This window comes from Platalea leucorodia (genome assembly GCF_965183815.1).
Source record: "Platalea leucorodia genome assembly, chromosome: 21".
Classification (NCBI taxonomy): Eukaryota; Metazoa; Chordata; class Aves; order Pelecaniformes; family Threskiornithidae; genus Platalea; species Platalea leucorodia.
In genome coordinates, this window is record NC_138843.1 from 1,191,238 (window position 1) to 1,415,308 (window position 224,071).

The following is a 224,071-nucleotide window of genomic DNA, read 5'->3' on the forward strand; positions in this document are numbered from 1 at the left end:
CTGTGCTGGGGTCCCAGCAGCTCCGGCCCCGTCCCAGCGAGCCCCCGTCCCAGCCAGCTCCTGAGATTTCACCCACCCCTGGCTGGGGGCCAGCGGGCCGGCAGCCCCCAGGGCCCGGCAGCAATGCAGCAGCCTCCCCTTCCAGCCGCGCAGGCCGGCTTCGTGCCGAACCCCGGCAGGCAGAGGTGGCACGACCGAAGTCGCAGCTTCCCGCCCAGCGAACACCCACGCCGCAGGAAAGCCCAGCTCCGGAGCAGCCCCCGGGCCACCGCGAGCTTGGGCCACCCCAGGGCCACCCGCGCTGCCCAGGCCACCACCCCGGGCTGGTGGCCGAAGCTGCAGACTCACCCGCTTGCCCTCGCACCTCCGGCACCCCCCGGCTGGGCTCGGGCAGGAGGGCAGGCAGGCGACGGCCTGCCCGCTGCCGGCTCTGCCTGCACTCTGCCGGCTCTGCCTGCACTCGGGGCTAAGCCGGGCGCCGCGGGGATAAGCGGGCACCAGCCAGCGGGATTAGGATCGCGGCTGGGAAATCCGGCTCATCAGCCGGTGGGGCCGGACACGAGCGGCACCGGAGCGGGGTCCGGGGGGGGGGGAATTCCTCCGAGGGGGCCCCGGGGCTCGGGCACCGCACGGGGACCCAGCCCCCGGCCCCGGGAGGCGGCTCCGGCCGAGCGGGGGGGCGGAGGCGGCTGGCACCGGACCGGGGGATGCTGCGGGGCTGCCGGGCCGGCGGAGCCTCAGCCCAGCGGCTCTTTTCGGGACAAACCCGGCACAAAACACCGGGGTCCTCCAGAAGCCGCCTCTCAGAAAGGGACTCGCGTGGGAACCTGCGCACTCACCCCACGCCGGCCGCGGCCCCCCCCGCCCCGGTCCCGCCGCACCGAGCTCCGCGCTGGGCGGGGTGCGGAGCCACGGGGAGGCGGACGGAGCCGGGGAGGTGACGGAGACACGGGGACAGCCGGGGGGGATGACGGGGACACGGGGACAGCCGGGGGGGACATGTGGACAGCTTTGGGGGGATGACGGGGACACGGGGACAGCCGGGGGGAGGGGAGATGCGGACAGCCCCGGGGGACGCTGCGGAGCCGCGGCGCGGCCGGGGCCGGCTCCCGGCGGCACAGCCCCCCCCCGCCCGCAGCAGCTCCCGGCCCGGGACCCCCGTTACCTGCTCCCGCCGCCGCGGCGCGGCCCCTTTAAGAGACCCCGCGGGCTCCGCCGGGCGGCTCCGCCGGGCTCGCGCGCGGGCCCCGCCCTCCCCGCGCTACAAAGTAGCCGCGGGAGTGACGTCATGGGAAGCGGGTCTTAAAGGGCCCGTGCGGCGCGGGGGGGGACAGCCCGTCCCCGTCCCCCCCCGCCTCTGCCCTTGCCCTGCCCTTCCCCCGCCCAGCTCCGGCCCCGCCCCACCCCCTGCCACACCCCGCCCCACCCCTGGGGTGGGCACCCGTGGGAGCCCCCCGGGGCAGCGGAGCCCCCGCCATGGGCGCTGCAGCCCGGCCTGGGGTGGGCTGAGACCCCCCGGGGGGCACAGGCCACCCCGCTGCCCCCCCAGCTGCCCGCCGGGGCGGTGGGCAGGGGGAGCTCCCACCCACCCTGCGGCCCCCTCGCCGGGCTCCCGGGGCCAGGCGCTTCCCCACCGGCGACCCCGACCCCCCAGGGCTGTGACAGGCTCGAGGTGGGGGGCACCGGGCTGGCACTGGGGTGCTGGGCGGCAGCGATGGCCCCGGAGGGTCCCGAAAGCAGAGGCCGCTGAGTCACGCCGCGGCGGTGAACCCCGGCAGCTCAATACCGCGGGCGGCGCGGGCAGGGCCCCCCGGGAGCGAAGGCGCAGCAGGCCCTAACGCCAGGCTGGCGGCTGCCGCCCGAGCGTGGGGAGCGCGGCTCCCCGAAACGCAGCGTTTCACCCCAAAAGGTGGATCCCTGCCTGGACAGGGCTCCCGCAGGCACGGCCGGGGCCACGAGCCCAGGGCCACCCCTGGGACTCGGCCCGCGGGGCTCCTGGGGGCACCACTGGGGTTTGGGTCCTGCAGGTCCCTCGGCCGCGCTCAGGGCAGTGCTGAGCCCCGGGAGCAGCCCGCACCAGCAGGATCCGGCCGCCCCGCGTTCAACCGCAGCGCCCAGCTCTGCTGCGCGGCCCGGCGCTGACAGCACGGCACGGCCTGTCCCTCCGGGAAGGTTTTTATTGCCCACGTTCAGGACCAGCACACGGCGACACCGTTAACCCCGCAGCCGGTTCCCAGCTCCCGCTCGGCGCCCCGGAGCACAGCCTCCACCCCACGGCCCCGCGCCCCGCGGTCTTGCCCAGGTCTGCGGCAGCGCCCACCCCGCAGGCACGGGGGGTCCCGGAGCCCTGACGCAGGGAGCCTGCACCAGCAACCGCCTCCTCCTTCAGTTAAAAAGGCTTTTTTTTTTTTTTTAAAAAAAGGTTTCAATATAAGAGCATCTGCATTAAAAATCCCATGAGGCAAAGAAGCCGATGGGCCCAGCAAGGGGCTGCACTGTGCACCAGCATCCCCAGCCCCACACGCTGCCCTGGCAGCTGCCGGCGCTTGGGCATGGCCCCGTGGTGCAGGATGCGGCCCCTGGAGTCAGCCTTGGCTCCAGCCCCCGGGCGATCCGGTTACTGCGGCATTCCCAGCCGCAGCCCGGCGCCTGCCGGGTGTGCCGGGTCCCAGCCCAGCCCTGCGGCCTCAGAAAATTGGTCCCTACGAATTCTGCAAAAAAGGCATCTCCAGCTTCGCTTCTAGAGATGCCAGCAGCGTGCAAGGCCGCTGGCGGTGGGCGCGCACTCACAGGCGCTCACCAATGCCCCGTCCCCGGGCCGAGGCCCCGCAGCGCCCTGCGCTCCCCCCACACCTGTGGGTCTCGCTCGGCCATGCTCCCACTGTGTCCCGCCGACCCGAGCCCCTCTGCGCCGCGGGGCTGAGCCGGGTCCTGCCGGCACGGGGACGAGAAGCGGCACCGGGGGCGGCTGCCCCCCTCCTTGCCGAGGGATGCAGGCGCTGCCGCGGCAGAGCGTCACAGGGGCGGCGCGGTGGGCGCCGGGTGGAAACGCGTCTTCTTGGCTGCGGGAGAGGAGACACCGTCCGCTCCTCGGCGCCGGAGCATCCGCCGCCTTCCCACCGCAAACGCCGGGGCTGCACTGCGGCCTGGGGACGCCCGCGGGCTGCGGGAAACGGCCGCTCTCTTCTCTAGAAATGGGGTCTTTATTTCCTTGCTCAGAAAAATAGATTCCTTTCAAAATTAAAAAAAAAAAAAAAAAGTTTAAAAAGAGGGAATGACGAAAGTAGAGGCTGGAATGTCGCTGGCAGTGGGGTCTGTACACGAGATGGTGCGAGACGGGGCTGGGTGACGTCCCGCTCAGTAGCTCTCCTCCTCGCAGTAGTAGTGGTACCCGGGGGGGTCCCCGCTCTGGTCGCCGGCAGCGTTGGCCACCTCGCCCTGGCTGCCCTGCGGGCAGTACTTGGGGTCGTAGATCTGGCGGCCCAAGCCGAAGACCTGGCCGCTCTGGTTGGCGCCCTGGTTGGAGCCCATCTGCAGCGACATGGAGGAGTTGTCGCACTTCTCCGTCCCCATCTTGGCGTCGTAGATGTGTCTCCTGGTGCCGGGAGCCGTCATGCCCACCTGGAAGGACAGGACGGAGCAGGGCTCGGCCGTGGTTCCCCCTGTCCCTCCCCACCGCGGCCGCGGGGGCTCACCTGGCTGGCACACTTGTTGGTGCCCATCTGGAGGCTGATGGTGGAGTGGTCCATGGGCGGCAGGATCTGGTTCTTGGGGTCGTAGAGGTGCCTCCTGGTGCCGTAGGCCGTCATGCCGGACTGGCTGGCACACTTGTTCGTGCCCATCTGCCCAGGGGATCCGGTGAGACCGAGCGCTGCCCTGTGCGGGTCCCTTCTCCTCCCTCCCCGTCCCCCCGCAGCCCGGGGGCACAGCCAGCGCTCCCCGACCCAGCCCAGGCACAGCCTCTCCTGGACATCGACTGCCGGCGTTCGGACACGGAGCCGAGGTGGTCCCAGATCCCGAGGACACTCGAGGCACCTTGAGCCTCGGGTCCCCCCAGCTGTGCTTGGAGCCACGACGGCGGGTGTTGAGGGTTTGATAAAACCGGGGCCCCCTCACCCGGCACCCCAGCCCTCGGGAGCACGCGCGGGGCCAGCCCACCTGCAGCCCGATCACGCACTGCCCAGCCTTCATCTTGGCCTCGTCGAAGTTCCTCTGCTGCTTCTCCGAGTACTTCACGCCAATGTCCACGCCGCTCTGCATCCCCTTCGTCTTGGCCTGCCGGGAGGGGCGGTGAGGAAGGACGGGGGTCCCGGACCTCCCACCCTCTCCCTGGGCAGGGGGAGCCGTGGGGTCCCACGGGCAGCACCCCGAGGTGGGGGTCCGCCCAGCCGGTCCCCGCAGGGCTGCGCCCCCTCCCAGGCCACTCGTCCCCGCGCACTCACCATGCCCGCCAGCGCCAGCAGCGACACCTGCACCTGCGTCAGGTTCCCGCTCTCAAAGAGGTCGTTGGCTTCAAAGAGGTCCACGGGGTTCATGCCATAGCTGGCCATGGCCTTGATGAAGTTGGAGAGGTTCTCGAGCTGGGGGCAGGGGGAGAGGGGTGAGACCCCGGTGGGGGATGGCGGAGGGGCCGGGGCAGAGCTGGGGCTCTGCGGCAGCCGGCTCGCAGGCAGGGCTGCCCGCACCTACCTGGTGCCAGTTCTGAGCCGAGCGGTTGATCTTCCTCACCGAGTTGGGCTGCAGCTTGTTCATGAGCCTGGAGGGAGGCAGGGGGGAGCGGGGGCTGCGGCGGGGCAGAGACCCCGGCTGGCAGCGGGGCACGGGCCCCTTTCGGGAAGGTCCAGCCCAGGTCTCTCCCACAAGCACGAGGCGATTCCCCCCCAGGTCCCTGCTGGCCCCCAGGGCTCCCCTCAGACACGGGCACTTTGGGGGTGACTCCGGCCAAGCAGCACCACAGAGAAAACCTCTGGCAGGTCCCATCGCTGTGGGCATGGCCAGATCCAGCCCGCCCTCCCCACCCCAAGGGCTGGGCGGGGGTCCCCCGGAGGGCAGGTCTCCCGCGGCCCCGTCCGATGGGAGCAGGGGCCAGGGGGCTGTGCTCGGCATCGCCCGGCGAGCAGCGCGGGACTCACTCGCAGAGGATCACCCCGTCCTTCAGCCCCTTCTGGAAATCGGGCCCGATCTGCTGCCCCGTGACGCTCTCGATCCATGTCCGCAGCTCGGCCTCCTTCTGCGGGTCGTACTTCTGGGCGAGCTGGGAGGGGACAGCGAGGGGGCAGCTCAGGCACGGCCCCGGCGTGCACCCCAAACCCCTCATGGGGGACGGCTCCCCCACCCCGGGCACAGACACACAGCGAGGTCTGGGGACAGCAGCCCAGTCCCGAACACCGTCCCCAGGAAGCGCTGGGGACACTGGCACCCCGTCCCCAGCCTCTGCAGGGTGGTGAGTGCGCCCCACAGCCTGGCTGCTGCCCCCAGCCCCAGAGAGCCGGGGCTGAGGTGGGCGCAGCGGGCAGCTTGGACGGCCCCAGGATATTTGTTCAGCCGCGATTTCATGGGGTGCAGGACCCCCCCCGGGGCTGACAGGCAGCAAGAGCCATGGCTGGGAGTAAAGCCACAGCGTGACCCCACCACAGGGGAGGGCATCTCCCCCCGCCTCCAGCCTCCCACATCCCCCTCCATCAGCTGGATTTAGCCCGTCTGTACGTACAATCCGGGGAGCAAGAGCAGCCGGGCTGCCCCTGCCCGTGCCCCTGCCCGTGCCCCTGCCCGTGCCCCTTGCACGGGAATGGGGATGGGAGCACGAGCACGATGCCGCTGTCAGACACAAGCGTGGGCACGGCCAGGTCCGGCGCGAGCCCGCAGAGCACGGTGCCCTCACACACGGCAGCTTCTGAACCCTTCCAGGAGGATGAGGAGGAACTGCCCGCGGGGGCCGGGGGAAAAGCCCCCGCCAAGGGCCTGCTCCTCCCTGTCCCCTGGAGCCCATGGGAGCCCGGCACCGAGCCCCGGGGGTCCCGGCCGAGCGATGCGATGCTCTCCCCTCCGGCGGGGCCGAACGCTGCCGCAGATTCCTCGGTCACCGCGGCTATGCCAGGAATGCGGCCGCCTCCTCCCAAATGGAGACCAGCTGCCCAGGCCGGCAGCATCACCGGCAGCATCGCCTCGGCCCTGGCCGGCCAGGGAAGGAAGAGGCACCCCAGCCCGGGGCGGGAAGGGGGCGGCTGCACGGGAAGAGCCCGGGAGCCCCGAGTGCCGTCGCTGCCCCAGCCCAGCCCCTCCTGTGCTCAGCCGGCACCTGGGGATGGCCGCAAGGCAGCCACCGACCTCTCACCCATCCCGTCCCCGTCCCCAGGGCTGTGAGCCCCGAGGGGTCCCGGCACGGGATGGGCACGGTCCAGCCCCGCTGCCCGGTGGGGAGACACCGGCCATGCCCACGGGCTACGCCGGGCTGCGGCCCCACAGCCCCGGCCCCAAAGGGGAAGCTCGGCTGGTGCGGGATGCAGGGACGGCCCAGCCGAGCAGGGTCGCGCTCACGACACCACGCGCATCCCGGCTGGGGGATCCCGCTCTCCCACCACCTGATTTTCTGGAGCGTGGGCAGCCCATGCCAGTTCCTCTTCCCAGCCCACGGCCAGTGCGGGGGTTTCTCAGGGCACGGGAGGGGGCAGAGGGGACCCAATCCCACTACAGCCCAGTTTGCAAGAGCTTGCACGGACTGGGAAGCTGCCACTGGTTTAACTGGTTCCCAGTTGGTGATGTCAGCCTCCAGCAGACGCACCAGGGCAGTTAAACTGGCTTAAGTCTTGCTGAATCAAGCTGAAGCGCCCAAGAGCACGCAGCGGCGAGGCTCCAGCGCGCGTCCACCCGCTCAGCGCCGGTGAGCCCAGCCCAGGTGCAAGCAGGGGCCCGTCTGCTCGGTGATGAAACGCCAATCCTCTGCGAGGCTGGGCAGGCTCAGCCCCAGCCGCGGCCACGGTCGCCACATCCCCACAGCCACACGCAGCCGAGCCCTGGCAGCGGTGCAGGCAGCAGCCCTGACCCCTTCTGCCTGCCCCGTCCCCGTCCGGGCAGCTCCCACGTCCTTGGGCAGGGCGCAGCCACACAGGGCCACCGGCCGACTGCCCCGGGGCCAGAGGTGACCACGGCTCAACCTCTGCTTGCCCGGGGCCAGGCACAGCCCAGGACCGCAGCTGCTGCTGGTGCCACCGCCCGGGGTGGCAGCGGTCCCGGGAGCCCAGCCCCGACCACAGCCCGGGCTGCGCAGGGAGCACGGCCGAGGAAGGGGTTGCTGTGTCCCCCCGCTCCCCCGGCCCGGCAGCACCCCTGGGCCCCCGCCGCCGCAGCAGCCAGCGCTGCTCGCCAGCACCCCAGCCCCGTCCTCAGCGTTGGGTCAAGGGGAGATTTCACCTGCCCGGGCAGGAGGTGCTGGCAGGCAGGGTGCTCTCCTCCCTCGGGCTGTAAACAGCCCGGCCGGAGGCACCGGTTCCCCTTTCCCCTTCCGGCCCCGCGGCGCCTTGGCGGCACCGCTGCGGGACAGCGGCTCGGGCGAGCGAGGCCTGGGTGGCCAAGGGTGCCCCGCATGCGCCCGGCTGGGGGTCCCGGGCTCCGAGGGACAGGCGTGAGCCGGGGGCTGCTCCTGCCCGCGTCCCACCGGGGCCACCAGCCCCAGCCCCAGCGAGGGCCGCGGGCCGGGTGGGAGCATCCCGCCGGGGGACGCGGAGCTGCGGGGAAAGAGAAGCGGAGAAGCTGCGGGGAGCAGCAGCGAAAGGCGTCCGGAGCCGCGGGGGGCCGGGGCCATCGCCCCCAGCCCCAGGTGCGGACGGGAAGGGTGCCCCGGGGTTTGCCGGGGGCGGCGGGCGACAGCGGCCACCGCGGGGGCCTGGGCGGGGGTTGGCGGGGCGGCCGGTCCCTGGGACCCCTCCCAGCCCCGGTCCCCCGGAGACACCGTCCCGGGACCCCGCGGGCAGGGCCAGGGCACCCGGAGACCGGGAGCCCAGCCGCAGCACCCCCCGGCACACCGGGACCCCCAGCTCCCGGTCCTCCCGGGAGCCCCGGCTCTCCGCCCCCGGTGGCACCGGGCCCCCTCCAGCTCCCCACGCCCGGGGCGCACCGGGACCTCCCGGCTCTCCGGGACCCCGGGATACAGCCGGGACCCCCCAGCGGCCCCGGGATGCCCGGCTCTGCAGGGCCCCCAGGAGCACCGGGAGCCGCAGCGCCCGGTGGCCCCGGTACCCCCCGTCCCCCGCCGCGGCTCACCCGGTTCTTGACTTCGGCGGAGAGGCCGTAGGACGGGCCCTTGTTGAACTGGGAGCTGCTCATGGCGGGAGCGGGGAGCGCGGAGCGGGGAGCGGAGCCGGCACCGGAGCGGGGAGCGGCGGCGGCGGGGCGGGGGGGGCGGGCCCGGCCCCCCCGCGCTGATTGGACGGGGCCGAAATGCCCAAATAAGGGCAGGAGCGGCCGGATCGGCGGGGGGGTCCCGCACCCCGGGACCGGGACCGGGGGGACCGGGGGGGAACCGGGGGCAGCGGGGGGCCGGGGCCGGGGCCGGGGCCGGGGCCGGGGCTGTCCCGGGCACGCGTGGGCGCAGCCCGGCACCCGGGCACCCACGGGCACGGGCACGGGCACGGGCACGGGCACGCACCTACAGACGGGCACACGCGTGTGCATCGCCCCGCAGGCACAGATGTGCGCGCCCCGGCCCGCGGGCCCGCTCTGCACACGCACACGCACACGGACACGCACACGGACACGCACACGCACACGCACACGGACACGGACACGCACACGGACACGCACACGGACACGGACACGCACGCACACCCACGCCCCCCCCGGCCCCCGGCAGCCGCCGGCTCCCTGCCCGCGCCCGTGCCCGCGCCCCGGCCGCTCCCCGCCCCGCGGCCGGCAGCCGGCCCCCGAGAGGCGGCCCCGGCCCGGCCGCAGCGCGGCCCCGGGGGGCCCGGGACGAAGCGGGGTCCCCCCGCCAGGCCGCCCGGGGGGCAGCGGCCGGGCAGGGTCCGGCCGGGGGTCCCCACGCTGCGGGACCGGCGCCCCGGGGGCCCAGCCCCTCCCCTCCCGTCCCGTCCCGCTCCCGGGGTTCGTCCGCCGCCTCGCTGGGTGCTCCCGTAGGTGAACAGGCTGCTGTGGGGCCGCGTTACCCCGCGGGTGGGCGAGTCACGGGTGGGGGGCCGTGGGTGCACAGAGGCTGCAGGCTGGGGGCCGGGGTAGGGCAGGGGCCCCGGGGGCGGCGGGGGCCGGGGCCGTCCTGGCATCGCCACCGAGCCCACGGGGGAGGCAGAGCCAGGAGCATCCCACGGGTGGGAGCCCGGAGCCCTGCATCCCACTCACCCCCACACCCGGGGCCTCCAGCAGCTCCCCACGGGACGGAGCTTGTCCTCCCTGGACTGACGGACACCCCCAAACAGGGGTAAACCCCGCAGAGGCCTGGGGTCCCATGGGGTCAGCCCCGGTCCCACGGCACAGAGCTCTCTGCCTCCCGGACCCCTCCGTGCAGCCGTGGGGTGCAAAACCAAACCCCCCTGCAAACGGCCGCCGAGAGCCCACCGCCCCCGAGAGCACCGGCGTCTTCCCTGCCGCCTCCTGCAAGGCTGGAGAGGGGCCCGAGCCCCCGCGGCCCCGGGGGGCAGCCGGGGTCCCCCTTCCCCCCGGCCTTGCGCCCTGGGTGCGCATTTGGCTTTTCCTGTTTCAGGTTCGCCTGCGAAGCCGATGAGGAAATAAGGCGGCGTCACACGCGCCCTCCTGACAGTTCGCCCCGGCGAATGTGGCCGGCGCGGTGAGGAGCGCGGCGCTGGCAGCCAGGCACCGCGGCCGAGCGAGGGGCCGCCGAGGGCAGGGGCTCGGCCGCCCCCGGGAACCATGTTCTCCCGGAAGAAGCGGGAGTTGATGAAAACCCCCTCCATCTCCAAGAAGAGCCGGGCGGGAAGCCCCGTCCCGCAGACGCTGCCGGTGAGTGTCCCGCGTCCCCCCCCGGCGGCGTGGGGGCTATGGGGCCACGGGGCCACGGCACCCATGGAGCTGCTGGGAAGAGCTGCAGGGTGGGAAGGGGGACCTGAGTAGGGCCAGGGGGTCTGTGAGGAGGAGGAGGAGGAGGAGGGAGCCGAGGAAGGACCCTGCTCACTGGGCCTGGGGGGGGGGATTTTGCCCCAGACGAAGGGGACAGAGCAGCCGCCTGGGGCAGCAGGAGGGCGAGTGGGGCCGGGGAGGAAAGAGGGGGCTGCGGCAAGGGGCAGGGGAGCCCGGCGGTGGGGACTGAAGCCGAGGGTTTGGGGAGGGCAGAGAAACCCCCAAACTGCCCGGGGGACAGGGGCGGGAGCAGGGGGACGCCCGGGCTCGGCCACCACCAGAGCCTCGGCTCCGCCATGTATTTATTTACTTGCGGACATCCCCGGGGCTGGAGGGGTGCGGGAGGAAGCGCCTCGCCTCCGCGGGGCTGGCCGACGGCCGGGGCTCCTCTGCGCACCCTGGCATTGCCCGCCCCGCGCCTGCGCTGCGCCCGCGCCCCAGCCCGCAGAGCATGGGGCGAGACGGGGCTGGCGAGACAGGGCCGATGGGGCCCGAGAGCCCGCCCGCGGCTCCTTAGCAAGGGGCACCCGTCCCCATCCCCGTCCCCATCCCCACCCTCCTCCCCGATCCCCCGGGAGAGGGGCCTATGGGTGGCGGACGGAGGGATGCTCGGCCGGGCGGCTGGGAGGAACAGCTACAGCCCCTACTCGGCAGGGCGCCGCAGGACGGGTAAAGCCCACTCGCCCAAACGCTCCCTGGACTCGCTGCCCCACGCGCCCGCCGTGTGGCTGACGGTACGGCCGGGTGCGCCCCGCGGGCGCCGGTGGGGAGGGACCGGGGTCTCCGGGGCTGCTGCACCCCAAGGGGGACAGGGACGGGTTTTCAAGGGCTGGGCTGGCCCCAGCCATTTTGGGGTGGGGGCCTTTGGGCAGCCCTTGCAGCCCCGCAGTGGTCTGGCCAGCCCTGGCGCAGCGTGGGGCTGAGCCGCCCCGGTTCGCCCTCGCCCACGGCAGCCTCATGCTCTCAGCCAGCCCGGTGTCTGCCCCATTGGTACCGCAGATGGCTTCCGGCCCCGCCAAGCCGGTAGCGCCGAGCCAGCAGTGCCCGGCCAGGGATGCTGAGCCCCAGCGCACTCGTGTCACACCTGGGTGCCTGAGGGTCACCTATGGGAGCTGCTGGAGGGGCAAGGGTGGCCGCGGGCCCCCTCCCCGTGCTGCGAGGACCCTCGCTGGCGTGTGGCCCCGGCGGTGCATGGCGCCGGAAGGTGCTGGTACCAGCCCCTCCCTCGGGGCGATTTTACCCCTTGAAATTGGGGGCTCCCTCTGTCCCTACAATATCTGCAAAGTCTCCAGATAGTGGCCGGGGAGGTGTCCCCATTCCTGCCCCCGTCCCTGCCCCTGTCTCTGCCCCATCCCTGGCAGGGCAGGACGGGGGCCATGCCTGACCTGGGGGTGGGAGAGGCTGAAAAAGAGGAAGGGATCTGTGGGGCCCGATCCTGCTGTCGCTCAGCCGTGCCAGGGTCCCCGAGCCCCCTGGGGATGGGGAGCTCCAGCACGGTGGGTGCTGGTGGGGACAAGGCAGTGTCACCCACACCGTCATCGTGTGCCCCCCCGGACAAACCTGAACCCACAGGGGCTGGTTGGGGCCGAGGGTCAAGCGGGCAGACGGGATGGCCGAGCCAGCTCCTGGCCTGTGGTTTCTGAGCCGACACTGCTTGTGAAACCCCGGTGCCGGGGGCAGTTTATCCGCCGGGAGCCCAGGAGCCTTGGGCAACGCCAGCTGCCGGGGGCTGCCTGTGGCATGGCAGGGATGGCGGGGACGGCGGGGATGGCGGCCCCTGCCAGGCGAGCGCCCAAACCCTGCCAGCTGCTGCTCTGCAGTCGTTTTCTTGCTGGTGGAGTCACTGCCTTCGCCCTACAGGGCGGCCCCGACCATCCCTGCCAGCCCCCATCCCGAATCCCCAAAGAGCTGGCAATGCCGGGGAGGGCTACGCCTCGTCCCCGCGCCGCAGCTGTGCTGGATGCGCAGGCTCTGCCGGGATACCTAACTGGGGAAACTGAGGCACCGCACAGCGGCAGGGTCTGGCGCAGCCCCTCAGGCAGCAGCCCAGCCCTCCAGGCTGGTGGCGCGGGGGGGCCCGGGGTGCTGCCCTCTCCCTGCCCGAGCCGGGGTGCCGGCTGTGCCCGTGGCACTGGCTTGTGCCTGCCGGGGCCTCACACTCGTCCCTGCTCCCCAGGACCTCTCCCGCAAGGATTGCCTGGAGGCGCCCGGCTCCGGCCTGGGGGAGCTGCCCCCCGCCAGCTCCAAGCTCAGCACCAGCCCCAGCACCGTGGGCACCCTCAAGCGCCCCACCAGCCTCAGCCGCCATGCCAGCGCCGCCGGCTTCCCCCTCACCGCGGGGGGCCCCAGGGCTGTGCCCAAGAGCCACAAGACCCCCACGTCCTACAGCCCCATGGATGGCACGGAGGGCCCCTTCATCGACACGGAGGACATCTCCCAGCTGCTGACGGACGTGGCACGCTTCGCCGACGCCCTGGAGAACCTGCGGGACGTGGTGCTGCGTGATGGTGAGTGCCGGGATGCCCCTGGCTCCCGCCAGCCCCGGTGCTGCCCACCTGCTCCAAACCACCCGCTGCCACGGGGCCGGCACAGGAGCATCCCCTCCCCGGGCACAGACCGGACCCGCGGGTGGGGGTCTCTGCCCGGGCCAGGGGGGGACCGGGACCCCCGGGGGGCCGTGCAGAGCCGCAGCAGCCACGGGCGGGAGCCAGGATAACGCGGCTTCCTGCCTGCGAGCTATTTTCATCCGCCCGCTTTCCTGTTTACAGCGCGGCGGTGCCAGCTGCCTGCCAGGGCCCCCGGAGCCCCACGGGGCACCGGGCACGGCCCCCCAAACTGCCGGACCAGCCTCACCGGGGCGGCCGGTGGGATGGGGCCGATGCCCCGGCGTGGGTGCGGGGCTGGGTGGGCTGCGGGGCCGCAGGCGGGCGTCCCTGCCCGAGGAGGCGAAGGGAGCGGCAGCGATCTCGTGGTCCCCGTGGCGAGGTGGGGCTGCGGGGGGGTCACATGATGCCGTGTTTTCGGCGCTGGCTTTGCAAACATGTTGACACATCCCCACTTGCTGTGGAAAACGGCAGCGCCCAGCTCGGGACACCGCTCCCGACGGCCGGATCCACAGCTGGGCCAGTGGGAACGTAGCTGGGGTCTGCGCTGCCGGGGGGGCGGTGGGATGGCAGCCGGGGGGGCGATGCCTCCAGGTCCCTGCGAAGGTTTGGGCACTGCAGGGCAGGGAGGAGACATCCCTGAGCCGGATGGTGACCATCCCGCTGCTGTCCCTGCTCGGGGTCCGCGGTTATTGCTGGACCTGCTTTGGGACAGCCGGGACGGTGCCGTCCCCGAGCTGGCAAAGAGATGGGGAGAGATTGGGGCTGACCTGCAGGACGCAGCCATGATCTTGGAGAGTCCTCTGCACCCATCCAGCCCCATTCCCAGCCCTATTCCCAGCACCGCTGGTCTCCCCACTTCCCACTCCAGAAGGGGCCTGGAAATGGGGGAGAAAGCTGAGGAAACCCCTTCCCAACCCGCGCTGGGGGCTGGGGCAGGGAGGGGGGTTTGCCCAGCTGGGCAGTGGGTGCCAGGCTCCCATCCTGGCGCTTCCCTACGGAAGGCTCCCCACCTCCTAACAAGGCTGTCAGCGTCCAGCCCCGAGCCCCAGCCCCAGGCTGGCGGGGAGCGGGGCCGGACCCCCGGGCTGGTGGCTGGAGCCCGCAGAGGGGACGGTTCCTGGGGAAGGGTCCCGCGGGACGCGGCGAGCCCGGCTGACGGGGCACAGCGGCAGGACAGACCTGCGGCATCCCTCCCGCTGGCTGGGAGTGCCCGTCCGGTGGGGAGGAAGGGAAGGAAACGAAGAGGAAATTCCCAAACTGCTTTCAAGGGAAAAAATTACTACTGAGGAAAAAATGCCTAAAAGGTCGGGCTGCCCCAGGCCTGCCACTGCGCCGGGCAGGGGACACGCCGGCTGGTTCAGCCACGGCGGGGATGGAAGGGGAGGGCTGGACAAGCAGGACATGGCCGTGCCAGTCCCGGGGAGCCCCAAAGCCAAGGGGATGGGCTGCACGGTCTGGGAGCCTGGCAGGACCCTGCCCGGGACGTGGCTGGCAGGGGGTGGATGGGAGGCTCCGGAGGGCAGGGACGCGGGGCGGTTGTTTCAGCCCCCCTCTCTTGCAGACCCCAAGGAGCCCCAGCGGCCGCTGGCCCACGAGTGCCTGGGCGAGACCCTGCGCATCCTGCGCCAGGTCATCAGCAAGTACCCGCTGCTCAACACCCTGGAGACCCTGACGGCCGCCGGGACCCTCATCTCCAAAGTCAAGGGTGAGACGATGGGGCTGGGAGCTCTGCCCAGCGCCCCTCCTGCCCCATGCTGGGGCGTGCGGGGCCTGGGGAGCCCATGTGGGGGCTGCCGGGAGCGGAGCTGCCCCACGGACAGGCGGAGAGCGCGAAAGCATCGCCTGCTTGCTGTGTTTTAGTTTTAAGGACGATGTAGTGTCAGAAATGACAGAGGCCAGATCCCTGCCTGGGGGGTTCCAAACACAGCCGCAGGAAAAACACTTAAATAATCGGATCCCGCTCCTGGCAGCACCTTGTGTTTATAAGAGCGGGGTCTGCTGAGCCAGATCCTGGCCAGGGCACCACCTCCCGCCCGCAGTTACACCAGCAGGGAGGGGGACGGCTGTGCTAACCGCAGGCAGATCACAACACTTTGCGTCACCGTGCCGCTTCCTGGACACCGAACAGCAACCGCCAGGGGACAGGAAGCCCGGTGGCGGGCGGCAGGAGGTCTGCCATGGGGCTGGCCCCACGCGGGGCCGGGACGGAGCGAGTTCAGGCTGCCCACGTCCCCGGGCAGAGGGGTGGGGGCAGATCCCAGCCCTCCACCCAGCTCACCGGCCCCGGCACCCCAGAGGAGCCGACCCCAAAGGCGCCAGGGTCTGCCCAGAAGCCCTGGCCGCCGGCAAAGGCGCCACGAGCGTCCCTTGGCCTGGGCATCTGCCAAGCACCCTCTGCGCCGGTTCCCGCTGCTGCCGGCGGTTCCCCTTTCGGCTGTGGGCAAGAGCCCTCCTGGAGGAAGCCATCCCGCCTCGGAGCAGGGGGCTCGGGAGGTGCTGTGAGAGCGGAGGCAGTGGCACAGGCCCACAGTCAGCAGCACTTTTCCAGCAGCCCTGGGTAACGGGAGTAAAGAGAAACGTGAGCCAAGTGATGCTGGCAGGGACGTCAGTGCCAGGGGAAATGGGGGGCAGAGATGCTGCGCTGCGCTAGAGAAAGTCCGTCATCCCTCGGGACGGTCCTGTCCTTCCCACTGCTGCCCCGACCCAGCCCCAGCCCCAGCCCCAGCGCAGCCGGCAGGACCTTCTCCTGCCGCAGACAGGGACAGGCGCTCGCAGCGACAGGGCTTCCGCATTTCCTCGTTTCCAGGTTTCCATTACGAATCCAACAATGAGACGGACAAGCGGGAGTTCGAGAAGGCCGTGGAGACCATCGCAGTGTCCTTCAGCAGCACGTAAGGGACTTTTGGCCAGCCATCCCCCGGCGAAGGTCCCTGATGGACCCCGTTGCCCCCGCCCGCCAGGACACATCCCCACCCCTCGCCCGCGCGCAGCCCCGCAGTGGCGGCTGGTTTGGGGTGGTTTGGGGACCAGAAGGACCCCGCAGGGAGGGCAGATTCACCCCTCCTGCCGCTCGCACCAGCAATTCCTCCAGCACCGAGGAGGGACCCCAACGCCTGCTTGTGCCCGTAGGCTCCATCTCCCAGCCCCTCTTCAGAGCTGGGCCAGGCTCTGCTCCTCCACCTGAATTACCAAGCCCTCATCACGTGGAGCTGAGCTGATCCCCACTGAAACCAGTATTGCAGCTCCGACTGCCCTGGCCCTTGCCCAGTCCCTCGGACGTGGGTCGGGTGCTGCTGGGTGAAGCCCTGCTTGTCGCTGCCCGTCCTTTTGCTGAGCCCGGTTGTATTCCTCTCCTCGCAGCGTGTCCGAGTTCCTCATGGGGGAGGTGGACAGCAGCACCATCCTCTCCATTCCACCCAGCGACCAGAACCAGGTGAGCGATGCCCGCTCCCATCTCACGGGTCTTGGGACGTGCTGGGGTGCTCAGACCCAGCTCGGGAAGGGGCTGAGCCCCAGCCCCAGGCGTGGGATTCCCGGCTCACCTCCAAGCCCGTTGGAGCTGCGTGTAGGCTTTGCCTGCCTGCTCCCGTCCTCACCGCCATCCCAAGGAGAGGAAAAGCCACTTGGCGGCTCGAGCCAAAGGGCGAGGTGGCTCGGGAGGGGATGGAGCAGCTCCGTCAGCAGAGGCAGAAAATGGGGTGCTGGTTGCTCTCCTTAGCTCTGCCCTGGTCTGGGGTGTGCACAGAGCAAAGTATTTCTCCAGTGACGTTCCCGTTAGCTCGTGGCCTTCCTGTGGGCCACGGGCTGGGCACAGGAGACTTCCAGCAACAGCAGAAAGGCTCCAGCAGCTCCGGGTTTCTGCCTCCCCTCCACCCGCCAGCCCCTCCAGCTACTCCCCTTCCTCTTCTCTGACCAGTCCCTTTTCTTTCCCAATTCCCAAAGACTATGGAGAGTCTCTACGGGGGGATCCCCGGGCCTGGAGGAGACGGCATGCCTTCGGGCATGGAAAGCTACGACACGGGTAAGCAGGCAGACTCTGGTTGGCACTGAAAGCTCATGGAGCTTGCAGGGGTGAGCCAGGCTGTCCTGGGGTCTTCCCGGCTGTTCCAGTGCTCCCGGGGACTCGAAGGCATTTGGAGGGAGCGGGCCAGTGACCACAGTGGCAGTAGCACCTTCAGCGCCTCTCTCCTCTTTCTCTCCCCACCTTCCCCTTCGTCCCACCGCAGGCCGTCCTCCCGCCGAGGAAGTGGACGTGATGCTGCAGCGCTGCGAGGGAGGGGTGGATGCTGCCCTCCAGTACGCCAAAACCATCTCCAAGTACATGAAGGACCTCATCGGCTACCTGGAGAAACGGACCACGCTGGGTGAGACGGGGAGGACGGCGGGTGGGTCCTCTCCGCAGCGGGGCTGCACCCCTTGGAGCAGCATCAGGTCGAGGTCCTCGGCGATGGCGTGCACGAAGCTGAGGGAGCCAGGCCTTGCAAGGGCAGGGGCGAACTTCGTGCCTGAAGTTCTTGACTTATTTTCCAAAAGGAACCCAATCAGCAGGGAAATCCTGGTGTCTCCTATGTCTTTTCACTTCCAACTTTTTTCTTCCAGAGATGGAGTTTGCCAAAGGGCTTCAGAAGATGGCGAACAGCTGCAAGCAAACCATCAGTCAGGAGGTGAGCCCACATGTCCCTAAAGCCACCCGGCGCCCAGGCTGTCGGGCTGTGTCAGGAGCAAGCGGCCCTGGAGAGCTTGTTTTGTGTGACCCGGCTTTTTGCCGTGCAGTTCTCCAAAGCTCTTTGCTTGGCAAAATTCATGCATCCAAACCAAAGGAAAGGATAACGCTGAGACCCTGCAAAAGCTCGTCCCTCAGTAGCCGGTGTTTCTGCCCGGCCCTGCCGCGTGTGCCCGCAGGCTGAGCCCGGGCAGGCTCACACGCCAGACGAGCCCCGGCCCCTGCTCTCCAGCCCGGGCACCAGGCGGGCGACACGGTGGGGCCCCTCCAGCCCCCGCCAGCCTCCCTCCAAGCAGTCTCTTGGCAGCCTGTAACCGCGCTGTCTCAGTCCAGGACGGGGCTTTTACCAGTAGCAGGCAGCCAAGCTGAGCTTCTCGCCCTTCTTCCCCAAACACCGTGCTGGAGGATGCGTCTCCTTTGGTTCATGCCGGAGCGCTGGGGCTCAGAGTTGCACGTTTTCTCGTTTCTCAGACCAACATGCCTTTCCTGTCCATCTACCTGCTGGCCCTGGAGCAGGACATGGAGCACGGGACGTCGGTTCTGCAGGCTGCCACCACCCTGCAGCACCAGACCTTCCTCCAGGTGAGGACCAGGCGGCGCAGGCTCACCCGTGCGCACGCAGCGGGGCTCCGACACGGGAGGGGTCCTGAGCTGGGTGACTTGGAGCAGGGTGGACAGGGTCTCTGAGGTCCGTGTCCCTGGGGAGCAGCAGATGCCACCTTCCCCAGGAAAGGCCATCTCGGAAGGGTCTTCCCTGGCGGCTGGGCAGCGAGGGACACCAGCGGTCTCCTCGGTCCTTGTGACAGGGGCAGCTCTTCCAGAAACCGGAATCCAGTTGCTGCTTGGCTCAGCCGCCGCTCGGGCTCGGCATTCCCCGGCTTTGCTCTGGCCTCAGCGGGTCAATGAGCCCAAGCTCTCAGCCAGTTGCCGGGTCCTTCGGGGGGTTGGATACAGGGTCTAGGAGAAACCCCCCCAGTCTGGCAAATCCACCAGCACCTCCTTGTCGATCTCCGCCTCATCCGAGGCCTCCCTGCATTCCCACGCTCCCCCGCCAGCGCAGCCCGAGCTGCACCCGTCTCCCAAGGACGGCCGCTCTCCGGAGCTGTTTGCGGGGAGGGAACTGATGTCCTGTTGTTGCAGAGGGTGGCTCTTGCTTGGCTCAGTCTGGAGGGAAACTGCATCTGACACTTCCCAGGCTGTGGATTTTTGTCCATGACACAAACCCTCCCTGTAACCGAGCCCAGATGTGCTGGGGAATGATAACAACCGCCCCAGCGAACTTCTCCTTGCAAAGCCTTTTGCAAAGGGAAGAGCAGCGAGCGTTTAGCTCAGACACCGTGGGGGTTGTTTCTCCCTCCCGATTCAGCCGCTAACAGTGAGACGCCTTGAACATGAAAAACGGAGGAAGGAGATCAAGGAGCAGTGGCACCGGGCGCAGAGGAAACTGGTGAGTAACAGCCGCGCAGCATGGGCTGGGGTTGCGCTCCCCAAGCCCTGGGGTACCCCCGTGGCACGTCCCCCCGGGGACGCTGGGCTCCTCGCCCCTCTCCAGTAGCCCCTGCTGTGCTGGGGACGCCGCAGAAACACGGGGCGCAGGGGCCAGGAAAGGGGCCCCGGGAGCTCGCGGGGGACAACGATCCCCTTGCAGAGTTCGGTCCTCACCCTGGGTCACCGCTTTCACTGGCAGCAAGAGGCAGAGGTCAACCTGCGCAAGGCCAAGCAGATATACATGCAGCGCAGCGAGGAGCACGACAAGGCCAAGTACATGGCAGTGAAAGCAGAAGAGGAGCAGCAGAACACCACCAGCGGCACCACCACCAAAACCCTGGACAAGAAGAGGCGGCTGGAAGAGGAAGCCAAGAACAAGGTAGGGACGTGGCAGCTCAGGACTCCGGCTGAGCGTCTGCCTGGCGAGAGCCTTCTCACCCCTTGCTGTCCTAGTACAGGGGCAGCCCTGAGCTAAGTGGACTGAACCGAGCTCCCCGCGGATCCTCAGACACGGCGCAGGAATGCCTAGAGGAACGGGGTCCGGTGCAGAGGGCTGCTCTCCTTGTTCTCCTTACCTGTGAACTGTTTCCCTCTCTTGCTCTCCCAACTCTCAGGCAGAAGAGGCGATGGCCACGTATCGGACCTGTGTTGCGGATGCAAATACCCAGAAGCAGGAGCTGGAGGATACCAAGGTGAACTCCTTGCGGCAGATCCACGAAGTGATCAAACAGAGTGACCAGGTCATCAAGACGGTGAGTGGGGCTTGCTTGGGATGGCCCCCAGGGCAGGGGGTGGCCGTTCCCTGCTCAGGAGAGGTTCAGAGCTGCCTCCCCAGCAGACCTGCCTTAGCTGCTCCTATTTCAGATGAGCTCCAGGCGGCTGTAGAGCTCTCTTCCCTCCCTGTGCTCTGAAAAGCCAAGGCTCAAGGCTGCAGACCGAGCACCGCTCCGTGCTCCTGATTTCTCACCTAACCTGGAGCTCCCTGTCTCTCTCCTCCGTGTATCTCACCTCACAAAGCTCATGCCTGATTTTCTCTACGTTATTTTTAGGCCACAATCTCCTTCTACCAGATCATGCACATGCAGACAGCTCCACTGCCCGTCAACTTCCAGACACTGTGCGAGAGCAGCAAGCTCTACGACCCCGGGCAGCAATACGCCTCTCACGTCAGGCAGCTGCAGCGAGGAGACGAGCCTGACATCCAGTACGACTTCGAGCCCTACGTGTCACAAAACGCCTGGTAGGAGGGGAGAGCGGGAAACCATCGCTGTTTTACACTCATCTCTCGCTGGCAGCCTTCCCCCGGGCTGGCACTGTGCCCCCCCGCAGAAGCCAGCATGCTCTCGGTGTGCCCGAAGGCAGCTCCTCCTGGGAAAGCTGGGGCTGGAGCAGCTGGGAATTCCTCACAGCCTCCGATGGATGGGACAGGCTATCTAGTGTCTAAGACAGAGGACTGTAAATCCCAAGACAGGCGGATAGCAGCCATGAATAGGGTTTTCAGGTGTCCTTCCTTCTCATCCGCTCAGCCACTCCCTTTTCTCCTTCTTTCTGCCCACCAGGTCGCCCTTTACTCGGACACGGAAAGGCAGCTTCAATGCCAATGACTTCTCAACGAATGCCGGCTCTGACGGGGCCGGGCTGCCCAAGGACGGGAGCGTCTCGGAAGGAGGAGCAGGAGCCAAGGAGCAGCAAAGCGGGGCCGTGGCGGCTGAGCGGAGAGGTGAGCCCGGAGCGGAGAGGAGCCTCTGCGTCGCCGTCCCCCCGGCAGCGCTCGCGGCTGCGTCCTCCCCGGGTCAGGAGCGAAGCAGGACCTCCACGGGTACCGAGGGGGGGCTTCTCTTTGCAGCAGAAGGACAGGCTGGAAGCCTTGCAAGATGAATTTCCTGAAGGACACAAAATCAGATCCATGGGGGATTTTTGCTTTTGCTAGTGCTACCTAACAGACCCTTCTCCATCTTCCCATCTCTTCTTTCCCTTGCTGGATGCATTACTGAAGGCATCCCCCCTCCCCAGCCCCTTCAGCAGCCCGTCAGCAGGCAGCCAAGCAGCTTCCCTCAGTCGTTCGAGCGTCTCCCAGAGCCCCGGCTCTTCTCCCGCGTTCGCCCCCTGAACGCGATCTCAAATGGGCGATGTGCTTTCCTCTGCAGGTGGGAGGGGACACCAGGTCCACAAATCCTGGCCAACCTCCATCACTGAAGCTGACAGCAGCCTGGATTCAAACACAGGTAGATACTGAAAACAGCCCAGGGCAGGCAGTCCCTCCCCCTCTAATACAGACAGCCCCAAACCAGAGCAGCGGCGTCAGGCGGGACCTGCCACTTCTCTTTTTTATCTGCCTTGTAATAACACTGTGTTGTCAATAACTGCTCTGCTCCCAGTCTCCAACGGGACGGGATGGGACGGGACGGGATGGGAGGGATGAGGGACCCCTGAACTTCACGCTCCTCTGCTGCAGCCTGCTTCGCGGCGCGGGCACGCGCGGCCCCGGCTGCCTCCCGGGTTCTCCTTCCCCGCGGGGAGAGCTGCCCCAGCCGCGCAGGGCGCACGGCTGCTTGCTGCGGGAATCGGCCACGAGCATCAGAGCTCATCAGAAGAGAAACAACTGTGCCAGTAATCTCACCGGCTTGTGGGTTTTCTTTTGACAGCTGAATTCAGCCATAAACTCCAGCGATTGTCTTCCAACGGCACCGTGTCCTCCAGCGAAGAGCTGGAAGAGAAGGATGAGAACGCCACCCCCTTTGAGCAGAGTACGTGACCCCCTGCTCTGCGCCCACGTGCCGTGGCAAAGCTAACTGCAGGTTGACTTTTCCCAAAGTCAGTAGTTCTGGAGGAAAAGGGAGCAGCTGCTGGGAGGATACCCGGCGGTGTCCCCGTGAGGAGCCCCATGGCGTTTCCTTCACCAAGGGATGAGCTCCGCTCAGCGCGGTGGGCACAGATGAGCTAGGGCTGTACGCCTCAGCGTACAGCGTATTTGCGATGCTGCTGAAGAACAACATCCAGCTGGTGCCTGCTCCGTGACAGTGAGCCCTCTGCTCCAGCTTTGCTTAACCTCACCTCCTCAGGAGCCAGGGTGCAGCTGCATTTCTTTTTGTTCTGCTCGCAGGCATCAACGGGATCACACCAGAGATGACGGCTCCAACAGGGCCCTTCCGAAACGTTGGCTTATCCAAAGCTGCCCAGACTCATCGGCTGCGGAAGCTCCGTACCCCTTCCAAGTGTCGGGAGTGCAACAGCTACGTTTACTTCCAGGGAGCGGAATGCGAGGAGGTAAAGCTGGGAGAAGTGGGAAGAGAGCTCGGTGGGTGGAACAGATGGAGGATATGTCCCACGAGCGGGGTGGCCTCACCGCTACCCGCGTACGGTCCCGTGATTCACTCTGTCCTCGTCTGAGAGCCACGTGCTCCGCAGCACCACATTGCGGCGCAGCTTCGCACCCGGGGCTCACAGGTTTGCTGCAGGAGCCCAGCCGGGAGCCCTGACACCCGTGGTCCAAACCTCTGCGGCAGCAGAGGTGCCAGCATGACCTTTGGGGCAGGACTGCCCTCGCACAGCTCTGACCTCTGTTTAGGAAGACGTTCCCGGCTGCTGGTGCTTTTTTTTCCAGTTCTAGGACTGGTTCATGCTCCCTCGTGGCTTGGGGTCTGTCCCCCTGAGGCAGGTCGATCGTTCCCAGCGCTAAGGGGCTTGGCCCCACGCAGCGGCTGCGCTGTTCGGAAGACGCGGTCCCCAGCGACCTGGGAACAGGCTGCTCGAAGCATCTGCCCCGGGCCACGGTGGGGAGGGGCCCGTGTGCTTTGCGTTGGTCCTGCAGCCTCCAAGAAAGGCATTTTTCCTGCCTGCCGTCCTGCTCAACGAGCTCCTCGTTCTCGGAGCGATGCCTGGCGTCTCTCGGTGGCTGCCCTTCCGCCTAACCCACGGTGCCGTCTCCCACCTCCACCCATTGCCCTGTGTTTTCCAGTGCTACCTGGCCTGCCACAAGAAGTGTCTGGAAACCTTGGCCATCCAGTGCGGGCACAAGAAACTCCAAGGGAAGCTGCAGCTTTTCGGGCAAGACTTCACAAAGGCTTCTCAGAGTAGCTCCGACGGCATCCCCTTCATCATCAAGAAGTGCATTTCTGAGATTGAGAAGCGGGCGCTGAAAACCAAGGTGACGCACTCTCTCTTCCCCCTTCTTCAGCTAAGCTGGCTCCGCTGCCTTCCCTTGAAATGTTCTTCTGCCTTTGCATGAAAACCAGCAGACTCCTTTCTCAGATTACTGGAGGCAGAAAGCCCCCAATGATAAACTTGGCCCTGATAACTCTGACCTCGGAAATTCACTTCTCTTGCCTCCCTCTTTCCTATGAAACAGGAATGACAGTAACGTCTGAGCTGGAAGGGGGTGTCCCGGAATGACTCTGAGAGGGATTTCCAGCCCCAAAAGGGGAGGGTGGGAGCTGGGAGCTCACTGTCTCATGCAAACACGAAGAGAAGCACCTCTCCTCACTTCAACTCCACTTTTCTCTCTTTTACAGGGCATCTACCGAGTTAACGGCGTCAAGACCCGCGTGGAGAAGCTTTGCCAGGCGTTTGAGAATGGGAAAGAGCTGGTGGAGCTGTCCCAGGCCTCCCCTCATGATATCAGCAACGTCTTGAAGCTCTACCTGCGACAGGTACGGTGCTGGTGATGCCTTCTGCTGGGGGGGAGGCAGGGGAGAGGCGGCCGGAGGAACGAACTTCCCAGAAACAAACCTGGCGTCACCGAGTCATCTCTGGCGGGAGTAATTCTGCACAAACTGGGCTTAATAACTGTACGGCGGCGTGGGTGGGAGCGGGTCCCTCCCGGCTGGGAGCGGGTCAGCGGTGGAGATGGGACTGGGAGCACTCAGCGCTGCGCCTCCTCCGAGCCGACCGCGGGTTTCCTGCTCTCGGTGAGCCCTTGCGCAACTCACCGCCATCGCCTCGCACGGCTCCGCCGCCGCCGCAGCAGCGGCGTTCGTATCCGCAGAAAAACAACGTGTAGAAGCACCAAATCCTCCCTCCCCTTCGCAATTGGGGAAGCAGGTACACGAAAAGGGAAGCGATCCGGCAAAGGTCGCTCCGCGCGGCAGAGCCGGGGCTGCGCCGGCGTCCCCCCGAGCGGCGCTGTGCCCCTCGGGCCGCCCTGCGGTGGGCTCAGCCGGGTGCTCTGCCCTGCTCGCGGCACTTCTCCACCCCCAGCAAATGCCAATGCGCAAACTTGAAAACTGGCAGCGCAAACGGCATCGCCCACATCCTCCAGCGCCCCGCCACAAGGCAGAGGGAGAGGAAGCAGCTTCTCCTTCGCACTGCAGCCTCACCGCTTAACTCTTTAGTGCTGCCTTGCCCGGAGGGCTGGCGTAACTCCGCAGAAGGGCTCCCGTCGGTTAACCCGAGAACGGGGCTCAGCTGGAGGAGGGAGCCTTGTCCCCGGGTGCCCTGCACAGACAGAAGGGCCCTGAATTGCCTCTGCGGTTTCTCCAAAGAAAAGCAGAGTGGAAAGAGAGGGAGAATCGGTCCTGAGCCACGACCCAGCGCCTCACAGCAGAGAAACGGGTTTAAAGTCCCCCCGTGAGAGCGCTGGGCGGGGGGGACCCTGCTCTGCTGCGAGAGGCAGCCTATCCCCAAAACTGTCTGTTTAAGCCACTCTGAAAACATCGCCAGCTGTGCAAAACCACCAATTTGTTAACGTGCTGCTCCGGCTGCTTCATACACACTTCAAAGCAAGAGTTTCCACCTAACCACAGCCCCACCTTTGCTGCAGGCTGCGCCGCGCGCATCCTGCCTCTCCGCCCCGAGAACAACCAGACCGATTCCTCCCTCGCCTCTTCTATTCCTGTCCCCTGCCGAACCGCCTCCCCTCTGCTGGGGAGCCTGCTGCTGCGCCCGCCCGGGCCACGGCTTTTCTGGGGGAAAAGAGAATCCCTTAACCTCGGCCCGAGGGACCCGTCCAGCAGAGAGCACCCATGGGTTGATCAAACGCTGCTTTTTCTTGAACCTCGCAGGCACTAACCGGCTAGGACAGACGAGGCTGGATTTACACGCCTCAGGAGATGGATAAATAAACATTACCGCTGGGCAGCGTGCTTTGCCAGCACTGGGGACGCCTCCTTGCTGTAGAAAGGCCCTCAGCTCTCCAGCACCCATCTCCCCTCTTCTTGCTTGCAGCTGCCGGAGCCCATTATGCCCTTCCGCATGTACAACGAGCTGATGGGCCTGGCCAAGGAGAGCCTACAGGGCGGCGAGGCCAAGGGCAAGAGCGGGAAAGGGGGCCCCGAGCTGGTGGACAAAGGAGCCGACACGGACAAGGTGGTGGTGAACCTGGTGCTGAAGCTGAAGGAGCTGCTGAAGGAGCTTCCCTGGGAGAACATGGCCACGCTGCAGTACCTCCTGCAGCACCTGAGGAGGTGAGAAGGGCAGGTCCGGAGCCCGTGCGGGTGCCGGGGCACCTTTCCTTTCTTCCCTAAGCGCAGCCTCCCCGCCGGACCCACGCTGGCAGCGGGGACAGCCCAGCCCTTCCCAGGAGCAGGGAGCTGGATGCGTGGCTGCAGCTACTCCTCTGCCGCTCCGAAGCTCGCGTGTGCCACGAGAGGGGACGCCTGTGCTGCCCGGATGCCTGTCCGCCCGCCCCTTCTCCCTGCTGGCTCTCACGAGTTCCTCCTCCTCCTCCCCAGGATCGTGGAAGTGGAGCAGGACAACAAGATGACCTCAAGCAACCTGGGCATCGTCTTTGGGCCAACGCTGATGCGCCCAAGGCCCACGGATGCCACTATTTCCTTGTCCTCGCTGGTTGATTATCCCCACCAAGCTCGCATCATCGAGGCGCTCATCATCTTCTATTCGACCATCTTTGAGAACAAGGAGACCGTGGTGCTGGCTGACTCCAGCAAATACGCCGCAGACAGCAAGGAGGAGGCAGCCAGCTGCTCCGACCTGGTAGGAGCCTCTGGGGAAGGGAGCACCCGGAGGGGATGCGGAGCCTACCGAGACAGCCCGCTCGCGCTTGCACCCCGGAGCAGATCAGCTGGGGCAGACCCTCCTGACACCCCCGCCCCCTCCCGAACGGGGCCCCGGCCTCGCGCTCTGCCCTGCCGATCGCGCCAGCGACGTTCCCCGTCCCCGCTGTGCCGCGCCGTGGTACGGGTCTGGCCGACGCTGTTGCCTTTCTTAGAAAACCTGCCATGCTTCGTCACGTCCCCGTGTGCATCCCCACTCCACTTGTGAGAGATTTTCTGCCCCAAAAGAACAGGGTCAGTAGGTGAGACAGGCAGGGGGTGGGAGGATGGAGCCTGCCCACTTTTACACCGGGACAAAAGTTGGTATTTCTCCAGTGAACAATGCGATTTCTGGAACCATTTCTCAGTGAATGAGGGTTTTCTCCTCCGTGTCCTCACCACCGTACCCCTTCCTCCCAGGCCAACGCGGGCTCCCAGCCCGCAGCTCCTCCCGGCAGCGTCCCCTACCTGGAGCTGCCTGCAGAGAAGAGGAATTTGGATTACGGCGCCGACTCCTTCACAGGTAAGGGAAAGGCACCCGGTGGCTCCTCCCCAGCGGCACAGGTCTCTCGGGAGGTCCGAGCTATGTCACCAGCGGCAGCAACACAAAGCCCTTCCCCTGTCCTGAGGAGCACAAGTTCGCAGCACAAAGCTCCTGGTGCTGGGCGCGAGCGTAACACGGGGCTCCCTCTGTCCCGCAGAGCCTGGCGACCGCTCCGTTGACTCCGACTCCGAGCTGGAGGACAGCGGGGAGCTGCTGGCCGCCGCGGACGGGGGCCCACGAACCCAGCTAACGAAACAGGAGAGCGAGACCAGCACAGACGAAGCTCAGTGCTGTGATGACGGGAGCGAGGGGCAGCGGAGCCGGAGCTGCAGCATGGGCCAGTCGGACGCGGAGGGCCCCGCGCCCCGCTGCCGCAGCCCCGGCGAAGAGCAAAGCGATGCAGAAGAATACCCCGAGAGCCGCCTTTCCACCGCCAGCACGGACTACAACACAAACCAGTCCAACAACACGTCCACGCCTGTCCCTGCCCAGCATCTGGCAGCCAGGTGCCAGGGCGGCCGCGAGCCAGGCAGCAAGCAGCGGCCCCGGTTTATCTAAGCCACCGAATAAAAAATACCGCGGACGCTGGGACAGGGCAAAGGGGCAAAACCCAGAAAGTACCCAGGCGTAGCGGCTCGCAAAGCTGTGACCTTGAGGGGTGGGGAGGGACAGCACGGAGCCACGGGCAGCTCGGGGGGTCCGGTGTGTCAGCTGCAGGCAAGTCCTCGCTGTTTCGTGGCTGGAGCTTTCACACAAAACCCCTGAGCCCCTTGGCTCCCGACGGGGAAAGTCGGGTCAGCCTGCCTCGCCTGCTGGGAGCCCCTGCTCCGTCCAGCAGCCCATGAAGCACGTTTCTCGCGAAGGAGCCGAAGCGGGGCAGACCCTTCGCTTGTTGTTCTGGCCTGGGAAGGAACCCAGGGCTTTGCCGTGCCCGCGCCAGGTCACAGGCTTCATTTTTGCCAGACTCCCTAATTCTACGCCTCTGCTGCAGAAATTGAGATAGGAAGAGTCAAAGGATCTGATCATCCTCGCTGGCTGCGGCTGGGAGGGGAGAGGAGGCTGCCGGGAGGCGACGGAGGGAGAGCTCCCCCGCAGCGGGGCGGAGAAGGGCGCTGCAGAAAGGCACGGGTGCCGCACGGACAGACGGACGATGGCGAGCACTGCGTGCGTGGGCTGGCTGCCAGCCTGGGGACCAGCTCACCAGGAAGGGACGGCACGGCCAGAGGAGCGCTGCGTCCGGCGTAGCCGGGTAAAAGCCACCCGCACCACCTCGCACAGAGCTGGCCTCGGCTTTAGGGCCGCGGCTGCACCGTTTGCCAGGCCCCGCAAGGTACATTTATTTTATAACTGGCTGCACCAGGCACCCAAAGTCCAGCGAGGAATTTACTGCCTCGGCACTTCTAAGCAACACAGGACTCGGCGAGCGACGTGCCTTCCCTGGCTCGGCCGACGAGGTTTGCATCGCTGCTTGTACTTACGGGCATTTTTCTTCTTGGCAAGAGCCAAAGAGCAACCCGCAGGCTGTGCGCAGGCTCAGGTTTTGCTGGCTGCAGAGTCCTGAGCGTTGCCTGATCTCTCAGGGATTTTTTTTTTTTTTTTTTAATAGACATTTGCTTTCCAAAAATCTAAGCTGCAAGGCCAGGCCTCCGCCTTCGCTCTCCCAGCTGGCCCCGAGCTGGAGCCGGGCAGAGAGCAGCTCACCAAGGGGAGATGCCTCCTCCTCAGGGCCGCCGCGGCCGAGTCGCAGCCCCGCCAGTCTGAGAGGCCTTTTTTTTGTAAAGAGCAAACCCTTCAACATGAATCCACTACCTCTGCTGGCAAAGGAACTTAAAGGGTCAAACAAGACCAGCCAAAGTTTTTTTTTTTTAAACCTATGAGACTTTTCTGCACTGAAGCAGAGAAACCAGTAGATTTTAAGCTTAGAAAGAGGTGAAAGCTGTTTTCTTCTATTACCCTGCTTGTACCTGGGCTGCGTTCCTGCCGTCCCCGCTGCGTGCCCCTGCAGCCGCGGCCGGGAGGGCACGCGACGGGCGAGGACCGAGAGCTCCCGGCCGGGACGGATTCTCCAGGGCACCTCGCGCACGAGCGACGCGCAGCCCGCGGCTCCCGAGATTGCACAAATCCAAAGCTGCTTTCTAGCGATTAGCCAGACCCTTCCTCAGCGCGACGCCGGACACCAGATCGTCTCGGTCTGCTCACGCATCGGCCTCGCCGCTCCGGCTCCGGAGAGCGTCCGCCGCAGCGGGACGGCGAGGGGGAAGGCAGAGGCGGATCTCCAGCCAAGGAAGCCGCGGGAGCGATGCTCCAGCCGAAGAGTCGCTGAGCGGCGTTTGGAGTACGCGCCTCGCGCCTGCCGAGCCGGGCGATCGGCCAGGTGTCTGACCCCTCGGGGGATCAGGCTCCAGCGCAGGGGGAGCCCGGGCTTTACAGTGCCCAGAGCTCTCCGAGACTCATCGGAACGCATCTCAGCGTAGCAGGGTAAAGGTACACAAAGCCAAAGTTAATTTACGGCTAAATGGTTTATAGCTGAGCCAAAGAAGAGCCAGAGAGGCCTGCGGGACGCTGTCCCGCCGCTCTGCAGCAAGGCGGGCGGTTTGTCCCGCAGGCCATTTCCAGGGCAGCGAGAGGAAGGAGGCGCCTGCCCGCCCTTGCTGCCAGCACTGCTCCACGGGCGGTACCGCGTGTGTTTGCGAGGATGGATGCGAGGCGAGTGCGAGTGAGGGAAGGGACGGAAGCTATGCTTGAGCTCACAGGGTAACAGGCACCCTTCTGTTCGGTTATTAATTCAGCGTGGGAAAAGTGTGTTTGGTATGATGTCTGCACTGCTGTATGAAGCTGCGTTACGCGCGTTTTGCCGTGTTCAGATGTACATACGTCCAAAAGCGTGAATAAAAGCAGTGTGTTCCAACCCGTGTCTGTCCCGAGATCGGTCTTCCAGACTCACAGTCTTCCAGACCCACGGCCGCAGGAGGCTAAGCGCTCCAAGTATTTCTAGCAAGTAAACTGAAGTTTAAAAACCCTTGAGACCTGGAACAGATTAAAATGAAAGCGACTGGGGGGCGATGAGCAACTCTGCATTGCACGATCTGAACACCGCGGTCTCCAAACAAGGGCCAGAGGGCAGGGCGATGAGGTAAGCGAGGAGGAAAGCCTGAACTGCAGCATCAGGACTGCGCAGGGCAGCTGAGCCGCGCTCTGCGGGGAGGGCCCTTCGCTCAGCCGTGGGGGAGAGCCTCCACAGAATGACAAATACAGGAACCTGCAAACCCCAGGCGGCTCCGGTACAGGGAGAGGCCGAGAAATACAGTACCAGTGAGGAACAGCGAGAATACAAACCTTTATTAAAAATAAGATCCTATAAATAAAGCAGGAAAGCAAAAGCCTTTTTCCACTTGCTTCCTCCCTGCACAAATCAGTCGCTTCAGGTTACTTCCATGGCACGAGTCCTTAGTGAAGAGTACGGAGCTACAGCAAAGTCCGTGCTGGAAAACAAGGAATTAGGCCAAGTAACACAACTGCATGGAAGCAACACGGAAAGAGAATTTTCTTGGCCATCTATGAGAAGGCAGACATCCGGAGTGCCTGTAAATCGGCGGCGGGTGGGAAGGTCGGGAGGCGTCACACAACTCTTCCACGCCTGGAAGAAAGAGAACTCGGGCTGCGAATCACCTCAGGCCTCGCTCAGCAGACCGCTCCCGAGGCTGAGCCCACCGACGCCCCGAACAGCGACGGGCACGCCCTAAATGCTGGATGCTGAGGCAAGGGACTGCTCAAGCCCTGCTCCGGTCCGTCCTCCCGCCAACAGTTCCCTCCACAAACAATTTAAAGTTCCGAGCTAATCTCTTCCTGGAGGCGGCTCACTTCAAGTCAGTCCTGGAAAGCCCCAGCCTACGGCGCTGCCCGCAGCCCTCCGCTAGCCAGAGGGTTTCGCGCTCCGCCTTACCCGACAGCCCCCGATCACTGCACCAGCCTGTAGGTGATGTAGCGGCCCGCGGTCTCGCTCGGTCGTATGATCTTCACTACCTGGAAGGCCGACAGGAGGAACTCGTGAGGGAGGGGAGCTGGCGGCCAGTCGCCCCTGCAGGGCGTCGCCGCCCAAGGCGGGCGCGCGCTCAGACCCAGAGAGCGTGGCTGTAAAGCCGCGGCGCTCGGCAGCCACAGAGGCGGCCGGCGCCGAGCTCCCTGCCTCGGCTGGGGCGCAGCGTGGAAGTGCCACCCCCAGGGCCAGGGGAGACGACGGAGCCTGGGGCCGGCGTCGCAGCCGCTGCCTGTCAGCAGCCGATTCAGCAGGAGCCGACTGCTGTCTCCTGGCTCGGCTTACGCACACCCGTACCGAACCGACAACAGCTTCTACGCTCGAAAGAGAAACCTTTCCGCTCCCCAGGAGTTCTGAAGTGCTGCAGAGGACCCCAGCTCCATGCCCTGCCTGCAGGAAACTGTTGCACCAGTCTACTTCTCTCTTACCTGACCGCGCTTTATTCCGAAGTACCGGGCCACAGGATCCCCGGCCTGTATCCTCGGGAGCTGGTTCTCTCTCAGCTTACTGCGCAGGGTCAAGGAGACGCTCCCCCAGCAGAACGCGCCACCGGCCCAGGTGCCCGCTCGTTACCACAGCTCGTGGGACAAAGCAATAAACCGTCGCAGGCGGAGGTATTCGTGTTCAGCCCAAAGCAAGGATGCATCGCACCCAGGCGGGAAGGGAAGGAGCAAACAAAGGATACTATCTGGCCAGCAGCTCCGTTACTTCTTCCTTCGTCATGACGACATGCTCCGGGACCAGCTGCAACCAACAGGGGAGAGAGAGTGTAAGATCAGAAAGCAAAGGAGGCGACCGGCTCCGCGCAGCAGCGGGAGAAGCAACGTCTGTAAGGAAGAAAACTACAAGGGCGTCACTGAGCCCGGCCTTGCAGCCGCGAGGCCTCTGGGAGCAGCCCGAGGCACGGCTCCGCACAAAAGCGATCATCCCGCCCTCGCTCCGCTGCCCGACACGGCTCACCTCGTGTTCTGTGATGTTGATCAGAAGCTCTTGCTGCAGGAACTGCTCCAGGATGTACTTGGGAGCCATGTCTACCAGGGACTGAAAAGGGAAAGCGCTGTCAGGCCGCGGCGCTGCTCTGGGACAACCCTGCCTGCGCTCTGATCCGCTCCTCGATAAACCCCGGTCACTGCGGGCGTGCAATCGCCACGCTCGTGCTCACACGGACGCAGCTACGCAGGCAAAGAGCGCACGGATCTCCTGACCGCTGGCAGATGTCCTCTCGTCTCTCATCACCCTCTGACTACCGAGGGGCCGCCGGCTGTTCTTCCGGAACCAGAACCGGTTGTTCTGGTTAAATGCATCTGCACGTTAAACGAGAGCCTGGACCAAGGCACAACAGGCTTTAGCGAGCGGTTCCATCCGGAAGGAAAGCCCGGGCTTTTATTAACCTAAAGCAGCGCTGCGAGACGGACAAGCCGAGCGCCCGCGGCGACCCTGACTGGGAGGCAGCCTTCCTTTCCAGGGCTGCGTACCTGCTTGGCCGACGGGGTCATGCCCTGCTGCACCACGATCAGCGCCCTGGTGATGTTCTCCTCCTGCATCCTCTGGCAGTACATCTTGATCGTCTTTATTCCAACCTTGGGCTCCTCTGGGGAAGGATTCGGCCCCAGGGTTACCGAGGGCCCCCCTCGCCCCGCCGGCCCCTCGGGAGCGCAGGGCCGTCCCTCCCCCCAGCCCCGAGGGGCCCCGGGCCGCGCTCACCCGGGAAGAAGACGAACATCTGGTCGGTGGGGTCGTCGTTGTGAGCCACCAGCACCGTCAGGTCGGTGCGCCGCGGCCGGCCCTCGCTGGGTTTGTCACCGAACTGCGCCTTGAACTCCTCCAGCGTCTGGTCCAGCTCGTCCTGGGTCACCAGGTAGCCCCGATCGTGGCAGAGCTGCCGGGAGCGCCCTCGGGTCAGGCGACTCGGCCGCGGGCCCCGGGGCCGGGCCGGCCGCCGCCAGGCCGCCGCGCAGCCCCGCACCCCCGCCGGGGCTCGGCCCCCCAGGCCCCGCCGGCCCCCCCAGGCCCCGCCAGGCCCCGCCGCCGCCGCCCGCACCTGCATGATGGTCTTACGGATCTTCCACAGCCGGTACGTCTCCTCCTCGTCGTCCATGGCGCCCGCCGCCCACGCCGCCCGAGGCCCCCGCGGGCCGCCCGCCCTAATGCCTGCCCGCGCGGCGACAGGCGGCGCCGGGGCGGCCGCGGGGGCCGCGGCCGCGGGGGCTGCTGGGAGCTGTAGTCCGCTGGTTCGGGGCGGGGGGGCCGGGGTCCCTCTCCCGCAGGCGGGGCGGTTCCCCGGGCGGTTCCGGACAGGCCGCGGCCCGAGCGCCGGTCAGAGGGGAACGGCCGCCGCGGGGGGGGCCCGGCCCGCAGCGCCCCGCGGCCGGACCCCGCCCCCGCGCCCCGTGGTCTGTCCCTGCCCCCCGCCCGCATGGTCTCGCCCGCCCCACCGATAAACACCCCCGCGGCCGCCCCGCCCGCCTCGCTTCTCCATTGGTCAGCTTCCCATCCATCGACCTGTCGGGCACGCCTTTCCGCGCGCTGATTGGCTGTACCGCCGCATGGGGGCGGTGCCTCCTGGCGTCCGGGACGCCGATTGGCTGAGGGGCCGGGGGCGGTGGGGCGCGATGGGATGGGGTCGGGCGGCGCGGCGGGCGCTGCTGTGCGGGGCGGCGGCGCGGGGCCCGGTGCGGAGCATGGTGAGTGCGGCCCGGCGGGGGCCGAGGCCGGCGGGGGCCGGGGCTCCCCCGGGGGCCGGGGCTCCCCCGGGCGGCTCTGCGGCGCCCAGGGCGGGCGGCGGGGGCTGGGGGGCGGACGAGGCCCCCCCCGGCCTGGGGAGCGCGAAGGGCGCGGAGCTGCACCGGTCGCTGCGGGGCTCCCCCCCGGCCGGAGGGGACGCGGCGGCCGCTGACGCCTCTCCCGGCGGCCCCGCAGTGCGCCCAGGCGGAGGACTGGCGCTCGGCCAAGGCCATCTATGACTTCCACGCCCGAGACATCGATGGCAACGACGTCTCCCTGGAGAAGTACCGGTAGGAGGGAAGGGCCGGGCGCCGCTCGGCCTTGGGGCGCGGGGCCGAGGGCTCCGCGGGGAGGAACCGGGTTCAAAGGGCCCCGGGCGGCGCTGAGCCGCAGCGGGGTGACCGATTGCACAACCCGGGAGCGCGGGGTCCCGCCCCGCCCGGGGCCTCTCCCGCTCCCGCCGGGGAGCCGCTGCTGACCCGCGCCCTTCCCGCAGCGGCTACGTCTGCATCATCACCAACGTAGCTTCAAAATGAGGAAAAACCGCTGTAAACTACACTCAGCTTGTCGACTTGCACGCCAGATACGCTGAGAAGGGTTTACGCATCCTGGGCTTTCCCTGCAACCAGTTCGGAAAGCAGGTACGCGGGGGAGCGGGGCGGGGGCTCCCCGTGCGGCCCCGGGGCCCTCGCGGAGCCCCCTTCCTTCTCTTGCCTTCCTCAGGAGCCCGGGGACAACGCTCAGATTAAGGCATTTGCTGAGAACTACGGTGTGAAGTTCGACATGTACAGCAAGATCGACGTCAACGGGGACAGCGCCCACCCGCTCTGGAAGTGGATGAAGGACCAGCCCCAGGGAAGGGGCACCCTGGGGAAGTGAGTGCGGGCGGGGGGCTGCGGGAGCCACCCCGGCGGGCAGGGAGGCCCGGCTGCAGCAAGGGGAAGGGGTTTGTTCTGCCGCAGTCTCACTCCTGTTTTTTCTTTCCCAGTGCGATAAAATGGAACTTCACCAAGGTAGGACGCAGCTGCCTTCTCCCGGGCTCGCCTGGCCGCAGCCTCGCTTTGGGGGGCGGTGGGGAGTCCCTGCGGCGCCGCGGGGAGGAGGGATCCTCGTGCGCAGGCTCCGCTTCGTGCGGTTACCCTGGCTGTCGGGGTAGGGGCGTCCCGAGGGGCTCCCGGGGCCCCCCGCCCGGTCTCCTCCAGCCCGGTCCCAGCGGAGCAGTGACCAGCTGAGGGGGGAGCCGCTCCGCCGGGGGCTGCGGCTCCCCGGGCTGCTCCGCCGTGGCTGCGCAGCCCCTGTTACAGCTGGGCTCGCTCACCTGGGTGCTGCTTCCCTTCCACAGTTCCTCATCAACCGGGAGGGCCAAGTGGTGAAGAGGTACAGTCCGATGGAGGATCCCTACGTGAGTCGGCTGCCGGCGCGGCTGGTGTTAGAGCTCAGCCGGCCGCGGTGGTGCTGGGGCTGGGCGGTGCTGGGGCTGAGCGCCGCTCCCGAGCGGGCTCTGCTCCGCGTCTCGGCTCTCTTCCCCCTTTGGCGAGGGGAGACAGGGCACCGCTGTGCTGCGGGGGGGTGGCTGTGGCACCGGGAGGGCGGGTGCCCGGTGCGGGGGGGAGGTGGTTCCGAGCCGTCCCTCTGGCGTGGGACGGAGGCGGCTTTGGGCGTGTTTTTGGGGCAGTGATGTTCTCAAAGCGCGATGCTCCCTTCTTTCTCACAGGCGATTGAGAAGGACCTGCCTGCCTACCTGTAGAGCTGCTCCTCTCCCCCTGCGCTGTCCCCGGGCCCCAGCGCCAGCCCTCCTGCTGCCCGTGGGGGCTCCTCTTCCAGCCCCAATGACGGTCTGTCTTCAAGCCAGCTTGCTGGTGAGGCAGACCTGAAGATTTGGCGTGCACCTGCTGGAAGAAGGCTTCACGGGGCCGGCGGCCGCTGCTGGGCAGCCCTTTTCTCCGGGCAATACGCAGGATCTCGTGTCCCCTTGCAATAAACATATTAGAAATGAGCGGTTGCGTCTGGCTGGGTGGCAGAGGGGCGGAGGGGGCTGGATCGGCTGTGCCGCTCCTGGTGCGAACCCCGAGCTTTGCAGGGGAGCCAGGAGCTTACACAACTCCCGAGCGCGGCAGGGATAATCCTCATTAGCGCTGAGGGGGGAATTGCACACAAATCCTGGGTCAGCCGCTGCTGCCGAGCGGCTGGCGCAGGCGCGCGCGTCCCCTCCGGGACCCGGCTGCCCCGATCGGGCACCGGGCTCGTTTTCTCCGAACGCAGCTGCAGGCTGCCAGCGGCAGCCCCCGGCCCCGCTGCCCTCCTGGCCCGCGCAGGGCAGCCAAGGGGACGGTTCCAGCAGTGGCGCAAGCCGCGGCCAGCAGCAATTACTGCAAAACAAAACCGAGCCGTGTTGGGACATGGTGAAATGCCTCACGGAGCCCAGCCGCGTCTGACTGCGGCGTGCAGGACCACGGGCGCGTCCATCCTCCTCGGGAAGCCTCGGCTGCAGCTTGTTGGCGCTTGCAAAGGCGCAGCCTTGTCTGGCCAAGCCCGGGGAGCGCCAGCATCTCCCGTGGGCAGGGAGAGCTCGTGCTTTGCAGGTGATCTGCGGTGCAGGAGCGCTGCTTTGCCTCTTCCCCGGGGTCTGGGCGAGCTGCTGGGTCTCCCCTTAACATCTCTCACCACCCTGGGCAGCCCTGTCCTCAATGCAGGGTCAAAGGTGGAGTGGGGAAGAGCCCCGGGGTCCCCCCGCAAGCCTGCTCCCCCCACGTGCCTGCAGCCCAGCACCCCGAGGATGCCGGCATGCCTGCTCCAGCCTGCCTGACCGCTTGGGCCCCGGGAGCTGCCCCACAGCCCCGCTCGGCCTCGCCGTGAGCTCTGCGGGCAGCACCGCAACGCCCAGCCGCGGTTGCGCAAGGCGCGGCGCGAATTGCTCCTCCGCGAGCAGCGCCCGGGCTCGCCGCCATCCCACGTCCCGCGGGGACAGAGCGGGGCCGGCAGTGCCTGGGCGCGATGTGACGCAGCAGCGACAGCCCGTGCTGGAGGAACGCGCCCCAACAGCGGCTCCTTTATCTGCGTTTTCCCCGGGAGGAGCGGCCTCGTCCAAGGCCGGTGCCGGCTCCAGGGAGGATCCCCCTCCGCAGCCCTCAACTGCCACCGAGCTGGGGACACAGGAGAGAAACTCCAGCTGCCCGCGGGACCCCAGCCCTCGGCTCCCCTATCCTGATCCGAGTCCCAGGGGGGATCCTGGGGCAGGTCTACACCTCTGGACAGACAGACAGAGAGCTGGGACTTACAGAAATCTCGTATGTGGCTTCCTTTCCATTTTTACTGAGCAGAATGAAAAATGATTCTTCTGAGGCAAGTAGAAAATTCATGAATTATTAGTCAAAGGCACATATTCTAAAAAAATCTCTTTACATATATACATCCCAATTAATTATAAATACACATAGAAAAACAAAGGCAAACAACAAGCGGATTAAAAAGTGCTAACAAAAAGGTGTAAGGGAAGAAAAAAAGGGACTCATTTAAAAATACATACAATCAGTAGGACAACTGCATAATAATTTAGTTAAAAGATTTTGTTACATATTATTAACCCTGACAAAAACACAGGATCGGGGCAGGGAAGGGCTTCCTCGAAGGTGCTCTCCGTCTTTCCAGAGACCAGGGAGGGAGAATTGCATAATTTTAAAATTAACGTCAAAGCCACCAGCTCAGGCTCCGGGTGACGGCGGAGAAGGGGCTGGCGGAGGGTGCCTAGTGGGAGAATTCCTCCTCGTTATTCCTGAGTTTAAGCCTCTCTGAAACGGGTTTTCCCGGCGTCCGTTTCTCTCCTTGCCGAGAACTCGGCAAGCGCCGAGCGAACGAACCAGGACAGGGGCGAAGCCGGGGCCTCTCCACGAGTGGTGTGGACTGGGACATATTTTAAATAGAGGAGGGTCTGGGGAAGGGGAGAGCCTTGCTCTGCTCGGGACTGGGAAAAGGCTGTCGTGGCACGCCGAGAAAGCGGCGAGCCCTGGAGGGCCCTGCGGCGAGAGGCGAGCGTGGCTGCCGTCGGCAAAGCCGTGGGAAAAGCACAAACCTCTCGGGGCAGCAGCGGGGTCCCGGGGCAGGGGCGCGCAGGGGCTCCCCGCCTTTGATGCTAACTTTGAGGTAAGGAGGTTTCCTTGAACGCGGTAAAACGCAGCCCCGACGGCCCCGGCTGCAGGGCTGACCCCGGGCTGGCGGGAGGCAGAGGCCACTGGGGAGGGTGGGGGGTAAGGCCAAGCCCCCAGAACGAAGGGCAGGGACCAGAGCAACCTCCAAAATGAGCCCACACGGGCACGTCCACGGTCTTAATGTGTCAGGGAAGGTAGCTCCCGTCTCGGCAGGAGCACGAACGCTGCGGACGCTGACCCAAAGCACTTCCCAACAGCAAACAGGGTGCTCGGCCCGTCGCTGAGCCCTGGGGTGGGACACGGGGGGGTCAAGGCTCTCTGCCTGGAGGAGGGGACCCAGCCAGGCACTGTAAAGCTCCAGCCCCCTCAAGACTGACCTGTCAGGGCACGGGGGACCCAGCAGAGGCCTCTCCCGGCCGGACCGCCTTCCCCGGCTCCTCTCCGAGGAACGGCCGGGCCAGCCAGGGGAGGTCACGCATCCTTGCCCTGAAAACATCCTGGTGCCGCTTCTAGGAAATACCTCGGTGACTCAAGGCAGAGAAAAGAAACACAGCAGAGGGGAGGCTTGCGGAGGAGCTGCCAGGCCTGGAGCATTCCTGCCAGCAGGCAGCTTCCTGCCAGGCTCCTTAAGGAGAGAAAACAACAGAGTTTCCCCGGGACCTGCCGAGGTGAGGTGCTGCTGGAGCAGGGACGGGGACAGGAGTGGCTGGAGGCTGCCCCTGTCCCGGGGAGAAGGCAGCTCGCCCAGCCGCTCCCGGCCGAGGGGCAGTGGGTTGTCTGGGGCAGTGCTTTGCAAAGCAGAACCTTTGCTCTTTGGTATCGGAGGTTGAATTTGCAGCACGAGCAGCGATACTGCGCGTGAGCACCAGGGAACTCTTCCCTTCTGGGGCCTGGGAGCAGCTCTCCCCGAGGTCAGCGGTGGGCAGGGCTGGGTCGCCCAGATCCAGGCACCCGGGCCTGCGTCCGTGGCCCAGCCAAGGACAAGCCCTGCAGAACAGGGCTGCTGAGACGGCCAGGTGAAGGGACACCGCGCGACAGCAAGCAGTCGGACAAAGCACGGCCAGCCGCGGCGACCTTGCGAGGCTAAAGTGCGGGACAGGCTGGTGCGACGCGCGGCCCTCTGCTCCGGGGAAGCCCCCCGTGGTCCCAGCGTGGCCGAGCTCTGACAAACTCGCAAGCTCTGCCACGACACTGACAGATGAGGCGCGGGCGCAGCCAGCTCCTGCCCGCTCCCGCGGAGCTCGGGCAGCCCCAGAGGTGCCGGTGTCCCTTCCCGCGGAGGGCAGAGCAGGCGCGGTCAGTTTTGCTCCTCTCAGCTACGCCTGCTCAGCCCTGCGCAGAGGGAGGACGCTTGAGCTCAGTGCTCCCGGCTCCTCTGGGACAGCGTTCCCTTCCCCTCCACCCCTGCCTTCAGACCCAGCCTCCAGAGCAGCCTCGAGGCCCGCAGCAGGGCCGGGGCAGCCCAAGAGGAAAGCGGCAGCCGTTTGGCCGGCCAGCGCTCGGGGGGAGCAGCTCTCTGGGCTGGAGGGCTGGGGAAGGCACGACCCAGCTCGGAAAGTCAGTAGTCTGCAGGGGGACGGGCAGAGAGGAGGGGGCGTCTTTCCTCAGTCCTGCACGGGCACTGGCCCTGGAGCAGGACGCGAACGCAGCAGAGAGCATCAGGCCAGATCAGCTGAACTGGGCAGCACTCAACTCCCCCCAAGCGCATGTTACATACAAATCTATACATGCCTGACTGTATAATATATATATATATATAAATAAACTTTGCTTTAAGGAACTATAGGTTTTTTTTCTTCCCTCAAAAACAGAAAAGGGTCAGTCCAAACCAGTAGAAAAGCTGGGGCTCCCCAGCTCTCACCTCTGCACCAAAGGATGTGGATCCACAGAGCCGAGCATCGCCTGGCGTGCCCAGCTGGCTTTCAGAAGTCTGGGAAAGACCTACTGAACTGGATCACGCTCTGGCGCTCCTGGGGGAGCATGTTCTCCTGGGGGGCCCCATTTAACGTCCTTAGCATGTCCTCCAGGATCTCTCTAAAATTGATATTCCCATCCTGTTGGACAAAATCTTCCTGCTGCTGCTGCTGCTGCAGCGTCTGCAAGGGTCCCGGGTGAGGCAGAGGCAGGTGTTCATGCAGCGAGGAGCTCAGAGACACGTTCCCCTCCAGGACGGGGGCCGGGCTCTCGAAGGCAGAAGGGTGGCTGAAGCCAAAGGGTAATCTGTGCTGCTGGTGTGGCTGGAGAACGGGCTCCGAGGGGAAGCGCAACGCACCGGGCTCGGGGTTCATCACCACGTCGGGAATGCCGTTGCCGGGAGGGCTGTAGGTCAAGTCCAGGATCTCGTCCTGGTGCAGGGAGTGCCTGGGCAGGGGGACGCCGGGCCCCGTCTGCGTGAGGTCCAGGGACTGTGGCAGGATGGGCAGCGTCAGGGAGAACTGCGGGCTCTGCTCTTGGGCCTGGAGGAGTCGGTTGTGCTTTCGCTTCACGTTCTCGTCCATCTGCTTCAGCTCCTCCAGCACCTTACGGACACAGCTCTCGGGGATCTTTATCCCTAGGGGAGGAAGGTGCGTCAGCCCCCAAGGCACTTCAGGAAGGGACGGGGCACTGTGGCGACAGAGGGGCGGGCAGCAGCACTGGGCCCCATTCCTCAAGCACCCTCCCAGCCTGCTTCGCCTCTCGGCTGGGCTGCGGAGCAGGGAGACGGGACTGCAACCAGAGCAAAAGCAGCTCGACGGCAGGCTCGCAGCAGGCAGCAACGGCACCGCTTCACATGGGCATGGAGGGGGCTCACACCCTCTGCCCAGTGCCCACACGTCAGGGGAGCCCCGGCTCCCCTCCTTCCCACAGGGTCACCTAAGCAGTGGGTGCTTCCAGGCTGGGACACAGCCCTGCTTAGGAAGGGAATTTTGGCACTGGCAGCTGGACCCCTTCTTCCTTCTCCTAGAGTGTCCCGCTCCCCTTCCCCTTTCCCTTCCCAGCACTTCACCCACCGACTTGTTTCTTCTTCTCCTTGGTCTTGAGGCGGACGATCTGCAGGTAGCTGGTGTTGGTGATGTCTGCCATGATGCTGGCGATCTTGCTCCAGACCCGCAGCAGGGCCCCGCACAGCATGTAGTAGTGACGCAGGCGCATGCCCTGGAAGCACTCCTTCCCCTCCTGGATCAGCTTGCAGCTCCTGTTCCTTCAGGTCAAATGGGAGAAAACCGCCCGACTCAGCCCAGGCTCCCACGGCAGAGCAGGGTCCCCCACCCGCAGCCTCCCCGGCATGGTCCTGCCCCGCTGCCACAGCCGGGGACCCTCTCCCCGACACCAGCTCTGCCCTGGGGAGGGCAGGACAGGCTGGGGCTGCAGATGCCTTACCAGACGGCATGGTTACACTTCTTCAAGGAGAAGTGGTAACTGCTCTCCCAGTGCTCCTTGGCTTCCTCGGGCAGCACCTGCAGAAGACACACGCAGCATTAGAGATTTTCCACCGTCCAACATGCAGCCGACACTTGAAAGCCAGGGCTGGGAGCCAGGGCACCCAGGTGCTGCCGCTCTCTCTCTCTGCCCAGCCCACAACAGGGCTGCGAGGAGCTGTGAAGGGGTTACAGCAAACGTAAGCCCCCCCCCGCCCAGAGAAAGGCTTTTCCCTCTCCCCACGCTGGAGGGCTGCAGCTCCCACCTACCCGCCGGTACTTCTTCTGCAGACTGTCCAGGCTCTCAGGCTGGCTTTGCTTCCCAATATTTGGCTTGTAGAGGATGAAGTTCTTCCCACGGCTCTGCTCTGCCAGCAGACAGGTGTGTTTGCTGCCTCGCATCTGTCGGGGTAGAGCTGATGGTTACAGTCACAGCCTCTCTCCCCAAGCCCGTATTTCTCTAAACTAACCCCCTTCCTTCCAGGATGGAGGTTCTTGGAGGCATCTCTCAGCCCCCAGCAAGAGGTCAGGCGTAGACCTCTTACAGCCATGGTGGACCTTCTCCTGTTGGAGTCATCCTCCAAGCTGAGGTTCCACCCTGGCAGAGCCCAGGGACCCACCTTGTAGGAGAGGTAGAAGCCATCGAAGGATCCTGTCAGTTTGAGTGACTTCTCATAAGCTTCCTCCCACTTTAAGCCTCGGTCGACACTGATCTAAACAGGAACAAACAGAGGGACTCTGTAACTTCAGAGCGCAGGACAAGCGCATCATTGTCTGTCGCACAAATCGCACCCTCAACACAAACTCGGTGCTGCTGCAGCCTAGAAACTGCCGCTGCCAGACTGCCCTCACGGGTATGGCAGCCCCGAGCCCCTGGGGCAGGGCAGGGCCTCTCCTTGCCTCCTCTCTGTAACTCCCAGCATCAGTCACCTGCTCGTGGCCAGGGCAGATGTGACACAAACATGACACAAAGCCACAGGGCAGGGGGAGGGACCCAGCAGCTCACAGCCCAGGACTGGGAAGCACTGGAGAAGACCGGACTGCAGAGATAGCTGCACAGGCTGCCTACCTTATAAAACACGACCTGCCCGTCCTGCGGGTGCCCAGGAGTCAGGAAGACCTCCTTGCTCTCCTCGTAGATCTCATCCACTCCTGGGGCTAAATCTGTAGAAGGAGAAAAGACTGCTGTAGGATCCATCTTCCCGTACAAGAGTCTCAAGATCTGTGCCGTGTGGGGACACCGCAGTGCCTGAGATGGCCGTGGAACAGCCATCGGTCAGCACAGGGAGGAGCAGAGAACCTCAGGGGTGCAGTAGGGAGAGGTCTGGCCACCCCTCTTTCTCCATACCTAGGATGCCCATGTCGTATTTGCCCTCCTTCTTGTCCTTTTCAATCAGATAGTCAAAGGTGTCAGAAAAATACTGGAAGAGCATGTTCTGCTTGTCCACCTCCAGACCCAGGATGCGGTTCAGGAACTTGGTGATGGAGCAGTCTGCAAGAGCGTGGCGGGTCAGGGAACGTGGCACGGCCGGGCAGGGAGCCCACCGGCGCGCTCCCAAGGAGAGCCACCCAACGAGCCACCCAACGAGCCACCCAACGTCCCTTCCCGACGGCAGCACAGCACTAACGCACAAGGGCTGTTCCTCCAGCTGGGGTCAGCCGCCAGGCTGCTGCAGGGAAATGTGACCTGCAGGGCGGGCTAATCCCCGCAGGACCTCCCCTGCAGGCAAACCCCCTGCCCCGGCTGCACAGCAAACCCCTCCGGGCTGCGCTCCCACGCAGACGGGGCGGGTGGGCCGTGACACCCCCGCCTCTTTCACCGCTCCCCTACGCTAGATGGGGAAAGCTTGACACGTACCCTTCTCCACTGCGACGGTGCCATACTTCATCTGATTGCAGCAGATCCCCACAGAGATGAGACCTTGCTTCATTTCTGGAAGGGTAGAAGACAGCTTGTGCATTTTAGGGTTAAGCTTCTCCTCAGTAGTCCTGCAGGGCTGCTTCCCCTCCAGCTGTGCCCATTATTCCCCAGCTAAGCTTGCCCCAGACCCGTTTTCCCCTGCCTCTGGCAGGGTGACATGCATCTGGGTGGCCAACTGCCCTGCTCACTAGTGAGCGGCTAAGCCAGGGGTACTGTTCCCTCCCTCCGACCTGCTGCGCCAGCCTGCTGCTCGGTTCTTCAAGCGTCTCAAACCAGAGACTGACCCGGCCAGCAAGATGCAAAGAAACCCCAGAGCTGATAATGTTCTTACCATGGAAAAACGCAGCCTCCCCTCTGTTGTAGCTCTTGGGCACAGGAACTCTGTTCTCCGTGTGGTTGAGGATAGTGGAGAGAACTCTGTCTAGTGCTTTAGCCCCGTACTGTGAAAGGAGACAGGAATCGCGCGTGGGACAACCCTACACTGGCAGCCCAGCAGTGGACTGCGCCTGTCACAACACTTCTGCCGGCACTGCAGAGAAAGCCGTCGCCTCCAGGAAAGGCCGCTGACCTGGCAGCTGTGCCAAGGGGGAAGCCGTGGCCAGGGCCTCCGCTGTCCCTAGGGACCAGAGTACAGGACCCTGCACGTCCGCACCCCGGCGCTGGCACCAGCTCCCTTGGGGGCAGAGGCCCAAGCGCCCTTCCCGGCTCCCCCGCGGGACCACGAGCCTCTCGCCAGCGCGGTGCTCAGATGCACAACGCTGATTATTAACTGATTATTAACTGATTATTAACTCCATTCTGCATGCGGTACGTGAGGCTACAAGCGGGGAGCTGGGTGCTAGGCCCGATCCTGCCTGTAGATGCCAGCAATGATCTTCCTGGCTCTGCCTCCTGCTGAAGGCACTTGCGAACTACATCGACCCCTCCTTGGCTGAGCTCCCCCGAGAACAGCCGCAAGTTACCTTATTCTCAAAGTTGTACTTGCTGAGGTCTCGGGATTCCGTGGCCCGTCGGTCTCCGTGAGTTAAGGCACCCTAGGAAGGCAGACAAGCAAAAAGCCCTTACTTTTAGCTGCTGTAAAACGGCAGGGAAGGATGGCCAAAGCCAGGTCTCAGAAGAGGCCAGGATAAGAACGTGCTGTGGGGAGGCAGTGTTCCTCTGGAATATCGAGACTTTACCAAAGTATTTGGGGATTTATCAGAAGTGAAGAAAAATGAAACAGAGACAAATTAATTATTCCATCAATTACTTCATCAGCTTTCTGGAAACAGACGGGTTTATGCTCCGGTAACAGTGGGGGAATTCCAGCATCTGGAATTGGGTTCTGCTTCCCTGAAATTCCTCCTGATGCCTTGGTTACGTATTCTTCTTCACTTCCTTTCCCAAATCCCAGGCTGCTAAAAGCTGCCCGCGTTCCTCAACTGCAATGCCTTCAGTCAGGGGTGATGCAATCCCCCGTACTAATTACACTGGCCACGCCGGTGGGAACACCGAAATGGAAGCTCGTCAGAGGGAATTGGAACTGACACATTAATCTCTTTGCTGCAGGGCACTCACTAGGCTCTCCAGACGTTTTGCCACGATGGATGCAAACCTCCTCTCCCCTGCCAGCTCAGAGATAAGGAAGACATACTCTGGAGCAGAAACCTGGTTCGATCGGTGCGTTCGACCTACAGGGATATGAGAACAGAAGTGAAAGGAGAGGTTGGTACCGGCTGGCTGGTAGGGGAAGGGAAGCTGAGCAAGAGGTGGGAGAGCCAAAACAACTTTCTGTGCCTTGCTGGTTTTCAAAGGGGACCTTTCTTTGGGGGAAAAGGACAGAGGCACAGTCGCATTCATCACCCTGGTGCTGCTGAGACCTTGGCAGAGTTGAGTTTATAGCCCTGGCCCTCTGGGGCTGAGGAGCGACCCCCCAGTTTGAGCTAGGATGTGCATTATTTCTTTTCTGCTCAAGTATTGAGGAACCGTCCCTCCCCGCCCTGCAGAGCCTCCCCAGGGTGGAACAGGAATGCCCAGGCACTGCCGGCATGTTTCCTGAGGACACACTGCTAACACGTATGGGAGGGTTCCCCCTTCCCACACTGCAAATCACTCCTGACGTCAACGCAAACCTTCCCCACAAGATAAATCAGTCACAACCGCTTTGTGTCTGCACTTCCATCCTGGCAAAACAGGGCAGCACAGTGGTCTGCAAGGTGCCCTATCTCAGAAAGCTGAATACACCCGCCCCGGCTGCGGCACAGGCCTGGCTCGGCGGCCACGCACGCCTTTCCTTCCCAGGGCTGCCCGAGGCTTCGTGGTCTGAACCAGGCTCAGGGGAAGGGGACAGCAACCAGGAACACCCAGCCCTCACCGAACTGCTGTATGGCCCGGTCTGCGCTCCAGGGCAACTCCAGCGTCATGTGGACCCGGCGCTTCTGGTTTTTCACCCGTCTGTCTGCTTGGAGAGAGATACCTGAGCTGGAGGCCTCGGAGATTATTGCTACAAGCTAAGGGAGAGAGACAAGTGAGAAAAGAGAGTGAGGTTCCTGGACATCTGCAAAACCACTTCAAGAAACAGCCCAAAGCGCAGCGGTAGCCCCAGCCCACGAAGGGACCCAGGGCTCCTCATCACCTTCCAGCAGGTCAAACAGACAGAAAGCTGCAGAGCCTTGTTGGCCTGAGGCTGGCAAGGCACAAGCATCCAAAGGCACCCTGCTTTTCCTTCCCCTCTCAGCGTACTTCGCTCCCGTGCAGATGTTTGGAGGTTTCCTTAGCTCGAACCTGACTCACCTTTTCCCCTTTCATAAAACGCTCCTTCTCCTTCAGGTTGACATGGTCTATCGAGAGGCCTTGCTCTGCACGAGACTCGAACATGACGGAGCCGTCAGGTCTGCAAACCACCCGGCCCTTGCGCCCCGTCATCTGCACACCGCACAGGAGAGGGAGAGGCTGTTAGCAGAGGGGAGAGACCTGCACGGCGCAGCAAGTCTATTTAGAAAGTCAATTCTCAACAGCTTTTTCAGAGTGCAAGGAAGGAGAGGAAGCCCTCTCCCAGCAGGAACCTCCTTTGCTGGCCCCTTTTCCTGTCACCCAGTGCCACCGAAATACACTCTAGACTGTGAGGAGTACCTCAGCCACGTGCTCCGGGCCCCCAAAGTGATTGATGAGTTCATCCAAGGTATTGAGAGGTAGCTCTTTGCCCAGTGCTTTTACTTTTGCTAGGAGGTCCTGCTTCATCTTTTCCACGTGTTCTAGTTCTCTCAGGACATGCGTCTCTTTCTGGGGAGGCAGCATGTGAGAATTACCTGCAATGCAAAACGCAAAAGTTTAGAGTTACCTGGTAATTGCAATCAGAGAGGGGGGGAAAGTTGTCCCAAAGGGCTTCTGGGGGCACTATCTGATGAGCCGGCAAAGACGCCTTGACTTGCAATAAATGCTGCTGGGCATGGAGTGAATTCCCTCTGTGCTTCCCCCTGTTTTGGTGGGGAAAGGAGCACGCAGGGCGAATTCTTCCTGCTCGCTGATCACAGCAGGTTAAGGCGAATCAACCTCATGAGCCCAAGTTTGACCACCACAGGATAAAATCTAGCCGAGGTCCAAGAGACACCTAGAGAGTCTCTAAGGGGACTCTGCAGCCCCCTTAGCCAGACCCCCCCAAAGCGTCACGTCTGATCTGCCGCTGTCCGTGCTCGCAGGGCACTGGGGTGGGTGGCTGCCCCAGCTGCGTTCCCGTGCACTGGGTGCCATGCTCTACAGAACGAAGTGACTCCGGTCCCCAGCTCCCCCTCAGGGAGGAAGGAGCTAACCCCGTGCTGCTGCTCTGCTTACTTCTGTCCTCGGCTGCGAAGCCGTTGTAGGTGTGCTCAACGAAGATGACATCGTCCGTCTCAAACACGGACTCTGGGGAGGAGTTGAAGTCACTTTCGAGCCCCATGTCGGAGTCGGTGCTGCTGTCGTCGCTGATCTTGATCACACCCGCGGGGTCACAGACGCCCTTCAGAGCCTTGGCACAGCGGCCCCTCTGCTTCCCTGCAAGGGAGAGCGAGGGGCGTCAAGGGAGAGTCCCAGCCTCGTGCATCAATGCAGAACAGCAAGTGCCAGCTCAGAGAGAGGAGGAGGAGAAATCACAAAATAGGTGAGATCGCCCCAAATGAAAGGCTGATCTTGGAAAGACAGAGCCTCCTGGGTGGGGTGGGGGGCAGTTAGGAAGGGAGGGAGAGAAGGGGAGGGAGAGAGAGACAGAGAAAGGAAGAGAGAGAAAGGAAGAACAAGGCAATCTTTATCAGGGCTGAAGCTGGTTGCACACGTCAGGATGAACACGCGGCCGGCTCTAAGCAGTGCTAACTCCTCGGGGAAGGAGCCTGCAGGTGTGACTGCCTCCAGAGGAATGTGCAGGACACGGGAAGGTGCCAGTGTTTCGGGACGCTGTTTACTTCCAAGCACAGTAAGACATGCCCCTGCTACGTGAGAGGGTTCACGCACCAGCTTGCACAGGCTGCTCTGCAACAGCAGCCACTCCGGATAACCTCCACAGTCTGCCAGTGCTGCTGTCCCCCTCTTCCCCCTGTCCCACATCCCACCGGAGAAGAAATCCCCAAACTCTTCTTACCTGCAGCCGCAGCCAATAATTTGGCAGGGAACTGATTTCTTCCCCCCAGGACACCTGCCATGCTATAAGGAAGGGGCAGGGGAGAACCCCCCCTTGCTGCAAGGGGCTTCAGACATGCAGCCAGGACTCTTGTGCAATCTGCCCCCAGCCCAGGCAAGAAGCGGCTGAGGGAAAGGGGCACAGCTACTGGGCAAGTGGTGGAGGCGAGGACCTACACTGTGGCAGGGAAGTGGGTTAGAGGGAGGAAGGGGTGAATGACCTAGAGCTGCCGTCCTCCAGATGAGAGGGAGTGATGGGAGATGTGCGGGAGGGCAAACTGAAACCAGGGCAGAGTAGCAAAAAGCATGAAGTAGGGAAAAGGGAAAAAGAAAAAAGAAAAAGCTGAGTGGCTGGGGTGAAGCAGCAAGGCAGGAGGTCAGATGCTGGGCAGTGGAGTGTGCTCTTACGTTTTCTTTTAATGCCAGTTCCTTTTTCTCTCTTTCTTTTGGTTGAAGGAAAGTGCTTCTGAATTAGTGATAGAAAGACGCCTCTGAAAGTAAGATGCAAAATTTATTCTAGCTACCAGGAATAGGAACATCTGCCGGTTATCATGTAGCAATGTGTATTTGAGATAGCACCACAGTTCATGAAAGAGGGGTAAATCCTGCACCACAACTACTAGCGCGTGGTCAGCCAGCCCCTGGTACGGCGCGGCTCGCCAGAACAGCAGCGACTCGGACTGAGCGCCTTTCACCAAAGGGCTCTGCCACGGGAGCGTGGGCTGCGCCAGCAGATCCTCAGCCGTGAAACGGGCGTGCCGAGGGATGCAAAGCACTGCAACGCCGGGAAAACGCTCTCTGCCGTGGCCTCCCTGCTGGCGGAGGGAGCGGGGCCGTTCCAGGGAGACACTGCAACAGACCACGTGGCACGCCGAAGTTGCAAGACCTTTATATAGCAACTAAGAGGGAGTTTTAAATGGGAAACACTATACTGGGAAGCTGTTACATCACTACTGAAAAATCCAGTAAGTCCCAGTGTCCCAGCCCCTCTCCAGGCTCTGACAGCAGAGACCACCGCCAGTCTGTCCAACAAATGTGCTCCACCAAGTCCTCTGAGTAACTGGACGTGGGCCTGCTTGCCCACAAAACAGAGAAAAGTGACAAAACACGGATACGTAGTGGTTTCAGGTGAATGGAAAAAATCATAAGAGGTGGAAAACAAATGTTTCTGTGGGCTGTTCTGCAAATAAAAGAGCAAATGCTTAAATGCTGATCGTGTTGGGTGGGGATGAACCCCCCGTGCAATGAGAAGGCAGTGCTGAATGAGCTCTGGTTGGAAAAAAATCAACGTTGAAAGCAACAGCTGAGAGGTATGGACATGACAACTCGCCCGTGTGAGAAAAAGGGAGTCTCGGGAAGCAGGGAGGGAGCTCTAAGACCCTTGGCGCGAGGGGCTGAAGGAGCGGAGGCAGCACCGCTCCCCGACGGGGCAGAGCCCTGGGCGGGCTGTCGAGCGCCCGCAATCGCAGGCACCAGGAGAGCCCTTTTGTCCTGGGGCGAGCCTGGGCTCAGAACGCAGACTCGCTCTCAGGCCTGGAGCCTCCCTGCCATGAAACCTTGCTCATTTTCCCGACACTTGCATTCCCGGCCTTCCCTACGAACAAAGGGTTGGGCTGGTATTCACTCACTGAACAATCCGTTTATTTTTAACCCTGTTCCTCGGCATCTTTTGAACAACTGCTTCTTCCCAGCACACTCCCCTCAAGAAATCCCCTGAAGTGCTGTAAAACCAGGACGCCGCAGCTGGAGGCTCAGCAGATGCCAGGAGACACTCAGTTATCTGGCCAGTGCTGCTGAGCAAAGAGCTCTTGCCCCTAGAACCGGGGACAGAGTCGAGCCGTGTGCGTGATCACTAACAGACGCTTCCTCCTTTGACAGCTGAGCACGGCTCAGAGGGACCACGCAGTCCTCCAGACTCAATCCCTCTGAATTCTGTGACATGAAAAACAATCCAAGAGACGAAATCAACCCAAGCAGCTGTCAGCCTTGCCTTGCGCACTGTCACCAAACTGGTATTTGTTTTTCAGGAATGGACTGGAGGCAGCAGAGTGACACAGACCAACACAACCCCTCCGTGAATAAGGAAGGAAAGCTTTGCCTAAACCGGACACGTACTGGCTCTGGCATCTCTCATTGCTTTCCCCTGCATCAAAAGTCACTTCAAAAGAAAACAGTAACAGCCCTATCACCTGCGGAACAGAGGAAGCGCAGCTCAACCCAACGTCCCAGGTTTTCATCACCCATCGTGCAGGAGTAGCCGCGGTCGTGGGACGGGCTGGTATTTTGAAAGCTGCAGAAACGCGGGGGAGCATAAGCCTCATTCTCTGCTGAAAGGGTAGCAGGAGTCCTGCTGCTGGCTTCGCTTCAGGCACAACCAACTCGCCCTTTCGCTAGAACACAGGCGACACAACCAGGGCACGCAGAAGCCCAGCAGTCGAACAACGTGTCCTGCCTCGTATGTGCGCTGAAAGCCAGCGCTGGTGAATCTGAACTCCTTGGATCACTCCTGCCTCTCACTGCTCCAGCGATGCCGCCTCACGTTATCATCCCAGCCTCTCTGCCGTTACATGAGATTCTCTTGCTCACTTCTTCATTGTCAACAGCCCTGTTTTCCAGAGTCAGACCCCCACAAACCACATCTGAGCTCACATTTCTGGCTCTCCTACACCTGCCAATTCCTTTCAGTGTGTAGAATCTCGGATCAGGCTGTTCAGGCAAGTTTGGACCACAGGAAACTTCAAAATCCAGGGTCTAGCTCGTAAAGTCAGGCTGAAGAAATAGTGCCTCAAGGACCCAGCTGAGCGTCCTCTCCATTTACAGCCTGCACGGGGCGAGGCGTTAGGAGACTGCATTTCAAGAACTGCAAGTGATGAGTGGCCCCAGGACAGGGCTTTCCCTAGCACGCCTCCAGCCTCCCATGCATCCCCCCCGGCAGAAAAACAGGGATTTTTAACTCACTCTGCAGCAGAGACAAAACAATTCAGATGCCCATCGTTCTCATCCAGGACTTCTCTGGTGCGAGCCTCCCCGGTGGACTGCAGGCCGATGACGATGCACTGCAGGGAAACACAAGGGACGGCACAGCAAGGCGTCAGGGAGGGCATACCGCAGCCGGCGTCAGGGCAAACAGCTACAGGCGCAAGAGGTTGCATTTCACAGTCGCAGGCACGTTTCCCTTGGACCCTGTCCCAAATACGTCTTGGGCCTGTAGCAGAGCTCCTGATCAAGAACCATCTCAAATCTTTCAGCATCCAAAACCATACATCTGCTCACACCACAGAGAGGGTGACTCCGGTTACAGAGGATAACTGACTTCACTAGGTAGTTTCTGCCCCAAATTTCCAAATTGCATCCAGCTGGATGAAAGGACAGGGCTGTGCTCAAGGTGAAGGATCTGGTACCTCTTCTAGCTTGAACATGACCCAAAATGCTGTTTCAGATCAGCTTGCCCACATCTACCATAGATGAGCAGCGGGTGATACCTCAGAAGACGAGACCATGTTAACTCCCCAGTATAATTTACCATGAATGTTCTCAGAAACCTGAACACTGCACTTCATTCTGGTTAATCTGGAGAGAAATTCATCCTTAAAGAGGTTTGAAATTGCTTTCAAGTCAAGCTGAACAATAATTAACTCCCTTCAGTTGCAGGCTACAAAAAATCACTTGTAAGACTGACGGCTGCTGCACTGCAGCGAGGCTCTGGTACCACACCTTATCCTTCGCCAGCTCTTCCTTGGCAAGCTCAACGAGTCGCCGGACTTTAGCAGCAATGCAGAGATACTTGAAGAAGCGCTGGTGAGCTGACCAGAACTGACCCCACAGGGATTTCCGAGACTCCAAGCCGATCCGGTCGGCTGCCTGCTGGAACACCATCAAGGCCTCTGCCCACTGCAGACAATACCGAGAAAGGCGGAGTTAATATCTTAGTTTTCTTTTTCATTACTGCTGTGCAGGGGGTTATGAGAACAGTCTGGGGTTTGATAATCTGATTTAACGTCAGTATTTATGTCGCCGTGTTAGGCTGAATGAACAGTCTGGTCATTCTCTCCTTTCTGCGCTAGCATGATGTTACAAGCTCTGGTTTGCAAATACGGAACATTTAAATAGGAGCAAAAAAACCAGAAGATAATTTTTTATGTAAGCTGAGCACGTGTACCCTTTTCTTTCTTATAAACAAGGTCTGTGGTCATGGCCAGGTTTAGGATCCCCAAACCCTCCCACATAACAAGTGGCCGTGCCCAAAGCGCAATTAAGCATCAGTCTCCCTGCTGCAGTGGGACCAGCTCACCAGCTTCGCTGCCTTGTCGTAGACAATCTTGTACTGCTGATCCAGCGGGATCTCCTCGATTCTGAAGGTCACTCCAGTGAAACTGAGCTGCCTGGCAATGTACATTCCACTGACCTTCATGTCCATTGCCACGATCTCCATTGCACCGACTCCCCTGGGAGAGGAAGACAGTGGTGAAACGCCTTCCTCTGCCACAGGGCAGCACCAGGTAGGTGCCTCTGCAGAACCACCACCCGTCCTGGCTCGAGCGGTCCCCAGACACCGTCCTCAGCACTGCACCCACTTCCCAAACAAAGGCTGCTACAACATGTAAGCCACATGAAAAGGGATGCTGGACGTGACTCACCTCTTCTCGATTGCATGCAGGAACTCATCAAACGCTCTGAAAGGGGTGCCCTCCCCCCAGATCCCCAGGCGGCTCATGTAAATCATGTTTTTTGGCTCAGAGGCACCTGTTTGAACAGAATTCGCTGTTAGCAAAACCACAGAAGATGTGACTAGTCTTGACTCAAGTACGGTGAACTCTTAAGAGGACGGTCATTTGCCATCGTGCCTCAGGAGACCCAAGGACCTTTCCAAACACTGCCCTCCACACGCTGCGTGGGCAAGCATCATCATACAGCTGAACAAGCCAGAAACAAGTGAAACTGCAGAGAAACTAGTCTGACTTGCCAAAAAGTCACGAGTAATGGGCAGTGATGGGGCTCGGGGTGGACCCTAGCACCCCAGGCTCCCCTCTAGCACTGCAGTACCGTTCACCTCTTCTTGCACGAGCGTGTGCTCTCAGCGTATGTGCTCGCGTCTCCAGGGCATCCTTCGGATCACAGAGGTGACTGGCGACGGTTTTAGGCATGGCGCCCACACAATGCCGAGAGAAGCTTACCTGTGGCACTGGCATAAACAACCCTCGCGTGAGGCAGTTTGTTCTGAAGGTCCAGCACTGCTTTGCCCATTTTAGTAGAGCTGGCATTTTTGGCTTTGTGGCATTCATCAAACACAATCTGGAGGGGAATGTCAGTTAAGGAGAACGGATCTATTTTCATCACGAGGATGGGAGCAGACAGAAAATACCACCCAGCCTCCTCTAGCCAACTGAACACCCAGTCCCAATATCAATAGGACTGACTCCTTCCCCACGCTGCCTGAAAGCTGTTGGTTTTGCCTCGTCCTCTGCTCCTCAGAGCCCGAAGTCATTCCCCCCCCTCCCGTCACCTCCAAGGTGTGTCTTCTCTTGTATTGCTGAGGGAGAAGAATGCTGAAAAGGTTAATCCCGGCTGCGTTCTTCCCCTCCTCCCATTAACGCTGCAGCCTGAGGAGGAGGAGAGGAGCGTGGGGGGATGCATGTGCTTACAGCATTTAAATATCTACCGCAGGCACCAGGCTGCTCGGCACAGCTGCTCCCAGCGACTTCAGATGGCCCCAAGCTCTTTGTTCCTTGGTGAAGTACAATCGCAAGCATGCAATTCTTCTCTCTCCAGTTGTTTGTTTGTTTTTTTTTTTAAAGGATACAACTCCATCAAAATTTTCCCTGCACCAGTCCAAAATTTGTTTTAAGCGTGTCCTGTGCTGTCCGCCTGCCTGGCTTTCACCAATCAGCGCAGAATAAGTGGCAAAGAGGACTCCTTCTGAGGTAGCTGTGTCACCGTATTTAATCTGCAGAAAGGAAGAACAGGAGCACACACACTCCCGATGCTCGTCCCCGGTATGTCGCGCCCATTCTTTGCCCACCATCAACACCGCCGACCGTGCTGTGCCTGTGCAGGACACATGCTCCTGCCTCCAAGAACAAAACCCGATCTGATAGCAGAACGGACAAAAGACTTGGTAGCTGACGTCCTTAGCACTTCTATTTGGCACCGAGATGTGGTGATGACAGGGACTCTAAATGTCTGGACAAGTTCCACTAGCCAATGTGTCAGCACATCTGGATGCACGCAGTGAAATGTGGAGACCACGCTAGGACTTCCATTTTCTGGCCAACTGAAGTCGCTTCGTTTTTTTAAGCAACAGTTTAGAACGTTTAGTTGTTCTGAACCCTCCCATCTGTTTTAATTACTTCTAGAAAATAATTTTCTCTTTGACCAGGTGAGATTGTTGCCTGTCTTACTGTCACGGGTCCCACCTGTAATGAAATAAAAGGTAGGGGAAAAAACCCACAGTCCCAATCTGAAGAAAGTTCCATTTAAAGCCTTCTTGGTCTGAAAACAAACATCCCTTTCAGCCTCTTAATAGAGCGCATTCAGAGGTGTCGAACACATGTGGTTTCCATTGACTTCATAAGAGCTGGTTGTTCAACACCATTAAAAACCAGAGGAGAGCGTTGCAGCGAACGGGCCAGCAGTGTGGCAAACACAAGCCTGGACAAGGCTGATGCACGGGACGAGACCAAAGCACAGGCTACGAAGAACCCTGTGACTAGCCACTACACAACTGCTGGTCGTTTCTTTTGAGAAACACTTCATCCCCATCACTGAATAACTGGAAGAAAGCCTGAAAATTCTCTGATTCGCTCAGCTGGAGGGAAACGTCCACGTGCTCAGCCATGGCACCGTGCGCCTGCAGCCCCCTGCCAGGCACCCATCTGTGCATTTGTATGTGCTCCCTTACTCGCGTGCTCTGGAAAGCGGTTCCATGAAACCAGCGCTGGGAAACGTTAGCCCAGGAGGGCAGAGCACGGCCCCATCTAACAGGGGCTGTTCCTTCTGCAGGACTCTTCAGGAATGGCGAGAAACGTTCAGGTCCTGCTGTACTTTGCACTTGCCTGGAGACACTTCTCGCTCCCTGCAGGAAACAGCTCTGTGCTCACAGTGCGGCTCTGCAGAGCGTATAAAAATAGCAAGAGTCCGGAGTGGGAAGAGCACGCTGAGAGAAGGGAACAGCACGCAGCTTGCTGTCTGCTACTGCCTGAGCCACCAGCCACGCGGAGGCAGAAGCGACTGCTGCTTTACACGCTAAGGCGGACCCATCTAACTGCTACCGTAGGCTGATTTTCCAGAACAGCGTTACAACTTCTCTCCCCTACCTTATTCAAAGCATGCACAGGAATGTGGGAGGCTTCGATGTCCTTCAGGTCTCTCTCAGCATCATACCTGAGATCATTGGAGACGCTGAACCTGCAAAGCAAGACGTGGGTCTGGTTACCTCCTAAGGAGATAGTCAGAGCATGCACAGTGATTAATAGCTCTGACTAAAGCAACAGTAGGTGTGCAAAACTGTCACATTTCCAACTGCCCACACACCTCAACGCAAGATCCTACAGCAGACTCCAGTCTGCCACTTACAACAAGCCGTGTGTATTCTGCAGGAGAACCCCACACTCCAGGGGCTTGAGTCTGCACCTGGGAAGTCCACGAATACCCCGACTTCAAAGCGAGCGGGGATAGGCTGGACACTGCGCTCCAGGCAGCACATAATCTGCTATTTCATAGTGACTCATTCTCCATTGCTGCTGCAGGGGAAATATTGCCATTTCACAGACAGCAAACAGGCACAAAGAGGTGGAAACGACTTACCAAAGGCCACAGCATGAGTCAACTATAAAGCCAACATCAGCACTAAGGAATTCCTTACTCCCAGATCCAAACTAACTCCAAGGTCTTACGGGAAGAGAGGAAAAAAAAAACCAAACAACTTACCACAGAGCTTTTTTCCTCCCCTTAAGATAATTTTCAAAGATGATGCCCGCAACTGTCCTGCCCTTTCCAACTCCAGCACCGTCCCCAATGAGGAACCCAGCTCGCTGCCCATTGGGTAATAAAACTTCATGTTGCTGCAAAATCAAGAACAGAACTGGAAATAAACTGGATTTGCCTTTGCTAACAGCTTTCATGTGAGCTTATAAGAGCACCACTTAACCCCTTCACATATCCCTTTGATGCAAGCGCACTTCCTGCTCAGATAAACGACAGCAGGAATGGTCAAGCCTCGCGGCCAAGCTCACAAGTGGCAGTTCACGGAAAAGGCCCCCAGGCCCCCGAAATGTAAAGCACTCCCCTCTGCAACTAAAGGCAAGAGTTCTTGCCTCTTGGGGAAACAGACCCCACAGAAGCCCCCAGCTTCAAATAGTCCTTTCGGAAGGCATTTAAAATGCCATACGCCAAAGCTTCTGAAGTTTCATCACTTATATTACAGGTTATTTTAAAACACACTTGAACATCTGTCCATACAAAAGGCAGTTTCTTTCGAGTGTAAGACATGCAAGCTGGGCAAGGCGGAGCCACATACCTGGCAGGCATAAATGATTGCTTCCAGCTGTAGTGCAGAGAGTGACCCTTTGTCGGCAACGGAGCACGGCAGGGAGAGGCTGTAGGTGATGTCGGGTGGGGGGACGCTGGATAGTGTGCTCGTTTCAACCACGAGGTCAGGGTGGTGCTTCCCAATCTTGGCTAAATGACAACGCAGAGAACAGATAGCTCAAGATCTTCACTCCCACAGGACACCTCAAAAGGGACTGCAGACCTCATATTAATAGTCTGCAGCCCTCTGCTCAGGAACAGAAGAGACAAGCCCGACACCTGCTCTTCACTCTTTTGTTCCATTGAAAATTCAGATTGCCAAAAGCAAGTCACGCCACCCCCAAAAGCAAGCAACAGAAAAGCGTTCTGTTAAATTAGCGTAGCACCGACAAAGGATCAGTACTCTGGTAACGTTTTTCTAGAAAAATCACAAGCTTGGGATGTGCCACAGCAAACACCATATGCTGCTTGCAGGAAAATGAGGGAGCAGTTAATCAGGTTGGTCCACAATGCCGTAAACAGAACTTCCCATACTCATGCGATGGCAAGACACTCACACTTTGAAGGTACGTATTCTGCATAGGTCTCCGTTTGCCCCAGCTCTTCCGTTTCTTCCTCCTCACCTTCATCCTCCTCCTCTGCAGGGGCCTGAGACTGAAAAGAAACACAGCATTGACCAAACGTTAATGTTCTCCTCGAACTATGGACACACGCGGTGCTACGCCGTGCCAGAAACCACCACTGAAACCGTCCCTGTGCAAATTCACAAGCCCTTCAAACACAATGCATCTCATTTCGAGACTACAGCCACACAAAGAACACCCTCCGCCCTCGCCCACCCCGGGGGCCCAGCGAGTGCTTTACGAGCTACTTTCAACACCTAGTCCACACCAAATTAGGGAGAGATGTTTACGTCCCTTCTCAGAGAGGCTGTGGGCTAGCATGAGTTCTGCCCAGCTGTGCTCTAATCTGGCCCCGAGTAAAGGACCCAGACCAGCTTTACACTCAGCCTGGTACTCCGCAGCACACAGCAAAGTCACGTAACGCCAGGAAAAGCAGCCGCTACAGGCCGTGTTGGCTTCGCTGTAAAGAAAGCCCAAATCATTCTTTAACATAGCGAGGTTCCACCACGGGACACATAAGACGCTTCTGGGAAAGGGCAGCGACTGATTTCTGGCTGATTTTCTTGTCTCACTCCCTCCGAAGGGAAAACGGTCAGAACTGCTCCCCTCCACACTGCGACGTGACCGAGTTAAGAGCCTGGTGTCCCATCCTAGGGAAGCCAACCATCGTTCTCACCTGGTAGCTTATGAGGAGCGGGGTGTTGGGGACAGCAGGAATGTGGTCATTCGAACTGTTTAAGCCAGTGAACGATCTGCTGGGTGAGAACAGCTGGAAGAGAAAGGGTGCAGGTGAGAAAGCAGTCTTAACCCTCAGCCCTCCGACCCCAGCAAGCATGAAAATACGACAACAGTAAAGATACTTGTGCTCTGTACTCAGATCTTACACTCGGATGATGTCAGTCGGCTTTAAGACTTTCTGTCTGTGAATGAAAAGCCCTGGGCAACGATTCTGGAAACTAATAAATCTTGCAAATGCCATACATGCCTCTGTCAACGCACACCGAGGGAATAAGTGACCAAGGTAAATACCTTCCTGCAAGAAGCGTGAACATTATGCGCGTGTGCCCACGCGTGAGGAAAGCCTGCAGGGACGCGCGTCCTCCCACACCTGCAGGACGGGAGTCCTTCCGCCAGCCTACACAGCACGAAGACGGGTCATCCCAAAAGGGCACATCTTGCCTTTAAACGCGAGGTCCTTTCACAGACCTCCCGTTAGCACCAACAGATTACCTGTGCAAACGCTGCCGCTTTCGAAGGACTCTGACAAGCCAGCAGCCCCTGTCAAGACCTGATCGATGTTTATTACGGGAGCACTGGATGTGCTCTGCGCTGGAGCGGTTACGTTAGTCACCGTTCTCCCGTCTGTGTCGAAGGGAGCTCTGTACAAAACTGCTCTGCCGTTCCCGGCAAGACAGGTCCTCGTTAAAAGGAGCTGCGTAGACTCTCGCTGTGGGGTTGCGTGTTTTACTCTGAACTGGTGAGTCCAACCGAGAGCTCTGGGCTGGCTTTGCTAACAGAAGAGAAATGGCATCACTTTGGGGACCAGGAGGGGAGACTGGAGTACGGCCGAGGAAATCCAAACAGGGGCAATGGGAAAGACTGAACAAAATTGCAACCAAAAGCCGTCGCTGGGAAAGGAGCAAGCATTAAATCAGAGCACCAACACTTTACATCTTCTTACAAACTGCCCTTGAGGCAAGCGTTTACTTAACGATTTTGCAATTTTGTTTTTAGCATTAAAACCACTGTTCAAAGTAATTAGATAACTGCACCAGAACACAACCCGTGGGTCAGCACCGATTACCAGCTGCCCCGAGTTCAAGGGCCGCTATCCTTTGCCCGAGACCACCAGAGCCTGCACGCTTCCAGCCGCCCCTCAGGCTCACCTCACTCTTGCAGAGCCCAGGACCTCGGCTACCGAGCCCAGCCACGAGGCCCAGGGGCTCAAACCGCACCGAGACCCCCGCCAGGCCAGCGACGGCGGGGCCCGGGCTGCCGGACGGGCTGCCCGGCTCCCTCCAGGCGCCAGCTGCTGTCTCGGAGTTAATGATGGCTTTGGACCATCCAGCCCGCTGCACCGCAGCCGGCTAGGAGAGCTCCCAAGACACTCCTAGCTGGGAAGGCACAATCGAGGAGATCCTTTGTCTGCCCCCATGCAAACAAAATCACACTGGAATTTCCCGACAGCGAGCAAGGTCAAGCCAGCAGCTCATGGCATCCAAAGTAATCAGCAACTCCAGAAGCAGCACTACTTCAAATTTATAGCCTGCAAAGAGTGCCAGGCTTACAAAGAGACCCATGCTCCACCAGCAGAAGTGAAAGATGGGAAGTTCTTAAGCATAAACACCCCGATTATTTCCTTTTTTAAAATAAAAATTAAAAAAAAAAAAAAGAAAGAAAGAAAAAAACACCCTCCATTACTGGAAGCCTGAGTCAGAATTACCAGAAGGAAGCTGGACGGAAGAGCTATTTTCAGTGCCAACAAATCTGGAGAGCAGGTGAAACATCTCCACCTACAAATCTGAGCTCAGTAGAAGTTTCTTCTTAGGCAAGAGAAAGGCCCAGATCTGCCGGAACGGCAGGACACCCTTCTCTCGGTTGTAGCAGTGGAAAGTTAATGCAGGTCTGGTTTTGCATCACAGACTTCCAAGTATAAATCCCTGCTATCCCAGCTCAGCAGCGCGGCTTTGGCACGCAGCATTTCACCTCGGAATTGCAAAGGAAGCGACAGAAACCTTGGTCCTTCGGAGCACTGAAAAACCAACCGCGCACCTGAGAACGTGCCGTGAGGGCCAGGCCAGGCGGGAGCAGCAGCCATGGTGGGTGATATATCACCTCGCCCCAGGCTGAACTTGTACAATTCCTTCCTTTCTCTGCTCTTGCTCACCTCCCAGCTTGATTTTATCCTTCCTCTATGTTACACATCTAAAAACATCAACATAAGAGGCATACCCAGCGTACACGCAAACACTGGGATGTCAGCAGGAGAGAGACTCGTGCAGTAAAGCCGCTGACAATTCCACAATCGGACTCGGTGATACTCCATTTTTTCCTCTTTGCATTATTCTCCATTTTGGCCCATCTTGCCCTGACTTCCATAGGAAAAGAAACAGTCACGTCTGGCTGACAAGCCAACTCCCCTCTGCATAAATTAAGCCCCTATCTATTAAGCTAGGAGAAGGGTGTTCGCATTTGCTAAGTGCTGTGAATGAGTTAGAAAGAAAAAACTACATCAGCAGCTCACAAAAACTCTAGCTACGGGCTTCAGAGGCAGGGCTCTGCTTCCCCAGTCTTGACAACACCGTAAGCTCCCGAGAAAACACAACGGATTACACGAACTACTTTTAAAAGGTATTTCACAACTTCATTACAAATGAAGCAAGTGTGTTTCTTCTGCTAACTCCTGCAAGTATTTAACAGTGTAGTAGCTCTTCCCGCCATGCCCGTTCCTGAAATGATAACGTTACATACGTCTCCTTTCCTTATGGATAACAGCTCTCTCCGCGGGGCACATGAAGGCAGCTCTGCGCCCAGCCATTTCCTCCTCCATCACAAACACTCCACCTAAACCTTCGGCACCGGCACTCGAGATAAGGGTTTCTTAGTGAGCCTGAAACGTTCAGCGTTGCGCAGCTGGCACTGTGGTGCTTGTCACCAACTTTGCTCTGTCCCTTTCTGTAAACCCGTTTCCCCAGTGCTAGTGACAGAAAGAAGGGGGAAAGCTAAAATACAGATATAGCCCTTTCCACGCCGTATCTTCAAATGGCCGCAGGACAGAAGACAGTTCTTTTTTCTCTCTTTTTCAGAGAGGACAAGGTACAAGACCGTTCTTGCACCTGGGATCTCTATGGGGGTCTCCGACGCAGGGTGCATCCACATTCACTTCCGAGATGTCCCACGTATCAGAGCTGTTCAGAGACTGCTGCTTCTGCTCCGCCTGAACCTCCGAGACTGAAATTCTGCCTCAGTAACTTCACTGCTGTCCTGACACCACAGCGCAAGGCTGAGCACCGCTCCTGGCCGCGCAGCTCACTGGATGCACTGTCTCCGAACGGACTAGCACCGAATCGCCTGGGTTACACACGCCGCAGCGTGACCCATGTCCAGGTTTGTACTGCGGCTTAGTAACTGCCCTGGCTACTCAAAAGCCAAAATTCCCGCGATTTTATGGAGAATGATGGTTGTGTAATGACGTAGGAAGGGACAGGGAAAGATTACCTAAATTGCTTGTACATTGGTGCAGGATATCAGGAAAGTCTCCGTCCTGTACTGAATGTTACAGTAAGGAACCTTTTCTTCAGCACTGCCTCAAGATTTTGCAACAGATCACTTGTTTGCCTCCTTTAACAACAACAAAAAAAGCATGTTTGAAATTCAGGTAATAAACCAGTTGCCAATCGTGAGTCAATCTGCCGATCCATTCACCTAGTGTCCTGTGAGTTACCAACTCCCATGCAAAAATGAAACTGAAATCTCCCGAGTAGGATGTACTTAACTGACACCTCATCACGAAATGCCAAACTCGGTAAAAATAAAAACACCAAAAAAGCAAGCAAACCGTCCCCCAACCACCTCTGTATTCAGAAAACACAGATAAGACAACGTTTAAAATAGCTAGAGATTCTTTTCAAGCGGAAGTCGTTTATAAATGGAATTCCACCGAGTTAATTGCCCTTATCTGAACCCAAGTGCTCCGCAGGACGTGAAGAACAGCATGCACCAAGACCGGAGACGGCGGCTCTGCCACGGTCAGACAAGTTAGTCTCACACTTACATGACACATATTTGTTTCTCACTTGCATTTCTTACACTGGACTTAGAACAGCTTTTCCCAGGAAGTTTTTTGCTGTATACTCCGCAGTCGCAAAACTACAAGCTTTTTTAGGCATCGAGTATCTCGACCAGAGTTCACATGTTTAGAAACAGGACATCGCAGAACTATTTCTGTAGTGATTTAGGCTACTATGTAAAAAAACAATAATAATAGGAGACTAGGAGTAACAAGGCACATGCCTTCTCTGTCTTGGGGGGTGTATCTGTTTTCTAGCTTTTTTAATCATCCAGTTTACAAGCCTGTGATGTCTTCAGCCGTTTCTTCGGTTCAAATAGCTCAGCGCTCTTCCTGCTGTCTCAGACTCCACGTTCAACCTGGTGCAGAGTCAGCAGGCTGCGGGTGGGTTGCCTGTGCAGCCCTCGCTGCAGCACAGCGGCGTGGCCCTGATCTGCAGCGCATTCATCCACGGGAAGGAGGGCAGTGGTGCTCCCTGCCTCCAACTACAGACACGCCGAGCGCCAAGCAGACGCTGCAGAGGTCTATAAAGGTGATCACATCTCACTGATTTCAGCCAGAGCTCAGGTGTCTGATTTGAGGATCCGCACGAATGGCCTAAGATCTCACGGAAAGCCTAAGGCAGACAGGAGCTTTGATCACCCAAGTCCCAGGCCAGGAGCCTCGCCACCAAGCCGCACTCCCTCAATGCCAACCTGCCACCGAGCCACGCAGCAGCATCATTTCAAAGCAGAGCTGCTGCCAAGACTCATTTCCAAGCTGTGACAAACAGCCAGCGTTCACCATGGAAATACAGTCAGACACACTACTAACTGCAAAATGCAGCCTCTGAAAACACAACAGACCCTCAAAATACAACCGTGACTGCAGCACAGGCATGCCAGATTGCCTTCTGGGGCATTCACGTTGAAGGCTTTCCGCCCACAATCTTCGTAAGACAACGACCTACAAAGGAAACCTACTGCACAGCCGGGCAGCCGCCGGGAGGGCCGAGATCCAGAGATTCAGCAGATGTGTACGCTATCGGTCCCACCAACAACCAAAGCCGGTGGCCACCCGTAGTGACCGATACCAGGTTGTGCAATAGTGAGTAATCAGTCCCAGCAGATGAGGGAAAACAGATGGCAGCAGGCTGGTAAAAATGCACAGAACCACATGTTGCTGTGGGGCTGCCGGGAGATCACACGCCCAGGAAAACTCAGAGATGTAAAAGCTTGCAGGGACTTGGACTCAGAAAGTAAACACAAATGGCTAGTCTTAAGTTGAGACAGAGTTTGTTTTTTAGTCATTGTTACTAAAATATTTGCCATGGAGAATAAACAAATGGTGGCAGCTGCTGCTGGGGACAGTTAATGATCTACCTCACAGTGTTTTTCCTTGAGTCCATCTCTTCGGCACCCCTGAGCACCCTGTCGCAGGCCAACCTGGACCTGCTGAACGTTTTAGGGATCCATCTTCCTCGGGATGCACCCACCTGCCCCAGCTGTTGGAAGAAAGAGCTGGTGCCTGCACCACACCGAAAGAGTGCCCGTATCCCTCTGAGGATGTCCAGGTTCTCTCCTGCTTCCAGGAGACTAAAGTATGTGTGATCGCTTCCCCCCTTCCCTCCTCAAGTGAAGTTGGTAATAGCAAAACAACATCATCATAGTGCAACTTCACCCCTGGAGGGAACTGGCTGAGTTTCTTAATTTCTTGGTGAAAACCCCATGGGATGAAGCCTGAGGCATTTAGTGTCTGATGGGGAGGATGGAAGAGGAGCAGCCCGTACCTCTATTTGGTTCTGCTGCGGCGTGTTTACATCCCATAGTGTTGGCACGGGGTTCAGACTATCGGCAGGCCAGAAGTCCTTAGGATCCGCAATGTCAGAGAGGGAATCCGCAGGGGACGAGAAGAGGGAGTTGTTGTTGGAGGGCTCATCGAGGTATGAAGAATCCTGAAATGGAGAAATGACCACAGTTAGAGGACGCAGGATGAGAAGACCAGAGAGTTCCTTTCTCACACCTACTCATCCACGACATTTTAATTTCTTGCTATTAAATGAGCAGCTCCGTTACTTCATGCTCCACAAAACTTCAAAATTAACTTGTAAATGAGGACATGCTCTAAGCAGCTGTTTCAAAATCTCAGTTTCTTGAAAAGGTAGGAGAAACGTTGACTGGACAGAAGTGCTGGTACACGTTCAAGACCAGCTCAGACTGTGCGCATCTCCAAATAGAGGAGTGGAAGGAAGCGGAGTGCCGAACGAGACGTCAGTCCCCTCAGCTTCCTATTTGATTAAAAAGATTGGTGAGGGGTGAAAAGTCCTCAGCCTAACACCCAAAGGACTCAAGTGTTTCAGTCATGCCCAGAAGCCCACAGAGTACCAGCTACACCTGACAATGACACAGCTGTTTAATTGCAATTTATAACACAGCAATACCTGGAGGCTCTGGAAAAAATTAGTCTCCTCGTGCCAGGTTCTGCACAAAGGAGGCTGCGGGGAGCAGCGGGGAAGGAGCGCTAGTGTCGTCTGGATTTGCATCTAGAGAAACCTTGGCAAATCTACCAATCCTTTTCCCAAGGGCATGCCGCAGTCCGGACAAGAAGGGAATGTGCTTCGGTGACGAGGATCGGGCTCTGCCCTTGCTCTTTTTCTGGTGCCTGTGCTGAGACGGCTTACAATTGTTTTATTTTGTGCCAACGCAGGGATGATGTTGGCTTGAGTCATGCGGACTCTAGCTCAGGAAGAGCCTTCAGTCCCCTCCCTACCATCAGTCCTTTGTCTGGTTTTCCAAACTTCAGGTGGCAAGAACCGACAGCCGAAAAGCACTTCTCACTCCACATCCTTGGCTCTGGCACAGATGACTGCACCTTCCCCGACTCCATCGCATCACCTCGGCTCTCCTTCCACATCAAATACCACTTTCAAACTTTCAAAGCAGAAAAATTTTGTCTGCTGTTTACTGAAGAGCAACGTGCTTTGAAACGCCAAGCTCCAGCGCACAGGTCCTGCCGGAGACGTGCCTCTGTCCCAAAGGAACATGCAGGCAGACCAACAGGTCTCTCTTGGTGCCCCATAGGACTCTGCCAACACAAATCAGTTCTGGGGTTCTTCACAAGGGTCGGGTTTGTCAGCACACAGCCAGCTCAAGCTCTCCGCTAAGCCAGATAACCAAATGAGTGCGATAATGCCGCAGCGCGGCTGCCAGGAGAGCCGCAGTGTCTGATACGAGGAGAAATCGCTGCTCATTTCCAGTTAAGGGCCAATTTCCTACTACAAGGCAGAAAGGCAGCCAAAGATTTTTTAAAAGTCACTTAGCCCTGCCTGACATAAAATCACGAACAGCTGAGCCTGCTTGTGCTATTCCTAAGGGCTTCAGGCCAAGAGCTGGGTCAGACTCCCCCCCGATAGCTAGCAAAAGTTATGTTTTCACAGTGTTTAAAACCATCAGGACACGTTCCCTTCCCCTTCTTCCCAGATATGTCTTGTTTGGCACCCCAGACAGTCGCTGCTCCGAAGCTGCAGGTGCTGGCAGCTGCGCGAGAGCACCGACGCGCTAAAGCGACGGCAAGCAGTAACAGATGGCAGGCATGATGTGTGAAGTTTGTATTCCTCAAAAACCATCCGGGGGGACCCAGAGGCGCAAGGAGGAAGGGCTGTTCGTTAGGCTGTGCTCCCGGGGCGGTACTGCCGTGCGGGACGCCCTCCTGCCAGCACCGGGTGCTTGTGCTCGCGGGCGACACCGCTGCCGCCAGCCCAGCAGCAGACGGGCAGGGTTTCCTGTGCTGCTCTCGCTCTTGATATTTCTGGGGCTATTTTAGGATTACTCAGAACCAAGGCTTTTCAGAGACCGAAGCAGGCACCTACATTTATCATCTCAGAATTAAGTGACCTCTGGAAATGGGGCTCTGTTTCACACTCGAGAAAGCAGGAAAACACTTGGGTAAATACGGCATTTCTCGGCCTGAGCAAGTGCCTTGTGCAGCCAGCAGGAACCTGCCTGCCTACCTGCCTTAAGCTCCTGATCTGGAGCACTGTACGGGCAGTATAGGTGGGATTCAAGCTAACACTGTTCATGCTGTTAAGTTTTTTTTTCCATTAACTCCCACCTCCCAAGGTCTGCAGCCTCTCTCAACCTCCCAGTCCTCTGCAGAGATGCTTGCCGATTCCCTCGAACCGGTGTGCTGCCGAAACAAGCCGTCACCTCCCCTTGCTGTCCTCACCACCCTTCTGCTTCTTCCTCTGGACTCAAGATCCCAAGAACAAGTGCTGCAGGAGTTCAACAGCCTCCGGGCCGTCACCACGATCCACGCTCCTGTGCTACCACCCCTCTTCAGATCCAACCGGGACACGGGTAGAGCAGAGAGCACGGGCATCTGGGCTTGGGGAGGGAGTTTAACAATTCACCTAACACTACTCTCTCATATTACGCCTGGTATAAAACAGTTTAGATCAATTTTGTAGCAACTCTTCTGGCCATTCGCAGACAGGAGGGAGAGAGAGATGGACAGGCGGACGGACTGCTCCTCCAGCCGGCTGCTCTGGTACCTGGTACACCGGACTTACGCAGCAGCCCGAGGACCCAAAGCAGCCCGAAACTCCACTTGGGGTGTCTGACAGTCCAGATACTACAGAGGGGATACATACAGACTGATAGCAAGAAGAATTGCTTTGAAGAAGTTTCTTTCAAAGCCCAGCACGAGAAGGCACAGCCATTATCTTCTCCGAGTACCCACCACAACGCAGTGACACAAACAGCTCCCGAGACGGACCTGGAGCTACATCCCCCCACTCCAAACCCGCGACGGTGCGAGTGCTTTGTCCACAGGCAATGAACAGCGGCTGGTTAAGCAGCCGGTCCCGAGACGCAGACGTGCTGCTTTTCACAGGTCCCTGGGGAGATCCTGAATGCAAAACTAAAAAAAAGCACGCCTCGGGCCTGGCCACCTCGCAGGCGTCCCACGACGTCGGGCAGGCGGGAGGAAGAGCAGAAGCTTGCTCCCAACAAGCCCTCAGAGCTCAGCTCACGGGAGGAGGTGCAAGAACTCGTTCCTATTCCTAACAAGCAGGGGAGACATCATCATCCTTGACATGAAATCTAAAAGATGAAAGGCGTTTATTATAACCTGCACGCTGAGAGGAGAAGCACGTTTTTCCTCTCTCAAGGACAGGCAGGCCTGGGAGATACCATGCTACAGGCAAGAAAGAGCTAACCCAAAAGGCTGGAGTTGCAAGGCAAACCCAGCTTTGTTTAGCCAGGGGTTTTTTGGTTTTTTCTTCTCATTATGAAGAACTTTGTCACATGGATCCACTTTGGCATTTAACTGATGGCGTTTCACTTGAGGGCTTCACCAGCCGGGGACAGCGGCAGCAGCATCTCAAGGAGCTGGATGGTCTCAGATCCCCGGCCGGTCTCATCGCTGAGCTACGGCGAGAGACGTCTCTCCAGGTTTTATTCATTTGTAAACAGCACTGGCAGAAGTTGGGCCAGGAGGAAACATCTGCAAGCACACAGGCATGGCAGCAAGAAGGCTGTAGAGCAGACTAGAGTGGCCATTGCCCGTTAGGGTGCCAAAGAGAGGAAAGTGCCGGGCTGGAACAGCAGCGGGATGTGTGAGAGCACTGCAACACAAGGCGAGACACCCCGGCAGGCACCCGCCGCCCTCCCGACCCCAGCCCCTTCGGTCCCAGCGAGGGCTCCAGCCCCACCACCGCTCCCTCTGCTCGGGCACTGGACTGAAGTGGGGAGTTGGAAATCAGCCTCCAGGTCAGAGGGAGGATAACAGTCCTGGAAATGACTTCAGTGAGCCCATCCTCTTGCAGTATTACGAGGCATTAGTCACAAACTTTGAGAGTCTCCCATTTGTCTTACCTAATTACATTATCTAAAGAGCACTAAAACCAGGAATCTGCTAGATCCCCACCCTGAAGAGCTTACAGTGCAACCCCAGTAAATTGGACGTGCTTACATACAAAATGCAGTGTAATTGTTTAATACGAGGCCATACTGATAACTGCAATCTGTGTCATTATAAACCATGCCTTGACTAATTACGCCACTGGTTTATATGGAGCAAACAGGAACAGCTACCTTAGGCTCTTCAAGGGAAAGGAAGGATCATCACCTAAACCAGCGGCTCATGAAATAACAGAGGGAGCAAAAGGACTCCTTCCCCCAAGGGGATAAAGCCACTGTCAGACCCACTGATACCGGTCACAGCTGATCCCAGCCAGAAGGGACCCTCAGCCGAGCCCCGACGCGCAGCCAGAAGCAGCTGAAAAGGAGACGAAGACGTTGGGGGGAAAAGAGCTGGCCCAAGAAACCACGAAGAGAGAGGAGGGCAGAGGCGCAGCAAGCGCTGGAAAGGGGCGAGGAGCCGAGCGGAGGGAGGGCAAAGCCAGCTCCCGCATCTGGAAAGCGCTGCTTCTGCTTTTCGAATGGTCTGACGTGCCTGAGACGCTGCTCCGTGAAATCACTCCGGAGAGGTCACCTGCCTCCGTCGTTGGGACGTGAAGCGAGTTATTTTGTCCCTGTTTAAGACTGATTAATAAGACTTTTAAAATTCTCTCAATGGAAATAAGAGGGTTTTACTGTAATAGCACTTATTTTATGTTTCAGTGGAAGTCCAATTTCTGCAACAGATGGAAGTTATCCCACAAGGCAGGATCTTTATTTCAAATGCTATTCTGCAACCATTCGCTACGTAAATCTTATTTCTGGAATCAGGCTATTTGTTTTTGGGGGGTTTGGGAAGGGGTTCCGGATTCTGGGGGGTTTTTCCCCTCCTCCAATTTAGCATAGCCTGCAACCAAAATCCAGAGAGCACACTGCAGATCGGCACGGGTAGGGGAATTTTCCCGCAGGGGGCTGGCAGACCTGCTTCACCTCCATCTCTGCAGCCTGCGTTGTCAAACGCTCCTGCCCCAGGACAGCGAACACCGGGCGAGACGGTAGCTCAGAGATCTCAACCCCGCGTGCTGCGTCTCACGGCACGGACTTTTCCCAGTTTCTCCCGTTAAAGAAGGACAGACACAAACAGAGACCTTGAAGCCTGCTGTGAAAACACGGTTCAGAACTGACTGCTCGAGCCAGAGACGAAGTTTACAGAAGCCCACTATAAAGTGGTGAAAGGGCGATTCTCTTGCAGCGGGGTGACCGCTTCACGGAGAATTTTGTAAGGGGTCAAGAGCCAGCCGATGCAGAGGCTACGCACAGCTGCTGGCTGGGGGTCTCGCCAGCATGTTCTTCTTTTACACTGAGGTTGAAATAACATAACCATACTGGAACAGGAGACAGACGATTACAAATCATCGTCCGGTCTTCGTATCAGAAGATGCTCTAGTGAGTAACTTGATAAATCAGTGATAATCATTTGTGGGACTTCGAAACAGCGAGGGCACGTGAATCGCCAGTTGATGCTACTATGGCACCCTATTTCTATCGTTATCCCAAAACAGAAAAGTTATCAAACCCAAGAATTAACTCCCCAGAAAAGATCAGAAAAAAATCAGGGTAAAACAACCCAAACACTTAACCTCTTTCTCCCAGCCACTGCAAACAGCTCAGTTCCTTTAGCCAAACAAAGTCTTTGTTAAAAATAATGAAAGAACAGGTGAAGTCTAAATACAGAAGGAGTATGCATCCGAAAAATATTTTTGGCCATCAAGTCATCAATATAAATGGTTTATTTGCTCACAATCCAGACAGAGAAGAAACAAATACTCCATCTGCACAGCAACTATCGATTACTCTGCTACATAGCACACAGTTGATAGGGTTTTGTTTTTTTAAAAAATATATATACATACAGGCACACACAAACATACATACATGCACAAAGCTGCGCTGCCAGACGAGAAAGATTTGGTGCCTTGAAAAATCACAGATTAAGCAAATTATGTTTCAGGAAAGACAGAATCAAGAACTAACAGCTGCAATGTAAGCAGTCAATCACTAAAAGAAAATCTTTTAGCTGCCAAAACCCAAAGTCTTTCTAAATATGGGGCAATAAACTTGCAGCCTTAAGGGTTCTGTGCTCTGGCTGGCAAGCTGTTTCCTTGCTTTTCTGTACCCGGCATCTGGTTTAAAAATAAAACTCCTGAAAGCTACCACGACTACATAAACACACCGATCAATTCTCCACGCAGCTCCTCTTCCTCCGAGTCTCACAGCTAGTGACCAAGTTCTAACCGACAGGAACAGTCCCCAAGTACCACACGTTTCAGCAAAATACAAATCACATCTTCAGCACAGTAAATCTGCTCCCACTGCCTTGCATCAAGAGTCGTCGCCCCTAAACCTCTGCTGCCGCTGCAAAAATTATGGGGGACACGCGAGCCCGAGGAGCAGCCGGAGCTGGCTACCCTCGCAAGCAAAGCACACCGGGAATGCCACGGAGGAGGAAAAAAGAAAAATCAGGCATTACCTTGTAGAGAGATGGGAACTTTAGCCAGAACTGCATTTGGGACATTTTAAAACAGCATTCAGTTTGCTGCCGGCAGAGCAGGACGTGGACGAAGCAGTAAGGTGAGATTTTTCAGTATATAATGGAGAAAGGTCTTCATTCATGACCGCGACAGCAGCAACAGCCAGGAAGAGAGCTCATCAAGGGTTTTTAAAAATTAACATGCAGAAGAACGGAGTGAAAATGGAGGAAAAAAGGACAGCCATACAGCGCGGCTGTCCTAAGCCTGTGGAAATTTGCATACAGCGTTTAGTCATGAAGGAGAGTGCTCTTACTTCCTCTAAGTACAAGGGCTGACTTTCAGGAAATGATGCCTGCTTGGTAAGTCAGTGAAATTACTGGCAGTGCGATGAGAATTACTGTATGTGGTGTAATTCAACCACAGATACACTGTAAACAAAGCCGCGCTGCGCGGCGGCGTGGCCAGGCGCGGGGCAGGAGAGGTCGGGGCAGGAGCCCGGCTCCCCTGGGCTCGTCCCCCCGGCCACCACAGAAAGCACCGGCGTGTCCCCCACGGCAGCCCCCGCCCCCCCATTTCAGGGGCTCAGATGAAGTAATCGGACTGAAAACGATTATGAAAAGCATTCACAGCTTCTCCCCCCCCAAGAGCCATGTGCTTTCTTTGTCTTCGGTATCTGCCCCACCCCAAATATTGCAATTAAAGAATAAAACGAGTAGCCATTTTCTTAACTTTCTTTTTTAGATCGTCGTGATTTTTCCAGGTCCAGGAACATTGCCTTCTTTTTCCAAGGCCTTCCCTTTTGACTTTATTTAACAGTTTTGGTCACAGAAATAAGCAACATTCCTGGCGGGGAAGGGAAAAAGGGGCATCTGAAAGGGATTCAGCCATCGTAGCTTAAGGAAAGCCTGCTCCAACACAGCCCCAGGCTGAAGGAGAAGTGAATTTGCCAGAGCACCCGCCGCCCTGCAGAGAAACCATGAGACTTTTTCTGTTTGCTTTGGGTGCAGGAGGTTCCTGTTTGCTTCGCCCTGGCCCAGCCGGCAGCGTGGACGCCGGGCTCTGGCCGCGGGGTTAGTCCCCCCGCGGGCTGCCGCGGCTCAGGGCCGGGCTGGACGCCGCACCGCGCCGCGTCCGGGAGCGCGGCTTCGGCAAGGCTCGCTGCGAAGGCTCTGGGGCAGCTGTGCCGCCGGGAGGGCAGGGAGAGGGACCCAGCCTGGCCAGCGAAGCCGGCGGAGCAGGAACCCAGCAGCGCAGCTGCAGATGCCGAGGAGCGGGAGGGGAGCGCTGGCTGCAGAGCTCTCCGGTCCTGCTCCGAGTCTTTCCATGCAACCATGGCACGGCTTCAAGTGAAACACAGCTCGTCGCTGTTCTGCTCGGTGCCTGCTGTCATCGCTGATGCAAGCGCTCCTGGGGCCTCGTGCCGAGAACTGCTGGAAAAGCCCACGTCGCGAGGCACTTCTCAAAAACCAAAACTTTGGAGTGACAGCAGACAGCAAAGCCCCTACCAGGCTTGCAAGAGATGAGAGCAGAAAATGAGGTGCTCTCCAACCCCTCCGAGAACCAGGGGAGACAAGCCAGAGGGGGTAGTTTTTGCTTTACAACATGGGATGAGGAGGGAGGACCGGCCCCTGCAAGAAAGACACGCTGGGTCCCGGGGCTGGAAAACCACCCGCAGGTGGCAAACCCGCAATGGGGCTCATTTCCAAGGGCAGCCGAGCACACGGCACAGCCAACTGCAGCACAGCAGTTCCACGGGGATTAATACATTAATAGCCCGTAATAACGAGGATCCATGTTCTGTCATGCAAGACACCGAGTCCAGAAGAGTGTTTTCAACAAGCAAATGGGAAGGACAAATGCCTTTCCCCAGGCAGTCAGGCTGCAGCCAGGGATGCCGGTGCCGCGGTCAGAGAAAGCGAGGAAAGGGCACCCCGGCAGCCGGCGCGCCGGGGGCAGCGGGAGCATCGCTGCTGGGCTCCTGCTGCCAGAGCACGTTGCAGCGGCCGGGGAAGGCTGCGGGCAGCAGCTACCCGAGCGCTGCTACAGCAGAGGCCTTCTGCAGGAACTGCGGTGAAAATGAAGCGTTTGGTTTCTGTGGGCAGCTGCTCTGGGGTGGAGAAAGGCACTGGGTTTTCACTGCTGCTTTTATCTGAATTTGATTGTATTTAATTAGCTGGTAGTGCCCTGGAGCTTGGGATAGGTGCATTAATGATACGTTTGAAGTGAATAAATACATTTCTGAAATGTCTTAATTAGTGACTTGCTGGTGACCGGCTTGCTGTGTGACCTTGATTAAACCACCAACTCTTGCCAAAGACTACCAAGGTCTTGCTATTTATGCAACCTTTAAAAAAGCAGGTGGTTTATTTCCTCTTCCTTTCCTGTTAGTGGACAAATGGGGCAAAATGTAGGCAACAAAACTGGACCGCCAAAAGGAAGCAAGATGTACGACATTGTTATAGATAACCAGGACTGCTAAATTGATTTTGCACGACCACAGTAATATAATCACAGCAGATAAGATAACCCACTGAGAAACCGCCACCTGGAATTTTAACAACCTGTCCTAGGGGAGAAGGCATGCCACAGCATTTCTGCTCTCCACAATTAATTCATGAACACGCATGCTGACAGACAGGGACAGGAAAGCAGAATTATTCCCGCATTCGCATTAATTTGACTTACCGTCTTCCAGCAAGAACCGAAACGTACAACCCAGTTAGTTACTTTGCCGGGTAACCTTCACAGCATCCTCCGCCACCTCCTAACCACTGACCCGCGGGGCACCGTCCTCAACGCCCTGATGGTTTCTTGAAAGCATGTGCTGAACTTCTAGGAAAGCACGACACAAATCGATGCAGACCAACGCACCTGTACAGGAGACCTGCAGCTCATCACCCTCACGCAACCAAAGAGTTCGGGACTAAATTTCCTGAAATACTTAGCTGCCAAAAGACGGGATATTCAGACGGGTCCAAGCACGCTCCGGGCCTGGCTTTCTGACCCGGTGAGACACTTGTGAAGAAAGCCATCAGGCCGCCGAATGTCTCTGCAGGCCAAGCTGCTGGGTACCCGTCCCACGCAGACGGGCAGCCGCACGCGCGGCAGCGACTGGGATGCATAATCGGATCACAGCAACGTGCCTGGGAAAAACAAGCCTAAGAGTAGCTGAAGGGTGGAAGAGGACCGAATATCTGCGCATGCAGTTTGTCCTAACAGGGCTGGGTTTTCTTCAGAGGGATGAAAGATGGGAGAGGATGTATCGTACAGACCGTGCCTTGCTTTTCCTGTTCCCATGACACGAGTGGTTTCACCCAGCTGGGTGCGAGGCTTTGCTTTGCATTTTGGCTGTTTCGAGAAGCAAGAGCCATTCCTGCCGCGCACGGGGCAGCCTCTGCTTTAGTTTCGAAAGCGAGCGAGAGGAAGCAAGGTGCGTGGTGAGCGACTGCGCTGAGAGGCTTTGACAAGTTGAGACCACAAATGGTTTATTTTTAAAACAGACACTAAGAACAAGGATAACGAAGCAGCTGGTATGTATTTTACAACCAGAGCTGAAATTCAGTGTGTGTGAGGGGGGTTTTCGGATCAGCAAGCCCTGCCAGCACATGGCTCCCTTGAGGACTGGAAATCTGGAAGGCAATTGCTGCTTGTTCAGGAACGGGGAGAGGACCGAGGCAGCCTGCTGCCGAGCAAGCGCAGAGGGGATCTCCCATGCTGGTGGGAGCACAGAGAGCCTTAAATAAGGAGAAAGCAGGAAAACTTGTGAAGCACAAAGGAAAGCCAGCAAGAGAGGTAACTCTTGCAGGCGATCCTGAAAGCTGGAGGAGCCCAGCGCGGGGCGGCAGGCAGCGAGATGCTGCGACTCGGGGAGTAACAAACCTGAGGCCAGGGAAAGAAAAGCAACTGAAGAAGGTGCTCGTGCCGGAGGCAGCATCTCTCGGGGGACCACTGGGGCAGGAGCACTGGTGTTCTGAGCGCATTAGGGATCAGGACACGCAGTGACCGCCAGCAGAACTGGAGACGGGGGAACTCACTCGATCAGACTGACTCAGACCAATTCTGCTTTGAATTAAAGCATCTATTTTAAAACATCTCCCAGTGGTCTGCTATTAAATTATATTACCGGCATTTTTTAAGAGCACTCTGTGTTTCAGACCAGTACTTTTCCCGGTTTTGTTAGCTTTATGAAGGGGAGGAGGCAGAACAGTGCCTGCCAAGAACTGCAGCAGGCAGGTCTCCATCGCCTCCTCTCCCGCCCGGAGGTGGGCATCGCTGTTTGAAGGCAGCAACGCAGATGAAAACTAACAAGTCTGGAAGAGGGGAGACGCCAGAGCCCTCCAGGCCCTCGTACCCCCTCCCTAGGGCCACGGGCGCCTTGGCTGGCTCCTGCAACCCGCAGCCAAGCACAACCGACAACAAATTATGCCTCAAAAGCAGAATTACTCTCACTTAACCACAGGTATCTCCACCTGAGACAGTCCCAAGAGCTCCTCTTATACATGGAAGGGAAAGATTACTCCTAAAGCACGGTTCATCCAACCAAAAGGAGACGTTGCTTTAGAACGTCAGCTGCATCCCAGATGCGTCCCCTCCGCCTCAGTAACCAGCTCAGGGTGGCTAAAGCAGACGATCAGAGCAAACCGAGCACTCGGTCGGTGAATCCTGCGCTGGTGTCCGAGCCCTGCGGTTCAGGAAAGGGCTGCAGCACCCGCACGCACCTGCCTGGTCCGGCCCTTCGCTGGGAACCCAGCGCACGGGCACTGCCCAGCTACCGGCGTGCCTGCTTCCAGCACAGCTCACCTCCACGCAGCTCACAGCCGCAGCAGCCAAACCCTTGACACGTGTCGACAGCCCAGGCCGACGCCGCTGTCTCCTCGCAGACCGACAGCGATACTTGCTCAGCTCCAAGTTGGGAGCTCAGGTGGGTGCGTGGCCCTGTTATTTGGTGGATCATTTCAAAGCGCGTTCTCTGACGTATCACCACCCAGGCATCCTACGCGCGGTGAGCCACGGCGAGGCAGGAGCCCACGCCGAGAGCAGGGCAGTGGCAGACACGCAAATACCGCGCTCGCGGCCGTCCTGCCGCGGAGCGCACACCGTCATCACCAACACAATTTCACCGTACTTACTGTAACTAGGTCAGAGGAGCCGTTATAATCACACCCTTCATTTTTCTAAACCAAGGCCTGAAGTAAGCGCCAGGCATCTCACCGAAAGCGCTTTCAAAGTGTAATTAAGTCAGGCAAAACCCCAACCCTGGAGTGCAAAAACAAAGACATGAACATGTAAAGCAACTTGTTCGTAAAATGCTTCAAAGGCACCAGAGCCAGTTAATTGTCTTCAAATTGATTTTAATAACTGTATTCCCTGTAGACATAACTCCAGGACAGCGATAGGAAGTTCCAGGACGTTTCTTATTCCAGGAAACTCTTCATTTCAGTCAGAACCAAGTCTTTCATATAATTTAATAACTGTTACATTGATTTCTCTTAAATCATCACAGCTCTGTGCACTGAAGCGCTTTTAAAAATTAATACTTTTTTTAAAAGTAGGTTAATTTCTCCCCCCCACCTTTAACAAGAAAGATTAATAGGAGACTGCGAGGGGCTGGTAGCGAAAAGAGGGCTGGTTTATGATTAACACGTGTGGTCAAGAGCCCCCACACACCACAGGCAGATCAAACAAGGCTGTAACTGCATCTTTACAGCATCGCTGCAAAGGACTCTGCCCGAGAGCAGCCAATTCCTCCCTGCCCCCATGAGCTCCATCAGTCTGGACTGACCTCCTTCCTCCGCCCAAGCACAACTCAAACCTTAGGAGGGGTGCCCCAGTCCCCTGCCAAAGCACCGACACGCAGAGGGGCTTCACGGAGAGGCGGGCGCTGCCGCAGGGCCCCCTGCGCGCCCGCCGCGCTCAACAGGACCCGCTGGCCCTCGCTGCGGAGGGACCGGGGTTATTTCTCAGTGCGACTTACGGCAAACGAATTCAGAAAAGGAGGCTTCTGTGCGTTCGGAAAAGTCCTGTTCTGGATAGCCACAAGAAGTCAAACGAAGTTAAGCACGGGGAAACAGAGATTGACTATCAGAAACAGGCAGGATCATTTTAGATAACAAAAGGGGGGAGGAAATGGGCAGAGTCCTATGCTTTAAGTAATTCTAAACAGGATAAAACAGTGAAGTTTAAAGAAAAATCTGTGGTGGAGCAGCAAGTATCTAAGTGACAGGTAGGCTTTTCTAGAACAAGCTGCTCTGCTTTTGTGGTAAGGCTCTGGGGACAGACTGCAGCCCAACGCACGCCCCTGCTGAGGGGCAGCAGATGCCGAAGCATAAGTTAAAACCTCCTGGATTTAGTGTTTTGTTGTGGCAATTAACAGCTCTTACCATCAGGGACACAAGATAGCATGGGTACGATAAAAACGCCCTTGCGGCAGAATTACCGCGCACAAGCGCTGGGTTCCGACTCGCCAGCGCCCGAGGCTGGAGGAGTAAACAGCAGAAAGGGAGGGAAGCAATGGAAACCAAAACCTGCTTCTCTTCAGGACTTTGGTTTCTAAGGACACGTGCGCAGTCAGTAGACTTTTTACGTGAGGAGACGACCCCACAGGGCCTGGGCGAGACTTTTTTGGCTTAAGACAACAGTTCCCAAGATCAAGAAATGCTATCAGACCCCAATATGGCCTCATATAGCTATTTTCTAAACCTCAGTTTAAGCCACTTGTTTATATAAAGAATGCCAATAGACCGGCAAGGATGAATCACCCAACAGCAAGCCAAAAAACAAAAATATTGTGGAGGAAATAAGTTCGAGTTCGCATTAGGCTGTTCTGACCATGCAAATGAAGCACCTTTTCCAACATGCAGAAGGCGTTCGGCGAGGCTGCTGCGATACACGCAGAAATCGCTCTCCACCAGACCCGAGCAGCAGCAGTGAATGATTCAACTAAAAAGAAATTCCCAGAGCAATTAAGAAATGTGGCAACTCCCACTCAGGGCATCCTCAGGCCAGCAAAGGTTTTACACTCTGCAGGTCCAGCTGAGGACCTCCGAAACAAAATACGGACAGAAGACGGGGGGATCAAATGCCAGTGCTGGAGGGAAGCGCGTCAGCCTTCGACTCTCCGAACCCCCGAGTCCCCCAAACCCTAGGGCACATGAACAATCCTCCCATCATCGCCACCAACAGAAAGCGTTTGCTGCACAAATACCTCAGAATCATTAGCCATTTGCTCGTTAGACCTTTTAAATCCATTTTCAGTATTCCTGGAAAACTCTTTTAAGGAGACAAACTGCCTACAGGCTACGCAGTCCGAGGCCAGGCTGGAGCCCCGCTGCAGCCCAGAAGGGCTGCGGGTCCCTGTTGGGGAGGCGGCGTTCACCGGCTCGCTGTCAGATCACACACGGGGATCACAAAGCTTCGCTCCAGACCAGAGGTGGCACCTCCATCTCCTGCCTCTGCCCCCCGGGACGGCACGCAGGAGCCAAGCGCTGGCAGGCCGCCGAGGTGCGCAACGGGCTGTAACCCAAGGGCACAGCAAGCTCTCCTGTGCTGTTGAACTGTCACAGATGGGATTTTGGTATCTGAGCAAAGACAAGAGAACGGTCTGTGTCCATGCATGAAGGCAGCACAAGTTCTCACAGAGGCACCCAAGCTACCTTGTCTGCCCAGCCACCACAGATTTAATCAAGAATCTCTTACCAAAGCATGCAGCAAACTCCTCATGTTCTCTCTTTGGTTTCACTCCTCTGTCGGGCATGGTCGTAACAGCACAAAGTTTAGCGGGACTTGCCACTCCCACCGCCGCACTAGGCAAGCATGGAAAAGATAGGTACTTTCCTATACAGTCACCTGGAAAGATGTAACCACCCCAGCGGCTCCCACACCTTCTCAATGGCATGTTTCAGCTTCCCAGGCAGATCGTTAATATTTAACAGTTCGGCATCTGGGACAGCAAGAAATCAGTAAAGTGGAAAATATTGCCGAAGCAAGGGATGGAAAAGCTCCAGGACGCTCCCGGGTGACTCTGGACTGATGGCACTGCCTCCAGTTAAGTGCCTGCTGCTCTACCAGATCCAGGCTATAATTCTGGCTCCTGTGAACAAATCATCAGCTTTTCTCTGGATGAGCAATGACGAGTAGTTTAGAAAGCCCTAGATTTTATCAATGGATTTCCACGTTAGGGCTTATTGCGCTCAAATATGCGAGAGCACTAGGAGCAAACCATGCGGAAAGCTCAAAGAAGTCAGGAGCCGAGCAGTGTTCAGAAAGGCTGACCCGGCTCCGTCCTTCAGCAGGACAAGCCGTTGGGGCTGGAGGACGGCTAAAGGCTGAAGGGCCTCTTCGAGAGACCGGAGAGCACCGCCGCTAATGTTATTTCACATGAATGGGCACGGTCACACCAGACACCCAGCCAGCGCCGTCCGTCTGCCCCGTGGCAGCTCTAGACAGACACCACCCTTGAGGTATGAGCTCAATCAGATCAGTTTCAGATTGGAAAACAAAGCTCTAAAAAAGGTCTTATTCAGTGTTTCTCAGTTTCAGAGCACACGGGGTGACACATCAGTGCCCTGGGTTATCTGTGGGAATCTCCAGAAAGCCCCAAGCAGTAATGCTCAGTGCACAGACCTACAGACAACCACCAAACAGGACAGAAAAGCAGCCGTAAAAATGCTCTGTTGCTCGTGGGAACGTACACAGCACTACCTGCTATTACGTGGTACCATACCTGAGTAAGACAACTGGCTTGGCTGTGTTAGATTCAGAGATGGACAAGCTATTGTTTCTATACTTGAAGCAGAAGAACACTCGCAAGCACGTTGTAATAGGTGCAGTCTCACAACAGTTGGCTTGGAAAGAAAGGGTCCAAGCAAAAGCGTAACTGCCTACCATCACCTCGCTCCCATCTGTCACTGCCTCTCCAAAAAGATGAGAGTGGCACAAGAATCGTTTCTTGTTCTGGAAATCATTTGAGGTCAGCTATGTCTGGTTTGTCTCAGAGCCCTCCTGCTCTTTTATCGCCCAGGCGGCACAAAGCAGCACCTCCTTTTCACAAAGAATCTCCAAAAATCTGCTCTTCCAAGCTGGCTGAAATCAATTTCCGTGATGTAGCAGGGGAAGGAAGCTGATCGACCACTTAGATACTAGAAAATATGTAAGTTAAAGAAATAATTAAACCTTTTTCCCGTTAAACCCATCAGCCAAACTACACCAGACCTGCAACCTGAGACCTGTGGAGAGGACCCCTCTCCCTCTTCCCATCGCAGCCTGTTAAATGGCTTCCACAAGTTGATGAGATCACATTTCTGTCTCATTCCTCCCGCAATTAATTCTGCAGGAGGCAAAGATCAATGCTATTACGATTCATTTACTTATCTGGTTTTATCCAGTTAGGAGTCTCTGGTCAACAGCTACTGGTGAGGCACCAGATCCGCTGCACCGGGTGAGTCACTAACGTGAGGCACCCCCAGCAGCTCTGCTCAGGGGGTTGAATTCGGGCTACCGCACCAGTGGCTCACCTCAAAAGGTGCAAATCCCCAGCATATGTAAATCCAAACCTGCAGAAATCAGAGCCGCAAGGAGGTTCAAAACCTCCCTTTAGCCATGCCAAGAAAATAAAAGCACAATTAGGGGGCATTAACACACTCCCCTCAAGAAGAGGGGAAATGCATCAATTTGCTGATGCGTCAATTAATGAATCATCCAGGAAGAAGAGACAGATCACGAAGGAAAAAGTTTCTGTTTACACACGTGTCTTGACATTCAGCAGTTACTGAAAATAAAATACATTCAACAGCACGCAGCAGCTTACTGGGGCCTGCTGAAGTATTTCTTGTGTGTCAAAGCACGATGCCAGCGTGAAGTACATCCGTACCGCCCCAGTGTGTCCTCGTGCCTCCCTTGCGCTGGTTTCAGCAACTTCAGGCTGCACTGTAGGGCACGCTTAGAATTAATAGTGAAACATCTAGAAAGGTCAATCTTCACCTGAACACAGAAGAGGGGAAAACAACAAACTCTGCTCCGTCCGACACAACGCCCAGACAGTTCCCCTGTGCTTATCTGTGACGCCGAGGCACAAACCTGAAGCAGACACCCGTGATGTTCAGATTAGCTAGTTCCCACACTCAGAGGAAGCTTGGCTCTGCTGGTAAGCTTCTTCGTGACCAGAAAAAACCAATACTTTTAGTGAAACAAGTTTAACTTACGGATAATGTAGATGAAGATTTTGAAGAGAGCCCATGATTTTGCACACCTTAAAGGTTCCTTTGAGACCCTCCAAGCACCCCTGAGGCCTGAAGGTCCAATCTGCCACCAACTGATGAGCCCCCAACCAACCCGTTAGTCAGGTCTCATTAGAAGACCTTAAGCATACTAAATAAAAAAAAATATCAACCACTAATTTCTGATATAAGCTCCCTGTAGCATCATCTAACCAAAAAAGCTATTCTGCGCATGGCCAGTGCAACATTTTAAAACCACCATGGAAAGAGCTCCTTCCCACCCCGAGAGATCCCCGAGGTGAGGACGGCCCCGAGAGACGCCGAACGAACCAGGGTGACTATTCATTCCTCCCACAGTTCAGCTCTGCAAGCAATGAACTGGCTCCAATCTCAGTCTGCTAGACACTGAGTTGATGTAATCCCTAAATAATCACTATTCAGGAATCCACCACTTGTAATCGGTGAGAAAGCACATGCAACGTGCGTGAGAGTGTTTCAGGAGGCAAATGACTTAACTGTCTGAAGCATGTTCAAATTCATGCTTCCCTATACCCTCCTGCAAACGGGATTCTCCCATGCACTTTCAGTGTTTACGTTAAGCATCACTTTAAAAGACAGAAGCAATTTTACCACAGATAAGCTCCTACCAAGCCAACGGACAGCTTCTGAATTGCTGTTGTCAGAGGAGCCGTCCCAATTGCACACAATTCCCTCCCGGTGCTAGACGAATTGAAGTTCTTGCCCATCTCTTCCTCTCCCCTCAATAAGGCAATACTGAAAAATAAACCCCATCACCATAAAGCACCATTCGCCCCCAAAGCCATCAGTAGCTATGTACTTACCTGAGGAAAATCACCATTTTTTGGTAAGAAGTCAGTGAGGTCCACAGATGCATAGTTTGTATCCAAGAAATGTGGTCTGCTGATGGAATTCATATAAAAATCGTGAGGGGAATTAAAATATTGCCTGTAAGGAAATGGGAAAAGCAGTTATTTCCTGTCAGTCCTGAGTATTTCTCAGGTTGCTTCAGACTCCATCAGCAGCAGTGAAGTTGCAACTATGGGCTGACACATACAGGGATTGATATTTTAAAAAGCTGGGTTTATCCAGAAGAGGTATCTAGGCAAAATAATACAGCCACAAGTTATATCCTACTTCCCAGACTCAGTAGCGTAAGAGTCTGGAAAGCTGCATTAATAATTCAATTCTCGGCAATTTGTGTAAACTGGGAAGGACTTAATAGATAAAGAGGTTCTGCAGGACTAAATAATATTTCAGTCCTGACAACAAAGCAAAATTAAGCCTCTGCGACGTCCCAGCGCCAAGCGTTTGATGGGTGGGATGGAACCCGACCATCTCATCACATAAGGACAAGCATCAAGTTTCACAGAAATATCACACCTGAGTGCTACTTCGGGCCACAAAACCGAAACAGCCCTGCAAACTAGCGCAGGCAGGGAAAGAGAACACCCCCCTTCGCACACCTTGACGGGGAGGATTACCCGTCACAGACCTTAACTTAAAGACAGATAAAAATGGAAGGGTTAGGGACATGCAACCCTAGACAGAGCTATTAGCCCAGACAGAGATGAATTATGGATGTCACCCATCCTACCTAGTTACAAAGCAAGATCTCTGCTGAACTAACAAGCGGAAAAAGCCAAGGTCTGACTGCTCCCTCCTGGGTAGGGCACATGCCAGCGCCTCCTCCTGCCTCCCCTCCCGCCGCACCGGCCGCCTCCGGGCAGAGAGGAGGCAAGAACTGCGGCGGAGCAGACGATTCCCTTCCTCCTGCCCGGGAGAAGCCTCTGGCCTGCCTTACACGGCCGTTTTCTGGTTTTGCTATTACACACGCAAGCCCTTTCCCTCTCCTGCAGGAGCAAGGAATGTGCTTCGTAATCTTTCCCGTAAGGGCTGTGCACTCACGCTGCTTGGGCAATCGCCACCCAACACGTTTGCATGCTGGAACCACTAAAATGTTTCACCCCATCTGACTGGTTTCCTCTTGTGGCAAGTTGTACGTTCTTCGTAATGCCAGGGTTACAGAACCCACAGCAATAAACTTTAACAAGGCACTGGGGGGGAGGGAGAAACAAAATTTAAAAAGAAACACTACCCAGGAGCAGAGCTGGGGAATGACTGCACTGCCAAAGTATTATTAAGCAATTAAAATGCCATGTGTGGCTCGCAGCTCATTAATACACCATGCTTAACATTTACATATGTATTTATGTGCAAACACAGTTATCTCGCTCTGCTAAATACATTTTTCCCTCCTCTTTTTCCCATCATTAAAGATCAGACCCTCAGAAAGGAACAGCTCTCCCCCCCTTTTCCTTTTTTCCTTCTTTTCAGTGCTGCCGGCGTTGTACCTGCTGCGGAGACGCAGGGGACGCCCAGCCCCGTGCGAATGCAGAGGGCTGGATTCACACACCTGCACGTCACAGCTCTGACAATCCAGCACCGACTCTTGGCTCTTCCTAATCTATCCAGGCAAATTAAAATCCGTGCATAAATTCCGGGAATTAACATTATTTACACACATGGAAAGGCTCGTTTAAATTGCTTTGAAGTTGAAACCGCTGTGGTCTCACCGTCTCTCTTGCATGAGGACAGAGCTTGGCCAGCGCTAACGAACTACCCAGGGAAGGGGAAAACTATTTTTACCGGAAAAGTGAACACCGCCTCCTATTTCACCAGCACCTCGTGGGTCTGGACAAGAGTCAGTTAAGGTAACGGGAAGGAGACCAAGACAGCCCCAGCCTCCCTGGCCTGGACCGCTGTGGAATGACCAGCTTTGGCATGTTATTTTCCTTCCCTTAATCTTGGTTTTCAAATCGGTGAATGTGAGATGCACTTTCTTCTTGCAGTCTGAAATAAGAGCCAACAGCAACTCAGTGCACTGCTTTGAGATCCTCTTCAGACAGCCACCAAGCATGCAGCGCTTGCCAAAGCCCTTTTAGTACCTTCGGTGCTGTACTTTACCTCTTTTTCAGTAAGAACTTAAAGATATTCACCCTCATTTGAAGAGCTGGCGTAAAGCCACTGACAAGTTAGCTCGAATTAAACTGAAAGAAAAAGTGTTAACTGGAAGAGTCGAGTATGTGAACCTTGCTGTATTGCCAAAGCAAAGGTGTGAAAACAGCCTGATAGCAAGATCGCCCTGTACGTACCTGCTTACCCTCTCCAGGACTTAGTTACCAGTAAACTGCTCCATGGAAGCTACTCTGGGTCAAGAGCGTCCCCTCAGAGGCCGAGGGTGTTCACTGGATAACTAGAAATTGTTTTAGAAAGGAAATTTATACTGGATTTAATCACGCTGAATTTACAAAAGACTGCCCATTTGCACTCATATCCTCACATCTGACGTTGAGCTGCAGCACTGAAGAAGGAACCGGGTGTCCTGGACAACAGAAAACACCGCCCGCCTTCATCGACTCCAACACTGCGAGTCCACGTCCTGCCATGGAGACACTCAACTCGCCCGTGAAGAGCCAGGCTCCAGCTAACCGGCCCATCCCAGAGCTAAACCCCCTCCGATCGAACTGGGAAGACAGCCAGGGACGCGCACGGCTGAGGTCCAACCAGCGGCTGTGCGCAAGTGCTACACCAGTCCCTTTCGGGCCACGGATTCACTTCAACCATTGAGGTTGGCTCTTGAAGCAAGCAAGGCCCTACATCAATTACCAACCTCATAATAATTAAATACATGTGCTTATCATTTAGTCAGTGAAACTTCTCTCTTCAGCACCAAGATCAGAGTTTAAAGAGTTAATGCTAGGGAGCTTGGAGTCATCTTATTTTGCTTCTTTCGGCTGCAGAAAATCAAGTGTCCATCTTGTTGATGAATAAAACCAGACCCTTTTAACCCAAATGACTAAACACATTGAGTCGTTAGGTTCTTACAGAAATCATTCTGCACTAAAGTGTAGTTTAGTCCAGAGAAGCCTGCGCTCTTCAGACAGAAGAGGCTGCACTGGCTCCAACCAGCCCCTCGGAAGAGGAACACTCCACTGCAACTTGGCCAGCACCAACGCCGCCGTGCTTTGCGGAAAGGTGGTCCCCCCAGTGAAACCACACAGACAAAAGGGAAGGAATGCTGGTCTCCCGCTTCTGTTGGAACCCTGTTTCACAAAAGAGAAAGAGGGAATCTGGCTGAAGAGCTCAGTTTAAAGAAATCAGCATTTCCTTGTGTGAAGAGGAGGTTACGTGTGCTGACCCAGGACCTGTCCTTCAACAGGTACCAGTTAAGAAAAGTAAGCATCTGCTCTCTGCCCCACAAGCAAAACGAGCCAATAAAGGCCAGCCCAAAACTTCAGCTGTTATGAAAAAGAACATTTAGCAATCTAACACGAGGGACAATTTCCTGCAGGAAAACATGAAGGAAAGTCCATGAAGGTGTGCAACGTTCAGAACCCAACAAGCGCCAACGGTCTTACTGCAGGGACGGTTCCTACCCTTCTTAAGGAATAAAGCAGCTGGCCCAGAGAAATTCTTTCATCCCTGAGCCCTGGGATATTATGAGCTGGGTGGGGAGCACCTTTGGATTATATCAAGTTCAGACAATTGCTTTAAAGAGCAAGACTGCTTTTTTTGCTGCCACCCACTCTAAACATAGCAGCAGTGGAACAGTTTGGTACAGGGCAAACCTGAGCTGACATCTGACTCACCCAAATCATTTGATGTCAGTCCAGCCAGCGGGTCTCAGGGCAGGGCTATTTCACTTACTCCAACAATGTCGTTGGGTGGGGTTTTCTGTTGGGTTGCTTTGGTTTGTTGGGTTTGGTTTTGTTTTTTTTTAAGAATTTGAGAATTTCCTTCAGTTTTCCTGAAGCTCAGGACTTTCAACAGCTGGACCCAGAGGAACACACCGTGGACAGGCTTTTGCAGGAATCCACATCTCGGAGGTGAGCAATGCAACGCACTTCCCTCCCAGGAGATGGGTCTCCATGCTTCGACAGCTGAAGCTTGCTGTAACACCACTTGCTTAGACTACACTGCTGTATTGTGCCTGCCTTGCATGCTCCATACCAGCTGCTCATCAATGCATCCGATGCATCTGAAGCCCTGCTGGGGCCATGCTGCAATTTCACTGGAGACCTCCTATGTGTGTTTTGGCCAGACGTTACGCTCTGATGGTATAGCCCTCCATTCAGAGACACAAGCTCCACATCTCGGGCCAGCAGAAGATCAGAGACGAGCTGGCGAGGTCACAGGCTGCCTCGGCATCAGTCTGCCCCTCCTATTGCCCATCATTAGACCAACTGATGTTTTTCAAAGCCTGCTTTACTATTATAGTAAGCAATACTCCACACGCAGGTGGCAAAGTAGAAAAGGGCATGAGAACAGGAGGAAAAGAGGGCGTTGTGTGTTTTGGAAACTGGGGAAGAAAGCTTTGCTCCAGCTTTTGAGAAGTGCTTTTTGCAGATGTGTGACACCACTTCCAACAGCACAACCGGATGGACCCAGGTTCCCCTGAAGCAAGGAACGGATTGAGCCTACAGCCGCGAAGGAAGGCCGGCTCTTCAGGGAGAATTGCCTTAGAAACGAACTGAGCTACAGCTCCCCCCTGCAGGGGACCTGAACCTCATTTGTTCTTTCAGCAAGGTTTAATACACTGTTTACATTTTTTCAGGTTAAGAAAATCTGAAACAAAGAGGCAAGCTTTGGTATCTTTTAAAGAAATTCTCTAGCATGAAAGTTAACTAATGAAAAAAAACAGGAAAAACCTGCTTCAGGACAAAGCTGTTGCTATGAGAATAAGCCATGTCCAAACACAGCCACTTGCAAATGAGATTTCTTCTGCAAGGATTTTGAAGAGAAACTGGTACTAACTCTAATGCCATCTGCATTCTTCTATTTTACAACATGGACTATAATTACAACTCCCTTTACAGTCCCATTTTTCAGTGTTTCCATCCCTTCCAGGATTCCTACCTGTAACGCCCTAACCCTAAGTCCACCTAAAAAAGCTTCAGCTGCAGTTTTCAAATACAAAAGGACAGACTTCTTTGTTTTTTGTGAAATACAGCTATGGAAAATTTCACCTGAAAGGTAATTTTTACAGTCACCAGGATATAAAAAACAGGAAGCTAAAGGTGCAGCCTTGGCTAAATCATTCTCTAGCAAGTAATTGTTACAATGAGCCTCATTTCCAAACGTAACTATAGCAAAGTCAACAAGTTTACATTTGTGTTAAATGCAGGCATGTCTTTGCAGGATCAAGACTATGATGTTTCCAGCAGAGCTGACACAAGCAGCAGAGCAGCACTAAGCAGGAAGAAAGCAAGGGGCAAAACCAGAACAAATGGTCAAAGAAAAAAACCCAACACAACAGATAAACACAATCTAATCTTGTGGTTCAATACAGCAAAACAGAAATTCTGTTATAGCTCTCTTGAGGATTCACAAAGTGTAATTTACAGGAATCGTGCTCAAAAAGTGCACCCTCTTCCAATCAGAGACGGGCTAGCTAAGAGCAAAGATGCTGAACTTATCTGATAGCTCCTCTCAAATTCTCACTTTGGGGAGTAACTAGCGCGGCAGAGCTCCATCCAGCACCTGTGGGACAGCTTCTTGGTAATCTTACATCAAGAACGGCCCTGTTCCATCCACCCTGTCACTGCTGGCTAGCTCACTGCAGCCTGGGGGGGAGCAGGCACACGAGAAGCAAGAAGAACTAATACAGAGACAAAATACGGCTCATCCCTCTGAACGGAGGAGCTGATTCTCACTGCTGACAGCCAGGCTGGAACTTAGACACGCCAGAGGATGGATCTCTGCTTTTCCACGTAGATGCTAAAATCCCTTTAGGAAGGAGGCTAAGGTAAACCCTCAAGCACCCGGAATGCAGTTATTAGCTCACATATCAAGTTCTGTTTCTTTTATTTTTCCTTCCTCCCACCTCTGACCTGAACAAAAGCACATCCTGTATATCTGTGCCACTCCCTGCATTCACAGAGACCAAAGCAGCCCTCGATCAGCCTTCAGACCTTCCCGACAGTCAGCGTCCCCCAGGCCCAACAGAGTTCCAACCCAAGTCACTCAGTGGTGGCACAAGGCCACTTTATGCCGTCCCAAACATCTCCTGTCATATCCTACCTTCTGATCCAGGACGGAGGTTCATCGTAAAGGGGGAGAAGGAAGAACAATGTTTACTGTTATGCAAAGATACCTCAAAAATGCTATTTTGGGCACATAATCTAGAAAAGATTTTGCACCGAATCTAGAAGGCACATGGCTGACATCTCTCCCATCAGACAGGGCCGCTGTTACTACGCAAAGGTTACTGAAACCTACCACAACTCCGCTTTACAGCGCTAAACCGGGCTGCACACTAGGCAGCTTTACCCGAAGTCAGTCACAGTTCTCACACGAGCCCGTACTCATCAGCTCACACCTTGCGGGATGAGGCTATCGGTGAAGACTATAGTTACAGCCAGAGGAAAAAGTCATGACTCCTGATGAGCTCTGGGTTGCGCAGTTAGGGGCTCTGCACGTTTCTTCAACGTGGACGTGAGATGGTAGCATTTAGTCAGCTCCCAGTCACCTACACAGCAAAAGGTTTTAGCTTCACTTTACCTGTACGTCTGCCACCTGGTACCAGTAACACATCCTCCTTGTCTGCGCCATCTGCATAAAGCTAGAGATGGCCCCACGTACTTGCTCAGCCAGATTGTGCTAATGGGGTGTTTTTAAGAACTCCATTAGCATAACAAATCCAGGCTAAAACAAGGCTGTTCCTCCCTTATAGCAGCCTCCAGGTTTACCAGAAATCAAAGTTTTTCTTTTTATTAACAACAACAACAAAAAAGCTGTTTGCTGCTTTTTCCAAGATGTAGCAGTTTATGAAATGCCACAAGATCAGCGTGTGATGCAAGTATTTCCCCATCAGTTAGTGAAATAAAGTAAACAAGGAAAACAGTAAAGAAACAGTTGAATCACGGGGTGTGCAAGAGCAGAGGGGAATTATACAAAGGAGAACAGCACTCACTGGTTTTCACTTGGGAAAGATGAGGTTGGGAAAGAGGCAGGGTAGCAGCTACTCCACGAGTCGGCAGCCAGCACGGAATTCTGCAAGGAGAAACCAGAACAGTTACAGCAGCAGAGGACTGGCACCGTTACCCGCAGCTGCAGGTCTGAGGCCAGGCTTACGACTTCTCTTCCTCCGTGCCTTGCACAGGCAGAGGTGGCTCCGTCTCTCATAGGAGGAGAAATCGAGTGCCACGCTCCAGTTTGAGCTTTTGAACCTACTTTCCTGTTACTGTTCCCTGAAGGACAACAGGGTCAGTCCCCTTTCCTAGCCCTTTAACCTCAGTCTCTGCGGAAAGCGAGCACCAACCCATTAACTTGAAATCGGCTTGCACAGGTAAACAGCCGACAACATCATTCTTTTCTTTTTGTCTTTCCACCTCCCTCAACAATCTCCAACGTTAACGGGAAGCTTTTAGCTCAGCACGTACCGATACAATCATGGAAAGAATACAGTATCTTATTACTCAGCTACAGATCAGTCTTTCATCTGCCCTTTTTTGCGTCTAAAGCAATGATACCTCATGCTTGAAGCAACATGCACTTGGTGAAATGGGCCCCTTTTTTTAACCTCTATATTCCCATAAAACTGCAGGAACATGTAAGCTATTTTGGGATAGAGGTTTGCTTTTTGCCCTGTTGAGAACAAACGCATCAGGGACCTGGTCTTGTTTTAGCAGCCGTATCAGGACAAATACAACCCTATTCATCTCTGCCACGCTCAGAAAAGGCACAGCTGGACCCAGCAATAGATTTAGCACGTCTTAGAGAGACGAGCTGGGGTAGAAACAAAGTTTGCAATCCTGTGTAAACTCTTTCGTCTCCTCCAGAGGAGCCTGGCACCTACCAGCTTTTAGAGAGACGCTGTTTTAATCACAGCCTTGTTCTCCTCCCACTTCAAAGGCAGCAGACAGCCGTCGCCTCAACCCTCCAGCATTCCCAATCAATACTTCATGCCCCTGGACAGCTGCCTAGAAAGCCTGGCAAATAGCTCCTGTAAATACGCACAAGGACTCCCCGGATTTGACAGGCTGGAGCGCTCGGCTCAGACCCCTTCTGGCGGCACCCTCCGAGCAGCCGCTCCCTGCCCCTCCCCGAGGAGCTGCCGGGGCCCTCACCTCCATGGCTGGCACGGCGAGCTGGGAGCGGAGGCCGGGGAGGCTGTAGAGGGTATTGCCCGACTGCTGGTGCTCGTGCTGCGGATAGTTCTTCCCCCCGTCCATGGCAGGGTGTGCTGAGGGCATCAGCCTGCGTCCTGCCGCATGAAGTCCTCAGGGCAGGTGGAACGGGCTATGGAGTGGTGGAAGGTTCTTTATCTGTGCTCTTCACCCTGCACCATGTCCTGGGGTGGAAAAGAAATGCACATTTCAATTTTATGAAAGGGGAGAAGAAAGAAAAAAAAAAAAAAAAAAACACTTCTAAGACCAAATGTAGCTAAGAGATCAGTAAACAGACGTCAGCCTATGAAATGCCTGCTGCCTTTTTATAAAAGAGAGGTTTTTACTGGGAAACAGAGTTCTCAAATATCACCACACCTGGAATTCACCCAGACCTGCGAACTTACATTAAACACACCTCTCCTGCCTTACTGCAAACCCTGCAGAAGTCTGGCAGATCACCACAACCACCCGGGATTTCTGCAGTAGACACACAGCTGGTTTTTAGCTTGAGGAATTTTCTTGTCTAGCATACAAAAAGATTCTGCAATTCTGTGCAAGCTCGTGACGATCAATTCCCCCAAATCCCTCGTTTTCATGAAAATAGGCTAAGTTGCGGAACACTGTTCCGCAGTCCCGACGCCACGCTGAGCGACGAGCGGATCGCCTCGCGGGGTCAGGGTGCGCCTGCGTCTCCGACCTCGCTGTACTTTTGATGTCTCCCCAATTTCACAGCAGACGTTCGGCGCGCGCTAATGCTTTTCGCCACGGCTACGCACAAAGGTCAAACCGGATAGTATACTTTTAGCATTAACACTCTTAATCTAACAAATGTAAGAACTTATCGGCTGTCTTGCATTTTCCCTGTGCTAGCAAGATGAGATTTCAGAATGATGCTTGCTAAAGCAAGAGTATTGTTCTGGTGGGGATTAACCTCACGATAAGACACTGCCTTCAGTGCGCCTTCTCAGTCAAAACCTTCAAAGTAACTTCTGATTTTTTTTTTTTTTGCTAAATTCTCCACAACCCCACAGAGCATCAATTTCCAATTGGATTTAACGGATTAAGCAGAAGAGATGGCAAAAGCAACCTATGCAATCAGAGGAGCACGAGAAAAGCATCCGTGATGTCTTTACTTCCGTGGCATCTTTTTTTGCCCCTCTTCTGCCTCCCGTGACCCTGTCCGCCACCAGAAGCCCGGAGCCTGACAGCCGAGTAAATGAAACTGGCCGATATATTCTCATCGAGCAAGGTAGCCAAGCAGAAAAACTAAGTAGCACAAACCGAAGCTGCAATTTAAAATATGCCAGCTTTGATCATTCAGAAGATACTACTTGCTACAAGGAGTATTTTTGAAAAGTCATTTCTGAGTCAGAGTCCCTTTAAAAATAAGTGACCTTTCAGCGGACGAAATTATTTCTGCATTTGTAATGGAAAGCGAAATTAAAGTGACTCTTTCTTTCTTTCTCTGGTGGCAGCAGCCATGCCAGGAGGGCTCCCAGCAGGGCTCGCATGTGCAGGCTGCAGAACCCGCAGGGCACCCACGACATCCCCGCCGAGCCCAGGGCGGAGAGCCCGCCGCCGATCCCGCGGTGAAAAGTTACCAGGCAAAGCCCTCGCACCCCGGGCTTTCTGGGTGAAGAGCAGAGACCGACGACCCTGCTCCTCTAACAAACTGCGGGCACGCAAATGCCTTCGCAAGACGCAGGCTTCCAGACTGAATTAAATCATTTGCCGGAGGCTAAGCACTTTGCGGTTTAAGAAAGTATTCCCCCTTTTATTTTAGCTAAAGAGGTAGTCACACTGGGATGCACACGGTTTACGTAAGCTCACAAGCCCGTGCTGGATGAAAGCTGCGGCTCATCGCGGTGGGGCTGCGGAGCAGAAGGCGACTTCCCCAGGAGCAGGGTGGCCAGTCCTCCTGGCCGCCGCGGGTTTAAACAGGCTGCAGAGTTTGCTAATCCAGCCTTTGCTCTTCCCACAGCCTGACAAACTGCGGGGGAAAAAAAAAGACTAAGTGACAAAGATGCAAGCGTTCTCCCTAGGAAAGCACAATGAAACATCACCTCCGGAGAATAAAGTTTATACACCAGCAGAAGTAGCACCAGGCTACCTGAAAAGATCACTAAGCTGCAAAAATCTCAGACCATTTTAGTTAATCGCTAACAGAATAAATACTCTTTACAAAGGCCTGCGATCACCTAGATCCTTTTCACTGACTTTATTTCACCAGAGATTTACTGCAGTCTCATTCTTTTACAAGCAGAAGTGTTTCTTTTTATTACACCATAAAATCCACACTCGGGCTTTATAGTCCATAAGCCCAGGAGCAAAAAAAAGCTAAAATCACTTAGCTAGCACCCCAGCATCCTAATTAATATTGTTATACTGGCCTCAGGCCTCTTGATTTATTAGCCAAACGTTAGCACCAGGGTTCCCAAAACGCAGCCTGCCGACCACTTGTAGCCTTGAAGCCTCATTAGAAGCTGCTTAATCACGGCCTGCCTCGACGCGAGCCAGCTCACCGGCAGGGCTGCGGAAGCAGCAGCGTTACCGGCGGCTGCTCCGGCCCCACTCACGCACGAATGAAGGGGTGATGCTGAAGCCCTATTATTTAAGCAAAACCTGGTTTATCTGACATCTCCCAAAGACAAAGGGCTGCAGCTGAATTTCCTCAGGCAGCCCAACGTTGCGTCCCGCCTACCGGGTGGCTCCGCGCACAAAAGACTGTGAAGACATTAAAACATTCAAGGACTTCTTCCTCCCAAGCCACGTGATTTATTGCAACAGACCTCGCAAACAGGGATGCATAACTGCAGACTTTGACCCCAAGCCCACTGCGAAGAGATGCAGTAAAAAGCGTCGCCAGCGAGAAATGAAGCAACCTATGCTTCAGCGTGATGGCCACACAGTCCTCCCAGGGGATGCTTTCCTCTCTGGGCTTTAGGGCGGCTTTTTTCTTTTCCTTTAAATTGTTCTCTGATGCCACTGGTGGTCCACGAGAGATCCTACGAAATTTTAAGTTACGTCTAAGGAAGACAGTAATGAGGCAAGACAAAGGTTTATCGTGACTCCACTTATCTCCAGTGGACACCACAAATGAAATTGCAGGGTTTGCTTTAAAAATAGCCCTGCCTCATTCCTTCTCCCAGTCATAAAATTCCTGGCTTTGCTTCTTGTCTTGGGGGATTTGACAAGAGGACCTAGATTATAAATGAAGCCTGGGCTACAGCATCCCAATCCCCAAACGAAGCAGTGGGGAGCAGAGCAGCAAACCTACAGTTAGCTGTGTTTTCCACTTCCATCAGCCTGCTCCAGGAGCCTCCGGCCTTCCAAGGCAAGACAGACGTTGGCAGTACAAGGCTTTAAGGAAGACAGCCTTCCCCCCCCCCCCCCCCGCTTTTTTTTTTTTAAAGATTACCTTTAAATACTGCTCGGCTGTTCCTGAACAGAGGTGGTGAGGTTTGCTGACCTAAGGGTCAACGTCACAGACTGCTTTAGAGATGTCGATATCCTCCGGTGCCTTGAAAATACTGTCTTTTATTTTCACCAATGACTTCAGGGGGGTTCTCTGCTCTTTCTTTTCCCTATTTGTAACAGCTTTTGATAGGAAATCAGCAGCAGTTATTCCCGTAACAGCTGTAGCAAATATACAGCTTTACTTACACATCCAAAGTAACTTATGAAGGGTAAAATCAATATCAGAATTTCTCCCCGCCTGCTCTACATTATCTCATGTCTTGGCAACACCAGATTTCACTGGCCGGATTCCTTGCAGAGCAGAGCGCCTTTCCCTAAAACAGCATCAGTTCCTTAGGAAAACCTCATACCCAATTAGCAAAACGAAGGAATACTGCTTAAGGAACTGCAAACTTCTATGCTTGAGCAATGGTCAGATGGCAAAAGACGATGCACTGAGTTTTCATGACTTAATTCCTCTGAAGAGATCGAAGTGAACAGCAGTCCAGCCTTATAGATGGGCAGCCCAAAAACCAGAGGCCTTTTGGTCAGAGACACCGAGAAAACCAGTAACAGTTAAGAATGAAACCCAGATGTCGTGGACTCCCAGCCTTGTCCTCCAGGCCACACCGAGAGGATGAACCCCCTCAACATCACAAACCAGCGCACTGCTGAAGAAACACCGCCTTAGCGCACCGGTGTCACACAGCAGCTAATCACCACCACAAGGCTGCTATGAACTGTGCACCCACGTGAGCTCCTTGCCGCTTCTGATAAACGCCGTCATGCCCTGTCAGCACTTACCTATACAGAACAAACCCCTAAAAAACTCTGAATACAAACACAGAAAGAAGAGAGCTGGAACACTGTATCGCCTTGGTTTATGGGGCGTCTCCAGCGCGTGTATATTCCAAAATACATCCAAGCGTCAATACCAGTGGGAAGCAAGAGGCATCTCACTCTGCACCCCTCCGTCCGTTGCCTCGATGCCGGAGGATGCCGAAGGCACCTCTTGTCCGACCAGAACAGCACCAGCAACCCGGCAGCAGAGCCCGCGCCGGCCGTCACCAAACCCCAGCCTCCTCCACTCCGCCAGGCTTCGGTACCGCACGATCCCCTTCTGTGCTCCGCGCAGGAAGACGGCGCTGACACCAGGTTCCCAGGACGATTAACACGGCGTTTGCAACAGCTCGCACTAGAAGCTCGTGCTCTGATAAGAGAGGGCTGCTGTCTGGCTTAGGCACTCGAACTCCAAGAAAAAGGCAAAGAAAAAACTGACTAAAGCCAGTTTCCGAGAGCTCCGTGAGCCCAGGGATGGCAGGCAATGCCCGTCACGAGAACAGAAGTGGAAACAGCCTTTGGTAGGCGCTTGTCTCACCATCCTCCCGGCAGCCTCGTCACGGAAAACCATGGAAATCGGCAAGCTCCCTGCAAGCCAGAGCGCTCTCATTTCCACATCCCATCCTGTCGCTGGAACAATCAGAACTGATAAGCAGAGGCCCACAGTTCGCAAGCGAACTGTTACAGCAAACTTTCTCTTAAACATTTTTCCACTTCTCTTACCCATATACTCCAACAAAGTAACGATTCCCACCGTTAAGGCAAATCAGATCTCTCTAGTTTAAGATCATTTCTACGACAGAAGCCCAAGTGGGCTTCAAGTGGCCCACCAGGATTTATTTTAAAAAAAAAAAAAAAAAAAAAAAGACGAGGGCACCATCAGCAATTAATTTGACATGGGAGTATTAGAAAGTCCAGGGCCAGCAGTGAACAAAAATTGAATTACTGATACCAACTTTTGATCTTAACAGTCAAAAAAGGTTCTAGTTACATAGATTAATACTTATTTTTTCTAAAGTTTCAGAGTAACCTCTAGTACTGTCTAAGATTCAACCATAGAGTTAAAACTCTCTTTCACAAGTCATGGATGAAAAGAACTTTTTTAAAAACTCTCCCCTGTCCTGTTAGCCTTTGACAACGCTTGGGATGTTTGCTGATTATTCACTTTTAAAATTGCTACTTAGGGAAAAAAACCAACCTAAACAAGCAGAGTGCTACCACCAAATTCAAGAATCGAGAACTGACTCAAGTTTTTCATAGTGCTAGAAGATAAGGAATGCAGAATCATGGAAAACAGCAACCTTGAACTCAGTGACAGAAGTCATGTTAGGCCATCCTACCGAAACGAACCCCGGTGCGGGGCACACGTCACATCCCGTGAGCGCAGGAAACGGTCGTTAGCACAAGGAGGTACCAAACACCAACGAGGAATTTCAAAAAGCTTCCCAAGTGGATAATGCTTCAAAATATAACTGCAAAGTAATTAGACTGATTTTACAGATAGGTTATTTGTTACATAGAATTAACTGAAGCACTCCAATGCCATGATAACTCTTCAGGGAGCAATACGACCAAAAAAACCAAACACACACAAAAAAAAAACCCAAACAAAAAACCCCAAAAACCAAAAAACCACACCACCAAACAGTGCAAGGATAAATCCCCTAGAAATCATTGGAATGGATTTTTTCATTTCCCTGCCGCAAAACCCATATATTACAAAAAAATTTCTCAAAGCACAATCTGGAGAGCTGCTTACTTCCAACCAGGCAAGTTTTCTAGAATCGCCCAAGATGCAGCTCCCGTAAGCACCAGTTAGGTGAAGGAAGGAAGAGGCTGGGAGAGGGGACCGCCAGCTCCGCAGACCCGCGCCTGGGGCAAGCGGCAGCTGGGACAGAACTAAGGGAACGCCAGCACCAGGAGGACGAGGCTCCTAACTTCAAGAACTTCAGTGATTTTCTTCTGCAAGCATCGCTAAGAAACAGCAAAGTGATCTCCCCGGTTCAGAGTGATGGCACTCAAGCAGTGATTACAGAAGCATGAAAAAACCATTGGACTTGCTCCTCTACGGCCGAGCAGCCTATGTTTAATAACGAAACTGGCTCCCTGCATAGCGTGATAAAGCCCCATGAGCAACTCAATTATATCACGAGTTCTTCTGATTAAGCTATAGGAACACTTTCAATATTAATAACAGTTTGCTTAAAGGTTTGCTATTCAGCCCAGGTGGTAAGGGGCAGCTCCAGTCTGGAATTCCTGCGGAATTCATCACGCCTAGAGGTTACAGAGCACAGATTTCAACTTTTAACAGCTTGAGCTTCTTAGAAATTTATCGGACCAGCGCTGCAGCAGACAATTTCCAATTCGAAAAACATAACGAACTGCTCTGCAATAATCAGGATCGACAGAGCTGTGGGTAAGGGCTCAGCTCACAGGTATCTGCAATCAAGAGATGAAAACAACCATTGTGCACTCAGCAAATGCAAACACTTCCTCCTGTTGTGCTTCAGTCTTTGTTAGTGTATTTTAAGTTGTCTGCATTAAAGGAAGATAGCTAGGAAACCACAGGTATGCACGGAACAGTCAGAGCTAAACCTGCTGATCGTGAATTACCGTGCACTCCATAACGACAGAAAGACCTCAGAAATTTGATCTAGTTCCTTCTCCTGCTGGCAGATTAATTCTCCTCCCACCCGCCCCCATGGAGCGGACCGGGAGCCCCAGGCCTCCTGCCCCGCTCACCCGCTCCCTCCACCAACGCCGGCACCCGCGGCCGCTGCGGAGCCATCGACGCCAGCACCCGTGGCCGCTGCGGCTGGAGGGAATTCTTCAGAACACAGTTAGTGTATAACTGCCCAAAGAAATGGGAACTTAATGCTACGGAACTCTTAAAAGCCATTTTTACGTCTCAAGCGCCAAGCTAGCTTCAAGTTCCTCTTTAATGTTTCTTCTTGCCATATTTTTGGACCAAACAACATCGTGCCTTGAGGAATGAGAAGGGAAGGGTTCGAATCAGAGCCCCAGTCACGGCCACCGGCAGTGACTCACTTGGAGAAACAGGAAAGCCAAGGGAGAGGAGCTAGGATCTGCCCTCTGACAGAGCCACGGTCCCCTCGCAGAGCTACCGTCAGGCTCCACCGTATCCAGAACAGGGATGAGCAGACAAAAGATAGTATCCGAGTGCAGAAGTTCAACACGAACAGAAGTATCAGATCTTTTCCCTGCGGATAAGTCAAAATATGAATGGAAATACCATTTTTTTCATGCTCTCCACTATTTGCAGCTTAGCTCTTTTTCATTAGGCAAATCCAGTTCTTTGCACAGCAAAATTAAACACAGTACTGCTTGTTTAAGTAGCTGAAACACTGTTGGAAAAGGAATTTCAAGTTAATTTGCAAAGAAGGCAGAAGTTAATGCAGAAACAGAAAATACTGCGGGTGACTCACTCTAGCTCTCTACTGTTCTTAAGCAAATGACTGGTCAATTTATATTTGAAAGCCAAAGAGTCCAAAGTTTGTTCCTTACTAGGAACTACCTTACGAGAGAGTTATACCGATTCCATGCACTTATCTCAATGAAAACACAGAAAGGAGGACTACATCTCCAACCTTGTGTATTAGAAAACATGAAAAAACGTGGGCCTGATGCAGACAACTTCAAAGTACTATTAGAAGGAGTTACAAAAAAGAGGAGTGAAAAAAATCTAACCTTAGGCAGACGAGGACTACAAGCCAGTCCAGTTACAAATGCACAGGATAACATCAATCTAAAAGATATTTATTATCTGTGATGAAAACGGAATCACTTTAGGGCGTCCTAACCCAAGCACTTTAAGCCACCCTGATCTCCTGAACGCTTTCGGCAAGGCAGAACGCACTCGGGAGCATTTGTTCCGTACAGACTCAGAGCTGTAAGTGCGTAGGCACGGCACTGCCAGGCTCCTGAGCAACTCCGAGAAGGAACCGTGGCAAGCCTTGCTACCTACCCGGGCTGTGCAACTCAATACGGAACTGCAGAGTGAAACAAGCTATTTGACAGATTAACTGCTGGCATTCGATCGTCTGTAAGCAGAGGGAAGAAGAATTGAGATCATTCCAAAGCTTCTTGCCAGATCTGTGCAAGATATATGACGGTGCAGGCAAAAGAAACTTGCCCTTCAAAGACGGTGGTGTTTCAAGAAGGAAAAGGAAGAGCTTTACCCTTCAAGAAGTGCTGGCTCCTCCTCATTTGAAGCTCAGACCATACGGGGGGGGGGGGGGGGGGGGAATCAAAGACAGCTTTTTGGAAGGAAAAGTCCTCTTTACAAGAAAATATTAACTGTCCCACACAATTAGATTTAATGTAAGTCAGGCAGCTTTAAATTAGCATGTAACAGACTTAATTATTATAAGTGCCAGGAAAAAAAAAAAAGTTGAAAAAGAACACTCAGAGACAGGTCAGGTTGCAAGGACTGCAGCAGCAGAGGCAAGAACAAGGAACAGAACAAGGAACTGCAGTTGACAAAGTCAGGGCAAGCTCTGGGGAAGAGCGCAGGGGCTATATTTAGGCTCCACAGGTCTGCCATGGAAATAGCCACACCATCAGCGGGGAAGTGCCGCACAGCACGGCCGAGCGCATCCGCGTGCGGAGACGCGCTGCGCGGACGGTGACCGCCACCCCATCGCACGGGAGCGAGCTCAGGCCCCGGAGCAAGCGCAGCTCGTTGGGAAAGGAGGCTCCACCCCGACCAAACACCAACAGGGTCGTTCTCCCCACCACGGGAGGGATCGACACCGGTATAAAGCACCTTTGCACCAACCAAGCCCTGTGCTGCACCCAGAATTGCGCTGCCCATCACCGGGACGCTCCTTGGTGCTGCTTGGATACATGCGAGAGTCACAGCGGCCTTAATCCTTGCACAGAAACGCAAGACTAAATAATGAGAGAGAAAAATCTTAATCTGGAGTCTTGTTGCTGGCGTCTGCCCCAATGTGCCATTCCCTAAATTTCCAGGGATTAATATTAGGCAATTAAGTGGCACGGCAGCTTTAGTAACAACAGAAAGGTTTGCTAATCTATCCACTGACATAAATTGTCTTAAATCTTCCACAGACACTTTTCTTTCAAGGCTGCACAATTAAAGGATGCTACCTGCAATGCTGACCTCGCTTTTCATTCATTCGCTCGCGGTGACTCCAGAACAGGACCTCTCCTGCTTCCCTGGACTCTGTTTCTCCACCAGCAGAGCCGTCGGGTCCCTGCTTCACCATGCCAAGGTTCATGTTACTTCCCCACAATGAAGCGGCTGCAAAGCAGACGGCCGTCCTCTGCGCTCGCAGGCTGCTCTCACTCTGATGGTCTGTCTCCAGATTCAAATGTTCTGCTTTGAGCAACAAAATATTGCTCCAATGGGGACCCAGACCCAACGTAAAGCTGGCTTGTAGGGCCGAGACGGATTCCATCTGTCCCTGCTCTGCCACCCGGGAGAACAGATACGACTATTTCTGGGCAGAGCAAAAAAGCCTCCCCGTATACTACACACGCTTCCGCCAAGAAACACTCGGCACATTTTTGTGTAAATCCATGCAGCACCACCCTCACACAACCATGCACTGAAGTTTCCAAAGCGTAAATACGCAAGCCCCGTAGGGCAGAGCTCGGGTTGAAGCAGACGAGTGGCTCAGACAGCAAATGCGCAAAACGATTCTCAAAAGCAGGGGCCTGAACACCCCCCGCCAGCGGGGCAGAGCCCGAGCAGGGCACCGGGAGCCTCGGAGCTGCTCCCCGTCTCACACCCGTCGCCAGTACGGTCCTGGAAGAAAAGAAACCATGGCGAGAGCGTGATGGGTGCCGGCTGCCCGCTAACACGGCAGCCACGGCGCGCAGCACAGCCAGGGTCCGGCAGCGGCGACGCACACCTGGACAGAGCTGTAACACAAGCCCAACACAAGCCGAAGGCAACCTCAGAAGCACAGCTGCAAGGCAGAAATCCATTATTACACTACTTAATTAAAGGGAAGAAGAAGAGCACAAAGAACTTGGCTAAGGTCAGAAGCCAAGAAAACACGGGTCTGTGACTCTCGACACTTTGCTCTACCCCCAGTTTCAATCATGAGAGACGCTGGAAGAAGCACTCTCCCCTGGAGCTGAGCAGGTCTCGATGTTCTGTTTCACACGCAGCCATTCACGGCAGAAAAAATACTCCAGGACATCAAAGCCTGCTTCCCTATTGATCGTAAGCACGTAAACCTCATTTCAAACCAGCCAGCCTTCAGGCATGCCCAAGGTATCCTTTCTCTGTGAAAGAGACGTATTCGCCTCCTTCATAGCTACGTGTTCACAGACCTTGATCGCGTTACCAAAAAAGACTGACGAGTTTTAAGTTTTAAGCTGAAAAAAATGTTTCGGGAGAATATAAAACTCCTAATTAAGCCTAGAAGGCTTTCCTGAGAGATCCAGACTCTCACGATTAAAAATCACAGCACAGTATTCAGCGACTACACAGTTGGCTCTTTATTACAGTGTCACTATTCAAAAAGCTTTAAACCTGCATCAGCATTTTTATTAGAGACCATTTCAGGGATCTATAACTTAACCATTAAAAAGGCCTATTCAGTCAGGAAACGCAACCCTCAAACACACCATATGCTCGCTACTTTAAACAAAAAAAAAAAAATCCTGTCCATGTATACTTCACTTTTGAAAAAACCTGCAATGAAAGTAGCTGCAGCTTCTCAGCGCGTGCCCGGTCTGGCCGAGGCGGCCCGTCCCATGTCGGGCACATGATGACACATGACGCTCGGGCCTGCTTTTTTTGTTCCAAAGCCGGCAGGGATTAGCGGGGGGACCCACTGCGCGGGGAGCTCGGCCAGCACAAAACAAAACCAACGCTCAACACAAGCAACCAGGCAGCTAAAGGGAGGGAGCAGTGGTTTTCCAGGAAAAGTCTGTTCCTGTTCAAGGATGAGGAGGCAAGATCCTGAAAAAGGTAAAGCATGGGAGGAAACTGCATTTAGCAAAACGTTACGGATTTCTAGGAGTTTTTTAAAAGGTGTGAGTTCATACATAAGAAAAGAAAAATCCACACATGGGACTCAGCAAAATCTTTCAGAACGCTTTTAAGAGACCAAAGTTAAGATCTAATCATTAAAGAAAAAAGGTTGCAAAATGCACTGGCCATACCATCTCCTGTCAAGTTCTGTGGGTTTACCATTACGTTTTCCTTTATAAAGAAAAAATATCTTCTCTTTCAGCTGGCCTGAAAGCCCAGCAAAAGCACGGCTGTGATTCCAAGACCAGGCAAAGCGCTGCTGAGGGAAGCAGGTGGGGAAAAGGCACCTTTCTCTTTCAACTTTCGTCAGCCATCCCAGCTACGGCATGAAACAGCCCCGGGTAACAAAATGCCACTCTTTAATCAGACAAAGACCCTCTAACGCCCATCACGGTTCTGTTACCTTCCGCGTCTAACCCTGGGCAAGCTGGCAGACAGAGCACAGCGATTTCAGGCCAACGCCAGCTTTGCACTACGCCGGTGCTGAGCACTAAGATTTCAGATGTTTTCGGGCTGCTACTTTGGCAATGACCGGAAAAGTACTTCAGACAACTCAAATATTCTTCCTTTGAAGAGTGCTCGCACTAGTGTTCGAAAGAGACTTCATTCAGCTGAGCTGCTACAGGTATAAGTCTTATTTTGGGAAAGCGAGGGTGCAAACGTCAAGGGAACAGACCTCCATCGACAAACGAGCAAGCAGCAGAGATAAGAACAGAATTCAGGCTGCCGAAGCTTCCAGCTGGCATCCTCGCTACTGAACACTGCAAACATTTTTACTGCTTTACGGGACACACAGCGTTCCCTGAACTCAAAGCAAAAGTATTAGTACGCGATTCCCATCGGCCGCTGCTCTTCAGTCTAGACGTACCCACACAGGTCAGAGAGAGCTCAGCATTTCGGATGACACGCAGATAATCTGCAGAAGACAGCGGCACCACACAGCTACAGCCGGTGTCCTTCTGCCCGTTAAAGCTACAACAGTAACTGCGTACAGACCAGAAACTCCCCTGCAGGCTTCTGGATCCAGCGCGGAGCCTGCAGAACCCGCCCTTCAAAGACCATCTTATTTTAATTGTAAATGGAGCATGCTAACTTGAAGTCACAGTTCTTATGCTGATATTTACGGTTACTTTTGAGAACAGAGCTCTTTCATAAACCTTGCTATTTAATTATGTTAAGAAGCGAGCGCACCGGTGACCGCTAACAGCACCAGAGTTAAAAGCCTGTTAGCATAAGCTCTATTTTTCAGAGGTTCTTAACTGGGCCATTAAGGGCTGCACCCCAGCGGCAGAAGCTTGGCGAGCGGGGCCTCGGCCCGCGATGGATTTCTGTCTCCGTTTTTTTCTGTCTCCGTTTTTTTCTGTCTCCGTTTTTACGGCCCTCGATCTAAAAGCAGCTGAAGGAGGAGCGCAGAAAAACGGGAGCTCGCTGGCGCTTGCCGCCTCAGCTGCGCTCGGGGAACGGCTCCCGGTGGGGGCCCGGGCCTGGGGCAGAGCCGGAGGAGCCCGGCCTTCGCCCCGCGGCCGGGACCGGCACCAGAAGCGGCCCCGGAGCTTCGCCCCGCGGCACCGTTCGCGCTCCTGCGAGGCAGAGCCGCGTTAGCAGCCGGTGCCCAGCGCAGACCGGCTCCTCCCGCGCCCCACGGGACGGACCGGGACGATCGCACCCAGCCGCGTCGCAGCGGCAGCCCCGGGCCCGCCCCACAGACGGACACGCGTGGGGGAACGCGAGTGACCCGGGGGCCTGGCGCCCGCTGCCCCCACGCTGCGTCCCGGCCCCCGAGGCCCCGCCAGCCCCGGGCAGCCCCAGGGCCCCGCCGCGGTACCGGGCAGGCCCGGCCGGGGCGCCGGCAGGCCGGGGGGCCGCGCTCCCCCCGCGGGGCCCCAGGACCCCCCCGGCCCGGCCGCACGGAGCGGGGCCCGGGGCTCTGCGCCAGCTGAGGGAACGGGACGGGACCGGGCCGGCGTGTGGCGGCGGCGGCCCGGGTGGGGGCCCGAGCCCTCAGCCCGCCGGCCCCGGGGCAGCCCCGCGACCCGGCCCCGAGGGGCTGCCGGCGGGGGACCCGCGGCCCGCAGCGGGGGGAGCGGGCGGCCCTTACCTGCGTCCCGGGGGGCTCAGGCTCCCGCCCGGCGGCCGCCGCCTCTCCGCACTTCCGGGTTCCGCACGGCCGCCATCTTGGGGGGACACGGACTTCCGGCCGGAAGTGGGCGGGGGGCGGCGCCGGCGGCGGGAGCGGGACGGGACCGGACCGGGCCGGGGGGGAACCGGGGCCGGGGGGAACGGGACCGGACCGGACCGGGCCGGGGGGAACCGGGGCCGGGGGGAACGGGCCCGGACCGGACCGGACCGGGCCGGGGGGAACCGGGGCCGGGGGGAACGGGCCCGGACCGGATCGGGCCGGGGGGGAACCGGGGCCGGGGGGAACGGGCCCGGACCGGACCGGGCCGGGGGGGAACCGGGGCCGGGGGGAACGGGCCCGGACCGGACCGGGCCGGGGGGGAACCGGGGCCGGGGGGAACGGGCCCGGGCCGGGGGGCAGCAGGGCCCGCGGGAAGCGGCTCCCGGGACCAGGAGGGGCCCGGGGCCGCGGGAGCCCCCAGGTCAGCGGCCGCGGCGGGACCCGGGGCTGCTCCCCCGGGCAGGGCCTGCGCCGCCTTCCCGCCGCGCCGGGCGCTGCCCGCAGCCTCCGGCCCAGCCGCCGCCGGCCGGGCCCCCCCCACCGCGGGGCTGCGGCGGGCCCGGCCCGGCCACCGGGGCCCGCTGCGCCGGGAGGGAGGGGAGCGGGAGGGGAACCGACAGCGGCTGCCCGCAGCCCGGGCGGGCACCGGCGGCCCCGCTCCTCCCCGACGGGAAGGAGACCCCGGGCGGGGCCGGGCCGTACCGGGAGGGCCGAAAGGGCCGGGGGCCGGCCCCCGCCAGGGCCGCGCTCCCAGGGGGAATGCAACGCGCTGAATCGCAGGGCTGGAAAACGGCCTGCCCCGGCGGCTCGGCCCGGCTCCTCCAGTGCCGCCCGTTCCTGTAACGTTTCTTTCTGTAATTTCCCAGCGCTCCTGCGGGATCTGCGCCCCTTTGAAGTCCCAGGATAAGAACAAAAATCCCGACGGGGCCATACAAAAGGCTGCCAGAGCGCTCTATTTTTACGTTGGCATCCCTAGCGCAGCGGCGGCAGCGCGGGTGCCTCGGCGTGGGTTTATCCCCAAGAAGGAAGGCGCCGGCAGAGCAGACCCGCCGCTATCTGCCTGGCCTTTTCAAGCACCGGGCCCCTGCCAAGGGCACCGGCGGGAGGGAGGGGGGACCTTGACCAAGGGAGGCTGCGACACCGCGGCCGGAGCGAACTCGCCGCGCTGGCGCACCGAGAGGCTTCGGCACCAGCAGTAGCTGCGTGCGGCGCTCGGCACAAGGGCTCGGCGCTCCGGTTTGACCCCCAGCCCCCCGGTACAGGGATGATCCCGTTGATAACGGGGAACCCAGCTGGCTAACGGGAAAGAGCGCGGGCTCTGCGCCCGCAGCGAGGCCCTGGACGAGCAGCCGCAGCGAGCCGCGGGCTGGGCTGGATTTGGGGAGGTGTGGGAGCCCTCGTCTGACCAGGCCGGGGGGCGAAGGCCCTTCTGGGAGCCGGGTGGTCCCGAGCCCTGCTCCCACCAGGGGAGGCCCCTCTGAGGGGGTTCAGGGAGCGGGGGACCCTGGCCCCGCCGGGGTTTGCGTGGGAACCCCGGCAGCATCGTGCCCATCAAAGGAGCTGTCTTCAAAGGAGACGGTGAGACAAAAGGGCTGGGGTTTCTCGCAGCAGCCCTGGAGGAAGGCAGCCCGTCTCCCGCTCGGCGCTGCCTGGGAGTCTCCGGCGCGTGCCTGGTGGGGCGCAGACGCGCTGGGCTGGTCCCGTTCCCTCTTCCAGCAGCTGAACGCCTCATCTCGGGGAGCTTTAGAGCCAACCACAGCAAAACCTCGGCTTCCTGGGCTCCCTCCTCTCTCCCACCACCTCCTGCCTTAGCGGACAACTTGCCTGAACCCGAACGCCAGCCCCAGCCCCCCAAACCAGCCGGGGAGCCTCGGGAGGCGGAGGGGAACGCAGCCCCCTCGCCCAACGGCCACCCACGCGTGGCACGGCCGGGGCACCCCGAGCAGGGAACCCCCGCAGGCTCTGCGCGGGGAAGGGCAGCGCTGCCCGCTGAGGTCCCCTCCCCAGCCCGAGGGGAAGGGCCCCTTCCTCCCGCTCAGACCTGAGCGGGGTTTGTCACGTTTGGGCTTTTATCCCCATCGATGAGCGCGGCTCTCGGAAAACTTCATTCATTTGCATGCATTAATTAATCAAAGCAATCGTGTCATGCTTTCTGAAATATCCTTTCTCCAGAGCTTAACGCCAAAGGCTCCGGCTCTGTTGAATCACATCCCTGTAATAAAGCACCCTGCTCCGACTCTGGCCCCGCACGGGGCCGTGGGCACGCCAGAGGACTGTCCTCGTCCCCATCCAGGCTGCCGGCCGTCTTACCTGAGAGCAACTGCTGGAGTCTGGCTAGCCATGCGTTTTAAGGGTCTAAAATCCCCTAGAGCTATTTATTTAGTGTGATACAAATATGAATAAGTAGATACGCTGGAAGAATGCGTACTGACCCATTCAGCAATGAACTAGTCTCCTCCCGTAACCACCACTGCCTCTGCAGCTGGTGCCGCAACCACGTATTTCACTTACCGCGATCGCCTCCTCCCCGTCCCAGCCCGGTTCCTGTTTTAGACACGAACCCGTTGGCCCCGCGGCCCCCGGGGGCCGCCGCCGAGGGAGCCCCGCAAAGCCGGCGGCCCCGCTGCCCTGGCGCGCTCCCCCCGCGGGGGGCACAGCCTGCGAGGTGCTGCCACGCTTCGGGTGCGTGGGCACCCTGCCCACGGGGCACCCGTGCCCCCACCTCCGGCTGCAGGCGGGTGCTGCCGCACCATCAGATGGTCTCGGGGAGCTGCTGCAAAGGCAGCCGGTGCCTCGCCTGCTCCCGCGCGCTCCCAGGCGCGCCCCAGCCCACCCCGCAGCCCACCCTCTCCTGCGAGCGCGGCTCCCTGGGCAGGGCTGCAGATAAAGCCTCTGCCTAATTGCCACCTCTTGCTAAGGGAGGGGAGGGCTTGCAGGTGCTCCTGCAGGAGCACCCCGGGCTGTGCTGGCAGTGGGGCCCTGGCGGGGCCGGTGCAGGGTGGGGAGGCTCAGCAGCAGGGGAGAGTGGGGTGGGTGCTGGTGGGGAGCATCTCCTGAGCCTGCTGCTGCTGCTCCAGCAGCGCAAGGGGAGGGCAGCGTCTTGGAGGGGACCCCAGCACGAGTTTTCTTGTTGAACCTGTTGCTGCTGTGACGAGACGGGCATTTTGCGCACACTCAAAGCTGCAGCGCAGCCCCTGCTGCCTGCAGCCGCAGCCCCCAGGGCTGGGGAGCAGGCAGGGATGCTCCTGGCATGCAGAGGGCTCTGCCTTCCCCAGCACCCCGGTGCGGGTGGCTCCCCGGTGCGGGTGGCACCCGGTGGCAGCCCTGCATCTCCCTGCGGGGGAGGAAACCCCCAAGCAGGGGATGAGGCAGAAGTGATGCTGGTCTGGGGTGGTGGGACTGGGGGCACTGGGGCTGCCCTGTGCCTGCACTGGTGGGATGTGAGGAGAAGCACGATGTGCTGGGGACACGGCTGAGCGCGTGCTGATGCTTTGGTCCTGGGGGGGGGGGGTGTCCTGGGAAATGGCCTGGCTTCCCAAGAAAAAGCCCTTCCCGGGGAGCTGGGTCCCTGGAGGGCACCCGGTCCCGAGGAAACGGGGTCAGCCGGGAGCGCGAGGGCCCTGGTCCTGCAGGCTTTGCTCTTGCGCGCTGCAGAGCGGCTCCCACCAGCCGTGGCTGTGTCGGGGTGAGCCTGGCCACTGTCACACGCAGCCGGTTCCTGTTTTTCCCTACAGCCTGGAAATCCCCTGACTTTCCGCCGGGGTGAGGAGTAAGGAGCCCTGCACCCAGCTGGCTCCACGCCTCCCCGCAGCTTCGGGAAGAGGCAGCCATGGGGACAAACCGGCAGCCCCCAGGGAACCGGGCTGCCCCGGTGCCGGGGGCCCCCTCTGTGCTGGTGGTGGTGGGGAGTGCGCAGGGAGGCAGGGACGGGACCGGGCAGGGCCCATCCCGGGGTGGGAGAGTCCTGCAAAACCATCTCACGTTTGGGCAGACCCCTCCTCACCCCCCTGGCTGGGAAGCGGGGCCGTGGCCGAGGGCTCTGGGCTTTGCCCCGTCCGGTGGAGGGGACGGGGTGGCAGCGGTGGCCGCACACCGGGCAGTGGCCCACATGCAACGAGCTTTGTAGGTCTCAGCCTGGTTCCCCTTGGCTGCTGGGCAGGCTGACCTCCCAGCTGGAGCTGAAGATGCTGGTGCAGGCGCTTGGGAAAGCCGATGCAGCCACAAGCCCCCGATGGGGAACAGCGCTAGGGCATCCGAGGGGGCCTGGGGACACCCCGTGTGTGCTGGGGGGCCTGCAGCGAGACCCTGGCGTGCCCCGCTCCAGCTGCCCGTTCCTGGAGGGTCGGGCAGGATTTGACCCCGGGGGGAGCCTGTTTTCCCCCTGCCCCGGTGGGGCAGGCGGCAGGGCCGGCAGGGAGCAGAGCGCGGCTGATGCAACGCAGGTACGGAGCTGCAGGCGAAGCGATGGGAGCTGCCTCCCGCCTGGGTTTCTCTGCCGTGGACGGTTTCCAATCGATCCTGCCCTCCCGCTGCTGGGAACCCGGCCCTCTCGGGAGGGGGAAGCACGGCACTTACCAGAATTTGGGTGATCGCTTTCCAGCACTCCGGACTCGGTGCCAAGATCGAAGTAAATCACATGTGGCTGGGCGCTATCATGAGAAAAGACTCCGAGGGAGCAGGAGGGAAACACAGCACTGGCAGGAGCCTGGGGGGCTTGGGGGGGCAGTCTGCTCCCGTGCACCCCCTCTCCTGCGCTCTGGGGGTGCTCGGCAGCCCCTTGGAGCCTCCCCTACCTCCTCCTGCAGTTACAGGCCTGGACACCCCGGACAAACCAGCAACAGAGCTGGGGCGAGACCCTGAGCATCACCGTGCTCTGGCACCCGTCCCTGGGGACGCACCGAGCCCTTGGGGATCCCAGGGTGGAGGGATGTGCTGTGACACTGCTCGGGCCCCCCAAAACGGGCTCGGGGATCTCCCGCCTGTGCTTTGTGATCCCGTGCAGTGCCCGTAGCTCTTGTGAAAAAGCAGAACTTGTGGATTTGTCCTGTCCTGTCTCAAAGTAACGGCTCAGCTTTTGGAGCCAGTGCCCCACGTGCGATTCCCAGCCGAGCCTGGCTCGATCCCTTTGCTAAAGGGCGTTTTAACCTCCAGCACAGCGCGGCCTGGGGGGAAGCTGCGGCTGCAAACATCTTGGTTCCTCTGCGTGTTTGGAAGCGGGTGTGCAGCTGGTAACTGCGCGGACCAAGCGTGCCGGCACCTGCGCCCAGCTGTTCCCCGGCAGGAGCTGGAACGGCACGGGCTGCGCCGGCAGCCTCCGCGCTGGAGCTGGCTGTTGTAACGCAAGCCCTCGCACCGGCGGTTTGGCCAGGCCGGGAGGGAGGGAGGCTGCAGCGTGCTCCGCTGCGCCCGGTGACACCCTTCCTCTTGGGAGACGCTTCTACGCGGGGGAAAGCAGCGGTGTGAAGCCCAACCCTTATTAGACAGCAGAGAATCCCCGCGGGAGAAGCGTCTCAGCCATCACCGAGGCTGTCCAGGGCCGGTGGCCATGCCAGCGCCCGTGCTGGGAACAGCCCGTCCCCTCGGGACGTGCCGGGGCGGTGGAGCCGGGCGCTGGGCCGCTATTTCGGAGGACGCCCTGGCAGCTGCTGGGCCTCATCCAGCGCCCCGCCGGCTTCCCGCGTGTCACCCCCAAAGCCGGGTCCCCCCGCCCAGCGCTCCTGCTGCCCGAGTCCGGAGCGGGGCTTAAGGAAACCACGGGCCTCTCCAGCGCTGCTGTGCCGGGGATTTCTCTCATTGCCCTCTCATTTTTTCCCTAGCCTTCTCCAAGCTCTTGTGCACGGCCGCGAGGCCAGCAGGCTATTTTCATGTTTTAATAAAGGCAGAGATTCCCGGGGAACCAAATCCCTTCCAGGAGAAGGGCTTAAAACGTGATCTAGTGCAAAATTCAAAATAAAGAAAATCACAACTTATTCAAAGGGAGCTATTGCACGTGTCAAATCAGGGACGTTTTCTCCTCTGTTTGTAACGCACTGACCGAAGCAAACGGCAACAGCCAGAAACTGTGCCGCACAAATAACAGAGCCTTTAAAAACCAAACAAGCCCAGGCAGCCGCTCCCTCGCTGCTCGGGGCTGATGCGGAGCTGCCCCCGGGGCCGCTGCAAACCCAGCAGCCGCCCTGCCGGGAGGGGGCAGCTCCCGACTCCCCCCTGCTCCCACGTATAAAGCTTCCCGTTGCGATAGAAGGGGAAAAGAATGAGTTTTACACAGATTTCAGCAGTGTCCAGCTCACAGGGGGGTTGAGGAATCCGTGCCCCTGCCTTTAAAAGCCCTTAAACACGCACTGCTGAAAGCACGGGGCCGCCGGCGCCGGCTGGGAGAGCTGTGGGAGCAGCTTTCCACGGCGGGGGAGCGAGTGCGGAGCCAGGGACCCCGGGCTGGACCCGGTACGGCCTCGGGCGCCGGCAGAGAAAGTGAGGAACCCGTGGAAACGCGGGATTTATGGCACCAAGACATTTGCATTATGTATTGGGAACAACCTCCCCCCGGAGACGCAGCTCAGCACCGATGCGGGCTGCGCGGGGCTGGGAAGGCTTCCAGAGGCTGGATAACGCGTGCCGGAGGCGATCCGCGCCGGAGGCTGCCGGGGGGGCCGGAGGGCTCCTGGCAGCGGTTCTGGCCCTGTGTTTCCAGGCCTGGCTGCACGGGGAGGAGCGTCCCTGCCTGCCCGCTGCCTGTCCTGCCTGCCCGCTGCCTGTCCTGCCTGCCCGCTGCCTGTCCTGCCCGCTGGGGAGGCCGTTCGGGCAGGGCACTGCGCCGGTGCCGTGGGTCTCCCGAGGCCTGGGGTGATCCCGGGGTGCTGCTGCTGAAACACGGCGGAAGGCAAATAAATGGTTGTGAGATGAGAAAAGGGTGAGGGGGGCGGGAGGGGACGGGAGGGGACGAAAACCAGAAACGATGGTGGTAAATCCCCCACCGAGCCCATCTCCCGCAGCCAGAGCGACGTCCCCGGCCGATCTCCAGGCGGGGCAGGGTCGGGATGCGCCCGGGATCAGCCGCGGTTTAGGGATGGCGGGGCGGTCGCAGAGGAGGCCGCCGTGCCGCTAAGGACGCGCAGTCGGCATCGCCGGCGGGCGCTGGGAGCGGCAGGAGCACGAAGGCTCTGTCTGAGTGGATGGAAGCCCTTCCCCAGCCGCGTTTGCCATTGGGAACAGCAGACCTCAGCGCCCGCGTTGACATCGCGCAGCAGAAAGGAAACAGCCGCCGCCGCCCGTCCCAGCGCTGGCGTCACCTCGGAGGCGGCTGCAGCGTCCCCGTGCCTCTGCTGCCGCTGAGGGTTACAGATAAAAACCGCGTTCTCTTTTATTTACTGTCCGTTGTTTATTATTGTCCTGGAGCGTGAGGCGTTGGGGCTGAGCCTCCTCACCAGAACACCCCGCGCCCGCCTCAGGAGAGCTCTGCTAACAGAATCCCCGCGCGCGCGGCGCAGGTTTAACACGCGTTCAGTTCAGCACGACGCGCGCAGACCGGTGGGAGAGGCTCCCGAGGAAGACGCGGTTTGACCCAGGAGCGTCCGTGCCCCGCCCAAAACCGGGCAGTGCCAAGTTGCCGCCCGCTCCCCACCGGGGATCCGCCGGCGGGGCCGCGAGGGGCCGGGGGGACACCCGGCAGCGGGAACCCCTCAGGGCGGCCTGGAGCTGCGTGACCGCCCTGGGAGCTGAGCTGAGCCCCGCGGAGCCGCCGCAGGGGAGACCGGGGAGGCCCCGGCTGCACCCCGACCTCGGAGCTGCTGCAGAGCGGCCCGAGGGCCGGCAGCCCGTGAGGACGGCGGGAGCAGGGCCGGCCCCCGGCAGGGCCGGGGCCCTCTCCGGGCGGGGCAAGCCCCGCTCCCGGCTGGGCAGGGCCCTCTCCGGGCGGGGCAGGCCCGGGCAGGGCAGGCCCCGATGGCGGGGTGCCGGGGACAGGCCCCGCGCCCCGTCTCCATGGCAGCCGCTTCCCCTTCGCCCTCCGCCCTTTGCCCTTTGCCCTCCGCCGCCGCCAGCCCCGCCCCCGCGGCTGACGGACAGCTCCCGCAGTCTATCACAGCGCCCCGCCGCCGGCCAGAGTGGGTGGGCGGGCTGGAAAAGCAGCGAGCCAACCGGAAGGGAAAACCGTACCGCCGGCTCCGCCCCCTCGCGGCGCCGCCGCAGCCAACCAGCGGGCGAGCCCGCGGGGGCGGGGCCGGCGCCGCGGCCAATGGGAGCGCACGTCGGTCGCCAGGGAGGTGCGAGGCCCGGGGGGGGCAGCGGCGGGAGCGCGGCGGGGCCGGGCGGGGGCGGGAGGTAAACAAAATGGCGGCGGCGTGCGCGCTGCGGCGGGGCTGGCGGCGGGGGTAAAGGGGCGGCGGCGGGGGCCGGCGGGTTCGCGGGGCGGCTGGAGCGGGCCCCGGGGCAGGGCCGCGGTGGCAGAGCGGGGGCAGCGGCTGGCGGGGCTCCCCCTGAGGCCGGGGGGGCGCGGGGGGGAGCGCGGCGCCGGGACCCGGCCCGGTTCCCGAGCCCGGCGACGGGGAGGGGGGACGAGGCTGCCCGCCCCCCTCCCCCGACTCCACAGCGGGGCGCGGAGGCCCGGGGCTGAGGGAGCGGCCGGAGCTGCCGGCGGGGCTCGGCCTCGGCCCCGGCCCCGGCCCGCGGGGGAAGGGCCCGTCCCGGGCGGGCTCCCCCCGCCCCGCCGTGGAAGCGGGGAGCTCAGCTGCGGCGGGGGAGGAACCGGGGGTCCCCTCGCCCCCCGGGGGTCCCTCCCCTCCTGGCCCCACCCCTGGTTTGGTTGCACTTAAGGTGTTTTATATCCCCTTCTCGCCCCCTCCCCGCTCCCCCCGGGGGCGGCCGCGGTGTCGCTTGTTTCCTCCCCGCCCCGGCTGACACCTGTGGAGGGGCCCGAGGGAGCGGGGGAGCCCGGGCGAGGCTGGCGCCTCCTTGTTGACCTTCCCGTGTCGGAAAGGGAATGGGGTGGTTTGGGTGCTGGGCAGAGAGAATTCCCGCCTCCCCCGTCTTCCCGTTTTAAGGTGGGCCGGTAACGCTGCGGTAGGTTTTGCCTTGTCTGACCCCGGCTGACACCTGGACCAGTGGTGGTGACACATCATGTGCCAGGCGGAATCCAGGTGGTTGAAGGATGCCCCTGGGAGATCTTGATAGGCACCGAAGGCCTCAAACTTTTGTAGGCGTGAAAAGCGAGGACATTAGAATTGTTTCTGAAAACTCCTTCAAGGAAACTTGGTTCCAGCTTCCGAACGGCTGAAAAACCCCATCTGTGCTCATCCCGGGACGGTGAGGACAGCAGGGCAGAAACGCTTCGCCTGTCACCCAGTTTGGAGTTGGTGACTATGGTCTGCTAGGAATGGAAAGTCACGAAAGAGACTCGGCAATTGTCTGTTTTTATGCGGTGGCCTAAAGTCCCAGAGGATGACCTAGCCCTTAAGAATCAAACTGGGCCAAGTTAAAGGCCAAGTTGACTTGAGAGAACCCTAGCAGTGGGACCAGGTCAGAAGCAAAGCAAGTCCCAAACTGAGTGTATCTGGTCAAAGATATATATTCTTTTTAAAAGACATTGTGTTACTGGAGCCAGGCCTGGATCTTTTAGCATCCAATTGAGCTGGAAGCAGCTCATAGGTTTTTTTTGGTTTTGTTTTTTTTATTCATGTTTGTACAATCTTCTGGATTTTTTTTTTCAAGAAGGAGTAAAAGGGAGTGTTGGAAACTAACAAACAGGATTAAAACCCTGAGCGCTTGAGGAAAACAGGTTAAGGAACTTAATCCAGGATGGATATGCAGGAGCCACAGCAGCTGGGTATGTTTGCAGAGAGCGAGCTGATGTCTGTGGGGATGGACACTTTTATCCATCGCATTGACTCTACGGAGGTCATCTACCAGCCACGGCGGAAAAGGGCCAAGCTCATTGGCAAATACCTGATGGGAGACTTACTTGGAGAAGGGTCTTACGGCAAAGTCAAGGAGATGTTGGACTCTGAAACCCTCTGTAGGAGAGCTGTGAAAATACTGAAGAAGAAGAAGCTACGCAGAATTCCCAATGGGGAGGCAAATGTGAAAAAGTGAGTAAATATTTCCAGCAGCTGGGAACTGAGGGGTTAAACTTTGTCATTATTTTCCAGCTGAAGTTCCATATCATTTTAAGTCGCAACATGGCTTTCTGCTGTGGAAGCGCTTCCTAAACCGTAGGTATTCAGGAATGTCTTTACCATTGAACCGCAGCCAGCGCTCTTGTTGAGGTTGGGAACAGGGAAGGGAGCCGGTTCTCAAGGACCGGGGAGGCAGGTCCGTCTGTCTGAACAGGCGGCCTGTAACACACGTCGCTTTTTTAGTAGTATGGCTTAAAGAGTAAAATAGTGTTTCTAAAGAAATTCCTTTTTAAGATTTGACATTGAGGAGGTAAACCATGGTGCTGTCGGCTAGGAAAGGTGAGAGGCGGTGTGGCTGAGAGCGCAGAAATACCCTTCGTGTCGTTGCGGTCTGCGTTATTTGTGTGCCCATCCAGGGGTGCGTGGTCCTTCAGCTCTTTGGGATGGCGGTTACCGCTCCCACCCGCGTAGGGGGTGCCTGGAACGCGATCCAATGGACTGTGCGCCCAATGGGCATAAGAAGTCTTGGGTTTTTTTTTTCTTGGTTTCGCTTCTGACTAATGAGCTTGGGAAGTAATTCAAGGCTCTTTTCAGTTGATTTCTGCAGCTGTAAAATGGGGACAAGGGTTGTCAACCTCTTATTTCAGTGACTCAAGATCTGTGCTTGGAAGCTTTCGAAGTGCCAGTTACATGCCGATTAGTCAGGGCACAAGTAACTAATTAAAATTAACTGTGGGAGAAGCCTGGTGTTAGGCTTCATCTGTAGGGCTGGGTGTATGAAACTTTCCCTTTCCTTGGGGCCGTGCTCTGCTTGCGGGGACCTCGCAGCCAGCTGTGTTTTCCGCAGCAAGCTGTTTGTCACAGCCCTGCGAGATAGTTGTTTATCTGCTGTGGAGGGGAGCCTTCTGCAGCCAAAACAAACTATTCACAAGGGTTTATCTCGTAGTGGGAGGGAAAACTTGCGAGCTGTTTAGAAGACTCTCGTATTGCGTCTTTAGCTGTGGCGTGCTGAGTGTAGAGCCCTGACCTAGCAGGGTCTTGTTTCTGTTTCTCAGTTTGGTTTGAGTTTCCGAGCTCAGCTGCGAGATATTTCACATCCTGTACTGGGACTTCTGTCAGTGAGCTGTTTAAGTTTGCCTTCTAACCTTCAGTGACAGACTTCGCTACGAAAGAGTCGCAAATCCTAATGCTGGGACCTCCCTTTCTCTCCTTTGCTGGCTCAAGTTCAGAATCAGAGTAAACTGTTGGTTAATATGTAATGAAATGTTTCTTGTTTTTCTGGTGAAGCATGAGTTCCCCTTTCCACCCTTGTCCCCTCCTTGAGTTACATCAAGAGCTTCTACTGAAGAAGGGGGAGATTCTTCCCTCCTTAGTGAAAATTTAATTTTAAATTTTTCCCCCTCTTAGTGGAAAACGATTTGCCAAATAACAGGTTTTCCTGATATCAGAGCCATGGTAATGGTCCTGTGTCCTGAAGTGAACTCTGTAGAAGTTTTATTCACGCACAGAGCCTGTCTGTGAATGTCTCGTTTGGTTTCATTAAGGTTAGTTATTAAAGCACACAGCCAAGCACCGCTCGGTTTTGCTGTGGATGTTTTTCTGGCTCAGCCGCACCTGCTTCAAAACACTGAGGCAGATTTTAGATGTCGTCTTGTAACAAGGGTTTACTTTAGTTCAAGTTCCTATTTTTGTCACCTTGTCCTTTTCTCTTTGTCCACCTATTCATTTGCTTTATCTGCTTCTTCGGTGGTGAATTTTTTTAAGGCAAAATGTCATATTTTAATATTGTGGTACCCGTGGAAATCTGACCTTAACAACACCCTTCGGCACTACTGCACCAGGCAGGGAAAGCTGTCTTTGCTCTGAATAAACCCGTTGTGGTGAGATACGTTGTCAAACCTGTATGGTTTGACTGGTCAGTATGGATGTGGGGGAGCAAACCATTGCTGGATTTCCAGGTAGCACTGCAAAGTACTCTAACTTTTTTTTTTTTTTAATGTCACATTGCTTGGCCAGACTCCATTAAAATTTCACTTTCTACAACTGTATTTGAGCAGCTTTGCTGAGTGGTTTATACCCAGCAAACTACTGACATGTAATAGAACAGCAGAAAATCAGATTGTGGACTGAATCGCCCCAATAGGTTCTACTTTCTTTCTTGAAAGCTACTAATGAGTGCAGTAATAAGTAAATATGTAATTCCTGTGTTACCGTGAGGCCTGCTTCCAGTCCCACTTGCGTCCTTATCTAGACAAGGATGTCTGCAGCTCAGTACATGTGAGAAGAGTGCGATTAGTTGTCTAAGCTTTGTAAACATCCCGACTTAAGTTGGTGCCCTTTGAGATTAAAAATCTCTTCATCTGCCACCAGAACTCGACCGCCGCTTGGTGCTCCCTCTCCCTGCCAGTGCCCCTGGTGGTACGTGCAAGCAGAAGGCTCTTCCAAAGCGTTCGCATTCATGGTAAATGAAATGGTCAGGAGGGAGAGTCTTCTGAATCCCTAATGAATTGTTTTCTCTGCTGTAGAATCGCTGCATAACGTCTTCTGGGGGTTCATTTCTTCATATAGTGCTGCAAACGCGTTCAAAGTGCACTGGCAGAGGGTCTGGGCAATGAGGGGGTGTGTTCAGGCTTGGTTTAAAAGCGCGCGTCTCTTGGAAGTGACCCTTCACTATTTCAGTCTCAAAATACCCCGTCGTACAGTTTTCTCTTAACTGCGAAGGCAGGGCCTGTTCCTACTGAAGTGATCTCCAGCATTTCTTACCATACAGGAAAAAACTACATATGTGGCTTGGTTTGTTTGACAGATGTAATTGAATTATTATAATGGGCTTGTGCCTCTGCCGTTATCGCAGGGTGCCTCGGTATTGCTGCTGCTGTGGTGAAGATGGAACTTGCGTTGATAGTGTGTCATCACAGAAATTCCCTAGAAAACAGTTCCTGGACTGTTGGCCCTTGGGTAATTACATGAGCAAGTAATGTACAGGGAGTAATGACAGCGAGGGAGAGCGTGGTAACGATGAGCCGCGGAGGATCGTACGGGTCTGCGCCGTGCGTCGGGGACCCTGGATACGTGGGGCTGGAGTTACAGCTCAGGAGCTCTGACTGTTAACGCCATCTCGGTGTCACTCCTTACCAGTGCTTGAGCCTGCAGCCTCATCCCGCACGTACGGGCCGGTTGCCCCAGCCCTCTCTCCTGGTGCAGTAGAGAGTTCTGGGCACCTAGAAATCATGCCTGAAATATGTTTGAGACTTATAAAATGGAATTATTCTTCTCTACCCTAAAATACTCCAGTTCTGCCCCTGAAAAATGAGCCCTTAAGGGATCTGTGAATCCTGGTGAGGATGTTGGGGGTTTAAACTCGTAAGGCACGCGTTTCCCTAAATCAGCCTAGGGAATCTGCACTTCTCTTCAGTCGCTTTAGAGAAAGGTTGGGGTGGCTTAGTTGACCAGACAGTGCTATGGCTAATTACTGCTTCCAGTTAATACAAAAAAATGAGTTTAGTAGGATTGCCAAAGAGATGAAAGAAAATTTGGAGGACTATTTGTCTCTAGCAGCACAAGTTTAATAAAACTATGTGCTAATAGCCTCACATTTTAATTAAGTGTTTGGGACTTTCTGTGCGTATCCCAAGTGTCTTGTACTGTACTTACCACGCTCAGTGATTACTTAGATTTGAATATATGCTCATTAGAATTCCTCAGAGGTTTAAAATGTGTAGTAGGCCTGTACTTTGGCAATTTGCTCCTTGGGTCTGCAACTCAAGAGTCTTGCACCTCGAAACATAGACAGTTCTGCTGGAGGAAGGACTTGTTGCAAGCCGCAGAGGCGTGTGCTTTAGACGAAGATGGGCTAAAGCTGACTCATCTGATTTCCTGTCCCTCGCTCCCAACCGAAAAGGTCTGCGGTACGTAACCGGGTGGCTCTGTTATTTTCTTTGCTAAGCTGGATGTTTGCTCGGGTTCAGTGGGGAAATGTTGGAAACTGTAATCCGTAGCTGTGCTGTGGTGGATATGGGGCTTGTAACGCCAGACATCCCTGCTAGGAGCGTGATGTGGAGGAAGGCCTGGAACTAGTAAAGAAAAAAAGCAACGCTGCGATCTTCCCCTCCCTCAGCAGCCCCTCGGGCTCGCAGGCACGGTTCTGGAGCAGGGGCTGCCCTGCCCGTTGCTGTCAGCTTCTGCAAGGCGAGGGCTGTCCGGGTTGGGGTCGCCGTGTTGGTGGCAGAGGCTGCGCTCTGATCTGCCTCTGCAGCGTTTAACCTCTCGGGGGGCTTCTGGCTGCACGTGAAGAAAGAAGCGTGGCGACCGCCAGGGATGTTTCTGTATCTTGACGTGTCGTGGCCCTGGGGGAGGGAGAGGCAGCGGGAACGTGGTGGCGATGCTGTAATGCTCACAACGTTGTTTTGGGTAATGGCTGGCGAAGAACTGTTTGGATACTAAAACTTGAAAGATGTAGGTCAGCACCGGATTCATCAACACGTGATGGTGTCAGCCCCTCCCCGTGTCAGATGGACATTCGGACGCGTAAAGCTGGGTTTGAAGAAGGAAATAGTGAAGCGCTCTGCTCAGTCTCTTATCTGAAACGTCCGTCGTGCTCGTGAGAGGTGCAGCCTCTCGCGTGGGTGACAAGGACAAGCTGCATCCTTGCAAGTGGAGGCTGCAGGTTTCACCTATTTTTTAGGTGAAATAAACAGGAAAAAGCTGTTCACAAGCTAGGCAAGTTAATCTGCTTTGGCATATTGGGGATCCCAACTTGTAATTACAACTTGCTTTGGCTGTACAGGATTACAAAATCAATCTAAATAAATACATAATGTAGTTGTTCGGTTGCGTAAAGACCGTGAATGATTCTCGAGTCCTTTGTAGCAATTAGCGAGAATGGTGTTAGTGGATTTATGGTGCGTGCCAAAACTGGCACAGGGAGCTCTTCTCTCTGCACGTCTCCAGCCCTTCGCTGTGGCACCGGCTCTGCGGTGGAGGTGTGCCGGTTCCTTGTGCCCGGCTCCTCCGCGCCACGTGCCGCGTGTAGAGAGCTCGAGATGGGCCGCGGTTGTGTGCTGGGGAGTAGAGGAGCGGGTGAGGGTAAGCTGCTTCCAGGCTGAAGGCTGTCCCTGCAGGCCTGCTGCAAACCCTCGTTTCTGACACGATCTGACCTGGTAGGTCGCGTGGAAAAGATTCACCATCGCGTGTCCATATATGTATGTCGTACGTCCATAGTAAAATCCGAAAAGCTTAGACCTGTGGAGGAACCTTGTCAGCCAAAGGCAGGGAATGGATCTTTTGGCTGTACTGCTCACTTGCCTTTCAGCAAGGATGGCTTTGATGAAACTGAGGCTTGAGACAAACTGTAGAAAGAATGCTAAACCTCGCGGTGAAGATGTGCTCTTACTAGCGTGGTCCGGGGAAGAATGTCTTCTTTCCAGGCTGTCCTTGGCATCTTCTGCAATCGTGTAGCACGAGGTATAAGCAGGCAGCTTTGCTAGGTACAGTTCTGAGCAGCACCACCAGCGCCCTGTTACTTGCCAGAGCAAGGTACCTTCCTAGGGATAAGGCTTAATCTGTCAGGATGAGCTTAATGGGCCTGACAGAGCCACACAGCAGCCTTGGAGATGGAAGACCTTTTCTTTTCTCTTCAATTCTGTTCTCCCTCTGAGATTTGTTATAATTTGAAACAGGCCCCAAACTCTGACAGTCTGTCTTGTCGCACACTTGAGGGCTTTCTAGTCTGGAAAACTAGGAGCAGAATTCCATAGTGGAGACTGTTCTGGCCACATAATAGCGGTGTTGCGTAGGGTGGGCATGGAAGCGATTAGCACGTTGCAGAGAGCACAGCCGAGCCCCTCGCTGGGGTTCTCTCTCTCCGTCTGCGTTGGGGAGAGGTCTGATTGCAAAAGCAACTGTTGTGATGAAATTTCATGTTCAATTTTAGACGTAGCAGGGAAAAGAGGCAAAGTTGCAGCAGCTTGGAAGGTATCCTGAAAATCTGAGCAGGTTCACTAGGCCAGGAGGGGAAAGGCGGGAAGCCACCTTGCCCCGGCTGGGAGGAAAGGCAGCAAGCTGCAGGCGTGCAAATCTCTTTCCCGGCGCTGTCAGTTGAAACACTATCGTGCGGGCAAATTGCAGAGAAAGCACTGGGCCAGGGTGGCTTTTTTGTTGTTAATTTTGAAAAATGTAAATTTGGGCACCTTCTGACGCGGTGAGCGCCTATGTTCGCTTACTCGGTGGAGTTTGAAAACCGAAATGGCATCGGAGGTGACTGTGGTCTGGCTGTCTCTGCTCCTCAGTCGTTCGAGAATGTAAGAGTAGCTAAAAATAGAAGTAATCTTTCCTCTGGGAAATGGGCTGCTTGGCCTCTGCCCCAGAGGTGGGTGCACTTCACTGGCATTTTAGATTGGTTCGCAAAGTCCTCCCAGGAAAAAAAAAAAATCATTACAGAAATATGAAATATTTATTAGTCCGTTAAAGGTGGAAGGAATTAGTATTTGTGCTTTCAAGCCGTATTACAGGGAATGAGCTGTTGGGATCAGGATTTTAAGTGTGTCCCTAATATTGGAAGCTTTCTTTGCCTTCACAGCAAAGTAGTCTTATTCAAATAAGCGTGCCTGCTCGCCGCCTCTCCTGCGGCTTGGTCCGAGCGCTCGGCTCCCCGTCTCCCTTCATTATGCAGAGACTCCTTAGACCCACACTAATGCTGGCTGCAGTTCCTATGCTAATTTAATCCACTTCAGCCTTTTGGTCATTACTATAATTAGAGCGGCTGCATCACTTTGCAAATCTGTCTGCCATTTAAACTAAACACTCTTCTGAGCTTTGCCTTGTTATCCGAGGTTTCTGTTTAGCTATTGTAACTTTTTTTTTTTTAAAGCCATATATGATAAAGGAAGAGTGCCTGGCCTAAACTTTGGTAGTGAAGTAATTAATACTGCTGCTCAGGGATCCTTAGAAGATGTTTTAAAAACCTGCTTGCATTCCTGCATCTGATGAGCCTTTCGAAGGAGCAGTTACTGGTTTGTTAATCAGATGCGATGCATCAACAAGCCTTTGTACTGGCCACAGCCTGTTATTAGAGGCTGGCTAATTGCGCAGGCAAGGGGTGAGTGGCTTTCTGAGCGCGCTGTGTCATGTGTTTGGGCAGAGGCTCTCGCTTCCCAAGCTGTGCTCTGAATTCCTTGTAACGCTGCTTTCAAGAGTCCTAACTGTTGAAATGTAACCATGCTTCTTAAAGCAACTTCCCAAATGGCAAGAGAAGGAAGCTGGAAAGAAGAGGTTTTGTGCAGTTTCTGTGCAGTTTAGCTCAAGCCCAGAATCGAGCAGCCGCAGAACAAAGTCAAGAGCAGTACCTGCACTTGCAGACACCGACAGAACCACCCTGACCTGACTGTCCTGATCCTCCTGTTTCTCTTCACAGCTGGCATCCAGTGGGATTTTGCAGGCTGAGTTTAATGCAAAAGATACTAAAATGTGGTTTGGAGCACAGTACAAAATCCCAAGAGACAAAGATCAAAACAGCTGATGTGAGATGACATGCGAGGGTCCATTTTCCTAGCCAAGGGAAGATGTCTCCTCGCTCAGTTTTACATTATTTATTCTCCACAGAGGATTCAATTAGGATCTCTGAATCGCTCACTCAAGTTAAGCTAGGACCAAAGTTTGGAAGAAATTGAGTTACTAGCTGGAACTCCTGTTTTTGACTAATTCTTGAGACTAATGTTGCAGTTGTTGCATCAGTGGCTTCGTTTCTGAATTCTCCTGGAATTTATAGCTTTAAAAAAGGGCACTGTGAAATTGCCTCAATAGCTGGCTACCACATATGAGGAATTTGACGTGTCTTCAGGATGATTTCTGTACTAACGCTGCTGTGAAGACACTCACACTGGTCACAGCTGGGCTGGCCAGCTCGGGGGTCTTCGGACTGCAACCCCGACACCGAGCAGCTCCTTGTATTCGATGGTGCTCGGGGGTGGGCAGCCTGTAGCTGTTTGACTCTGCGTGACTTCCAGCAGCGCTAAGCGTGGTTCGTGCGGCGGGGAGCGGGGTTGTGTTGCTGCGGAGGTCTCATCAGGAGCGAGGAGGTGAGCCGGAGGGGTGCTGAGGCAGCGTTTGGGGGGCTGGGACCCAGCCAAGGCCAGCTCTGCAGGGGCTGAGGCATCTCCCGCCTGGGAACTTCTCTGGAGTCCCCCATCCCTCAGCCCCGGCATCCGTCGCGCTCGTCTCCTGGCCGCAGGAGGCTTTTGGTGCGGGGCTTCTCGGGTCGGGAGCGTTGGCGACTCGCTGCCCCTTCGGCAGCCTCGGCACGTTGGCTGCCTTCCCTTTTCTGGCTGCAGACCGCGTGCACCGTGCAAGGCGCGGTGCTGCTGGTGATGCGCTTCTCTCTTTGCTAGTGAGGTACCTCGCCTGCTTTTTCTGTAGTTTATACATTATGTAGAAAACCATGTTCTGCTGAACAGCCCCTCTCCAGACAATTTTCATGTGGTATAATAAAGAATCAATTTAGTTTCATTTGTTCGTGTCTTTAGTAGATTAGCCAGTTTCTGATGTTTGTTTAAATGACTTCTGTCCATTCACAATACAACGACTATCAGAAGGAATTGCTTGTTAGGTATAGAAACTTTTCATTTCTTTTTTTTTTTTTTTTCTTGCAAGTAACTAACATTCAAGTCGCTTCCCAGCTAAATAACAGAATTTGTGCTGAAATGGGCTATAGAGCGCGTTAACTGCTCTGCCGCAGTTGGCACCGGGCACCGCTGCCTGCGGGAGCGGGAGCGGACCTGACGGCGCGGCGCTGCGTTACGCTGGCAGCGGGGGGGTTGGTCCTGGTCCTGGTGCTGATTAAAAACATCCCCTGAAGCATGAAGACTGGGAGCCCAAGCAAATTTATCTCTGCTCTTGCAACTACAGATGACACGTGTAAAGAAGCATGAAGTGCAAACATAAAAGGTTTGTCTTGGAAAGCGACTGTCCTAGATATTATGGTAAACACAAATGTAGCGCATCTTTAGGGTTTAACTGAAGAGGCTGGTGGTGAGCTAAGCTCCCAGCAGTCCAGCATCGTTTGGAAAGCTTTAATGGGAGGGAAGCTGATAAAGCTGCATCTTTGACACGCGGAGCATATCGGGGTAGGCCTTGGCTTGCCTGAGCGGTTGACAGGGCAGCATTTCGGCTCCGATTATACCTTTCCTCTAGCCAGCACTAGCTTTAACTGGGACTGGCGAGGCACTTGCCCAGGGCCACGGGGAAGGGCGTGGGCTGAGAAGGGGGCCGCAGGGGACAGCTGAACCCCTCTTGTATGGGTGGGAGGAGGAGGAGGAGGCTGCCTGGCTTGCTGCGCCAGGCCCTTGCAGGTCCGGAGCCGGTGCTGCCTGTGGCGGCAGGGGGTTTGCAGAGCGTGTGTCGGGTCGCTTTCTCTTTCCACACAGCCTGGCGTCGAGGGTCCGGCAGGATCGCGCCAGGCGTTGTTTTCTGTGGGTTGGCTCAGCATGATGCGCTTCTGGTCAAGCTGGCCGTTGTCTTGTTCCTGCTCGCTTTGAACGGGGCTGTTTGGCTGTCAACGTCCTACTGTTGGCCAGTCGAATAGCTAGAGGGGAGCACTGCACAGATTTTATGGGTAAAACCAGAGTAAAGCTTACGTTGGAGTGCAGAATAAAACTTTGTATTAGCAGAAGTAACGCGGCCCGCGTTGAACGGCGCCAAAGCATTGGCACAGGGCATTCTCACGACCAGTTTCATGTCTGGCACAACGGTAGGTTGCTCCTTGAGAATAGTTCTGCTGTTGTTTACCAATGGACTAAAATTCCTGCCCAGAGAGAACTGGCTGGCTGCGTAGCGTTAACTGAAAGGGTGCTTGTTTATAGTCCTAGGCAGGGACCAGTAAGTATTTTCCTGGTCTAACCTTGGACTGATGAATTCAAGAACACACAAGACCTTCTGTCAAACAGCATGCGTAGGTAGTCTTGGGTGAAGCAGCTGGGACTAACACGGTTTGAAGTGTCTTTAAAATCCATGTGATTTAGAAAACATTAATTTCATTCCATAGTAAGGAAATAAGCTTTTTAAACATAACTTTTTTCCTTTTCTCTTCCTGCAGGGAAATTCAGCTCCTGCGACGATTACGGCACAAAAATGTTATCCAGTTGGTAGATGTATTATACAATGAAGAGAAGCAGAAAATATATCCTTTTTTTTCCACACAGTTGTTAATAAGGTTTGAATTCCCGTTGTTCTCTGCTATAGCACTGAATCATTATCGTTCTGCTTTTGTTAAGGCCCTTTTGAACGTTTCTTAAGCTTAAAATTGCTTTCACTGGTATTAAACATACCGCATGTCTGGAATACTTTCCACGCAAATACATTTTCTTAAGTTTCCCAGCTTCCCAGTTAGGAAACGAAATATTGTGCCCGGGTTACAGATGCAGGGCTGGGGTAGGGCAGAGCCGACCCGCAAAGACTGTGTTCTGTTGTGTGACCTTCAGCAACTCGGAGACGAAAAGAGAGCTGTGGATCTGTCATTTCTAACCTCCTGTCCTAGCTGTGGTATATGTTAATGCTTTTTTTTCCCCGAAGATGGACCTTTTATTGTCTATGCTACGTGAAATCAATTTTTGTAATGCTTTTTTCTTTTAAGTCCTTGGCAGTGGTTTAGGTATTTTTTTTCTTTCCCTCAAAAGAAGAAAAAAAACCCTACTAGTTTGCTGGCATCCGGATGCCTGCAACTCTCTCCGTCCTTTGGAGGGCTGTACTGCTGCAGTGCTGCCTACTCTGAGAGCAGTCGGTTTGCTTTGCTGCTGGTTATCCTTAACGAGAGGAGATGAACTCCCGAGCCTGCCCCAGCCTCCTCTGTTTTGTTGTTTGTGTGGAAGTCCCCCGTGATAGTGCTGTAAGTGCCCTGAAGCCTGTCACAGTCATGAGGGATCGAAAGCGTATTGTTCCTGCGAGATCTGCAGCCCAGCTTTTTGAGACTAAACTGTTCAGTTCTTGAATCGAAGCTGTGACTTGTGATCTCGGTGCATCTTTCCGACTGTCACATGTTATTCCAGTGCACTGTGTTCCCCGAGTACGCGCAGACACTAACCAGCGTAATTGCCCGCCTTAACTTGCGAGTAGCTGGATTTCTGATGAGTCTGCCACGCTTAGAGTGCACTTGGACTTGAACCAGTTTGTAAGCTTATTGAGCTGGTCTGTTGTAGTACGTGTTATAAATGGTTGCTTTTATTTTTGACAGTTTTCTGAGTACTGTCTTCCAATTACAGCACTTCATGAAATGGGTAATTTAATTGTGTGCTTTAATTAGATCGAATACTCTGCCACCAAATCATTAGTGTAAAAAAAGCACGACAACTTCTGCTTGTGTTTTGTAGCCTTAACAGACCAAAGGGACTGTAATTCAATTACTGTCTATGGAAAGATACCATTTGATTAATACGGAGCTGGGATGCTAAAGGAGAAGCGTGGGGAAAAAGAGCCCGAGAGAGACCTCATGTGTTGGTAACAGGTGATGACAACCCAAAATGGTCATTCAGAAATGCGACCTCTCTCAGCCCGGAGGGATGTTCCTTGCTTTACTTTCTGAATGGTAGCGTTTGAAAAAGAACAAATTGTTTTTCAATACTTTTCCCTCGCAAGTATAGATTAACTTCACTATTTTTATCTGCTTCTACACTCTTGGAAAGTTTGTTTCAATGCCTGCTTATTCCGTGCACACGAGTGGCAGTACCTGGAGAGATGCGCTGTTTTTGCCGGGGCTTGGAGCAGGAATTCATCCATGATGATGATGATCTTGCTTAGCCTTCCTCCAGCTTCTCGCTGGCACTGCTGGTGCCCGTGCAGCACGTCCGAGGATGTGGCAGTGCGAACGCTTGTGCAGCCGCATGGTAAACGGGTTTGGGAACAGATCCAGCTGCAAAGTAACTTTGTCTTTTAGGCCGGCTTCTCTGTAGGTCAGTTCCCTCACTCATGTCGCTGGGTAGCCATGCAGGTGCCCGTGTTAGCGCCTTGCAGGACGCAATACAAGGTGAAAGTTGCGTGGGGCGTAGGGGAGGGATGTCAGCTTCCCCCTTACTAATGAAAAAAAGTCCTCATTTCTAGAACGACCATCGTGGCGTTTGAAATTGGGCCTGTAGAAGAAGGAAGGATTCTGTCCTCACCTGAGTTTTCTGTTGCTGATAGAAGAGAACTGCAGGCTTCAGCCATGCTTATGCTTGGGCAGATGGCGTTTTAACAACTTACCTGCCTGGTCAAAGCCTTCAATGATTTTCTTTGGTAAAGGGAAAGCTGTGATGACTGGATTAAAAATATCAACTGCGTTTAGTATTTAATGGGCTGCTTTGATGCCCTGCTGTGGCTGGGAATGCAGAGCTAGCGATGAATGGAGAACTAATCCAGGCAGAAAATAAACCCAGTTCAATAAGCAGCATCCCAGTTGGCACCCTCTCTCGACAGCTTCTGTTACCGGTATGTGCAGTTGTGCGTGGGAGCAGAACCCTATTGATTAGAAGAATGGAGAGCCTCAGTCGTGTTGGGGCACCTGTAATAGATCTGCTCCAGCCTGGAAGTTTGTACTCTCACCTGGCTGATCAACCGGCGATGGATCGGTTACAAAAGAAGGGGTGAAAAACAGTCTGGCAGCAAATGCAATCCCAATCAGGCTGTCCTTTGTAGATGAGAACGAGACCTGGGTTTTGCTTCCCGGGAGCTAATCTATATAATCTACTGTTTGCGTTATTCTCTTGAGGGTGGGAGAGTTGATGTCTTCCGCGTCACTGTGATAGAAGTAGTTCACAGATTTCTCCCAGAGTAAGAAACGGTAGGAATGAATTTTGGGAGCTCTTTCTGCTATTCTTGCTTCTCCTGGTTTACTGGGTGGCATTGTGCCCATCATAAAACCTTGTAGTGCTTTAGTGTACCTCTGAAGGGCAGCTCACATGGGGAACGTAGCACGAGTGTAATGAGTTTGGACAGTGCTTTGAGCTCCTCAATAGCACGTGCTGCAAAAGGGCAACACAATTTTTAGCACAGATCCCACTTAAAGTGCAGGTCATCTCTTTAGCCTCTCCTGCCTCAAGAGTTAAGATGGCATCCTGGGGCATAAGCAACTTATTTTAGGCTTAGGTTAAGAAGGCATCTGCCAGGAATAATTAGAGGCACCCAAGAAACGCTTGCCTGATGGGCTGCCTGACAGTCCGCTTTTCTCTGCTCTGTCTCGAAGGTGCACTCCCTTGGCAGGGCCACCAGATGTCTCAGGGTCTGTTCTCGCGAGCCCCTCGGCACACAAGAGGAGGAAGAAGACAGAGGCAATTATTGCTTTAGGCAGTGGTGTAGTTTCCATTGTCTGGCCCCAACATTAAAGCGTAAGGAGATGAAAACTAGAATATGCTGCAAGGGAACAAATGCTAAAAAGTGCTGCCAGTTCTTGGCATTCCTTTGTAACTTTTTTTATCCATGCAGTTTCCAAAAAGCTTCCAGCTCTCTAGGGATCCTTTCTGCTGCTACTGAAATCCTACCATGGGGATGGGGGTAAGCAGCAGCTGTTAGAGCCGTGCGTACGGCCGTATCATTTTGGATCGGGAAATGAAGAATACCAAACTGGGGGGAAGGTGATGGGAGCTCACTGTTACGTCAAGTGCAGAACAGCCAGGGTATTGGGAGAATACGCTGCAGCCTACAGCTCTCCTGCCGGGGGTTCCCTAACTTTTTGTTGCCACTTCAGAGTATTAGCCTATTTCTGTCGTGCTTGTGAGATCTCCAGCTTCGTTTCTGTGGAGTTCGTGTCCTGTTTCAGGTCTGATCACGGAGCTGCAGCTGGTTGTTAAGCAGCAGAATTTTCTCGTGGGTTCTTTGCCTCCTCCTGTGAGGCAGCTGGAGGAAGGCAGCCAGCGCAGGAGGTGCAGCACGGCTCAGGCTCTGCCTCTCCGGTGTGCGTGCCGGGTACCGGGGCTGCCTGGGCAGCGGCTCGCCAGTTGCACTGCAACGGGGCTGCAGCCCTCACGCAGCGCTGGCCTGAGAAGTGCTTAACCTCGAAGCTTCCTTAACTCTGCCTTCACGTATATGGTGATGGAGTACTGTGTGTGTGGGATGCAGGAGATGCTGGACAGTGTCCCAGAAAAGAGGTTTCCAGTTTTTCAGGCTCACGGGTAAGTACGGTTTTGTTCCTTAGGCTGCATTAACCTCTCGCCACTGTGCTCTCTGGAATTCAAGAGCACGTTCGACTCTGTTGCTTAGACTGCTGGCGGCACTTTAAAGTAAAACTGGCTTTGTGTAATAACTGCATCTTTTACATCCATGGAAAAAATGAAAAACCAACGAAGTGGTGGCAGGGATAGCCCTTAGACTCTGGGAAGAAACATCTTTCTATTGAATTTTCTGTTACTTTTGTTTTCCTTCATGAGATGCGTGACAGCCCTTCTGGCCCCTCTCCTACGGCTCTGCCGCTCAGCGAAGATGGGTGCAGTGGAGGAATCTGTGAGGCCTTGCCCTGCCTAAGTGGAGGCAAGCCGTAGAGTTCAGTGTCAGAAAAGAGATTAAAGGTCTTTGGATGGATTAGGGATTGGCAATATCCAGCATCATCTGTTAACTTGTTTAGTTAGCAGACAGGGTAATCTGAAGCCCCTTTCACTCTGCAAGTAAAGAAACCATAGAATTCTGGAAACAGATGCAAGAAGATTGTCATGTATATCAAATCAGCGCAGACCAGCAGATCTGTGGTAACTGCGTACTCTTATGGCCATATTTTCATTTTGTTTAAAAAAGGTGTCTGAGATTACAGATAGCCTGAGTGAAATACAGGCACGTTAGGATATTAGGAGATAAAAGATGTGTATGCATGACTATTGCCAGGCCGTCCATGCGCAGTGCTTGCTACGTTACAGTAACGGCCTGCCCATGGTCTCTGACCGTATCCACGTTACCTTTGCTCAGCCAGTAAGCTGTACCAGCAAAACACTTTTCTACTGGCTAAAGGAAACTTTTTTTCCTCCACCCCTGGTTAGAGAAAGCTATGCCACGGAAAGAGCATCTTTTTGCTGGCTTAACTTAGCCTAGACTGAAGCAGATGTCAGAACTAACTATCAGGTCTGTGCCGGTGTGGTGCTCAGCACTTACAAAATACGCAGACTTGTGAGGAGGGCTTTGGTGTGGAGAAGCCCAGGGCCTGGAGTGGTCAGCACGCTGCTGCGGAGCTCTGGCAGGTAACTCCTGACTTTGTCAGAAGATTAAGTACCATTTCTTGCACGCCGCAGTTCAATCTCAAGTTCCTAAGCACCAGATGTAAGTGTATTTCTGATCCAATAACAGCACTCTTTGCTTTATGTATTACCAGTAGTTCACATAGTCTTAGTCGATGGAAGTGCTTGACTTTTTTCCTCTAACTCTTTCTGCAGGTACTTTTGTCAGCTTATAGATGGCTTAGAATACTTGCACAGCCAAGGGATTGTCCACAAGGATATAAAACCAGGGAACCTCCTGCTAACAACCAATGGGACACTAAAAATATCTGATTTAGGCGTAGCAGAGGTATGTGAGAACTGCGGCAAAGTCGGGAATGTGGGAAGCGTGACATTCTAGATTTAGGTCACCTTTGCGGTGTCAATTGATTTATTGTGCATTTAGGCTTCTGTTCTGTTAAACTTGCAGAGTGCTCTAGAGTGACTCTGAATACTTATTGCAATTGGCAAAACACTTTTGTTGCTAACAGCACAAAACTTCCATCTGGGAAGCGTATAGAGGAAGACGTCAGTCTTGGACAAACCCAAAAGTGTGGTGAAATGGCGATAAGCCATTTCAATAAGCCACATTTCAATAACCTTGTCCTTAGTATATGAAGACTGTCTTAGCTAGGTTGGAGTGGTGCAAGAGTTGTCACTGATGGCATGTAGTTATTGTAGCGGCATGTGCTTATGATATGTAAGTAATTTTCAGTAGCAGAGTTTTCCCCTTTTCCCCCCAGGTGAAACTTTTCTGACAGTTACAATTTGTCTCCCTTGAAAGTTTGAAACTAATCGGCCTCTTCTGCTGCAGGCATTGCATCCGTTTGCAGAGGACGACACGTGCAGAACAAGCCAAGGGTCGCCAGCATTCCAGCCACCAGAAATTGCCAATGGCCTTGACACCTTTTCAGGCTTTAAAGTAGACATCTGGTCCGCAGGGGTCACACTGTAAGTGCCCGCGCAGCATCCAGGAGTTGCAGTAAACAAGTGCAAGCCCCCAGATAGCTCAGGCTTGTGCTATCTGCTGTCATCGCTGCTCTTCTGTGTGTTGTTGGGGGGAGCAGGGCGCGCGTGTGTGTTGGTCCCCCCTTTGGATGGGTGTATGTTCCCCGAAGTGCTTGTAATTCTGAGGAAAGTGATCTTCACTCCTGGTGAGTAACTGCCAGCCATTTCTCAGCATCCGAGATGCACAGCTACTGCAATAATAGAAACCACAAATACCTCTAGTATTTATTTTTAAGTTTCTTCCATCCCAGCCTGTCAGGGAGATGTTTTGGTGGTTTTGACTCATGTGAATAAAGAGGCTGTGATAAAGGAGGGCTAAGTTTCAAGAGGCATTCCAAATGCTGTCAAATATTCATCTTTTAGTTTCCTGTTGGCGTCTTTTGGTTTACGTAGTCATGTAAGAACTGAACACCTGCTCTGTGTGCTTTTTCTCATACAGCTTCTCCTTCTGCCTTTACAGATACAACATTACAACGGGTCTGTACCCCTTTGAAGGGGATAATATCTATAAATTATTTGAAAACATCGGGAAAGGTGACTACACAATTCCAGAGGATTGTGGTCCTCCACTCTCAGACTTATTGAGAGGTGAGTCTCCCAACTGACTCTAAACGGATGGGTAAAGTCTATAGGTGCAACAAATGCTCAGCTTGCATAGTGCCGGGGAGAGCTTCAATCCAAGTATCCTGTGAAGGTACAGGATCCTGTTAGAAAGGGAGGTTATGCCTATGAACCTTGTAAGACTTCGAAAGATCTTCAACACTGGTGTTTTCCTGAGAAACACTAAACCCTGCATGGGTTGTAGTCACTGCTCTATAAAGAGTTGGCGCTTGCATTATGTTTCTTGTGCTCTGAGAAACTTAAACTTAAAGACAAAGCCCACAAGAGGTTAAATTTAAAATGGCATCATTGATGCAGGTTCTGCAAGTGAGAACAGTCAGTTAAATTCCTTGCCCAAGCTCTCTCTAACGTGAAATACTGAGTACTCAGGTTCTGCTGTCCTTCCTCATCAGCCTCTGCTCGGATTTTATTCCCTTCAATCCCAATTGTCTCCTCCTTCCCCCCAAATTTACAGTTGCAAGGGTATTGGAGCAAAGTGGCTGGTGCCCACTTTCACGACAGGGCTGTGGTAGAAACAGGAGTAGCACTTTCTGGGTAGGAGGAGAGGGTTGTGGGTTTTGTTTGTTCCTGTCACTTGCTGCGATAGTTTGGGGTTTAGTGTTGAACAGTCCCTACTTTTGAAGGCTGAGTAGTCAGGGCAGCGGTTACGCTGTGCGTGGCAGCCGGGTTGGAGATGCCCGTTTGGCAGCAGGTAGGATGCAATTCCTGCACGGGGGAGATCCCGACCAGAGTTCCCGCTGCCTCGTCGGCAGCGCAGCAGCCGGGTGCCGTAGCGCTCCCCAGCCCTCAGCACGGGCTTGCTCTCGTCTTTGTCGTCAGCTGTTTGTGAACCATCAGACCCCAAATATGAAATGATGCTATCTTGTTTCCAGCTTATTTTTCTGGTTCTAGTGCTACCCGGGGTTAGGAGGTTAGTGTGGGTGAAGAGCTGCGGGGCGCTGCGAGCAAACTGAGTCAGCTTCCCTTCCTCCTGTCAGCAGTGGCGTCAGGTCTGCTCGTAATACGGCTGTTATTGCTAAAGCGGGGGGTAGTGTGCTGCGCTGTGTCCTCTGCGTGGTCACGCTGCTGTTGCAGTTTGTGGCTAGCCAGAAGGTTGACAATTTCGAAGCATTTTACAGCTGCGCTTCCTGCTGCCAACGCAGCAGCTGTGCCTCTGCAGGACAGGCTGCGCTGCCCGTGGGCTCCCGGCTCCTGCGTGGACGGCTGCGAGGAGCTGCAGCGCCGGCCTGGGCTGGCTTTCTCGCCCCGCAGGGTCACCTCCGCTGCAGGCCGCGGTGCTGGGGCCGCGGGCGTCCTCGCTGGGTGCCGGCTGCGTGCCGGGTGGCGGCAGGTGGAGCTGTCTGTCCGAGCTCTGCCGGCGCTGCCTCCGCCGGGGCTCCCGCGGCCCCCCGCCGCCGAGGGGGTGGCGGACCCCCTGCAATCCCCCTCCGAGGAGACTGTTTTAGCTCATCTGGCCCCATTCCGATGATGAAATAAGTTATTTCCGTGTGTTTCAAAAAGCATTAACCAGCTTTAACAGCTTTCAGAAAGCATTACATAAGGCAATGCTTCAAATTGCACTCGGCGCAGCCGGTATCTGGGCCGTTCTGCTGAGAGTAACGGGGCTACTGCTTACGGCCCGGCGCTCCTGACTGCTGTGTGTTTCGTGTCGCAGCCGCGTGCCCCAGGGAACGATGTCCTGATCTACGTGTGGTGTTTGATTTGGGAATGCTGACTCAAAACACGGCCTTTTTTTATGAGCTTGGGAATTGCCCAAATGGAGTAAATCAGCGGTCCATCTAAGCTGGCAGCCAATCTTCTAAAGCATCCAGCAGAAATCTTTTGAGGTTTGCGATAAGCCGCTCAGCTGCACTTAGTGTGGTCCCCCAGGGAAAATGAGTGTGGCGGTTGTTTCTCTTTTCTTGTCCTGAGGATATTGATAGCTTCAAATCTTAGGCGTCACTAGCAGAATAACTCCCTCTTTAGTTCTCTTTCCATCCCCTGAATGAGACCCGGCGTCAGAATCTCCTGCTTTTCCTTCTACCTCGCTTTAAATAGAGGAGCCTCGCGCCTGTGATGCCCTTTGTCCGTCCCTTCCAGCCCGCCCGAGTCGCCTCCTTCATCCTAGCTGCTGTCTGCCTTCATCCCTTCTGTGTCTGGACGCTACAGAGATGCGGGTCGAGCGTGTTGGTAGGCGGAGGCGCTTCCCCTGGGGGATGCCTGTGTCTCTCCATCAGCTTGGCCCTTTCTTCCAGGGCGGTGGGAAGTCCTAGGGATTTTCACTGTCCCCCCTCCACCCCACCTGAGAACGCTCTCCCACCCCTCACCTCGTCGTATGCACCTGTTACACCGTAAAAGCTGCAAAAACTCCCGATATTCTCCTCGTTTGGTTTGACACACTTTACTTTTTCTGGTGGTTGGAGTCCCCGGTGGGCCCGAGGCGAGGGGATGACGGGGTGGGATTGCCCCGGAGTGTCGCCACGGCCCAGCAGATTGCAAGGCAGCTGCTGAAGACGAGGGCTGAGCCTTGCAGCGGTGATACTACGTAGCTATGGTGACAAAACCCGAATGCTTTATTTAGTTCATGCTTTTCCTCCAGAACATCTACGTTTCCTGGTAGGTGCCTGCTGCTTCTGCAGCGGGTTGAAACTGAATCAAAAGCCTGCAGATCAGATATTGTCAATGGCTGGCTGATGCTTTTATATGAGCAGCGCAGACACCCACAGCTCAGCTCTATCTCACTAGAGACTTTGTTTCGCCTTTGCATTGCTTTTAAAAGACTCTTAAAGCACTCTGCAATGCTGCAAGCGTTTGTTCTGGTTTTATTGTAAGGAAGAATTCAGTACACTGCAAAGTGCTTGTTTCCTCTCTGGCTATAAGTGCTGTGTTGACCATAGTACCGGTCTGGCTGTGAAGCAAGCACTAGAATACGCTTTTTAAGGCTTTTCCTGTTCTTCTGTTTTTCTGGTTTTTTACTTCTCTTGTTCTTATTTCTTTGTTCCTCTTTCCAGACGAAGCAGAATTCAGAGGACTTAAGGCTCCTGTGGTATTTGACTTGTAAAGAGACTTGCATGACAGTGTATTTCACAGATTAGTTGGGATGCTGCTCCTCTTTTTGTCTCCCTAATCAGGGATGAAGCTTTATTTATACTCTTCCCTGATGGAAAAGAGAAGGGCTAGTACTGTCCTGGCTTCTGTGTGTGCAGTCAGTGAAGATGTGTCGGAGTGGAAGCATTTATAAATAGCCTTAAGGTTCTCCTGTCACCATCTGCACATGACTTATCAACTTGTATGCAGTTTGCTTCTGGACAAGGAAAATGCAGAAGGCCAGCTTTTCTTCCTCCTTTTCTAATACACTTTACTGAAGGAGAAAGCTCTGAGGCTGCAGCCTCTGCACGAAGCATCTGGCTTGATTTCCAGGCGCTGCTGCAGACTTGTGACCCGGGACAAGTCCGTTAGTTTCTCAGCGTTTTGTTTTCTCACTTCTGTGTTACTGCCGTGACCTTTCACGCCAGGGATGGCAGGAGGATGTGCGTTCTGACGGCAGTGGGATGCTTTAATTCTGCAGAAGCAGGGAGTCCCGGAGCCAACAGGCAGGCAGGCGGTGTCTGTAACCCATCCAGTGGCAAGTCTTCTGCATGTGCTCCATCAAAGGCTCACGGTTTGCCTGCAGAGGGAGTTTCTGGTCAGAACGCCTGGCTGTGCTTGTGGAGGATGAAGGAGAGGGAAAAAGTCCTGTCTCATTTTACAAATTGGACTTATACTGCTTTATACTGGTTGTTTGAAAGGTTGATCTGAGTTGGGGATTGAAGTGAAGTCCAGGTTGAGTTCATTAACTCTGGCTGTAAGATTTCTTCCGGCCTCTCAAACGCCATAGCTAAGGTCGTGCCGTCTGCTAAAAACGGGATGTTCTGCCGCGCGATAGACTGCTGTGCCTGTTCAGGATTATTGACGTGTGTGGGCTGAGTCTGTAAGGAGCTCAAGACAGGTTCGTGCTCTCCAGTTTCCAGATTGCCACTTGACGTGATTTGACAGGGGGCTGAGATCTGCCGCTGTGCTGTGATGGGCACGATAGCCCATGTATGGGCACAGCGAATCCTGCTGAAATACCACGGGAGCAGAGGTTTGCGAGTTAGGCGTCCTCCTGAAGAATCGCCCTCTTACAGTGTGTCTCATCTCTACTCGCAGATAAACTGCATGGAAATCTTTACCGTAAATGGTAGAGAGTATGTGTGGTTACTGTGGGCAGACACTCTTGGATGACTTGGCTGGTGAATAGTACATGATGTTTTGTCTTGACGAAGTCTCTTTTCAGTACAGGACTTCAGCCATGGAGCTGCCATGAGTGAGTCAGAGCTGAACGCATGAATGTACGGTTTGGGTGATTGGACTTACCATTTTCTTTCAAACATTGCCCAAAATACGGTCCATTTTCATTAAAGTAAATAGTCTTTTTGCTCAATTATCTTCTTTATGCCTTTTTAATTGCTTGAGAACAATACAGCGCTCTGCACCATAGCTATTTGTAACTGGTGCTGTTAGGCCGCTCTTAATAATTTCCCTTAGAACTTTATCCTCTGCTTGTACCGGTTTCATCTGGTAAATGCCTTAAATTTCTTTGTCAGCCCTGTCATTCCTTGAACAGTGTTTGAATTGCTGCATGTTTATTTTTTTCCTTTGGCCAAAGTGAGCTGCTTATGAGGGTGCTCCAGCTCCTCTTCTGCAGCACCCCAGGGAAATGGATCCCAAACGGAGCGTGCCAGAGCCTTGAGACAGTCCCGCTGTACTTCAGGTTCCTATGAAGAGTTTCCAGTTGTATCTGCTTGGATGTGCAGAAGTTATCCTTAACTTGATGATAACAAGCTGGATTCCAAAAACACCTCGAAATGTGGTCTTGAAAGAAATAAACTGGGGGCGGGGGGAGGAGGGTGGTGTCCTGACTTACCTGTTTCTGATTACGTTATTAAGATAACCTAGCTGGTACTTGCTTTGGTGTCCCCTAGACTTCATGTAAGATCTCTTTGCAGTCCTATTTCTTTAAAAAAAAAAAAAAGCCAACACATTTGGGCAGCTCAGCTCTGAAGCTACTGTCTAATAATCTTATTAATAGGTCACTTAATTAGGTGTGGGATTTCTTTCTCTGAACCACCTTCCCATCTTGGTTTCCAATTATTATTGCTTTTCTGGTAAGGTGAGGAGAAATTACATCCGAACATGAGAAAACTCCTTCACTGCAAGGGTGGTTGAGCCCTGGAACAGGCTGCAAAGGGGGGTTGTAGAGTTTCCAACCTCAGAGGCATTCGAAACCCAGCTGGACGCCGTCCTGGGCCAGCTCACCCTGCTTCGAGCGAGAGGGCTGCGCTCCATGATCTCCAGAGGTCCCTTCCAACCTCGGCTCTTCTGTGATTCCGAGGAGGCGGCAGGGCCCGCTCCGGACACGTGCTGGAGTATGGAGGGAAGGAGGCACGCGCGTTGCAAGGCCCCTTGTTGTGGAGGAAGTCCCTGATAAGGCTGTGTTCAGTGTTAAACATGATTATTTTTTTTTAACTGTAAGGGAGTTTGTTTTGTATAACTCACTGAAAAAAGGAGGGCTTTCTCTAGCACCGTTTCATTAACTATGGCTAAGGTGAGGAAACAACTCGGAATGAGCCCTGCGAAAGCACCTAAGTGTTGTATTACGAGCATTGCAGCACTTTGCAGGACAGCAAGATTCAGGATCAAATCCCTTCTCTGCTGAAGACGGTTCAACCGTATCTTCCCTTCCCTCGCCCTTACTGTAAGACCATCTCAAAATGCACTTTCAGTGGTGTTCCCCAGTAGCAGACCTAGCAGCTGAGCTGTTCGGCTTCTGGCACTGTCGCTGCCATTAATCACCTCCTGCCACACGCAGTTTTCGCCTGTAGCTGCAGCCTGGGCTGCTGGTTGCTTGTTTCTAGGGCTTTCGCCTGTTCGGGGGAGAAGACACCCAAGATAAGGAGCTACTCGCAAGGTTCAGAGCTCTTGAGCAGGGAGCGATTGCTTTAGCTCCAGTCGAGCTCAGCCATGTAACTCCAGTGTAGCCCTGTGGTGGGTTTTATGGTCTCGGCAAGGCAAGTATAAGTTTCCAGTGTGCTCTGAAGACTCCAGTGCCTTGAGCTCGTGAGGCCGGGTGCTTGTGGTGCACTTGGCCTTCTCTGGCCTGGAGAGGTCTTCCCGTGTTTCTTTAACCTACTTTGTAGTGATGTTACGTGGATCAGTAGTGACCCCATCGGCCTTAAAGCTGTTAGTGCTGTCATCAGCACTGATAAACCTTTACAAATTGCCATGGCAAACTGTATTTTGGTTTCTGGGGGAAAATAACTTCCGTCCTTCCAGGCTATACCTTTTCTTTGCCCATATTCGTTACTGTTAGTAACGTGATACAAACCGAACTGACGAGGAAGATGTTCTGGATCAGCTTTTGTTATCACATGTCCCCTTGGTGATTTATCTCTTCCATTACCTTTGTTCAACAGTATTGCAGAAATTCATCTGCAAGGCCCTTGCAACTTCTTACTTGAACTACAACGTCTCTTTCCAGCCCTCCCTTCCGAAGTGTCCATCCAAATGTATCTCCCGTCCTCGTGCTTTCACTGTGTCCTTGTACTGGCTCTCCCCAGCGCTCTGCACTGTTTGGTCCTTGTTCCGAATTTAACTCCTTTTTGACAGTCTGTTCTGCTTCCTAGCCTTTCTTTTCTGCTTGCTGGAGACAGGGTCCTCCTCTTCTCTCACCTCTTTCCAAAACCTTACTCTTGATGTGCAAGACTCAACAGTGCTAGTGCTTCAAGAGCAGCAAGGGGGTATCATCCAGTAAAAGCAAAACTCCTTGTAACGTGCAGCCGTGAGACTTTGTTAACGTTTATTAGATCAATATATTCTTGGAACCTTCGTTGGAGAATATCTTGGCTGCTGCTGGATGAGACTCGTTAGGTGCCATTGGCTAGTTTCTGAAGAACACGGCAGAAGTTGCTACTTCCCTTCTGTTGAGTTGTGAAGCTTTTTAAAGGCAGTGGAGCAGAGTGGGCATCTCGTGTCTGTTTAAGGAATCCACCTCCTTCTCTCCTAGAGAGAATACAGATAAGCTACTTTTCCTCTCCCCCCCTCTTCTCACCCCCGCCCCCATTATCTTGGCGGATGATGCCAGACATCAAACTCCTGGCTAAGGGCAAAAGGATGGACAGTAGGATGATTTTTTTTTTTTGTCGGTTCTCCCCAGCTGTACTTCCAGAATAGAATTTCACTAGACTAGGGTTTCTGGGATGCTGAGCAACTGGATATATGCTATGCCTGAGGCTTTGGCTCTTCCATGGAGGAGGTTCAATAGCATTATCTGTGAAATGCAAAGTCTTGATGTTCTTTGCCTGGAGACATGCTTGGAGATACGATCCAGGGCTGTACAAGCCTCTGACCCTGCGGTGTGAAGGAGGGAAGGGTCATGTCCACTTTGCAGGTGGGGAAACTGAGGAACAGACTTGATCAGGTAGTCAGCAATGAAGCTGGGATTTTGTGCTGAGCTTCCTGTGGCCGAGGCAGCGGGTTCTTCCTGGAGGTGAAGGCTTCCTAAGCTGCCAGGAGGACTGGACACAGCAGCCGCTGTTGGGGGCGGGAGGTGGGAGGGAAGGGCAGAGCTTTATGCTTCCTGTCTTCAACTTGGCTGAGAGCATCTGTGATCACACCTGGACTTTTTTTCCTTCTTTTCAGGGATGCTTGAATACGACCCAGCCAAGAGATTTTCAATACAGCAGATAAGGCAGCACAAGTGAGTGTTCAGCTTCTTCCTATTAGTCATTCTCTTTCTGCTTCTTATGCTAATGTACCTGTGCTATTGCTCTCAACTCATTTTTCCTTTTGACAGCAGACACATGGAAGTCACTAGATATCCTTCCTCCAGCTCTGCTGGAGCTCTGGCAACCTCTACTTGGCTTTTTTCCTCCTTTTAGAGCATCCGGTTAAAGCATTTGAATTGCTAACCGGTAAATAATGAATATGTTGAAAATGTGTTTCTAGCGTGACTGGTTCTCGATAACTAAGGGTTCTGGATAATTTTTTTCAGAGGTCAGCTAGTACTAATGGAGCAGAAGAACAGGGGTTCCTTAAAGCTGGGTTATTGAACTAGGACTGTTTAGTAATGTATGTTAGTTCTGGTTTTCTGGACAGTCTGGTGACAGAAATATCCCTTGGTATTTGCTCCATATGGAATCAGTATGTGGAGAAGCATTCCAGGACAATAGGAAAAATTTTTTTTTTCTTTCTCTTTAATGTCATACTCCTCCCTCCTCCATATCCTCCCCCTTTATCCTTGCCATTGTCTGAGGGGGGGAAAGGCCCCGTTATCTCTGAGGGTTTTTTTTTTTTAAAGGATCTGTTTGAACATGCTGCCTCTGAGCAGAGATTTCCTGGGCGGATAAAAGTACAAGAACAAAAAGCATCATAAGGATGCTTCATCGCGGAGGCTGCATTAGCTTATCTCCTATTTGAATAGGAAGTGCTTCTGAGGACACGCAGAGCTGCCTGCTGGACTGCAGCTGCTCGGCAGAGGCCCTGCCTGCAAGCTTGCCCAGAAAGCTTTTGGGAACCTTGTAAAAACAAGGCTCTGATCCTGGAAGGTGATGGGCCTCCTTTGTGCTGCCTGCAGGCAGGAAGAGCGCTATTTTCTTGTTGCGTCTCTGAAAAAAACCAGCAGCGGTAGCCGTGTGCTGTCAGACGATCATCCCCGGTGGATGTCATGGCATGGGAGGCATCTGCAGGAGCCACGGAACAAAACCTGACAGGCTTGAACGGCAGCGGCGTTCTGCAGAGGAGCAGCTGTGACCTACCCCGATGAAGATCAGAAGATGAAAGAGGCTGGAGAGGCAGGTCTTATGTAGCTGCCTGGTCAATTAATTAAGCAGTCAGGCTGGCTCTTTTAAATAGTAGCCAAGCACTGTGCATTGGGTGTTTCACTGGGTCTGGGAGATGATAGGAGCAGGCACTTGCTTTTCAAGGCCGCCTTTCCCCATGCACATGCCTCCCAGTAACAGTGGGCCATAAAAGAGGCTGCTTGGGGCTGGCCTCTGAAATGCCACGTGGCATTTAAAGCACCGTATAGAGCTGGTCTTCAAAACAATAGCTCCTGCTGTTACTGACCGTCCTCCCGTCTACCACCGAGGGCCAGAGCGCTTCGAGCTAGACAGCGAAGCACTGTACGCTTCTGTACTTGGGAATGAAGTAGCTCTCCTGTTGATTACAGCTGGCGTAGGGTGGTGATCAGCTTGCCACGCAGTCAAACAGATGCTTTGTCAGTAAGCACTGTGAAGAAGCGTGGCAGGAATGAAGTCTATGGAGTACATTAGCAGGTGTTGAGAAAAGCACTGGGAGCGCTTTCTTTCCTATCAGCGCTGTGGGTCCGACGGTTGCAGTGAGCTGGCCCTGAGCTCGGGGCAGCGTGGCTGGTTCCCACGTGTCACTATCTGCCAGGTGTTTGAGCTAGTTCTCCAACTCTGTGTACTTGGTGTTACGGTTCTCCCATGTGGCAGTGAGTTTTTGCGTCAGCTTTGCGCAGCTGGAAGCAAGGAGGTTTCTCTGGAGACCCTGCCTGTAGTTAGAAAGCAGGAGAAACTAGAGCGTGCTGCTGGCACGGAGGGCGGCCGCGAGCCTCCCGTGCTCCGCAGGCACAGCCTGCCCTCTAATTGCGCCCAGCTGCTGGTGGCCAGGCTCTTCATCTCCTAGCTGAGAGGGGCTGAAGACAGACTCTACCTGCAAATGCAGGAGCATTTCCAAGGCTTAGTCTCTTATTAGTTTTCTGTGAGCTTAGCCAGTGCTTCTTAACAGGCTTTTCTCCCCTATTAGTAATTGCCTCCTTCCTCCTGCTGCGGCATCCTAATAATTACATCAAGCACAGCAGAGCTTGCAGCCTTGGGCTTTGGATGCGTCTGTCCATCTCCTTTTTGTGGAGTAGCATTGTGCTAAAGAATCCAGTGTTTGATTCTCTTGGCTTTTCTTTAAATAGAAGAGAAGCTTAGCCCTTACGCTTAACCCGACCCTGATTATTTTTTTTTTTTTTAAATTGAACAAAGCGATTGGAAGGACAGCAGGTAGCCATTCAGATATTTTTGGGAGGGTTTTTGGAGAGCATTTTAGTAAGAAAAGACTTGATTTCTAGAATCCTTGTATTGTGTGGGGGGGAGTCATAGTCATTAATGATTTTGGGTTTCTCTGCACTCCTTCCACAAAAGCACGTGTTAAGGCACAGGAACTAGACTATAGAAACATCAAGCGACTTACTGGGCTGCCCTGCTGAGATGGATACTGGCTCAAACCAGAATTACCCAGTGCCTTTCCGTGCTGCTGGAAGTCTCCTTTTATGTCTTTGAGCTGATGTTACTGGTGGCTTGCTCATACGGACAGTCGAGATTATCAAAGCGCACTGAAAATCAACAGAAATGGCCCCCATGCCCTGGGCAGCGCTTTTTGCCGTGGAGCCAAACGCCGCTAGACCAGGCCCGTGTCGGCGCGATGGGAAGAGCGATCCCAAGGGAAGCGTCACGGGGCAGGCGTCCTGCGGCCGTGGAGCTGGGCGCTCAGGATCCATCCAGAGCCGGATAAACAGCTCACGCTTCACCTTCCGTACAGTGATGTTTCTTGCTCTTCTGGCGGGATCAAGGATAAAAGGCTTAATCGGTGGGCCGGGGGAACACCGAGGAGGTGTTGAGCGTTGCTCCGTGAGGCAACAGAGCTGCAGGAGGCAGAGAAGGCGGCCAGGCACGTGTTTATTGCCCGGCGATGGCAATTCTGCCATTCCTCCCTTTATTCTTGTCAGCTCCTCCAAATGTTTCCCCCCCTGTAGTGGCAGCCCTGTCTGAAGAACGCTGTAGGAAGAGTCTGCTTAGTTTTATAGCTGCCAGCTGCCTTCCGCCTCTCCTCGCTTCTGTAGCTAAACTCTTGCATCAAACCCCTGTTTCTGCACTTTGTTTTAATTCAGCCGAACAAAGCTACATCCTCTTCTTCTTCGCTTTCAGAGGCTTTTCAAACCTAGCCAATCTGTGCAGCGCAGACCTGCGAGTTGTAAATTGAAATGAATTAAAACTCTCTCAGCCTGTCAGCTACGAGTTTATGAACTGCCAGAAGCTGACCCCTGAATAGCAATGAAAGAGCCTTGAAACCTGCTCTTCCCAGAAAGATCTGGATAGGACGATGTTCAATGGAAAAACGACACTTTGGGTTCACCTCTGAATATTTTGTACCCCTGGGGTGAGGGCGCGGGGCAGTGAGGAGAAGCTGCCAAGAGCCAGGGAGTTAGCAACCTGCTCCCTATAGATTATGCACCATCTCCTCTACACCCCGTGCTTTTGCTGAAGGGCTTAGCGCTCGTATACTGCATTTTGTAACTAATTCACTGACCCTGCTGCAGCACTTAAAGTGATGAAGTGGATGCAGAATTCTACCTCTGTCCCTTGTTTCCAAGGCAACCATCTTGCCTTCCTTCTCCAGAAGTGTCACACTTAATTTGTGCAGTCATAGATACGATTGCAAGAGTTCATAGCAAGAAAGGGAAGGCACTTACACCTTTTATTAGTGGAGGTGCAAATTAATCTGCTGGGCTAGTGTCTCCTCCTGACCTCCTGGCGGCTGCCGGGCCGCCTTCCCCAGTGCTTTTGCTCACCCCCGAGTCCTCCCCGAGAGGTCTGGAGGGTCGCTGTTGGATGCTCTGCCGTGCTCTTCAAACCCCGGGTACTGAACCCCCTGGAAATCTGTGTTTGTTGCCGCTGTGGATTCCTTTGCAGGTGCCGAGTGTGCTCCTTGACTCCTGCGCCTGCATTCGAGGGAGCGAGAGGGGTTTCCCTTAACCTCTGCTGCCGCAGGTGTACTCATGGGCTTTTCCCATCCCTTGTCCGTGGTGTCGTGCAGTAATCTCCCCTCGGCAGGTCACACACACACAAAGAAAACCACTCTTCTTTCTTGCTGAGGCACCTGGGTCTGCCGTCCTTCCCTGTGGCAGGCACACGGAAGGAATCTTTGGTTCTTCTACCCACGTTCTGCAAATCAGTTTCATAATGCAACTCTGGCGTGTTAGAGGATGTCAGTCTCCATCTGTGCACAGAACACCTCTCCTCGTAGGAGTCTGAACTGTCGCCTCTGGCCCCAGCATCAGCTAGGGGGAAACTGCTTCTCTTTCTTACTCATTTCTATTTTTTTGTGAGCCTGACTTAAGAACTTGGACATCTCTTGATATTACAGGAGTTGGAGCAGCGATTGTAGGGATGCCGCTATGTATTTACTGCTAGCATGTGTTGCCTTTCCCCAGGACGTGGTGGTGTGTGCCTTCCACGTTTCTCTGCGTGAGGACTGAATTAAGCTGGAACGCTGTTAGTTGCTGCTTGTGGTGACAGTGACCTTCCAGTAAGCTTGAAGCCCTTACATGGTATCACGGGAGGTGGAGCATCAGCCGTAACCGATCCTGGCTGGCAGGGCGGTGATCTGCAGCTTGGCATCTGGTTTCAGAGAAAATTGTCCGTATACAAAACAAGCAAACTGAAATATTTGTGACCTAGAATGGGAAGTGAATTAGCTGTAAGTATTTAGAAGCTGCAGCTGTGCTTACTGATTCTTATTTTAACCTTGCTTATGCCAGAACTTGAAAAGAGCAGGGCGATGACTTCTGATGTAAAATTCGAGCTTGGAAGCTGCAAACCAGACAGGCTCATTAAGCATTGGTCAACCCAGGTTCCTTTTTTCATTCAGTCCTTGACCCTTGCTGTCTTATCTCCCTGTAGATTACAGCAACCCGTCTGGACCCAACTTCTTAACTGGCAGGATCCGAATCAATACTGGTGCCACTGCTGTCTGGAGTTTCTGCGCTTTGCAGGCATTCTCCACAAGCTTGCAAAGTAGTAAGAAATGATCTCTTACTACTGCTCCCTTCGCTCTGTTTCAAAGGGCTGGGAGTGGCTAAGAAATGTTGCACAGACCAGGGAGGAATCTGCCTCTTCCAGGGGATGTTCTGGACAAGAGGCGCTTCCGAGATCTGCAAAAGCTTTTCTTTTCCCTTGCTGTTGAAGCAGCAGTCTGCGAGCACCAGGTAAATGGCTGTGTTTGTGCCAGGGCAGTTGGCTCAGAAAATATTGGTGAAACTGGGAGTAAATGGTGAAATAGGGCACTCCGTCAGCAGTGCTCCAGTCCAGCCTGTGTTTTAGGGCCAGCGGTGGAGGCAGGGTGAGGAGGGACTTTATCTTGTCTGCATCGCTGACCGATGGGACAGTTGCACTGCGGGAGAGCCGCTGCTTTCTGGCTTAGTCAGTGGCCAGTAGCTTCTTGAGCCAGATTAGGGCATTTGATGGAGCCAGTGGTCCTCAGCTGAAAAGCAGATCTTCACTAATAACGTTTAGCACCGGTGCAGAGAGCAGGATCTCTGTCCTTGGTGGAAAATTGCTTGCCAGGAAATACTCTGCTGCTCCATACAGAATCGCTTGAGGCTCCTTCCAAGAGGTCTTTGATTTTCTTAGAACTTCAATGAATTTCTCTCCTCACTCTCTATCCTCATTACCATATATGCATATGCAACTATTTGAAATCACCTCCCAGAGGATGGAATCGTTATGACTAGAGTACAGTGATTCAGGTTTCTGCTGTTAATAAAAACCTATTTTTACTCTCCTGGTAAGTAGGACAGAAGGAAAGAAAGAGGCAGAGCTGAAATACAGCAAAATAAAAACACTAGTTCCTATAGACTTCTAGGCTTTCTCCCTTTAAAATACTCCTTTTCGTAACAGTCATTCTGATCTCGTTTGTCCTGCATATTCCGTTCTCCTTAGGTCCCTGGCATTTAGTTTGGGTCTCTCGAGCTCCAGTGCCCCTGGCAGAAAGAGCTGGCTCTGCTGGGTCTTCTGTTCCTGTGCTAGATGATCCTGCCAGGCTGGATCAGCCCAGGCTGAATTTGCTCTCTTGGCAGTCGCTTCCTTGATGAAAGCAGTCTCCCAAGGAAAGGAAATCAAATGATCAAATTAGGAGTGCTGTGTGCCACGCACATCACCAAGGAAGCCATCCACAGGGCTTGCTAAAACCGTTGGCCAAAATCTAGTTATGTTGGACCTGCTCGCTTCCTGCTCGCCCAGGAGCTGGGATGGCATTTTACTTAACTCTTGCGATGCCACTTCATGCACCAGCGGTCGTACGTGGCAAATTGGATCTGCCTTCAGTTCTCTGTCGCTTTCCTAAAACACGCTGCTTTCGCCGCGGCTTCCCGGGTAGTCGTGGTACGGCCGCGGAAGAAACGCCGGTAGATCCACATCAGCGCGTAACTGGAGCGCGCCGACCTCATCGCTGTTTGGGGTGTTGTCCATCGGCTCAGACTGGAAGCACGGAACGTGATTCCTTGCGTGACGCTGACACGCTCTGCGATTAACCAAAATACATTTCCTCTGAAAGCCTGAGGCTGTAGGGACTACTTCGGTTTCTCTTACTGCAAATGGCAAGACGCCGCCTTCCCCGGAGCAGCAGGCTGGCTTTGGAACTCCGTCACGACAGAGAAAACAGTTTGAGGATGCTAATTGTGAAGCAGGGTTTCTGGATAAGCGTTCACTCTTCCTCCGAATCCTAGCTGATTTGTCCCAGTAGCTACATTTTCATTTGTTTATCTCCGAACTCCTTGCTTTTGCTGGATAGTTTTGTTAGATTGCCACTTCTTTTTTAGGCCTACTGTCAAAGCAATGCAAGACTAGAACAAAATTATAATTACCATTCTTCTGTGCAGGAGGTGCATCCAACCCTTACTTCCTAAAATGAATTTGGAACTGGAGTGATAAAAACCAGATGGTTCAGGTTTATAAGAGCTCTTTGGTGGCTGGCTTCAGGCCCTCCTCAGTGGTTATTAGCCGGGAGTTACTGGATGCCTGTGCAAACTACGGAGGGGAAGCACTCGTGTCACGTCGGGCTTCTCTAGGGCAGCAGTTGTCAGGCAAAGAAGTGAATGTGCCGTGAGGGGATAATTTTAGATCTTGCTCTGCCTTTGAGGTGTGTTTTCAGAGAGACCTTAAGTTGCTTCCTAAAGCAGCACCCTTTTGTGGCCTAAAGTAAACTTTGAGAGGGGGAAAAGGCTTAGACTTTCCAGGCTGCGTCCTGCTGTGAAAGACTCCAAATGTCGCGTTGTGCAGGTAAGTGGCGTCTACAGAGTATTTAGCAAGGTGAGCGCAAGAGTGCAGTTGATCTGGTGAGGCTTTTCTGTCCTTTGTTACTGGGCAAAGGCCAGGAAGAATGGGTCCCAGTGGCTTAACTGACATCCGACCCACAGCGTGGAAGTAGGGCGTTGATATCGCTGCCAATTCAAAAGTTTATCAGGAAAGCAGGCTGCGGTTCAGGAGGTGGTCCTAAATGTGGGAGGTTTTGATGCTTTCTGACCCGTCCTTCGTGTAGAATGGCCCTCCAGGGCAAGGCGTAAGTAAGAGCCTGATGAAGTGCCTCTGTAGGACAGCCTCCCTGCTAGCAGGGACAGCCAGCTGCTGGGCACACCGCCCCCAAAGGCAGCGGAACAGCACCCTTTGTCGGGGAGGGAGCGACTGGATGGCCATCGCCTGACCTTCTCATTTGCTAGCCGCAGGCAGCTGATTTCCCCTGCCGCGGGATGCGTTGCAGGGGGAGCGAGGAGGAGCAGGAGGTGCGTGGGATGGAAAGGCGCGTTAGAAGTACCCGGGTCTGGAGGAACTTCTGTTCACACCTGCGTTCAGGAGAGGATCGGTAGGAGTGCGGAGGTTCCAGCAGTACTTGTAGGAGACTTCCGATGCCCGCGCGCAGAGCTGATGGATGTCCCAGAGTCTGGTGTTGGAACCCTGCTATGAAAGTACGGTAAAAATGCAAGAGGCCACCCATATGGCTTCTGAGATGCTGATGTGATGCAAGCCTATTGGATTCTTGATCTGATTAAGAACAGCTTTCGGAGCTGATGTCCTTTACTGGGCAGATGGTAGCACTATGGCTACTGGTTTTAATGGTAATAGAAGTCCCTTGAGACAGAGGTGGGATAAGAAGATAAAGCGTAAGCATTTTTGCTGTGGTCTTGTTGAAAACTGCCTGTTAAAGGCACTTGTGAGTCAATACCACTCTCCTTAGGCTGACATTCTGCAACCTTTCTTTTGTCTTGCTGCGCTGGATTAGCCTCAACGTGAGAACCGAAGTTTGTCCTCTTCTGCTTGCTTTGGCAATACAACTCGGGAGCTCTAGCAGCTCTAATAAGGTGTTTTGAGTTAGAGGTGGGTAGTTTGGGCTTGGGTTGTTGATGGAGAACATGTTCCCGCACTCTGTTTCCAGGCAGACCCGTTAGCTTCTCCTTAGCTGACAAAGCGCCCAGTGGACGGAGCACCTCCTGGGGTGGCTTACGCGGCTGTTGCTGTCCCTGCAGCGTTGTCAGCAAGACAGGCTTGCCTTTCTTGACAGTCGCCTCTCTTGGTTACTACGCGTTAAAAAAACCTGCAGTGGCATAAAACCAGCTAGGAAGTTTTCCATCAACAAACTGCACATGCCTTTGAGTATTGGGGTGGAATGGGACCATCTCGTAGCGTCAAGGATTTCTCCTGATTTTTCTTCTGAAAAGCGAAGCTGTACTGACGGAACTCTGCTCTTGGACTCTTTGCAGTTGGTTTCGTAAGAAACATGCTCAGGCAGAGGCTCTGGTGCCCATACCTCCCAGCCCAGAAACGAAGGACAGGTGGAGAAGTATGACGGCGGTGCCTTATCTGGAAGATCTGCATGGCTACAATGAGGAAGAAGATGATGACTTGTATGACATTGAAGATGATATCATCTACACTCAGGACTTCACAGTACCAGGTAGGAGAGAATGATGCTGGGATGGATAGGGCAGAAGGGGCTTTTTTTTTTTTGTCTGTTTAAAGCTTTTTAGGAAAGACCTTGAGGTCTGAATAATCCTTTCAGCGGTGGAGGAGATATTGATTATTAAGTGGTGTGAGTGACGCATAGTGAGTGAGCCATGGTGCTCCGGATGCCTCGGTCTCTTATTTGATCAACCAGGATGCCCCTTCCTGCCTGTTACCCATCTGCCAATTTCCGTCCTTCATCAAGTAATGGCTTGCTCCTGCTGGACTCTGTTTAGCACATTTAATTCTTTTGGCCAGTTTTGCTAGGCTGAGTTATTTTGGAGCAGAGCCCTAAAATGACTCAGTGTTCAGAGTAGATGGCACATCTGGGGAAGAAGGGTGCTTGTAGCCTTACACTGAGACCTTTTTTCTGCTCCAGTCGTGGTAACTATCTGGTTACAGAATTGCTTCTTTCTTTATTCGGGATTTCCTGTTGTTTTGAGGTAAGCAGACCAGTAAGGACAGGGGCTTGTGTGGTTTTAACCACGCCGTTCTTACAAAGTGGTGGTAATCAAGTAGCTTTTCTTCTTCGGCTGTTCTGTACCTGTAAGCCACGTAGCTTGTGAGCAGAGGGCTGAAGGGCATGTCTGCGGTAAGACTGAAGAAAAAGGCTGCTCAGCTTTGCCGTCAGTGCAGCAGCGGTACTGTGTGGTCACGGCAGCAGTTTCTTTGTCTCGCTGCCTGGGTTCTCGCTGCCTACATCAAGAGAACACGAGTTCCTAGATTAATTGCTCCAGCCTGGCTCGATTGTTTTGGAGGGAAGGTTTCACGTACTGTCTGTAGGGATGCTGATTTACTTTACCACGGTGTGATTAGAGATACCTGCGACTGACCTTTCCTCGTGGTAAGGAAAGCCCTGGTTTCTGCAGTTCAAGACTGACCAAACTGCTCTGGTTTTCCCTTGATGATGGCTTGGTGGGCTTCTGTGGGCCTGAGTAAAAGCAAGGTCTGGTCTTACCAAATCTTGCACCTGAAGACCTTGGTTTTTCTCTTGGTTTCCCGGTTAGGCGGAAATTGCTTTTTTGAAGCACTATCATGGAGGAATAAAGTGTCAGGCCTTGAAGTGTAATAAGCCTCAAATTGTACCCAATGCTCAAAATTTCTTTGGGCAACAACTTGAAACAAGATTGGCTTCCGAGGCAGCGCCTTCCAAGGGGAGAAGGGGAGAGGCTGCTTTGGGCCCAACTGGCTAAGCCAGCGCTTGGCTCCGTGCTGTGCGGCATCCTTGGGTGACAGTCCCCAACAGGGTGTCTCTTCAGATGTTCAGCCAAACGGGTATGTGGGTGGGTCGGAGGTGGAGCCTGCCAAGATGAAGAGAGTCTCATCAAAGTGAAACAGATTTATTTCCAAGTGCTGATTCACTGGTGGCAGTCGGGTAATTTATAACCTTTTCTAATAGAGCTGATGTCCCAGCGCCAGCTGGGTGACCTGCAGAGCTCTGTCCTTTGCTCTCTTCTTACATCCCGCAGACTTTTGTGCTAGAATCTGACCGGGGCCGGGCCTTTCCTCATAGCTTAGTGGAGGCTTTTTGAAAGGAGGGATCCTCTTAAAAATGCGATAGACTCGCTGAAGCACATACTTGATTGCTAGGGCCTTTCTGAGTACAGAAGCAGGAGAGAAGAGGACTTGCCCGATGCTTTCCCCGTTGGCAGAGGTTGGCCGTTTCCCTCTGCAAGAGCTCTCGCTGGGAAGAGCCCATGCGTAAGCGCCCCAGACTTAATTCTGCAGAAGTGTTGGGGCTGGAAGCCCCATCACAGGCAGTGGGGCCTGAGCATAATGGTGAGGCTGCCAGGCTTGAAAATGCATAACCAGCATCACTCACATCCCTTTCTAATTTTACATTTTCCTTTCTGAACTGGCTTCGAGAGGCAGAAGGAAGGTATGGTTGCGCCCGTAACCTCCCTTGGAGGGCCAGCCTTCCAGGAGGATAACCTCTGTGAGAGTGGATCTGTTGCTCTTGGTACTTGACTATCTCACAGCCAACCCAAGAGCCCACAGGACAGTCTCTTACTGCTTTTTTGGCGTCAGTCTAGAGAATAAGCATGTGCATGTCTCTAACGGTGCTCTGTTGCTTCCCTGTGCGTTCCCAGCTGCAGAGGAGGAAGCTGAGGCAGGGCTTAGAGGACAGAGCGGAGCACTGAGCAGTCATGGCGAGCTCTTCGGAGAGGAAGCCGTGCTCCCGTCGGCCACGGGCGCAGAAGAGGAGCGTGAAGCTTAGCCTAGGCCCCAAAGCCATTGCCCTCTTGGGCTTCCCGTGGCCTGAGCTAATGGCAGCGGCTGGAGAGTGCAGGATCATCTCCTTGCTTCCCCAAGCTTCAGCAGGATCCTACCTATCTCCAGGATAGTTGTACTATTTCAAAAGCAGATAACTTTGTTCTGCAAGGGAATCATTCTGTAGTTTTTGGCTTTGTATTTTTAAGCAAAGGGTAGCTGTAGGGGTTCAGCACGCTGCAGAGGAGGAGGGTTTGTGACCCCTTTCAGAGTGGGTTACTTGGCTTGTAAAGTCCAGCCCGTTCCTGCAGACCTGCCCCACGAATGGTTTTGTACAGAAGGTGCATTCCTGTCTGTTCTCGCTCTAGTTAAAACGTTTTGTTTCTTTTTAACGTTTCCAGTGGTGATTAGCCTGCGTTGCTGTCTGGTTTATACACTTCAGCGTGATTAAAAAGTGGCAGCTTAGGCAGACTTCCAACATCAGAGAGTGGCTGTGTGTCCAGCAGGCCCGGGACAGAGCTGTCTGTCCTGGTTGCTGTTGAGGGTCTCTGGCCTGCGGCGCTGCAGCTGGGCCTTGCACGTTATCGTCTGCGTTTGGAAAAACACCGTGCTCTGCCCTTCCTCTGAAGAACAGCAGAGCGTGCGAGATCCTCTTCTCGGTCGCGTGAGGGTGGGCGCTGAGCCCTCCGCACCGAGCGGGCGAAGCGTTGTGCCCACGCGCGCCCACCTTGCTGCCGCTCGACCGTCGGCGTCCGCTCCCAGGCCCCCTCCCGCCGCGGGTGGCTGCGTCCCGCGGGCAGCGTTACTGCCCCGTGCGCGCCGGGGAGCCGGGCCCGAGCCCGTGCCGGTGCTCCTGCAGCAGCCGTGCCCATCTGCCGCTGAGCTGGATGTGCCCCCGCACGCAGGCAGGTGACTGTGGTAGTGGGAGATCACCTCCAGAACGGTAATATCAGCTATTATACGCTCCTAATGCAAACAGCAGTATTTAAACCCAAATAAGAGCTGTCATGTCAGAAGATGACGGGCAAATTACTGGAAGATTTAAGTTCTCGTGTGTAACTTGTGCTGTTTCAGAGGGATTAGCGACCTAAAGGTTAATTGTGGCCCCACAGACCAGCACCTCCCATGTTACAGTTCGCCAGGGTGGGTGGGCTCGACGTGATTTTGGTTTAACTTAACTGGTGAATGGTGGCGGGTTTTAACCTTTCAGTTATTTCAAGAGTTGTTGCTGAAGTGCTTAGGTAGGTAGTGAAATAAAGCGTTGTTGCCAGCCAGTCCGAACGTCCTCTTCCCAGCACTGGGGGGGTTACGTTTTTGTAGTGTCGGTGACCGAGCTGGCTGGGGGGGATGCGTCCCATGAAGGGGTTCTCTGGGGGCTATCAACCGCAGCAGTCCAGATGTGGGCTGGAGCTCAGGAGGTCCCAGGGAACCACCCGGAGCAGGAGGAGGATTGCTCGGTGCTGGACGTTCTCGTGCTGCTCCTCAGCAGCCGTCGCTGGCAGGCAGGGCTCTGGCTTCGGTCGGTCGTTGAGTCTGAGCACGTGTGACTCTTTACCACCCTTGATTCGGGAACGTATCTGAGCATGGAACAAATTCTTCTCCCTCAGACAAATCACCTCTGGCTTGGCTTGCCCTAGAAAGGACAGAAAGCATAGTCCAGCGTGCCCCCAAACCCGGCAGGAACAGATTGGGTTTGGACTTAAGCACTGAACAGCTGAGGACTGGTCCGCTGCGATGGCTCATCCTCTCTACCTCACCCCACAACTTCTGACCAGGCTGCGACGGAGGTCGAGCTGTTCACAGGGCTTGTAGAGATCCCTTAAAATAAGGCTGTTAACAAAAAAAGGGTAAGAGGGGCTGGTGAGATGGGATACGAAGGTGCAGTTTGCAGGGTCAATGTTTGCGATGGACAGAAATCCCCTCACCGAAGTGCAGCACCGACAACGAGCCCATGGGAGGAGCGGGGGTGAGGAGGGAGCCTCGCCTGGGTTCGCGTGCTCCGGGGCTTTCATGGCGTTTGCAAAGGCAGGGGGGCAGCTTGCATAGAGAATAGACGTCCATCTTTTTTCACCCGAGTCTTCCTGCAGGATCCTTTTGAACTTGCTCAGCTCTATGCAAGTGTTACATTTCTAACAGTGACGCCATATTAAAATAAAAATTTAAAAAAAACCCTTGTAAATGACTGATCAATTCAGTTGTGGTTCTGCTGGGCAGCGAGAGCAGGAGTACGAGTGACTCATAGGTGGGAGTGGGTGTTCAATTTGGGAGGGGAAAAAAGAGAACTTCATTAAATCTTGCCTTCTTCAGAGGAAGAAGGGGCTTTGAGAATGTGCTTTTATTTTTAAAGGGTTATTTAAAGATTTATGCAGCTCTGTAGAGAGCTTTAAATGTTACATGCCCCTGGTTCAATCGGTGTTAAACATCTCTTCCGAGGGAAGTGCTGAGGAGAGAATAACTGTGGCACCGAGCACGTGACGAAGCATCCTCTCCAGCAGCGGCTGCCTTCTTATTTGGAGAGAGGCAGCACATGCAATAAATGGATGTAAGCATCTTGCTTGTTGCTTTTGTGCTGCGTTTCAGATTTAGAAGGCTGCGCTCTGCTTTTTTTCCTCCCCTGCCATTAACCCCTTCCTCCGCTGCAGCCCAGTCCTCCTGCAGAGGCAAATGGCTGCATAGCTTGATTCTGGTTTTCTTGTTTTGCTCCCTTAGCGTTCAGTCTGAGGCTGGAAAATAAAGCCAGGACTGGAGTCTTTAAGTAATGCCTGGTGCTTGAAAAGGTGCGTTTCTAGCCGCAAATCATGTATGCGTGTTTGTGTCTGACAAACACAGCAATTCAAAAGCTCTTCACGGTTTTATTTTGAAACCTTTTTTGTGCCTGAATGAGCTGGATGGAGCCATTAAGAAATGTGAGAGGTGGCAAGGACGAACACGCACGTTCTCAATGCCTCTCTCAGCCCTCCTTTTATTTATTTTATTTTTAGCCCTGTTCAGCTGGTAATGGTAAGGTAGGATATAGCTGTTCGAACAGACACAGCACTGGGTCACTGGCTTCCGCGTGGGCAGGCAGTTGCCAAGACTTCATCCCATGTTGAATTTTTATTTTCATTAATTTGAACGTCAGCAACTGTCACTGGTGAAGGAGGTAAAATTAGCTCGCAATTCAGCCTCCCTCCTTGGTATCCATAATAGACTCCTGGGACTGTGCTTTTCAAGCAGGGCGGGAGGGGGAGGAGGGAAGAGTCACACAAAAGACAAATGAACTGTTTGGATTTTTTTTTTTTTTTCCCCTCCCCAGTCAGAAATGTTAATGGACTTGGCCTGAGTTCAGCTGAGGGAGGGGAAGGATAAGTGCTCAGGTTTGCTCTGAATGGGGTTATTTGAGGCTCTGCGGACACGGGGCTGGGATGCAGGGGGAGAGGAAAAACCCCCAACTCTGGGTGGGGGCACGGCCGGGCCGCGCTGCCCGCGGGCCGCAGCCTGACCCGCGGCCAGCCGCCCTGCTCCGAGTCACGGGGGAGAGCCCCGTCCCCGCAGGAGCCGTGGGGACAGCGTCTCCCCTCTTCTGGAGGGGCCCCTAGAGGCTGGGTGTCTCGGCCTCTTCTAGCGAGTCACCCCCTCTCACGGGTCAGACGCTGGAAGCCGATCAGATCGATGGCAGGTCCCTAAGCGCCCAGCCGCGTACGGCTAGCGTTTCCGCTTCGTGCTCCGAGCTCTCGCCTTGCCAGTCACTTTTAGAAAGTATTTGAGGTGAGGACGGGTGTCCGGGGTGCCTCCATCTGCCGTGGTGAGCTGTGCGAGGAGCTGGCTCTGTGTTTCTTGGGAGGTGCAAGGCTGACAGCCCCCCCGGGAGCGCAGTGGGTGCCATCGGCTCTGGCAGCGGTAGGCTTGGGCGCACGAAGCCAGCAGCCGTCCCTGGCGAGTCAATCCCCCGTCTCCTCCCGCGGCAAGGCAGAAGCGCTCAGGTAAGCGGCAGCAAGCCAGTGACGGGGAGCTGTGTCCCGACTTGGTGGAGCCGTCGGGGAGGGATATAAGGGGCAGATATAAGGACCCCCAGCAGCGGGTCTGTGGGGGAATCAATTGCACTCGTAACTCGGAATCGCCCTGCAACAGGCGGATCCCTCCTGCCCTCCCTCTCCCGCTGTTTTCGGGCCCCTGTCCCGAGCCTGTGGTAGACCAGCAGTACCTCACCCCTTTTTGCATGGCCGGAGGCCCAGCTCTGGCGTGCCGGAGCGTCCAAACCACAGCGCCGGGAAGGTGCTCCCGAGCTCTGACGAGCTTGAAGAACTGACTGCTTTGATCTGTAGATCAATCAGCAGGGTAACTTCTCAAGGTAATTCCTGCCCGGGCCCGGCTCTGCAGCTAAGCCTGCTTTTAGGGGGAGAAACCCGCTCCCCAGCGAGCACCCCGGTTCTCCGGTGCTCGCAGCCTGCGCCAGGCCGTGCTGGCCATGGAAGCGCTCAATCTGCTCTGTATTTCCAAGGACGCGGATTTGCTCTAGCCTGCTGGGTGTTGCCCTGCTGCAGCCTGCGCTTTGCTCCCGGGCTCTGTGCCGGGGAGGCTTTACAAAGCCAGACCCCGCCAGGCAGAGGGGCCGTGGGCTCTGCTGGGCCCGGGCTCCTGCCGCCTTTGCCGCTCCGGGTCTCTGCGAGCGTTCAGCGAGGCTGGTCCCTCTCCCCAGCGCGAGCCCTCGGGGCAAGGAAGGTGGGTGCTGAAGGTGACCTTGTCTGAAGAAGGTGACCTCTGTGTCCCCTTGCAGCTTTTGTTTCCCGAATGACTCTTCACCGCGGAGGGCTCCCTGTACGAGCCGTGCGGGGATGGAGGCCGGGAGTCTGCAGCGGTACCCTGGAGGGATGCAGCGAGGCGGAGGAGAGCACGGGGGTCCCAGGTGGACCCCCGCTGTTCTCCTCCAGAGGGGAAGGGGCTCCCCAATGCCCCATCCCCGCATGTGTCCCCCTCCTCCCCGAGCTCAGCGGTGGTGGGGTGATCATTGGCGCAAGTACAGAGAGATGACGTGCCGTTCGGCCTTGGCGGAGAAAGGATTGAGCATCCTTTAAAGAAAATTATACATAATCGTCTTACAGCCTTCGCTTCCACTCAAACCTCTGAGTCATAACTGAAGGGCCCTGGAGCGTGACGTTCCTACTGGAAGGAAATTGCCTCGGCTGGATCCGGTGGGGGGGAGCCGGCAACCTGACGAATCCTCATCAGCCCGGGGGATGCGCCACGTTACCGGGGAGCGCGCTGGGCCGTGTGCGCGGCGGTGTCCCCTCCCGCTCCGGGCCAGGGCTGCGCCGGGGTCCCTTCGTCGCTCCCCGGGGGCAGGGATGCGACCCGAGCCCCGTCCAGCCACTGCAGCAGGCAGGTGCCTCTGGAAATGGCTTTTCATCTGCTGTGCCGAGTCACACGGAGCTGGCCCGTAGAGGAGGGGAGAGGGGCTGATCTGAAGCCCTTCTCCCGTCGGCGTCCCCCTCAGGGGACGGTGGGATGCCTGAGCTGCTGCATCGCTGCCTAAACGGGCAGTGCCCCAGCCCCTGCGGACCCGGCCGTGCTGCCGCGGGTGGAGCACACCTTCCCCTGTGCTGCGAAAGCAGCTGAGCATTTCCTCTCCGAACGCATCTGGGTGCTCCGCGGGTCGGTGGATGGGGCTGACTTGCACCCTCCTCCAGAGAAGGTAGCGGGAGGGAGGAGGAGGAGCGACTTCCTCCACTGCTGCCCCTCTGCTCCCCGGCCAGGAGCTGGGCTGCTGCCTGGGGGCTCAGGGTGGGCACGGCGGCGGCCCAGCCCGCCCGGGGAGGAGGGGGCACGCCATTCTCGAGGCCTGGACCAGCCGTGGTGCTCGCTCGCCGCCTCAGGCTTTCTTTTCTCTTGCGTACTGGGGACCACCAGCTGCTGCGTGCTGGAGAAACGCGTAAAACCAGTCCACGGTGGGAGTGGGGAGGGAGATGTGGTCTCGGGCTCCCTGCCTCACGCATCCCCTGGTTGGGCTGCCTCTCGGTGGTCCTCAGAAGTGTGGACACGGGCTCTGATTTCCCTCGGGTTCCTTCTGAGTGAGGGGAAGGGTTGCCCTTGGGTGGAGGCGATGCTCCGGGGCCGCTGCCCTCCCTCTGCCTCACCGTCTCCCTTCCCTTGCAGGACAGGTGCCTGAGGAGGAGGCAGGGCAGAACGGGCAGAGCCGCGGCAAAGGGCTGCCCAAGGCCGTGTGCATGAACGGGACGGAGACGGGACAGCTGAGCACCAAATCGAAGGCAGAGCGGCGGGCGAGCGCCTCTTCCAACCCCTCCCGCAAGGCCTGCTCTGCCAGCAGCAAGATCCGCAAGCTCTCCACCTGCAAGCAGCAGTGAGGCAGGAGCCCCCGCGCTCTGCACAGGTACGGGCAGCCCGGTCCCTGCGGCTGGTGGCCACCCTGGGTGACTGCCCAGGGAAGGGGGGGGACATCTGAGCCTGCCCCAACTGTGGGCAGCAGGAGGGAGCTAGAAAGGGGGTTCTGTAGTCCCAGGTGTGGAGAGGGGAGAGGTCTGGGTCCTGAGCGTCCCTCTGCAAATGTCCCTGGCATCCGGAGCCTGGGTCCCCTGCAGTGCTGGGGGGTGCAGAGCCCAGTGGGGACCCCCCTGTGCTCCCTGCCCCCTGCTCTGCTGCTCGCCTGGCTCTGCCTTACCCCCTCCTTGCAAGCTGCTGCCACGTCGGGCGAGAGCTGCTGTCGTAAGCCTCTCTCCGCCCTGGGCTGCAGTCAGGCTGTGTCGTGATAACCCCTTTCCCTGGCACTGGAGTCCCCCCGCTTTCTCCCCTGCTCTGCCCCCAGCCGGGGGGAGCACAAAGCCCCCGGTGTGTGGAGGAGCGGGGCTGCAGCAGGATGCTGAGCACCGGGATGTCTCTGGAGGTGTCCCTAAGAGAGGCCCCCAAGGGGCCTCCCCCCTGGTCCAGGAGGTGGCCGTGTCACCCGTGGCCGGGCCGCTGCCATGCCCAAGCCCTTTCCTCGGGGATGCCGAGTGCCCTCCCTGCTCCCCCTCCTCCTTTCGGCTCTTTCCTCCTCTGCTCGCAGCCCTGTCCCCTTCTTCCCACCCCTCATTCATAAGTGAGCCAGCAATGACTCATGTTCCACGCTCATCCACCCCCGGCCTCGCGCTCGTCACCGGCGCTCTGTGGGGCTGAGGCTCTGTTATCTGTTTGGATCACGACCAGCTTTGTGGTGTGAAAAAAGCCAGAAATAAAAGCTCGTTCCTCCCCCTGCAGCTGTCAGACCCGCGCTCAGCCCCTGTGGCAGCTTTCATCTTTAATTCATGGCTGGCAGTGAGTCACCTGCATGGGGAGTTACTCTATCGGCAAGCAAATGCCTTGGATCTGGGTCTCCCCGGGGATCTGCTGCTCCTCTCGCCCCTTGCCGCTCGGGTGCCCGGCGTGGGGGCTCCGCGGCAGCTGCCCGGCGGTTTCGGGAGGAGAGGGTCGATGGCGGCTGCCTGAGCTGGAGCGGTCACTGCCTCCGCTCTCCTCCCGGCCCCCGCGAGCATCGCGGCGGCGGCCGCGTTGGGAATTGCCCGCTCTTGCGCTGCCCCCGCTATGGTCGGCGCCTTAAAACCTTTGAAAGCCGAAAAGTGCTGCTCTCTCCTTGGCGTACGCAAAGTTCCTTGACTGCGTTTTCCCCTTGGGCGTTTGCTTCCCGGGTTCGGGGGCCGGTCCGGGGTTACCTGGCCGAGGGCCGGGCGCTGTGCCAGCACCCCCACCCCTCCCGGGGACCCCAGGCCCCCTCTCCCTCCCGTCGGCGCGGCGCCGGCAGGAGGGGGAGGCCCGGGGCAGGGTGCGACCCGCCCGCGGTCAGGCAGCGGCCAGGAGCAGAGCCGGGGCTTGCGCCCCGGTTTGGCACCAGCCCTGCCCTGCCTGACGCCCCCTCCTCTCCCGCAAACAGCGTCCCAGGGCCCGGGCCCGCGTCCCCCATCCTCGCCCCACCTCTGCCTCTCTCCTGGGAGCGGACTCTGCTTGCGACCCAAAAAGAAACCAGAGGAAACCAAGGAACCCGCCCCCTCCCCGCGGCCCCGCTCCGGACAGCGCCAGGAACCAGAAGCCGATGGTGGCCAGACCCCACTTCCCACCTTGGAAGACGAAATCTCCGGCTGCGAAGATGCTGCCCCTCCTCCCCAATCACTCTTTGCCAATCAAGACACTGATTCTGTTTTTAATTTCGCGATGGGAAGGGTGGGATGAGCGGGGCCGGGGTGCGGTGGGACCCGCGCCCCGCTCCCCGCCGGGCCCAGCCGTGCCCACCCTGGCTGTGTAGAAGTCGTGCAAAGCCATTGCCGTGCACTTTATGTTTTAGACTACTGTTATATATTATATATTTTCCTCTTTTTTTTTTTGTTTATATTTGCGGTATATTTAGAGATTCCTACACATCGTGATGTGTTTAAAATAAACCAGATGAGGAAAAAAAACAGGTATTAAGACAAAGCAAAACTCTATTAAACCTGCATGCTGTAAAAGGGCTCAGAAAAGGGAATGGGTGCGTTCGTCGTCTTTTTTCTTTCTTTTTTTTTTTTTTTTTAAAGAAAAAAAAATAAAGTGAAAACAGCGAGGTGGGTTTCATGTCCTTCCTCCCGCAGCAAGAGGGGCGGGGGGCGCGGGACCCCCGGGCAAACCCCGCTCTCCCAGCAGCGCCGGCCCGGGGGCCGCAGGTAAGAAGCAAGCTCAGAAGAGTCACAGTTGGTTTGGTTGGGTTTTTTTTCTCTTTTGTTTATAGACTTAAAAATGCTGAGTTGTAGATCGAGTTAGTGCTTTGGACAGAGACTTGGCAGAGGGAAGGAGCGACCCGGCCTCTGCTCGCATGCAATGGGGGGGCCGTGCCCTGCCTGCCCCGCGGCCGAGCCCCCGGTAACGCAGCTGGGGCCTTTTTTTTTTTTTTTTTCCTCCTTTTTTTCACCTGTCCTTTGAAACACAATAAAAACCCAATAAAAAGCTAACCCTTCCCCCGGAACAGCAGCATCCACCTCTGTAAAAATCAATAAATATCCTCTGACCGCCTGGCGCCGCGCTCCCAGCGAGGGCAGGGGCTGCGGGGCGCTCGGGGTCACCCGTGTCCTGCCCCCCAGCCCTCGGGGCGCTGCTGCGGGGCCCGCGCCCCCGGGGGGGACGCACGACCCCCTCCAGCACCCCCTGCCCCGCGCCGCGGCCCCAGGCCCCCGCTTCCAGTTTGGCTCCCAGGCTCCCTGCAGCGCCAGGCAGCCCGGGGGCGCAGGGAGGCGACTCCCCCTCCCCAAATAACGGCCCCCGTGCCGGGGCGGCCCCGCGGCACCCCCAGGGGCCAGGGGGGTGCCCAGCTCCGGCCCCTTCCTCGCCAGGACGTTCCCCGGCCGGACGGGAGGCATTATTGCTTGTAAAAACCCGGAGAGAGGGGGAGAGCGTATCTGCTGCGCAGCTCTGCCGTGAGGTAAGGACCAGGCTTCGGCTGGGTTTGGGGGTTTATTAGCGAAGTCCCTCCTCGCTCACCTCGGGGCCATCGCTCTGCTCCACCTCTGCGTCCCGACCCCCGGGCACCCCCGGCCCGGGCCCTCCGCCGCCGCCCGGCTCCTCGCTCCCGGGAGCGAGGGGGCTCGGCCACCCCACGCTACCGGACCCCCGCGGTGGGGGGGGTATGGCCAGGGGACCCCACGCGCCCTCCTGGCCTTCCCGTGCCGGGGCCACCCTTCCCGCGGCGCCCCGGGCACCGGGCCGCTCCCCACGCCGGCAGCAGAAGGGGATGGAGCCCCGCTGGGGGCCGAGCCCCCCTGCGCCGGGGTCTCTCCCCCTCACGCCGGGCCTAGACAGGGCTGTGGTCGGGGGGGGCATCGCTGGCCGCCACGGCCACCGCGCGCTCGGTGCTCTCTCCCGCTTTCCTCAAGTGCCCGTAGAGCCGCTCCTCGAGGCCGCCGGCGATCTTGTCCATCAGTTCCGAGCCGGAGCCCAGCCCCAGGCACCTCCCGGGGCCGGGGCAGTCGTCGTCCCCGGGGGGCTCGGAGCCAGCCTTGGGCTCGGGGGCCGCCTCCCCGGGCTCCTCCACGATCACCTGGATCTCGGGGTCGGGCAGCGCTGGGGCAGGGGGGACCCCGTCGGCCGCCTCCGCCGCCTCCTCGTCGCCGGCGCTGATGATGCGGGGCAGGGGGCTGTGGAAGCGGGCGTCCAGGGGGTAGTTAGCGCTGTCCCCGCGGCGCAGGGGCGTGCGGTGCCGCTCCAGCGCGGGGTAGCGCACGCCGGGGTCGCTGTACTGCTTGGCGTGCTGCCACTGCTTGCGGAGGTGGGTGCGGGAGCGGTGCTTCCCCCGCAGCGGCGACTCGTCGAACTGGGGGTCGTGGCGCACGAAGGCGTTGAACAGGGCGTCCGTCTTCTCGTCGATGCTGTAGTCCCGCCGGGGCAGCGCGTCCCGGCCCGGGAACATCTGCCCGTACGGGGACCAGGCCAGGGGGCTGTGGGGACGGGGGGGTCCCCCACCCGCTGCGCCCCGGACCGTGCGCCCCTCCTCCTCCTCCTCCTCCTCCTCCTCCTCTTCTTCTTCCTCCTCCTCCTCCGGCTCCCGGCCCTCGAAGCTCTCGAAGATGGTGCCTTTCCGTCCCGCGCTGGTGAAGCAAATGCGCTTCTCGGAGGCCGTCTGATCCTTGGGGGGCCCCTCCTCGCCCCCGCGGCTGGGCGCCTCGATGGAGGCGTAGCCGCTGTCCATCTGCAGCAGCTTGCGCGTGCCGGGCTCCGACTCCTCCGGCTTGGGCCGACCCCAGAGCTTCTCCTCGGGGCCTTCAGCCTCGTCCAGGGAGGAGGAGGGGCAAGGGGGCATGCCGCCGGCGGAGGAGATGCTGTCCCCGCCGTCACTGCGCACCGAGTCCTGGTCGTTGCTCCGCTCGGAGGAGGCGTACAGCTCCAGCGAGGCGCGCAGGCTCCAGATGTCGTGGTAGGCGCTGGGCTGCTCCGGGACGCTCGCCTCGCCGGGGCTGCCCGCGCCCCCCTCGCCCGGCTCTAGCCTGCGGGCACCACCCCGGCGTCACGGCCGAGCAGCGGCCAGGGGAGACGCCAGCCCAGCTCCTGCAGGCTTTGCGGCGGTGCCCTGGTGCCACGCGGTCCCCCATGCTGTCCCCACCCCCCTGCCCGTCCCCCGACCCACCCTCCCCATCTCCGACTCTCCCCGGACCCCCTCGCCCAAGACCCTCGCCCCATGGCCGCCCCACCAAAGCTGCGCGACGGCGGGAGCGCCCGGTGCGCGGGGCGGTGCGGGGTCCCCCGCTGCCCGGCCCGCCCGGCCCCGTCCCCTCTATCTACTGAAAAATACCTGCCGAGAGAGGGTGGGGGGCTGGCGGGGGAGGGCAGGAAGGGGCCGCCCGCGGGGTGGAAGGCCACATCGTCCGTGCGGGCGATGTACTGGATGATGTCGGTCTGGTGAGGGTCCCGGTCCTCCTGGTCCATGCTCTCGCTGGCCGCCCGCTGACGCTGGAACTGCCGCCGCTTGGGGGACCCTGGGGGACGCAGGGCAGGGCTGGGGGGACATCGCATCCCGGCACGGTGACCCCCCCTGCCCACGCATCTCCACCCGCCCGGCACAGCCCCGCGGCGCCGTGACCCCGCCGCCCCCCGCCCGGTGGCTCCCACCTCTGGTGTCCAGGCTGGACGCCCGCTGGGTGCTCTCCAGCTTCCACTTCTTGATCCTGAAGTAGGGGCTGGCCCCGTCCAGGCTGGCGTGGCGGCGCAGGCGGGTGAAGAACTGCAGGACGGTGCCCTGCGCGGGGGCCGGGGGGGGCTCCCCGGGGCCGGCACTGCCCACCCCAGCTGCCTTCCCGCTCCTGGGTGCTGCTGCGAACTGGGGGGATGAGGGGGGCCATCAGCGCCCGCGCAGCTCCAGGCACGGCCCCCAGCCCCCCCGGCTCCAGCTCGGCTCCTTTGTCCCGCTCCTGCCAAGCTCGGCTGCGGCAGATGCACAAATGGCCCCCGGGGCCGGGGCCGGGGCGGGGGGCAGAGCCCGCTTCCAGCTGGGTGCCCACGGAGCCCCGGCACGGAGCGGGGGGCAGGCAGCCCTGGGGGGCGCGGGGCCGGCCCCGCGCTGGGGGACCGGGGCAGGGAGCGGAGCCCTGGGGCTGCCGAGCCCCTTCCCCTGCGCGGTCGCCCTGCGGCCCCCCTGCCCCGGCACTCACCGAGGGGCCCTCCCCGGAGTCGGAGGAGGCGGACGGGCTGGCCTCGGTGAAGCTGGTGTCCACGGTGGAGTTGTAGGTGTCCCCGGGCAGGGCAGAGCTGGGGCACACGGCGTGGCTGGGCAGCGCCGGCTGGGGCAGGGCCCCCGCGGGGGGCTGCAAGGCAGAGCGCGCTCAGGGGGCTGCGCAGGAGGCCGGGGGCCAGGAGGGGCCCCCCGCGCCCCAGGACCTCCCGTCCCCGCATCCCCCACCCCAGCTCCAGCGGTGCCTCCCTGGGGCGCTGCGGGCCCCCCATCCCCCCGGGTGCCGGGGGCTCACCTGGAAGATGGCGAGGCCGGGCTTGGGCGGGGGCAGGCGGGGCGTCATGGCCAGGCTGTTCTCGCTGGACTCGCACTCGTGGATGGTGACGATCTTGAGGGCGGGCGGCGGGAGGTGCAGGTGGGTCAGGCGGGCGTTCTTCAGGTGGTGGAAGTCCCCCTCCGTCAGCGTGTACCTGCCGGCCCGCGGGGTTAGGAGGGGCGGCCCCGGCCCCCCGGCCCCCCCAGCCCAGCCCGGTGCCTCACCTCCTCCCCTTCTCCTGGGTCTTCTTGCCCTGGTCGAAGAGCGCGGCCTCGTTGAAGGAGACACGGCGGGCGGTGGAGGAGCTGGAGGACAGGAACCGCTCGCTCTCCACATCCCGGTAGCTGGAGGACGACAGGCAGTCGGGGTCCTCCACTTTGATGGTGATATCTGCGGAGAAGGGGGTCAGCAGCCAGGGTCCCCCTCTGCCCTGGTGCGTGCCAGCTTCCCCTGCTGAGGCCTGGCAAACTTGCTGCACCCCGGGCCTCGACGCCAGCCCGGCGGTCCCTGCTCCCGGCGGTCCCTGCTCCCGGCCGCCCGTCCTGCTCGCGCAGCCAGGGCTCCGCTGGGACGGGCGACGGAGGGCGCAGGGGGTCTGTGGCCACGCCTGCCCCAGGGCTGGGGGCTGCACCCAGGAGAGGGCCCAGGAGCTGCTTCCCCCCCGGGAGCTGGGGGTGCTGCTGGGGTGCGGCTGGTGTTACTGGTGGGCGGTGGCCGGCAGGTCCCCGCGGCACCCCCGGCCCCGCCGTGGCACTCACCCTGGGCTGGCTGCGAGTCGTCCAGGTAGGTGGTGTTGGTTTTCTCGGGGTCATCGCTGGCTCTGCGGCGGGAGGAGGGTCAGCGATGCCCTGCGCCGGCACCCCCGGCCCCCTTCGCGGGGCCGCACGCCCCGTGGCCCATCCCCACCTGGAGTGCCGGCGGTCGGCCTCGCAGCACCGGCGGCAGATGATCAGGATGCTGGAGAGCAGGACCAGGGTGCCCCCGATGAAGATGGAGAGCAGGGCGAGGAGCAGCACGTAGCCATCCTGGGGGGTCACCTCGCCGGGCACCGCCTGCGCGGGGCGGCGGGGGCTGAGCCATGGGGACGCCGGGGGGGACAGGGCCCAGCCCCGAGCCCTGCCACGCGCTCCCCCGCCGCCCCCGGGCCTGCTGCCGGCTCCGGGGCCCTGCCTTCGCCAAGGCAACGGCAGCCGGGGGGCAGAGCCGCCGGCGGCCCCCGCGCCGAGCGGGAGCGGGGCCGGGACCCCGGCCCTGTCCCGGCGCGGGGGCCGGCGCTCGCCCCCCCGGCCGGCGGCCCCGGCTGCGGGAGAGGGGCCGATCCGGCGGCAGCACCCAGGACCCCCCGGACCCCAGCGCCCAGAGCGCCCTGGGGGGCTGCAGAGCACGGCGGGGGGCTGCGCGGCGCACGGAGAGGTGCCACCCGCCCCCAGGGCCGGAGGAGCAGGGCGGGGGGCGGCGGCGCTGGGTGCCCGCTGCCGTCCCCACCCGGGCGCGGCCCCCGCGGAGCCCCCGCGGCCCGGGCGCTGCCCCGCGCCGGGACGCGCGTCCCCACCCTCCCCCGGGACCGGGGCGGCAGCGCGGGCGGGGGCGGGCGGGGGTCCCGCTCACCGTGGCGCTCTCCGTCGCGTTGTCCCAGGCTGTCGGGTCATCGCTCATGGTCCGTCCCGGCCCGAGCGCGTCCTGCGGCGGGGGGAGACAGAGGGAGGCGGCGGGGCCGGGCCGGGGGCGGCGGGGCCGGGGCAGCCCCGGGCCCTGCCCGGCACCGCGGTGCGGAGCTGCCGGGAGGGAGGCCCCGGGATGCGGAGGGAGGGAGGGTGCGGCCGGGGGGGCCGGAGGCGCGGGGGGCTGGAGGAGGGAGGGGCGGAGGGTGTGGGCAGGAGGGGCGGAGGGAAGGTGCCTGCGGAGGGAGGGACGCGGGGATGCGGGGATGCAGGGCTGGAGGGATGCGGGGCTGGAGGGATGCGGGGATGCGGGGCTGGGGACAGGCCCGCTGCCCCTCCCCGGGGAGCCCCCTCGCCCCCCGCCGGGCACAGCCGCCGGTGGGACGGGCGCTGCTCCCCCCCGGCGCCTCCCGGGCCCGCGTGGGGCGCTGACCCCGGCCCCGCGGAGCCCCGCACCGGCAGCCGCGCTCCCCGCGCCGGGCTGGAGCCGGAGCTGCCGAGCGGGGCCCGGGGGGGCAGCGCTGCCCCGGCGGGGGGGGGGGGGGGGGGGGCAGATGGCCGCCCCCCGCCTTTGTGAACGGAGCTGCGTGGGCGCCGCCGGAGCACGGGCGACGCTTCTGAGTCAGGCGGAGAGCGGCTCCGCCACCGGGCTGCCCCCACGCGGGAGGGGACCGGGTGGCCCCGGGCCCCTGGGCGACGGAGAAGGGCCGAGCTCCCGAGGGGCGAGAGCCAGCGGGGCCAGGGGACAGACGGCCGGACAGACGGCCGCCTCCGCGCCCCTGCTGTGGCGTGAACCCCGCGGCCCTCGGCCACCCGGCCCCTCGCCCCTCGCCCTCCCGCAGCGCCCAGCGCGGCTCCGGGAGGGCTCTGCCCGGGGGCTGCCGAGCTCCGGCCCCCGCCGCGGGTCCGCGCGTCCCCGTCCGTGCGTCCCCGTCCGTGCGTCCCGGGCTGCTGGAGGCGGCTGGGGCCGAGCCGGGCGGGCGCTGCTGGCGCCGGGGGAGCCCCCGGGGCAGGGGCAGGGGCGGGCGCTGCTCAGCGGGGCGCTCGGAAACCGCCCCAAATCGGGGCCGCGAACAACGCGAGCGGAGCCGGCGGCCGGGCGGGAGCAGCCGGTGCCGCGGCTGGCGGCGAAGCTGCGCCGCGACCCCCGCGGGGGGACAGCGGGGGGGACCCCGGGCCGGGCCCCCCGCCTACACCCGCCCTCGGGCCCCCGAGCTGCCGGGGCGCGGGGGGACGCGGGGGGACCCCGGGCCGAGGGGGAAGAGCGTCCCCGCTGCTCCCATCATGGAGGAATCCCGTCTCCATGGCGACCCGGCGGGAACAGGCCCGCCATTGTCTGGCGGCGGGGCCGGGGCCCGGGGCCGGACCCCGCTGCTGCCGCGCTCCCGCCCGTGGGCGCCCGTGGGGGCGGGACCGAGCCCCACGCGTGTCCGTGCGCCCCGCGGGGCCCGGGGCTGCGCTGGGGGCTGGAGGGACCCGCTCTGCTCCCGCGCCTGCCACGGCCCCCGGCCCCAGCCCGGCCACGGGGATGCGGGAGGTGGGCAGGGATGCGGGCAGGGATGCGGGCAGCGATGGAGACAGGGATGCAGGCAGGGATGGAGGCTGTGGGGCCGGGCTGTGGGAGGGGGATGCAGGCAGGGCTGTGGGGCGGGGATGCAGGCAGGGATGCAGGCAGGGCTGTGGGGCGGGGATGCAGGCAGGGATGCAGGCAGTGCTGTGAGGCAAGGATGCAGGCAGGGATGCAGGCAGTGCTGTGAGGCAGGGATGCAGGCAGGGATGCAGGCAGGGATGCAGGAGCCCCCGGGACCTCCACGCGCGGTGGGGCATGATGGGCTCCCCTCAGCCGGGCCGGGACGGCTGTCCGATATCCGGCTGTCGCGATAGGGGCTGTCGCGAGGCGGCGGGGCCGGACAACTCACCTACAAGTGGGACCGGGGCTCCATCGCCGCCGCTGCGCTCGGTGCGGCGGGGCGGCCCCGGGATTTATGAATGAACCGGAGCCGCCCCCGCGCGGCGCGGGCGTCACGTGGGGACAGGGGCTGCCCCGCGCCCTGCCTGCACCAGCCCTGCCCGCACCGGCCCTGCCTGCCCCCAGCCCCCTGCCCGCCCCCAGCCCCAGGTGCCCCCGGCACCGCAGCCCCGGGAGCGGCCGCAGGCTGGGGCCCCCGGCGGGGCCGGGCAGGGCGCGGGGCGGGACCGGCCCCCCGAGCCGGCGGGGCTGCGGGGCACGGCCGGAGCCGCGGGAGGGGAAGGGGGGGGGTCGCGGCCGCCCCTCGGGCCCCATCGCCCCGCAGCGGCGCCCGGGGCGGAGCGGGGGGGTCCGGGCCGGGGCTCTGCGGGTCCGCGCCCCCCCCCCCCCACCCGCCCCGCCGACCAGCGGGACCGGCGGCGGGCGGGGCGCGGGAACTACAACTCCCATGCGCCCCCGCGGCCCCGCCCCATGGCGGCTCTTCCGGCCGGCGCCCGGCGCCCCACGGGCCGTGTAGTCGCGGCGCTGCGCGGGGCAGGCTGGGAGCTGTAGTCCCGCCGCCGTCCCGGCCTGCCCCGCGCCGCCCGCTCGCCCTTGCCGCCGCCGCCGCCATGTTCCGCGCCCGCCGCCTCCTCCTGCGCCTCGCCGCCCGCCCGGCGCTGCCGCCGCCCCGCGCCCGCGGCTATGCCGAGCCCGCCGCCGGGCCGGCCCCCATGGCCTTCACCTTCGCCTCGCCCACGCAGGTAGGCCGCGGGCCCGGCCCCCGCCCGCCGACCCGGGCCCCCTCGGTCGCCCCCGCTTCGCCCGAGGCGGCTGCGGGCTCCCGGGGCGAGGCCTGCGCTGGGGGCTGGGACGGGAGCGAGCGGCGGCGCTGGGGACGGCGCCCGGGCTCGGGCGGGAGCCGGGCTGGGGGCGGCGGGGCTGCGCTGCGATCGCTGCGGTGCCCCCGCTCCCGCCGTGCCGACGGCCCTGACCTCGGCCCTGACCTCGGGCCGCCGCCGGGCCCCGCTCCCCGGCAGCCGCCCCCTCCTCCCCGTCCCGCCCCCGCCGCGGGGTGACGGCCCTGCGCCCCCCGCCCGGCCCTTCCGCCCCGGGGCGGCCTCCGGGCACCGCCGCCGGCGGGGGGGCACGGGCTGCGCCTGCCCCCGGGACCCGCGGGGCTGCGGGGGCGGCTGGGCCGGCGGCCCCGGGCCGGGGCTGCGGCGTCGCAGCGCAGGGTTTGCGCGGCAGCGGCGGAGCTGCGTGGGACGCCCGCTCCCGTCAGAGCGGTGACGGTTGGCGTCGAGGTCTCCCTACGCTCTTCCCAGGCTTCTCCCAGCTGCGCCCTTCGCCTCTCGCCCACTTCACGTCTCCGCCCGCCGCCTCCCTGCCGCCGCCGCCGCGCCTCTCAGCAGGCTCGGAGCGCTTTCCCACTCCGTTTGCCAGGACCCCTCCTCCAGAGCCCGGCCCCGCTGAACACCCGCTGTGTTCGGGCCGTCCTGGTCGCACCGTGCCGTGTGTTAAACCCGGCGGGCTGCCAGCTGCTGGGAGCAGGGCTGCTCCCTCGGGCCCTCGGGGTGGGAGCAGGCCGCCCACCGCATCCCTCGGCTCTCCAGAGGTGGGGGAGCCACCTCTCTCCTTCCCCTCCGTTCCCGGTGACGGACTCTTTCCATCCGCTCTGCCCTCCCCATCCAGGTGTTTTACAACGGCGCCAACGTGAAGCAGGTGGACGTGCCCACGCTGACCGGCTCCTTCGGTATCCTGGCCTCTCACGTCCCCACCCTGCAGGTCCTCAAACCGGGAGTCGTGACGGTCTACGCTGAGGATGGCACGGCCACTAAGTACTTTGGTAAGTAAAGCAGGTGGAGCTGGGGAAGGAGGAGAGTGTGCGTGGGGGTTGTTCTCAGGGCTTTCACAAGGGAGGCCCTGCCGATCAAGGTGTGCCCTGGTGCGCTTCCAGGGATTTCTGCTTTCCCAGCCTCCCAGGGGCTGCTGGAAGCTGCCCTCGGGCAGGGGATCTGCCCTGGAAGACGGTGCTCAGTGCGAGGCCGTGGTCTGGGGTCGGGCTTCCTTGGTTCTGCTGAGAGCATCCCCTGCTTTAGCGTCCCTTTTGGTAGGAAGCGAGTCCCTGTGGGACCTGGGAAACATCACGGGAGGGCATCGAGGTTTTGTTTTGGCAAAGGGGTCGCGGAGGTTCTGGGGATCAGCTCGCCAGTGCTGTCCTGTGCGTGGACCCCCAAACGAGGCCCATCTGGCAGCCCTGCCCGCGCCGCCTGACTCGGCCCCCGCCGTTGTGCCGTTGCAGTGAGCAGCGGCTCTGTCACGGTCCATGCGGACTCCACCGTGCAGGTGCTGGCGGAGGAGGCGGTGACGATGGACATGCTGGATCTGGCTGTGAGTACCCCGCTGCCCGTGGGCCGGGCTGCGCCTGCCGCCCTCGGGCAGGCCCTGGCAGCCGGGCTCCCTCCTGGAGGGGGATTCACTCCCCGCTTCTCGCGTCTGGGGCGGTTGTCTCAGGAGCTTCCCGTGGCTGCAGAAAGCACAGACCAGGGGCTCTGCCTTCACCCCGAGCTTCCCCACCGCCCGCTGATCGGGATCGAAGGCTCGCAGCTCCTCCTCGGTGAACTCTCCATGGCTGTGGGGAGAGGAAGCCGTGCGGTCGTTAGCCCTTTTCTGGGCCACTTCCCTCCCCACGGCAAGATGCTGATCTTGCCCCTTCCCACCTCTTTTAGTCTCAGGAACAGCTTTTCCCCAGCAGGGCCTGTTGATAAGGCGTCTGCTGCCAACGCAGCCATGTAAGCGGGTCTGTGGGGCCCCGTGCACGGGGCAGCGGCTGCGGTGAAGGGAGGGGTGGGAGAGGAGTGACTCGAGGGCTGTAGGACAAGTCACCTGTCCTGCGGCCGTCTCTCGGTGACACGTTCCTCGTGCTCTCGTGTTCAGACTGCAAAATCAAACCTGGAGAAGGCTGTTTCAGAGATGGCCGCAGCATCCGATGAAGCAGCTAAAGCAGAAGCTCAGATTAAAGTAGAAGCTAACGAAGCCCTTGTAAAAGCCCTGGAATAATTAAGGTAAATGTCACCCGCGTCCCAGCTGGGATTTCCAGACCTGCTCTGGAGACCCTGCTCCGTGCTGCCCTCGGGGCGCTTCTCGCAACAGCCAGGCCTGCCGGGGTGGGCAGGGGTCTGTGCCTGGGTTTCGGGGAGCGGGGACACGGGAGCTGTCCCCTTCCGTGGTCGGGTGTCAGCTCGGGGGGACTCACGGGGGGCCCCTGCCCGGGGCCGACCCGGGGCCGCTAGATGGCAGCAGGGCCCGGTGCCGTGCCGTGCCGTGCCACGGTGCCGCGGGCTTCAGCCCGACGCTGAGACAGGCTGGGAGCCTGCAGCCACTGCCGGGGCCTCGCCACTGCCTCCAGGTCCCCGCGGGGACGGGCCCCGCCAGCGGGCAGCTCGGGGGCAGGCTGGATGCCTGCGGCCCCGGAGGGAGAGCGATGCCTGGCCTCTGCTCCACGTACGCTGCCTTCCACTAAAAACAAACAGCTTCTGCCTCAGGGGAGGCGAGGCCGGGCTGCTTGCCCCGTGGCCCCTTTTCCCTCTACCCCGCTAAGACTCTGCCTCATCCCTCTTCGTCCCACGTGCTGGCAGTTGGGAGACTTACTCTGCGGCAGCGCGTGTGCTGTGCCGGGCAGGTGAGTCACCGAAGCCTCTCGGACGGCCTCTCCCTGGAGCAGGTACAGCAGGGCAGCGGCTCCCCCGCTGTCTCCCTGATCTCTGGCCCCTGCGCTCTTTGGCCCGCGAGGTCAGGTCTGAGAGAGCCGGTGGCTCTCGTTTACTCGCAGCGGTTGAACAGCCTGAGCCGGGGCCAAGCCCTCGGATCAGAATCCACCGCTCTGCCGAGCCCACCCCGCGTTAAAACCGACTCCGCTTCTGTGTGTTGCAGGAATCCCACTGTCGATGTAGAGAAACCCCAGACTGTCCTACTTGTCCTGGCTTCCCCGATTGTACAGATGGTGCGGGACAAATGGAGGCGGAGAAAACGCTCTGATCAATTAAAAGGAAATGTAATTCCGTCTCGTAGCACGTCACCTTCTTCTGAGGCAGCAAATTGCAGCTTGTGCCGCGCCGGTGGCTGGGTGCCCGGGGGCAGGCTCCTGCCCTCGCGCCGGGGTCTGCCGGGGTGCAGTCGCTCGGGGAAGGTGTACGTCCAGCGCTGCCCCGGGGTTCGGCTGGGGATTCCCGTGGGAGATTCACCTACGGGAGGCTTATCAGGCAGATTTTATAACCCCCTCCCTGTGCTGTCAGCCACCTCCACCTCCAGTAATCCACCTGGACAGCGGGATGACGGCAGCGTGGGAGGAGGCGCGCACGGGGCAGCGCAGGTCTGTGCCAGAGGCTTCCCGGCCCGACTCCCCCGCCCCGTCCAGCGCTGGCTTTTGCTCAGCCTCCCGGCTCCGTTGCCGCGGGAATTCGCGTCGGCCGGGCTGTTCCTTCACGGTACTTCTGGCAGCTGGGCAGCAGCTGCCCGGGCTTCGACCCGTTCCCCTGCTGCTGCGTTTCCACTGCGCGCGTGGCGCCCAGAGCAGGGGAAATCTCCCCCTGCTCCTTGGAAATGGGCTTGGTGCGGAGAGGGAAGCAGATGCCGTAGGTGGTGGGAGTCTTTCCTGAATCCGCGTGGGGTGGGGGCGGCTGCTGATGTTGCTCTGCTGAAGCTGCTGCTTGCCTGGGGGCTCGCTGGCCGGCAGCCCCGGCCGAGGAGGCTGCCCTGGGGTCCTCGCAGCCCGGAGGACGCGGGAGGCGCTGGCGTGTGTGCAGCGAGCTCGCCGGTCCCCACGTGCCTCGAGAAACGGCAGCGCTGCTGGGAAGGAGTGGGTTCGAGCGAGGGGCCGGTTCTGCCTGTGCCAGACGCCCGAGGATGCACGTCTTGCCAACGGCACCATCTGCTGCCGGGCTCCTCGCTCGGTGCCGTCCTCCCCACGCCTCCCCAGAAGGATTTCAGGTTCCCTCTGCCGCGCAAACCCCCCCAGCGCCGGCTCGCCGGCCGGGGGAGGCCGAGGCAGCCACTGGCCCCTGGGCGCACGGGGCTGCGGTTCCTCCGCCTCGCTCTAATCCCCTTTTCCCTGCAGTCTTCCAGCCTGGGAACGCGAGTTGGCTTGCCTGTGTGGGCAGCTGCTCCAGCAAAGGTCAGCGGGCAGCAGGTTCGGCCTCCCGCCTGCCCTCCCCGCGGGCCGCGAGCTCGGCTCCCCGCGGCTCCGCAGTCGGAGCGGGGCACGGCTATTTTTGCCGCTGCCACCCAGGATGTAATCTTGGCTGCCTCCTCTTCTCACCGCCACCTCCTCCCCCTCCTCTCGCTCGCTCTGTCTTTCTCTCCCCCCCCCTCCACAAGTGATCAAAAATAGTACCTGTGGTGTTAAATTTCTCACTCTGTAGCTTATTAAAAGCCTCTGAGTGCCTGACGCTGAGCCTATTTGAAGCTCAGCCGACTTCCCAGTTTCTGAGCTGCTCCAGTGCCTTTCTCTTCCCTTCCCCTCTCCTTTTTTTTTTCTTTTTTTTAAAGGTCATACTTTGCGCCGTGCATAGGCAAAGCCTCAAAGTCAGAGCGAGTGCTAATTAAAACGTCTCGGGAATAACTGGGGACGGACGGCTTCGCTCCCTCTTCCGCTCCCTCTCGCTCTCCTCTGTCCCCGGTTTCTATTTGCGGCGTGCGTGTGCCTCTCTCGACACACGCAGCCGCTCTCCTTCTGACGGAAGGTGGCTGGTTTTTTTTTTTTGTTTGTTTTTTTTGTTGTTTTTTTTCATCTAATGGAAGAGCGTTGGCGAGGCCGGGAAGCTGGGGAAACGGCCAGCTGCTATTTTTAGGATGGGAAAAAAGTGTCTCCGTCAGCGTCCTCTCAGCAGCTCTTCCCACTGCCTCCCGCCAGCTCCGGGGGGACGGGGGGCCAGCAGGGATCCAGCCCTGCCCCCTCGCAGGGTGCCCCTGCCCGGGCTCCCCGCGGCGTGACGCCTGCTGGGACGCGTAGTCTGCGTTTGGGGGGAGCAGCGGGGGCACCCCCGGCTCGCCCCGCGTCCGGGGTGGCCGAGGGCCCCTGGGGATGGCCGTGCCCCCGCCGTGCCGCGGGAGGCAGCTCGGCCCCTGGGCAGGGGCTCTCCTGGGCGTGGGGAAGGGGCTTTTTCCTAAACCCTGCCTCCGCCAGCCCCCCTGCCGCCGCCGGGCAGGACCAGAGCGGTGCTGGGCAGGGGCTGCCTGCGCCCTGGAGATGCCACGGCAGCCCCGCTCGCCCTGCCCCGCGGTTTGGGGGTGCGGGGCGATGTGGGGGGGCGTTCCTGGCCTCTCCCTGCTTCCCCTCGCAGCTCAGCCTGGTCCCCGCAGGGTCCCGCCGCTGCGGCCTCGGCTCTGAGCCCCTCACCTGCCTCTGTCCTTTCCCATCACTGCTAATTATCTGGTTCTGCCGAGAGCAGCGTTCTCCTCCTCCCCCGGCTTGCCGCGCTGAGCTCTCGGCTCCCTCTGCCCACGCCGGGAGCCGCCATCAGTCACGTCCCGCTGGATGCCACGAAAATGGTCTCTGACTCTGCTTGGCACAGGAGACGTGCGGCTGCGGCTGAACCGGAGGCGAGGCCCTTCCCCGCTCCCGGCTCGGCGTCGCTGCTGCGGGGACGGACGCGGCCGGGGGCAGGCGGGGAGGTGGGCGTCAAGCCCCGGCGTGGACCATGCCTGTACGGCTGATGTGATTCAGCCATGAATCCTCCCTCCTCTCCCCAAAGCGGCCTGGCTCGGGCAGGCGGCAGCACCGGCACGGCGCTCGGCTGTCCCTGGCGCGCTGGCACGTGCCCTCGGGGACCGCAGCCGCGGCTGGGGTGAGAGGTCTTTCCCCGCCGCCTTTTGGGGCAGCGGGTGCTGGGGCAGCACCTTGGCCCTGCGCTTCAGTCCCCGCTCTGGGCAGGGAGCCGCGGGACACGGCGGAGTTTTTACGGGAGCCTGGGATCTGTTTGTCTCCGGCTTTCGAGCGCAGCGGGGTGGGGTGGGCGTGAGAGGGAAACGCTAACGCGCAGGAGGGAAGGGCTGCCTGGAAAATGGCGTGAGCAGGGCGAGGGGCCGGCGCGTCGCCCTCCTCCTTCCTTTCCACCCAGGGCTTTTGCCCATGACTTGCATCTTCTGCTGCCAGATGGAGGGTGGGGAGCCGGGCCGGGAGCGCTCAGAAAGTGAAGCATCACCGTTTCTGCCGGCGGCGTCTCTTCTCTTGGGGGCCGATTTCCGAGAGGGGCTGGGCTGAATCTCCTGGCGCTGGCGTCCCCTCCCCGTGCTCGGCCACATGGCATTTCCACCGTCCCACCCAGATCCCAAATGCAGGGGAAAGGTTCGAGCTCTCGTCTCTCTGCAGGGAAAAAAACCAAACCCAAACCCCACTGCAGCCCCAGGATTCCCCGGCTGGGCTGACTCATCTGGCAGAGCCGCCCCTTTCCCTGCCCAAACCCGCGGTGCTCGGGATCCCGCCTGGCCTCTCGCAGCCGCCCTGCTTTTGCCCCGCGTCCTCGGTGCCCCCGTTGCGACATCGGGGCTGGGGCTGCGAGGGCTGCCCCCCACCCCTCGTCCCTGCACCCGCTGCCCGGGGGGCTGAGCGCGGGGCTCGGGGAGCCTGGGCGCTGGGCAGCACCCCGCCTGTCCCCGCCAAGGCTTCACCGCACCCGGGTGCAGAGCTGGCTCCGGCCAGGACCCCTCCCCGGCCCCCGCGGCCATGGGCTGCTGCCCGCGGCCCCGGTCCCGGCGTGGGAAGGTCAGCAGAGGCTCTGCACGCTGCCAGCCCGGCCGTGTCCTTGGGCCACGTTGCCCTTGGGTGGCTCGAAGGCCGTATCCTCGCAACTTCCTTCTCTGGGGGGAGCGCTGCTGTAATGATTAACCCGCGCTGCGTTAATCGTTCCGTCCTGCAACCTTTTTCCTCTGGGTTTCCAGCACTGGAAAATGCTCCTCTTCCGCTGACCTCCCACGCACGTGGCCCCCGTGGTGGGAGCGTGGCAGAGCTCCGGGAAAATCCCGGCGGGCAGGGCAGGCAGAGCGGGGGTCCTGGGCTCGCGGCACAGCGTCGGGCAGGATCTGGCCCAGCCGTGGCTCCTCGGTGCCGGCCCATTTTTGGGGTGATTTGCCGGCAGATGGCGGTGGAGCCCTGGGGAGACGTCGCCTCCCCGGCCTCACCCCCAAATCCGGGCGCAGGAGCGAGTGCCGACGGGCGTTGCAGAGGGCGGGTGTTGTAGCCAGCACGACGGTGCTTGTCATGCCGCTCCCGGGCCAACAGCCTCGGAGCGCTGTGCTGGCGAACGCGGCAAACCCTTGGCCCGGGGCAGGTTCTCTCTTGGGGAAACTGAGGCACGGATGGGGAAAGCCACTTACAGGCTGGGGAGAGCAGGGATGGGACAGAGGAGTCCCAGACCCTGCCGCTGCCCTGTGCTGCTCGGGGATGCCACCCCTGCGGGCGTCCCCCCGCGGCGCTGCGGGGGTCAGGCCAGGGGCAGTGGGGGCGGCGCGTTGCCCTGGGGTCCCAGGTGCCTTGGCAGGGGCTCGGTGGCCCCGGGGGCCGCAGGCGCAGCCCTCGCTCGGGGCAGCCTTGGCGGTCGCTCGCGCTCGGCTTCGCTGGAGCCGGCCCAAAGCCGCGGGGGGCGCGTGGCCCCGTGCTGGGGGTCCGAGCGAAGCCCCCTCCCGCCGCCCCCCCGGCCGGGGCCACGACCCGCGCGGGGCAGGGGGAGGCCGGGGAGGAAGCGGCTGCCAGCTGGGCTCGATGCTGGCTACAAAGGCGGCCCAGAGAGCCCGAGCGGAATGAGGTGGCGCCCGTCCAGGTTCCCACGGCGGCCCCGGTGCAGAAAATACACCCGGAGCTGGTGGCGGTTGCCACAGCGATGGGCTGGGTGCCACGCCGCGGGGGGGCACAGCCCCGGACCCAGGTGTGCCGGCACAGGACCCTGGCGTGGGGCGGTGGGAGCACCGTGGGGCGGCAGAGCTGGGCGCTGGCGGGGACCAAAGGCTCCTGCCCTGGTTCCTGCTGCCCCCGCCTGCCTTTGATGTGCTGGGACTTCGCCCTTGGTAAAGCTGGGAGGTTCCCAAGGAGTTCCCGGCTGGAGCCCGGCATCCAGCACCCAGGCGTCCCGGTGTGAGCCCCTGCGAGCCCCGGGGCTCCGTCCGCCGCTCGGTTCCCCTCGCCTCGCCGCAGCCGGGGGCTCCGAGCCGCAGCCGGGGGCTCTGAGCTGCAGCCGGGGGCTCCGAGCCCCCATGGGCTCCCCGGTTCCTGGCGGGGCTGGCCAGGAGGAAGCGGCTGCAGCTGGCCCCGGCGGTGGGGCGCTTCCTGGCGGGGCTGGCGCCGGGCTGGGGCCCGGGGTGGGGAGGGGAAGCCGGGGGGGCCGGGGCCGGCTGCCCTCGGGGATGCCCCGGTGTGCGGCGGGGAGGAGGGGACGGCAACATTTTCAGTTTTCATCCCCGCTCCCTCAAAGGCCGCCTGTGTGCTGAGCGGCCGCCCCTCCGCCGGGTATAAATAGCAGGGATTGAGGCCTGGCGTGACACTGGAGTCACTTCTGCCACCGCCACCTTGGGTGCCCCCCCGCCGCCCCTGCGGGACCTCAATGGGGTCATTGTGCGCCGCGGCCCCGCGGGCACGTCCCGAGCAGCTGCTGAGCCTGACCCCGTCTGCTTCCCCCCGTGTGCCGGGGCCACCGCGGGGCTCGGGGTGCCCCTGCAGGGTCCCACGCAGGGAGGGGACACGTGCCCCCCGTTGCCCTCGTCCCCCCGGCAGGCGAGGGCCACGCAGCGAGTAGGCGATGGCTTCCTGCCATCCCCGTCCCCACCTGGCCAGGCCGGCTCCCGTCCTCGTCCCCACCTGGCCGTGCCAGCCGGCTCTGCCCCCCGCCACCCCCTCCCTGCCCGGGCAGCGCCGGCAGCTGCTGTGGGGCGTAATGACGGGGTGTGCCTGCCTGCCCCGGGGTGGAGAGCGGCGCGGGAGGCTGCTGCCACCCAGCAAGACGGGGCCAGCCGGGCGCGGAGCTTCCCTGCCTGCAGCCGGCGCGGCCACACCTGTGTGGGCTGAGCGGACCCCGCTCCCACCCCAACGCCCGGCCCAACCAGCTCCTTCGCGTCCCGGCTGCCCGCGGACAGGCTGCTGCAGGCAGGGCCCCCCGGGCCAGGCAGGTGCAGGGTGCTGGGGAGCGCCCGGCGCGGCGGGGGGACACGAGGGGCGAGCAGGAGCCGGAGCTGCCTCCGTTCCTGCTGTGCCGCTGGGACACGGCTGCTGCGGCTCCCCTGAGCACAGCGAGGTGCCCGGGGGAGCTGGGGCTGTGACCCGACGCGCGGTTTCTGCGTGTGCCGGGACCAGTCTGGCAGTGCCGCTGCGGGATGTCCCTGTCCCCGCTTGCCCCTCGTCGCTTCCCCGCATTGTGTCCCCCGTCCGGCCCCGCATCCTGTCTCGGCAGATGGGCCCCGGCCCCGACCCCGGCCGGCTGCAGCCCCCGCACCTCGTGTCCCAGCCGGGGCACCCCAAGGGTGCAGGCTCCCGCCGGAGCGGGCTGCGAAACGGCCCCGCCAGCTCACGCGGGCTCCTGGCGGGGCGTGGGAAAAGCCAGCGCCTCCCGCAGCGAGCGGGGCGGGCAGGGCAGGCAGGGCAGGCAGGGGCCCCTCCGACGGGGCCGGGTGTGGGCCCAGCGTGCGCACAAGCACATGTTGCACCATCAGTGGGGTGGGGGTCGCGCGCCCCACACCCCCCCATCTGCTCCAGCCGCTGTCAGCCAGTCCCCAGGGCTGCTCTACCCCCCCGTCCCGGTTTGGGGAGCGAGGACTGGCTGTGCTGCAGCAGCCCCACTCCCGGGGACGCAGGAGCACGGGCGTCCCGCACCCTGGGGGGCTGCGGCAGCTCCGCGTGCGGGGGTCCTGGCTGGGGGGGGGGGCCGTGACCCAGACGAGCCGCGGTGCCGCAGCCCCCGGCAGGCTGCGGGTGCCTGCTGCCGACGGCCGCGGGAGGAGCAGCGCGAGGTTGGACAGCTCGTGCCACGGGCCTCCCGTGAGCAAAGGTGGGACAAGCAGAGCCGGGCCGCGATGGCCATCGTGCGGGGCCCTGGCCGGGAGCTTTCTGAATTCATCTTGGATTCAGCAAATGGCTGTGGCTGGAGGAAAAGGGAAGGAACTGGGCCGGGGGCTTCACCAGCAGCGTTTTCCTTTGGAAAGGCATCTCCTGTAAAACGCGAGCTGATGCTTTTTGCTTTGAAGGCTGCCAGGAGCATCTGGAAGGGCAGGCGGTGCTGGGGCTGCTCTGAAGCCAGTTTCTCTTTTGCTTTTGTTTGGCTCTTGCTTGGCCAAGCATCCACCCCACGCCCAGCACGAGCGGGCTCCCCAGTCTCTCGGTTTCCATCGAAGCAGTGGCGACGTTGCTGCATTTTTGGTTCATCGGTGATGAGGGGCTCAGCGGGGCGGGGGCCGGCGGGGGCCGTGCCGCCGGGGAAGGGCGGCGGGAGGCAGGCGCTGCGCCGCGGAGGTTACACAAGAGCCCCGCTCTGCTGATGCTCCCAAAACCACAGATGATCTAATCTCCTGCAGCCTAACCTATCGCCGCCGTATCACATTTCCCCTCAAAACCTAATCCTGCAGAGAGCACCCGACGCCGTCCTGGCCCCGCCGGCAGCGCCCTTGCAGGAACATGGACGGGCGACTGCCCGGTCACACCGGCAGCCCCCGGGGAGCCGGCCGGCGGGGCCAGGACCGCAGGCACCAGGGGAGCGGGACCTGCCTCCCCTCCTCGGGAGGGCTTTTTCAGCCCGGGCGGCTCTGGGGCTGCCGCAGCTGCTCTCGGCTGAGCTCAGCCGCCGGCAGAGCCCTCGCTCCTCCTGACCCCAGCGCCGGAGCGGGAGGGCGGCCTGGGAGCCGCTCCGTGCCGGCCGCCCCGAGATGCTGGCCTTGTCTGGAGACTGTGGCAGCCTTGGTGCGAATCTCGCTACGGCGACCCCCCCCGGGGCCGAGCTCTGGGCACTAATCGCACCCTGCGAGGGAGGGGAGAACGCAGAGAGAGAAGGGCAGAAGGAGAGCCCTGGCGTGGCGCTTCCTTCCCCGTCCCCGTCCCCGTCCCCAGCGGCTCGAGCTCTGCCACCACGTGCGCCTCTTTCATCACCGCGGCGAATGTAATCGGGGAGCTCCAGTTCCTGCCCACCAGCCCCACCAGCCCGGCGGTCACCGGAGCCCCATGGTCCGTGCCTGCCGGAGGGAGCTGCCCGCCCGGCAGCAGCCCGGGATGCTCTCGGCATCACCCAGGCGAGGGGCTGGAGAAGCACCCGCCTGCGGCTCCGGGCTCCCCGGGCAGCGGGGTCTGGCAGGGCTCGGGTACAGCCCCCGCGGCCCTGCTGTTGGCCAGGACGGCGCCTGCCTTTGCCGGCATGTGGGGTGCCGGGGCGTGCTCCAGCCCGCGCGCTGCCGCGCCGCCAACCGCCTGGCACACACGGGCCTCGCGGCAGATGTGAGCAGGCGTGGTTCAGGGCAGGGCTGCCTCCGCGCCGGGCCAGCACCGGCCCAGCGTGGCCAAGGTCTCCCGTTGAGAGCTGAAGGCGTTATGGGGAGACAAAGGTTTAATGAGGGGTTGTTCGGCTCTCTCTGATCCTTCCGCCCATTATCTAATCAGAGCAGGGCATTTAAAAGGCCACAGTGCAGGGTGAGTCACTTCCCTGGTCGGGGCCTCAGTTTCCCCACAGGTAGCGCGCCGGGGATGAGCTGAGCCCGTCTCCCCGCAGCAGCGTGTCTCGGCGCTGGGGAATGCGGCACAGTGGGTCCGGCCCAGGGCTGGATTCCTCCGTCTGCTCTTCGCTCCGCACTGACTCACCCCCACCCTGGGCAGAGCACCTCCCTCCATCCCCCATCCCTGAGCACCGGGGGGGTCCGGCAGCAGGGAGGGCGAGAGCCCAGGGTGCTGGGACATCCCGATGCCCGAGCGCCCAGCAGCACGGGGCACCGGTCAGGGGCACCCACACCTCCGCACACGGCAGCTTCGCCTCTGCCGGGCCGCTGCAGCCCAGCCCCGTGGCAGTGCCGGTGCCGATGGCACGCGGGGTCAGGCTCTCCTCCCCGCCAGGATTTCCTGCCGCCATTCCCAGAATAGGCTGTGGCCCCGCATCCGTGGGGGAGCGGGTGACCCCACGCAGCCATCAGCCGGGAACCAGCCCCGAGCAGCACCGGGACCCGGGGTCAGGCATGGGGCGAGGCGGCAGCACCGGCGTCCTGCAGCCGGGGCCACGTGGCGGGACTCGTGGCGGTGCCCCCTGCCCCAGCCGGACCCCGGCGGCGCAGGGAGGGCCGGCCGGGCGGCTCCGTCACCGTAAACAGGAACTGCGGCTGGGGGGAGAGCGCAGCCGGCCGGGAAGTGAGGGGGTGCGTGCGCCCATGACGGGATGTGTGCGAACGGTGCGAGCCGGCGTCCGGCCTGGCCGGGGGGAGCGTGGGTGGGGGTGCAGCACCCACCTGGGCGAGCGTGCATGGGTGTGAGTGTGCGCACACGCACGGGAGCGCGCGTGCCCGTGTCTGTGCAGCGAGCACGTGTGTATGAGCACGAGTGTGCATGTGTCCGGCTGGGGCGGTGCCGCCGGCGGGGTTGCACCCGCGTGTGCAGGGACGAGGCCAGGAGGAAGCGCCTCCTCCCGTCCCCAGCCCGCCCTGGGTCGGGGTTTCCTGTGGCACAACCCGCCCGCGGGGCTCCTTTTCCTCCTCCCCAGCTTCAGCCGCTCCGGTGGGTGCCGGCCCCGCCGGGGGGTCAGAGGTGGCGCTGGGCAGTGGGGCCGTGTGCGAGCGTACCCACGTGCCCGTGTCTGCACCGTCCAGTGCTGTGCCAGAGGCAGCCAAACCCACGGTGCCGTGCGGCTGCCAGCCACCCCGCCGGCCCCCGGCCCCGCCGGCAGCAGCCCCGAGACCCCGAGGCGGTGATGGGGAGGCCGGGCGGAGGGGTGCCCGCGGCCCCGGGCTGGCGCCGTGCCCCCCGCCTGGGTGAGGTTCCCGCATTCCTGACGCGGCTCCAAGTGGAGCCGTGGGCAGGCGCGGGGCGGGGATGCCGCCACGCTGAGTGTGCGCCCGTGTGTCAGCGCGTGGGGCAGCCCGGTGGGACATGCCGCCCCACGCCCCCCCGCCGGCCGCCCCACGCGGGGCCCCATGCCGGCATCGTCCCCGGCCCCTGGCACACGTCTGGGCTCTGCAGGATCCGTCCCACGTGGCCCCGGCTCTGCCTCTGCCCTTTGTGCAGGCAGGATTTGGCAGATGCCGCATGGGCAGCGGGGTCGGGCCCCCGCGGGTGGGCTCGCTGCCTGTCGGTGCCCCCCGCCAGCCGTCCGTGCCCCCGGGACCCCCGGGTGAGGGCACCAAGCTCTCCCCGGCCGCGGGGCAGGGTGGAGGGGTGGGCGCTGAGGATGCTGCGTGCCAACTGTACGCCCCGCAGTGGGGCAGCCAGACTACACCCCCCACAATGCACTGCGGGACACACTGGCCCCACCCACTCTGGGGTGGCCTCGGTGCATTATGGGGTGGGTAGTCCCGGGGGTGGCCAGGCTGTGGGGCCACCTGGGGGGGTGTGATGGGGTCCCGGGGTCTGCGACGGGGGCACCACTGCCTCCACTCCGCTCCCATGGAGACCCTGTCCATGGCGGCAACGCTCCCCTTCCCCGGGCGATGCCGATACTGGCGGGCGGCCCGATATCCCGATATCCCCCCCTGATACCGGCAGGGGCAGCTTCGGGGCGAGGGGGGAGCCATGGCTGCGGGGCCGAGGGGATCAGCCGCGGGACGGCGGCAGAGGCACGGTGCGGCGCGGTGCGGTGCGGTGCAGTGCGGTGCGGAGGGTGCTGGCTGCCGGCCGGGGCAGCCTTGGCTCCGCTCTTGCCCAGGCTGGACCACAAACCGCCGCAGCCAGCCCCCGCGGCGGGAGCTGAGCGCTGGGATGGGATGGGATGGGATGGGATGGGATGGGATGGGATGGGATGGGATGGGATGGGATGGGATGGGATGCGGGCGTTTTACTATTCCCCCTGATTCCTGAGCCTGGGTCACTCCAGGAACAAGGTTCAGCCTGTACCCAAGGACGCTACCGAAATCCTGGGTCCTTCCCCTCCCCAGGGCTGGCAACTTGCTTAGGCATTTCTAATAATAATAATGATAATAACAATAATAATAACAACAACAACAACAACAAGCTGAGTTGTCATCTGACTCCTGGAGCCGGTGATTTAAAGCAAACAAAGAAATGTCGCGGCGTCTGCGAAACAGCCGCGCGGCGCTGAGCTGGGAGCGGGGCCGGGCCCAGCCGCAGGCCCGGCCCGGCTGGGAAGGGGCTTTCCATGGGAGGGAGGGGTGCAGGGTGTCAGGGCTCCCGTTCCTCTCGGCCGTGATGGGTGGGGGTCCGTGCCCCGGGTGCCCCTTCCCACGCTGGCAGGGACTGGACGCCCCCGTTTCCAGGGCTCCCTGGGAGCAGGGGCCGGGTCCTGCCCTGCTGGGGGGTCTCAGCCGCCGGCCCGTGCCCAGGGGAGGGCCCCGTCTGTGGGCACGGCCCAGCAGCGTGCGCCCGCGGTGCTGACGCAACCACCAGGACCTCTCCTGACCCGCAATTTCTGCAATTGCCACACCGCCTCTGGCACTCGGCGCGGGTGCCAGGCTCCTGCGCGGGCTGGGGCGCAGGACGGGGCTCGGTGCCGGGAGCCGGGGTTCCCCCTGCCCGTCCCAGCGCAGCTCTGGGCTGAAGCCCAGGCGGGGAGCGAGGCCGGGGAGATGCCCTCAGCCCCGCGGGGGCTCCAGCCGCTGCCAGAAGGCCGGCCGCACGCTGACCCAGGGACGCCGAGCAGGGCTGGGGCCAGCTGGCTGCCCGTGCCCGGCCCCGGGCGCAGCTGGGCCGACCTGCCCGTGCGCTGCTCCGGCTGGCGAGGGGGAGAGTCGAATCTCTGCTCCCGCCCGGCCGGGGGTGCTGGCCACGGGCCGGCACCGTCAGGGGCTGGCAGGGAGGCAGCGGAGCCGAGGGCAGGGAGCTGCTCGCCCTGCGTCAGCAGGGACGGAGAGCTCAGCGTCCCGAAGGGGACCGTGAGCTCAGGGAGCCCAGAATAGCCCTGGCCTCACCGTGGACAGCGGGGCGATGGCCCGGCACAGCCAAGTATGGCCCCACACCTGGGCCCGCGGCGCTGCTATATCCAGAGGGATTCGCCATCCTTCCCGGGGCCGGGGCCAGGCGCGGTGACTCTCTGCGGTGACTCCCCCTGCCCCGGCCCCGCGCGTCACGGCTGGGAACTGCCTCATCCCGGGGTCCGGCGGGAGCCGTCCAGCCCTGCGCTGTGCTGGGGTCCCCCCGCCCGCGGGGCGGCTCGGGGTGCCCGTCCCCCCACGCCCGGGTGGCTGCCGGAGCCGCTCCAGGGGTGACTTCATCTCTGGGGCTCCCCCGGCCTCAGCCGGGCCTGAGGCCGCGGTGACAGGCAGAGCCCTGGGGGGTGCGGGGTGCCCCAGAGCCAGGGCACAGCAGGCGAGGCCAGGCTGGGCCACTGGCTCCGGCTGCGTTGGGCCGGCAGCCGGAGTGTCCCCAGGCTGCGGCGCCCGGACGCGCTGCCAAGGGCCACCAGGACACGTCCCCGAGAGCCGGGAAACACATGGAGCCGATTGTGTGTTTCTAAGGACACGCCTGGGTGTTTACAGCCCTGCCAGCGTCACCGGCACAGGCACCACCGTCCTGCCCAAGGACACCCCGTGCCCGCCACGAGCTGCCCGCCACGGCAGCCCTGAGCCCGGCGGGACGGGGGGCTCCGGCCGCGGGGGTTCGTGCCTGGCTCTGTGCCGGGAGGGTGGGGATTGCCGGCTCCTTACTCACAGCAGCAAGCGATGGCTCACCTGAGCGCGCCGGGGCGACGTGAGTCACCGCTCGCCACCGTGACTAAGGCTGAGCCGCTCGGCCCCGCGGGGCTCGGGAGCCGGGACCCCCAGCCGGCGGCCCTGCGCCTCCCCCACCGCGGCAGCGCCGGTGGTGCCTGGCGGGCGGAGGTGAAGCGGTTCGGCTGCACCCTGCTGCCGGGGTGTGCCCCGCGCGAGCCCTGCCGCTGGCCCCGCGCCCGTGGGAACGCTCCCACTCGCTGCCGGCGGCTCCGCGGCGAGGCCCCGGCCGGGCACCGCGCAGCTGGGCCCCGCTGCCTGCGCCGTGCCCGCCGCCGGCGGCTCCTTCGCGGCCGCGCCAGCTCTGCTCCCCGCGGGCGTGGGGTCGCTCCCCTTCCCGGGCTGAGGTCCTGGCGAAGTCGTGGAGGAAAAGAGTCCCTGTCCCCCCCGCTCCCCCCAGGCTGCAGCCCTGCGTCCTCTGCAGCCCCGGGAGCGAGAAACCCCCTTCTTCCCTCCTCTCCCAGCTCTGCCCGAGCCCGGCGTCAGCTCTGCCCTAATCCCATGACCCCGCGCCTGCGAGGGGAATGCAGAGACTTGTGATAAAATCCCCATTTGCCAAAGCTGTGAAATCAGCCAGGAATTCAGTCCAAAAGGGGAAAAAAAAAAAAAAAGAAAGAAAAGAGAAAAGCTGCTGCCCGGGGCTGGTGGGGGATTTCCCCAAAGAAGGAGGGCTGGGAATTTCCTTCCTTCGAGGGACAGGACTTCCAAGAACCGGCCCCCGAAAGATTCAGGGCTCCCAGCTGAAGCTGGGGCCGGCGGGACGGGGCAGCGCCGAGGGAGGCGGAGGAGCCGACGCCGCCGTCCTGCCCCAGTCCGCCCTTGCACCGGGAGGCGCACACCGGCCGGGCCCCGTGGGAAGCGGCCCCGCGGGACCCCAGGTACGGCCCTCTCCTCCGCCCCGGCGCCCGCGCTGCCCGCGCTGCCCGCGCTGCCCGCCCCGGTGCGTGTGAGCCGCCGCGGGGGCTGACCCGCAGGGCCCAGGTTCGCTAAGCGGATTGCGGGAGCTGCGTGTGGCCTGCAGCGGGATTTGTGTAGGTATTTGCTCGTCGGATCGTCTCTCCCCAAGCTGCTCAGCCATGCGGGGTTTGGAGAACGCTCCCTCTGGAGACGGCAGGAGCCTCCGATGCCGCACAGCAATTATGCCCAAGTCTGACTGTAATCTTTAACAATTTATTCCCAGGGCAACACAATAAACTAAACACACAAAATCTAGGCTGCTGGGAATCCTGGGATCTCCCAGCTTGTGTCTCTGGAGGCTCCAGATACCTTCAACCATACTGAAATCTGCACATGCTTCCTAAAGCACCAGCTCCCGGAGTCACGGGACTGCCAGAGGAGGTGAGCTTCCTCCCAGGAAGGAGATGGAGCCATGCAGGGAGCGTGGCGACCGGGAACGGGGCTCCTCGGGGCTGCGAGGACACGGGGAGATGCCCTGCCCTTGGGGCACGGCACGCTTTGCCAGCAGACCCGAGCGGCCATGCTCCCGGCCAGCACCGGAGCAGCTGCCCCATGGCCGCGACGTCCCCTTGCCCCTCCCCGCAGATCCGGGCTGCAGGGCTGCGAGCCGGGGGCTGGCGGCCGGGCCCTGCTCCCCGAGGAGGTGGCTCTGGGGTGATGTCTCGTCCCCACCACGGCCCCTCCCGGTGCACAAGCCCGAACCGTGGCAGGGCCAAACCTGCCGGGGCCCGGCCGCCCCCTCTCCTCACTGCTCCGGGGGCCTCACCCCACACACAAACTGGGGACGCGGCCCCCGAGGGGCGGCTTCGCAGGCACGGGGCTCGGCAGCTCCCGGGGAGAACAATGGCGCGTCCCTGCCCCGGCCCCTCTCCCAGGGACAACAATGGCAGGAGCCGGAGCTGGAGGCGCCTGCGCTCGTCTCCCCCCTGAGAGCCCGGAGGGGGCCGGGGCGGGCGGGGGGCTGCGGGCCGCCCCACAAAGCCTCGCTCCCTCCCTCCCAGCCCCGCTCTGCTCCTCGCGCGTGGAGGGGCCTCGCTCCCACCCCAGCGCGGCCCCGGCAGCGATCTGCGCCGGCCCCAGGGGAGGCCTCTGGCAGCGAAACAGCCGCAGCGTTTTGGGGCGGCAGAGAGCCCCCCCCGGCCCCCCCGGGCCCCCTTTGCTGCTGCCTCGTGGGCCGGCATGCGCGGCCCCCTCCCTGCCGCCGAGCGGCCGCCAGATCCCCCCAGCTGCTTTGTGTCGCGGTGTGCCAGGGCATTGTCTGCGAGGGAGCGACCCGGCGGAGGCAGCCCGAGGTCACGCAGCATCTCCCCGGCGTCCTCCCTGCAGGCCCGGGCGGCCGCCGGCCCGCAGACCCCGTCCCGGGGGAAAGCGGCCTCTGGCTTCTGCTCGGGGCCCCGGGCCGTCACCCCCCAGCGCTGGCGGTACCGGAGCCCGCTTCTCCTCTGCTCCAAAACATCGCGTGGGGCTGAGCCTTTGTCCTGGCTGTGAAGGAGGCGGTTGGGCAGAGGGAATCCCTGGGGGAGGGACGGCCCAACCTCGCTATTAGACATCAGAGAGTCTCCACCGGGAGCCGCTTTGAAGCTCAGCTCCCCAGGAGAGCCCAGCCCAGCGGCTCCCTGCGCACGGACTGACTTTGACCCCGGTGACGGGGCACCCGGGCGGGGAGAGGTGTCCGGGCTGTCCCCTCCGCACGCCCGCGGGACGGGGGTCCCGCTGCCCACCCTGCCCGCCCTGCCTGCCCTGCCCGCAGCGGCCCCGTGTGCAGCGTCGAGCGCTTGCGAGCAGCGGGGGCAGAGCCGGACCGGGACCCCCGGAGGGGCCGAGCCGCGACCCCGGGAGGGGCCGAGACCCCCCCGGGGCGCCGAGGCCGGGAGCAGGGGGGCGCCGAGCCGGGACCCCGGGAGCAGGACCCGGGCCGGGGCAGGGGCTGGGACCCCCGGGGCAGGGCCCGGGGCCCGGGACCCCCCGGAGCCGGTGCGGCCGCGTCACCTGCCGGGGCCCGCTGAGGCCGGGGCCGGGGCCGGGGCCAGGCCGGTCCCTGCCCCCGCCAGGCTCCACCCCGGGCGGTGCGGGATAAAACTTGGGGCACCTCCCCGGCAGCTCCGCGTCAGGGCTGCGCTCGGACCGGCTCCAGCGCTCGGGAGGGGGCACCGCGCCGCGCCGCACCGCGACCCCCGCCCCGGGGAGCCTCTGGGGTCTCTCGCTCCCTTCCTGCCGCCGGAGGCAGCGCCAGCCGCGCCGGGGAGCCGCGCTCCGGGCTCGGTGAGTGGGGCCGGGGCCGGGGCTGGCTGCGGGCGGGCCGGGCCGTCGGGGGGCGCCGGGCCGGGCCGGGGCGGGGGGGATCCGCGGACCGGCGCTGCGCTCGCTCGCTTTGCCTGGAGCGGGCGGGGTGGCCCCGCTTCCCCGGGGGGACGCACGGCAGAGCCGCCCCGCTGGCGGTGGCCGGGACCCTCCGGTCCCTCGGGGCTTTGCCCGCCCCCGGGGCCCGGGCAGCGGGGCCGGCTCCCCTCGCTCCGGCTGCCGGGGCCCCCGAGCGCGGCCTCCCGGGCCGGGGGGGGAGCGGCCCCTCGCCCCCAGCCCCGCCGCGCCGGGGGCGCTGCCCGCGCTGCTGCGCTCCGTGCCGGCGGCCCCGGGGCGCGCCGCGGCCGGGCTCCCCGCTGTCTCGGCGGGGGCTCCCCGGCCCCCCCGGGCCCCCCCGGGCGCAGGAGGCGCGGCGGGGCCGGCAGGGGGCGCCCGCGCTTTGCTGACTCATGGCCCCCCCGGTTCCCCCCGGGGCCGGGCCGGGCCCCGCCGCTGCCCGGTGGCCGTGCCCCCCCCGGGGCCGGGGCTGGGGGTCCCCGCTGCGGGATTTGGGGGGGTGGCAGGAGCGTGCGGGGGGGGGGGGGGGCGCAGCCCCGCGTCGGGGCAGCTCCCCCCATCCCCGTAGCTGTAACGGCGTCACCGGGAGGGTGACCGGGCGGGTGTGACCGGCCGCGGGTGACTGTGCGTGTGTGCGTGTCCCCCCGCCCTTTCCGCCTCGGTGTCCCCGCGTCACTCGGCTCCGGCGGCTCCGGCTGCCGCCCGGCCCCGCGGGCGGCCCCCTCCGGCCGCGGCCTCCCCCGCTGCGGGGGCCGCTCACCGCCCCCGCCGCAGCGCTCCGGGCCGCCGCCTCCCCGTGTCCCGCGTTCACCCCTGCGGGCCTCGCCGCCCGGCCCCGCCGCTCGGGGCCCGGCAGCCCCCCGCGAGGGGCCGCGCCTTGGGGGGCCGGGGGGGCCCCGCGCCCCCGCCGCGGCCCCGGGGCCCCTTTGTTGTGCGGCCCGGGATTATGAATGGCTCCGGGCGCGGCGCGAGGGCGCGCGGGGGGCGGGGCGGGGGCGGGGCCGCGCGGCCGCGTGGGCGGGAGGAATCCGGCCGGGCCGCCCTCCCACCGGGCCACGTGGGGAGCCTACGCCCGCTTCCTATTGGTCGGCACCGCGGATGTCTGGGCGCTGGGCGCGCTCCCATTGGCTGCGGCCGCCGGAGGAGCCGGAGTGAATGAGGGCGAGGCCCCGCCCGCGGGACGTTGCTACATTGTAACTTCCCCCCGCTCCCCCCCGCCCCCCCGCGGCGCTTCCACGGCAGCGGCGGCGGCGGCGGCTGCCGGTTCGGCGGGTCCGGCCCCAAGCAGAGGGGGGAGCGCAGCGTCCTCCGCGCCTCCCCGCCCCTCGCCGCGGCCTCCGGGCCCGCACCCCGCCCCCAGAAACCCCGCACAGAAAGGACGAGCGGCGGAGAGGAGAAAGAAAGGAGGCAGCAGGCAGGGCAGGCAGCAGGCAGGGCAGGCAGCAGGCAGGGCAGGCAGCAGGCAGCCAACGCCGCTTCCACCGCCCCCCTCCCGCAGGCAGCCCGCGCCGCCTCCCCTCGCCCCGCGGCCCCGCCAGCAGCCGGCGGAGCGGGAGGAGAACGGGAGGATTTTTTCCGTTTTTGCTCTTTTCTCCCTTTCGCCTGGGCCGCGGGGGCCCGGCCGGTTCAGCCCGGCCCGGGAACCGCTCCCGGACCGCGCCCGGAGGAGCCGAAGCGGAGCCGGGGTCCCGTGGGTACCGGCGGAGCGGGCCCCGCTCCCTCCTTTGTCCGCTCCCCCGCCGCGTTCCTCCGGTACCGACCGCCGCTCCCCCCGCAGCTCGGCGGATGGACCCGCAGCCCGGCGCCAGGAGCTGCAGCCGCGGGGCTCCCGCCTGCGAGGTGGTCCCGAACGAGCCCCCCATGAACCTCTACATCAACACCACCACCGGGACCCGCTATGAGCTCTCCGTGCCCGCCGAGGAGACGGTGGAGGGGCTGAAGCGGCGGCTGTCCCAGCGGCTGAAGGTGCCCAAGGAGCGGCTGGCTCTGCTGCACAAAGAGAGGTAGGGCTCGGGGGGGCCCGCCGGGGTCCCCGGCCCCCCCGGCGGCGGGGCTGGGCGCGGGGGCGGCCCCCGCGCACCGGGCTCGGCACCGCACAAAGGCCCCCGCCCCCCTTCCCCCTGCCCGGCCCCATTCCTCCGCGGGTCGGGGGGGAGCGGCCCGGGGGGCCGCGGGCGGGGGCGAGCCGGGGCGGAGGGAGGGAGGGAGGGAGGGAGGCTCCGGGCCGTGCCGGGAACCGGAGCGCGGCCGCCGCCCCCTCGCTCGGCCCTTGCCGGGGCTCCTTTGTGGGCGGCGGGCCGCGGCCGTGCCCCGCGGGGGCCCTGCCCTTTGTTCTGGGCTCAACTTCGGCGGCGGCGCGGCCCGGCGCCCCCGAGCCCCCGGCGCTGGGAGGGCCGGGGGCGGCGGGGGGGGCCCTTTGTCTGCCGGGGGCCCGGCCGAGGGGGCTGCGCGGCCCCCCCGAGGGGAGCGGAGCCCGAGGGGGGCCCGGCCGCCCCGCGCTGCGCTCAGCCCCGGCCTGCGGTAACTTAAGGAGCCGGGCCCGGGCCGGGGAAGGGGAGGGGGGGCCGCGAACCTCTGCCGGCACCGGGGGGGCGCGTCCCCCTGCCGCCCCCCCCCGCGGGCGGGTTTTCCGTGCCACGAAGCCCCCCGGCCCCCGGCGGCTACTCGCCCCGGCTCGGCCGACGGCTGCAGCCCCCCGGCCCTGCCCCGCACCCCGCTTGCACCCTGCGTGGAGCAGGGGCCCCCCGGCACCGTGTGCGGCCCCCGGGGGGCGGGGGGGGCAGCGGGGGGCTGGGCTCCCCTCCCGCCTGCTGGCCGTCGGAAAGCTTGGGGGGGGGGGGGGGGCTTGAGGGTGCTGGGTCCCCCGGGAGCAGCCAGGCTCGCGGCCGGCGTCCCCCCCGCCGGGGCTGCGCTGACCTCGCCTTTGGCATCTGTCTCCTCTCCCCCACAGTCGACTCAGTTCTGGAAAACTGCAGGACCTGGGGGTCGTGGAAGGAAGCAAGCTGACGCTGGTGCCCACCGTGGAGGCCGGCTTGATGGTAAACGGCCTCTCTCTGCCGCTCCCTCCCCACCTCCCACTCGTCCCCATCTATTATTAAAGCCCCGGGCGAGGATGTGCTGGCAGCCCTGCGGCTCCGCTGCCCCAGCCCTCGCTGAGGAGGCAGCGCTGGGCTGGGCATGGCAGCAGGTTTAATATTTCACTGCTTTCTCAGTGTAGAAATAGTGGAAGTGACATGTCATCCCTCCCCTCCTGCCGCACAGACGCCCCCTCTTTCTCTGCATTTGTAATGTTAATTCCCCCCCCCTCCTTTTTTTTCCAGTCCCAGGCGTCCAGGCCAGAACAGTCGGTGATGCAAGCTCTGGAAAGCTTAACTGAAACTCAGGTGAGAGGCTCGATGCCGGGGCACCCGTAGAGACAAAGGAGGCTCCGCGGGGCGGTGGGGGGGACGGGACTGCTGCGGCCCGGCTCCTCTTCCTCTCCCAAAAGGCTTTGGTGTTTCGTGCCTCACTTAGGTTTCACCTTCAGAAGGGGTTGGGAGTGCTGAGGGTGGTGCCCGGGGCGGGCACCGTCATCCTGTGCAGCACCGAGCGCAGGGAGGTCCCACGCTGCAGTGCTCGCAGCCCAAACAAGCCGGCAGCGGGGAGGGCAGAGGCGCTGGGAGGTGAAGTGACTCACTCAAGGTCACGCAGCAGGTCGGCGGCGGAGCCGGGCGGCCCAGGGCCCTGCCCGGGGGCGCGGGGCTGCAGCCCCCCCAGCCGCCCACCCTGCGCCGCAGAGGCAGGGCTGCCTGCCCGCCCCGCGCTGGGGACAGGGGCTGGTGGCGTGCACCGAGGGGGGCCGCTGGGCCGTGCCAGGGGCTCGTGGGGCCACTGGGCCACGCTGGGGGCTCGTGGGGCTGCAGAGCCCGGCTTCTCCCAGTGCCTAGAGGGCTCTTCCCCCTCTCCTTGGAGCCGTCCTTGGGGGGGAAAATTGGCCGTGCCCGGGTGTGCTGGTGCTCTCCCTGTGCCGGCTCGGTGGCCTTGGGCTGGGGCGCCGGGTGGCGAGGAGGGGGCGCGGGTGGGGGCGGGGGGCGGCGCTGGCGGGGGCCGTGTTTAGAATAACTGTGAAGTTTCTTGGCGGCTGGCGGGGCGGCCTCCAGCGCGGGAGGTGTCATGGGCGGGGGGGTCCTCCGCCCGCGGCGCGGGGAGGAAGCGTTCCCAGGGCTGGGTGAGCCGCCGCGGGTGCGCACGCAGCCGCCGGCTGCCTGCCGCGAAGGTGGAATTTACCCCCAGCCGCACAGGCCCTGGCTTCTTTGTTTTCAGTCTCTTTATTATTGCTGTTAAACTCTTTCCTTCCTTTCCGGCCAATGCTGCAGCTCTTTTTTTTTCTTTTTTTTTTTTTTTTTAAAAGGTTGGGGGGTTTTTTGTTTTTGTTGTTTTGTTTGTTTTTTGTTTGGTTTTTTTTTTCCCCCCCCTGCCTTGCTGACTTTGGAGAAGGGGGCCGAGCTCCCCACCGTGCTGCGGCTCACCCGGGGCCAGACAGGGGGCTTGGTGGGGGCACGGCTGTGCCCCCCATGGGGACGTGGCGAGGGCCAGGGCTGTCCTGCGCGTGGGGACCTTTGCTGACTCTCGGTGCCCTTGGCTGCCCGAGGTGACCTTGACTTTCGGCAGCTGGTTTAACCCTGTGTGGGCCAAGGGGGTGAGCTTGGACCAGGAGTCCTGTGCCAGAGGCTGGCTCTTGCCTCTGCCTTCCCCTGCCGGGGTCCCCCGGGCCCCATGGAGCCCAGTTTGCTCGCAGGGTGCTGCCCACCCCAGCTGGGGTGCAGAGCTGGGGGAGGGGGCTGCGTCTGGCAGCCCGACTCCGGGGTCCCGGTGTGCATCCCAGCCTCGGGGCTGCAGCCGTTTCTGGTGGGGCTGTGCAGCTCCCCGCCGGGGTGGGCGGCGAGGTGGGATGCACTGGGGAGCAGCGGGGCCAGGGAACCCCCGGAGCTGCCCAGAGCAGGGGGGCTTGGGGTACCCCCTGCATCTTTGGGGGCTCCCATCGGGCAGGCGGCCCTGGTCCCTCCTGGCCAGGCACGGCAGAGGAGAGGTGCGTGGGCTACGGTCTGGTGGCCCAGCCAGGGCCGGTGGCTGCACCGTGCCGCCTGGTTTTCCCCTCGAGGCTCTGCCAGGCAGGCCGGGGGCCTGGCAGCCGGGGCGTGCCGCGGCGGGCGGGTGGCGCTGGCTGCGGGAAGCGGCTCCGCGCCTCCCTGCCCACTGCAGGTTCCTCCCGGGTCGGTGATTCAGGAAGCCGGGGCTGTGCAGGAGGAACCGCCAGCACCTGGGGGGCGGAGGGGGGGCAGGAAACCACTCCTCTCATTCATGCTTTGCTCGGCTCTGCCTGCGTCACGCATCCTCCGGCAGCGCAGGGAGAGCTGCGCCGGCTTCCTCTGGGGGCGGCGGGGGGCCGGGGCGCTGCCACCCCCTCCCCGCCCAGCTGCCTTGGGGAAGCGGCTGCGGGGCAGGAGGCGATGCTGCGCCCCGGCCCAGCGGCACGGGGTCTTCCTGGAAGGGCTTCGCCGCGCTTCCTTCCGCCGGGCACGCTCGGCGGCTGCCCCCGCTTTCCAGGGAGCCGTGCCCACGGCCCCGGCACGGCAGCGCCTTAGCAGGCAGCTGGTGTTTGGTCCTGCAGCCTCAGCTCTTCCTTCCCCCAGTCCCTCTGCCCGATTGCGGAGCAGGGGAGGGGACAGGGACGCGTCCTGCCCCGCCAGCCCGGCTCTGCCAGGGCCAGGGGCTGCGGCCAGAGGAATGCGGCCGAGGGGCTCTGGCCCTCTGCCCTCCCTGGCATGGAAAAACCCCCGAGCAGCGGTGCGAGCGTCTGGGCGGTGGGACCCAGCTGTCGGCCGCAGCTGCGCCCGGCTGGAGCGCGCGTTGAGAGCCCGCAGGGGCTGGGGGGGCGTTTCCTGCTCCCCCCTCGTCCCGGGTCCGCGCTGGCCTTTCCCCTCCGGATCTGCCGGGAACCCGGGCGGGCAGCCTGCCTGGCTGGGGGGGTGCTGCCCTCCTGCGCGGGGCAGGGGCTGGCCGGGGGCAGCTCCCGCTCTCCGCCAGCCCGGGGCGGGGGGGCCCGCGGGTGTCTGGGGCTGGGGGCCGGGGTGACGCGGGGCCAGGCGTTGGAGCGAGACGGGAATGCGGCGTTCTCTGAGTCATCGGCGTTTCTGAGAAGCAGCCGGGAGACACTTGCCCCATCCCTGCGGGCCCCGAGCCCAGCACGGTGCAGCCGGATCCCCTCCTAGGGCTTGGCAGGGTCCTGGGGGACCCCTGGGCACGGGGGCTTTGGGGGGCCCAGTGGCCCCAGACCTCTCGGCGGGGCTGTCCCGGCCCCCATGGCAGTGCTGGCTGGGAGGGACGGGGTCCTCCCCGGCCGGCTGTGGGCGGCCAAGCAGGCAGCTGGGTGGGACGTGTTTGCATTGGAGCGGCCTGGTTTCGCCGGGGGGGTTGGCAGCGGCGTGGGGGCGGGCGCTGGGAGCCCCGGAGCTGCGCTCCCGCTGGGCCGGCCGCCCTGCCTGGGCTGCCGCGGGGACCGAGCTGGCTCAGCGCCGCGGCCGAGCCCCCGGCTGCCTGGGGCGTGCAGTGGGCCGGGGGGAGGCCATGGGACCCCCACGCCTGGGGAGGAGGGGGTTATTTTTATTGCTGCTGGGAGCGTCCAGCAGCACAGGCTCGGCGTGGGTTTGGGGTGCTCTGGTTTCTCCCGACGCTTGCGAGGGGTCAGGCAGGACGCAGGCAGGGCGCAGGCAGGTGTGAGTCAGATGGAGCGGGGAGGTGGCCTCGGGTGCCGGCTGACGTCAGGGGGCCCCGGGGAGGTGTGCGGGGCTCCCCCGGGCAGACCTCGGCACAGAGCGAGGGCAGCCGGGACGCCGGGGTTGGTGGAGGGTGGCAGGAGCTGGTGTGGGTGCTCCTGCCCCGGCTGCCCCCCCCCCGTGCACGGGATGGGGCCGGGAGGGCTGCGAGCGGACCCTGCTCCCCACTCGGGATCTCGGGGGGGAGGGAAGGATGGGAGCTGCCCTGCCCGTCCTGGGCGCGGGGCTGGGCTCTGCTGGGTGGCAGGAGGGGGCCGGTCCCCTTCCCCAAACACAATCTCCGCGCCCCAGCTGGGAGAGCGGCGTGTGGACCCCGGTTTGGGCGTCTGTGGGGTCCCCGTGTTTGTGCCCCATGGGAAATGTCCCACCTACGCTGGCTCCGAGAGCAGCAGCAGGGCCAGGGTGGTCCAGCAGCCGTGCGGGGGCTGTGCCAGCCGCTGCCTGCTGCTGCCTGCCCTGGCACTGCCGCCCGCAGAGGGCTCTGTGCAGGAGTCGTGACGGCTGTGCTGGTAATGCCGGGGAGGTTGTTGTGGCTGGAGCTGGGGTGGTCGTGACCGAGCGGTGGGGATGGGGCGCTGTGTTTGCGGGGCCGGTGCAGCGCCGCGGGGGCACGGAGCTGCCAGTCGGGCACGCATCCATCCCCAGCTGCTGCGGGCAGGGAAACCGAGGCAGAGTCTGAGCCGTGGGGCAGGACGGGGGCTGGGGTGACGCTTTCCTGCGGCCAGGTGCTGTGTGCATTCACACGCGTGTGCGCACGCCCGCCGTCCTCTCCCGCCCCCTCGCCCCGTAACCTCCGTGTCCAGAGCTGCAGTGTCTCCTTCACGCCCACCTCTTCCTCTGCAGCCTCCGCCTGACATGCTCGGGGCTTTGCTGCTGGTATTTTTAAAGCTGCTTTTCCCACGGCTTCTCAGAACCGGCCTCCGCTGGAACGGGGCGCGGGGGAGCTGGGGGGGCCGTGCTCTGCAGAGGTGCCGGCCCTCGGCTGGGGAGAGGGGGTGGGGGCCAGGGGGGCGATGGGGGCGCGCAGCTCTGCGGGTGCATTTGGGACCCCTCGCCTTGTCCTGCCGCGGGCGACGGCTGCGCCCCGAAGGTGCTGGTGGGGGTGTGGGTGGGTGACGTCTGCCGGGAGCCGCGCACGGCGCTGCACGTGACGGGCTGGGAAAGCCAGTCCTTGCTGTGCCCTAGAATAGCTCGGCTGGGGGGGGCGGCGGTGGCGTCATCCCCATTAGCTGTGACCCAGTGTCCTGCCCACAGCCCTGCCTGTGCGTGAGCCTGCGCCCTTCAGCCGGCCGGGCTGGCGGGGGCGAGCGGCGCACCCCCCTGGCAGCACACGTGAAGGCACGGGGGGGCTCGCCGCTGCCCCGGCCCCCCCAGCAATGCGGGGATGTCAGTGGTACCGGGGGGGCTGCCCCCTTCCCTAGCAGAGATGTCGAGCGATGCATGCGTCCGGGGGGCTGAGCGGAGGGAGGGGTGTGCTGGGGGGAGCAGGTGTTGGGGATCGGGGCCCCCTCCGCAGCCGCGACCTGGGCAGGGTCAGGCCCTCGCTCTTGTCTCAGCGCTGCAGCTGCTGCATCGCCTGCCTGCGACCGAGGCCTCCGGGGCGGGCAGGGGCGAATCCTGCCTGTGCAGCCGCTCCGCCAGGCCTGCCCCCCCTTGGGCTGCGTTTGGGGAGGGAAGGGGGAGGTGGGCTGCCCTTTCCTGCCTGATAGCCCCGAGTCCTGGCAGCGGGCACGGCAGGGACCAGGCATGTCCTCACCTGCCCCCTCCCCATCCTCCTGGCAAGGAGCTTGCTGCCTGTGCCCCCCGCACCCTCTCTGGGCTGGCCGGAGGAGCGGCGCTGGCCCCGGGGGCGGGTGTGCAGCTGCACGGCGGCCCCGGCTGCGGCCCCTGCCCGGCCCTGCCCGCCAGGCGCTGGCGGGAGCGCCCCGGCTGCAGCGGGTTTGCGGCTGGGGAGGGCAGGCGGGCACGGCACGGCACGGCCGTTTTGTGCTGGGAGATGAAGGGCGGGGAGGGCAGGAGGGAGAAAAATAACCCCCCGGCGCCGTCAGCTGACGGAGCTGGCACCGGGCTGGGGTCGTGTGGGGACAACGGCCGGGCTCGCCTGCCTGCCAGGCTGGCGCGGAAAGGGCTGCGGGCAGGGGGTCACCGCTGCCCTGGTGACCCGTCCCTATGGCTGCGTGGCCCCGATGAGACCTGTGGGGGCAACAGCCGTCCCCCTGCTCAGCATGGGGGGGCTCTGTGCGGTGGGCTCGCCGTGTGCCAGGGCTGACGGGGCTCCTTCTCTCCCCAGGTCAACGACTTCTTGTCGGGACGGTCCCCGCTGACCCTGGCCCTGCGGGTGGGCGACCATATGATGTTCGTGCAGCTCCAGCTGGCGGCTCAGCAGAGCAGCGGGCAGCTCCAGCACCGGCACGTCATCGCCAGCCGGGGCGAGGCGGGGGCCGCCGCCAGCCCCCACTGCCGGACGCTGCACGGCAGCACCGGCTCTGGCTTCGCCCGCATCCCTGTGGTGCCTGCATGCCAGCAAAGCCCGGCTCCCAGCCCCGCGCCCGCCGCGCCGGCCCCCCCCATGTACTGTAACGCCCCCCACCCCGCTCCCGTCACCGCCGGGATGTTCCGGTCACACGGGGCCAGCACGCAGACGGTGAACAGCAGCGTGGTCTCCTCCTGCTCAGAGGTGAGTCGGGCCCGTGGGCTTCCCGGTGCCTTTGGGGCAGGGGAGCAAAGCCGTGGGCTTCCCAGCCCTGCTGTGGCCATGCCCTTCCCTGCCTCAGTTTCCCCACGCGTGGAACAAGGGTGTTCCCCTGCCTGGTTTGCAAAATGCCTCCAGGTCCTGGGGAGGGGCTCGGGGACAGGGTGGAATCCGGGCTCTTACTGTGCTCGTCTTCAGACCCTGCCCGTCCCCACGGCCGGGCAGGAGCTCCCTGCCAGCGCTCGATGCTGCTGCTTCCCTTTCCCCGTTGCACAGCACAGCTGGCCCGGGGGGGGTGACTGTCAGGACCTCCAGGGCTGGGGACACCAGTGCACAGAGGGGTGGTACAGCCACAGTTCTTTGTGTCCTGGTAAAACGGGGCTGGTGGTGCCTGCTGGACCCTGCTCCCTGCCCGGGGCTGCTGTGGGGGTCTCCTGACCGGGAGCAGGGCTAGAGCAGGGCTAGAGCAGGGCTGCGTGCCCCCCGGCGCGCCTGGGTCCCCTGCCCGGAGGCTGATCCCGCGTCTCTCCCGCCCGCCCAGGTGGACTGCGGCACCCGCAGCAGCAGCTCCCCGGGCAGCAGTCCTGCCCCCACGGCCCGATCCCGCAAACCCGGTGCGGTCATCGAGAGCTTCGTCAACCACGCGCCTGGGGTCTTCTCAGGGACCTTCTCCGGTACGTGATGCTGAGCCTCCCTGGGGGCCACGGCGGAGGGTCTGGGGGGGGGCTGTGGGTCTGGGGGGGCTGCTTGTCTCACACCCACCTCTTCTCCCTGCAGGCACTTTGCACCCCAACTGCCAGGACAGCAGCGGGCGGCCGCGGCGGGACATCGGCACCATCCTGCAGATCCTGAACGACCTCCTCAGCGCCACGCGACACTACCAGGGAATGCCCCAGTCCCTGACGCAGCTCCGCTGCCAGACGCAGTTCTCCTCCTCCTCCTCGCCCCCCGCCTCCCCGGACCTCGCCACCAAAACTACCTCAGAGCCGCTGCCGGCGGCCGCGGCCTCCCCGCCCCTGCACCCCGTCGTCCAGTGCCAAAGCCAGATCCGGATGTGCAAGCCCAGCGGTAAGCCCGGCTGCCTCCGCGCCTCGCGTGGGAGGGGGCCGCTGCCGGCCCCCGGGGTCTGCTGAGTGCCAAGGGTGCCTCGAGCGGCCGTGCTGCCTGCACGCTGCCCGCACGTTGTGGCGGTGCCCGGTGCCAGGGTCCCACTGGGGTTTGGCGTCCGTGGTCTGTCCCGTCCCGCTTGGGTCTGTAGGTGTTTGCAGCCAGGATGGGCAGAGGGGCTGGGGAGCCCCGGCAGCCCCGCACCCTCCGCAGGGTGACCCCCTTCTTGTGTGGGGTCACTCCCCACCACGGCCCCTGCTCCCGCAGAGCCCCGTGCTGCTGGTTTTTAGGCAAATTTTCCCCTGTAACGACTGGCCAGGCACCCCGAGGCTCTGCCCTGCTCCTGCCTGCGGCAGAGGGAGCAGGCAGGGGGCTGGCAGGCAGGATGGGGCAGGAGCCAGTGGCTGGGAGGGGGCTGGAATGATTGACAGGTGTCAGTCAGGGTGGGGGCCCTGGGGCTCTGCAGGGGGGGAGAGGTTCGTTCTTGCCTGACCCTGACCCTGCAGAGGTGGGGGCCTGAGGGGATCCCCCCACCCCTGCCCTGGCCCTCCGCCGCCTGCAAAACCCTGTGGAGACAAAGGATGCCATGGGGGGGGCACCGGGGGGGCTGGCAGAGCTCGGCCGGGCGCAGGCGGCTGCGGTGTCCCCGTCTCTGTCCCTGCTCCCCCGGGAGCTCCGGCCCTGGCCCTGCTGCGTGGGCGGAGGTTTTTGGGGGGGGACCCCAGGCTCCTCGCCCACCTCCCCGCTTGCAAACCTACCGCTTTGGGGGTGAAGGTGGGTTTGGCCGGGGGGGCGCAGACCCAGCGGGGCGCAGAGGGCGGCTCCCGCGCCCCCCGGGCGGTTGCGGGGCGCACACCTGCGCGCCCCCAGGCCGGAAGGCGCCCGGAGGCGCCCGCCCCGGCCCCCCCGCGATTTGCTTAAGAGAAAAGAAGTGAAACCGCCGGTGCCGGCCGGGGGGGCTCGCCCTCCCCGCGGGGTTTTCTCTTCCTTCTCTCCTGGCCGAGGGGTTCCGGGCCCCCGCCGGGGCTGGCGGCGTGCCGGCTCCCAGCCCTCGGCGACATGGCCGGGGCCCCGGTGTGCCAACGCGGCCGACCCGACCCTGGGGCTTCTGGGGCCACCTGCGCCTTGCGGCGGGGTGTGTTGGTGGGGGGAAACCTGCCTGCCCCCCCGGCCGGGCTCACCCCGCCGGGCCTGGGCCCCCCCATCCCCTTTGCATGTTTTTGCGCCGCTGTGAAATTCCCAGCAAGGGAGAGACGCCCCAAACCTCCGCCAGCCCCGCGCTGCGGCTCGGGGACGGGGCAGCCAGCAGCCAGCCCCGGTGGCACTTGTGGCAGGGCCACCCGGGTGGCTCTGCTCCGTGCCAGGACCCCTTCTCCCCTGTCTGCCCCTCGCTGGGCTTCGCAGGGGGCTTGTCCCCCCCTTTCTGGCGTGCATTGCCACCCGTGGTCTGGAGGGCGACGCTGGAGCAGCGTTTGGGGGGGTCCTAGGGCTGTGTCAGGGGCCACAGCCGAGCGTGGTGCATGGGGCTGCCCCACCGCTTTGGGGGGGCCACGGTGGGCTCTGTCCCCACCCCCTGGCACCAGCTCAGGCCCCTGCTGCGCCAGCCGGGGAGCAGTGGGGACGGTCGGGCCGCGCTCTGCCCTGAGGTCCGAGACACGTTGTGGACGTGGGGCCGGACCGGGGCTTTACCCACGGGGTTCACGTGGGGCTGTCGGACCAGCGGCACGCGGCGCTGATGGTGCAGCCACATCCCTGTCCTGGGGTGACTGCATGGGGGAAACTGAGGCAGGAGGGAAGCAGAGCAGCTCCATCCCCTTTGTATGGCTTTACTGTGTTCCCGCATGTCCCAAGACCCCCTCCCAGCCGCTGTGTGTGGGGGTTCGGTGCTCCCAGCCCCCTGCCCGCTCCCGCTGCAGCGGCTCTCCCGGCCAAGTTTGTTCTGGAGCGGGATCCCTTTTTTCCTCTTTCCCCAGCGCTGGAGCTTCAATTGTTCATCCTCCCGCGCGCCGCAGCGAGGCCGGGCCCATGCTGGCTGCCATGCCGCGGCAGAGGGGGCGGCCGGGCTGGCACCGCTGCTCCCTCGCCGGGGAAATGCCCCCCTTTGGCAAAGCACCGCAGAAAGGGGCTTCTCCCCCATGGGGACCAGCCCGGTGCTGGCCGTCCCGCGGGCTGGCGGGGACCCCGCTATGGGGGTGTCTGTGCATCCCTGCTGGCGGCTGTGCCGTGGGATGCCGGGGGTGGTGGGGCTGCGTCCCCCCCGTGCGGGGAAGGTCAGCCCCCCGTGACCCCCCGCCACCTTGGCCGTTGCAGGGGACCGCTTGCGGCAGACGGAGAACCGGGCGACGCGCTGCAAGGTGGAGCGGCTGCAGCTGCTGATGCAGCAGAAGCGGCTGCGCCGGAAGGCTCGCCGGGATGCCCGGGCCCCCTACCACTGGCTGCCGAACCGCAAGTCCAGCCGGACCAACAGCAACAGCAGCGTCTCCAGCGAGGGCAGCCTGGACCTGGACTTCGAGGACTCGGTGTGGAAGCCGGAGGTCAAGGCGGACATGAAATCGGAGTTTGTCGTAGCATAGAGCCGTGCCTGGGGGGGCCCCGGGGCCGCGGACTCTGCCGGGGGGGCCCCGCTCCCGCCGCCCCGGCTGGCGGTGGTGTCATTTCTGTTGTCATGGGCCAGATCTCCTCTAGATTTGCCATCTCCTACGACCGGACGCCTCGGGGCCGACCCACCCCGCACCGGGGGAAGCGTTTCATGGGGGGCGGCCGGGGCAGCCTCGCCCCCCCGGCTTGGCTGGTTTTGGGGAGATGGGGGGGAGCAGGCAGGAGCCGCTGGCCCCCTCCCCCATCCTCCCCGGCCGGGAGCAGGGGGTCCCGGCACCCGGCGGGGTCCCTGGGGGCTATCGAAGCTGCTGCTTTGCTGTGAAGAGGGGTGCAGGGGGGGGCTCCGGCCCCCCAGCGTCCCCCCGGCGCAGGCAGGAGGAGATGAAGTCTCTTTCGGAGGTGCTGGGGCCCCCCCAGGTTTGGGGGCCGTTTGTTTTCCTTCCCTTCTATATGTAGCATTGCTCAGCTGCGGGGCTGGGACCCCCCCGGCGGCTGGGGGGACACGCGTGTGCCTGGGCGCCGCCGGCCCCGCTGCTGCAGCCGGGGGGGGCTTTATTTTGGGGTGGGTTTTCATTTTGTTTTCGGAGGGAAAAGAAATGGCACCTTCCCTCCGCAGCTGAGACCAACTTCCGAGTCGCTGGACTCCTTCCCACCCGCCTCTTGGTTGGTTGGATTTTCTTTTTTAACTTAAAAAAGGAGAAGAAAAAAAAAAAATGATGAAAAAAATAATGAATAAATAAACCCAGTACTCGGTCATGGCTGTCTGCAAGCCGTGGGGCTAATATTTATAGACATTAATTACCCGACTGAGCCAATACTGACATAGTCTTGCATAGGCCGTAGAAATCCTTTTTCTTGTCCGACTTTGATTTTTTTTCGTCAGGAGATCTGTGCAAATAGAAACCCCATGTGATGTGTTTTTTGTCTGTAAAAGTCTTTTTTGTGTGTTTCAGGGAGGGAGGGCGGGGGGGAGAGCGAGGCTTTCGGTCTTTAATATTTTATTTTTTATTTTTGAAATAAATTTGGGCAGTCTGGATGTGACCGTGCCTGCCGTTGCCGTCATGTCGGGGCGGGGGGGACGGGGCGGCGCGGGGCAGCCCTGTGCCGTCCTCCTGCCTGCGGCACCTTAGCGTTGTGAACCTCTGCTCAGGCACAGCCCTGCGCACCTCCAGCGCTGCACATACGTGTTTGCACACCCTGCGCACACGCCTGGCCATACGTACCCTACCTGTGCACGCGTGTGGCCACGCACACGCTCAGCTCTGCGCATCCCTGTGTGCGCGCAGCTGTGTGCATCCCCACGCCCAGCCACGCACGCAGGGCCCTGCCTGCGCGTTCAGCACTGTACACCCGTGCCCGCAGCCACGCACACGCGTGCGCCCAGCTCTGCACACACACTCCTGTACAATCGTGCACGCCGCGCCCCAGGAGGAAGGGAAACCCGAAAGTGGAGGGGGAGGTGATGGAGCTGCCCCTTCTTCCCGGGAACGGGGTCAGGGTCCCCTCGCCCTGGCCACCCACCTCGGCGCCCGGCTGCAGGGACGGGACGGGGCCGGCGTTCCCACCCCTCACTGGACCCCAACCTGCGGGGCCGCGTGGCGCTTGCCCGACTGGGTGAATCGGGCCCCGTCCCACCGGCCGCGCCGATGTGCTCCGCCACTGCCCCGAGGAGCCCGGCCGGTTCCACCAGCTGGGCCAGCCATGGGTGCTGGCACCCTCCCTCTGCGCCGGCCTCACCGGCCCTCCTGCGTCACGGCGGGGTGGCCACAGGCCGGGGCGGAGGGGTTGGTGGCCGCAAACCCACTGCGGCCCCGATGCAGCGGTTCGATTCCCGAGGCCCGGCACGACTGTGCCTCTGTTTCCCCACCTGCAGCTGCAGGTTTGTTTCCCCGTGGCTTTCCCCCGCCCCGGGGAAGGTGACGGGGTGGGGATGGCCCTGGGGACGTGCGTCAGCGCCATCCCATCCGCGGGCGCCTGCTTCCCCCAGCCCCTTTCGCTCCTGGGGTTCCCGGGAGGAAACCGTGGGGGCCGGTGGGGCTCAGGGTGCCGGTGGCCGCGTGGTGCCACGACGGGGGACGCTGTGGGCCGCAGCAGCCCCCGCACTGCGCTCCTGTGCCCGGCGCGGGGACGCGGTGACGTGGTGGGCATCGGCACTCCCAGGTCCCCAGCGCTCCTGGGGTGGGGGAAGCCGGGCCCCAGGGGAACAGGGGGGCTGAGCTGCGGGGCTGTGGTCTGGGGGGAGAGCGGGAGTATCCCCCCACCCACGGCCCTCCGGGGCTGCCTGTGTCCCCAGCCCCGTCCCCAGCCCCCTGTGCGTGTCCCCTCCGCCACCTCCCCATCCAGCCCTGTCCCCGCACCCCAGGGACCTGGAGGAGGAAGCTGGGGAGGGGGGATGAAACGGAGCCGCACGGGTGCCCCAGCACCCCGCGGACAGGACAGGATTGCCCAGCTGGGACCGGTGGCTCTTCCCATGCAGGGACACCGGGGGGGCCCAGCCACGGGGCTGGGGGGGCCGTACCGGACCCTGAGCCCCCGCGGGCAGCCGAGCGCCGGAGGAAGCTGGGGCCGGGAGAGGAAGTGGCTCAGGTTCCTGCGGTGACATGTGCCGCACCGGGCGTCCCGCTGCCAGCGCCCCGCTTTGACGTCATTTCGGGTAGAGCGAGCCCCGGGCCGCCCCCCCGACACCCCCGGCCCGCGTCGCTCACGCCAAATTTGGCAACGGGAAGAGGAGCCGCTCGCCGCGCCGGAGCAAACGGCAGAGGCCTTTTAAGGCAATCGCTGCCCGACCGGGCACACGCGGGGGACACACGCACGTGGGCACGCTCACGCCCGCCTGTTTGCACGCGGGCACGCTCCTGCCCGGCTGCTCACGGGCACACGCGTGTGTGCAGAGGGACACAGACAGGCAGCTGTGCACGGGGACGCACGCAAGCAGCCGCACTGCGGGTGGTCCCCGGGGACCCCGACCCCCCGGCCCAGCCCCGGGGTCCCGACGTCGGCTGCTGTCCCGCGGCCCCGGCGCAGGGTTTGGGACCCGAGCGAACGGGGGAGCAGTGGGGCCGGGGGTGCGAGCTGTGCATGGGGCAGGCCTGGCCCCAAAGCGTGGCACGGCATGGCATCGCACGGCACAGCGTGGCACGGCACAGCGTGGCACGGCACGACACGGCACAGGCTGGCTCGGCACAGCGTGCCGTGGCGTGGGCACCCGCAGGAGGTGTCTGCGGCGCAGCAGGAGGCAAGCTGGGACACGGGGCGCCGCATCGCGCCGCGCCACCGGGGTGACATCACCGCGCCCGGGGCCGGCAGATGCTGGTGATAAAGTGGGGGGGTCGCGGGCGGCAGGGCGAGACCGGGCAGAGCCGCGCTCGCTGCCCAGCCCAGGCGTACGGGCGCTTCGCACCTCCCCGCACCCCATCCTGCCTCCTCCTCCTCCTCGCTGCCCCCAGCCCTGCCCCGGCGCTGCTGCGGGGCCAGGCCCACGCCGGCGAGGCTGCGCTCAGCCCAGTCCTCCCAGTATGGAGCAATCCGGCAGCGCCAGCGTCGCGCCTTTGGTGTGGTGCCCGCTGGGGGGGCAGCATGGGTGTCACCCTGCGGGCGGGCGTCCCTGCCCGCGGGCGTGCGCTTGCACGGGGCGGGGGCTGCGCACGGGTGGGCGTTCGCAGAGGGGCGCGCACGGGGCTGCGTGCACTGGGGGTGCTGGGGGGTGCACGGGGAGCTGTGGTTGTGCACACACAGACGTGCACGCTCCCAGCACGCCCCCAGCACGCCCCCGCCGTGTTTCAGCCCCCGGGGAGCGACCGTGCCCCGGCCTCGGACGTGCGCGGCTGCAGCTCCCGGCAGAGGAGCGGGTGCCCCCCCAGTGCCCCGGGGTCGGCCCCAGGGTGCACCCACGGCCCGGTGAGCATGGAAACACCCAGCAAACGCCCAGCAAACAGCCCGGCGGGGCCTCGGCCGTGGGCCTGGGGCAAATATTTGCCTTCAGTGGTGCAGCCCTGCTGTGGCAGGGTGACCTGAGCTGCGGTGGCTGTGGGTGCCAGCAGGAGAGGGCTGGGGACGCCCAGGGCCCCCCACCCATGCGTGGCCAGTGGGCGCGGGCGGGTTGGAGCGGGTGCCCCCCCCAGCCCAGCCCCCGCAGCAGAGGGTGCGCCAGGAAACACCCAGGGCGGGCAAGCGGCTGGCGGCTCCCGTGGCCCTGCCGGCACACCCGAGGGCCCCGGCGCACACCCACAGCGCTGGCCACAGCCGCGGCCCCACGCTGCACGGGGTGCGCGTCCGGCCCAGGCACACGTGGGGGCTGCACATCAGCTCCTTGGACACATGAACCCTTGCACATCCAGCCCCTTGCACACCCAGCCCCTTGCACACCCAGCCCCTTGCACACCCGCCCGCTGCACCCTCCACACCCCCTACCCCTGCAAGCACAGCCTGGCCTCGCCACGGCTTGTGTATGCATGCATGCAATCCCCTGCCTGCAAACGCGCGTGCACACACCCATGTGCATGTCGGTGCCCCGCTGCCGAGCACGGCAGCACGTGCCCGGCTGCTCCGTGCCCAGCCCTGCACCCCCGAGGCACTGGGACCCCCGCGGTCGCCTCCTGCTCGCCAGGCTGCTCCCAGGCTGCCGTGGGGTTGATCCAGCTCAGGATGGAGCCCCAGCCCTGCAGCCCCCCGGTGCTGCCCGCTGTACGCTGGGGCACCCAGTGGCTGCGCCCAGTGGTGGCTGCTGGCAAGAGACTGGCACGGCCCTGCGGGACGCCGGGTGGGCAGCGAGCTGCCGGCGTGCCCCTGGCAGGAGTCGGGACCACGGCGTCCGCCGGCAGCGGGTCCCATCGCGGGGTGAGCCCCGGCCCCCATGCAGGGGCTGCAGGCGGCCTCCCCTCGCCCGGCTCTGGGGGCACCGCCGGGGCTGGGGCACCCATGGGTGCGCCCCGGGCATCGCCGCGGGGCGCAGAGGCCCCCCGAAGGGCTGAGCCCCCGCCGCGGCCCCGGGGCTGCCGCAGGGCTGGGCTGCGGGCAGGCAGCCCCGGCGGAGGCGCGGGGGGGCCGGGGCGGGAGCTGCCGCGGGGCCGGATCCTGGAATTAAAAACATTCCAGGAACTGACTTTGAACCAGATAAAATAACGAGCGCCGCAAGGAATGTCTCACCCCACCCCCCGGCCCCGCAGCCGCCCCGCAGCCGCCCCCGCCGGGCCCCGGGCCCTTGCACACGCGTGTGCATGGGGAGCGTGCGGCCAGCAGGCACATGAGCGTGTGCAGGGCCTGCAGCCCGGCGGCGGTGCCCAGGCTGCGGTGCTGGCACTTGGGGGCCGGGGGTCCCCGGGGGCGCGGGCTGAGCCCCCGCCGTGCAGCGAGGGGCCAGGGCTCTGCGAGGGTGCACGCGTGCAGCCCGGGTGCAAGCGCACACGCGTGTGAACACGGCTATGCACGCGTGTGAACACGCTGTGCACGCGTGGGTATTGTGTGTCGGGGTGCGTGCACACCAGCCCCCGCCCCCGCGGCCCCCTGCTCCCTCCCAGCCCGGCTGGGGTGCAGAGGGTCCCCCCGTGCACCGACCCCCACAGCCACAGGGCCTCCCCGGCCCCCTCAGCCTGGCCCGCGGCCGCGGCCGGCGCAGGCAGCCCGGCGTGCCTGGGCGGTGATATCACGGGGGCCGCGGCGCCAGGGGCACGCCGCCCAGCCTGCTCCCCGGGGACCCCCGTGGGGCTGGGCCGGGGTCGGAGCGGGGACGGAGCAGCAGCAGGAGCCCGGGAACCAGCACTGGTCACACTGGGAGTCCCAGTCTGGCTGCCTGCCCTCGCCAGCTGCCTCTGCCAGCAGCAAAGACCCCAAATCTCCCTCCTCCACCCCATGGGGATCCCCCAAAAGCATCTCCCAGCTGGAGGTGTTGTGGGAGGGGGCCCAGGCTCAGTCGCCCCGAGCTGGGGTCCACAGGGGACGGTGCTTAAATGCCCCCGGTGACACCGGTGTGGTGAGGGGTGTCTCCCCGCGGCACCCCAGCCCTGCAGCCTGCGCCGTGGGGGTCCCGGCCGGGCACGGGGCGGGGGTGGGCTGCAGGGCCGGCACACTGTGGTCCCGGGCAGCGTGGCGGGGCCGGTGGGGACACAGGGCCCGGAGGGCAGCGCCGGTGCGTCACTGTGTTTACGAGGACCTCGAGGAGCCCTCGTGACGTCCACGCTGGCCCTGCCAGCCAGGGCCCTGCCAGGTGGCACGGTGCCACCACCGCCGCGCTCCCCCCAGCTGCTGCTGAGCTTTTCAGGGCTGGCGTGGGGCCACCTGGGCCCCGGTGGCGCAGGGGGCACAGAGCCGGGTGTCCCCCCCGCCGCCAGCCGCCGCGCCGAGCGAGCAGATGGGGCGTGCGCGGGGCTATATATAGCGGCGGGACCCACAGGTAGCGATGCGTCAGCGCGCGGGTGACGCAGCCCCGGCGAGCAGGCGACGCTCGGCCGCACGCCCCGCGCGTGCCCCCGCAGCCGCCTCCCGGGGCCGCGGTGGCCCCCCCAGCCCCCCGGCCTCCGTGCACCCGGGAGCTGGGGATGTGCAGCCGGGTGGGGGTCTCCCTGCGGGCTGCCCACGCCTGGAGGACGCTCAGCCCTCGGCCGTGCTGCGCGGTGGCATTCGCCGGGTGGCACGTGCCTGTGCCCGCCATGTGCATGTGTGCATGTGTGTGCACGTGTGTGCACGTATGTGCATGCCTGTGTGCACGTGGTCCCCGAGGGTGTGCGTTGTGTCACTGTGTGCGTGTCACCGCGTGTGCCCACACGCGTGTGCACGGCTGCAGCTGTGCTGCCTCGGTCTCGGCGTGCGGTGCTGCATCTGCGTGTCCCCACACGCGGCCACGGCCGCGCTCTGCGTGCGAGTCCCTGCACGCGCTGCTGCGTGTGTGCGCACTCCCGCGTGCGGAGCCGTGCCCGTGCTGCACGGCCCCGTGTGTGCGCCTTGCTGCCTGCGTGTGCCCACGTTGCGTGTGTCGCTACGCGGCCCCGGGTGCTTTGCTGCCTGCACACGCTCTGCGTGTGTGGCCGTGGCGTGTCTCTGCGTGTGCTGTGCGTGGCCGGGGTGACTCAGCCCCCGGCAGCCCGGGAATGCCCCCCCCGCCTCTCCCAACGCGGCTCCCCCCGCGGCCGGTGCTGGGAACCGGCCCTTCTGGGGCCGGGGACAACCAGGGCTGACCCGGGCCCTGCTGGGAAGATAAGGCGGTGCCACCCTGCCTGCACCCTGCCTGCATCCTGCCTTCTGGGAACCGCGTTATCGGGGCGGGGGGGCGAGGGGGGGTCTGGGCGCCTCGGCCCTGCGGCTGGCGGGGAGGGGGCCGGGAGGGTCCAAGGCTCCCGCGGGGAGCCCCCCTCTTTGGCCAGTGCACCCCCCCCGCCCCCGGCCCCCCAGCCGCCGCAGGCAGCGAGCCCCGGGGGTGCCCAGGCCGGGGGTGCACGGGGGGCTCCAGCTTTGGAGCGCGGGGGCTGCGGGCAGGGCGGGGGGGCCGGCACGGCTGGGGCGGGAAGGGTCCCCTGAGGCTGCCCCCGGGCGCCGAGCGGAAAGTGGGGTGCTCCCCGCCGGGCGGCGCGGGGGCCGCGGGCCCTGACTGCCGCGGGGCCGGGGCTGGCCCGGGCCGGGGGGCGCAGCTCGGCTCCCTCCCCGGCCTCGCCCCGGCGAGTCCCCTCCGCCCGCGGGATCCAGGCCGGGTCTTCCCGCCCGCCGGCGAGCCGGACGACCCCTGCCCCGCTCCGGCCGAAAAGCCCGGCCCGGATCCGCGGGCGGCGGAGCGGGATGGCACCGGCACCCACCGCTCCCCCGGGTGCCCGGTGCCGCCGCGGGCGGGGGGCAGCGCGGGGGGCTCAGGGGCGGGCAGGCGGCTGCGCGGGGACACGCGGGACCGGCCGGGCCGTGCGGGGGGCGCTGCGGGGGGCGGCGTGGCGGGGCTGGGCTCCAGACTCCGCTCCGGGCTCCGCGCTCCGCTCCGGGCTTTCCGCGCCGCCTCGGCCCGGCGCGCTCATTCATTCATAGATCGCGCCGCGCGCTCCCGGCCCATTCATTCACGGCGGCGCGAGGGAGGTCCGTTACCCCGGCAACCGCCCCGGCTCGCGCCGCCCGGGCAGCGCCCCCCCCCCCGCACCCACGCTGCGCCCGCAGCGCCGAGCACGGGGGGGGGAGCCGCTGGGGGCGGCGGGGGCCGGGGCCCCCCCGTGTGCCCGGCTGCAGCGCCCGGGGCGGGGGGGCTGTGCCGGGGGTCCCCTCGTTCGCGGGGCCGGAGGGCCCGGGGGCTCCCCTGAGGCTCCTCCCGGCTCGGCCCCCCCACGGCCGGGCAGCCCCGGCCCTCCTGCCCCCCCCCGGGCGGGTGCCACGTCGGCGGGGCGGCCCCCACCCGGGGCTGCGGCCGGAGCCCTGCCCTGCGCTCGCCCGGCCCCGGCGGTTTCAGCCCCGGGCTGGGCTTGGCGCAGCCTTCGCCCCCCCCCGCGCCGTGGCTGGGGCGCTGAGCTCCAGCTCTGCGGGGCAGAGCCCCCGGCGCGGCGGGGAGCCCCCGGGTGGGCGCCAGGGGCGCGAAGCGCCTGCGCCTCCCCGCAGGAGGCAGAGGGGCGTCCCAGCCGCCTGCAGAAGGGTTGGTGCGGGTCCTGCGTGTGCACCCACACGCGTGTGCACCCACGGCTGCGCGTGCAGGGGGGGGCTTGTGCAGACCCCGCGTCTCCAGCTCTGCTGCAGCCGCCCGTGCGTCCCAGCCCGGCTGCGCGGGAAGGACAGACCGGGGTGCTGTGGGTGCTGGTCGCGCAGGGGCCCGCGTGTGGTGGCAGAAAGCTCGGGGCTGCAGCACGGGCACGGGGGGAGCCGGGGCTGGACGGAGCCTCCCGAGCGCCTCACCTGCCTCCCCAGGGCCTCGGGAGCCACGGCCGCGGGGTGCGGGAAAAGCTGCTGCTCGTTTCTCGGCTGCTGTTCCAGCCCGCGGGTGGGCTCCGGCCCGGGGGCCGAGGTAGGAGCGTGGCGGGCGAGCGCCACCGGGTCTGCGTGGGGCCGGGCGTGGGTGCTCGCACGGCCGCACTCGGGTGCGCCTTGCACAGACGGGTTCTGCTGCAGTTTGGGTTTGCGCACGGTGAGGATGCGGGCAGATGAGAGCACGCGTGTGCATATGCACACACGTTCTGGTGCTTGCTTGTGTTCCCGGGCATGTCTGCACACGAGGCCACACGCGTGTCCCCATCGCGCGCCGACGTCAGCGGGCGCGTGCACGCGCAGGCCGGGCCGGGCGGGTGTGCTGGGCCACGCACACGCACATGTCGGGGGTTGCCCTCACACGCAGCCGTGCGCACTTCGCCTCCCCGGCGGCCTCTGCACGCCGGCCCGCGTCTGACTCACGGGCTCGCAGAGGAAGCGGTGACTCAGGCCTGGATTCCTGCCTCTCCCCACCCCCCGGCCGGCCCGGCCATCGCAGCCACGTGGAGCCTGCGGGACCCGAGCCGCAGCCGGCCCGGTGGGATGCAGCTGGGTGCTGGGTGCCGGGGCTCCCCGTCGGGCTGCTGGGAGCCGTGCTGGGGGCACGCGCCCCTTCCCTGGGCTGCTGTGCGGCCGTGGGGACCTGGGTGCCTTTGGGCACGCAGGAGGAGGCAGCCGTGGGCACTCGGGGTGGCACCACGCACGCCCTGACTCCCACCCGAGCTGGGCGCCGGGCTCAGGCTCGGGCAGGTTTCCCGGGGCGTTTCGGGCGGTGCCGGCTGCGCCCAGCCCTGGCCGAACCCGGCGAGCGGCACCCAGGCAGCGGCGCCAGGCGCCCACCCGGGAGGGCTCCCCTCTGCGCGGGGGCACCTGCGGAGCCGTTACCGCCGGGTGCACGCCGTGGGCCGGTCGTGGCAGCACGCCTGGCACTGGGCATCTCCTGTCCCGCCGCCCAGGCTCCTGCCGCCACCACGGCGGCTGCTCCCCGGCCCGTCCCAGCCCCACGGCGGGGGTCTGCCTGTCGCTGGCCGCTCCTTCCCTGGCCCAACGTGCCGGTGCCCCTGGGGGGGCTGCAACCCCTGGTGCAGCACCAGCACCAAACGCGGCCGGGGCTGCTCCACCTGCCGTGGGTTTGCCGCGGGTCTGGGGTGCGGCAGTGGCTCCACCTGCCCCTGGCGCTGAGCCACCACTGGCACCGGGCTCTGCAGCTGCTCCGGCTGCCGGCCCTGCACCCACCGGGGACCCAGGGTGCCACAGCGTCCCGCAGGCAGCGCCGGGGACTTGGGCAGGGGGCAGGTGCTGGGGGCTGCAGAGGGGAGAGGGGCTCGTGCCACGGGCGCGGGGCACCAGGCACCAGCACCCTTGGCCAGCGCAGACGGGGTCCTGCCTGCGCCCTGGGCAGGTCTGCGCATCTGCTGTCACAGCCCGGGGCGGGATGGGGACCCAGGGAGGGGCTGGGTGCAGGGGCCCGGGGCGCTGTGCCGGCGGTCAGCGGTGCCGTGTGGTGCCCAGGGCGCTGTGCCGTGGCACGGGCAGCCTCTGTGAGTCAGAGCGAGGTGGAGCCGCTGCCCCCTCCCCGCTCGCCCCATTCCCAGGCCCCGCTCGCCAGCATGGCTTTCGCAATGAGCGGGGCAGCCACCCTGGCCCTGCCCTCCAGCGCCCGGCTCTGCTGAGCTCGCCCCGGCCCCGTGCCCTGCAGATCGCCCCTGCCCGTGGCCTCCTGCTGCGCATCGCTGCCCGTTCCCCGGCACGGCTGCTGCCGCCGGGTTCAGCCAAATCCCCTTAACTCTGCCCCTCGCCAGCTCCTTCCCCCGGCGCTGCTGAGCACCGTGGCATTCGCCCTCCCAAGCAGACCCCGCGTGTCCCCGTGGGGCCACGGTCCCCTCTGTGGGGACGGGGTCTGGCAGGTGGCGGCGGGGGGTCACGGCGAGCGGCTGCCGGGGCCGGAGCTGGCAGCGAGCGCCTGCGGAGCCAGGGTGAGTCAGCGGCAGGCAGGTGGGGAGGCGCGAGGACGCGCAGCGATCCGGGAATGACTCATCTGTTAAACAAACAAACAGGCGAGTCCGTGTGAAGCTGCGCTTCCTCCGCGCCCCGGCAGTGCCAGGGCAGCCGCCGGTGCGCCACGGCCGCCGAGCCCCCTGGGGTGGCAGCGGCTTTGGGAGCTGCAGCCGCGCATGTGGCCGTGCACGCACGCGTGCATGGGGCGCCGATGTCCCCAGCCGCTCCCCGCGCCGCTGGCAGCGTTGCGGTGGGGAGCACCAGGGGCTGTGGGTGGGGGGCTGCAGCCCGAAAGGGGCTGGAGCCGCTCCTGGTTCGGAGAGAGATGCGTGGCGGCGCGGGGATGTTTCGGGTGCCTCGGCAGCAGCGCTCCAGAGGTGCGAGGCTGGTGCCATTCGGGGAGGTGCTGGGGGTGTGAGAGCGAAGCAGCGAATCTGCCCCGGCCTGTGCAGGTAGCTCAGCCCTGAGGAAAAGCCTCGGGAGGCTCCGTGGCACCGCCAGCGGCGCTGAGCTGGCAGCCGGGACAGGCGCGGGGGCACCCCGGGTCCCTGCCGTGCAGCCGGGACTCCCAGGGCTGGGGTCGACCCAGCGGGGATGCGTCCCTGCTTGCGCGGGAGCCGGTCGTGCGGCTGGGGGTCCCCAGGGGCTCTGCAGGGGCGATGCTCGGTGGGGACTGGGTGGGACGGTCCCCCTGCGGAGGCTGCTGGTAACCCCGACCTGGGGAGGAGCGGGGACGGAGCCGGTGCTGGGCCGGGCATCGGCAGCAGCAGCGGCTGGTGCGTCTGAGGGCACACGCCCGGGAAAGGGGCAGCAGGGCTGGTGGCAGGCAGGTGGGGACGAGGGGGACCAAGGGCAGCGAGTGGCGGCCACCGGAGCCGGTCGGCCCTGAAGCAGCAGCAGCCGAGGGGCTCAGAGGGAGCCGGGGCAGAGCACTGCGTGCGGGCGGCCGGCCCAGCACCGGGGACTTCCAGGACAGGGGAAAAAGCTGCGCTCGGCCAGGGGTTGTGAAGGGTAAGGAGGCTGAGTCAGCTAATTACAGAGCTGCCAGCCCAGCATCGATCCCAGCAAAATCATGGAATAGCTGATCCAGGCCACGATTAATAAAGCGTTAGAGCACAACGGCACGGCTGCTGCTTGCGCCCGCCAGCTGCCCGCGCTCGGCACGGCCCTGCTGCCAGCCCGCTGTCCCCGGGACCTCGCATGAGGTTTTATTTCCAAGACGCGTTTTTCAGAAGTCAGCAAGTTTCCGGGCACAGCGGAGATCTTTCCTGGGCCGGCAGCCGGGCGTCCAGGCTCCTGCCGGGAGGGAAGCGCGGCCGGCGCCCGGCAGGCACCGGCGCTCTGCCCCGTGGCCGGCAGGCCGGTGCCCGGGGGTCCCGGATGCGGGGTGGGGGTGACCGGGTGCTGGGGATCCCCAAACACCTGCTTTTCACCCCGGGGTGAAGGTGCCTTTGCGGGAGCCGCAGTGGCCGGTGCCGGGCAGGCACCTGGCTCCGGCTGCCGGGGATTTCCCGGGTCTGGGCTCACCTGGGCTGGGGCCGTGCAGCCTCTCCCTCGGCCGGCGGGTTGTAAAACCCAACTGTATGCAACCAGCCCGCTCACGCCGCGGCCGGCCTGCCCGGGCACCCCGCGGCTCGGCTGTGTGCCCCTGCCGGGCTGGGAGCGAGCTGGGGGGCGGCCAGGCTGTCCCGTGGGGCTGCCGACTGCCCGGCTCCGCCTGGGCCCGGTCCTGCGCCCCCTGCGATGCAGCCCGAGCCCCTGAAATGCGGGTCCCATTTCTGCTCCGAGTTTTGTCTGTTCTCAGCCCCTCAGGGCCCTGCTGCAGCCGGGGCAGAGCCAGCGTGTCAGCCAGCAGCGGGGGGGCTGTGAGCGCTGCAGCGATGCTGTGCCCGGGCACTGGGTCCGGCACCCCAGCCCTCGGTGGGGCTGGGCCATTGCCGTCACCACCGGCGAGTCCCAAGCATGACTCGGGGCCCGTGCATACACACGCCCTTGCCGGCATGGCCCAAAATGTCAGGAATGTTTTGTGGTGAGGCTGGAAAAAGGGTCATTCACTTACTGGATTTTTTTTCCCCCTCCTTTTTGCTCTTTTCTCCGCTGTGTGTTGTGGGTTTGGCCAGGGGCCCGCAGCGGGCGGGGGTGCGTGTGTGTGTGTGAGCAGGCATGTGATGAGCCGGGTGTGACGGGGCTGGTGAGGTCTGTGAAAGTGCTGAGCTGGTGTGAACCCGAGATCCCCATCTCCTCCTCTACAGCCCTTCCTGGAAGCGGCTGCGGGGAACGTCCCCGCCGGGTGCAGTACGTGGGCAGCCGTGCCCATCCCCACGGCGTCGGGGCGCCTCGTACCGAGGGCGAGCCCCCTCCTGCTCGGGGCGGGAGGCTGACGGCAGGGGCGGGAGGTGCAGGGCGGGGGCTCGGTGCCAGTGCCCTGGGTGCTCGTGCCTTGCTGGGGGGGACGGGGCAATTCCCGCCCGTGCTCCCCCCACGTGAGGGTGCCACACCGATGGGCGCCCACCCGCCATGCCGCGGCAGCGACCGGCACACGCGAGGCTCCGGCAGAGGCACCGGTCCCTCGCGGCAGCTCGGGCTGTGCCGATGCGATCCTGGCAGCGCCCGGCACGGCTGGCACATCCCCGTGAGGGTCCCCAGCCCGGCTCTGCCCCGGCGAGCCCCAGCGAGGGGCGGTGAGCGGGGCTGGGGCTGGCACTGAGGCGCGAGGGCTCCAGGTGGTGCTGGTTGGGAATTTTTTGCTTAATTTAATTTATTGCCAATTAACTCAATCTTCTCAGCACTGATTTGGTTATTGAGGAAGAGGAAAACATAAACAATTCAACAACCACTTCAGTAAACACCTTCCCCCCGCCCAGCCCCAGGCTTGGCTGGAGGCCCCCCGTCCCCGCCTCGTCTCGGCCGCCCATGTTCTCGCTGGGGGCTGCGCTTGCCGGTCCCGGCTCCTTCGGTGGGGGACGGGGACGGGAGGTGGGCGCTGGAGATGGGAGGTGGGCTCTGGCTGCGTGGCGGCTCCTGTCTGCCCCTTGCTTTGCTCTGTGGGCTGCGGTCTCACGGGTGGGCGTACCTGTTCCGGCATGGGTCACGTTAACCAGGTCCTGCAGGTACAAACCGGGTGCTCATGCGTGACCAGTTGGGTGTCACGTGTGAGCTGATTGCGTGTTCATGCAGGGGTTAATTGGGCGCTCGTCTGCGAACCAAGTGTACAACCATGCATGTGCCGAGCGCGCGCTCGCATGTGAACTACTGGTGTGCTTGTGGGCACCCATGCGTGTGCGAGGAGCGAGCTCATGCATGAACTGCTGCTGCCTTCGTGCAGGGATTGACTGGGTGCTCGTGCATGAATTAACGGTCGCTCTTGTGCGGAGTGACTGTGGCTCCTGCGGGAGGTGCCTGGGCTGATGCGGGAGGGATTTGGGCGCCCACGTGTGCCATCAGTGTCCTCTGGGGCTTGTGCCAGCGTGGCAGGGCCCTGTGCCAGGAAACCCTTCGGTCCCAGAGAAGGGACAAGAGGGAAACTGAGGCAGAGAGGCATGGGGTCGCTGGTCAGGAGCTGCTCCCCAGGCGGGGAGGGACGGGCAGGGACCTGCCAGGGCCACCCGCCTGGGGCTGCTCGCCTGCCCCGCGCCCGGCCCCGCTGCCACCCCTGGCCCCAGCCGGCAGCTCGCACCTCCCCGCTGCCTTGGGGCAAAACAGGGCGCGTTGGTGGGGGAGCAGCTTGCCCATCCTGCGCGCGGCAGCCGGACCCCGTGGCGGGTCCGGGACCCTCCTGATGCCCCGGCTGGGTGGTGCCGACCCTGCTGCCCCATCTCCCTCCTGGGTCGTGTCCCCAGCCGTGTCCCGAGGCCAGCCCAGGAGCAGGGATGTGCCGCTGCCCCCGCTCTGCTCTGCCCCTTTCCAGCCTGCCCGGGCTGTGACCCGTCCCGCAGCCGCGTGATGCCAGCGCGCCCATTGGCACCGGTCCCCATCCTGTCCCCCGAGGCCCCGTGGGAGCCTCCAAGTGGAGGCAGATGCCGGGTCAGCGCTGTGCCACAGCTCTGCCCGCGACGCTTCCCCTGGCCGGGTCCCTGGGGACCGTGCTGAGCCATGGTGCTGGCAGCATGCACGGCGCCGGGCCGTGGCACCGAGCCCTGGGGCCAGCGGGAGCTGTTTGAGGGCGCCCGGTCCTGTGGCACGGCTGGGGACGTCACCGCCCTGGGGGTCCCTGCGTCGCTTCCCCTTCCCCACGGTGGGAGCGTGGGGCTCAGCGTGTCCCGCCCGGGGCCAGGCGCTGAGTCAGGGACAGACCGAGAATAGAGTCGGGCGCCCTGACTCACGGCCTGCGTGCGAAGCACCAGGCAGCACTTCCCCAGGCAGGGGGGACCCCGCCGCCCTGGCCCCCCCACCCGTGCCAGCCCCTTCCCACCCCCCAGAGCGAGGGAGAGGACCCGGGAGCGCTGGTCCCTGCTCTTGTGCATCGGCCCTGGCCCCCCCCGGCCCTGGGGGCTGCCACTACCCCCACCGCTGGCTCTGTCCCTCGCTGTTGGCACCAGCCAGAGCAGGGAAGGGAAATCCTGCCCGTCTGCAGGCAGGGAGCGGCTGCCTCTCGCCGTGGGACCCTCTCCCGGCCCCCTGTGGCATGTCCCCTGCCCACGCAGGGCACGGGGTGCCGTGCTGTGCCGAGGGGCTCGGAAAGCCCTGGGGAAAGCACGCAGGGAAGAGCCGGACTCCCCAGCACCCCCCGTTTGCAGCTCCCCTTGCACACGCGTGTGCACACCGCAGCCCCGCCACACGCCTGTGCACCGGCCCCGCAAGCACGCACAGCTCCCTCCTGCACCCCGGCCTCCCGTGGTCCCCCACGGCCGTCTGTCTGTCCCCCACCAGCTCCTGGCCAACCTCCCCCTCTTCCTCCCGCCTCTCCGGGAGCGTTTTCCCGCAGTGTCTCCATTGATAAATCCGGAGCGTTGCCACGGAGACGCTGCAGCGGGGCGCAGCGGGGCGCAGCGGGGGTGCGGAGCCGCCGAGGGGCCCAGGCACATGGCGCCGGGCCGGGGGGGGCTGACTGGGTGCACACGTGTGGTTGCACATGTGTGTGGGTGCGCACGGGTGTGCACGGCGGGTGCCAGCCAGGCAGCGTGCGTGCCTGCGTGTGCAACGGCTGAGGCGTGGGTGCGAGCTGTCTCTGTGCAGCGTGTGCACGTGTGCCCATGCGTGTGGGAACGGGCGCGCGTGCACACGTGTGCAAAGCCGAGCGCATGGGCTGGTGTGCCCCGGGGGAGCGGGGCTGCTCGGGGACCCCAGCCGGGGGCAGAGCAGGCAGACGGGGCCCCTGGCGCTGTCTGGCTCCTCTCCTGCAAAACAGCCTGGGGCTGCCAGCCCCAGTGGGGAAACCGAGGCACGGGGATGGCGTGTGATTCATCCCGAAGCAGACAGTCACTCGGGGACAGGGAAGGGAGCTCACGCTGCCACCACCTCGGACCGCTCGCTGCACGGCAGTGGGTCCAGCCGGCGCTGTTGCACACGTGCTTGCACACCCGCGTGCCGCTGGCGTGTCGGAGGCTGCGTGAGGCCGCTCTCGCCATCAGGTTGCAGCGTGGGTGCGTGCACGTGTGGTTCTGCTGGTGGGCAACCCCGTCTGCCCCGCAGCAGCCTCCGCGCTGGGATGTGGCTGTGCTCCCACGCGTGTGTGCGTGTTCCTGTGCGTGTGTTCCCGTGCATGCATGTCTCTGTCTGTGCCTGCGTGTCTGTGTGGCCCCGTGCTGGGGCCCTCCCGGCTGCCGCAGGGCGCTCGGGGGCCTGGCGCTGTTTTGTGACTGGCACCGCACCAGGAATGGGGACCCGCTGGGTGGCTGCAGGGGGGTCTGGCAGCGTGGGGGGCTCCGGTGTGCGAGGGGGGCACGGGGGGCTGGAGCTGGGCCCTGCACCGGGGAAGCCCCGGGACCACCCACCGCCTCCAGCGTGGCCGGGCGGCTGCAGACAACGAGCCCTGGTGCTGCGACCACCCCCTGTGCGGGGCCGCGGCGGGCGAGGGGAGCGCGGGGGCTCGGGCAGGCGGTGCCTGTCCCCCGGCAGCTCCTGCTGCGGCGCTGGCACCCTCTGCCACGCCACCCACGGCCGCTGCGCTCGGGGCTCCGTGTGGGGAGCCCGGGTCTGCGCGCTGCTGCGGCCGCATGCATTCAACCCTGCAGACGTGGGTGGGCAACAGCCCGATGGTGCCGGTGCCCAAAGCCCCGAGCCGTCCTGTGGCAGGATTGTGAGGTGCTAAGGGAGGTGCTGGGCGCCAGGATCGGCCCCATCTGCAGCTGGGAGCTGGGGGTGCCCCTCGCCACGGAGCAGGGTCTCGCCCAGGAGCTGGGGGGCACGCGGACAGGACCCCACGGCATGGGGTGGCACAGGGGTGCTGCCGAACGCAGCGAGGCCGTGGCACGGCGGGGCACACGCGTGGGCTGCAGGGGCCCACGCATGTGGTGCCAGGCAGGATCGGTGCCGTGCATGTAGCATGGCTGCCCTCTGCTGCCACCGCCACGGCAGTGCTCAGCACCCTCTGGCACCCACGGGCGCAGGGCCCAGAGGGACGGCGGGCGGCTGCCCCGAGGGACGGCGGTCAGGACGGGCCAGCTGGGGACAGGGACGGCCACCCGGGACGGGGGACATCCTCGGAGAGACGTGGCCAGGGCACCAGAGAGGCTGATGGAGCATCGCCCTCCTCCCCACCGCCTCTCCGGGGCCGTGCGTGGGGGCTGCGCGCGGGGAGCCGTGCCCAGGGGGCCACAGCGGTGGTGGAGCTGCAAGCTGGCACCGGCGAGCCGGGGCGCGCTGCACCCCTGCTCCCGTGAGCACCGGGTCCCGCTGGCCCAGCCGCCCCCGCTGCTGCCTGTGGGGAGCCGGGTGCTGCTGGGGCGCGGGGAGGGCGTGCGGGGGCGTAGGAAAGCAGCCGCAGGCCGCGTTCCCACCGCGCCTCGCAGCTCCCGTCAGGGCCGGACGCGGCTCAGCCCCGGCTCTGCCGAGCCCCCCGGCAGCTCCGTGGCAGCCTGCTGTGGGACTCAGCACCATGCCCGGGCACCGCGCCCCGGCACAGCCTCACCCACCCGCAGCTCCGCGCCGGACAGAGCAGGGTCCGGGCTGCAAGAGCACCAGGGTGGGGCAGGTTCCCTCGGCCTGGAGCCTCGCCCCGGGGCACCGAGGGGCTCTGTCCACGCTGCGGCTCCTGGGTGCCGTGGGGCAGGCCAGGGTGCAGGCGTGGGTGCCGTGGGGCAGGGCAGGGTGCAGGAGTGGGTGCCGTCCAGCAGCTGCATGGGGAGGCTGCAGCGGGCTGCGCAGAGCACGGTGCGTGCAAACACCCACTCCCACGCCCCCCCCGCACGCCCACCCTGCGGGTGCCCTGGGGTGGGGGCTCAGCGGGTCCCCGGGAGCTCTGCAGAGCCCGGCCGCAGGCCTGAGCCCCCCGCTGCTGCCCGCCCCCCGGCAGCGCCCTGCCCGCAGCGGTCCCCGCGCGGCGCGGGGGGAGCCGAGTGCAAGAGCTGTGGGCGTTAAAACAGGAACCTCGGCCCCCGCTTCCCGGATCTCGCTGCCTTTTTTTCTTTTTTTCCAAAACACGAACAGTGCGGGGGGGAGCGGAGGCTGGGCAGCGGCCGGGCCCCTCGGCCCCCGGGGGGCACAGCCGGGCTGGCCGCAGCGGGCAGGGGGCCCGGCCGCAGCCCCCACCGCCCACCTGAGCCCCACGGCCACAGGTCCCCCCGCCGCAGCCGGGCGCAGGAGCCCGGGCTGGACCCCCCGGTGCCCGGGGCACGCGAGTGGGGCGGCGAGTCGGGGTGGCCCGTGTGTCCCAGAGATGCTCGTCCCACGTTTGGGCAACCTGTGACCTCCCTGGGCAGGGTGGCTGGGCAGCGCCCGGCCCAAGGTGCCACCGAGCATCTCCGGGGCCCAAAGCATCCTCCTCTGCCACCCTCGCCCCCAGCGCCCTGCCCTCGCCTGGCCCCGGTAAGGGGGTGCCCCAGAGCACCTTTGGGTGCACAAGCAAGCAGGAGAGGGGCAGAGCTCCACTTGCAGCACCGGCTGCGTCAGCGTGTGCCACGCCAGCGGCCGCTGGCGGTGGGGCTGTGCCAGGTGGCCCTGGGGCCAGCAAGGGGCTGGGGCCAGCCCCACGCCAGCCCCACACTTGCTCAGGCAGCAGTGAGGACAAAGATGGGGCCGATGCCCCGGGCTCTGCCCCGCGGTGCTGAGGCCAGGCGTGACTCATCGCGCCAGTGCTTTCGCTGCCCTCTCTCCTGCCCGACCCACGTGTTTTCCACCACCTGCATGGCCCCGTGCCCGCTGCGGGCTGACACCCAGCACGAGAGCTGGCCGGGACGGCGAGGGCAGAGCCTCCTTTGCCGGGGGCAGCGCGCAGGTTGGGGGGCAGCGGCAGGGAGCCCCGCTCTCGGCTCTGCCATGGGCTGGAATGGGGCAGAGGGGCGCTGGGAGAGCAGCGAGGGAGAGGTGAGAGCCCCGCGGGTGTTTGCACCCCTGCTCATGGCTGTACCCCGCACGCCCAGCCATGACCCCGTCCCAGCCGTGCCCCCCATCCCACCCGTAGCCCCCATCCCAGCCATGGCCCCCCCATCCCAGCCCTTAGGCGGGATCTGGTTTGGATCTGCCCCATCCTGCGGAGGGTTGAATTCGGTGGGCCCGGCAGAGAACCCCCACGCGTCCCCCCAGATGCCAGCTCCCCGCAGCCCGGCCCCCCCGCCAGCCCCCCGCTGCCGTGCCCCCTTTTGTCCGCGGAGCCGCCTGCGCCGAACAATAGAGACCCCCCCGTCGCCAGCCCCGTCCCACGCCAGCCCCCCGCGGGCTCCCCCCCAGCCGCGCAGGGACGAGGGGCTGCCAGGGGCTGGGCGAGAGCAGGGGAGGGGGCTGCAGAAATGCTGCTGGCAATGAAACGTCCCCCCGCCCCGTGCACCCCCGCGCAGCTGGGACCAGATTACCCAGCAGCTGGGAGGGAACTGAGCAGCATCACTTGTGCTCATTTGCTGGGCTTTTAAAGGCGCTGAGGAGGGGGCTGCAGCCCCGGGCAGGGCTGGGTTCTGTTCCTGGTGATTCCTGGTGGTCCCTGCTGCTCGCGGGGGCGTTGGGGCCAGGACAGTGCCACGCGGTGCTGGCCCGCGGCTCGGTCCCATCCTCCACCTCGCCGCGTTGGGAAGCAGGTCACGTCCATCTCCCAGCGCGGCAGCGATGCCGGGAGAGAGCGCAGCTTTCTGGGGCAGCGCTGGGCTGTTTAATTAGCAGCCGGCTGCGGCTTTCCAGCGCTTTCAGGGCTCTGACAGCAGGGCTGGGCTCGTGGCAGCCTGGGGGGGGAATTTCCAGTGCAGAGTGGGGCTCCGTGCTGGTGCCGTGCCCGGGACGTGGCAGTGGGGAGCTCAGCACGGAGGAGCTGCAGCCCCTCGCTCCCCTTCAAGTCACCTTGATGGAGGCTGATAGCACCCGTCTCCTCCCCGGCTGCTCTTGGGGCAGCGGTAGGGGGAGGGCTGGGGGGAGGAAGGGGCTCCTGTGCAGGTCCGCTGGAGGGAGCGGGCTGGGGTGGCCCTGGGGGCGGCGGGATGCTGGGATGGCCATTGTGGCTCCTGCAGAAGTGCGAGGCCGGTGGGATGTGGGGCATCGGCTGCTCCGGCGAGGGCGTCGCCGTGCCCTGCGGAGGGCTGGGGGCGAGCTCAGACCCACGCCGCGGCCCCGCAGCTGCGCCCTGCCCTGCCGTGAGCCCCCAGCCCCGTCATCCGCCTGCGTGAGAAAGCCCCCGGGGCAGGGCCTGGGGATCGGCCCTCGGAAGGAGCTGCCCTCCGGCCAGGCGCCAGCGGCGGGGAGCACGGCTGCACCGAGCGCTGGCTTTAGCACAAGGTAACGGCTCAGCGGGGCGAGGGGATGCAGGCGGGCGAGGGGCGCGCGGGGCTGGGCAGCAGCTCGCCCGTGGACCCCTCCGTCGTGCCTGGCGAGGGGCAGCCCCCTCCTGCTCCGGGGCTGGTGGGCAGCCCCCAGCGCTGGGGTAATCCGATGGCGTGAGTTCAGGGTGAGGCAGGATGGGGCGATAGCTGCAATGACAGAGGATGCTGGGGGCTGCTGAGCTCCCCCAAAAAGCTGCTCGCTCCAGCAATCGCTCCCCCAGCCCGGGGCGGCCGTGCTGGGCTGGCACCAGCTTGTGCAATGCCAAAATCCGGCCTTTCCCTGCAACCGCACAGCTCCCCGGGCAGGCGTGGTGCTGCTGGAGGCAGAGACGTTGCCTCTACCTGCCTTCGCTCGGATCAGCTCGTGGGGGAGAGCGGGGGAACTTTCCCGACTCGTTTCCCCGCCTTAAGGGGAAAAAAGAGAAGGAGCCGCGTGACTTGGAGCTGCACGAGAGGCAGCGTGGGGAGAAAGTGACCCAGACAGCCAAGAATCTGCTCCGCTGTCGTTTCTCATTCCTCCTCTGCAGCGCGGCGGGCGCAGAGGGCTCGGGGAGAGCTTGGGTTACAGCCTGGCCGCGGTGGCTGGCGGAGCAGGGAGGCACCGAAGGGGGACGGCGCAGGATGAGCTCATGCGAGGGCGCGGGAACCTTCTGGGCAGGCAGAAACGTTGATGCTGCAGTTCAGGGGTTTCTGCAATCGTGGCTGTTCCCGCAGAATCCCGGCTCGCTCCGCCGCGCCGCTCCTTGTGTCAATAGCAATAAAGCCGCTCAGGAGGGGCTGCGCTTCTCTGCAGATCTCAAGGTGATTTGCATTCACTTGCCCTCGCAGGCAGGGAAATGGCAGCAGACGGTGGCTTGCTGACGAGCAAAGAGGGAGGCGGGGGGCACCGGGTGTCCTGGGGAGCCCCGGGGCCCTGGGGCAGGGAGCCGGACCAGAGGCCGCCCTGCACGGGCCTGGGGGGCACGAGACCGCCAGCCCCGCTGCAAATCGCAGCAGCAACCACCAGTGCCGCCCCGTCCCTGCAGCGTGGGTGAGGGCACGGAGGGGGCCGAGGGCTGTGGAAAGGCTCCGGTTCCCTCCGGCACCCAGGCTGGCTCACCCCGCTGCGTGTTTCGTCCCTTGTTGGGGAAGAGAGATCCTGTTCCTGGCAGTTTTTTCCCCTACAGACCGTGGATAAAAGCCTTCCTGCATCCCCAGCCCTCTCTGTCCTGCAAGGTCACTCGGTGTTCGCACAGTGGGAGTTTGTTGTGTCCTTGGGTAGCATCTCCTGACCTTAAGAACTCCTATGCTGCAAATACTCTTAGATGATGATTAATGAGGGCTTATATAACCGAGATGAGTCCTTAATACAGCTGGTAGGTTGACAGGAGCGAAGGTGGGAGAGAGAAACGCACGTCTCTGTCTGCTGCTGCTTTTTCCGCACCAGAAGTAGCTGCGTTTTGCACGGGGGGGCCCTGGCAGACGCAGATGCGGGGGGCCGGGGGGAGAGCCCACCTCCGGAGCCGGCGGTGCCCTGCTAGAAGGGGCAGCAGCCAGGGCAGACCCCGCCTGGGCGTTCTGGGCAGCCCGGGATCCCATGGGTGCGAGCAGCCGGTGCTGCTGCACCAAACCACGTCGCCCACGGTGCAGCCCGGCTCTGCAGCGCGGCAGAGCCGGGAGCGGAAAGGTTTTATGCCAGTAGAGCATCGCTACGTAACCGGCGGCTGTAACGTCAGTGCTGATGCCTGCAAGTGGTAACGCTAGAAGAAAAAGGGTACAAATCCCACTGCAAGTGCCCAGGCGGGTTGCCGAGGCTCTTGCCGGAGCCACCGCGTGCTGCGGAGCAGCTGGCCTTTGGTGACGGCAGCCTGCGGAGGGGAGCGGGGCACGGCCGCGGCATGGAGAGGTGCCTGGCCTCTTCCAGGTGATCCTGAGGGCCCTAAAGGGGAGGCGAAAACTGCAGCCACCGCAGAAGCAAAGGCCAAGCGCTGGTGCGCTGCAGCCCTCCGAAAGCCCGGGGACACAATTACGGGAGGCTGAGCTGTGCTCTTTGCAGGCCCCCGGGATGATGGCTGACCGAGGCCGCTCTGACAGCGCGGAGCTGTTAGTGGCACGAGATTTGATCTGCCCTTGCCGCCAGGATGGCAAAACCAACTGCTCAGACCGACGTGCGAATCCCTGCCTCGACGCCGGTGTCAGACCCAGTTTGCTTTGCAAGCTGTGACGCGTCAGCCAAACGTCGCCAGCGTGGCTCTCGGGACGGAGGCAGGGCCGGGCTGTGCGGGCACCGCCTCGGCTGTGCGTGGTCAGGCTCCGGACGGGTCCTCGACACGGGTGACCAGCAGCACGACTTGGGCAGGCTGGGCACAGCCCTTCCTATCGCGCGCCCCAAAAGAGGTCTTGCCATTTTTCAGGTGCGATATGGCACCTGTGTTCAGGTGTTCCTGAATTTCGGCTCCGTTTGGGCAGGTATCGATGGTGCGACGAGAGAGGATTTAGTTTTCCATAATCTGGCTGAGAAGCACAGCATCCGTCCCTGATAAAACTGCCTCTTGGAGCCAATCCATTTACATCGTTGCCTTGGTTACCACGTGCTATTTTCACCATCTTCCTAACCTCAGCCTGGGTGCACCGGCATCCCCAGCCCCGAATCCCCTCCTGGAGGCGCGGAGCATCACGCAGGGACTCTGCCCCAAGGCTGGGTTTCCGTGGGCCGGGGGTGCTGCCTCCTGGGCTTTGGTTCTCCCCATCCTTGCCAGGGGCGGGTCTCCCAGCCCTGCTCCCCGGAGCTGGTCGGGGTCCCGCTTGTGCCCCTTCCTCCCCCCGGGGCGCCTGGGTGCCCAGTGCAGCGGGAACGGGCTCTGCCCTTCGGGAGACCTTTCTGAAGGAGCTGCCTGGGGCTGATGGCTCCGAGCTGGGCTCTTCCTCCTCCCGACCCCGGCAGCTCCTGCAGACGGAGCCCCGTAGCCCCTCGGCACGGCGTCTGCGTTCCCAGTCACCGGCTCCAGACCGGTGAGCTGCCGACGGGCAGCAGCCAGGGCTGCACCTCCCGCAGGCGATGCCTCCTGCATCTCCGCAGCGCTGCTGCCTCCCAGCTCGCAGATCCCCGTCCGCAGCCTGGCCTCCTCCTGCCGCGTGCGGGTCCCGGCCCCCGCGTGAAGCCTGCTGCTCTAAAACGGGGCGAGACCGCTCCGTACCCAGCGCTGGGCCCCTTCTTTGCTGGTGCGACAGGGATGGCGTGATGGAGAACCGGGGCCCTGGGGACGAGGTGGTCGCCCGTTGCAAGGGCATAGCCAGGGAAAATGCACGAGACGGAGATAAAGCCGGGAATGGCAGAGGCTGAGCTCTCGCCAGGGTGGATTGGGAACTGAACTCGCTTCCTAATACTCAGGTTTGGGTATCCCCACGCTGCTGTAACCCCCCGCCGCCTTACGGCGATATGTGCCAACCCAGATTTCATGCAGCTTTTTGCAAGCCTTGCTCTGGACCTGATCGCTTCGCTCGCCGTGGCTTTGTCCTACAACTTGGTAAATCCCGGTCACGGTAACTCACAGGAAAATGCAGCGGCAACGCTTCCTGCCATGGCAACGGCATGCTTGCGTCAGGGCTTTTTTTTCCAAACTGCAAAGCTGGATAAGCAACTCCCTCAGGGAAAGTAGTAAGAGAGAAGGGAATATTTTTTTCCTGTGGGCTTTGGGACTGCCAGTTCCCAAATTCAGAACTGGCTCAGTGTTTCTCTCCTTGCTTCTGGGTGCAAGGCTGGCGATGGGACTGTGCACGGTCACGCAGGGCGGACTCGCCGGGGAGAGACCCCCCCCGTGCAGGGGACGGCAGCCGGCCCTGGCAGCCGCTCTGCTTTGCGGCGTAGGCCGACCTTGCAGGGGAGACGAAGGAGCGGCAGGTTTGGGGAGGGGCGGGATGGAGGCCCGAGGGGACCCCTGCTTCGGTCCAGCCTCACGTTCCCTCTTTCCCTGCGATCCCAGCAAAAACAAAGAGAGAGGAGGCGGCTCTTCCGCCGGCGCGGTTCGTGCTGGCGCGCTCCGCGGCGGCAGCTGGGCAGCCGTGCTCGCCCCCGCCGGCCCCTCCAGCTGCGGCCGCGCTTGCCCGAAGGGTGGTCCCGGGCGCTTTGCTTAGCGGGAGGAAGGCGATGCCGGAGCACGGAGCAAATGTGGGCTAGGTGGATGGTTTTGCTCCCTCTCCAGTCCTGCTGCCATGGAGCCGGCGCAAGCCGCAGCCTGAGAGCAGACCAGGAGGCGACCAGCGCTGTCGCGAGGCGCTGGGGTGCCCGTGCCCCCCTGCCCGTGCCCCCGCGCTTCCCCCGTCCCTCCGGGAGCGCCTCTCTCTCCCGGCCCTCGCCCGCGGCGCGGGGCTGCTCTGGGGTTTGGGAGCCTCATCAGAGCGGTGCCCGGGGCGGGTGCCTCTGCTCTGCCCTTGGCTCCCAGCTCAGCCTCCCCAGCAGGTGCCGGGGCTGCCGAGCAGGTTCCCACTCGAACTTCGGCTGCCGCATGGCTCCGGGCAAACGCCAAACTGCTGCGTGCCACGGAAAAGGGCCGGGAGCGCAGGGCGGGGCTGGAAAAAGGTCTCTCCAAACGCAGAGGGTAAGTGCGGCTCAGCGGGGACCCCCAAGGAAAACCGGGGCTGCCCCCGCGGCGCGGCTCCCGCGGGGGAGAGGCTCGCGCGGCTCTGGGACCCGCGGCGCAGGCCGGGGCGGGCGTTCAGCGCGGCTCGTCGTGTCGGCGCTCCCCGAGCGCGCTTCCGTGTGGCACGAACGGCCGATGCGCTGCTGGAGGCGGCCTCTTTCAGGAAGGAGGTATTTTCATTTATGTGATGTTTGGTGCTATAGCTCTGTCACCAGAGGTGACAAACATCTGTCAGGCGTGAGGTTGCTTGATTCTACAGACAAGATGATCCCCGAGACCCCTCCAGCCTCTCGTGATTTACAATTTAACGACGATTGCACACTACGTGTATGAAGACGCAGGCTCCGCGTCGAAGAGCGCGCGGTTCAAGACAGCTATTTGTGGGCCTTGACGAAGCGCCGGCGCTGTCGCCGTATTCGGTCACCGCAGCCGCAGTCCCTGCTCACAGACAGCTGCAGGTGATTGGAAATGGGCTTCGGCCAGAGAAAACAAATGCAAACGATGATGCTCGGCTCTAAAATTCGCGCAGGGGTATTCGGGCGCCCGGCCCGCCGGCGGGAACGGCGCAAAGTTAACTCTGCGTGCTCTTTCCCGGGCGCCGAGCGCTTTGGG

General features: G+C 60.9%; 9 protein-coding genes across 16 annotated transcripts; 5 read left to right on the forward strand and 4 right to left on the reverse strand.

Moving 5' to 3' along the window:
- Positions 1–2,188: 2,188 nt before the first annotated feature.
- CNN2 (calponin 2) lies at positions 2,189–8,375 on the reverse strand. The gene is made up of 7 exons (XM_082331262.1): positions 8,260–8,375; positions 5,133–5,254; positions 4,690–4,756; positions 4,443–4,580; positions 4,159–4,275; positions 3,696–3,842; positions 2,189–3,621 (listed from the first exon to the last, which is right to left on the reverse strand). Exons 1-7 carry the CDS (start codon positions 8,320–8,322, stop codon positions 3,358–3,360), a joined length of 918 nt encoding a protein of 305 aa, XP_082187388.1. The 5' UTR covers positions 8,323–8,375; the 3' UTR covers positions 2,189–3,357.
- A 679-nt stretch (positions 8,376–9,054) lies between these two features.
- ARHGAP45 (Rho GTPase activating protein 45) lies at positions 9,055–29,398 on the forward strand. 3 transcript variants are annotated; one of them, XM_082331218.1, is made up of 24 exons: positions 9,055–9,128; positions 9,713–9,969; positions 12,263–12,593; positions 14,254–14,397; positions 15,499–15,583; positions 16,053–16,125; positions 16,635–16,713; positions 16,919–17,056; positions 17,292–17,356; positions 17,887–17,997; positions 18,782–18,862; positions 19,103–19,282; positions 19,518–19,655; positions 19,953–20,143; positions 20,463–20,623; positions 21,051–21,128; positions 21,549–21,650; positions 22,007–22,170; positions 22,862–23,050; positions 23,415–23,552; positions 25,066–25,304; positions 25,572–25,833; positions 26,313–26,415; positions 26,594–29,398. In XM_082331218.1, exons 2-24 carry the CDS (start codon positions 9,880–9,882, stop codon positions 26,992–26,994), a joined length of 3,543 nt encoding a protein of 1,180 aa, XP_082187344.1. In that variant the 5' UTR covers positions 9,055–9,128; positions 9,713–9,879; the 3' UTR covers positions 26,995–29,398. The 3 variants fall into 3 exon arrangements, 2 of the variants coding, with proteins under 2 accessions (XP_082187344.1, XP_082187343.1); XR_014230304.1 differs by lacking the exons at positions 9,055–9,128; positions 9,713–9,969 and adding an exon at positions 10,540–10,820 and having other exon boundaries at positions 26,594–27,890; positions 28,043–29,398; XM_082331217.1 differs by lacking the exons at positions 9,055–9,128; positions 9,713–9,969 and adding an exon at positions 10,540–10,820.
- Positions 29,399–29,753: 355 nt separating this feature from the next.
- POLR2E (RNA polymerase II, I and III subunit E) lies at positions 29,754–32,631 on the reverse strand. Of its 2 annotated transcripts, none has more exons than XM_082331279.1 (8): positions 32,514–32,631; positions 32,177–32,351; positions 31,948–32,063; positions 31,433–31,513; positions 31,158–31,216; positions 30,901–30,979; positions 30,380–30,459; positions 29,754–29,918 (listed from the first exon to the last, which is right to left on the reverse strand). In XM_082331279.1, exons 1-7 carry the CDS (start codon positions 32,568–32,570, stop codon positions 30,394–30,396), a joined length of 633 nt encoding a protein of 210 aa, XP_082187405.1. In that variant the 5' UTR covers positions 32,571–32,631; the 3' UTR covers positions 29,754–29,918; positions 30,380–30,393. The 2 variants fall into 2 exon arrangements, with proteins under 2 accessions (XP_082187405.1, XP_082187404.1); XM_082331278.1 differs by having other exon boundaries at positions 29,754–30,073.
- A 452-nt stretch (positions 32,632–33,083) lies between these two features.
- Positions 33,084–35,166, forward strand: GPX4 (glutathione peroxidase 4). The gene is made up of 7 exons (XM_082331280.1): positions 33,084–33,156; positions 33,392–33,486; positions 33,693–33,837; positions 33,920–34,071; positions 34,185–34,209; positions 34,539–34,598; positions 34,911–35,166. The coding sequence occupies exons 1-7, from the start codon at positions 33,085–33,087 to the stop codon at positions 34,941–34,943; spliced, it is 582 nt and encodes a 193-aa protein (XP_082187406.1). The 5' UTR covers position 33,084; the 3' UTR covers positions 34,944–35,166.
- Positions 35,167–36,584: 1,418 nt separating this feature from the next.
- On the reverse strand, positions 36,585–102,550 carry SBNO2 (strawberry notch homolog 2). 2 transcript variants are annotated; one of them, XM_082331212.1, is made up of 32 exons: positions 102,464–102,550; positions 88,998–89,221; positions 87,842–87,921; positions 80,691–80,814; positions 62,996–63,160; positions 57,115–57,207; positions 56,373–56,469; positions 55,805–55,965; positions 55,216–55,349; positions 54,603–54,693; positions 53,090–53,233; positions 52,464–52,581; positions 51,927–52,032; positions 51,581–51,734; positions 51,004–51,180; positions 50,248–50,345; positions 47,698–47,780; positions 46,471–46,671; positions 45,772–45,947; positions 45,433–45,564; positions 45,014–45,149; positions 44,218–44,330; positions 43,623–43,694; positions 42,992–43,100; positions 42,598–42,672; positions 42,088–42,231; positions 41,809–41,903; positions 41,360–41,452; positions 41,010–41,141; positions 40,702–40,778; positions 40,332–40,522; positions 36,585–39,892 (listed from the first exon to the last, which is right to left on the reverse strand). In XM_082331212.1, the coding sequence occupies exons 2-32, from the start codon at positions 89,121–89,123 to the stop codon at positions 39,264–39,266; spliced, it is 4,326 nt and encodes a 1,441-aa protein (XP_082187338.1). In that variant the 5' UTR covers positions 89,124–89,221; positions 102,464–102,550; the 3' UTR covers positions 36,585–39,263. The 2 variants fall into 2 exon arrangements, with proteins under 2 accessions (XP_082187338.1, XP_082187339.1); XM_082331213.1 differs by lacking the exons at positions 80,691–80,814; positions 87,842–87,921; positions 88,998–89,221; positions 102,464–102,550 and adding an exon at positions 69,634–69,731.
- An 8,478-nt stretch (positions 102,551–111,028) lies between these two features.
- Positions 111,029–157,028, forward strand: STK11 (serine/threonine kinase 11). 2 transcript variants are annotated; one of them, XM_082331254.1, is made up of 10 exons: positions 111,032–112,626; positions 122,741–122,824; positions 126,693–126,782; positions 128,028–128,160; positions 128,665–128,801; positions 129,319–129,446; positions 137,178–137,235; positions 146,080–146,273; positions 154,664–154,898; positions 156,432–157,028. In XM_082331254.1, the coding sequence occupies exons 1-9, from the start codon at positions 112,337–112,339 to the stop codon at positions 154,870–154,872; spliced, it is 1,323 nt and encodes a 440-aa protein (XP_082187380.1). In that variant the 5' UTR covers positions 111,032–112,336; the 3' UTR covers positions 154,873–154,898; positions 156,432–157,028. The 2 variants fall into 2 exon arrangements, with proteins under 2 accessions (XP_082187381.1, XP_082187380.1); XM_082331255.1 differs by lacking the exon at positions 156,432–157,028 and having other exon boundaries at positions 111,029–112,626; positions 154,669–154,810.
- Positions 157,029–158,139: 1,111 nt separating this feature from the next.
- Positions 158,140–164,718, reverse strand: CBARP (CACN subunit beta associated regulatory protein). Its single transcript, XM_082331225.1, has 10 exons — positions 164,582–164,718; positions 162,610–162,681; positions 161,908–162,053; positions 161,760–161,821; positions 161,226–161,391; positions 160,981–161,155; positions 160,666–160,818; positions 160,127–160,334; positions 159,810–159,993; positions 158,140–159,504 (listed from the first exon to the last, which is right to left on the reverse strand). The coding sequence occupies exons 2-10, from the start codon at positions 162,655–162,657 to the stop codon at positions 158,316–158,318; spliced, it is 2,331 nt and encodes a 776-aa protein (XP_082187351.1). The 5' UTR covers positions 162,658–162,681; positions 164,582–164,718; the 3' UTR covers positions 158,140–158,315.
- A 474-nt stretch (positions 164,719–165,192) lies between these two features.
- ATP5F1D (ATP synthase F1 subunit delta) lies at positions 165,193–168,683 on the forward strand. 2 transcript variants are annotated; one of them, XM_082331289.1, is made up of 6 exons: positions 165,193–165,374; positions 166,306–166,459; positions 166,916–167,004; positions 167,551–167,678; positions 168,252–168,295; positions 168,547–168,683. In XM_082331289.1, the coding sequence occupies exons 1-4, from the start codon at positions 165,243–165,245 to the stop codon at positions 167,671–167,673; spliced, it is 498 nt and encodes a 165-aa protein (XP_082187415.1). In that variant the 5' UTR covers positions 165,193–165,242; the 3' UTR covers positions 167,674–167,678; positions 168,252–168,295; positions 168,547–168,683. The 2 variants fall into 2 exon arrangements, with proteins under 2 accessions (XP_082187415.1, XP_082187414.1); XM_082331288.1 differs by lacking the exon at positions 168,252–168,295.
- Positions 168,684–184,573: 15,890 nt separating this feature from the next.
- Positions 184,574–198,957, forward strand: MIDN (midnolin). 2 transcript variants are annotated; one of them, XM_082331251.1, is made up of 8 exons: positions 184,574–184,716; positions 186,590–186,815; positions 187,763–187,850; positions 188,133–188,195; positions 193,918–194,304; positions 194,861–194,993; positions 195,097–195,387; positions 197,737–198,957. In XM_082331251.1, exons 2-8 carry the CDS (start codon positions 186,598–186,600, stop codon positions 197,997–197,999), a joined length of 1,443 nt encoding a protein of 480 aa, XP_082187377.1. In that variant the 5' UTR covers positions 184,574–184,716; positions 186,590–186,597; the 3' UTR covers positions 198,000–198,957. The 2 variants fall into 2 exon arrangements, with proteins under 2 accessions (XP_082187377.1, XP_082187378.1); XM_082331252.1 differs by lacking the exon at positions 184,574–184,716 and having other exon boundaries at positions 186,243–186,815.
- The last annotated feature ends 25,114 nt before the right edge of the window (positions 198,958–224,071 follow it).

Coding starts and splice junctions, on each gene's coding strand:
- CNN2 (XM_082331262.1), bottom strand. CDS start 8,322: ATGAGCAGCTCCCAGTTCAACAAGGGCCCGTCCTACGGCCTCTCCGCC. Junction 5,255..8,259: donor CCGCCGAAGTCAAGAACCGG/GTGAGCCGCGGC, acceptor GTCCCCTCCCAG/CTCGCCCAGAAGTACGACCC. Junction 4,581..4,689: donor CGGCTCAGAACTGGCACCAG/GTAGGTGCGGGC, acceptor CCCTGCCCCCAG/CTCGAGAACCTCTCCAACTT.
- ARHGAP45 (XM_082331217.1), top strand. CDS start 10,692: ATGCTCGGCCGGGCGGCTGGGAGGAACAGCTACAGCCCCTACTCGGCA. Junction 15,584..16,052: donor GCAGTGTCCTTCAGCAGCAC/GTAAGGGACTTT, acceptor CTCTCCTCGCAG/CGTGTCCGAGTTCCTCATGG. Junction 17,057..17,291: donor GGAGAAACGGACCACGCTGG/GTGAGACGGGGA, acceptor TTTTTCTTCCAG/AGATGGAGTTTGCCAAAGGG.
- POLR2E (XM_082331279.1), bottom strand. CDS start 32,570: ATGGACGACGAGGAGGAGACGTACCGGCTGTGGAAGATCCGTAAGACC. Junction 32,352..32,513: donor TCCGTAAGACCATCATGCAG/GTGCGGGCGGCG, acceptor CGCTCCCGGCAG/CTCTGCCACGATCGGGGCTA. Junction 30,980..31,157: donor ACGGAGCTGCTGGCCAGATA/GTATCCTTTGTT, acceptor GACCCTGCGCAG/TAAGCTGAGAGAGAACCAGC.
- SBNO2 (XM_082331212.1), bottom strand. CDS start 89,123: ATGCCCTCAGCACACCCTGCCATGGACGGGGGGAAGAACTATCCGCAG. Junction 45,150..45,432: donor GTTTTATGAAAGGGGAAAAG/GTGAGTCAGGTT, acceptor TCTCTCCCTTAG/CTTGTAGCAATAATCTCCGA. Junction 44,331..45,013: donor CCGGGCCATACAGCAGTTCG/GTGAGGGCTGGG, acceptor ATATCCCTGTAG/GTCGAACGCACCGATCGAAC.
- STK11 (XM_082331254.1), top strand. CDS start 112,337: ATGGATATGCAGGAGCCACAGCAGCTGGGTATGTTTGCAGAGAGCGAG. Junction 112,627..122,740: donor GGGGAGGCAAATGTGAAAAA/GTGAGTAAATAT, acceptor CTCTTCCTGCAG/GGAAATTCAGCTCCTGCGAC. Junction 129,447..137,177: donor ACTCTCAGACTTATTGAGAG/GTGAGTCTCCCA, acceptor CCTTCTTTTCAG/GGATGCTTGAATACGACCCA.
- CBARP (XM_082331225.1), bottom strand. CDS start 162,657: ATGAGCGATGACCCGACAGCCTGGGACAACGCGACGGAGAGCGCCACG. Junction 160,819..160,980: donor CCGGCCTCGCCATCTTCCAG/GTGAGCCCCCGG, acceptor TCTGCCTTGCAG/CCCCCCGCGGGGGCCCTGCC. Junction 159,994..160,126: donor GTCCAGCCTGGACACCAGAG/GTGGGAGCCACC, acceptor TGCGTCCCCCAG/GGTCCCCCAAGCGGCGGCAG.
- ATP5F1D (XM_082331289.1), top strand. CDS start 165,243: ATGTTCCGCGCCCGCCGCCTCCTCCTGCGCCTCGCCGCCCGCCCGGCG. Junction 165,375..166,305: donor CCTTCGCCTCGCCCACGCAG/GTAGGCCGCGGG, acceptor CTCCCCATCCAG/GTGTTTTACAACGGCGCCAA. Junction 166,460..166,915: donor CACGGCCACTAAGTACTTTG/GTAAGTAAAGCA, acceptor GTGCCGTTGCAG/TGAGCAGCGGCTCTGTCACG.
- MIDN (XM_082331251.1), top strand. CDS start 186,598: ATGGACCCGCAGCCCGGCGCCAGGAGCTGCAGCCGCGGGGCTCCCGCC. Junction 186,816..187,762: donor GCTCTGCTGCACAAAGAGAG/GTAGGGCTCGGG, acceptor TCTCCCCCACAG/TCGACTCAGTTCTGGAAAAC. Junction 194,994..195,096: donor CTTCTCAGGGACCTTCTCCG/GTACGTGATGCT, acceptor TTCTCCCTGCAG/GCACTTTGCACCCCAACTGC.